The 288,358-nt window shown below is 37.6% G+C and overlaps 9 protein-coding genes, 1 long non-coding RNA gene and 1 pseudogene across 24 annotated transcripts; 5 read left to right on the top strand and 6 right to left on the bottom strand.

Annotated features, from left to right (window-relative positions):
- Positions 1 to 37,358: 37,358 nt before the first annotated feature.
- LOC129242096 (jerky protein homolog-like) lies at positions 37,359 to 48,481 on the top strand (annotated as a pseudogene).
- Positions 48,482 to 168,306: 119,825 nt separating this feature from the next.
- On the top strand, positions 168,307 to 199,253 carry LOC129242586 (trafficking protein particle complex subunit 11). Its single transcript, XM_054879313.1, has 16 exons — positions 168,307 to 168,779; positions 168,840 to 169,083; positions 169,144 to 169,303; positions 169,372 to 169,555; positions 169,698 to 169,928; positions 169,995 to 170,134; positions 170,204 to 170,376; positions 170,438 to 170,571; positions 170,625 to 170,832; positions 170,904 to 171,094; positions 171,161 to 171,574; positions 171,648 to 171,802; positions 193,523 to 194,043; positions 194,130 to 195,035; positions 195,710 to 195,904; positions 198,666 to 199,253. Exons 1-16 carry the CDS (start codon positions 168,637 to 168,639, stop codon positions 198,690 to 198,692), a joined length of 4,026 nt encoding a protein of 1,341 aa, XP_054735288.1. The 5' UTR covers positions 168,307 to 168,636; the 3' UTR covers positions 198,693 to 199,253.
- Positions 172,788 to 173,972, bottom strand: LOC129242587 (trypsin beta-like). Its single transcript, XM_054879314.1, has one exon. It carries the CDS (start codon positions 173,959 to 173,961, stop codon positions 173,170 to 173,172), a length of 792 nt encoding a protein of 263 aa, XP_054735289.1. The 5' UTR covers positions 173,962 to 173,972; the 3' UTR covers positions 172,788 to 173,169.
- LOC129242588 (trypsin alpha-3-like) lies at positions 179,381 to 180,730 on the bottom strand. The gene has a single exon (XM_054879315.1). It carries the CDS (start codon positions 180,722 to 180,724, stop codon positions 179,960 to 179,962), a length of 765 nt encoding a protein of 254 aa, XP_054735290.1. The 5' UTR covers positions 180,725 to 180,730; the 3' UTR covers positions 179,381 to 179,959.
- Positions 198,589 to 207,814, bottom strand: LOC129242585 (protein hobbit). The gene is made up of 17 exons (XM_054879312.1): positions 207,650 to 207,814; positions 207,436 to 207,562; positions 207,141 to 207,371; positions 206,837 to 206,998; positions 206,636 to 206,773; positions 206,272 to 206,559; positions 206,049 to 206,192; positions 205,700 to 205,982; positions 204,452 to 205,635; positions 204,250 to 204,393; positions 203,745 to 204,190; positions 203,205 to 203,685; positions 202,113 to 203,145; positions 201,591 to 202,033; positions 200,808 to 201,524; positions 199,817 to 200,737; positions 198,589 to 199,761 (listed from the first exon to the last, which is right to left on the bottom strand). Exons 1-17 carry the CDS (start codon positions 207,700 to 207,702, stop codon positions 199,705 to 199,707), a joined length of 6,852 nt encoding a protein of 2,283 aa, XP_054735287.1. The 5' UTR covers positions 207,703 to 207,814; the 3' UTR covers positions 198,589 to 199,704.
- A 4,652-nt stretch (positions 207,815 to 212,466) lies between these two features.
- On the top strand, positions 212,467 to 216,958 carry LOC129240610 (cell division cycle protein 27 homolog). Of its 2 annotated transcripts, none has more exons than XM_054876519.1 (5): positions 212,467 to 212,569; positions 213,101 to 213,206; positions 213,271 to 213,346; positions 213,410 to 214,588; positions 214,671 to 216,958. In XM_054876519.1, the coding sequence occupies exons 2-5, from the start codon at positions 213,183 to 213,185 to the stop codon at positions 216,149 to 216,151; spliced, it is 2,760 nt and encodes a 919-aa protein (XP_054732494.1). In that variant the 5' UTR covers positions 212,467 to 212,569; positions 213,101 to 213,182; the 3' UTR covers positions 216,152 to 216,958. The 2 variants fall into 2 exon arrangements, with proteins under 2 accessions (XP_054732494.1, XP_054732493.1); XM_054876518.1 differs by having other exon boundaries at positions 212,467 to 213,027.
- Positions 216,959 to 219,295: 2,337 nt separating this feature from the next.
- On the bottom strand, positions 219,296 to 221,047 carry LOC129240611 (uncharacterized). The gene is made up of 2 exons (XM_054876521.1): positions 220,196 to 221,047; positions 219,296 to 220,076 (listed from the first exon to the last, which is right to left on the bottom strand). Exons 1-2 carry the CDS (start codon positions 220,465 to 220,467, stop codon positions 219,383 to 219,385), a joined length of 966 nt encoding a protein of 321 aa, XP_054732496.1. The 5' UTR covers positions 220,468 to 221,047; the 3' UTR covers positions 219,296 to 219,382.
- Positions 221,048 to 222,817: 1,770 nt separating this feature from the next.
- On the top strand, positions 222,818 to 224,181 carry LOC129240547 (uncharacterized). The gene is made up of 2 exons (XM_054876424.1): positions 222,818 to 223,330; positions 223,386 to 224,181. The coding sequence occupies exons 1-2, from the start codon at positions 222,888 to 222,890 to the stop codon at positions 224,116 to 224,118; spliced, it is 1,176 nt and encodes a 391-aa protein (XP_054732399.1). The 5' UTR covers positions 222,818 to 222,887; the 3' UTR covers positions 224,119 to 224,181.
- LOC129240548 (39S ribosomal protein L50, mitochondrial) lies at positions 224,047 to 225,047 on the bottom strand. Of its 2 annotated transcripts, none has more exons than XM_054876426.1 (4): positions 224,916 to 225,047; positions 224,749 to 224,846; positions 224,485 to 224,687; positions 224,047 to 224,428 (listed from the first exon to the last, which is right to left on the bottom strand). In XM_054876426.1, the coding sequence occupies exons 1-4, from the start codon at positions 224,952 to 224,954 to the stop codon at positions 224,193 to 224,195; spliced, it is 576 nt and encodes a 191-aa protein (XP_054732401.1). In that variant the 5' UTR covers positions 224,955 to 225,047; the 3' UTR covers positions 224,047 to 224,192. The 2 variants fall into 2 exon arrangements, with proteins under 2 accessions (XP_054732401.1, XP_054732400.1); XM_054876425.1 differs by having other exon boundaries at positions 224,749 to 224,849; positions 224,916 to 225,044.
- Positions 225,048 to 226,535: 1,488 nt separating this feature from the next.
- On the bottom strand, positions 226,536 to 227,560 carry LOC129240546 (uncharacterized). Its single transcript, XR_008582079.1, has 3 exons — positions 227,147 to 227,560; positions 226,987 to 227,072; positions 226,536 to 226,861 (listed from the first exon to the last, which is right to left on the bottom strand). It is a non-coding gene; the product is annotated as an uncharacterized LOC129240546 (long non-coding RNA).
- A 352-nt stretch (positions 227,561 to 227,912) lies between these two features.
- LOC129240545 (mediator of RNA polymerase II transcription subunit 13) lies at positions 227,913 to 286,265 on the top strand. Of its 13 annotated transcripts, none has more exons than XM_054876410.1 (13): positions 227,913 to 228,041; positions 231,771 to 233,264; positions 245,596 to 245,905; positions 263,695 to 263,788; positions 263,862 to 263,945; positions 264,201 to 264,658; positions 264,755 to 265,667; positions 272,864 to 273,047; positions 273,167 to 273,834; positions 277,323 to 281,991; positions 282,090 to 282,219; positions 282,281 to 282,396; positions 282,480 to 286,265. In XM_054876410.1, the coding sequence occupies exons 2-13, from the start codon at positions 233,196 to 233,198 to the stop codon at positions 282,861 to 282,863; spliced, it is 8,079 nt and encodes a 2,692-aa protein (XP_054732385.1). In that variant the 5' UTR covers positions 227,913 to 228,041; positions 231,771 to 233,195; the 3' UTR covers positions 282,864 to 286,265. The 13 variants fall into 13 exon arrangements, with proteins under 13 accessions (XP_054732385.1, XP_054732391.1, XP_054732397.1 ...); XM_054876416.1 differs by having other exon boundaries at positions 227,914 to 228,041; positions 232,597 to 233,264; XM_054876422.1 differs by having other exon boundaries at positions 227,919 to 228,041; positions 232,929 to 233,264.
- Positions 286,266 to 288,358: the final 2,093 nt, after the last annotated feature.

Below are 288,358 nucleotides of genomic sequence, written 5' to 3'. Positions count from 1 at the left end.
AATGTCGCTTCTACGCTCTAAGCCGGAATATGTATCTTTTATCTGTAGACCTTATCACAGATATCATTTTACAAAGTTCGAGTGGGTTAAAAAAAACGACATTCCGATTCCCTCATACAGAGCTATATGTGCGCTAACTAGCTTCAAATATCTGCAAAGTAGAAGAATTATCCTTTCACTAACCTTTGTTGACATTATTAAAGATAAAATTTATTTCCCATACTTCTTTGGGCGCATTTGTTTCCATATTCTGAACCGGAGTCTCGGTACTAGAGATATTCTTTATACAGAATGGGTCCGAACTATTTATGCTTGTCAACCTCCTATATTATAGAATCTTGAATGAATTTTATATTAGCTAAAACTTTTTAGCTCTACATAATTATTTACCTAACTGTGAATTTAGCAGGAGAAAGAAACGGCTGCCTCGCTTTATTAAACTCGGACAAAATCGCGTAAGTGATTATCGCGCCAATCAAGAAGAAGAGAAGTTTGAATTTTGATTATACTTAAATGAAATGAGAGTTTATAATATCTAACTTTGTTAATTTGCATTACTTTATTTGAATAAATAAATACGTGAAGTTAGACACACAAATTAGACTTTACTTTTACTAATACTTCGAGAAAAAATGTTTACGAAAATATGCGTATATACAACTACACTGGTTACACAATTCAACCTGACCAAGTCATTTTAGACCAAACACTTGATGTCCCTTTATTTCGTCGCATCTTCTAACACTCACAGGCGTAGAAATTGGAAGGGTATCAGAGAGAACTGAAGGAAATATTTTCGCTCTTTTAAAAATTCTATTCCAAAATTCACCACTATTCGGGTGGATAAAACAAACGAGAGATACATGGAAAACACGTGAGATTCTCATATGAATTATAGCTGAGTTTGAAAAAATGCATAGTTCTCGCACAAATACACTCAAGAGAGAACAAAATCAATATAAGCGCATGTTAACGATGATATAACGTTACCTACACACAAAATATGTACTACACCTGATTGTTTACAAATAAACACATTTTATAGATCTCAAAGAAGGGCTGTGCGTATGTGAGTAAACATATTAGAGATATGGCATTACGTGCTGCCATCTTATGAGTCAACTTACGAACAGACAAGGCAAGTTGCCAGCCAGACGTTGATGTAGCTGCCCTCACTAAGCTACTCCTTTTCACGGCACACATACTTACACGTGTATCTCAAACCGTTCTATTGAAAGCGGCGTCGAAGTACAGAAGCCATGGCGTATGAGCAACAAACGTTGGTTTGTTGGCGGGCGAAGCGCAAACTCCATAAGCACAAACATCTCATACATACAAAGCAAAAGCACACACTCACACATACTGGTAAACTGGTATGAAAAAGCGAAATTTCCTACTAAATCGGCATATTCTTCGTTTGCCTAGTTGGGGGCTTAAATACACACATACATATATTTGACTTACGTTTTATATTGTACTTGTATATTTTCCTACATAGCTCTTTCTCCTTGAAGCTTCCACCGCAGCTTTGCTGCTGCTTGTTTATTTCACATTCTTTTCAATTTTCCTGAACGAAAATCAGAATCAGAACATATTGTATGTGGTATTACAAAGAGATAGCCGTAAAAACTTTGGCGAGCTTAAGCAATAACAAAAATAACAAAATACGCAAAAGGCACGATGAGTATTTAAAAGAAAGTAAAGAAGTGAATATCTTGGCAAACTTTCGCAATATTCTCCCATTGGAAGTTATGCGTTCATGTATATGTACATATGTGTGGCTCAGTATGTGTGTGTATATTTGTATGAAAGTACGCACGTATCTTTTTAATCTTAAAACCAAATGCAAATATCTCTGATAGGTAGTATTTATGTATGTATTTATAAAGGAGTATAGACCACATTTGTGGTGTCCGCTGGAGTTTCTTTGCCAGAAACTATGTTTCGTTACATTTGCGTAACTTTTAACATTTATTTATTTAACAGGGTAGGTCATAATGGGCTTCCAAACGTAGTAAAGTGACTGACAGTCACAGGCCCACGACAAACAGATCTACGTTATCAGAAATAGTTGGGTTTATCTAGTTAAAACTGGTTTGAGAAGTTTTTCATGCTGCTCAATAAAAACCAGGGTGAAGTATCTAGTAGCTTAATGGTCTGCAATTAATATACTGTGTATATGTTTTTATTTGGAAGAGAACTCTTCAGGTAAAAAAATCATAACTGCTACAAAAACGCACTCGAGTCTAGCAATGAAATAATAAAGCAGTAAAAAAATAAATAAATAGTTGGCGCGTACACTTCTGTTAGGGTTTTGCCGGTTCCTCCTCCTATTTGTGATGTGCGTGTTGATGATGTTCCACAAATGGAGGGACCTACAGCTTTAAGCCGACTCTGAGCGGCAACGGACCTACGCAGTCCCAATTGGTAGTCACGCACCAACCCATTCGGCTAAGGCGGCAGTCGTTTTGAGCAATAGTTTTGTGTTGTTTTTTGAACGTCTGGTCTAACAAACCTGTTAAATATAAAACAATTAAAAAAAGTATATTACTCTAAAATTTCGCAGAAGGTGGAACTTTATTAAACACCACCCTGTTACCATGTCTGATTACTATTCGTTACAGTTTTGTGGTTAGTTGTTTTCCCAGGCATTAAATACGAATATGTATGTGAGCATCTATTGACTGTTATCTTTGTATGTGTTTGTGTTTTTAAGGCTATACACTGTGGCCAACTTAGACTAAAGGCTTGAACAAAAGCACAACTTTTTTACCACATCCACATAAGATGAGAGACTACAGATATGTAAATGAAATTTTTTGATTGTAGTTATTTAGGCACTACCTAATGGATGTAAATAGTATTGCAGGCGCGTAATTATGTACAAATAGTTCTTAAACAATTATTTGTGTGAATTCTAAGCATTAGAAATTTAAGTAATTCGACCTTAAGACTTACTTGTCACCCTAGCGAATAAGAACTGTGTATGGGACGCGAGAAGACATTTTAAAATACAGAAAAAAATCATTGGATTTTGAGGCTGAAGCATTAGAGAGTCCTTATTTTCATATTGAAAAACTTCCTGGCACTTGAACTCGTTCATACCAAGTAAGTTCTAGTGGACTTCTCCGCTTAAATGTTGGCTTAATAATATAAGTTACAAATTCTTGGTCAAAACTTCTGGCTCCACTCTATATATGTATGCACGTACGTAAGGCGGGTTGATCCAAGAAGGCCGCATATTTTATTTTATAAATAAAACGCAATAAAATTTACAGTATTTATGTATGATAGGCAAGATCCGTTAAATGTCTCAGGCAACCCACTATGTGCATATCAATGATGACAATAAATTATTTTTGTACCATGGCCAAACATTCGAAATCGCATAAGCAAATAAAGAAAAAATCACCGACCATTCGGAGACGTGGGGGTTCCTCCACTTGTAGAAAACATCAAGATGCACACCACAAAAAAGAAAAGAAGCTCGGCCACATACCCGAAGAGGGTGTAAGAGCCAATTATTTATATAACTGAGTTCAGAGGAAAAAAATAAATCCATTATTTTTTCGTAAAATCTTTGTGCAAATGGTTAGAACTGTTTTATGATCGATCATTAACTCCTGGGCGATGATACCACTACTAACATCCCGGCCAACTTCGATCATTTTTGTGACTTTATCGACATTATCTTTAACATCAAAAATGCCTGATCGGAATCGATGAAACCAAAATTGCACGTAATAAGTTGTCGCAATATGGGTACCATAAACACCATTCACAATTTCAGCGGCATGTCAAAGAAAAAATTTATCAAAGAAAAACTGTAAAATGTACGGCATTTTGTTTTCGTTTACTTCCTTTTCTAACACCCTGTAACTTACAACTGAATGGAACAAACCAAATATAGCAAAATATTTATTTTTAATGTAGAATGCCACCTTGTCGACGACTTTAACCATTTTGCGTAGAAGAGTTTCAAAATACAAGGATCCTGAGAATTGGGGAGAAAAGTTTATTTTGGAAATATCAAAGTTTTTTCAGAGCCGGCATAAGACTTTAGGCCCCTTTATATGTGAAACAACATTAGGACGCATACCACAAATAGGAAGAAGAACTCGGTCAAATACCCAAAAAAGGTATAAACGCCAACTGTATCATATATACCTATACAAAAAATAAAATCAACTTTTTGTATGTTTTTATCAGTCACAGGTATACATAGAGGTGAATACGGTCCCTCATCCAGCGAGATAAGTCATTAAACTCTTCTTAAACTCATCACTTGTTTTCTTGTGGTTTCGGTATCATTAGGTTTCCGTAGGCTACCGTTTACATTTTAAGTGCTTCCGCAAAAGAAATTTTGTCAAAAAAAAAACGAATTTGACAATATTTCGCGTGAAGTGCCTTTAAAAGAGAAAGCCGGAGCACCTTTTGGACAGCAGCAAATACAGTAAAGATTAGTGACGAAAAGCTAGAACTTTGCAAAACTATGTCACGAAAAGCAGAGCAGCTAACTAGTCCTTCGTCTAAAAATTTTTATATCACTTGCAAAATTCATTGGATATTAAGTTTAAGAAAGATACTTTCGAAATATTTTTGTATTTGGATATTAAGTTTAACAAAGATACTTTCGAAATATTTTTGGGAATTGTTGTGATATTAAATCAGATTTGCTTTAAGAAACTTTAGATAAATTGCTATTTCCCAGTCGTACAGCTTAATTCTCGCATAATTTTCATGGCAATTTAGTATTTGAATACCTTGAAAAGGACACGAAATTTAAGTAAGATTTAAATTTTTCTTCCACCGCCCATTTGCCACGCTGATGTGGCAAGTTTAGCTTTCACTTCACGCACAACCAATCAAGTAGTCAACAAGTTCACCAGTCCACCCGGTGTGACAGTTCGTCAGTCAGTGGAGACGATCAATAATGTGCTCACTGCCGTAACGCGTGAATTGGAAAATACGCTTCAAACTCACTTTGCTAATGCGCGCAATTCCCTTCGTCACACACGCCAGGCTACGCCACCCAGCCTCACATTTTCATCAAAAGCTTGTAAGCATTTGCATTGCGCTATTTCAAGCGACTTAACCTTTCTAATGTCCACTAAAGCATGAATGATTATAATGGTATTCTACTGCTCCTATCCCATCCCATCCGCACGAAGCACAGTTATGTATATAATTTTTTTTATATCTCAACAATGTCAGCAGCACAGCGCAGCAAACACATTATTTTTTTCAAACTGCGCACAAAAAAGGACACTACAAGCCCCACTCACTTTTATATCCTTCCAAGTTTACTACGTACAGCCAACGACCGACCGTCTGACTACCACCTGCTGTGGGTAGTCTGCGCCAATCGCCATATATTGACAGCCATCCACTGATGTGGCTGCATTGTCTGCTGGCGGCTGTTTGAGGTTCACTGCTCATCGCTCGATATTCAGAACTCGTTGGCTTTTTTATACGTTGCTCCCTTCAACGCTTAGCCATTGGCCGTATACTCGACGACAACCTCGTTAACTCCATTTATGTGTGCAATAATAAAATCGAAATGTTGACTACAAAATATTCGCATTGTAAAATTGTGCACTTGTATAGATATCCGTATAGCACATGTATGTATGCAAATATTCTACACAAGTTACATGTATGTATGTTTGTATATACTCTTACATAGTCCCAATTTCCATGCTACAAAACCAACAGAGGCAATCACTGCTCCTTGTAGCACAGCTCCAATAAATACCTGTGTATGTGTATATATATATTTACCAATGAATACATATATTTTTTCATAAAATCCTTATTTTTTTATTTGGCTATAAAAGGTTAACCGACGCTGTGCTCACCTCCCTAATATTGGGTAAGTCCCACATAAAGTTTTTACAATGCGTATAAGCATATGATATAACACATACACACACTCATGTGGATGTACATGCATGTGCATACATAAGCAGTTACAGCCATACGTATAAGACATGAATGCGTTCACCCTTATGAACCACCTGCAATAGGCCCTACCCATCTTCCGACCGCTGCTAATAGAGGCGGGAACTCATATCGCACGCGCAAAATATTTCAGCGAAGGACGACATAAGAATTTCAAAATCAGTTGACAAGACAGATAGGAAAATATAAATAGATTACTTATGTACATACAGGGACTAAGCGCTTTTTTCACATATAAATATAATAGTATAAACGGTTCCCAATCGTCTTCAAGTACATAACTTTAGAAACTTGACAAGCGTGACTTAGAGCGTGACTTGAGAACAGTAAATTAAGTTGAACCGCTACTATGTAGAACTTGTTCGGTAGCCATAGTGGCCCATTTTAATGCTCAGGAGAGATTTTCCAGTTCCAATCTAAAATGTCCTTAAGTCTTGACTATGCCAAAATATACCAGACCTCGAGTTCTTTGTTCACCATAAATCTGAAGTATGATATAATCGGTGAAGTGCAGACCATACATAGAGGAACTTCTGATGGACTCCATTTCTTCCTCTTGCCTACAGCTCGTACAGAAATCTTTATGCGCGCTCCTTACTTGGCGTACATATAGGCAACAATCTTTTTTGGCAACATGTTATTTGACTTAAGCATCAATTTGCTTTTACCTTAAGAGGCTAAACAGTTCTAGAAAAAATCGGCAATTCACCGAATCAAGCAGAAAGAAGAAGAAAATATTAAGATTTTAGCATAAGTAAAACATTTTCTCCGAAACATTTTTTTTTAAGCCACCTGGAAAATAACTCACCCAAATATTTACTGATTTACTTCAAAATATAAATGCGACAAGTATGAAATAAATACAAAATGTGTTTGTAAGGGTTTATTACCTGTACTTTAAAGAGTAAAGAAATATTTTTTTAAACGTATTAACTTTTTGATAGTTCTAGACCCGTTTAGCTCCATATGTTCGTATAAGGTTTAATTTTTTTGGTCGTCAATTAATTACTTTTACATTTTTTACTAGAGTTATTCTTTTTTATGAAATATTTAAAACAATTTTTGTTTCGAACATAAAAATTAGGAATTTGTGATCTTGTTGTTCCACAAATGGAAGGAAACACAGTTTACGGCAGATGATTTTTTATTATGAGCTTCTTGATACCAGAACTACTCTCGGAGGCTTACCATTGCATGCTGAGATGCTGAGGAGCGGCCGCTATTTGAAGAAACCTTTTCTATCATTTTATGCTCGGAGATTAGAACTTGAACACTTCCGGATGGTAATTACGCACCAAACCATTCGGCTACGGCGGCCGCCATATAGCAACCCAATATATGAATAAGCCCAATGTTCTATAAGAAAATTCACAATTGACAATTTCAGGTAATTGGGCTATGCAACCCAATATTTTATAAGAGCGCACTCTACAAGGCTCTCATCATGCCCCTCCTAACGTATAGCGCAGAAGCTTGGACGATGACAACAGCCGATGAAGCGACGCTTGGTGTATTCGAGAGAAAGATTCTGCGCAAGATTTTTGGACCTTTGCACGTTGGCAACGGCGAATATTGCAGGCGATGGAACGATGAGCTGTATGAGCTTTATGACGACATAGACATAGCGCAGCGAATAAAGATCCAGCGGCTTCGTTGGCTGGGTCATGTCGTCCGAATGGATACAAATGCTCCGGCTTTGAAAGTATTCGATGCGGTACCAGCTGGTGGTAGCAGAGGAAGAGGAAGGCCTCCTCTGCGTAGGAAAGATCAGGTGGAGAAGGACTTGGCTTCACTTGGTGTGTCCAATTGGCGCCGGTTAGCACGAGAAAGAAGCGACTGGCGCGCTTTGTTAAAGTCGGCCAAAATCACGTAAGCGGTTATAGCGCCAATTAAGAAGAAGAAGAACCGAATCAGTCAACAACTTTTACAGAATTGGAAGGGAAGTCGGTTGCACTATTTGGAATATACAGCCTTAAATACTCAAAAAATGATTAGAACATCGTTAAAAATATAGACAGGAAGAGTGAACTTAACACATTTTTTTAACTGAATTTGTACTTCAATTTATAAACAGTAATTAATAACTCTTGTCCTATGAAAAGTTGTGACGGTATCGTAAACTGAGTTGATTCTGAGGTAACTTTTCTATAACATAAACACAATAATTAGCTGTCTAAATAAATAAATTAACTTCCGCCAAATTTTACTTTATAAAATAAATACCGATTGAAAAGTATTGCCTTCACGAAATATATATATAATATATATTTGGCAAGTCTGTAGATTAATTTTACATTATTTGTATACCATGCATTGTACATGCTATCTCTCACACGGTTCATTCTTTTGTCTGTAAATGAACTGATTTTATGTAAATGAAAAGAAGGTCGTTAGAGGGATCTCAATAATACTACGCACTAAAGATACAAAAATTATACGCCAGTTTAATACCTCACCCTTCATTAGGAACCTCAAGAAATTCCATTGCCATCTGTCAGTTCATTTTTTGTTAGTAAACCATTTGAAGTTGGCAGCCAGTCTTGTTTTCAAAAGTAGAAGAATCTATCGTGCAGTGCTGAATTTTTCATTTGGGCTGGTTTAATAGCAGCAGAAACTCATAAGTGTTAAAGGCACCCGCTCCTTCATTTCCAACCGTACATCGTTGGGCTTTAGAGGAAATTCCTGTTTCCATAAGCAGCTCAAGCAAACTCTACGTTCTTTTTCTTTTTGGTGACCCCAACCCTCATACTATTCTAGATGCCTCCGAATAAGTTTGAAATCTCTGCAATATAGGCGATCTATTTTGTCTTTATCTTTCCTCTTGGTATTATTCCAGGCATTACAGTTTGCCCCTCTAGAGCGCTTCGTAATTACTAATTAGATTTTTCCATATTGGATTTATAAGAACTCTGTATGTAAGCAATAATGTAAGAGAATTCCATGCTATCTAGAAACCTTTTGAGATTGGGTTTGCCTTGTTTAAGCAATTTTTGATTAAACTTCTTATTTATGCTTATAAATAATTGATTCATAACGTAAGTTTTGCTGTATTTACTTCTTACTAATTAAGATAATTATTATATTTTTTTATTAAAACTTCGGCATTAGTTTATAAGACAATTTGTTTTTATTGACTATTTTTTACTTCAATAAATAAATAAAACAACTATGTGCTTTTAAAAATGCACATTCGTTGATCTTTACTTTCTACTTTTCAACCAACTTGTGCGAACTCACCTTCGCAAAATGCGGCGCGTAAATTTTAAATGAACTGTATTCAAAAGATTTAAAAAAATATTTGTAAATTGCTACTTTTTTTTTGCTATGATAAAATAAATATTTTTACCCTGTATAATATTTTTTATTAAAAATAAACTATGTGCACTTTCAGGGCAGACATAGCAACTTTCTTCCTTTAATGTGTTTTCCTTCCGTTTTATCGCAACACAGCAGCGCCATATCGCCCTCTTCTACACAACACTCGAACCAACGCTGACTCCTTCACTCTATCCCGCTCTACCGCAAAATCTTACTTCCAATGCAAAGTGTCTGAAGTGAAAATGTAGCAGAAAGAAACAAGTTAACTGTATTTTAACGCGCATTTCAATTTGGAACGGATATAATTTATAGACGACTGATTTCCATTCCATACCACGTAGACGGTCCCATATAGCCCGGCGCGTCTACCCGTCTTAGCAAACAGGAAGCTATGTTCTATGTTGCCATATTGTAGAGAAGAAATTGGCTTTAAAATGTGTGTGAATGTTTTTCACGTTTGGTAGTATTCGCAATGGTATGGCTGCAAAATGCTGATGTTGTTGTTGTAGTCACGATTACAGTACAATGTTTATGCGCGTAGCAGCAAAATGTGCAACATTTATGCAGAATACCAACTCACTATGCTACAGTTTGGCACCACCGCTAAGAATGTTGCTGCAGCACTAAAATAAATAGTTTACTTTTATTCGATGATAAATCGATTTTTAAGTAATTGAATTCAATTTGGAAAATACTTTAAGAAATTGTCTTTAAAAACCATAAAAACCAATGGGGAAGTGCTGAATTCGGTATAGACCGAATTTTATACATCTGAGCACATTTTAGTAAAATTTAATCTGGGCTGTTAATTTTTGGAAGCAAGCAAGCTAATGAAAAGTAAGAAGTACTTCGTCTCAGAGCTCTATATCCTTCATTTCATTTCTTTGTACTTGAGTTGACTTTTGTGGATATAAATCATAGGTGTTTTTATTTTGCACTAATGGCTGTCCAAACCATGACAGAACTCCCTCCAAAATTACAAGCCATTCTCTCCTCCTTTTTCTTCCGCTTATCATGGAATATATATTTGGGAACCATCTGCCGTCCAGAAGGAATTCTCGTTACAACGGAAAAAATTACTCTTTCCCGTTCATCTTCCCAAAATTGGTATTTTCTTGCAATGGCAATCTGGCATGTTTGAGTCGTGGGGTTAACTTAGGTTTAGGTACTAGTTATACATATTCTAAGCCAGAATGCGCTTGCAAAATTTGTGGCAGACGACAGATACGGACTTCCAAATTAAGAGTGTGCCCAATTTCAGCAGGGTTATTTAATTTATTTATTTATTTATAGCCAAACGTGGCTTTCTACCACTTCTCTTGGTGCATCCGTACTCTTCTTTCAATTGGAAGTAATACTAAAATGTGTCCCTCCTCAAATTCAGACAAAGCTTTTCCGCTTTTCCAAAACAACCACATAAATAAATAACTTACATTTTACACTTTTCAATTAAAAGCAAATGCTTCTGCTTATAATTATTTCGTTTTGCTCAAGACAATAATATGGCGTTCCAACAATAATTAATTTTTTATTATTTCGGAAAAAGCATATATACCTATGTATTTATGTACGTATGTAGATAGATTCAAAATCGATCCCACGTGAAAATTTAAGATTTGAAATTAATTTCTATATATTATTTTATATTAAAAAAATAATAATAATAAATGGCGTGTACACTTCTGTTATGTGCCTGGCCGGGCTCCTCCTCCTATTTGTGGTGTGCGTCTTGATGTTATTTCACAAATGGAGGAACCTACTGGTCCTCTGACCGAATTCAAACGGCAAATGATTTTTTATGAGGAGCTTTTTCATGGCAGAAATACACTCGGAGGTTTGCCATTGCCTGCCAAGGGGTGACCGCTATTAGAAAAAAAACTTGTCTATCATTTTGTTGTTTCATGTACGGAGATTCGAACCCACGCACTCGCAAATGGTAGTCACGCACCAGGCATTTGTCTACCGCGAGCCCCTATACTTATATAATTTTTATTACATTGCATACTCCCTGGTACTCCATTCATTATTAATTTAATTAAATCAATTTTTCTTAAAAAAAACACCGCTTGATTTAACCAATACCGCGTTGGAAACCGTGTCGAACCAAGTAAACGAAGGCTCACCGGACACATATTCGCTTTCTATCCGGCAGTATTTGGACGCCGTGGACTCAACAACTTTTGTTGTACAATTAATAGTACGCTTTAAGTCCAGCCGAATACAATGCTATTGCCGATGCAATACTGTCCCATGTCTATTGATGCCTTTTCCCATTTTTCTCTAATTGTCTGACTTAGCCTTCTGTGAAAATTGAGCAGACGTTCGAGTTAAATTTCTCCAATTCCATGACTCGTTCATTGAGCTTGGTTCCTTCTAAATCAAAACTCATTTTTATATACCCAATTTTTATTAGTTAAAAGTGGTTTTTAATCAGTCTGAGTGCAAGTGTCGACAAATGGAAAATCGGGCTGTACAGGTATTGGAAGAGTATCACTGATCACTTTTTTCCGATCAGACCCAGTCTCAAATGGTATTTCAGAGAAATGAAGCCCTTATAGTTTTTCCCAGGCTTCAAGAAGCTTCCGTACGACTCAATCCATTTCTTCATTTAATTTCTTGCTTTCTCCTTCTTCTTAATTGGCGCGATAACCGCTTACGCGATTTTGGCCGAGTTTATCCGCGCCAGTTTGACACACCAAGTGAATCCAAGACCTTCTCCACCTGATCTTTCCAACGCAGAGGAGGCCTTCCTCTTCCTCTGCTACCACACGTCGTAAAGCTCATCAGGAAAATGGTTCCATATGTAGAAGTCCACACAAGTGGGGAAAGTTACTGATCGCCATTCACTTGGGAGTGGCCAGGACGATTCTTCTGCATATGGTCCAAGCAGCTCACAAAGTCCGGGATTAGCCCACGTATCCTCTGGGGAGCTTCCGTACACCCGTTCGGGAGTGAACTAACGTGAGCTGGTTGTGCGCTGGGTTTGGGACCCGCCACTAAAAAATTTCTTTCCTTGGGATGTAGAAAAATTGTATGCCTTCTTACGTCCACGCCTTGTGTCACAGGGCACAACTTGCTTAGTGCTTTATTCACATTTTTTGCCTGTTAGTATTGGTAATACAGTTCTATGACGATAAATCATTATTGAGGATGGGGCTAGTTTGGTCTCCATGTTCCACTTTTCATAGTAAGCCTCTAAAATATATATTGTATCATTTTTTTAAATGTAATGATTTTATCCGCCAAAATGAATATATCATTCGCATAGTGAAGCAGCCGTTTATTTAGATCATCAATTTTCAAAATACCACCCAAATCTTTATGCAAGTAATTTAAATATAGCACAAAAAGTAAAGCAGACATCAGAAACAATTTCTTTACCAAAGATAACGTTTCATAATCATCTAAATAATCTTCACCTGTCGTAGATATACTTCTTCAATAAAGTTAACAAATTTGGAAGATATCCTCATACCATGTAGTTTGTACTGGAGCTCTTTGCCAAAGGAAGCTTTAAAATCAACAAAAAAGCAGTCTCATTTTTCTTCTCGTTAAATTTTAGGTGCACTATTGACGCAAATCTGTAGATATTGTCAATCGTTGAATATTTGTCCCGAAAACCTGCATGAAACTCTGTGAGCACAATTTTTTCTTCAACCCATTGAACCAGCCAAGAATTTAAAACACCAACTATATTAGAATTTTTGCACCGCAATTCAGAAAGAATATTCTTCTGTTATTTGTGACTTCCCTTCTATCCCCTTTTTTTTTAACGGAAAAAGCACATTTGTTTGGAGACATTATACTTTACTAGTTGTACATAACTGTTTTATTTGCTTCCGTTTTGTTAAGCACTAGAACTATTTCGTCTACAATGATTTGGCAGTAGTCCAAAAAGCCTTTTTTACTTCCATAGCAGCGTAGAAAATGTTGTTTGCTGTATGGTTTGGATTTAAAAGTGTTTTTGAATATTCCCTAAATAAAGACGGATTTCTAACTGAACCAAAATCAGTTTGTTGACCTCTTATTTCTTTTGCCAGAGCCCACCATTCTTTGCTGCACTTAATATCATTTATTTTTCTCTCAATTTCCCTATACTAGTTTTCCTTGTTTTCTTCACAAATTGTTTTATATTATTTGTTTGCTGCGAAATACCTTTCTCTGTCAGACTGTATCTGTGTTTCCCTATACTCTTGAAGTTCTTGTTGCAGCACTTTTTGCATCGCAAGTTAAACCAAATCTCTTTTTTATGTAGAGTTTTATTTTTTACATGTCTATTTAGTACGGAATCGTTGATTATTATTGCAATATCATCCAAATCTATATTTTGCTTTAGCATTTTCTCTCTTTCAGTTAAGAATCTAGTTGCATATTAAGATTTCAATATCTTTTTTCGACGCAACCTCTTCGAATTTGCTTTTTTTATCACATTTCAAATTTGCAATTGGCGCAATTACATCAAGGAGAGACGGCTCGAGCGACGTTTCAGACAGCCTCCTTTTGCTAGTAGATAGGCTCAGTAGATCCCTTTGCGGTGATCTCCGCAAAGGTATTATTTGTTTTTGCCGATATGGTAAAGCTGTATTTAGTTGTCGTTTGTCCGCTAGATGTCGCTGATATCAACAATCAGCAAAAATATTCAAGATGACGAAGATCATAAAATACGATAATTCCTCTATTAGCTCTCATATAAAAGTTTGGCATGGCAACAGGAGCAAATTGTGTGTACAAAACAGCAAAAAGCAATCGTAGACGCCAACAGCAACAAAACGAAGTTTTCCCTTTCAGCAGTCCCAGCGCAGCAGTCGCATGTTTTACAACAACCACATAAAGTATATATGTTCGGCCAAAGACTGTCACTTCAGTAACTCGACCCAAAAATGTACGAGCAATTTGTAATAAATTACTATTATTTTTATTAAATTATCACTCGGTATGGTATTCTGCCAGCTATTATGAAGTAGGACTATCATATTTTGTTGAAATTTATGGATACTTATTTTTGAAAAGTCCAATCAAGAGTAAAAGCATTGAACACAGAGCAAACAAGTGGAGATGCACCATATTTGGAGATGCACTCGTATTTTTCTGTGCTAGTAACCACCGACTTGGCTCTAGAGGAATTTTAGTTCAGTACAACAATCGTTATCCAACGCTAACAACGAAGAAGAGTGTAGCAAATAATTTGGTGCAATATTGCTGAGTGAAAAGTAGTGCAATGCCTCTACGGCACTCGCTAATTACAGGAACCCCAAAATGATGGGACTGTAATTGGGCAGGTATATATCCTTGACACTTGTTGTATGACCTCATTGCAACTTACTTATCCTTGTAACAGTTACGCTGCTGTTGAGTTTTAAAATATCACGCGGTGGATGTGATGCCAATATTCTTAAATTTAATTTTCGTTTTTCAGTAGTCTATTTCTGTCCATTATTTCTTAACTTTTTACTTACCCATTAAAATCGACCTTGCACTTGGCCTTGACCAAGAAAACTCAGAAATTTCGCCCAACCTCTTAGTAAAACGAAAAAAATACACAAAAACATGTAAACTCATTATAAAACTCAATTTAATTTCCGGTATTTCCTTACTCAAGCCCCACTCCGCTTCCCAAATAGCGCCTTTCCCCTACCCAAGAACCCACAAACTCCAAAGGATGTCATAATACTAGAAAAAGAACAAGATTCAAAAACATTTTGCACAAACTGGTCTGCCCAACAATACAACACTACGGGCATAAAACTGTACGCACTGAGAAAACCTAATTAGCCTCGGTGTAATTTGCACCGCCTGCCAGCAAATGTACAAACAGTCTTACACATGTAAGTATTTATGTCTGAAGCACTCCACCGCCTTTGCTCTTCGTCGCTATTGCTTTATGATTTGACCACCAAAACAACAACTGAAATTACAATAACGCTGCAATAAAAACAACAAAAACTGGTCTAGCCATAAAAGTTTATTCACCTTGAGGGGTGAACAATGGGGAGCTGTGTTGCTGTTTGCTGCTTTGACAGAATGTAAGGTCAGAAAAGTACCTCGCCATATAAAAAATCACAGCACGTCCATGGACACAGTAAATATTTAGAATTCCCTTATTAACGTGCAATGCGACAGACTATTCCACAAACGAAATGGGGGAGGGGAATGATGATTTAATGAATGGCAACGACTACAGGCGAGCATTGGTGTTAATAATGACAAGTAGGAAGTCGGAAACTAATTTGCATTTTGCCATTGACCCAATTTTCAACTCCTCGTTCAAGGCCAACGATGTGGGCTAACGATGCATGTACTATAACGCTTTAGAACTAGAGCTTAAATTTTAAGTATATAAAGAATGTGAGAAACTACTTTGTAAAAACCTACATCACACTCAAGTTCGCCAAGTTCTAATCCAAATTCAACTGCTTTTACTGTAACTAACAAAGTTTACCATTACGTGTTCGTTTGACTTTCGGTAGTGCTCTCAGAATTATTGTAATTATTGTCAGCTGTTGGCTCTCAACAGGACACGCGAAACTTATTCTCAGTTTCGTGAGAACCAACGCCTGTGCAGTGCAACAGGCGCACAGCCGACATAGAACAGCAGCAAACACTAACAGCATCCTCCAGCACGTTCAGCACACTTTCCACTTGCAGGCAAAAGGAGATGTAGTATATACAAAACGAGCATAGCTGACAAACAGTATTTTAGTTGAATGTGTGAGTGAGTGTTCAGAGTTTTAATTAACTTTTTGCTGCACTTACAACTTTTAACTTTCAGTTGCCTGGCGACCTACTGCCTTTGCTGCGATTCAAAGCACTTACTGTGTATCAGTGCCGACCGGCCACCAACTGTTGCTTCTTCTCCCTGCTATCATTTCATCATTCTTCGCTGTTGTTTTACATTTCAATACCAGTTGAAAATTCTGTCTTACTCACTCATTTTGCCGGCTTCCTTCTTTTCACCTTGAGACAACGTCGGGAAAATGTCCTTGTCCCAGAACTAACTGAATTGCATAGTTCCTACATACTTATATACATATTCGTGTACTTCATCTGAAATCGATGCTTCCATTCATTTTAATGCCTCTTGATGAGAATTCGTTGATGAGCGGAATAGATGGCGCTATTACTTAGATTTAAATGAATCTGCTTTGTGCGCCTTCATAAGGTTACAAGTAACACGACTGAGGGTCAAACGCCTCTATGTAGCTGCTCAAAGCTTCGGCGGTACGCAGATTAGTCTACTTACTGAATTCAATATTTACAATTGGAGTTAAACTAGAAAAATACCTTCTGCATATTCAAGGTTTAAATGAAAAATAATGACAATTATTCAGTTGCAGTGAAAATTTTGTAGTTGTTTCCGTGTTAGAAAATTTGTAATTCTTTACGTGAGTCACCATCTGATCCATTCAGATTCCACTTTTCCTCAGCAGAAAAAAATGAAATACTTTTCCCAGAAAAAATTCACTTCGATGTTTTTTCCTACTTTCCCTCTGCATTATATCCCTCTGGCTAGTATTACTGAAACTATTGAAAACAGGATAATATATTCTCGTTTGCCATGAAACTGATTGCTTAAGTCGTAATTTTCTGTGCAGTGTTGTCAATTCCGAACCAGTGAACCTTACTTTTTCTTGGTTGATGCTTCTATTTTGGCAGTGTTTCTCATGTAAGCCCACGCTCTCACTAACAATCTCACTAACGATTGTCATAACTTACACATTTCTAATATTGGCCTGTTACTTGGTGCTGGGGTCAAGGCATAAAAATTCTTTTCATCGTCCATTTTGGTTCACATTCAACCTAACACATCGGCTGAAAAGTTTCAGGCCTAACACGTAGATAGCACTAGTTTCATTGGATTCATCTCTTTACAGTCACTAACCTTAAAAAGACTGCTGTTAAAATTTCAAGATATTCTATTCATTATTTCGTGAGTTATTGTGGTAAGAGTGACACTACTTTTGTTACTTTCAAAACAATGGATCGAAAAGAATTTCGTGTTTTAATTGTGCCCCGCTTCTTAATGGAAAAAATACCGTTCAAGAAAATAAATGGCTTGAACATTGTTATGGGGACTTCGCTCCATCAAAAACAACAATAAAACAATGGTTTGCCGACTTCAAACGTGGCCATAGAAATACCGATGATTCACAACGCAGTGGACATCCAAATGATGCGGTAGCACCAGAAAACATAAAACAAATCCACAAAATCGTTTTGAATGATCGAAAAAGGAAGTTGCGTGAGTTAGCTGGCATCGTAACGATGTAAGAAAAACGTGTTGGCTTTATATTTCATGACCATTCGACTATGAGAAAAATCTCTTCAAAGTGGCTGACCAAATTAGACTATCTAACTTCGAATTACTTCCACATCTACAGTATTCACCAGGTTTGGCTCCCAGCGACTACTGGGTGCTCGCAGACCTAAAAAGTGCTCGCCGGTAAGAAAATTCACTCGACTGAAGAGGTTATCGCTGAAACTGAGACCTTTTTTGGGGCAAAAGATAAATCGTTCTACAAAAGTGGTATTGAAATGTTAGAGCGGCGATGGAATGATTGTGTTGTGCTTAAGGGAAATTACGCTGATTAACAAAGCCAATTATGAACACAAAAACACCTGTTTTTTTTTTTTTGGTAGGCTCGGGACTTTTCAGCCCTTGTGATATATGACACTTAAATACAGGGTTGGCCATATTAAACTGACCCATTGAGTAACCCTATAACTTTTTACTGTAATTTCAGATCAGCTAATGACATACCGCGTTGGAAGCGTCAGTCGAAGGAGATTTATACCATGAAACAGTACACCCCAATAGAACGCGCTGAAATTGTTCAGCTGTACATTCAAAATTCCTTCTCGATTGTAAAAACGCAACGTGCGTGGAGAAAAAAAAATAAAGTGAAAAGTGCGCCGTCAAAGAACGCAATCAAGCAAATGCACAAAAGATTTTTGTCTTCCGGCACTGTGGCTAATACCCGACGTCCAAATAAAAAGCGGCCAAGACGATCTAACGAAAATATCGCGGCCGTACGAGCCAGTATCGAGTCATCGCCGCGAACGTCAGGTAATCGTCGTTCTGCTCAGTTGGACATCCCTCGGACCACTCTACGACGTATCATTCGTTTGGATTTGGGGATATTCCCGTACAAAATACAACTAAATCAACAACTGTTGCCGGCCGATAAGCCTCGTCGCTTGGAATATGCCAATTTTGTCGTCCGAATGGCCCAAACTGATGAGGATTTTTGGCATCAAATCATTATGAGTGATGAGGCCCATTTCTCCTTGAACGGAACCGTAAATAAGCAAAATTGCCGTTTCTACGCCACTGAAAACCCTCAAATTATTGAAGAGGTACCTCTCCACGACCAAAAAGTTACAGTCTGGTGTGGCATTTGCGCTGATATGGTCATTGGGCCGTTCTTCTTTGAAAATGGTCAACACCAACCATTGACCGTCAATCAAGAGCGTTATCGGGCCATGATAACCGATTTTGTGATGCCGATTGTTCGTGAAAATGGTATGGAGCACTTCTGGTTTCAGCAAGATGGCGCACCACCACACACAGCACGAGCCACCGTCAACTTATTGAAGACTTTGTTCCCTGGCCGTTTGATATCAAAAAGCGGCGATTTTGACTGGCCGCCACGATCACCGGATTTGACGCCACCGGACTTTTTTCTTTGGGGCTATTTGAAATCTAAGGTTTACGTCAACAAGCCAAAGACACTAGGCGCACTTAAGGCCAATATCCGACGGGAAATAGCCGCCATATCGGCCGAGACGCTGGCCAAAACTATGGAAAACGCCGAAAAACGGGCACATTACGCTATACGAGCTAAGGGCGACCACTTGCGCGATATCATATTCAAAAAGTGATGTAAACGAATCTCCTTGAACTAAATTATATGTTTTTCACAATGAAACACAAAAAAATGTTTCTTTTTCCATATTTTTTTAATAATCACATGGGTCAGTTTAATATGGCCAACCCTGTATATAGGCGTATTTCTCTGTGATTCAAATATATTTCGAAAAAACTACATGGTAAAAGCTGTTTAAAATTTCTTTAGGTACAGCCTATTAGGTAAACTATTAAAGCATGAAATCTTGCATACTTGGACTTCAAATAATAAACCCATGGACCCATAATAAAGAAAGGGACGTATAAGACTGCCGTATTAAATACTGCCCTCCCGAATGTTGTATACATATATGGGACTCCATATATTTTAATTGTGTTTCGATCACATACTTCCACTTAAAATGATATTAAAATGTTTCTTCGAATATGCTAAATATGCCGGTTCCATCACTACCACAATACTACTCTTCATGTTGTTAATGCACCCGCAAGTATTAATTTAATCGCCGACTTATATGCAGCTGATTGTGCAGATTAATAATTTTACAGAAATTGTCAAGGAAAAGAACCATCAATAGAAATTTATTGAAATAATTAAGAATGTAGCACGGGCGTATGGAAAAGCGTAGATTAGCCATGAGGACAGCAATTTCTTAGTCGGCAATGCTGGAGAAAAAGTATGTTTTGCCAAAGTGAAAAGCGTACTTTGCCCAGTCACTCAACCTAACTTGGGTTCCTCTAATCGTGAAGTTTCGCTGGATCCAGATAAAAATTTAATAAAGAAATTTCATTTTAAATTTGTCCATTTTCAAACATCCTAACATAATCAAGTTCAAGAAATCATCAGCGCATAATAACTTCTATGCAGTCCATCTATGCGCTACAGCCCATGAAAAGGTATCGCATCACCAACTTATCCGCATTATAACTTGGAGGGAAAACTTTTTATTTTCTTACGCGGTAGCGATAAAAAGTACTTTACAAAATGAACAAACAAAATACTAAACAAAGCGGTGAAACTATAAACAACTTTATTTCACACAGACCCACAAACTGACACAGACTCAACTAAGTACATATGTAAGTAGTAGAAAAAAGGAGAAAGTCACAAGTCGAGGCTTTGAGGTCTTCCAAAGTGACCGGAAACGGATAGAAGATGGTGCACAGTAGCAGTTGCCACCAAACATACATACTCATATTTGTAGGAGTATATAAAATGACGGCAACAAAACAATTGCAATGGCCGCATCTTACGTTCCTTTTATTACTGCCTCCGAATACAAAATATTTTCATTGTAGCAAAAATACGGGCATATTGCCGATGGTAGCTATGTAGTTGGTTAAGGAATGAGTTTCAAGTTTTAAGCTGCAAAAACTATATTCTGGGCGCAGTACGAAAGTTCAGACAGGCAAGTGCTCCGTTTAAAGGTTCAAAGTTACTTCGACTTGATACTTTTGTACTTCTTTGCATTTTGCTTTACCCTCTACTTTTTCATTGTTCTATGTTTGTTTATCCGGTTTATGTCACTCTAAGAGAATTTTTATTGTTTTATTTTCTCTAATAGTAATGCGATTGTTTTATTTATCAAAAGTGTGAAACTTCTTAGATTTTTTTGAGATTTGCGTGTTGCTCAATTCTTAAAACTAAAATTATTATTTCTTCCTCCCCTTTAGAATCTTTTTATTGAGAAGCGCTTGCATTGGCCTGGGATCGTGTGTTGAATATATTTCTCTCTAATTCCTTTTAGTATTGAAAAATATGACGGCCGCCGTAAAGCCAAAAACCAAGACGGTTCCAAACCCGTTGTGGGCACGAAACATGAATTGATAGAAACAGTTTTTCCTAATAACGGTCGCCCCTCGGCAAGCAATGACAAACCTCCATGGCAATATTTCTGCCATGAAAATGTTCCTCATAAAATATCCATCTGCCGTTCGAAGGCGGCGTAAAACTTTTTATTTTATTTTTATCGTGAAGTTTCAATAAATTTTGCTCCAAATTACAGCTAATTAGTTTTACTCTCAAGTTGTTCTCAAATACCGTACGCGCCCTGTATATGTGCCCATAAATTCATTCATCTCATACCTAACTGTGCAGATCATTTTGGTTTTCCTATCTACCACTTGACCCTGTCTCTAGTCTCCTATGGATGGGATGCGTACGTGAAAGACTTTGTAGAAGTTGTCACGGTCCTATTGATGACCGCGCTTTGTCCAAAGGCCGTCATTCCCCGCAGTTTTGGATATCTACGAGTGCTTATCAAAATCAGGATAATATTTAATGCATCAGTTGGAAAAGTTCTTGGTAAGTTCATTATAGCTGCACCTACTTAGCTTCTTAGTAAGCTTCATACACTACTGGGTCTATTTACATGCGGATGATGTCACTGTGAATTATGACTTCCCCAACTGTATTAGCGTTTATATGTAAAAGTTACTTCTGCGCAAACCCCACAACAGATTTTAACTTGTACCTCGCTAGCAACAAACATACGATTCTACGAAACTATCTAGCACAATCTGCGCCAGTTGCTGATATTGACCTTCAACCAACAAATATAGTTCTATTATTTCCAATTTAATTAATTCAGTTAAGGAAAAAGAATCACACTCATCGGAGGGCCTCATATTCTTTGATATTTAAGCATTCCAAAATATATTCTTTATTTAATATTCTTGCGTCTTAAAAATCTCCCGCCAAAACGCAGCTGCGTCTGCTTGCTTGCATATTTTTAAGCAATTTCCATAATTCACACAGTAAACGCGCACACTCATGTCCCGAAAGGGTTGAATTACCTACCAAAAATTTCCATCATCATCATTTTAATAATCATCTTTAAAATCAGCATCGCCATTCTCGGCACATTCACACCATCCACAACCGCATCGACATCGACTTAAGCAGAGGAATGCACTGGCAATACGTTTGGTTTAACGGGTTGCATCATTTGCATACTTGCAACATTTGCTCTCACAGCACTACATAGTTCACAGATGCGTCTCTTTTTGAAATTATGGCCAAATTATGCAAATCCATAACTCGGCACACCGACATTTCGTTACTTCCGCTCAGTTCCAGCATGCCTATCTCATACATTTGTATCAAACCCGAATTCTTCAAATGTAAAAGTCGTTGAAATTTCGAGCCTAAATGCCACCACTATTGGTATGTGCTTGTTACGCACATATACACACATGATTGTATGTCATTGCACATACACACATAAGCATTGTGTTGCTGTGGCAAATCAAATTCGTTACGCCTCAGCAATATGCCTCGAATGTTGTCCCTTTTTGCTCTTCGATTGCTGTCAAATCAATGAATGGGCCTTTGCCGATAATTGCAATATTGCATTCGTTACTTGCCGGCCTGCCGACAGTTGTTCGATCGATCGTCTATTCAAACGTGTGTTAATTTTGTGGGATTATAGAAACGAGCGCTTCGGTTAGGAGTCAAGTGAGAATGTTAATTACTATTGTTGTCCTTATTCGCAAAGCTACTTTTTTGCAAAGCCACCAACGATTTGTTTCATGTGCTTAGTTTTGCAAAATGTTCTTTTATCTGTTTTTATTTCAAGGGTGATAACCTTTACAGTCCCTTTATTTTTTTTTTTTTTTGAGCTCTTGTGAGTTCTTTGTTGCTCTTTTGATGTGAATGTCATCGACGATTATCGACAGGATAAATGCAAATTTTGAATTGACAAATGTGTATGTATGTATTCAAGTACGTTTAACTGAAATGGAACAAGGTTCGTTGTGTTGGCTGGTATTGTTGTCAGAGGATATTTTCAATAATAACTCTTAAAACTCATTGTGTGTCTGAGGTAATGTTTGCTGTGTGATATCCCATTACTATTTCAATTAGATATTGTTACAATGTGAATAGATATTGTGCATATGTTAATGTGATGTCGATGGGAGCCAAATCTAAAGGTCTGTTTATACAAAAGGAATCTTTAATAGCCTTTGTTTACATAGCATAGTGTTTGTATATGTACAGGGTGATCCGTATAGGGTTTTTTTGTAAAAATTCAAAAACCTGAAGACGAACTAATTTTGTTCGCTATATTATCGATTTATTTTCGGCTGGATTCGCAACCTCGAATAGCTTGCTCGATATGTGTCTCAAGAACCTAAATCGTTAACGGAGTGTTTACGTAACATTAGCCCTTCACGGCACCCTACAAAACAAGTCTAGCGGCATCAAATAGAAGCTCCAATCCTAGACGACCGATAAATCGATTACCGAACTTGGCGCGCAAAATATCAAATACGACATGAGCTGTGTGAAACCAAAAACCGCTCAAATCTTCAATTTCGAACCACAAAAAATCGTTTATAATGCCTGTACAGCGCTCATCTTTGGCCAAAATGGCGTTTCTAGCAACATTTTCAAAGAAAAATGGGCCAATAATGCTCAAAAGTCAGCACCAAACTGTCACTCTCTGAGGATGCTTTGATTTTTCGATGTTCACGTGCGGATTTTGCGATCCCAAGAAGCGGCTTGTACATAGACGCCGAAGTGAAAATGTACTTCATCAGAAAAGATGATTTTGTCCTCATTTTACTAAATACAGGGTTTGTACATCAAAACATTAACTTTAGAAATAAGGTTGCACTATTATCCATTTCTATTCCTCGGGGATATGATACTGACTTTCTGTCAATATTTCCCAAGGGAAAGAGTTCTCATTGTCAAAATAGTAGGTTAGGCTTGGCAGCCGGAAAAAAACACTGCTTGGATCGCCCGGTAAATTTCTTCCTTAACTTCCATATTAAATGAAGCATAGCAAATTTGTGGTACCTACCCACAAACTCATAGAGTGTAGCTAGAAAAATATTGCACCATACAAAAATATCCAACTTTTTAAAAATAAGAAAGGAATGTAGCAAACAGGTAAAATAATAAAATTATTGTGCATTGGCGAGATATCTCACAATTTCACCTACCCATACCGGAGCCCTTATGCTAAAACTTAATACATCAAGCCAACGTTTTCTATCTTGTTACAAGGTAACAAATATTTTGGGTCGGAATAATTCCAATACAGGATGAAAGTGCTAAAACTGTATAATAAAAATCCCAAAGCCGTTTGAATTCTCAGATGAAACTTGTTTATAACCTATTTAATTTTTAAATTATGAACCTCCTCAGCTTGCTTGAGCAATTTCCTGCCTCCCTAAACTTAGGGTCGTTTAGACACTTTAAAGTTCCCCAGTTCACCAAATCGGATGTTGTTCCCAGCGTTGCCGTTTTCAATTCCAATTACCAGAAAAAAACTACCCGCAAATCCTTACAAAAATTTTAAAAAATTCTCCACAAACAAAATTCGGTAAATTTCATCTAAATGTTGTACTTTTTAATCAAAATTATTGGAAAATTTTTGAGTATGCAGTTTTATTGAATTTCAATTATAATAAAGTATAAATTTAAAGCAATTAAGTGATCAAGAAAAACTTTTCCTTATTTCGTATCTGTCAAATTTTTTGCCGAAATGATAGAGCAAACGGGAACATAGTCAAAACAGAGTTTGCTTGTGCAAGTAGCGGGTCTTTCTAAAGTAACACCTACTTGCCAATAGTGAATAATTCCTAATAGATGGTTAATCTTTAAGAACAACATATCGCAAAATTCGTGATTTTTGTTGTGGAAATAGTAGTCCGAATGACCCAATAATTCAAAAGTTGGGGAAAAAGTCCCAAAAAACTGGTTCTGTCGAAAATAGAAACGACAACCACGATTCCAGAGCTGGAACACAATATTCGGATCGACATTAGTGAACTCAATGCTATAATATGTGAGCGAGTCCTTGAAAAATTGAATTCTCGTATGATAACCTGTAAACTTGCTAATTTAAATTATATCATATAAAAATGGTAAGAGCCGTATTATGCAGTTGTTATCGATACCGCATTTAACCCCTATCTATGATATATAAATTGAGAAAGTAGAATATTATCCAGATACATAATTCCATCCAAATCACTGACTTTTAAATTAACAATTTTAATGATCTCTAGTAACCATAAATACATAATAAATATAAATAATATTCTGTATTTCATAAATATTCCATTAACCAAACTCTTTTCCCTTCTTCAGCCGATTTGATTTTGTGATATGAGCATTTTAACGCAAAAAACGAAAGCTATATAAAAAACTATTTACAGCTGATTTGGAAACAAAATATTTATGTTACAATAACAACTGTTAAAAATGAAATGTAAAAACAGATTTTTTACGTGTTTGCTACACAGTATTCATTATAAGATAGGGCCCCAAAAAGAAGTATTTCAAAGAAGTCGAAAAAATTACTTTTGGTCACATAAATTAAAAAAAATTGCTGATAATTCATTTCATCAATCTTTTAGTAATACATCTTATCGACTTTTTCACCTTTGACTACCTGTTGGTAGGCAGAGGAGCATGGCCTCTATCCAGGGATTGCATAAAAACGTAAGGATTTGAAGATTTCCGGCAAAGCGAATATCCCGAAAATGTATAAAATATTTGAATTAGAAATAATCATTAAATTTCTGAACTTTCATTCATTCTTAAGGATTATCACATATTTGGAGTTTTTTATATATATTTTTTATACTAAAAACAGAATTTCTCCTTGTCCATCTGCGCAATGAGTATTAGTTAAGGAAATTTCGTCGCTGAATATATGTATAACTTCTGTTTCTAAATAAAAAAGATTTAATCGAACAAAAAATAACTGACAAACTCCAGCTCAACAAACTGAAAAAAATACTGTTGTATCATAAATCAAAATTGTTTGCCATTTGGCTGGAAATTAGTCTTTGGAGCGTTGCGGCTATTTCTGCCAACTCCATCATTGCTGCTGTTTTCAACCATTCTCCTTCGCCGGATTATCAGTGTTTTTGCCAAACGAGAACTTTTCCGGAACGCCTCTATTCGCTGCAAAGTAAACGCCTCAACTGATGGCCAACGAACGCAGTGTACTTTCCAGATATAACAGAACAGAACAGAATGATAAATTTGGCATATTTTGACTGCCAAACACAGTGACATAGTGACGCTTAGCGTGAAATGCGCAACCGAATGTGAAACCTCAATGATGAACTGTAAAATTATTGCCAACTACGAGTATAACAAAAAGCAACTAGTTTGGATAAACAATTTCATGTTATATTATATGTAAAATCAACTCAGAAGTCAAACGAGCAGCAGTAACCAAAAAAATGTGGTCATTAATAAATGAGAAGCAGAAAAAGCTTAAAGAGTCCACTGCAGTTGGAAAGCCATAAAAATGTGTTAGCCGCCAAAAATGTTTCACTGACACAAAAACTGTGGCGTCGAAAAAGAAGCCGGAAACAAACAAGCGTGCGAATATGTTTATGAGTGAAACAAACTGTTAGTGTTCACCTCCCGTCCTGCCAACAGTCTCCCTATATTTCGCATCTTCCAAGAGACTGGCAAATTTATCTTTTCGTTTGGTAAATATTTTCTGCCATAAATGCCAAATATTTCGAGACGACTAGCGGGTACGAAGTATTCGCACACAGCCAATGCTGGTAGGATCCTTAATGGAGCAGCACTGCGCAGTGCGAGCATGGTAAGTGCCAATGATTAATTACGCTTATTTACTACCCCTAATTTTATTAACTGCACTGCATCTCACACACAAGTAGCTTTTAAATGGGTACATGTGTGCCTTTGTGAGCGCCGCCTCTGGCCGCTGATTACAGCTTGGCCTGTTGGCCATTCCAAGCTGAAAATTTATAATTTCATACTTTAGTTCAGCCCTTCGTTAATTTGTCTTCGAACTTGGATGCCACAATGGAATGAGCTTTTTTGTTGCTACTAAATTTTATTGATTGCCACCGTGCTTCTCGCCGTGCAAAACCTCCTCCATTAGACGGTAGTTACGTGTACATATGTCAGCTGCAGCAAGTCTTATCAGCAGTAAAAGAATTATTGGTGGCATCCTATTGGCCAGCTCATATTTCTGTGTTCGGTCACTAGAGGTACTTGTTTTGGCATTGTATTGAGCCGCAGAAGTTAACTACAATTTATGAAAAATGTAACTGCTTTTGAAAGACCGTTTGGAAAGCCTAAATCGATAATTACTTAAAATGAAAGGAGTAGGCTGTTCACATGGACTATTGTTAACGTTTAGCCGTCAATGTATAAATTTATTGATTTTAGCTGTTAGCTATATTTTGTGCACTTGGGCATCCGAGCTTTGAAAGGAACTGTGAGAGAGACTAATATGCATATTATGCACATGCACCACATATGCAACTACATATATATGGGACGTTCCACGTCAACCGGTACACTAGCCGGTCCAAAATTCTATGGGACCGATTTTGAAGTCCAAGGTCTCAAAATGACCATCTGAATGTCCACTATTGAAAGCCGTCTGGCCCATTGAGAAATTCAATATGGCGTCCAAATTATGGCGTCTAAGCTGACTAAAAATTAGAGTTTATTTAAAATCTTGTGTGCTCCTAAGAAAACCAGGAGCAATGAAAAAAAAGTAATACTGATTCTTTAGTTTCTTAGGGTCGCAGATTACGATTTCGGAAGCAGATTTCCAAAATTCAAAATGGCGGTACCAATATAGCGGCCGAAAATATTAATTAATTTATTTCGATTTGTTTAAAATGTATTTCTAAGGGGTTTTTGGGGTCGCTGATTACGAATCTGAAGTCAGATTTTTTAAATTCAAAATGCCGGATCCAATATGGCGGTCAAAAATAAAAAAATTATTTCGATTTTTTTGATACCTGTTTTAAAAGGGGTTTTGGGGTCGCTGATTACGATTCTGGAGTCATATTTCAAGAATTCAAAATAGCGGATCAAATATGGCGGCCAAAAATAAATAACGTTATAAAATAAAAAAAAAAAAAAAAAAAAATAAAAAAAAAAATAAAATTGGTGGTCCCAAAATTTGTTTTTATTTCATTGCTGTAATTGTACGTGTATGTTGCAGCGATAACGTGCTATTTGGGTCTTTTGTAGCTGTGTTCTTGACAAACATTTATTCCATTTACTCTCACAGTGTATTTCAAGGTGCTTCAATTTCACTTTATGTGATTTTATTTTGTTTTTTCAATCTAAAGAAGGAAGGTCGTTTTCTTCTTATTGACTTAGCAGATAAAATTGGTGGTCCCAAAATTTGTTTTTATTTCATTTTTTATTTTATTTTATTTTTTTTTATTTTTTTTTTTTATTTTTTTTTTTTTATTTTATAACGTTATTTATTTTTGGCCGCCATATTGGATCCGCCACTTTGAATTCTTGAAATATGACTCCAGAATCGCAATCAGCGACCCCAAAAACTCTTTTAAAACAGGTTTCAAAAAAATCGAAATAATTTTTTTATTTTTGACCGCCATATTGGATCCGCTATTTTGAATTTTAAAAATCTGACTTCAGATTCGTAATCAGCGACCCCAAAAACCCCTTAGAAATACATTTTAAACAAATCAAAATAAATTAATATTTTCGGCCGCCATATTGGAACCGCCATTTTGAATTTTGGAAATCTGCTTCCGAAATCGTAATCTGCGACCCTAAGAACATAAAGAATCAGTATTACTTTTTTTTCATTGCTCCTGGTTTTCTTAGGAGCACACAAGATTTTAAATAAACTCTAATTTTTAGTCAGCTTAGACGCCATAATTTGGACGCCATATTGAATTTCTCAATGGGCCAGACGGCTTTCAATAGCGGACATTCAGACGATCATTTTGAGACCTTGGACTTCAAAATCGGTCCCATAGAATTTTGGACCGGCTAGTGTACCGGTTGACGTGGAACGTCCCATATGTATAACTTACGCTTCCTTTATTAGGTGTTTGGCCGAGTTTCTGCTTTACCTAGTTTGTAATGTGCGCTTCGATGATGCCCTGTCTCCGAACGGCAGATGGTTTTTAAGAGAATTGCTCAATCAAATAAGAATGAGCCTTTAAAATGCGTACTGAACCTAAAGTAGTTAATTTGTGCAAGAGTTATTCCCCTAAACCAAATATGCAAATTTAGGTATCGCTCAGGATAGACATATAAACGAAATTTGCTTTTTATATTTCTGGCCAATATCAGTTGTTGTGGCAGAAAATTTCGATGCTGTGCGGGAAATGATTGTGAAATTGAGGCATCCTTGAATATCAATAAGATTTTAGCTGATTACTTTGTGGTAAAAAAAGATGGCAAACATCTCCTCGCGGGGCTCTCAGAGGCGGAAGTGTTGCTCTTTGAGGACAACTCGGCGCGTTGGACGTCCCCTACAGGACAGGGTTGAGTGGCGTGGGTGAAATGGCCCCTGCGCTACGTGGAGGAGGGCAACATCCCAGAAGCAGTACGCCAACTGATGGAGCAGCAGCCAACTTCCTGTCCTACCCCATGGAGTTTCGATGGCCAAGCGGGACCAATACCGCTACAGAGCAGGATGGAAAAGAACTGTACCTGCACCTGCCCCAGAACAAGGAAGCGGGAAACAAATAGCTGAGCCCGCACCCGCTGCTAAGCCGAGAAATTGGCAGATCACCGCGCAAGCACCCAGTGCTAAGAGGCAGAGAGCACATCCACTGCCTCCTTCAGTATGCCCCAGGGACCGGCGGCCCCGCTGATTGATAATGAACAGCAGACAAACTATTCGGATGCTGTAAAAGGTATCCGCTTGGCAGTGCTGTCCAAGAACTATACTGCGGAGACGCTAGGGCACGAAGACATACCTGTGCTTCAGGATGCCATAATGGATGAGGTGTTTAAAGGATGGACTCACCCGCTAGCCTAAATACGGATGAACGGTGGCTAGTGCATCAAATTAAGAAAAATACAAATACAAAATATTTTTTGATGAATAAAATTTACCAAAAAGCATTAATAATTGTCGGCTGCGAAGATATTTGGAAGAACTAGCCAACCTCAAGCAAAAGTTCAAAGAAAAGCAAAATATGGGCGGTCAAACAGTTATCAAAGCGAATTCGGCTCATTTAGAGCCGATTAAAATCCACAAATTGCGAAGAAATTAACACTGTAGAGTACCTCCACTTCACTTCCAAATATTCCTAATACTCCAACTCAAATTAAGTAAACCACTTCAATTCACTCCACTTTCAATTTCAGTGACATAATTCTTTCATTTCAATTTACTCCACTTTAACGACACAATTCTTTTCCAATTTCAATAACATAAACTCTTTGCCCTTTTCTTTGAAACCCGAAACATAAGTAAACACATGGCACACACCAAATGCACTTTTTGTCACACGATACCCCACTCCAAAGCAAAGCCATAACTCATTGTGAAGTAGGTTAACCTAAACAAAATTTAAGTCAACCTAAGCAGAATTTTAATTGTATGGTATTTTAAGTGTTTACAATTTTGTTATTGATTTTTACTTGCAACAAATGTTTGATTGTAATTATGTATATTGATAACAAGGCAAAAGGAAAGTATAAAAATAAAGCCATTCTATCAGAAGTCAGCTCAGTCAGCTCTAGCAGCTCACACAGCTCACTCCTAATAGTTGGAAGGCAGTCGTTTGCCCTAACTCTAAAAATCTTCTTTTATTTTTAAAGGAATCTTTAGTCGGCAGGTTTGCCCTAAAGCTCTTCCGTGAATTAGTAATTCTTTTATTTCGATGATCCTGTTTCGCTCATTTACATGACGATCTCTGATACTAATCACTATAAGTACACTACTTTACATGTACATTACAACACAAAGTATGGCCCGAATATATGAGTCCCTTAAAACCAATGGTGGTGGCTATACATTTTTCTGAGTATATTGCGTATTATTAATATTATAAGCTCATATGGCTTAATATTAAAGCTCAATGCAATTTGTTATAGCGGTCACGCTTCTATTAAACTGACTGTATGACTACGTTTCTCTCGACGGCGCTACTTGTATGCACGACAACCATGCCGCAGTATAGCTTTATTTTGAAATGCGACCGCTGAAGCCGAATGGCCAAAATAAAGAAAAGATATTTTCTAATAGCGGTTGCCCGTCGACAGGCAATGTCAAACCTCCGTGTGTATTTTTCCCATGAAAAAGCTTCGCATAAAAAACCATTTGCCGTTAAGACTCGGCTTAAAACTGTAGGTCCCTCCATTTGTGGAAAAAATCTCAAATAGGAGGAGGAGCTCGGTAAAGCGCCCAAAATGGGCGTAAATGCCAATTATATATATATATACATATATTCTATGATCTGCTTGTATATTTACATTATTAATGTCTGTTGTTGTGCAATTTCCGCACCAAATGTCCAACTCATTATCCGACATCAGCTTGTTCGCTGACTGAGCAACAGTTCAACTTAAGTTTGCTAATGAATCGATATATACCAATGCACATATTTTTTCAATGAAGCGTGCACACAAAGAGCCTTCCAACCAGATTGTGCAAACCATAATTACAATTTGCTATGCAATTAATAAGCGTGATGACAATGGCGCTTTGCTTTAGCCTCCCCTTCTAACTTCCGACAGTGTCATCACCGACTCGATGTTGGATCGTAATGACATCTCAATCAATGCAGTCCACAGACATAAAAACCAAAACCACAAATCTTGTCAGCATAATTATGCCACCATAAGCGCTATTAAAATCCCACCCTCATCTCACCTGAAACACTGTAATTTGAAGTTTGTCACAGCGCCGCCACCAATTGCTCGAGCGAAGGTGCCTATTTAAAAACCATTGCAGAATAAAAGTAATGCAAACTTCATTTTATTGCCTACAAAGTTTTCGCTTTCGCATTCGCCAAGTGAAGTTTCCCCTTGGTTGGTATTTTCTATCATACAAATATACATTATATATACTGTGCATAGTATAAAATTGCCGCTGCAAATTTGTGGGTGCTCTTGTTCTAAGTGCACCATTGTTGCATGCAACGGCACTCGAAGCATAATTGCTCTTTGTTTTTGTTTTTGTTTCCTTCTTTTTTCTCTTGCTTGCAATTTTCCTCTTTATGCGCCTCAATTTTTCGTTGTACTCAGTTCATTCATCCATTTTTGTTTTCATATGCTCGTTTTCAATACGAAATTCAGTTCCTCCTATACTGTTGTAACAAACCAAAAATGACACCAACAACTGCAGATACAGCAAGAACAACTACATAGTCAACAACTGCTAACCGTCAGTAATGAAACCACATGAAAACATAAGATCAACGGAATTATACCCATGCGCCAAAGAGGTTGTTGTTATTGGTGGCATAGGTTCTAAAGTGCAACTCCCCAGAGATTGCATTCGCTATTTAGTTAGGGTGGTATGGGGGTCACGCTTCAACAAATTCTACTGAAGTGCAATTTTTTCACTTTTACTCATAAGTACATACCTGCATATGCATATTATTTCTGAGAAGTTTTTTATAAAAAATATTTTTTTTTACTCATAACAACGAACAATGTTATCTCCCCAAGACTCTATACTAGAGGCTCGAGGGCTCTAGAATATATACGGACATTTATATATATACATACATATATACGTAAGTAAATACAACTGCACACAAAACGTTGTTACCTCTGGCTTCTGTTTGATTTTTTTCGTCTCGCTTTCCACCTTTTCATTGGTTTTCGCTGTCGTTATTGTTGTTTTTGCTACTTAATTGCGAAGTATTTGCGTTGCAATTCTTTCATCATTATGGTGGATATGTATATGCAAAAAATTAAAACCACATAGTCACATCAGCAGCAATAAGTAAAATAACTACAGCAAAAGACGTAGCCGTACACTGAAAAATGTCTAAAATTCGTATCTCCGACAGTCGTCGACGGCGAATAATTGCAATTTTTTGCTTTAGCCAAGCGCCAGTGCGTTCCGCTCCGCCCACCGTACCGCCTTTCACTCTCCACTTCAGTGCCCATTGCTACTGTAATTAAAACAGTTTTTTTATTCTTTTCAATTCCATTTATGAACAATGTAGCGAAGTAAAGCAAAAAAAAGATACTGAAAATATTTTGCATTTTGCTTTTTCCAATGAATATTGTCTAAGGAATTTTATGCATACAACTTATTATACTCTACGTATGTACAAATGCATAAGTATGAAAGTATGTTTGTAGAAAATCATTAAAAATACTTTTAGTAACTTGGTTCAATTTCAATTTAATTTGTAGCTCTTAACGTTCTAATAGCAGATTCCAATTACAAGCTGGCTAAGTTATTGAAGTGGGGATGATAAATATAACATTTGCTGGCAGAATACCAACGTGGTGAGGTGAGGTTGAGTAGATATTGTGCAGAAAAGCAGGTACTACTAAGTAGCTCAACTTCTGCATTTGTTCTGAAATTAAAAGATGCCGACTTGCTCTAAAATGTGCATAATCACAGGTCATATTAACACTCCGAATTAGCTTATTTAAAGGCTGAGTCATAACTTGTAATATCAGGCGGATGTATGGAGATTTAGTTTTAAAAAGTGGGCATGATTTTTATGCTATATCAATAATGTTTCTATTGGATACATATGAGGATTTGAGCAATACGTAAACCGAGTTTGGGCGAGTTTTGTTAGGATGTGAGCGAGTTACGCGCATTTCTCCAAAAGAGGGCGTGGTACGACAAAATTTTTCTAGCGTGATATTTCTTTTCTTGAGTTCATCATTTCTCACAAATGACAGTATTTTTCTTCGTTTATGACAGATGTATCAGTTTTTTTTTTTAATTTACGTTATATTGGCGGGCACCGTAGCCGAATGCGATGATGCGCGACTACCATTCAGGGTATGTAGGTTCGAATCTCTGTGTATTAAACACCAAAATGAAGAAAAGGTTTTTTCTAATAGCGGTCGCCCTCGGCAAGCAATGACAAACCTTCGAATGTATTTCTGCCATGCAAAAGGACCTCATGAAAAATATCTGTCGTTCGGAGTCGGCTTAAAATGTGGGTTCCAACACTTATGGAACAACAACAAGACGTATGCCATAAATTGGAGGAAGAGCTCGGCCAAATGTAGTAAATTTCATTCACATAGATACATGTTTGCTCGAGCTACGGTGCGCACTGGTGGACAGACACACGGCTCCTCTCATCATTTTAAGCATTTCGGTATTTAAATATCTATATCTCTCTCAGTTCCTCCTCCTCTTTATCCTGTTTCACACAACCGTTATGTGAACAATTATATTTCTGACCTAACAATGGATAAAGGAATTTTGGTGGTTGACAACGGTTTTATTGTTTTACAAAATATTATCCATGATGATTAATACACATATTCAAACTTTGAATCCAGTCTCGTTTCCAATACATTTTTTAAAATATGTGCGATCCAACGCGAACATACTTTTTCCCCCACAAGGTGATAATCAAAAATCTTATTGGTGCTCGCATTTGGATGGCCTTCCCGTATTTCGTCAGTGAACAAGCTGCTGCTACGATAATATTCATTGTGTATGTTTTTACGATGCTAAAAGATGGTACTTGCTCGCCGTATGATCATTTCAGTTTATCGATTGATTCTTGTTTTGTTAATCTATGTCAAAAATTGTGAAAAATAATCGCACGAAAATGTTCACGGTTTAATTCTAATTTTTTCCGATATGAATTTTTAAAGGCGCTAATATGACTCACACATCAAAATGTTCTTAGTGCGTTTGTGGTAAAATATGTCAAACTTTTCAATGCTAAATTAAATTATCATTTTGAACTAAAACAATTACGTCTGCATATTTTTTTTTTTTTTCAGTACCATTCAAAAATTAATATTTTGACTCGGATTTATTTCGTATGGTACGCACAGACTACCGGTGGGGCGATTATTTTCACCGTCACAACGTCAAAGTTATCGGCGACTACCAGCCGAATGGGTGGATGCGTGACTCCCATTCGGAATTCGGAAAGCATGGGTTCGAATCTCTGTGAAATACCAAAATGAAGTTTTTCTAATAGCGATCGTCCTTCGGCAGGCAATGGCAAACCTCCGCCTGTATTTCTGTCATAAAAAAATGTATCGGAGTCGGCTTAAAACTGTAAGTCCCTCCATTTCTGGAACAACATCAAGACACACGCCACAAATAGGAGGAGCAGCTATACAGTTCACTAGACAGGGCCAGTTTACTGGGGCGGGAGCCTTGCTGAATCTTTTGGGAATAATGAATATCCTTGCACGAGTTAGTAGCTCCGTAGTTTATTAATTTGACTGCCTTCAATTATCCAGAAAATGGCTCAGATGTCAAAAAAAGCCTATTAATAAAATCAAGGTTAGTACCCGCTCGAACATTTTCATGCATGAGTCTGTCTAAAAGATATCAAAATATAATTGCAATGCTCAGCAGTTTTCTCAGTACCCTCATGGGCGCGAAAGCTTTTCCTATAACCTTCGATTTGTGCAACAAATGGGCTTTGATTTGACGAATTGTCGGTCTGTGCTTATTTCTTGTACAGTTTTTTAAGATTTAGTTGATATAGAAGTAAGTATAATTTGTTCATGAATTATCCTTAATGATTCAAAGTGTGACATGTATTCATATTCCTAAATCAGGTGCTCCCATATGCCCCACGGACTCGATCAGCCGCACCTCTTTCTGAACATTTGAACTAAACGTGAATGTCACAGGAAGGAGCACTAAATATCGATATGTGAGTAGAGAGTCATACACACATACACATACATATCTTCCTACTAATTTGTATCACTCAAGTTCGCCAGTAGATTCTTTAAAATATTCTTTATTGCCGTTAGTATGAATTATTTGCAACTTTGTAGTACATTTCGCTTTATTTTATTGCTGTGTTAATTTTATCTTTCATCTTCGGTTGCATCATTTTTATTGCATACTTTAGTATCGGGATATTTTATAACAGTCTTGCTGCTCTTATGTCTCCTTCGATAGGAACAAACCAAAATGTCAACAACCATTTTTGGTAAGATACAATAAAAATGCCGTTATTGATGCAACCACATTAACAATCAGTACTACATATCTAAAATAACTACAAATAAAAAAATACATTTCCAGCGACACCAACAACCCAACAGCCGCTGGGTGACGACGACTTTTTGAGATGCACTTGATGACGTGTTGCGATGACTGGCAGCACCGACGCCTACGGCTACGACAGCGGCAGACTTTTGAAAAATGTATACAAGCACAAATCGATGCCCACATGATGAAAGGCAGACAGACGAACGCGCACAAGCATTGTGCATCCACGCGTTGCTAACCGACACAGAACGACATGAGTGCGGCAGCAAGGCAGCCATCGATATGACGGCCAGCTGGGCAATCGGCTCCACTCTGAGGTAATGGACTGAATACAATAGCTTTTATTGTTGCATGAGTGTTGTTGTACATCAAACATTCCTTCTTTGGCACGACAGCTGATGGGTTGAAGCGGATGATTCGTTTGTTGGATGACAACAACACGATACGCTATTGCATTGATTCTAAAAATCTCGAGAGACTGCGCACCTACATGACAACGGACACAAGAAACTCAGCCATGTGTATGCATGTACATGTGTGCATTTAAAGATGTGAATTTTGAGAGTTAGTGGATCCAACGGCACACGTCCAATTTGGGAAGGACGAAATAGCGCGCGGACCAAAAAGACTATCAAATTAAAAAGTATTTAGCATAATATTAATATTTTTCAGTCACATCATCAACATGAAACATTAAACTTCTTTGTACACATGTATTATATATATCTATGTATGTAGGTAAGCTCACTTAAGGGGCAAAATGACAAAAGCTCGGAACGGCACTTAATATCCACAAAAGGAACAGTATGGCCTTTTAGGTGTGAACGGCAATAAGCTCCTACCTATAAAAGGCAATGTGTGAGTACTTAAGACGAGAACCTTTGGTGCTGTTGTGAATTTTGGACACCTACTTGACCTCTGCGGAAATGTATAAAATTTCTAGCAAAATACAAGAGTTGTTATAAAACATTTCTACTAATTGTATTTCATCATACAGGGCACGCTCGATAACGTGAACGCTCTAAAGCGTGAACACCACAAAACGTGAACAGACATTTTTGTGCATTGACTACTCTAAAACGTGTACAAACTCAAAAATCTCTATAACATGAACAATAAACGTTACAATTATTTGAATGTAGTTCACATTGACCTCAAGTAATTCTGAAATTCCCAAATGGAGAGAGCTTTTTATCGTTGTTTTATCCGAATGCGAGATAAAAACTGGCCAGTAAATGCTCTAATGTTGAAAGAAAAGGCAAAAACACTGCATGCAAAATGTAAAGAAAATGAAGCAAACTTCTTCGTTAGTGCTGGATGGATCCAAGGATTCAAGATGAGGTACGGTATTCGTCTTCTTAAAATATCAGGCGAAAAACTGTCTTCGCAACCTCAGCTAGTGGATCCGTTTAAAGAAAAACTTAAAACTAAAATGGCCGAATTGGAGTTGTGCAACGATCAGTTATACAGTGCTGATAAGTCGGGGTTATCCTGGAGACTTTTGCCAAAGAAAACGTACGCGTCAAGTTTGGAGAAGGGAGCCCCAGGGGTAAAGTCCGAGAAGCAGCGAATCACGTTCTTATGCTGTTCAAACGCCATTGGATCCCACAAGCTTAAGCTTTTGGTAATTGGAAAGGCGAAGAATCCACGCTGCTTCAAAAACTTTCAGAGTCCCACCGACTATAACAGCTCGAAATCCGCCTGGATTACGTCGGCTATTTTCAAGCAATGGTTTCATGAGTCATTTGTTTCACAAGTGAATATTTCTTTTAAGTTTTGTCCAATTTTTGAGGTTAACTGATTGTTTTTTAAGGTTACATCCTTTTTAAAGGAGAAAGCCTTACCAATTAAAGCTCGCCTCCTAATTGACAACGCTCCTTCTCACCCAAATGAAGCTGAACTGACAACTGAGAATTGCCAAATTTCGGCAATGTTTATCCCAACGTTACTGCCCTCATTCAACCGATGGATCAGAATGCAATAAAAATCACTAAGTTGCATTACAGAAACAGCCTTCTAGCTTCAATAGCAGCGACAAAGTCTGATTTGCTCGAGACGTTGAAAAAAATTAACTTAAAAACAGCTACAAATCTTTTGGATGCGGCTTGGTTTCGTGTTGTTGAAGCAACATTAGCTAAGTGCTGGAACAGTATTTTAAATTTTGCGGTAAACAATGATGATCCCGAAGATAATGTTCCGTTGGCGGTTTTAATAGAAAAATGGGAAGCTCAACTTCGCACCTTGATGAGCAACACCGTCGATCTCCTTAGTAGTTTAAATCCTGTGGTTCGTTCGTGTTTGCAGATATGCTCAAAGATGTGTATGTGGGTTATTGAAAAAACTTTTCACTAAAAATTTCAGATTGAATTCACGTTACCAGCCATTCATGAATGGAACGAAGATATCGAGGAGGGCAATGCAGATGACGATCATCAACAAGAGGACGAATCCGATGATGACAGCGTATCATGACTGAAGCAGTCGAAATTTTCAACAAGGCGTTAATATGGGCTGGTCAAGAAGGCGTCGATCAAAATGATATGAGTGTGCTAAGACGGTTAAGGGGGAAAGCTGTGCTTCAAGTTTTAGAAAAACACAAGATACAAAAAATATGACTGATTTTTTTAAATAAAACCATCGTATGACTTAATTTTCAATTAATATGTAACGAAAACAAGAATAAAATGTGTATTTAAATGTGAAAAAATATATATACTTAGTCTTTTTGGACATTCCAAAACGTGAACACTTTTGTTAACGGGAACTGCCTTGGTTTGAATTAGTTCACGTTATCGAACGTGCGCTGTATTTGGGTTCAGAGGGCAGGTTTCTATTGGTGTATTTACATTTTTAACACGGAACCTTTTTTTAAGAAATCAAAAAACCATGACGGACGAGTAATATAATATTAAATAAGAATAACTTTGAAGGAATATATTTTTTAGCCCCGCCTTCGAATATATAGGTGTTGCTCATATGTACCCGCAAAAATCGAATTTTGTCGGACAGTGTTACAAAGATTCAATTGCAATGTAATCGGCATAAGCATAAGTACCAGACAGATGAATTAACCTTCATTGAACACCATTTTTTTGAAAGGAAAACACTTCAAAGATTGTGGACAAGAAACTTCGGAGAATATGCTCATCGCTCATGTTTAATTGTAACGAAGTGTTCGGAGCAGTGTAACCATATTCAGCTTCTTGCGAAGCGGCATCTAAAGAGACAGGATGCTTAAAAACGCTGGCTTAGCGACTATGTATGGAAGAATTTCGTTTCTATGTACATCCCAACAAATAGGCTGCAACTTGCAACGAAGCGTTGGAACAAAGAAAATAGCCAAAGGGCAAAATGCAATAGATTTATTTGTAAAGGTTATGGGTATCGGATAAAAAATTTACCAAACAAAAAAGCAAGCGCAAGAATATACGAGGGATGCCTTTTATATTTTGCGCCCAAAAATGAGAACACAGTGAAATAATAATGAAAATTGATTACTTGTTTTTCAAAATACTCTCCTTGGAAATCAATACACTTCAGAATTCGTTTGAATAAATTTTCAAAGCACTTTTGCCACTCAGCAGTGAAAACCTCCAAAATAGCTTCTTCACAAATCATCAGGTGCCAAATCAGGGCTGTAAGACGGATGACCCATTAATTCGATATTTTGAGTGCTCAAAAACTCCTGCAAAAACCTATACTGGAGAGCTCGCATTGTATTGGTGAAAGATGATTAATCTTCGGCGGTTGATTTTCCTTAATTACCCGCAAACAAATGGTTATGTACTCAAACCGTTTAAGCTTCTCTAGGCTGAGGTTACCATTTTCTTTGAGGTGTTTCTTCTGCGTACAATTGTTGTTGGCTTACGCCCGACTTAGTACACCCATACTGTCGATTGCGTTTTGTTTCCGGCTCATAAGCATAGATCCAACATTTTTCACCTGTCACTGATATCATAGACGCGCTTTGGACCACCGCGACAAAATTTCTTTGCTATTTTTTTACACCAATAGAGATGAGACCTTTTTCGGACTATTGTCAAATCTTCTTCACAACCAAATGTTCGAACAATATTGAATATACGAGTATGCTGGTTCCTCTAATGCCCAATGATGCTTCTATCTCGCGATCTGTCACATGACGATCTTGCGTAATCAGTTGACGCATTGCATCGTTCGTTTTTGAAACAACAACTTTATTGGGCGGGCTTCAGGAAATTCATCCTGCAATAAACGACGGCAACCTTGGGACTCTTTATACCAGCTTTTCAAAGTGGCTAAGTGTGGTGTCTCAACGTCAAAAGTCGAAGTAAATTGATCAATGCACTCCTGTCTTGATAATCCATGTCGAAAATCGTAATAAATCATCACCCGAAATTTATCGCGAGTTAATTACATCTTTTGGCAAGATGAACTTTTCAACTCACTGAAAAAAGAACAAATAAAGTTCGTAAATAAAAATTTTGTAAAGGGTGATCAATTTAGACGTATCGGATTTGAAATTTAAATAAAACAGCGTAAATTCATATTGATTGCGCAATCTTTATTATTTTTGTGTAGAACCATTCATGGCATTTATTTTTTAAAGATAATCCTTTTCAAATGTTGGCCGCAACTGTGCCGTAATTCGGCTATTCGTAAACCCCAACTTTTAATGACTCAGTGGAAGACTTCGGTCGGAATCTCGTTAATAACTTTAGTAATGTTGGCTTCCAATACCTCAATCGAAGCTGGTTTATCTACAAAGCATTTAGACTTTACATACCCCCATAAATAAAGGTCCAAAGGTGTGATATCACATTTTTCACAGAGCAAATACTGTGTGTTGACACAAAGCGTTCAACCGAAGGTTGCTTTATAATGTCCTCCGCGGTGTCAGTATGAAGGTATTCCAAAATTATGTCCAAAATTGGGATGCCAACGACCAATTGTTGAAAAGCTCATTTGTGTGCAACTATTTTTAAATTTTGTACAATCGATAGAAGTCAATCAAGTCGAATAGAAGTCAACGTCCACTTCATCCGGAAGGTATATGGAGACTACTAGCACTTCCACAGATCGTTTTGGTATGATTTCCATAGCCACAATTTTAAATTTCCTGTCATTTGAGTCTTAAGTTTCTTGAAAAAGTTTTTTCTCATGAATATTTTTGGGCTCTTAGTTTTTAAAGTGTACCAGAAGTATGGACGTAAAATAACTATACTTTCAGATCAAACTGCCATGATTCCCATATACCATAAACAGTTTTTGTATTGAAGTCTATACAAAGAAACGAACAGCTGTGTAGCAGATACATATGTGTACAGTTATGTATTTGCAAACCCAATTAAGAAACAAAACTTCGATAAGTTAAAGTCCTGTTTATGAATTCATTTAAATGACTCTATAATGAAGTGGAAGTGTTAAGCGTGTCAATAATTCGACTGCTTACTTTTTATTATTTATCAGCTTATTATCATTCTCTCTTTCTTTTGTTTTTGCGCGTATTCATGTGGAAACGAGGCTGATTCAAAACAAAAAGGGATGCACGTGGAAAAAATACTTCGATGTTGTTTTCGAAATGATGTTTCAGTGTATTTTGATATGTCTTACAAAAGCATCAATTATTTTGAAGCAACTAGTCAAACACGTAAACATTTTCTTATAGTTAAAAATATACTTATAGGCAACGGAAATCAGAGTGCTAAGACTATACTTATTTTGGCTTAGCAGAGATCCTGCGTGTTTAGCATTGAGAATTCGCCACAATTGTCGGGCGATTTTGAAGATGAGTTCGTTACGCCATCTTTCATTTGCTGCTCTTAAAATTTTATCTAAAACTATAAAGTACTCGTATAAAATGACTTGAGTGAAATGAATCAGCTATCGCGTTAAGAGATGTGCAGCATTTCATGGCTACCTTAGAATTTGTCAACTGCTTATAAAGGGTTTTATCGCCACCTGGCTATCAGTGAAAATGTATAGGTAGATATCAACTCCACATATCGCATCACACTGTACCAGTGTCACGGCGTTTATTATTGCCATCAGTTCAACCTGAAAGAAACTGTAGTATTCGGAAAGTCGAAGAAGATCTCAAGATGTTCGAAATATACTGAATCCTACCGTAAGTTCTTTAACAAGTTAAGTCTGTTATAGATATGTATGAAATTATAATCATTTTTTTAATGAAGGTATTTTATTTAACCATGTAAATATTAAAAACCAAAATTTTTAAATTTTTTCGAAATGGTCACCATTTGCTTTTACACAATCCTTCAAACAATTACGCCACCGAAGAAAGCACTATGAGTCTAATTTTCTTTAAGCGCGTTGTCAAAGGATGACTAGTTGAGCGAAGGAAGGCTTTCATGTGGAGATCATCTCTAATTAGTCTTGACATGGATCTGGTCGATACATTCATTTGCCTGAACATGATTTTCTGATTTCTATAGGGATTCCTGCGATTTCTTTCTCGAACACCTTTTATGACTGCACTGGTTCGAACCAGGCGAAGACGACCACATCTTCTTCTGACTGTCACTTCAGACGTTTGGGAAAAACGATTGATCGTGCGGTAAGCAAACGTTCTCGAAATATTTAGTTATTTTAACAATTCGTAAATCTCCCCACTCCTCTGTTAACAAGCGAAATTTTCCGCGAAACTGCGTATAATTTATGAACGAAAGCAATGCATACGAACGAAAGCAAAAATGACGGAACTTTTTTCTGCGAATCGTCACAGAATTTATGGCAAGACTAATTATTTTATCATAAAAAATTAGGTATTTTTATAATTAGATACTTTTATATAAAAAATTAATAGGTATTTTTGTAATTAAATATTTTTGCATAAAAATTTAGGTATTTTTATAAATGTTAATTTGAAATTGCCTGCGTAATTATGTATACAGTTATTTCCAGTATAAGTCATATATGTACATTGAAAGAAAAATATAAGAAAATGATTTAAGAATCGAAAATAATAAAATGTATAATGAAGTCCAATCTGTGTGCGAGAATATTCTAAAAAAAAAAACAATGAATACATTAACAGACTCCCCATTGCATAGGTGAGTAACAGTTAGCAGTCCAAGTGTGTGAGTGCATCGTTATGATTTTCCTTTCAATTCAGACACCCCTAGAAAGCAGCAGCTCAAGACAAAACCCATTTTATGCCACGTTGCGAAAGCAAAGAAACACTTTACTCATTCCCATTTAGTTACTTAACAACAAGCAACCATATATGAGTAAGTCAACAGTACGTACATGTACACAACGTATGTGGGTATGTATAGATATGAGTATGCAACAAAAGAACATGGTTTGCGTATGTTCATATATATACAGTTTGTATGGGCCTCAGCTGAGCCATTCAAGTTTCCGGGTAAGGATAATACGAGCAATATCATTGTCGTCGCTATTGCTGTTGTTATTGCTGCGGGTGATTGCTGCAGGTTCTATTTGTCATACAAAGCAAACGATGTCGATGATATCCTATGTATGGATGCATTTTTATGAGTTTCGGTAGAAGTGTTGTTGCAAATCAGAATTTCGTTCGGCTGTTTGCATATCATCATTTGCAATATAATGGAGCGAAATGCTGAATATGACATTCCGGCTGTCGCTTGTCGACCGGGGGGTCACCATGGACGTACATATATGGTACACATACACGTGTGTGGGATTCCTTGCAGGAAATTTCAAACTAAGAAGTATTTAGTAGAAAGGTCATTTGAAGAAGAGGCAATATTGGCTTACATTAATAACAATTGAGCTTCAAAAAAATACGAAATTGCAATATAAATTGTATAATCAGGTTAAGTGACCAAGAAGACTACAAAGTTGACCAAGAAGACTTTGTGGTCTTGTTGATACGTTTTTGAGGTGGCTTATTTAAGTATAAAGTGAGTCATCTACTTCAAAATAATAGCCAACTTGCCGCCGCATACACATGACAAGTGCAACTGCCGATTTTTTTTAATTGTAACTTAGTTCGTTATCCGGTTTAAGCAAATTAGGAAACAAAAATGATATCATAGCGAGCTACAATTCTGGGTAACTGACCCAATTAAAAACGGCTTCGGCATATTACTTTCACTTTCGGGATGAACGTTTACAACTCTTCTTTTGTATAGCGACCAACTTAACTCAAAGAAGTTTCTTTATAATTTTTTGTATTATCAACTTTTTCTTCCACGAACTTTTGCGAACGAATTTTTCTGATTTTAAATTTATTTGTTCCACGCAAATAAATAAATTAGGTACAATCCATTTAAAAATATATTTCTAACCAGATGCCCTCCCAAAAGTCTAAATATTAATATTGAATAAACTGCGTTTTGAAGTTTAATTTCTTTTAAAATAAACTAGGATTAAGTGCAAAAAAATGGTATGAAGTACAGAATTCACGGCTTTTGTATACAAATATTACAATATATAAGTTTGAACGTATATATGTATATCATAAGAGAGAGCAACAGTATTAATTTTTCTTCGACTACTAAGTTTACACAACAACATAAAATTCAAAGATTTTGTACTAAAATATGAGAGAATCCAACGTAATGTAACTGCATTGCAGTCTGCGCCGTTAAATTTCAATAACGGAATAACAACTAACGCAAGGTCGCATTTACCATACTAGAATTCATGGCATAAAAATATACTGTACATATATTGCAAATATTTTTTCGCTGGTATATATGCACAATATATATCGTGCATAACTGGTACTTACATCCTTTTTCCTCCTATTTGTGGCGGGCGTCTTGATATTGTTCCATAAATGGCGGAATCTGCAATTTTAACCCGACTCGGAGCGGCAGATATTTTTTATGAGAATCTACGTTCTCTGAATAACGAGTGGTAGTCACACCCCAACCCATTCGGCCACGTTTAGTACTTTTACTTTTTCGAATTATTTTGGTAGCCACTTTTTAAGTTTATGGCAACCTTAATTGAAATTTACACATCGGTTTTTGCTACAGGGTACTTTTGATATGCTCATAGGTAAGCATTTACTTACTGTATGGTAGTAGATCAAGTAGTCCTCCCACTTGCGCAGATTCTACTCATTTTGGATTTATACTAGTCGCAATTGATTATTCCAGGCTTTTCATATAATTTTTATTAATTAATCACCATTTACACCAAAGTGTAATGATATTAGCGTTTTTTTTAAGCATTGGAGTATTCGATACAAATATCGTTTTAGAAAATCAGGGAAGTTGCACATCCCAAGACGCTTAGACTATGTTTCAATAAATCGATTAGCAAAGCAATTAAGCAATTAAATCATGCCATTGAGTCTGGTGTTCACACACATATAATTTAGCTTACACAATTAATATTTAACAGTTTTGTTTTTGTTTATGAAAAATTCGGTGGGAAGAAAACGGGGAAAACTTAACTTTAGAAGAAATTTTATTAGAGTATAACAGATATATTGAAATTTCCTTTGTACAAAAAAAATAAGTGTAACCTGCTAATTCAAGCGGCCGCCGCAGCCAGGGTCCTTGTATGACTACGATTCGGAATTCGGAGAGAACGTAGATTCGAATCTCAGGGATCCACCAAAATGAAGAAAAAGTTTTTTCTAATAGCGGTCGCCGCTCGACAGGCAATGGCAAACCTCTGAGTGTGTTCCGCATAAAAAATATCAACCGTTCGGAGTCGGCTTAAAACTGTATGTCCCTCCTTGTGTGGAACAACGAAAAAAGCACACCACAAATAGGGGGAGGCGCCCGGCCAAATACTTAAAAAGGGTGTAATCGCCAATTATATACAAGGTGTGTTCAAAAAGTATCGCGAATTTTGAATTTTCGCAGGTTACGTATATTCGAATTTCGATTTTTTTGTGTCGATATGTTGGTACTCATGTCTCTCACTCAGGTCGACGAGTTCGGCCATTTTGAATATTCAGTTAGTTGTTGACAGCTGCTATGCTTGCACGTGTTTCGGCTCGTCTTCGATGTTTACCTATTCAAAAAGATGGATCAAAGAACTTGTATCAAATTTTATGTGAAAAACGAAATTAAGTGCGCGGATGCATTACGAATGTTGACTGTGTCATACGGAGGAGCTACTTTGGACCAAAGCAACGTTTATCGGTGGTACAAAATGTTCTCAGAAGGCCGAGAAGATGTGAGCGACGAAAAGCGTGCCGGACCCCCGAATTACCGTTAGAGAAGTTGCTGAGGGCCTAGGTATATCGATTGCCTCGTGCCATTCGATTTTCTTCAATGATTTGGGCATGAGACGGGTCGCGCAGAATTCGTACCAAAACTGCTCAATTTCGACCAAAAGTAGCATCGCATGAACATTGCTAAAGAGATGTTGGACTCTGTTCGCGATGACCCAAATTTGCTCCAGAGGGTCATAACTGGTGACGAATTGTGGGTTTATGGTTATGACGTGGAAATCAAAGCTCAATCGTCTCAATGAAAGCTGCCGCACGAACCAAGACCGAAAAAAGCGCGCCACGTTCGGTCGAATGTAAAAGTTTTGCTTACCGTTTTCTTCGATTGTTGGGGTGTTGTGCATCATCAGTTCTTACCACAGGGTAAAGCGGTCAATAAGGAATATTACCTGCAAGTTATGCGCAATTGGCGCAAAGCAATCCGCCAGAAACGCCCGGATTTGTGGAAGAACAAAAATTGGCACACACATTGTTGATTTTGCGCGACTTTTTCCCCAAAAACAACACACTAATGATGCCACAGCCACCGTATTCCCCAGATCTGGCTCCCTCATTCGAGCCAAGTATGCAGCCAGTTGCGCCTTTGTTTTTCATTTAATTTGCTGAGCAGATCGCTGAATCTCTCAAAGGGCTTATGAAATGTTGAACATACAGCGCACACTGCGGGCCTAGTACAAGGTAGACGACTGAGCGGTCGCATCGCATCATCAATATCTCGTCATAAGGCTTAATAATTTGTGCCGAAAGTTGTTTAGCCATTTTACATTTATTTATAAGCAAAAGCACACTCAGCCAGTCGTCAAAAAATGCCCACCTGATTCCAAAACGCTGTTTTATGTAACATGGTTGCAAAGAGTCTAAAAAAAGTAGTATAAAATTTCTCAACAAAAAAGCTGTATTATATTAAAAATATTTGTTATTGCAAATCCTTCGAGTCAAAGGTATTGTTTTGATTTTTTTTCGATATTCTATTATTTTTAATGTTACCATAAAAATTCTAATTTTTTGTCAAGCCAAAAGACCAAGCACTCAAATTATTAGACACTTAGGAGCCTGTCAATTACATGTAATTTTGTACCACACAGATGTTCGTTAAGAAAACTTATGAGCTCACCCAAAAGCTCCAGTAATACTCACTCAATCCTTAATAGACTTACATTTTCAGCAAGCCGATGGTCTGTTATAGTAGTAAAAATCAAAAAACAAAACCAAATGTCGTAAGCGATAGGCGGTTTAATGAGGATCGACAAGCGCACAAAGAAACACTCTCTAAAAGTCAAGTTTTTCTTAATAGGCGCTGTTACCTTTTAGTGTCATAAAACTTTTAATGGCGGAACCAATCTAAAGATCCCATAATTACATTGAACTTATACCGAAAACACGCCATTTCAAAGGATGCACATGGGTCCTTCCAGGGCACTTTTGTAGTTTTGCTCTGAAAAAGTAATATCTAATTCCGACCAGTTCGAGGTGAGTTAAGGTTTGCTTAGATTGTACAAATTTTAACTATGAGGTATATATGTGCATATGTATGCGCATATATCTATATTTGTATTGTACTCATGCATATGTGCTTGTAATTTTTTCATTGTTGCAAGCACAAGCGAGCATTCAAGTGCTTGCACGTTTTGCTGGGGCAGTCATCAAAAAATATGAAAATTCTGCAATTTTCTTGTCTTGAACAACACTTGCATTCGCTTGTTCACATATGTAGACACATATGTATATGTATGTACATATGTGTAGGTGTGTATGCATTACATCTGCAAATATGACTCGAAGGCGCATTTTTGGGGTTGCTGTCAGTGCCACAACTTATGAAAAGCCTGCCACATTCTTGGCCGAAACACCCCTGTTTGCATAAGCCACTGAACGTATGTGTGTACACACATTAAAAATATATGAAACGATAAATAGAAAAATGAAAGAAAATACTTGTAAAGTAAAAATGAGAATAAAACATAAATTGCACATGTCCTTACATGAATTGAAAACAAAAGGATGTGCCCATTATGATGCCATTCCCATTCACCATTGCACCATCGCAATTATAATACCACCATTACCATCTCTGCCATTGCCACTGCCAGTGCCAGTGCTGGACGCGCTTGCTTAGCGCACAGTGGGAATGGTCACCATCACATTTATTTGCGATTCCGCGTTGTTGTTGCGCTGGCGGGCGTTAAGGACAATAGCGGTGCTGGTGGTAGTTCCACTTTGGCGCACACGTGATGCCAAATGTGAAATTGATTACACACACATGTGCAATTACATGCATAATACGTTTGTATGAATGTGTGTGTGTGTGTCACTTTGCACTTGGCAGAGTGTAGGTGCACTCCTCGCTTTCAGCTTAAGTGGTTGCAAACACATTTATTGTGTTGCTCCTTAAAATAAATGTGCATGTGTGAGCGCTTGCATATGTGTGTGTCTGGCTACGAAAACCATTTTTTAGCATAATGGACTTGCAAAAATGTAAATTATATGAGAACACCAATCCCATTCAAAACAACCCTTTCGCAACACTTGAGTATGCGCTTCATGCTGCGCATATCATTATGTTGCAACAATAAAAATTGCAATAGAAAAATAATTTCCTTTTCATTTGCAGATGAGTACGTTTCTTGTAAGAAGCAAAAACAAAAACTAAAAAAACGCAGAACTTTAATAAACGCGTATGTACGAGTATGTGGGCATTAGCAGCAAGCGGAGCAGTTGTAGCAGAGCTACTCCAGCCGCTGCCGCCTATTTACTTACAAATTGCTTACAAGTGTATATTTTTAGCCTCTTGAGTGCTCCAAACAAGCGGACAACAGGTGCCACAAATGTGATCTTCACTCGCTTACTTCGGCACGACAACTTATCCACTATTAGCCCTTTTCGCGTTGTGTAGGCATTTATTTATTGTCCTGCAACACGCTTCATAGACATGTCCAACCTATTCGCAATTGTTTATTAAAAATGCTATTCTTGTATTGCTTTTAGAACATCCTGCACCTTGCTTTTGCCTATTCCAGCATATGTATGAATCTCAATTCTCTATCATCTGCTTTTGCTCGAATGTTCTGTCGGGAACCAACCATTCTTCCATTTTACATATGCCATAAAATATGCATCCCCACATACATATGTAAATATACACAAGTAGGTATAATTTTGTAATTGCCCGCCAGCAAAATATTGAGGCAGATCCGTCAAGAACTAGTTTCCAACCAATCTTTGAGAAGCTGACTACGAATTCTGATTCAGTTAAGTAATATGTCTGCTAAGTTCTTATGTGGCTTTTATACAATACATTAAGGTCATTGTAGAAAACATACATGTAACACTGTGCAACACCAAAAAAAATCCTAAAGTAGGTCAAGAAATAACATTTGGCATACAACATTTGTAAAGTTTAATTTGGACAATTTTTTTAGAAAGGGTATGAATTCGGCGAACGTCGGTTCGAATCTCCGTGCATGAAAACCAAAATGAGGAAAACGTTTTTTCTAATAGCGGTCGCTCTCGGCAGGCAATGGCAAACCTACGAGTGTATTTCTGCCATAAAAAAGTTCCTCAAAAAAATATTAAATGTTCGGAGTCGGCTTAAAGCTGTAGATCCCCCTATTTGTGGAATAACGTAAAGGCGCACACCACAAATAGGAGGAGGGGAGCGGCCAAACACCTAATTGAAGTGTACAAGCCAATTTGTTCCCTTCTGAAGTTGAGTCGGCATACGAAATAGCAAGATCCTTAGGTACAAGATGTAAAATAATTATTTTCCAAAATGTCAAGTACAAAGGCGGTTTTGGCGGTTTCATCTTCCTCCCTACAGAACCTGCAAGTTCCATTGGAGTAAAGTCCGGTGTTGGTAAGATGATAATTCAATTCCTATTAGAATTCCTGTGATGATTCTAAAATTATTATTATTTATTTCCATATAATCTTTAAATCGGTGTAGATTAAAGCTACCTACCATTGATTTTGATTGCGATAGATTTCCAGTCCCAGTAGGATCTTCCTTGTCTTTCCTCCACTTTCTGAATGAAGAAGAAGAAGTTAACCTTTCCTGGGGCGCAAACTAGCTCTGGGTCTATAAATACGGAGGCCGCCCTTTTCCTGGCTCATTCTACCATTTCATTTCCAGTAATTACTATGTACTATGGAACCTAAACGATACATACCTGGGTTTTTTTTGGCCAAAAATATTCAGCTTATCAAGATATTCCTTCACCAGTTTTTATGTATGCTGGAAAGAGTTGAGAGCCTTAATTGCTGTCTGGCTATCAGTAAGGATATCTGTTTTTATAGTTGGGTTCAAGGTTAAGCGAGCGCATCCTTTTATTGTGTATACATCCGCTTGAAATATACTTTCATTCACAATTATTCTTGCCTAGCGGTGCCGAGTATCTTTTCCCCAATATATCTTCTTCTGGATTGTTTTGTAGGTTTTAAATAACCCTTAAGAAGTATTTTTCTTGCCAAGTTCAGTCTTGAAGCGTTTAGCAAAATTGAACGGCGTTAGCTTCATGTCCCATTGAATTAAGATCTCAAGGGTTAGTTCAGCAAGAATATCAAATTTCCTGCGCTGTGATGATGAACGACTGTCCCAATAGTAGCATTGATTGTACCTAGGATACCCCTGTCGTTTGGGATCGGATATGAATCTGAAGAGTTCTAGAAGAAAAAAATCGCATTAAAAATGTATATCGGCTTAAAATATATATTAGTAAAAAACTATTTGCGATAAAATTTCGTGGCACCAGCTCCAGCTATTTGATTTACGGCTTTTTTCTGCTGCGAAGTTTAATTTACCATATAAACCGCCGAAAATGGAACCCAGTTCAGAAGAAATTTCGAAGAGTTGACCATTGCCACTACGCACAACAACGCCATGTGAAAGTCGACAGCTGAAGTTATTGCATGAAAATAAGATAGTTCTGCGTTAGCTTGAAAGATAAAAATAGTAGAGCTCCTGATACTCTGGTATCGAACAGTGCGAGTAGCTCGATGCTCGCTCGAAATTTATTCATTGGCCAATTGCTCAATTATCAATTTTATTTGTCAGCATTTCTTTAGTTTTCCACAAACATTAACACTGGTTATAAATAACTTGTGAAACTTAAAAAAATTCCAACAAAAAAGTCAAAAAAGTCAAAATAATTAAAATTATTGCTCGAGTTACTCGAAGGAACTCGGTACACTCGAACTCACGCATGAAAAATCTAATAATGAGCTCCTGTTTCTGCCGGTACCCTTTGCTCGTTTGCCCGGACTGTCAAAATCTGTGAACAAAAACGAGAGCTCTAGAACATAGCAGTTTTAGGGTGTCTGAGAAGTTCGAATCGTTTGGTGTTTAATAAAGGGTGATTTTTTAAAAGCTATAGGAAAGTTTTTCACAAAAATACACGTAAAATTCAAAAAAATGTATGAAATTTTTATTTAAATCGATAGTACAGTCCAGATAATTTAATGTTTGAAGATTATTTCATGCAAATGTTGACCGCGACTGCGCTTCAAATGGTCCATCCGATTGGTCCAATTTTGGCATATTCTTTCCTATGTTTCGGCCGGTATCGCACATATGAATGCTTGAATGTTGTCTTCCAATGCGTTAATTGAAGCAGGCTTGTCTGAATAGACATGAGCTTTAACATAGCCCCACAAAAAATAATTTAAAGGCTTTATATCGCACGATCTGGGTGGCCAATTGACAGGTCCCGAACGTGAAATAAAATGTTCACCGAACTCGCCTGTCAACAAGTCCAGTGTTACGCGTGCTGTGTGGCATGTGGCACCGTCTTGCTGAAACCACATATCATGCAAATCAAGCTCTTGCATTTTGGGCAAAAAAAGTTGGATATCATTTCACGGTAGCGCTCACTATTCACAGTTACGTTTCGATTCGCTGCATCTTTGAAGAAGTACGGTCCAATGATACCTCCAGCCCATAAACCGCACTAAACTGTGACCTTTTCTGGATACATTGGTAGCTCTTGCAATTCTACTGGCTGATCTTCACTCCAAAATCAACTATTCTGCTTATTTACGTACCCATTGATCCCAAAATGATTTTTCGATAAAAAAGTGGATCTTCGGCCAACTTTCCAAGAGCCCATTCACCAAAAATTCTGCGTTGCGGTAGATCGTTCGGCTTCAATTCTTGCACCAGCTGTATTTTGAAAAGCTTCACACCTAAATCCTTTCGCAAAATTTTCCACGTTGTTGAGTAACAGAGGCCCAATTGCTGGGAACGGGGACGAATCGATAATTGAGGGTCATCATTAACACTGGCCGATACAGCTGCGATATTTTCTTCAGTTTGTACTCTACGTAAGCGTGTTGGTGGTTTGATGTCCAATAATGTAAATTTGGTTCTAAATTTAGTCACAATAGCTCGAATAGCCGCTTCAGTGGGTCGATTAAACTGGCCATAAAATGGAAGAAGCGCGCGATAAACTTTCTTAACAGAACACGCATTTTTATAATAAAATTCAATGATTTGCAAGCGTTGTTCGTTTGTAAGACGATTCATGGTTAAATTATAGACCAATCTGAAGATGTTTGACAGTGAAAGAAAACACGAACTCGATAATAAAAAAAAATTAGTTAAAAAAGTCAAACCGTTTGTGTTTTATTTAAAAAAGTTCAAAAGTTGAAGCGCTCTTACTAAAAAACCCTATATTCGACCCAGGCTGTCGAAGACAGGAGCACCCAGTGTCTTGAGAAAAGTGCTCAACAATCTCCTTTTTTGGAAGGTCCCCACAGCTTCTGCAATGCGGATTAGATGGTAAATCTAGCCTTTCTGCGTGTTTGCCGTTCGTCCAATGACCCGTAAACACAGCTACGAGTTTGGAAATTGAATGGCGTGAAGTTTCCAGGACTTTTTGAGTCCTTCGTATATCTGAAATAGCACATGCGGAAATAAAGCTGAGAAATAAGTTGTGCAATCCCCCTTTAACAACAGTCAGGTGGATGCTGATGACCGGATAGGAGGTATCTGAGACCAATTCAGTCCCTTACCCGGTAAACTCATCAGTAATTTCATTTCCCTTTAAGTTCCTATGTCCTGGAACCCAAATCAGAAAAATTGTACCTGCACACCCTAGAGATCTGATCTTCTCCTTATTGGAGTTGACTAGTTTGGATCTGCACCACGGCGTCGTTAGAGCCTTAATCGCGGCTTGAGTATCGGAGAAAATGTTAATATCTCCCTTGCTTCCACGTTCCCTAGGCATTTTGGTTGCCTGCAGGATTGCAAGGACTACTGGCTGAAAACACTAGCAATATTCGGCCAATTTAAAGGAAATATTGTAGATGAAATAGTTGATTTAGAGAAAAGCCCTGCTCCGAATCCCGATTCCCTCTTGGATATACATATAGGACAAAATTTATTAGAGAAGTTGGTCTCAGAAAAATTTTCAGAGTCTATGAAGGGGATGCAATAGATCTTTCAGATCATAGAGCTAAAACCCCTCATGATAGCAATAGTCTTGATGGGTTAAACCCTTCGAACTACATATAGTTTTTTTATAACAAACTTGTTTTCATAATTTACACAATAATTTATAATCATTTTATTTTCCTTTTTTGGGAATTGTGGCATAAGGCAAAAAAATCATACGAAGAAATGTGACACTGCATGACTAGAACCTGAGCAAAATTAAAAATCAAAAAACCCAAATTTCGCTTCAACTCTTCGGTGTGCATCAAAGTGAAATTTCTTATTGTATCTTCTAAATTACCTGTTCATTCGATTCGTACGATTATTATAAAGGGTGGCTAAGTTTCAAGGGCCGGTGTTGATTTTGAATGAAATACTTTTTTTTTAGGAAATTATTATCATTTCTCTTTATTATGATAAAATTGGTATGGTGCAATGACGTATGGAACAAAATATTGGCCAAATGTCCGCCGCGGCCTCGACAGCACACCTCCATCCGATGGTCCAAGTTTTCGATGACGCTGAGGCATAAGGTTCTATGCCGTTAATGTGCCGAATTATCTCATCCTTTAGCTCTTGAATTGTTGCTGGCTTATCGACGTACACCTTTTCTTTCAAATAACCCAAAGAAAGAAGTCCAACGGTGTCAAATCACATGATCTTGGCGGCCAATTGACATCGCCGCGACGTGAGGTTATTCGGCCATCAAATTTTTCGCGCAAAAGAGCCATTGTTTCGTTAGCTGTGTGACAAGTGGCACCGTCCTGTTGAAACCACATATCGCCCACATCCATATCTTCCAATTTGGGCCATAAAAACTTCATTATCATCTCACGATAGCGAACAATATTCACAGTAACTGCCTGACCGGCCTCATTTTGGAAAAAATACGGCCAAATGATGCCGCCGGCCCATAAACCGCACCAAACAGTCACTATTTGCGGGTGCATTGGTTTTTCTGCAATCACTCTTGGATTATCATTCGCCCAAATGCGGCAATTCTGCTTATTGACGAATCCACTGAAAATGTGCCTAATCATTGAAGATGATTTTCTTCACGAAGTGCGCGATTATGCATTTTGATTTGAACGCCCGTGTTCAAAATAAGCCTGAATAACTTTAACGCGTTGCTTGATTGTGTATCTTTCCATGGTTCAAATTGAATTAGTCTGAAATTGCAAAATGTCAAATGAAATGCAGAAAAACACTTGACGTTTAGGTGTGGTTTACATTCAACACCGGCCCTTGAAATTTAGCCAGCCTTTATATGCACACATAGATATGTACATAGGTGTAATAACATCGAATAAATAAATAAAAGGATCTGAAATTAGGTATATAGATATTCTAATATTGAATTATAAGGAAAAACGCTGAAATAAAACAAATTTCAAAGCATCATGAATTGCCGAGCAATAACGAATAAAGTTCATTTCTATTCTTGTGACTCTTACGCTTCTATTCTTGCAATATCAAAAGCCAAAAAAGTTACCTTGAATTTATTTTACTTCCTATCCTGGTGAATAAACGACAATGCCTTACTAGGGAACTATTTAGAACTGGTAGAAATCTTACTACCATTACCGCCTTCTGAACCCATCACCAGTGAATCATTACTATTCCCTGTTTCCATTCATTGAATGCATCTGTTTGTGTAGCAAAGACACGAACAAACCACACTTCTGCGCCCTCTAGCGACGCATAGCAAAACTTCAAAGCTAGGTAATTGTAAGCCAGCCATACTCAAATATAATAGCTGCTCATACTCAAATCCTCTCATCGTAACTGTTCACAACTCAAATCAACCCCGCCGTTTCTCCTCATAGAGGAGGAGCATGTAAGTAGCGGAGAAACCGCTCAATTCTGCAATAAACAAAGGGGAGGTTTGTCTGCATGAATTATTGTGCTGCGAATTTTCTCCACGACTGTGAGGGGAAGAAAATTACGTTTTTGTTTGTTTATTCTGACACTTTTTATTGGCTGCAACGGGGTATGTTTAGATGATCGCTAAAAAAGTACGAGGTGTTGTTCGGCGTGTGTACATTGTACGTGGCTGTGTATCACTTTTTCGCCATGCAAAACTTTAATAGCTACAAATACATGCGCTCTTGCCTGAACGGACGGTAAGCTCGTTTTGCGGTTTCTATGAATTCATGAATGTATTATATGTATATTCCCGCCCACAACCTGACTAATTGTTGCTGCATTGAAAATCGTGGTAATTACTTTTGGTTGCCATGGCTTTTTACACAAGATCGTCATAAATTTGACCCATGAAATCAAATAAATACAAAGTAAAATATCGCTGAAAATTATTGCACTGCATTGATATGCAAATATTTGCATAATAACATTGTGTGACACACATGCATACATATGTATGTATGTACAATCAACACAATTTGGACATATGCAAAATAATTGCTTCCTCACCTGTCAAAACGGTCATGTCATGGTGTCGCGCCAAGAAAATTATTTACTGAATGTGAATTATCTACGAGGAGAGAGCTAGCGCCGCAATTTGATATTTAAAACAGATTCACTGTAAAAATGCATTTGACAAACATTTTTTTTTTTTTTTGTCAAGAAGAGGGGTAGAAGTCATAGTGGAATTATGCACGTAAAGTAATAACAGCAGTATGAAAAATTTAGCACTGCCTTATTGGAAGTGTGTGCTTCTTTTATTTTCTGAAAGAGCTAAATGGCAGAAATTTTAAAAATTGCTAACCTTTCTTGCAATTATTAGATTTTTTTTGTGGTATGTGAATATAAAAAATTTGTTTTTTTTTTGTGGTAAATATATGTATGATTAAAATCATTTCTGGGGATATCACCTACTAATTATTTATTTATTTACAAAAGTACAATTATAAATAACTATTACACTGAGGAACTAAGCGGTGGCTGCCAGGGCCTTCGGCTTGAAATATAATTAAGTCATATAAAATAGTTAAATAAGTAATTGGCGCGTACACTTCTGTTAGGTGTTTGTCCGATTTATAGGTAGTTCTCATCCAAGGCTTCGTTTTCATTGGGCGGGATTTTTACGTGGCGGGTCCCAAACGTAGCGCACAACCCGGGTTGCTTCGCCTTCTTACATTAGCTTGCGCTTAAACGAATGTTCGGGAGCAACCCAGACGATACTTGGGCTAAACCCGGAAGTTTTGAGCTACTTGAACCATATGCAGAAGAATCGTTCTAATCACTCCCAAGTGAATGGCAATCAGTGACTTTCCTCACTTGCGTGGGCTTCTACATATGGAACCATCCTCCACTTCTCAAACTTGTTAAATAGTGGCAGCTGCGCATGTTACAGAAATTTTGAAGATTCCGATACCCCAATCTCTGACGACGGAACTGACGTTCCGCTACCCAACCATGGTGAGGTAAGAATAGCAATAACGCGGCTAAAGAACAACAAAGCCGCGGGCACCGACGGACTGCCGGCTGAGCTATTGAAACATGGCGGCGAGGAGCTGGTAAGGTGCATACATCAGCTCATATGCAAAATATGGTCCGATGAAAGCATGCTTGCCGATTGGAATTTAAGTGTGCTCTGCCCAATCCATAAGAAGGGTGATACTGCAATCTGTTCCAATTATCGCCGGATTAGTCTTCTAAATATCGCCTATAAGGTTCTAGCGAGCGTGTTGTGTGAAAGGCTGAAGCCCACCGTCAACCAATTGATTGGGCCTTATCAGTGCGGCTTTGGGCCTGGGAAGTCCACCATCGATCAGATATTCACAATACGCCAAATCTTGGAAAAGACCCATGAAATGAGAATCGGCACACACCATCTTTTTGTGGATTTCAAGGTTACATCCGACATTTCCAACATCTGCTATGCATGAATTTGGTACTCCCGCCAAACTAACACGGCTATCCAAGATGACGTTGTTCAATACCAGGTCACAATTGGGAAAGACCTCCCCGAGTCGTTTGATACTAAACGAAGTTTCAGACAAGGTGACTCGCTGTCGTGCGACTTCTTTAACCTGATGTTGGAAAGGATCGTACGAGCCGCATAACTTAATCGCTCAGGCGCAATTTTTTAAAAGAGCGTACAAGTGTGGGCGAATGCTGATGATATTGATATCTTCGGTCTTAACAGCCGCGCTGTAAGTTCTGCTTTTTCCAAACTGGATAAAGAAGCCAAGCGAATGGGTCTGGTGGGGAACGAGGACAAAACGACCAAAACGAAACCAGTCATCAAACAAACAGTCAATGCAGTCGCGCATCGGAACCCACGTCACTGCTGAAAACTTCGTTTATCTAAGAACCAGCACTAACGCCGACACCAATATCAGCCTTGAAATCGAACGAAGAACTTTGGACTAAGTAGGAAAATGAGTAGTAAAGTCCTTTCTCGACGAACAAAACTAACACTCTACAAGACTCTCACCATGTCCGTCCTAACGTATGGCGCAGAAGCTTGGACGATGACAACATCCGATGAGGCGTCCCTTGGAGTGTTTGCGAGAAAGATTCTGCGCAAGATTTTTGGACCTTTGCGGGGTGGCGACGGCGAGTATCGCAGGCTATGGAACGATGAGCTGTATGAGTTTTATGACGTTCTAGACATAGGACGGCGAATAAAGATCCAACGGCTTCATTGGCTGCGTCATGTCGTCAGAATGGATACAAACGCTCCAGCTCTGAAAGTATTCGAGGAAAATCTCCTCTGCGTTGGAAAGATCAGGTGGAGAAGGACTTGGCTTCACTTGGTGTGTCCAACTAGCGTTGGTTAGTACGAGAAAGAAAAAAAACAAGAAGGCGAGATTTATATGGTTCGTTCAATTCTGTCTATAGAGAATTGGTGGTAAGGACGCCAAAAAAAACGGCTTATTCCAATGTAGATCGATCGAAAGAAATACATAGAAACTTAAGATTATAAGGGTCTGCAAAGTTCGAGCTATTCCTTCATATAATGCCAAGAATGAAGTGCGCTTTCGATAAAATAAAGTCTATAAGATTAAGAAATATAAAACATGCTTCGATTAACAACCTCTAGACCTTAGAATTCTTCAACAGATTGAAGTATATGATCACCGATGTTACAACAAGTAAGAATGATGTTATGTTAGTTTTAAATGTGCGAGTTTAAAAATGCAAGTCCCCCGAGTTTTGAGATAGTAGAAAATATTTTTTAATCATCCGCATACAGGTGTAAGTAGGCAAAAGCAAAACAAATACATATGCCATTAATAAATAAAACAAAATGCAAGGGACCCAATATACCACCTTGAGGTGCACCAGAGAAGGAGCAGACGAGGCACCATCAACAGAAACTACACAATTTCTATTACATAAGTAAAATCGCAACCAATCTATGAAAACTGAGTGGAACCCCAGACATAGGAGTTTATTTAATAAAATCGTATGCGATACTTTATCGAACGCCTTTGAAAACTTAGTATGCTCGTAGATGCAGTCGACGTGTTGCCCTGCTGAGAAAGCTGCAAAACAGTATTCAGTGGAAACAGCTAAATTAGATTATGTAGGCCTACCTGTAATAAAACCATGCTGGTATGGTGATATGATACTTTTAGTTGGAAAATATATATTGTCTATTAAATGTAATACGATATTCTGAGTCCATTTATTAATTGCGACAACATAAAGGTATATGAAGATAAGAGGTTCACTACAGTTTCAAAACACTCCCATGGCTTTAGGTAGAAAACACCTATCAAAATGGTGAATTTAGTAAAAAAAAAGACTTTGCAACAGTAATTCTATGTACAAGAACTTACCGAAAGCGTAAAATTATTTTATGAAGCGATACAATTAAGTCCATGAGATCCGTATCAAGAAAGTCTATTTCGACAAAGGCAAAATGCATGCTTAGAGTATATTGTATATAAAAAAAATTAATTTAAATTAATCTATTTAAGAGATTTACAAAGTTTTTTAGAGAATATCATATTCAGTGTAATCTATTCCAATGATCACCTCTATTAACCAAGCATCTCCATTGAGCGGTTAATTTTTTCTATACCAAAGCTAATAAGAAGAAGTTTTCTCCTTTCAATGGACACCTCTCAAAAGCTGGTTGACGTGAGTTTGTGCCCAAGAGCACCGAAATGCATTCTGCATTTAAAAAATAGATTTTTCACATTTATTGGAAGGTCTACTTCATGGCTGTTCAGAGAAGTTTATAGCTCCAGCAATAAATTTATCACTAAACACTTCAATCATCCCTTCTAAAAAACGGAAAAATTTAAAAATTAAAATGAATCTCGCATACTCCAGAATGACGGGTAAGTGGAACACTGCTAGCACTTGGATCAACCCTACGCCTTTACAGTATACATTTTTCTGCAAATTGCACAGCTTCACTTAGACTTTTTTAGTTTCTTATTCGCAAATAAATAATACAATATTTCAAGGTGAATCTATTAAAGTTGGTATCGGTAAATCAGCTAAATTGTTTGTTTTTTTTTTTTCTTTCGCCGTATCCATGTGGCTGACAGACCAGAATGAAACAAGGCAAATTCATTCTTTGTTTTCTACTTTGTCAATACTTTGCTTTGCCATTCAAACGTACAAAACATTGTTGTTGATCTAATGCCACCATCTTTAATGAATGCGCCTGGAAGCTGCCTATTACTTCACGTTTACTATTCCGCCATACGTATAAGTCATTTCGACATTTCTCTCTTTTAGACTGCGAATGAAAATGTCAACATTTAACGCTTTACAATTCGTAATTTTAATTTTTTCATTTCAATATTAAATTATGAGCTCGGCGAATGAGTGGTGTGCCAGGTAGGGGCTTCAATATAGGTATAGGAAGATAAGCTTATTATCCCTTACCCCATACGGATAGAAAATTTCCTGCGCTAGTCGGTTCTACTTAAGCGACCGGAATTTATATCCAGCAAAGGACTGTCACTCCCCCAGCATTCCGCAAACATTTTTGGGGATTGAACTGCAAGAAATCCTCCTCTTACGCATAGATAGATCAAATTTTAAATAACGGTCTGACAAAACCTAACCCTGAACTCCTTGTGAATATAAAAATATGCAAGTACTTTTTAATAAATTTAATGGAAATAATGAATTTTCGCACTGCAAAACCTTATTAGCTGAATTTTTGAAGTTAAGTTCTTTCATAAATTTAGAAGAAAAAGTCAAAACAGTTTTAATGGGTGTCGAATATACTATACCTTAGAATTAAGTATTTGAATAACAAATGAAATGGTCAAAAATTTAAGCGTATAAAAACGTTAAAGGCAAAAAACAAATTACCAGAATGGGTTTTTAAATGAATGTATTTGACTTAAGTTAGTGTATAAATTTTTTTGAAGAATATGTATTGCAACGAAAAGGCCATAACTACTAAAACGAAGCTGATTTTAAGAAAATTTTAAATATTTTCATGTATACAAGCACTTTCATTTCAAATGATATTGAGCTTTAGTAAAAAATGGTACATGCATCACAAAGGGTTAATTTCTTTGTTTACACATACATGGCAGAATAGTCAGGTAGGAGAGAGTTCGACTGGGTTATCACTTCTACATATACTCGTATATATAATTCGCGCGTACCCCCTTTTTGGGTGTTTGGCCGAGCTCCTCCTCTTATTTGTGGTGTGCGTCTTGATGTTGTTTCAGAAATGGAGGGACCTACAGTTTTAAGCCGACTCCGAACGGTCAATTTTTTTTTATGAGGAGATTTTTCATGGTTTCATGGTTTCATGGTTTTTTCGTAGGTTTGCCATTGCCTGCCGAGGGGCGGCCGCTATTAGAAAACACTTTTTCTTCACGGAGATTTGAAATTCCGATTCCCATTCGGCTACTACGACCTTGTTAAATATTCTTCAAGGCGAATTCATTACAGGTGGTGGCACCAGGCCAACAACAATATTTTGTGCATTAGACTGTAGAAATTACAAAATAAATAAGTGATTTTATTTTTAGGAAGCAATGAGCCATCAATGCGGCGATTTTTAACCCGTTATTGGAAAACGGCCACTTATCGTTGTGATGAAGTCCACCCGATAGATTTAAGCGAGTTTCGAAATTAAAAGAACAGCTTGCAGCAATCCCATAGCTCGGCGAAGCCCATTGCTGACAACAAGAATGTGTCTTTTTATACACATAAAACGGCTCTTACTGTTTGGTTGAAATTTTATAATATAGCTAAATATTGTTTTGCATTGTAAATTATAATATTATTAAAGAAATATTCTTGAAACTGTTTAAAAAGTGTTAAGTGGCAACTTATTACTAGAATTTTTTTTTTAAGTAAACATATATCAGAGGGCAAAAACAGAAAGACATTAATAAAATTATATACATATTGCAAACACTTTAAAACGTCCACTTTTGATTGCTTAAAGATTAAATAAATAAATTAAAAATTTAAATCAAGTATTTTGTTTTAGTTATAAAATTTATTTCAAAAGTTCCAACACATACGAATGTGCAGCCACCAAAACGAAATTAAGTTAAATATCATAAGATGAGTAACATATGAGATATGTTTTATACAGCCTTATTTCAGAACTATTTTTGAGTAAGATTACTATTAAATGTGCATTAAAAATATTGCTCTCACAAAACCCGCAACATAGGAATACTAAGGCGTTGAAATTGAAATTTGAATTGGTCAAGCCTTGGAGCACCAAGAGATTTGATGGTTCCTAAAACACTCAAGCCCGTTGTATTTAAAGCTCTGGAAAGAGGGTAGATAGTCAAGGGGGAAAGGAGCAAAGTATCAGAGAAAGAGGTAGGAAAGAATAGAGACAGAGATAAAGGTAGTTAGTCCTGTAAGAATTTTCCAGATTCTTTGGTAAATCTGTAATTATCCTTCAGTTTTAGAAAACGAATATTACGCATTCACACGACATCGGAAGCTAAAACTCATAGCCTAGCTCTAGCAAAGGCAGGGCACTCACAGAGAAAGTGCTCAGTGCTATCCGCCTCCTCCAAGCAAGACAAGCACACTGGGTCCTCAATGATTCCAATGGTGGCTATGTGCTGCCTCATGGGTTGTGTCCTGTAATAATACCGACCATCAACCGAACTCCTTTCCTTCCAAGTTTTAGTAGAAAGTTTGACGGTTTTCTGTTCGGACTTGTCACAAAACACTTTGCAGTTCTGCAGCGTTCTAGATCGGACCATCGGTCTTTATATGAATTGCATACATAATCGCTAATTCAATTCATGATTCCTACGGAACTGATCCCGATTGGCTCTGGTCCTTGTGGGGGAACCGCTGAATCACGGTTGGCCAATAGGCTTACTTTATTATAACAGCAGTTTTCTTTTGCAAGGGAATACTTTTAAAGTACAGTAAAGAGAATCACTGCGTGCGTGACTATTTTTTTAATATTAATAATATTTTTCGTGTTAAACTTTTTGTATTTCTTATTTTTTATTTATTCATTTGTCGAACGGGAAATTCTTAAAAAAATAGCAAACTTCCACTGAAATTTTAAACTGCTTATTTGACATTTAACAAGCTTTCTGTTATGAATGTTAGTATAATGAAGCGGGAGTCGTAAGCTTCGAAATTATCGCATTGGTATTAAAAAACTTTTTTTTGCCATGGCTTTTTTAGACACTTTACTCTTGAAAGAACCACGTACGGGAGTTCCTATTTATATTTCTGGTCTTGAGCACTTCATGTACTGTCAGGAAAGTTTGACATATTTTACCATACACCAGTTAAAATCCATCTTCCATATAACAGTAGATTCTCGAATTTTAGTGTGAGACTCTTGCAATCCTGGAACAACTACTTTCTGGATCTCATAAAGGGTGTTTTTTTTAGAGGTTAGGTTTTCAAGATGAAATAAAACGTATATAATTTAATGTTATGGCCAAGAATTTAGCTTTATTATAAAGATAAGGGTTTGCCATTATGTTTTAAAAATGATTTCGGGCAAATGGCCGCCGCGGCTGGCTCGAATAAACTCGAGCCGAGAGGCGCAATTTTCGACCACTTTTTGCAGCAATTGGGGCCGTATGTCAGCAATAACGCGCCGAATATTCTCTTCCAAGACGTCAATCGTCTCGGGCTTATCTGCGTAGACAAGCGACTTCACATAGCCCCACAAGAAATAGTCCAGCGGTGCTATATCACACGATCTTGGAGGCCACGCCACAGGTCCACGGCGCGAGATAATGCGCTCACCAAAAGTTTCCTTCAATAAATCGATTGTTGCGTTGGCTGTATGGCATGTAGCGCCGTCTTGTTGGAACCAAAGGTCGTCCACATCAACATCGTCCAATTCAGGCACGAAAAAGTCATTAATCATGGCTCATTTTTAAAGAAATATGGACCAATGATTCCCTCTGTCCATAGAGCACACCAAACAGTGACTTTTTGAGGATGTAACGGCGTCTCACCAATGGCTTGTGGATTATGTTCACTCCAAATGCGACAATTTTTCTTATTGACATACCCATTCAACCAAAAGTGAGCTTCATAGCTGAACAAAATTTTCTTGTGATGCGTCGCGCGAACCGAACCATTATTTTCGTAATAAATTTGCACGATTTGCAAACGTTGTTCAGGTGTAAGTCTATTCATTATGAAATGGCAAACCAAACTGAGCATAAATCAAGTGACAGCTGTCAAAAAGACCATCTACGGAAAAAGTAGTGCCAACTTGAAAACCTAACCTCTAAAAAAACACCCTTTACTTATCCAGAATATATTTCGACAGTCCAATTTTTAAACAGCCCGCACACTGTACTAATCACCACTCTGCATTCCAACTCAAACCAATTCATCTGCCCCCATCTTGCTAAGACCCCCTCGAAACCGCAGTTTCATTGGCTTTCCGTCTGATAAGCTCAATGGCTCCACCTAGTGGAGCAGAGCTTCGGCTTCGAACCATTATTTTCGTAATAAATTTGCACGATTTGCAAACGTTGTTCAGGTGTAAGTCTATTCATTATGAAATGGCAAACCAAACTGAGCATAAATCAAGTGACAGCTGTCAAAAAGACCATCTACGGAAAAAGTAGTGCCAACTTGAAAACCTAACCTCTAAAAAAACACCCTTTACTTATCCAGAATATATTTCGACAGTCCAATTTTTAAACAGCCCGCACACTGTACTAATCACCACTCTGCATTCCAACTCAAACCAATTCATCTGCCCCCATCTTGCTAAGACCCCCTCGAAACCGCAGTTTCATTGGCTTTCCGTCTGATAAGCTCAATGGCTCCACCTAGTGGAGCAGAGCTTGGGCTGCTACAACAACAACAAACGCTAAGTTCCTCTTGGTATACATTTAATGATTTTTAAATGAACTCCCTGGCTCACTGGGCTCTTCTAAATAACTAATATTTCCGATAGAGTCTATAAATGATAGGAGGTATTTATTATTCAGTGTTTAAGCTTCAGTGGGAACTTTTTGTATAACCAACTATCATGCAAAAGAGAGGACGATATCCCTATTTGATAAAAGAAAAATGCTTTCTAGCCTCTTATGAACTATCAAAATGAAAATTTTATATTATTTTGAAAATTTGCTGTCAGCGCTTCGTATAATCGTCGCTAATGAGCTCATTAAATGGAAATTGTCAAAATTACTGTTTTATTTATTATTACTTTTCTTCTCATTTCACAGGCGAAGAAAATTTGGTATGCGCATACATACCGACACACACGTATACACCTGGATATGTATGAGACGTTGCTCGTCCAGAAAAACTAAGTGTGGTAATTGAAAATGGAAATCTGAATACATTCTGCTTCAAATTTAATTCTTTTGTTCATATCTTTGGTGACTTCCACCACCTGTCAACTTGTCAGGTGGCCACGAGTAGTTGCGCCCATGCCCATGCCCGCTCACAACGGCCAGCACTTGTTCGCCTGACCAGCCAACCAAATCGAACTAACAGCGAACCGAACCATTAGAAATGCATACAATAGCGAAAGTTTAATGCCACTGGCACGACCGGATGCCAAGAAAAAGTCAGCGACGTTGAGCACGTTGAAAGCGTAGAGGACTATGCTAAATGGGAAATGGAAAATGAACATGAAAAGCTGCTAAAAAATTTCCGTGAAAAAGTTCAATTTTCAAATTAAAAAGTAAATGAGCAAAAAATGTTAAATTGAAACGAAAATTACCTATTCTGATGCGAATTCGCCACAGTTGGGACGTCTAGCGTCATCAGCATGGCCACCATCCTCGTTTCTAACATCACCAAAGCCCTCCCCCTCGTCCTGCCTTCGCTCTTGCCGTCATTAACCACGACTATCATGAAATGAGTGGTGAGGTTGCCAGCGATGTGCCCATACTTCAGCCGTCAGGCTTTATTAGGCATTTTCTGCTCAATTTGTGCCAGAGGCAGGATAACAAGAGAAATTATTTTTCCTTCATTTATTGTAAGAAACCATTTCTGAGATGAAAATGGCCAGCAGGCCACAAGATGAAGGCGCAAAGTATGCATGAACGGTGCGAACGCCAACTAAATAGGATTGAAAGAAGATTGGGGCACGGTGAGAAAGGACATCCATTGCTCAGTTGCTAGATGCATAAGACGAATGGAGCGGAATGAAAGGTGCTCGTAATTATGTTGTGAAGAAAGGAAAACTATTTTTTTAATAAAACGCTTCTAAAGCTCACTTCGCTCGTAAAATAACTAATTTACATTAAATAAGGCTATAAATATACATGCCTACACACATACACACGTATGAATGAAGAAGTAACTTAGAGAAAATTAAATTATGTTAAAGACTTTCAAATGCAGGCAATATATTGCAGTTTTCGATCACCTCCAAATGGAGAGTAAAGTAAGAATTGAAATGGTTTAGAGGTTATTACTGGTAAGAGAAACGCTTCTTACCTGACTATGCGACGCCTGTTCGACGAGCTTAGCAGCCGCTAAGTTCGAAGGTTTCCACAGAAGGAAAAGGAGTTTCTCCGTATAGGTATGAAGTGCCCAACTATGGCTGCTCTGGAACTTGATCACCTTGATGATGGTAGAAGAAAGAATTTGACTAGGAATTAGACTTTAATTAAATTAGACTTTTAATTAAAAACACAATATTTATAATTACTATGCCGGTAACTACGTTACCAAATTAGAGTTAATCGGTTTCGAGATAGAAGTGTAGTGCTTCTCTACAAAAACTATGTGACGGGCAGCAGAAAACTCGGGCCTGGAACTAAAAGATCACAAAAAAATTCTTTAATGTATACAGGAAGAAATAATCAGCATCAATCGGATAGTAGATTTTTAATATAGATTTTTTAGAGTATCCGTTGCGTATACTTTTTTGTAAAACAGCAAGAAGGATGCATCCGCATGCGTTTGAAATCCATATCTATTAGTGTTTAAAACAGTTTATTTATTGAAAATTTAGTCCTTTAAACTTGGAAGTTCTTTAAAACATTAAATTAATGATAAAATGAAAAACTGGGTTACAGCATTGCTACTCAAATGTTTATCAATCATTTCATTTGCACATTAATTTTCTTCCAGGATAATTTCTACTGTCGTTTCTCCTAAAATGTAAAGATTTTAAGATACCTAACAAATATTTCCTAGAGGAAATATTACATCGAAGAAATACGCAACAATGTCTTGATTTCTACCCAGGAACCGCGTTAGCATTTCTTCAAGGTGGAGTCGCGTTTATGTCTATTGACACAACAGATTCCTGCGTCCAGGTTCCGCTCCTGTGGGCGTATGGAGATTTTACGCCATCGATAGTATTCGGTCCTCTCACTGTTTTCGAAAGCGGTTGTGGGGGGAATGCAATATCGGAGAATATGCAATAGTCCGAAGCTCCCAAACTATTGTCTTGTCTTCAGTTTGGTACTGTTGTGAGTGTTTGACTCAAGCGTCTGTGTCTGTCGTCGGTTTGTCTAAAACAGTTTATCTCACTGTCCACCTGCTACCAAAGGTACAAAAAAACTTTCTAATAAACAAATAGACTTTATATTTATAAAGTTGTTTTGTATTTTGTATTTTTCTTTTTTTTCTTCCTTTTCCCCCCATAAACGGTCGCACTATGACTTAGCTGGATTAAATACATTACGTAAGAAATTATCGAGCTGGCCTTGCTACATAATTAATTTAATATTTTAATAGAATTGCATACTTAATCTATCTTTCTGCTTCTACTGCTGCTGCTGCTGTTGTTGCTGCAGTTGCAACTGCTGCCGTCGTTTCTGGGCTTTCATTTCCCAGTCACTGTAGCCGCGAACGTTTTTGCAGCGTCCTATTTAGTTATGGTCAAGCACATATCCTGGACAAATCTTGCGTGGGATGGCGGGTGCTCGAATTCCTTCGCCGGCATTGCTCGTTCTGCACTGAAACGTCTGCAGTGAAAGGTCACATGTTCTGCGGTCTCGACTGAATTCCAGCAACTCGGGCAAGAAGGCTGTCAGCCAGCTGGAAACGCTGTAGATATTCAAGGAAGCAGCCGTGTCCGGTGGGTATCTGAGTTAGGTAGTAGTCAATATCGCCATGCTTCCTACTCATCCACCCTTCAAGGTTTGGTTTGAGTTTGTAAGTTCACCGGCCTTTGGTTGACTCATCCCATCTACTTTGCCATTCGACCATCAATCGCGTTCTTTCTACCGCCTTTTCTGCTACCGTCGGTTTCCCTCCGTTTACTCCATATAGGCGATACAACTCCTTTGCCCTTCTAGCAACAACGCATATTGCATCATCTGATACCGTTCGAAAGGGTGATTTTTTAAGAGCTATAGGAAAGTTTTTCAAAAAAACTCACGTAAAATTCAGAAAAATGCATGAAATTTTTATTTAAATCGATAGTACAGTTCATATTATATAATTTAATGTTTGAAGATTATTTCATACAAATGTTGACCGCGACTGCGCTTCAAATGGTCCATCCGCTTAGTCCAATTTTGGCATACTCTTTCCAATGTTTCGGCCGGTATCTCACATATAAATGCTTTAATGTTGTCTTCCAATGCGTTAATTGAAGCAGGCTTGTCTGAATAGACATGAGCTTTAACATAGCCCCACAAAAAATTATCTACAGGCGTTATATCGCACGATCTGGGTGGCCAATTGACAGGTTCCGAACGTGAAATTAAATGTTCACTGAACTCGCCTCTCAACAATACAATTGTTACCGTCTTGCTAAAACCACATGTCATGCAAGTCAAGCTCTTGCATTCTGGACAAAAAAAAGTTGGATATCATTTCAAGGAGCTCACCATTCACAGTTACGTTACGATTCGCAGCATCTTTGAAGAAGTACGGTCCAATGATACCTCCAGCCCATAAACCGCACCAAACTGTGACCTTTTCTGGATACATTGGTAGCCCTTGCAATTCTTCTGGCTGATCTTCACTCCAAAATCGATAATTCTGCTTATTTACGTACCCATTGATCCAAAAATGAGCTTTGTCGCTGAACACAATTTTTCGATAAAAAAGTGGATCTTCGGCCAACTTTCCAAGAGCCCTTTCACCAAAAATTCTGCGTTGCGGTAGTTCGTTCGGCTTCAATTCTTGCACCAGCTGTATTTTGAAAGGCTTCACACCTAAATCCTTTCGCAAAATTTTCCACGTTGTTGAGTAACTGAGGCCCAATTGCTGCGAACGGCTACGAATCGATAATTGATGGTCATCATTAACACTGACCTATACAGCTGCGATATTTTCTTCAGTTTGCACTCTACGTAAGCGTGTTGGTGGTTTGATGTCCAATAATGTAAATTTGGTTCAAAATTTAGTCACAATAGCTCGAGTAGCCGCTTCAGTGGGTCGATTAAACTGACCATAAAATGGAAGAAGTGCGCGATAAACTTTCTTAACAGAACACGCATTTTTATAATAAAATTCAATGATTTGCAAGCGTTGTTCGTTTGTAAGACGATTCTTGGTTAAATTATAGACCAAACTGAAGATGTTTGACAGTGAAACAAAACACGTGCGTCAGCTGTTTAAACCAACTAACTAAAAAATCACCCGTTATAAGCTCATACAGTAAGAAGCGCGCTGCGTCTGTGGGTGCGAACTAGCTCAAACATATGGCTATGTTTAGCCTCAGCCCATATCGGCGCTGCATATAATACGATAGAGCTCATCACAGTCGATATGAGTCGTCTCCTCTCTCCTTGCGGGCCACCTATGTTAGGCAGAATTCTTACGAGTGCGCCATTGACAGCCGCTGCTTTATAATTAACTGCTGCCAAATGATGTTTGAAGTTTAGCCTCGTGTCGAACATGACTCCGAGATACTTAATGGCCTCCTGTGAAAATACTTCATGTCCGCCAACCAGAATCCTCATAATCCTTTTTTGCTTCCGCACGCTTATAAGCACGGCCTCTGTTTTCTGGGCTGCCAGCTCCAAGCCCGCATTACCGAGCCATTGCTGTACTCTGCACCGTTACATTTTGCTTCCAACTGATCTAACAGCTTGTCTAGAGCTACCATCAGCATATCCTACGATCTCTACCTTATCGGGAAGTTTCAATTTTAAGACCCCGTCGTACATAACGTTCCAAAGTATTGGCCCAACGACCGATCCCTGAGGGACCCCACCAATAACTTTTTGGCCCATTATTAGTATCGTACTGTAGAATACGGTTGCTGAAATAGCTTCTGATGATGCGCAAGAGATAATAGGGATAGCAGTATGTCGGCTACCTATTGAATTGTTGTACAGTAGTAACAGAATAGGGTTCTTTGGTAATGCATCGGAGAGCTAATAGAAGTACACCTCAACTTGCTACGCATGTCTAAAAACTATATTTTATCTCCTTCCCTTAAAAGACTGTGAACTTGTAATGGGGATGTTGACTGGATGCTGTCTCACTCAATTGAACGCGGTCAAACTGAAGCTAGTACAGAACTATACCTGCACAATATGTGACGAAGTTCACGCGAGAGGAACTCTGGAACACCTGTTCTGCCACTGCCCTGCACTTAGCAAAACACGAATAAAGTGCTTAGATTAGCCTGACAGATCAAAAAATTGGCAACCTACTAAAATTATCTAAACTGTGTATTAAAGACAAATATAAAGTTCTTAAACTTCCCATACAAACACTTGGATCAGCCAAGTCTAACCTAATCTAGGTAATGTAATTTCACCATTCTAATTAGAACAACTATTTATTGTATGCTCGTTCGACCCTTAACCACATCAAAATTGTCGCCTTCCGAAAAATTTGCATGTAAAAGCAACAACAAATCTATCGAGTAAGATTCGCTGCTAGCGAGTGTGATTATGCCTCAAAAAACTGGTATTACTCACTATTTTCAATGCTACTAACTCTCTTCTCTAATATTAGTATCTATTAGTAAGGCCGCTTTCATACAGGAAAATCTTTGTTGCTTCTCTGTTGTTGTGTCTTCACGGAACCTTGCAACTGTTAGTTTTTAGTCTACAATCATCATCAACATTGAGCAGAACAAGAACACATCTGGTGTTGTCAGAGTGCGAGCATCTTCTTCTTAATTCGCGCGATTACCGCTTACGCGATTTTGGCTGAGTTGGACACATCAAGGGAAGCCAAGCCCTGCTCCACCTGATCTTTCCAACGCACAGGAGGTCTTCCTCTTCCTCTGCTACCTCCAGCTGGTACCGCATCGAATACTTTCAAGGCCGGAGCGTTTGTATCCATTCAGACTTACTGGATCTTTATTAGCTGCGCTATTTCTATATCGTCGCCTGCGATATTCACCGTCGCCATCGTACAAAGGTCCAAAAATCTTTCTCTCAAACACTCCAAGCGTCGCTTCATCGGATCTTACCATCGTCCACGCTTTTGCGCCATACGTCAGGACGGCCATGATGAGAGCCTTGTAGAGTGTTAGTTTTGTTCGTCGAGAGAGGACTATACTGCTCAGCTACCTACTTAGTCCAAAGTAGCACTTGTTGGCAAGAGAGATTCTACGTTGGGTTTCAAGACTGACATTGTTATAGGTGTTAATACTGGTTCCTAAATATACGAAGTTTTCTACAACCTCGAAATCATAGCTGTCAACAGTGACGTGGGTGCCGATACGCGAGTGCGCGGATTTTTTGTTTTATGGCAGGAGGTACTTCGTTTTGTCCTCGTTCACCACCAGATCCATTCGCTTTGTTCCTTTATCCAGTTTGGAAAAGGCAGAACTAACAGCGTGGTTTTTACGGCCGATAATGTCATCGGCATACGCCAACAATTATATATATATATATAATTGGCGCGTACATCCTTTTTGGGTGTTTGGAGGGACCCACAGTTTTAAGCCGACTCCGAACGGCAGATATTTTATGAGGAGCTTTTTCATGGCAGAAATACACTCGGAGGTTTGCCATTGCCTGCCGAGGGGCGACCGCTATTAGAAAAATGATTTTCTTAATTTTGGTGTTTTCACCGAGATTCGAACCGACGTTCTCTCTGTGAATTCCGAATGGTAGTCACGCTCCAACCCATTCGGCTACGGCGGCCGCCAACAATTATACGCTCTTATAAAAAATTGTGCGTGAGCGATTAAGTCCTGTGGCGCACACGAGCACCACAAGTAACAAATTAAAGCAACAAATATGTCCCGGTATGAACGCGGTCTTACATATAGGAACTCTTTAACTGCTTCCAAACAAAGTAATTTTTAACAGCTCTTTTCCAATGTATGTTTATGTATGCCAGTTGCTTCATCTATTCACCACTCTCTAACGCGTCATAAATACCTGCGAAATGTAGTTGGGATGCCGTCAAGGTATGGTCGGGCATAATTTATTTTGTCGCCTGTAAATTTTATGCGATCTTGAGTGGGAATTTTTCTTGTATTCTTAGGGCAGATTTCCTTGGAATGTGATGTAATGTATAAGCAGCAGGAAAACATATTTCTGTAATTCACCAGAAGTGTGCAAATTGCATTGTTCATCCTGGAAAAAACATACTTACTGTCTCTAGAGCTTCGAAGTAAAAGTGGCCGTAAAATAGGATCTTGCCTTGAATTTTATGCGTGCTCCCAAAGTGACAAAGTTCCTTCGATCAGTTTTATTCAGAAAATTTAATTTAGTCTGACGATTTATGATTCATCACTAAGCTTTTAATCTGATTATCGCACAAAATGCGTATATCTTCATAATGGAATCATAAGCAACTTCTCATAACAGGTCAAGATTAATGTAAATTTTTAAAACTTTTTTGATTGAGTGATAGAAATTATTGAAATGAAAATATAATCAGATTCACTACATAAAATAAAGAATTGAAATTAATTGAATTGGTTGGTATTTTGTCCCTAAAGCAAACGGTGCGACTTCGGAATGATATTTTTTGTTTTAATTTTAATACGCGTTTCTTGCTACGGCAACAAATTCCGCCTCCATTCATATTCTGGTTAGTATTCAGCCATTACAACAAAGCAATTCAAAATGGCAAAACAGAATAAAAAAAATCGTAGGAAAAGTACATAAAACGCAATCACAATCATCGACAATAATCTGCAGCAGCAGCAGTACACAAAAAGTGCTTATTATAAAAATTCACAGTTTTCAATGAGATGCAAACAAAAAATAAAAAAAAAACAACGACAAAGAGCGGAAAATAAAAACAAGAAAGAGGAAAGCAAAAAACTCACGCTGAAATGGCTTTTAAAAATCATAATGGCAGCTAGTAACAAGAGCCTGAAATACAGCATAAAAATCCTGCAACAGCCCTACCACACCCACCCCACTCAACCTCTCCTTCACCTAACCAACTACTTACCCACTGCCCAATCAGTATCACCCCAGCGCCAAGCTGCCAGCAAGACCTGACGAATGAACCAGTGTTGCTGCCTGAGACCGATCAGCCGTCCCAACTAGACAGCCAGGCAGGCAGGAAGACAGCCAGTGCGCGAGCGGCCAACTCAGTAGCCTCAGCCCTACTCGCGCGTGCTTCAACCATTGCACGAGCGACCACTTAAAAACTTATTCGCATTTCAAACTGCAACCCACAAAACAAGCGAACGAAACACGCGCCACCGCTTTCACTAACGCCATCCCACACTCATTATTTTGGTCCATTGACGCCGCTGGCGCACTGACATCCTAGAGCCACCATTATCACCAACACCACTTCACCACCTCACAACCTCACCACCCAGCGTTGGTGGCTGCCGCATAGTACTTATGCACTACAGCTGAACACATATATTAGCATGTGTATATGTATAAGTAGGTGTATACCCCCACATACATACATACATATACTATGCACACAATGCACAGCTCAGCATATAATGTAAAAATCCCGTTGCGATTTGAAAACGCACCCTCGTGCGCTCATGTTGCTAACGCTGCTGCTGCCTAGGACTCATAGACACACACTCTACCGAACGACAATGTTTGCAGCGGCTGCTGCCGTCCCATTTCGGAATAAGTACATATTATGGCTACGTGAGGCCAGTGAAGGCGCTGTCAATACTGCCGACCGACCGCACCACGGCCGCAATGCCATTACTTTGTCCGTCTTTTGCCACCTCCCACAGCTCAAATGAACGCTCGTTGCCGCGATTTGCTTTTGCTTTGGTTGGCTTCACTGGGCACACCAGTTTTTTGAATTTGTTGCACAGGGCAATTTTTTATAATTTTAGTCTTGTTTGCGATGAAATTTATTTCCACAGGTTCTTTCTGTTGCTTGACAAGCCATGACTTGCGCTTGTATATATTTGTTTATGATTTTGTATTGGTTTTTGAAGACACACTGAAAGAAAGTTTTACGATTAGATGTGCGGTAAGCATTTATTCAGTTAAGTTGAGTAATACTCGTCGAATGTTTAAGCTCTTACATTTATACTAAATAACGTATAAACCACTGCGCCGCAGGTTAAGCTCACGATCTTTAAATATTGGATGCGGCTAAAGATGCATAGAGACAACCTTCCTCACTATTTTAGATAATAAGTGGCCTTTTTTTCATCATAGTTCCTTATTAGAAAGATACACTTCTAAAACCCAACGCTCCGGCCATTTTGTAACACCTCTACTCGTACAAAAAATAGGATTTATTTTTTCACGTGACCCATTTCTTTATGTTAGGGAACAAGAAAAAGTCGCAGAGAGCCAGATCGGGAGAATAGGGAGGGTGCGGCAGCAATTCGTAACGCAATTCATGCAGTTTGGCGACAAAAACTCCGGATGAATGTGCTGGTGCGTTATCGTGATGAACCAGCACCTTCTTTTTCGACAAATGTGGCCGTACCTCCTTCAATTTTTTGTTAAAGCGGTCCACTAACTCACTTCTTTTTCTAAAAAATCGGTGAGGATGACGCCCTTCGCATCCCAGAAAATCATCGCCTTGATCTTTCCAGCCTATGGGACTGTCTTCGCCTTCTTTGGAGCAGATTCACAGGGAGAAATCCATTGTTTTGATTGTTGCTTAGTTTCTGGTGTGTAATCATGAACCTAGGTTTCATCAACCGAGACAACTCGACGGAAAAATTCCTTCGGATCTCGCTTAAATTGCTTCCAACACTGCTTCGAAGTCAACAGCCGCATCCACTTGTGAGCAATCGTGGCACCCATAGGGCCGACAATTTTTTCAGCGCCAACTCATTATGTAAAATATAAATAGCCGTTCCGGTCGACACACCTATGGCCTCGATCAGCGAGAATCATGCCGTGCACTTTTTGAATGATTTCCTCGGAAACAGATTTGTAATGTGTTGTGTAATGTCACCATTCTCGAGATATAGAGGGCAACCTATTTTACTAGGCAGACTCATAGATTGCAGTTGCCAGAGTAGATGACCATGAGCACCTATTCTATAGGCATCAGTTTTATGTATTGGGTGCAAAAATAAAACAGCGGCTTGATTCCAAAATTTTAAGCGTTATTAAGTGCACACGATTACACCCTTATTTCTAGAGATATCGTTGGACACTACTTTTTCTAAACTTTCTTTTAGCATATCAGTTTTGCGTCGAACGAAAAAGCTCCGCTTCTTTTAGGGCTACCCAGGGATTGACTGATATTTGCCCTCCAGGCAAGCATCATCACACAGAAAATACCAAATACCAATACGAATGGAACAATGCCTTGGCGGAGCTATATGCAGGTAATATCATCACTTCATATCATATCAAATCATTTTTCACTTTAGTCAAATAAACTTTTATTATTTAAGCTATATGTGACCGAATATGCAGCTTCGTATTTTCGCCGCTTTGTCAAAATAAAAATAAAAATATGAATATACTTATATTATAACACATCTACTTAGAAAAATGCATTAATGCCTCGATAAAGCAACCCTTACTTATGCTTTTTAGCAAAAGCAAAAATCTCCTTTTTTATATACTTATGTATGCATTTTTATGAACTACACAATACTTCAATTTCGTCGAATTTTCTTGCAGTGCCTTTGACCCCAGTGTATTTCATTTAAATATCTTCTACACATTTGCCTTTCTTTTCGTACTACTTTTCATTTAACATCCGCACAATTCACCCCAATGTGGAATGGTTGAGTGTCAAGCTTTTCTTGTTTTTTTTTTTTTTCTTTTTTTGTTTTTTTTTTTGCTTTCTTCCATTTTTATTTTACAAATCATTTTCCTTTTCATTTTCCTTCATTTACTCTCATCAGCTTTTAATTTTATGTTCTTAATGCCCTTCACACTCTCCATGCCTCGCTTTCATTTATTTATTTGATTTTTACTTTTTCGCTTAAAGTGCAATATGTTTGTAACTAGTTGTGTTTCCTACTCTCTGTCGCATTCTTTTTTCGTGACTTTTATACAAGTCCACTTATAAGGCGACACAAAAAGAATAAAATTTCCTTATAAGCACTCTTCTCCGGCCCGCATTACTAATGAGATCTGTTACTTAGTAGAAGGGACATACTTTTTTGCTTCCACTGAATGGGCAATATTTACATACATACATATACATATATATATGTACAATATTTTATACATACATATTCCTTCCTAATTTTTATTGCGAATATATTCTTTTTCTTCGCGTTTGTCTTCACATTCCTATGCCATTGGCGCTGACAAAGTCTGATTGTTGGAAATAAGATTGGTGCTTTAGCAGGCGTGGAGTGAATGGCAATGTCCGCTAGTGATGCTCTCATTCCATCAACGTTGTCCTCCATAGATGTCCTTTCGTTGAAGCATGTCTAATATCCTCGTCAGAATGAGTCCGTTGCGTCCTTTGGGGCAGCGCGTTCGATTGGCAAGTCATACAGAACTCACATACATTGTTGTTGGGCCGGATTTGCCGTACGGCAATAGAGCGACAAATATACAACTAAACCAATACCAATATAGGCAATCAATTCGACTGCCTGTGAAATGCGGTGCCGCAACTAACTCAACGGAATCATTCTGGTAAGGCTATAATGCCCGCTAGTGCCAGTGCATAAAACAGCGCTCGTGCATAATGGCGGCCACAGCGCTGTGTTGGTTATGGGGTGAGGAGTGAGAAGTGTGGTAAATCGCAAAGTAACATATATATGTATGATATATTTGTGGGTTCATGTTCTACCAATTGCGTATTCGGCTTCTCTAAACATCGTACCCTCGCTTCAAATACGCTGCTAAATTATAAAAATGTAAATTTATTTTAATTAAGATAAATAAGTAACAAAATGTTTTATGAAAATCACGTTAACGATGTAGACGGTATTATTTTCAAGAGGACACTTGCCAACAATCGCGCTGTCATTGCTACTATTTACGGTAATGTATTATGAGAGCGTTTGTGTTAATTTTGAGTGTGAGTGAGTGACAGTTCGTAAAGAATTTTTGCGAATATGAAACAAACTTGAGCCTTGCAGAGTCCGAAAAAAACATTGTACATTTTTAATATAAGTATAATTTTAGCGATTTTCAGACTACAGTACATATTTAGAACTGAGTTCAATTTGGCGATAAGTTGAGGATAAACGTACTTCTAAAATATTTGGCATATTCAATACCAAAGCGGTATTCAATAGTAAAGCGAGATAAGATGAAATAAGGAATGGGGTGTTACCAGAACAGAGAAGAATTGTAACCTAGAAGGTCTTTCGTATCCCGATATCACGACCCTAGCCTCCCATACCCAATGAATCCTCAACCTCCCTTCCTAATAAAGACCATCAGATATTTAGAAGGCATTCCATTATTATATCATGCATTTACGATTCTCAATAGGTTTCTAAAAACTTGTATATAAAGTGTGCTCTTATAAACTCAGCAGATGGATTACACATTTACTCTTCAAACTATTTTTCATTTGCTTCCATAACTTTTCCCCATCTTTCTATTGATAAACAAATTCTACAACAAAATACTCGTCTTTTGAAATGGTCCATGAATCTGCCTCATTTTTGGCCTCTTCGCAAGGGCAGAAGTGCTACTCAGCCAGGCGATGTGTACTAAATCAGCAGTAGGAAGGGGCAATTTTCGGGATACCATATGTACCGGGTTCGTTAAGACTTCCTTTCCAGTGTTGTCGGTTGAAGTTTACCGACCTAAACCAAAGATGACGAAGAAACTTTATGTTAAAAATTGCTTCATACTTTCCTCGTATTATGGGCATTTTCTCTTTAACGCGTATTTCACACGCACTTGTTGCATTCAATAATAGGCACTTGCACTAGCTTTATCAGGTTCAACGAATAGCCTAAAGGACCAGAATTTTGTGACGTCGAACTATCGTAGTGGTCATAACCAATGCTATCTAATTAAATATGGTGCAAAAAATGCATGCTTTGTACTAATGGGAAATTGATTGTTAAATCTTGATGTATTTAATTGCACAGTGCAAGAGCATTTGTGAAGCGCGTAATAATTCCAACTCAGGATGCATAGATTCATATAGTAAAATCTTCAGATCTTTTTATGTTCTCAGGCTATTCTTTAAAGCCACATTAAATTTGCAATTTTTCGGCTAATTGTTTCGTATTTTTTGAGTTTTTAGATATCGGTGCAAAATAAGTTGTTTGGGTAAATACAGTAAAATTTCCCTAGGGAATCCTTTCGGAGATATTTTAATCCATTAGCTCTCTTACGAAAGGGTATTTTAGAAACCTTTTTCGCAAGTCTAAATAAAAAAAAATTGAAAAATTGCCACACCAGCTTGAAATTTAGTCCAGCAGCTGGAGTAAATGTAATAAGCTTATCATACAAAAATTAACTAGGTTTGGATTGAGATTCCTCAGAATCGTTGTTTAGATATATATATTAGAAATTGCTTTTTGCGTTTATTAAGAGAGAGGCTGGAAGCCAAAGTATCTGAAGATTCAATGGAAACTAAGAGTAAGTTGCTGAACTCGCGTCATTTTTCTGCAACCTCGCAGTTATCGCTTTTGTAACTTATATACAGAATAAACATCAAGAGATGTATTCAACATTATGCCATATTTTGAGCTGTTGGTTTTTGGCAGAATTTCGGACCAATTCGAATCTCTGTGCATAAACATCAAAAAATAGAAAAGGCTTTTTCTAATAGCGGTCGCCTCTAGGCAGGCAATGGCTATGAAAAAGCTCCTTTTATAAATTATTTCCGTTCGGAATCGGTTTAAAACTGTAAGTCTCTCCATTTGTAGAACAACATCAAGACGCTCACCAAAATTGAAGAAGGAGCTCCGCCAAACACCTAACAGAAGTGTAAGCGCCAATTATTTATCTATTTTATTTTTTATTTCCAAGAACAGAATACAATGAAATATGACAACTTTTGAGTTGAATAGAGCTGAACTGTAGAAATTTTTCGTAGCGGTTTTCAATACGTTTTTTAAGTTTAGATTCCCATTAATTGGAGTAGTTATCCGTAATGCCAATTTATTTTGTGAAAAGTTGTAAGTTTTCCAAAACAAAACCATTAATTTCGACCGAAATCAGATAACCTGCAAACCGAAGGTTTTTTTTTATTTATTAATTAATATCTGAAATAACGGAAAAACGGAATTTGTGCTATGGAATAATTTACAAAAAAATGTTAATTTACCTCAAACTGTACATCTATTAACGTTGGCGATGGAACTTTTTTTTTATTTTTTTTATTGATACATTTCTTCACTATATTATTGAATCTTCGCTATTACTTAAAAAATAACTACAAATTTTCAAACCATAATCCCTAACAATAGTTATCCCTACCCAGCATTTACTTAGTATCATAGTTTTTTTTTCCTATCTAACTTACCCTACAATTGCTTCATATGTTTCGATATTTTGCAAGCTGATTAAGATACATAAATATTTTAGTTGTATGTTTTAACATTTGTTGCATTATTTCTGCTTTCACTGTTAAAGTTCGAACGCCTTTGCCAATGTCCTCATTTCTAATAACCACCGTGCTCCAGTGCTCGCAGTATTTTTCATTACGCTCGCTGAGTAATTTCTATATTGCTGTTGCTAGTGTTGACACGCAAAGACTCTAGATTTTCCCCATGAAAGTGTAAATATAAAGTGATTTTTTGCAGTGTTTGCTGAGATTTATTATGTATTATTGATGGACTGGGTACAAGCGATCCGTTCGAACCAAAAAGACGAGTTAAAGTGTGCGTGAACGGATTCGTAGAAATTGCGCCGTTTCGGTACGAAACCTTGCAAAATTCTTAAAAGCCACCAGATCGCGCATTTGACAAATAAGGAAGACCTGAAACTTAAGGCTAATATAAAAAAATAAGAATTCATGGACCTACGGAGCTACAGAATAAAAAAAGAAAGGAAAGATGCAAATGCTACTAATTCGATTTTTATTACTTATACCTCCTACCTCAACCCCATAACTCTCGAAATAATCATGTAAAGGGTTTTCCAATAAGAGGTGTTATTTTGATAAAAGATCATTGGTTTCGTCGCTTGTGTGGCACGTAGCGCCGTCTTGTTGAAAATAAACGTTGTCCAGATCAATACCATCCATTTCCGGCCATAAAAAATCGTTAATCATCTCTCGATAGCGCAATCCATTCACCGTAACTGTTGCTCCAACTTCATTTTCGAAAAAGTAAGGTCCAATGACTCCGCCGGACCATAACCTGCACCAAACAGTCACACGTTGAGAATAGAGAGGCTTTCCAACAATAACTCTTGGATTTTCTGAGCCCCAGATGGACCTCATCACCCAAGATGATGTTTCGATAGAATTCCGGATCGTTTTCATGCATTTCAACGACCCAATCAGCAAAGACCCGACGTTGTTGGTGATTGGCTGGCTTGAGTTCTTGTATTAACTGCAAATCTTTATGCAAAATACGGTGTAATGACGTTTGTAGAATGCCTAATTCCGAAAACGACGAGGAATGGGCAAACCTGGGCAAACACTTTCGGCTACAACAGCAATATTTTCGGCTGTTCTTGAACGACGTGCACGGGCTTTATTCTTCACATCACTAACTTGTCCCAACAGCTCGAATTTTTTCACCAATTTCTGTATCGCGGTCTGATGAGGTGCTTCACGATGACCCAAAAATGTTAGAGTTTTACCAACCGTCTCTGCCAAATTTTCACCATTTATAGTGAATTTTAATAATTTCATTGCGTTGTTTAAGCGTATATCGTTCCATTTTTATTAATGGCTTAGTTTCTACTAGTCAAATATCAAAAAATGACAGCTTCAAAAGTGACATCTACCGAAATAGCGGGCTATTCAAAATAACACCTGTTATTGAAAAACTCTTTATATGCCCCTACAATGTCCGACATTCCTAGAGCCAAGAAAAGTGGAAGCATTTTTGACCCGTCAATCTACAGAAATGTATGAAAAACGACACGTGCTTAGTGAAAATTACCGGCTCATAACTCTTTTGAACAGTACCTACAATTTATTCTCAATTATTTTAAACCCTAAACTTAAACCGCATAATTAGCTACCAGGCCGGTTTTCAAGAAAGAAGATTTTGGAAAAGTCTAGTGAATATGAGATGACGAATTATCATCTTCTCACAGATTTCAAAGCAGTTTATACAACATAATTCGAAACCAGCTATTCTCAGCGATGACCGAGTTCGGTATTCCCGATAAGCTAATATGCTTGACGTGGTCGATCGTATACAGTGTATGGAACCTCGTAAGAGTTCGCCACCCTGAACAGACTCTCGCAAGGGAAAGGACTCTCAATGCGGGTGCGATATGTGATAAAGACGAATGGGAGAAGGCGTACACCGTACACCCGTCTGGGCTAATTACGGGCTAATACCGATTACCCACCCAAGCAAACACTCTTTTGAAAATGCCACAGACAGAGAAAAAGGATCCGACCGCCGCTCCGATGAACTGACGGTATAGATGAAGATACAGGTTTCTTCGGATTTCGGGTATGAAGGACGCAGGCACGAAACCGAGACAATTGGACTGATGTGCTGCAGCAGGCGACGACCCGACCACGATCGTGATGACTATGAAGAAAAACTTAGAACAGATCCAAAATATTTCTTTAGTGATGCTATGGGACTCAATTTGCAAAAGTGGCTGCCATCACTTCTTTTTATTGATAAAGGTGTCAAAATAAATGCCGAACATAACTTTAATGATTTCAATAATAAGTTTTTTATCACCAAAATTTATTTTGTTGCCTTCAAAATAGGCTCCATTCAAAGCAATACACATATGCCAACGATTAATCCAGTCATCAAATCACCTCTTAAACACGTTTGAAGAGATTTTCTTCGACGAATTCTCCTTAATGGCCTCTATCTACACAAAGCGGCGTCCACGGGGAAAGGGAAAAGGAAAAAGTCACAGGAGACAAAATCCGGTGATTACAGTGGTTCGGTATTCGATGATATCTGTCGAGTTTTTGGTCAAAAAAGTGTTCACAATATGACCCTTGAGACGGTGTGTTATCATGATGTAAGATCCATGAGTTTTCTTTCCAAAAATTGGGCCGTTTCCTACGCGCATTCTCTCTCAAACGTCGCATAACTTCCAAATAATATTCTTTATTTACCGTAGTACCATTTGAAATGAATTCCGAGTGCACAGCACCATGATAATCAAAGAAAACGAGTTACATGACTTTTACTTTTGACCGAATTTGACGTGGTTTTTTGGGTTTCGGCTCATGTGGCTAGCGCCATTCAGCCGACTGTTGGACTGGTTCGCATGTCAAACTCATATACCCACGTCTCATCACCTGTCGTGCTGAAAAAAGCACTGCAAGTGAGATCAGAAGTTTTCCGAAACATGTACACAACATGAATTAATGGATACAACAGCGACTCGTCCTATTGCCGAAGCCTGGAAAACCTTCAGAAGATCCTTCATCATACAGGCCGCTCTGTATGCTGGACACCGCTGGCAAAGTGCTAGAAGCAATAATCTGTAATCGACTAGAGCAGTACTCAGAAGGACATACAGGTCTGTCAGCTCACCAATACGGTTTCAGAAAGTATCGCAGCACAGTAGATGCAATAATAGAAGTATGCGAAATAGCAAAACCTGCTATCTCTGGTAGAATATGACTAGGAGGAATGAAAAAATATTGCGCAGTCGTGACTCTGGACATTAAAGAAGCGTTCAATACGGCCAAATGGGACCAAATACTGATCGCACTTCGGAGTATGAATGTGCCGAATTTTCTGATTTTCCGATGATACCGCTCTGCAAAACTGGCAGACCAAATGGAACGATAGCGGGAAGGAAAGAACCACTTTCACTATGATCCCCAACATACAGAAATGGGCATGGCTGTTTCAGGCAGTATTTGTACAAATACAAGCACACAGACTCCCCATTTTGCCTATACTGCCAAGAAAAACATGAAATGCCTGAGCATGCATTTTCTGTGCTCTAGGTTTGATGGGGAACGAAGCACGTGGCGCTCAAATATCGGCGAGAGCATGACAGCTACTAGCCTAGTACAATATATGCTAGAATCCGAAGAAACGTTGAACTATAGTTGTAACGTAACCTCAACAATTATGCGAAGGCCGAGACATGATGACAACCAACGCAGACAAATGAGTGAATTAACACATCCATATCTTAACTGGTAATACCGAGGTGAAAAAGCAGAACAGCGAGGCGATGGGGTGGTTTAGTCCGCAGGCACTACGAAACTCAATTCAAAAGAGCCGGGGAATATCGCATGTGAATCGGTCATACGTATGAGTCGATTCATACGTATATTTAGAAGATTCCACCTCCAAGGTCCGCTTACCAAAAAAAAAAGAAAAAAATCACCTGTTATGATGCGCTGGATAAACATTGGATTCACTTGCTCCAGCATGTCTTCAACCACCTTCTTCTGATGAATTTTTTGCAAGAAATTTAACTCTCTTGGAACGAGTCGAACAGCCATGCGTTTCATGACCAATCGATGGTGTAGAATGTTGCGAATTGATACGTGAGATACGCTGAAGTCACGAGCTACCTCCCTCAAACATAAATAATGGTTTTCTAGCAGGATTTCCTTGACTTTGTCGACGCTCATTTATTTTACGAAGTTTCTACTAAACATTATACAATCCGGGGAAAAAGTGCTTTGGAATGACAAGGTTTACAACAGAAGAAAAAGAGCTTTCTGGATTACAACAGAAGTTCTATGAACCAAGCCGCGTATCTCCGTGTATCTGTTGAAGTACCCTTCTTCTTGTCATCAAGAATCAGTTGTCAAACTTTTCTCTTTGATATTTTTCCAAACAAAAGGAACAACAAAATTTTTTCTTAAACCTTTTCTTAAAAACTGTATACCACCAGCTTTTATAACCGAAGCAGTTTACATTTCAGCAGAAAATTGGTGGTAAATAACCTACAGATTTCCATGTAGGGTATTTACAAATTACAAAGAAAACTTTCCATACAACTCCCCATTCTCACCGATCAGTTGCATAAATAGCTATGGGCTCATTTAGTGTTTTATATGAACTTCCATCATCATTGAATAAATGAAATGAATTTGTTTGATTTATTTTAAAACTTTTAATTAACGGTGTTTTATCATTTCATTTGTATTTATCCAATGTACCACCTCACTTTGTTTTCTATGTATTTCCTCTCATACGTATGAAAGTACAAAAGTACCATCAGTGAGCACATACAGATGCGTATGTATGTTTATGTGTGTATGTTTACCAGTTTTGCTCGTAAAAAATTTCTATAGGCTTCTTTTAATTATGCAACTTTTACGATTATGCAGTGAAATCCCTTTGGTCAAAGAGACTTTAAGTGCAGTCAAATTAAAGCATTTTTATTTAGTAAAAAATACCAACGAAATCAAGAAAGTCTGAAACGAACAAAATAAAAAGAGGATGAATGTTGAAATGTATTTACACCTTGCCCGTAGTTAAGAGTGAGAGGTGAGGGACTGGTACTGTTGTATTCGGGAATGAAAATCGAGCGATATTTTAAAACTTGTTCTTTAACTTTATTATTAGGATAATTCGCAACACAACCATCACATATACTTGTAGCGGGTGTTTTTTAAGAGCTTGTAAACTTAAAGCCATATTTCCCCCCACCCCGCCCTTGTTTACTCCTTTCGGGAGCATAGGGCCTCGACAAGACTCTTCCATCGTACACGGTTCTGTACTGTTGTTTTTGCACCTTCCGATGTTAGCATCTGCTAGCTCGCGCAACATCGATCTTCCTCAAGGGTTTTTTGGTAAACCGCGACCTCTGCCCGTGATGCTATCTAGTGGTTTTCTCTATGTGTGACCTATCCATCGCCACTTTCTGCGTTTGATTTGCCTAAGGATGGGTTCCTCGTTCGTTAATCTGATGGTGTTTGGCCAGAATATTCTGCAGATGAGCGGAGGCATTTATTGATGAAGGATTGTAGCCTCTGTGTGATGATGTTAGAGGCCAGCCATGTTTCGCTTCCGTACAACATTACATTACATTGTCGTCGATGTTTAGCTGAATAATTTTTGGAAACAAAAATTCAGTCAGCATGACTCCATAGCGCTCGCCATTCACCGTAACGCTAGCTCCGTCCTTATTCCGAAAGAAACAATAACCGATGATGCCACCTGACTTCTGTTCCATGTTTTTGGAACTTTTGCAACATTTTCGAAAAGACAACCTAGTCGTAATAAAGCTCCGCCCATTCAAAAGCAGGATTAAAACTAGGTGCAAGCCATGGCTTGGTCAGAGCAAACTTGTGGCGAATTGTCTCGTTTTTCAGTTCCAGGTAGTTCTGTTACACCTAACACCCAGAGTGCTTATCAAAATTTTATCCGCATGACCCGCCTTGTTGAATTAAACACAAGGTGGCACAAAATTAATCACCACACCGAGAAATATATAATTTTTGCAAGCCACTTCATATCGAAGTACATAGAAGAAAGAGAACGGCATTGTAGGAGAAATTCGCTTGTGACAAAAAAAACAAATGAAAACAATACCCCAAAAAAAAATTACAAATATTGAATTATTACATGAGCAAATCAGCTGATTCTGTCACATTCATTGAGAGCGGGATAGCGGTTCACGGATGTCGTCACCTCTTTATTCTCTCCACAAATTGAATATATGTACTTGTATACATAGAAAACTTCCGTTAGAAAAAGGCGCAACTGTCACATTCCATCAAAATCTACAATAAGCCAGATGCGTAGAAACCAACAAACCGGTTTTGAATTATTTCTGCGCATTTCATATATACAACATATTTTTTTGTATTTTTTGTAATTTTTTCGCTGATTGCGATTTACCGCATGTACTCTTATGGGAATGAAGCTGGCCCTCTTTCTTTCTTTGGTCATGACCCTTATCATAACACACACACATCCACATTAAATTTTACTTCAAATCCAGCTAAAACCCGAAATAATGACGAAATTATTTTTTCTATTAAATTTTGAGATATTTTAATTTTTTACATTTTACATTTGCTACCGAAATGAAATGAAAAACACCAAATGCTACTTAATATGCAAAATAGGCAAACGAAAGGGTTAATTGGAACAATCATTGTCCTGCGCAGCGCTCGCACAGATGCCACTGTTTACAAATGATTGTTGTTGTTGTTGTTGTAATGCCGATTTTCCTTCTTATTTTCCCTTTGGTATTTGGAACGTGAAAAGACGATCGCAGCATCATATGCAAATGATGTCACCCCAGTAGAGCATGCGCATATGACCTAGATGCTGTCCTGATGAAAACGCTATCCTCTTGCAGGATAGTGGAGCGATCGACGCCTCGACACACATAGTACCACATACATTACCATTCAAATGAGTGCATATCAAGTTGGAATAATGGGAATTGTGAGTGAACAATCGCCCTTCAGCACAACAACAAAAGGGAGATTACATTTTTTTCACATACCCATTGTAAGAAGCAGAAATATCTTACGATTTCTTCTTGGTTTGAGTTTATTCTTGGCACGGGCACTTGAATGAAATGACATATTTTTTAATTATTCAAAGATTTCGGTGAAGAAATAAAAGTGCTTGGCGATATTAAAAATTTTTGTTTGCACCAAGTTTCCCACGATGCCTCAATGCCATGGCGAGTGCAATGAAGCAACAACGTTTAACGCAAAATATCCTTACCATGTGTCACACTTCAGCATCGGTTGTAAAGTGCCTACGAAGAGAAAATTTAAGCATCAATAGAAAAAATGAAAGAAAGCAACCTTTTCAATTAGTTCTGGCATACAAAGATTCGTTTTTATGCAAATTAATATATTTATTTGGGTCGGCTCAGTGAATGTCTGAAAAGAGAACAGGTTTTGGTAATTATTCAAACCAATGTCGGTATATAACAAATAACAATACTTAATGTTTACTTTAAAAAAATTTTACAAGTTGTAGTAACAATGTTGAAGCTTAGTAACTTTAGTGTATTGTAGTCAAACAGCGGGATTCAATAAATTCGTGCAAAGAAATTAGACGTGACTGTGTTACACTTAGCCAATTAAAATTATAGTTGATTGCGACAACATCCCTCTCGGAAGAATGTGCTACTCTTACTCAAGTAATTCTTTGTTGATCCTTACGATGCATCGCTGTGGTCTAAAAATTAAAAAAAGCTTTTGAAACTGTAATAAAGTCAATCTTTTTTTATGTATTAATGAACGCCTTTTTGTGTTAATTGTCATATTTTCAAATATTTAATGTTTGCAGCCGAAAATTTCGACGAGTTCGTGAACTTAGCACTTAACAAACTAGAAAACTTACTTTTCAACGCAAAAAATGCCTTATTGCAACATAGGTACATACATATTCCAAAATCGTTTCTATTAAATTATTAGTTGAGTGATGTCTACACCATGATCAAAAAGTTTCCGGAATATGTTAAGAAAGAAAATGTTAGAAAATTCAAAATACATGTTTATTCCTCAAAAGGCAACGCAATTTTGCCAGCGTTTGATCCAGCTCTCGCAACATTTCTGGAACTCTATTTTCGGGTTTAAAAACGTGTTCCCCCTAATCGTTTTTTGACTCGATCAAACAGAAAAAAAATCGCACGGAGGCATATTAAATGAATTCGATGGCTGTCGTTTCGTTCTTGGTAAAAAATGCATGAATAATGACGGTACTGTGCGATGGTGCAAAATCAACGAGTTGTTTTCCCACAAATCCTTTTTTGGTGAATTGTTCACATAAACGTCATATAACGCCCTAACAAATGACTTTCTGGCAAAAATTGCTGTCTATAAAAACCGTGAGCATCGTTTTCTTTTTCGAAGTGAATGGTTTGTTCTTGATTCATTCGAAGCTTCGTATTCAATGCGGTCCATGTTCAATGTTCAAGTCCTCTGTCAGCTCTCTGATGCTTAATTTGCGTTTGATGAGTGTAGGGTCGCATTCAATGCGGTCCATGTTCAATGTACAAGTCCTCTGTCAGCATTCTGATGCTTAATTTGCGATTATTAAACAATTTTTCTTTGGCTACGTTCGTCATTCTCGATGGACTCACGATCTCTTCTGAAGCGTTTATTCCAGTCGTATGCGTCTGTTTTCTTTAGACTATCATTACCAAAACAGTTTGCCAACACTTCTAAGGTTTTCGCACCATTGAATCTGCATCGCATTTCTAACGCAAAATTTAATACAAACTCGGTGTTGCAAATGCAAATCCGGTGCTACTTTTACAAATGTCGAGCAATGGCGATAAATTTGTAGGAATATTAATACGGATGTAGCAATCTAACAAAAAACAAAACAGAACTCAAATTAGTTGATTAAGAGCATCACCTGGCAGTTGTTCCGGAAACTTTTTGATCAAGATGGTATGTTTATTCTTGCATATTTAGGTGTTCATTTCGACTTCAAACCATCCTCTCTAAGCATATTGATTTAATTGTTGTGAAATAATTTGTGATGCTTGGAACTTCGTCGAACTTTAAAGATAATCTGGCTTTGAAATCGCTTCATATTTGTAAGTAAAAAGATTACTTGAATACTGTTCATTCATGTGGAATCTGTAATAAGTGACAAATTCGGTAAAACTTGAAAACGTTTAAAAAATATTTGCAAATTGCAGTGGCATAATGGCCTTCAACCCTACTACTTACATACCATATATACTTAGTCCTGCCATAAGTTCTGTTACAAGTTAATTCCGTTTTAAATATCGAGTTATAATACTTTCTTTAAGGAATAAATATAACTCAATAATGTAAATATTACAAACAAAATTTAATTTTCATTTAAAATGGTCAGCATTTGCTTTTACATAAGCCTTCAAGCGCTTGCAGCACACACGGTTTCTGTGGATATTGACATAGCTACCCGAACCAAAGATAGTTTGAGACTCTCCAAATTTCTGTAAGGCCTTCGACAGGCCATGTTCTCCAATTCTGACCACAAACTGTAGTCAAATAGATTCAGATCCAGACTTCTAGACAGTCAATCTTCTGCGACTGCGAACCCAGGAATATTGCTTTTTAGCCACTGCTCGGTGGTTTTTGCCTTATTTTTGCTACTGGAGCGGAATCTTGCTGAAAGATCCCACACTCTCCATTGAAGAGAGTACTGCTCAACTGCTTCACCACGCCTTCTAAGACATACCTCATCCTCTTGGTACACTTTTGTCCGGGCTTAACACCACTTTCGCACAAATAAAGAGATGTTACGCCTTTACTACACATTCCCCACCAAACCATTACGGAGGCTGGATGGAGGCCACCCTGAACCCTTGGAACAACATTTTTTGCGTCTTTAGAAGTTTTAGCATAGATTTTGTCGTTTTGCTTATTAAAAACTTATTCAACAGTAAACATTTTCTTATCTGTGCTTGCTGCTTGCATCTGTCGAGTCTAAATTTCTTCAAGATGACGGGAGGCTTTCATGTGAAGATCATCTCTAAATAGTCTTGACATGGATCTAGTCGATACATTCATTTCCCTGCACATGATTTTTTGCCTTTTAAGGGGATTTCTGCGAATTTGTTCTCGCCGTAGCAAAGGACCGTAACAAGTTTTTTCCAAGCTGTTCTGTCGTTTGCATGAGCTTTGATCTCGTTCTAACTTAGCTGAAAATTCTCCATTTCGATTTCCAGCTGCCTTCTCCAGATATGAGCTGGTCTTCCTCTACATCTGCTGCCTTGTGGGTTCCATGTAATGGCTCGTCTACCGATTTTGTCTGGTGGTTTGCGTAATTCACTTACGTTTTACAATTTCTGTATAGATCGGTTGCTATTGCGTCAAGTGCCACAGGTTGTCATTTGTTATTGTATTGGGCCAAAAGATGATTGATGATTGGACGAAGGCTGCATTCCACGTTTCGAATGCGTTTAACAGTGTTAATTTTACGTTCGATTCGAAGGTTCTTAGTTTTGTACGACGGAAAAATAATGCGTGAGTTCCACACTGGACCTAGGATGCCGAAAGCTTGTTTAGCTTTTGTAATCCGATGAACGACATATGTCGAAGAGCCGCCACATTTGTCAAAGATGGAGCCGATTAACGACATCTGTAAAAGAGCCGTCACATTTTTCAAAGATGGAGCCTAAGTAACAAATTCGGTCTGCATTTTCCAATGTCTCATTGTAGATGAAAAAGTGCTCGTTACATTTAGTGCTGATTCGGAGAGCCTAAATGTAATTATGAGTATGTTTATACCCGCGCACTTGTGCCCAAAGTACGAAAGTTGCCTTTTATATTTTACGATTTTGCAACACTACGTGCTATGAGCTGTAATTCGACATTTTTATCAAAAAGTTTGGTATCTTTGACATAAACTTACATATATTTTAACTTGCGATCTTTATTTGAGCTTCTTTTTGTGAGTTTAAAAATTCTTCTCGCCCAAAAGATGGAATTAGCTCGTATTATATTATTACGATTTTCGATGTGGATTATCGAGGCAGAAGCACATTGATCAACTTACTTCAATTTTTAGCCTTAAAGCACCATCTCTAAAAAGGTGGCACAACGAGTTCCAACATGGCCGTCGATCTTGCAGAGTGAATTTCGAAAAAAGCCGCCCAAACACGGTTGTTGTGTCAAAAATAATCGATGCTGTGCGTCAATTGATTACGCAAGGTCAAGGCATCCTTAAGCATTAGAGGAACTAACATGCATTAAATATTGCTTGAACGGCAAATATTTTTATGAAGAGATTTTTCATGGCAGAAATACACTCGGATGTTTGCCATTGCCTGCCGAGAGGCGACCGCCATTCGGCTACGGCGGCCAAGACGAGCTTAATCCAACAAAAGTTATTCCGTCCGTGCAGGCAATAAGACGAACAAAAATTAATATACACATTTCAATAAAATTTTAGACACAAATTGCGCTTTGGCCAATGTAGTTTGGTCTTGAAAACGTGCAAAATCCGTTAACAACCACGGTATCTTCCCAAAAAGGGCAAAAATTATGAATCCATATAAGGAAAAACGAAGAAACACATATTTTGAAATATAGGCGGTGCTGAACCCACTTTCACTCACCGTATTCGCCTGATATGGCTCCCTATGACTTTTCACTATTCGAAAAATTGAATTTGGTCATGAAAGGAAAACGTTTTGCGTCCGTAAAGGTCATCCAAAAGGCTTGTACCAACATCCTGAAGGACATTTCAGTCAATGACCTGAAACACTCTTTCGAAAAGCTTTTAGATCGCGCAACAGACATCCGAGCTGTTTCTGGCTTTTAGTGAAATTATTGATATAGTTTGCTCTGTTATTACATTTAATATTTAATATCTTATGACTCTACTGCACAGCTCAGACTGAATTTTAATAAGAATAGCTGGGTCAAATCGCACGATCGTGGTGGCCGATTCGTGGAGGTCAATGCACATCCATCGTATAACTTGCCTGGTGACTTAGCATTACAGCAGATTTAAAAGATGCCGTCAAAACAAGATCATCGTCTCAGCCTGTCAAAAAATGCCATCCTCATTAGAAATGTCTGTACTATTGTATTGGTATATTTTGTAAAGAGCCAATGAGGTATACTCGTAGAATATAGCATCCTTCAAATGAGTGACACGGCTGACACTGTAGTAGCCCATTCCGCTAACCCAATTTTGCAGCATTTCCAGTGGTTTCAACCCGTATTTTAGCACTAGCTCAGACTTCTTTTTTAAGTGATTGAATCATTTATGGATTATTGATATAACATCTATCTTTAAATAAAGTCTGAGCAAAGTCTAGCGGTGGCCATATCGCAGCTCTGTGGAGTTGAAAATATTTTCATAATTTCTGCTCTAAAGTGCTTAACGATTAGCGGAAAGCAATAGCGTTGCAAATAGTCACTAGCCTTTAATTTCTGAGTTAACCCTTTGACCTCTTGAGCGAATGAGCTAGGGTTTTATCTAGAATTCTCCTCTAACCAGATCATCTAATACTGAGTACGTAACAAGTTGATGATCTCGGGTTCATGCATATCAATATAGAATAACTTTGATGTTGTCAACCATCATGTCAACTTCCAGGAATTTCTTAAAAACTTTGCAGTTGGTACCAAGAATGATAGAGCATAAGATTGCCCCAAGCTTGATGCAGTTGCGAGAGAGAAATGTGAAAACGCGAATGAGAATGCGAGAAGAAAACGAAATAACACACGACGAAATTCCTATGTTCACAATCCCCAATTGCACAGTTGTGACGTCACAGCTGCTTTTGTCAAATTCCTTGATTAGTCGTTCGAGATGGGCGCAACCTTTATATTCTCTCAGTCGTGGATAGGTGCATTATCTCGAATGGACCTTTTGCTTTTAATTTGTATTTTTTCGCCAAAATTACCCTTTTCAAACTTTTCCATGTTTCTTAAAGTTGCCAATCGTAATGTGATTCATTTCGTGCCGCGGTCATGTTTTATCGTGACTTTTTTGAGCTTAAAATAGCAGTTAGTATCAAAACCAGTTTGAAAAAAACCAGTCGGTGGCACACCCTTTAAATATTAATGAAAAGTCCGGCTTGTGAAGTGGCATTTTCGTTAATTTACTCACAGAAATTTTTCAGCTTATATTTGTATTGGAAAGCATGGAGTAAAGATATTTATTAAAAATGGCATGCTAATTGGCTTTATATTTTTATATTTATGTGTATACAACTATCATCGTTTCGTTTTAATCCACTTGCGTGTATAGCTTTACAGAATAATTCATATCTACATATGGGTGTGCACTCTTATATGGAATTTTCTTTAACGAATTAAATATGTATGTAAGTTCTGCGAGGCATTATGAATAAACACACCTGCATACACATTCATGTAAATATAATATGTAAATGTGAAATTCACTGAGCCACCATAATTTAATGACATCAATGCTTTCCGCTTTATTTTTCACGTCAGCAAAGAAAAGTAGTTAGACGCACAACGCACAGAATCAGCCAACCACGTTCCGATGGCATCGGATAAATAGATCATCATTGACTGAAGTAATAATGTTGCAAAAAGTAATTATAGGGACTGAGTGCTTCAACAGACATCCCATTAAGCGAGCGGCTATGCAATTTTAGTGGCGCAGAGTCAGCGTAACAAAGCCGCTTCTTTGTTGCAACCTACCTACACTCACGCAACGCATCCCGCCCCCGTCCACACGGTGAAGGTGAATGCATCCGCTTTTATCCACACTTCTTTGTGAAGAACACAAAAGTAAGTAGAAAAATAACTATGTAAATCCAATGCCAATGCATAACGGTAGTACAAAATCTGGCGTATGGGCACTGATGGGCGCTTGAAGAAATCGTTGGCTGTATGAATGCATAAAAATGCGCCAAGTATGCCGCACACACTTGACAATATGTACACCACACAAGCATATCGATATACATAATTACATACCGAGAAATATCCTAACGAACGAAACAAGAGGCGTTTCTAAACTAGGATTCATAAAAAAGTCAGATACAAACAAGCATTCGAGCAAAGAAAATAGAAATTTCTTTAAGGGCTTACATACGTCCAGAATTTTCTAAAAATCCATTTTTCTTCCATACAGCTTATTAACTAAGTAGAGAGCGGTCCACGCGCTCCTGTACCTCAAACTTTAAACTCGGTTTTCTCGAAACTACTTTTTCCGGCACGGTCTGCATGATAACTCATACAGTTTTTAATATTTTTTGATGCGGTTTTTCTTTTTAAATATTCGAAAGTGTTTTCTCTATAGTCTGTCCAGCCGGATTTTTGATATTTTTATAAAAAAAATTTATAAACATAATTAAAGTGTGACATTTATGACGTAAAACGCATACCTTTTTTTTAAATGCCGTAAATTGCAAAGTTTTTCGAAATTCAAAAACCCAACTTCTTCTTCTTCTTCTTAATTGGCGCTATAACCGCTTACGCGATTTTGGCCGAGTTTAACAAAGCGCGCCAGTCGTTTCTTTCTTGTGCTAACCGGCGAGTTTGTGTCCATTCGGACGACATGACCCAGCCAACGTAGCCACTGGGTCTTTATTCGCTGCGCTATGTCTATGTCGTCGTAAAGCTCATACAGCTCATCGTTCCATCGTCTGCGATATTCGCTGTTGCCAACGTGCAAAGGTCCAAAAATCTTGCGCAGAATCTTTCTCTCGAACACTCCAAGCGTCGCTTCATCGGATGTTGTCATCGTCCAAGCTTCTGCGCCATACGTTAGGACGGGCATGATGAGAGTCTTGTAGAGTGTTAGTTTTGTTCGTCGAGAGAGGACTTTACTACTCAATTGCCTACTTAGTCCAAAGTAGCACTTGTTGGCAAGAGAGATTCTACGTTGGATTTCAAAAACCCAACTGCAACTATAAGAAGTTTTAAATTTTTATTTTTTTAAATTTCATATCGCTTAAAGTTCAGTTATTGTGAGCCACAAAATAATTTCTTCGTGCAAATATATCTTGCATTTTACGTGTATATACGAGTACATTTTTGTAGTTTTTTTCACACGTGTTACGCTGATTTTGGTCAACATGGAAATGAACACCAGCGGCCCACATTTGATAAAATTCTTATACTTTTATGCAAACATATCCATTTTAAAAATAATTAAGAGCAGCATGACAACTGACCAAACATGTGCAATCTATGCAATGCCTATAGGCAACAGCGAATATAAAAGGGTTAAAAAGTCCGTTTTTAATGAAGTAAGTAACATAAAGTACAATATCGAAATAAAATTCTTCCCAGGTCACAGTTGTTTTATATATTAATGCAACAGTGCACAGTAACTTTCTTCCCATAACGATTGTTTCTAACGACCTAACGGAATCAAGACACAAAGCGATATATAAACTTTTTTTTAATAAATACACTAGGGCTGAAATGTCCCGCGCTTAACACATGGAAGACATTAGTTTTATTGCACAACACATATTTTCCCATTAGTACTAACCATGAAAGGCAGCTGTTAAAATTTCATGATAATCTATTCATTAGCTAGTAAGTTATTGTGCTAAGAGTGACGCTACTTTCGTTATTTTCAAAACAATGGATCAAAAAGAATTTCGTTTTTTAATTTTACACTGCTCCTTGATGGGAAAAAATACCGTTCAAGCGGTACAATGACTGGAAAAGTGTCATGGCGACCCCGCCCCATCAGAAACAACAAAAAACGATGGTGTGCTGACTTCATACTTGGTCATAGAGAACCCGAGGAACACAACGCAGTGAACGTCCAAATAAAGCGATAACACCAGAAAAATAAAAATAAAATCCACAAAATCGTTTTGAGTGATAGAAAAATTAAGTTGTATGAGTTAGCAGATATCGTAAAAATAGAAGGGCAAGTATTAATGATGGCAAAAAAATGGCAAAAATGATTGGAATGATTGCGTGTATTCTTGACGGAAACTATGATGATGAACAAAGCTAATTTTGAACACAAAAAAGATGTTTACTTTGTTAGGCCTGGGACTTTTCAACCCATGTGTTATTATATAACTGTCGCTTACACAACTATTTTGCGATTTAGCTGAGCTTGTCCTCCTTGTGGTATGCGTCTTTATGTTGCTCCACAAATGGAGGGACTTATAATTTTAAGTCGACTCCGAACGACAGATGGTTTTTCCTTAGGAGCTTTTTCATGGAGTTTTTTTGTTATCCAGAAAACTTGTATACGCATGAGTAATAGATTTTATTACATGGTAATATTGCATACTTAGTTTTCATTTTCGCATAAATTTCCTTTTATAAAGAACTTTAAAATTTAAAAGTACTTTTTAAAATGATTAAATTTTCAAACAATGGTTTTAATTATTAATTCCCACTATATGATATCAATAAGAATACAATGAGGATACATCCGGCTGTTAAAAAAATATGTGTTTGTGCTTCACGTGCATAAAGCGCTCACACGTCTCAGATTGTATTACGTCGCTATTGAAAATCTTATATGTATTTTAGTAGCCCATAAGAAAAAATCGCACGCATCTAATACCATAAAAGAGATAATTTAAAAAAACTTTTATATTTTGTTAAACATGCGCTTATATATAAAGTTCGACTCTGCCCGAATATAGTCTCCTCTTTACTTATTTTTAGTTAGATTTGCAGTAACTTTATTTTTTAATAGTCCGTCCAGAAAGCTAGAAAATGCAAGAAAAAGCCCAAAAATCCAAATGAATCTGGTTTGCTGGGATATCTGTTCATGGCTGTAAATACATAAGTAGATACTGGAAAGAGGTTCATTATAAACCATTCACATTTTTCTGTAATTTTTTCAAGTCGCTGCACAAATGCACACAATACGCTCAGAATGTATGTAGAATGGGGCCAAAGGGGCAAAGCTGGACGAGCAATACGAGGTCTAGGTTCAAGTATCTAGGATGTGTTGCATTGTGAGCCAAATGCAGATGCAATGATGCCCAAACCTTTAGTGCTGCGGCACATCTTGTGCGGTATGTTTCATAGATAGGCGTGTGTAACAGCAGCAATAATATGCCACTTGAACATACCCAGCGAACAGATACACTCTAGCACATCGCCTATTCAGATATTTATGTATGCTCACTCATACAAACACGTACTCGTATCAATGCAAATATGTGCATTAGTGTTGAAGGCTCCTTCAAATGCTGCCACCTCTTTAACAAAGCATTTGTGTGTATGTACACTGATATGAAATATGCCCACCCACAACTCCTTGGTGTCGCACGCTTCGCTGTATATATGTAAGTACATTTATGTGCACCACTCATGTATTTATTGCATATGAAACATTATAATATCTGCCTATTTGCATAGCAATATTTAGATGGCTTCATACATACATATGTAGCTCTGTATGTATGTGCTGAATGAATATCGGTTGAACATGTTGTCACATGTCGTTTTATGGTGGAAAAGTGCGTGATGTGTTCGGCTCACATTTAAAACTGTGTGCAAGAATTTGCATTTGCCCTCTAAAACAAACTTTTTCAAATAGCAAATAAAAGAAAGACTAAGTCCTTGACCTCGCGCTCACACTTTATTAGTGGGTGTTCGCGCTCAGAGATGAGTTGGGCTCAGCATGTACTGCCATTACTTCTTTATTTCCTGTTGAAGATGTCCCGCTGGTATTTACCGCTAGCTCTCCGCTGTTACCATTTACCCACCTCTCTGCATATTACTTCAATTGCCACTGTTAGAAGCATAGCAACTAGACTCTATACTACGCTGAGAAGAGCTTGAATATGCAATGCAGCCTTAAAATGTTTAATTCATTTCATGCAATTTTATTCAACACAATTTTAATTATGTTTCACTTGCGCAGACAAATCAACAAACGCGCCGACAGTAAAACGACGGTGACGGCGGCACTGGCTGTTACCGAAGAACTCGAGGTGGCCGCGACGACTTCCCAACAACCTTACACATACATAACTACTGCTCTCCAGAGGCCTTGTGATGGCTCGTTAGGCTTATTTCTCTGACAATCAGCCACCGAATGTCATTTCATTTCATTCATCACTAACTAACTATCCTTTACCAGCTAAAGCCAAGGGCCAAGAGCCAAAGTCTCAATTTCAGTTGCGTTCGCTTTTTTCTGGCTTGGTCGTTTTTTTGTTTTTGTTTTTTTGTTTTTCTTGTCTGCATTAGGCTTGTTTAATTTACGCCGAAACTCCACACTACCCCCTAATGCATTCGTCGAGTAATTATTTCCCCCCACTAAATTTTTCTGAATTGTGTTATACCCTCTTACTCTGAGTGCAAAGTATTCGATGTAGCGCAAATAAGGTCGTAGGAGTTGCTGCATTCAAACCCGACGACAAATTAGTCATAATTGTGTTAATGTCCATATTGTTGACGTGGAATGGATTTCATGGCTCTGATCTATAATGCATTATATATACATACATACTATCTAAAAACCTTTTGGAAAAATTTGCGCCAAGTTAATATATATATACTTGTATATATTTTATCGATGATCTTTTGTTTGCGGCTATTTCATGGTGTCTAAATCCATTTTTAATTTTTAACTTTCGGACTTAAACTTTACTCTATTAACTCGCACAGACCGAAATAATGCACGGTCTGAGACTGCATAGTCAAGGCTCTGGATAAAAGCATACAAATTTCTGAGGCAAACTCTCTCAGTCACTTTCCGGTCATTAAAAATGTATCGCCGTTTGCTAAGAAACGTAAAAAAGACCGCCAGCACTTCTTTTATGCTATGTAAAAATTTGTAACTATTTCAATTAACAGTATCTCATTAGATGAAAATGTGTACTTACTTTCACTTAGGCAGGCATAGTAAATTGAAATCTTTGAAGCCATTGTGATATTCACCCAGCAAAACAAAGTTTCAGTGTCATTCTGGGCGTTCCAATTGCTTTTCTCGTCCTATCTCATTAATTGTAGATGCTCGTAGTACGGATAACTAAGGATTGGCAACTACATATTTACCCACTATGTGTACTTATATATTCGTCCTTTAAGTTTGATGCCCGCATTCTGGCTGTCGTATCTATAGCTAGGCTTAAACTAGTCGTAGGTCCATTGTGATAGCACTGGAGCTTTTTCTTTACACTATGGGATCCCTTTCAAACCAATACGTCCACCCCTACGACAGAATTCAATAAAACAAAACTTCTGCGTTCATCTTATGCGAAATAAAACAAGTGCCACCGTGAAAGTTGCGGGATTGAAGCCTTTGTCGTGACTCGCGATATCTCCTCAATAATTTGGACAACCATCAGGCCCAATGAGAATATTTTTTTTCACCACTAAAATCATGGATTGCCATTCATCATCCCTGAACTTATGATTATTCACGAATTTGAGTTTAGATGCTTGGTGGCGTGGTGTAAGCTTCGGTCTAGCTAGTCTATTTTGATATTTCCAATTCGAATCTTCAATCAAGATTTGCTGTTTTCCTCTCTTCGTAACATTGAGGGAAAGTTCACATCTAATTTTGTTAGAGCCCATGATTCAATAATAAAAGGTTTCCTCAGTAAGCAGCTTTCTCGTACCTTTTAGACAAGTCGGCTCCATTAGCACGACACTGAGTTCCTAACTCTCGAAATTTTGAGTTAAAGTGGAAGAAAAATAAAATTTGTAAAAATAACTATTCGTTGTCAAAAGGATGTGCTTATGAGCAACAGCTTGCTCGGTATGTCCAGGACCAAAACGACAAGGAATACATCCTGACATACCGCTTAAATCGGATGTAATTTGGCATTTTTGGGGCATTGCGCGTAAAAGATGGAAACTTTGACAAACTGACCCCGATCCCTTTCAAATATAGGGTCCGGAAGTACTTGCTACGTTGCTCTAAAAATTTATAAGTTACCAACAAGAGTCCATTTAAGAGTCCGTAAGGCAGATTGTTTTTTATGAGGAGCTTTTTCATGGCAGAAATGCATTTGGAGGTTTGCCTTTGCCTGCCGAGTAGCTACCGTTTTTAAAAACAACATTTTCTATCATTTGATGTTTCGTGCCCGGGATTTCGAACCTGTGCGCTTCCAAATGATAGTCCCGCACCAACCCATTCGGCTACAGCGACCGCTGTCCATATAATAAAAATTAATTTAAATAAATGCAGGAAGGTTGCCAAGTGACTTGGGGTCAAAACTCCAAACTTACGCAGGCAAACCAAAGTAATGAAATGTAAAGTATATTCAAAGTTTATTTTTAGTCAACCAAATGTATGATAATCCGAAAAAATTCATTAAGGTCATAATGCTTAGGTAACATAATAGCGTCATATTGACGAGACTTCGCGATCAGCTCTGAATTTTTATTTAAAAATTAATTCCCAAAACATAAGTTAAACCTTATATATTTTTTTTTTGTTTTGATATCATATTTGGCAATTTCCGTTTATACCATATATAAATTTATAATTTAAGTAAAAAATGCACTTTTTGTTATCATTTTTACCAAAAAGGTATTTAATTTGTGCACTTTCTTCACCCTTCTTAAATGCGACCTTTTGTAAGGGAGTCTCAGAATTATAATGTCACAAGCGAACCTTTAAGGCCAGGTTACCCTTGATTTGTGTGCTTTTTTAAATAAACTTTATTCATAGTACAAAATATATTTATTAATCAATTTTTTTACATGTGAAAAAACAAATATTAAATTGCTTAAAAAAAATTTTTTTTTTTTTTTCAAATGGTGGCTTTCAAAATGGCTGCTAAATTTTAGCTGATTCGTAGTTGGATGCCATCATATCTCGAAAACGAATTATCTGAAAGTAAAAAATCAAACGGTTTCATCTTCTGTATTGAATTGGTTATAGCCGCAAGCAGAATCACAAACATTTATTGTTATTTAAAAAAGTTATAAACAATTAAAAGTGAAAAAATAGTGGCAAAAAATTCAAAAGTCCGCCATTTTGTTTTTTTTTTATTAAAAATATTTGATTCTGCTTGCGGTCATAACCAATTCAATACAGAAGATGAAACCGTTTGATTTTTTACTTTCAGATAATTCGTTTTCGAGATATGATGGCATCCAACTACGAATCAGCTAAAATTTAGCAGCCATTTTGAAAGCCACCATTTGAAAAAAAAAAAAAAAAAAATTTTTTAAGCAATTTAATATTTGTTTTTTCACATGTAAAAAAATTGATTAATAAATATATTTTGTACTATGAATAAAGTTTATTTAAAAAAGCACACAAATCAAGGGTAACCTGGCCTTAATAGTTAAATCATAGTTAAGGCTGATGTTTTTATTGACAGCTCAACCTTAGGCTTTTGATCTATTCTTTTAATTTTCATTTTGCGAATTGAGACTCCCGATTCACTATAATCTGCGTTCCTCTGGCATAGTCTCCAAAAAAGTTATTTTCACCGCATGGAAATTATTTATTTGCTACTGGATACTAACGAAGCACTTGTCCCGTATAACTATTTCCTTCAAGAAACTCAAGTTTACAGCAACGGAACTTGAAACAAAAGACAAAATAATTTTAAACTACCGCTAGTTCGTGCACACATTTAAATACTTTATAAGTCAACTCAAGAAAATATTATGCACCTATTTTAGAAGAAAAATTATGAAGTTGGTTTATTCCTTATAGCTATTCGCTCGATGTATGTATGTAGATATGTTAGGTTCTAGAAATAAGTAAAAAAATTGAAAATCGTGTTTTATGTATTATATTTTTTACAATATACGTATGTATACCAAAAAATTAAAATTTTTTTCCAAAAGCAAACAAAACAATGTTTACTTTGTGATAATATTCATGAATACCTAAATACCGGTATATCTTTTTTTTTAATTTTCCTGCAATTCATTGACCTTCCGATGATCAGTCAGCCAAAGAGAAATGTTCTCTAACCATGCCTTAGCAAAATTCCAAATCTTTACTTAAAAGCTTTCCTAAAATTTGAAACTTTAACTCATGAAATGTGAAACAGTACTTTGTTCTTTCGACTATTTATTCTCCTAATACTCTTCAATTTTTTGTTCTATGTTTAGTTACCAAAATCCAAGCTACCACTCCAGCCCAAGCCATTAATAGACAAGGTGTGAGGTTGTCTCAATGAGCGTCTTGTTGGGAATTGTTGCGAGTTTGTTCGCTGGTTTGTTTTCTGAAGTGTGGACAAAGTGCATTTTAATTATGAGTAAATATTTGAGCTGTTACGGTGAGGTGGGATGCAAAAGGAATTTGAAAGCAATGAGGTATGGCAAATTTTCCTGGATTTGGATGCTTTGGCAGTATATAGAAATAGGAGCAATCGAAATGGTCAGACGAGTGTAAGTCCATGGAAGCACAAAAATGTACTTATAATTTTCCTAACATACCGGTTGTATCTAATAACATAAAGGTGCTCAGAAAGATATACTCATATAGACCAAGGAACCGATTTGGCTATGTTCGTCCGTCCGTACGCACGATAACTCGAGCAAAATATATTTCAATGAAACTTTTTGCACATATTACACTTTTATCAAGATAGTTTTGTGGAGAAGATGTGCGAACCATGTCCACCTCCCATATAAAGTGAGTTTTCAAAAAAATAAAAAAAATAATATTTCTGTTATAAATGATGCTGAGTTCTTAAAATTGAGTACAAATAATGAACTCAAAAAACTAAATATAATATTTTGCCGGGATTTCGAGCCCGTGTGCTTCCAAATGGTAGTTCCGCACCAATCCATTCGGCTACGGCGACCGCCGTCCATATAATAAAAATTAATTTTAATAAATGCAGGTAGGTTGCCAAGTAGTTGGGAATGTAAGAATAATCGTGACTTGGAGTCAAAACTCCACTCCTAAGCAGGCAAACCATAATAATGAAATGTTTTTTGAAAGTTTGTTTTTGTCAACCAAATCTGAAAAAATTCATTAAGATCATAATGCTAAATATAATATGTTGCAAAGATGTTTTGTTTTAAATGGGCAGGTCCATCTTATAAGTCTCGTTGTCAGCTTTTGCCTTTAAAGCCCTTATATCACAAGTCTTATTTTCTTGCTTGCGCTTTTGATGCTAATCTTACAAAAAGCTGTGTCTGTCTATAGCCTTGCCCTTTTAGAAAAACTAACGCTCAACGGCCCGGCGTGTTTAGGTGTTCAGTTATTATAAGCGGGGGAACCGAAGGTCAATTACACCAATCCTAATCTGAGACTACCCTAAGCGACAGTCCGTACTCTCTCATTCTATTCCTTTAACTGGACTCTGACCATAATTGTTCCACAATCAATAAGAATCTATAAGAATAGTTCATTTGTCTTATTAAATAAATAGGAAATATAACTGTGAGGTTGTCTCAATGAGCGTCTTGTTGGGAATTGTTGCGAGTTTGTTCGCTGGTTTGCTTTCTGAAGTGTGGACAAATAAATAGGAAATATAAGACTATAATCATCTTACGAGTTTCGTAAGAAGTACCAATGTCATTTTTTTTAATTTTTTGTTTTCATAAAATCTTACATAGCAATCAAATTATTATATATTTAAACTGAAACTAACGCAGCGCCATCTTCGAAGGCTTTCGGCTACCATCTTCACATATGTAAAGAGTTATCAATTTGGAGGTATCGAATTTTAAATTGAAATAAAACAACGAAAATTCAAATTAATTGGCCAATATTTATTATTTTTGAGTAGAACCATTCATGACATTTATTTTTTAAAGATAATCCCTTTCACATGTTGGCCGCAACTGCGCCGGAAGCCAGCTATCCGTAAACACCAATTTTAAATAACTCGCTGGAGGACTTCGGTATCTCGTGAATAACTTTAGCAATGTTTCCTTCCAATAACTCAATCAAAACTGGTTTATCCACAAAGCGTTAAGACTTCACATATCACACAAATAAAAGTCTAAGGTGTGATATTACACGATCTGGTCCGAGACGAGAGATAAATTGGTCACCGAAACGGCAACGCAGTAAATCCATTGTTTCACGAGCTGTATGGTAAGTAGGGCCGTTTTGTTGGAACCCAAATGGATATCACGGTCTTCAATTTTCCGCATCAAAAAGTCGTTTATCAAGGCGCCATAACTTTTGCCGTCCACTGTTAAATTAGGAAAAGCACCTCCAAACCGATCACCCTTTATTTTGTTATTTACTTCCACTTTGCGCATGAAAAATTGAGGTAAAGCTGCAAGAATGATAGAAAGAAGATTGCGCCCATCAGAGAGTACGTGACGTCACGTTTTTCCAAGTTGTGCAGTATTGCCAACCATTTGCTCTTCGCAATAAATTTAGTGCTTTTTTTACCGAAAATGCGAAAATTTTGAAGTTTCGTGTTTGTTTCTTTTTTTTTAATTTAAAGCTACCGAAACTATATGTTAAAAATAAACTGGATTATTATGCAACAGAAGGTTAAAAAAGGCCACTCTGAGAAGATTTTAGTACTAATGAAAATTTGAAAATTAGTTGGTTCTTATAAAATTTGATATTTTGAAAGTGTGAATTTAATTTTTTGCTCCTTTTAAGGTTATGCAAGAATATTAAATGTCCCTCTGTCAAGTCATCTTAAGATTGAAAACCTTTTTACACATTTTAAAAGGCGTTTGAATTTACTAAAAACGCACATTCTTAAGACAATTTGTCATGCATACAAAGTTCTTTAAGTGATTCAATAGAAGTTTGGTGTTTTATTTTCTTTAAATGGGCATTTTAGTGCGTTTTTATATCCAAAGCTAGGCAACACTGCAGTAGCGAGAGAGAGATTTGACTGCTGAAAGCAGAAGAACACCAACAACACCTGCAATCGCGGGCAATGCCACCAGATGTTAAAAAAAGTAAAGCTAAATAAAACTGAGTGAATTATTTAAGTAATTATTAAAAAATGTATATCTTACAAAATTATAAACATTACATTTTAATTAGAATAGGCTAGAAAAATGTCATGAAGAAAGAACTAAAACTCCGAGACAAAATGCTAAATCAAGTTACGAAAATGGTAATCTGGCCATACTGGAGCTAAAATCACGTAACTCGTTGTCAAATTCGCTGAGAACAAAGTAACGGGACCACGATAGGTGCCATCTCATTATTCTTTCCATCATGGTAAAGCTGACTAATTTCTGCATAGGGTTTAACAATATGCAGGTGTTTAAAAATGGCACCCAGTTGATCGGTTGCCGTTTTCAGGAACACGTGCACATGTGGAGTAATGCAGTTTGTTTTATCAATTACCAGCAATTGCATTGCTAACCTTTCAGAATTTCGTCTCGATCAAATTGCAATCCGGCTCAGAACTTTTACTTTTCAGATCACCCTTGTATTTTAAGTTTTACTTTCCGCGGATCTCTATTCGAAAATGCTGAATATACCGATTACATGAGGCTGAGACACATGGAATTATACAGAATTTCATCTGTCATCCGTTACAGCCCAGCCGGCAATTATCTGTCGAAAATTCCTCATGCACATACAACTTATATGAGACTAACCGAAATTGAACGGTGAGCGTTCTAATGACGTAATCTTTCAATTTGGCATATAATTTCCAGGGAATTTTCGACGCGTTTACAATGGAGGAAAGAACTTTTTTTCCTTTTTAGAATTGTAATTTTCATTTAACATGCACCGTTTTTTGTAAATAGGGAAAATCCACACACGCAAGCAAATTGCCGGCGACGCACAAAAATCATTTTTCTCTAAATGGTCTACACTTTTTATTAAGTCGACGAAGATGATTTGTAGGCCATGATTAGTTTATAAAATTCTCAAAAAAATATTAGATATACTTTCGCACTGGATCACAGAAACATCTGCTTTCTCTATATAATCTATCGTTACGGATTTGAACTAGGTATTATTTGAAGAATGGTAACACTTAGCTGTCATCTGACTTGACAGAAAATTAGTTTTATTCTTCCGCTGAACGAAAATGGTTGTGTATACGCTCAAAGAACGCTGGGAAATATTGCGACATTACTTTGAAAATCATGGTAATGTTGCAGAATGTGTACGAAAAGTACGTACGGCAATGGGAAGAAGAAAAGCACCGAATGAAGCGTATGTGCGTTACTTTGCGAAAAAAGTAAGAGAAACTGCGATTTGACGCCGTTGGATTATTATCTTTGGGGTGCCGTCAAAGACCAGTGTTATGCCAACAAACCAGCAACAATTGATGCACTGAAGACCAACATACGCGATCTCATAGCTGAAATACAGCCGCATACAATCGAAAATGTGTTGAAAAATTGGACCGATCGTATGGGATGGTGCATGGCTAGCCGAGGCAGCCATATGAATGAAGTTGTGTTCCATCATTAACCGGAAGGATTGTACTTCAAAATAAAAAAAAAACAGTTTGGAAAAATATTGAGTATTTTCTCTTATAGCATTTTTAATTCCGTAAAGTTATATGGCGGACCCTATACATATGTAAATATGTACTATAAGTACATAGATATGCATATATGTGCATATGCATAAATATAACTTATTTAATAGGAAAATGTGTTTACCCACCCATCTTATCGCCCTCTAAAGTCGCATTAGCTTTCGTTGACCAAACATATGAATATAAAAACTCAATTTTTTTTGTCATTGTCAAGTTATTGACCGGAATGTCCTTCAGTATATCGGTACAAACCTTTTGGATGGCCTCTAGGGACGCAAAACGTTTCCCTTTCTGGTCAAATGCAATTTTCCGAATAGGTAGAAGTCACAGGGAGCCATATCAGACGAATACAATGAGTGATTGATGGTTAAAATGCGATTTCTAGTCAAAAAATCTGTCACAAGAGTGGATACTGGAAATAGTGTATTATCATACAATAAGCGCCAGCTTCCTCCTTCGCGGTATTCACGGCGAATTCGACGAATGCGATGCAACAAAAGCTTCAAAACGCCAAGATAGAAAATTGCATTCACGGTTTGGTCCGTTGGTCCGACCTCCTTGTGGACAATTCCCTTGGAATTGTAAAAACAAATGAGTATCGACTTGATTTTTGACTTCTCCAAATATGATTTATTGGGTGGTAGCTCGTCTGGGGCCTTCCATACGGCACTTTGACGCCCAATTTTAGGTTCATGTTGGAAACTCCACGTTTCATCACCAGATATAATATTGTAAAGGAAGTTCTCGTCTTTTCTCTCCTTTTTAATAAGGTCTTTCGAATGTTGAACTCTGAGCAATTTTTGGTGCTCAGTTAACTTATGCGGAATGAAACGTGCACAGACCTTTCGTAAGCCCAAATGATCAGTTAAAATGCGATAAACGAGTTTTGGAGATATTCAATTCCGATTCCATGAATTGCAATGACAATTTCGGTTCATTTTTGATACATTTACGAACAATTTCGATGGAGTTTTCGGTGATTACTGATTTTGGGCGGTCCGTAAGTTCATTTTCATTTATGTCCACGCAATCATGAACTCTGGACACTCTAGACAATTATCGCCGTAAACTTTTTGCATCAATTCAAATGTTTCGATAAAACATTTGCCGATTTTAAAACAAAATTTGATATTAGCTCTTTGTTCGAAACTCATTTTTGTACCGATGACACAAACATACTGACACTTTAGACGCAATAACTTCGCTTCCACTGAACCGAATGTCATCAAGCTTTTACTGGAAGTCAGCGAGAGATGTAACTCCCAACGCATTAACTCATTAAAAAGATGGTGCCATCAAAAACATTTCTATGACGCCAGTCTTGTTTATTTTGGACTTCACCTTGCATACATCACTCTACTCTATTCTAATTTGGCGCACTGTCTGTCAAAATCTTGACATTTCTGCTCCGCTGCTCCTTACATTTTTGTGTGCCTATAATGTTATGTGCACATCTATATGAAAATTCGCTACATACATTTATTGCATTACTATATATAATATATGTACGTATGTATATTCATTGCATAATCAGGCGTACACTAAAAAATTTAAATTGTAACATAAATCCATTTGACTTTATCTGACATTCAAATCGAGCATTTCAAAAAATTTTAAGCAAAAAAAGTTTTTTTTTTCAGCAAAAAAGTAGCAAAAAATGTTATTATGCGTAAAAAAAACATTTTCACGGCTTAAAACACATTTTGGGACTATTGTTTTTTTACATAGGTATGTATGTGCATACAAATTCACGAGAATAGTTGCGCGAGGGGTGGGCAGCATTAATGGGCATATAAAAACGGTAGCCACCCCTCGCTGGTGGCGGTGATGATGATGGTGATTGTGATGGCGATATTTTTAGGTGGTGGTGGTCGTGAATAAATGGATTATTGCGTGCACCCATGCCGAGAGCCGTCGTCAAGTAACAACGTCAACAAAATAAGAAAAAAACTTTTTGGGCAAAAAATAATTTAATTGTTAAAAAGCAAGTATTTCTAGTTGAGAAAGAAAGCGAGTTAGTATCAGTGCTGCTGCGATGTGCTGACGGCTTGTTATGTTGTTATTTTAATTTCGAATTTTCGACATTGTACGCTACATTTTTTTTTGCTTTGACACGCTCATAATTTCCGGGTTAATTTTAATGAAATTTTTCAAAAGTTTTTTTTGTGAAATCATTTTTTTTTTTTCAATTTTCATTCGTTGGTCCCATGCTGGCATATTTCACTATTGTCAAACAAAAAATCCTCAAAAGGATGCAGACAATATATGCGTATGTATGCACATACCTACATATGTGGTAGTATATCCAAATTGTGTATGAAAAGTAGCAGCTTGTATTTGCTTGCAAAGGCGTCAACAAAAAAGAATTACGCTCTATAAATTTTAATGAAAATACAGATGTGCGTTTGAACGGAAGATAGGCTTTTAAAAATAGAAAAAATAAAAAAAAAACAACATAAATAGAGCAATAGATTCCATTGAGTTGAGTAGAGCAAACATAAATCTTCAATTGTTAAATATCTTGAGAGTTTGACATGACAGAAAAAAGTTAAGTCATATATATTTACACGTAGATGCATGCATGCATACATGCGAGGGTTAGCTGATAAGTGTCTTACCTAACAAATAAAAAAAAAATATGTTTTTCGCAAAAATTTTATTTTTTAGCTTGCACCATAGTTTCCACTTCGAAATAGTATTTCTTATACTCTCTAAAATAAGCCTGCCATTTAACTTCTTCATTTGACGAAAATTTCTTACGACCCAACTATTTTAGTTTCCAACTCGGAATAGTATTTCTTGTACTCTCTAACTTCTTCATTTGATGAAAATCTCTTACGATCTGCTTTTTTTCGTCTTTAGAAAGAGATAATATTATACACAGTGGTCAAATCTGGAGAAAGAGAAACCAATCCGCAGCATTCATTTAATTAGTTTGCCCTTTGAAGTGTTCACATGTTTGTGTTTTTGAAGATGGTTTCATCGCACCCAATCTTAATCCAATGAGTGCCCACATAATATAATAGCAATGTAAACCATGCCATTTATTATATTGCGCACTTTAATTTTTCGATCCTTCGTAACAATATCAAATCGTTTTTTAACAATTCCTTCACTAAAATCGTCTGTTGAAATACCAGAATATTATTCACTCTTTATGTAGATGCAACCAAGTCTAAATTAACCAAATGCCATGGACTTCATCCAATACTTCTTTGATTTCTCTCGAATTTCTTACGAAATCCTTCTTTTTCCATCTTAACTAAAAACCAAGAGTTTTTTCTTCATACGATTATAAAAAATGAACGCCGTATATGGCTCAACTGTCAGAGACACACCAAAAAACTGTTTAGGATAAAAATAAGGTGCTATGTATTTGCGATGCAAAGTGACCACTTAAGTGACGCATCGACCTACCCTAGTATGTAAATAAAAGTTAAACTCAAAAATGATATGGCTTTTTAACGCCATTTTAGGCTATTTTAGGAGAGTTTACCTCATTAGCAATGGATTTTCTGAGGTCACTGAAGTGCTCCCTAATATTGAATGGGTGGAAGAACGCAAAACAAAGGCGGTAAGTATCTATTTAAAGACTGATGCGCCGTAGGCACAGAAGGAGCTCTACTGCACCTTTATCATTTCATTTGGAAGATGTTGTGTATTTCTCATATCTTCTCATAATCGTTGATATGTTGCACTCAAGTCTTACTCAGTGACAAATTGGCCGATGGTAGGACTAAACCAGTAATCGACCTGTGCATTGGCTTGTTCATTTCTTTTCTTTGTGTTGCCTAACATAAGAGTAGAATCTAAATGATTTATTCCCCTTATCTTACTCAATTACTTATTTCGTATAACAACTTTTTAAAGTTGATCCAACGAGCCTGACCTTCCAGTCAGCTCTCTAGCTTGTCGTAACTGTCCTAGTTAATGACTACGCCGATATTTTCTTGGCAGTCAAATCTAGCGATACGGGTTGAGTATGTGGGACTGGATAATATTGCCCCATTTTTATTCAAACATGCTATTTTGCTGCCCAACTTCTTGACAGAACGTCTAATATACCATACAAATGGTTTCTTGTCATTATTTGCATCATGGATTTCTCAGGAAACGACTGATCTAACTTTGCCAATAAATACCATATTCCAAAGAATTTTAACACATCAATTTATTGCTTAACAGTAGAAAATGCAAAGTTTACTAAAATTTTTTTTGTTCAGTTTACATATATAGATCGAAAGTGGGTGTGGAAAGCGTCTCAGGTCTATCCTTAAAAATAGTGCAAGTGTTCTAATTGCTAATTTCAAAGCTTAAAAAGGATTAAAACTATTTTTTTAAATACGAGTAAATGCGGCATTTTCAACTGTTGCATTATAAGAAGAATAAAGTACAAAAAACTCGCAGTACTTACCCAACTTAAATGATTACTCCACAATTATCTTTGAAGAAATCCCCTCTCACACATTCACAATAATAAATATGTATAATTTCAAAGTCAAACGCTATATTTGGTCTCATTTACCCTGAGCAATTTGAACAATATCCAACAACGCAATTTGTATACTTGTAACGCCCCATTAAACCAATCAAAATGCTTTCACTGTTTGCCAACAATCAATTCAATCATTAATCAATGAAAAAGAGAAAGTGATCGACCGCAATTGATCGATCACAACAGATTAATGACGTGAGGGGTAATCAGCGAAACGCCGAAGTCTTACTGAAGGGATCATGCCACAATGTGTTTTTTTGTTCTTTTTTTGTGAGCTGATTTACCAGTCGAGGAAATAAATGAGGGTAACAAATTGCGCTGAGGGGTGAGTGCCAATGACTTACCAGGCATGAATGAAAAAAAGTCAATGTCCCAAGCTTAGAAAACCTCTGAGAGCGAGCACATAGAATAGACAACGCATCATTGTATTGCCCCGAGTTCAAAAATACAATTGTTAGAAAAAATTTTAATAGGCTTAAGCTATTTTTTTCAATCAGCACTTGTAAATTTTGCTCAGCACTTGAATTTGTCAGTTTTGGGTACATGCGTCTGCCAATTTTGAGGCTACTTACGGGTATGAGGCCGCCACACTCCAGTATTGGCTTCAGTTGTATGTAAGTATACATTTAATTGACTTGTTAACTTCATTATAAAAAAGAGCAACAACTACAATATGGATGGGAATGGTGTCAATGGTTCGTCACGTTTGCAAAAAACACAGCACGAAAACACATTTGGGCCTTCCGTAGGGGTGTCCCAAATTTAAAGCCATTAGTTATTTGTGGCCATTTTTTTAGCACAGGAAATGTTGACTTTAACAAATGTGGTTAGTTTTATAAGTCGGTGAATGAAATTTGGTGATTAATCATTTTTCATTAAGAGAAAGATTAATTTGCAGATGATTTAGTGAAATGAATAATTATTTTATAAACATTTGGGAATTTAATTAACTCCATTAGTAGGCAAGTCAAATTTTAAATTGACTTTTGCGAATCTTACAAAAAGTTGGTGGGATAATGAGTGTTTGCGCTTAGAAGATTTAATTTACGAACAAATTTGTCTAAAAAAACTTATTGAAATCAATATATTGCATTGACAGCAAATAATTTGAGGTTGGTTGTTTGAAAGAAGCCTCGATTTCTTTTAATACAAACAATAATGCATTTCACAATTAAGTACAATTAATTGGACATCATGGCATCTGCGAATATTGTGCCTTCCGTACATTTTGTAAAGAATCAAAGTGCCAAGAAAGCGTTTTGGTAATGTTTTTTTTTTAGAATATAAAAATGATTTAATGTTTTTTTCACTTTTTAGCCTACACAGTCCCACAATGGAGGATGGTTCAATATGTAGAAGTCCACGCAAGTGGAGAAAGTTACTGATCGCCATTCACTTGGGAGTGGCCAGGACGATTCTTCTGCATATGGTTCAAGCAGCTCACAACGTCCGGGATTAGCCCACGCATCCTCCGGGTAGCTTCCGAACACCCGTGTGAGCTAACGTGAGAAGGCGAAGCATTCCATGATAGCTGGTTGTGCGCTGGGTTTGGGACCTGCCACTTAAAAATGAAAAGAATTACAAAGTCTCGTATGAGAACTACCTTTACTGATGACGACCCCTACAAACGAAATAAGGAATATGATTTGAGGGCATCCACCTGGAATATCCGTTCCCTTAATGGGGGAGGTGCCTCTGCGGTGTCCTCGTGAGAGTAAAGGCTGACACCACTGCCATCCAAGGGATGCGATGGACGGAGCAAGGTAAGAAAAAGGAGCGCAAATTCGGTGTAGGATTTCAATTCCCATGCCAAAATGTTAACTCTCTTTGATATATCGGACTATATTTTTGGCGTTACAAAAGCGATACCAACCTCTCTCAATAAATGATTCACGATCGTATACCTCTCACCTTTTATTTAGCTGATGAATTTTTTCTCTAGCTCAACGCTTGACAAATTCCCATCTCCCAGCCCAACACCAAAACAAAATTTCATGCATACGGTTTTCAATTTATGATTATTGCCAAAAAATTATTAACGGTCGATCTATAATACTGTGTACTAGACCGGGACAGACGTTAAACAAGTTGCGAAAGTCCACTCCTGTATTTAAAGCTTACCACCTTGATCAAAAAGTTCCCAGAATATATTCAGAAAATTCAAAATACAAGTTTTGGGGATAGCCATCAGAGCCATCTTCGATTTTTCGATTGTTTGTTGATTGTTGATTGGCGTTCCCCGCAGTGGTTTTTTAACTTGATCAAACAGCAAAAAATCGTAGGGTGTCATATCGTGTATTCGATGGCTATGGGATGATATTGGTTTCATCCTTGGTCAAAAATTCACGGATAATGATATCACTGTGCGACCCTCCGTTATCGCGGTGCCAAATTGCACCAGTAGTGTACTGAAAAACGACGACGAGTGGTATACTGAAAACGACGTGGTTTTTTGGTCTTGGTTCATTTGGACCTCTCGATTCACTTGTCTAATGTCTGGGCTGCATGTCGTACCCATAAAAACATTCCTCATCTCCATTAATAATGCATTTGATGTGAATGTTGGATCGGATTCAGTCTGTATGGACTGCGCAAAAGTGGTTTTCATAATTCCGAAGTGGTAACTGCGACGTGGAGTATGCCCCGCGCGCTGGTCGTCCTGAAGTCTTGAACTCCGACGCCTTGCTCGAACTCGTGGAAGCTGAGCCAAATTTAACAGTCGATATGATAGCTCAGAGGTTAACTTCATCACATGGAACAGTTCTCAGGCACCTGGTTCAGTTGGGAAAGGTTTCAAAGCTGGGAAAATGGGTTCCGTATAGACTTTCCATCGCCAACCTTCAGCAGAGAATGAATGTGTGTTCTCAGCTGCTGCAACGGCTTGAAAATTAAAGTTTTTTGAACCGTATCGTTACTGGTGATAAAAAATGGGTCCTTTAAAATAGTCCTGTTCGCAAACGCCAATGGATACAATGAATGTCTTTCAGCTAAGCTTAATAACAGCGTAAGCAAAATACCATCAACAGAGGAACTAGAAGAGGCAGTAACAGAAATGACTGACTCAATCATGGCCTCATATCAAGACTGTTGTACACTAAAAATGAAATCCTCCACGAAGAGGGTTCCCTGGTGGAACAACGAACTTGACAAACTTCGGAAAGCAACGAGAAAACTATTCAACACTGCAAAGAGAACAAACAAATGGGACGAATATAGGAAATCCCTAACTAACTATAACAAAGAACTAAGGAAATCCAAACGAAACTCTTGGAAAAACTTCTGCGAGGATCTAAAAGATACTCCAGCAACAGCTAGAATCCAAAAATCACTTTCCAAAGGTGATGCAAGTCCCATAGGCACACTAAAAGGTCCAAACGGAACTATTACCAACACATTCGTAGAAACACTAGAGCTTCTTCTAAAGACTCACTTCCCAGATTGTAAAAGTCATAACCCATCAATCGACAATAGTCTAGACATGGTAACTCACCATCAACGGAGATCTACGGTCTCATTTGTCAATAAAATCATAAATTTCGAAAGGGTAGAGTGGGCAATTAACTCCTTTAAACCCTTTAAATCACCAGGGCCGGATGGAATATTCCCAGCACTTCTATCCAAAGGCACTGTGGAACTGATCAGAGTCATGGTGAAAATCTTCAGAGCTAGTATAATATTGGAATACATTCCAAAGATATGGAGGAAAGTGAAGGTAATATTTATTCCTAAGAGAGGTAACAAACCCCCTGATTCTCCAAAATCTTACAGACCAATCAGTCTATCGTCGTTCATGTTAAAGACAATGGAAAAACTACTCGGATACCATCTAAGAGAAGAAGTAATCTTCAAAAAACCCCTTCATAAGCTGCAATTTGCTTACCAAAAAAGGAAATCCACAGTCACAGCACTGCACACACTCGTGGTCAATATAGAAAAGGCTCTAAATCAAAAAGAAATAGCCCTATGTTCCTTTATGGACATAGAGGGAGCCTTCGACAACGCAAATTACAAATCCATGGAAACAGCACTCGAAAAAAGAGGTGCAAACCCAATATTAACACATTGGATAAGCCAAATGCTTAATCAGAGGATTATTAAAGCCTCGTTAGGCCAAGCTGAACTTAATGTCACAACAGTAAAGGGATGTCCGCAAGGAGGAGTTCTTTCTCCACTGCTATGGTCCCTACTAGTTGATGACTTGGTGCAGCACCTAAACAACAAGGGATTTATAACCATTGGTTATGCAGATGACATATCTGTTATAATAAAAGGCAACCATGAAAGGACACTAACAGACTTAATGCAAAATGCCTTGAACGCAACATGGGAATGGTGTAAAAAGGAGGGGCTGTCGATCAACCCTAACAAAACCACAATAATCCCCTTCACAAGAAAAAGAAAGTTAGAGTTTCCTGCATTGAAAATAAATGAAACAGTGATAGAACTAAAGGAAGAGGTCAAATATTTAGGTTTAACCTTAGATAAAAAACTCACTTGGGAATCACAATATAACAAAAAAAGCCACGAAATCCTTGTGGACAACCAAACAATTACTAGGGAGATCCTGGGGCCTCAGCCCTAGTATGGCCCTCTGGATATACTCCCAAATGGTTAGACCAATCATACTGTATTTGGCACTAGTATGGTGGAGCAAATCTATCCAACAAACAGCGATAACCAAACTGGGAAAAGTACAAAGGCTTGCTTGCCTATGCATCACAGGGGCTATGAGAACTACCCCAACAGCTGGCATGGAAGCACTCCTTAATCTCCCACCACTTCATATAGCAATCCAAGAGGAAGCAGCTACGCAAGCACTCATGCTACACATGAAAGAAAATTTCAAATTGGGCAACTTCACCGGTCACCTAAATATCCTAAATAAAATCAAAAACACCATAAGCATGGCTCAAGTTTCAGACCACATTGACCCAACCCTCTGTTTCACAAAAGGACACAAAAGGATACACAGTTACCTTTCCTGAGAGGATCGAGTGGAAAACAAGCCCGAAATGGATGAATGATGATTCGCAAAAATGGTACACTGATGGATCAAAAACACCTTATGGTGTAGGAGCAGGAGTGTTGGGGCCCAGAATCCACAAATCATACACTCTCACCAGGGACACCACTATCTTCCAAGCGGAACTATACGCAATAATGGAAGCAGTAAACATCATGCAACGTAGAAACCACAAGAGAGTAAAGATCAAAATACTCTCGGACAGCCAATCAGTTCTAAAAGCTTTAGATAGCTATACCTACAACTTAAAAACCCTCTTAGAATGCCACAAGGCACTCAACAATCTGGCATCCAAAAACAATGGTTCATTAATTTGGGTACCGGGACATGAGGGATACGACGGCAACGAAAAAGCAGACTTTCAAGCCAAAAAAGGGGCAGATGAAAACTTCATCGGACCTAGTCCTATGTTCGAATTCAACAAAAACAACCTAAAACAAAAAGTAAAATACTGGGCCAAAACTCTATTAAATCAACATTGGAACAATGTAGAGGGTCTTAGACACTCCAAAAAGTTTCTAAGTTTCAACGCTAAAAGAGCTAAGATGGCCCTCACGTTAAACAAAAAGAGCATTCGCACTCTCACAGGCGCCCTCACGGATCACTTCACCTGCAACAAACACTTACATAAATTAGGCATAACTAACACCAGCACCTGCAGATTCTGCTGCGAAGATGAGGAGTCTATAGAACATCTCATTATCGAATGTCCGGGGTTCACGCATAGAAGGAAAAGGTTTTTAAACAAGTTCATGCTTACAGATGAAGACCTTCAATCACTCCCTCAGAAGGAGCTGGTACAATTCATAAGCATACTTAACAGTCAATAGACAGCATAGGGTGCACAATAGATCAATATGGTCGCAGTGCTAAAGGGCCACACCTTAACCCTTTACAACCATTAACCATTAAACGCCAATGGTTAGATAAACATGAAACCGACCCCTAGAGATGGTCTTCACCCCAAGAAGATTCTCCTGTCTATTTGGTGGGATATGGCCGGTATTGTTTATTATGAACTTCTGGAACCAAACCAAATGATACCTGCTAATTATTATTCCCGTCAGCTATCAAACCTGAATGAGGCAGTTAACAAAAATCGACCGTCTTTAGTGAATAGACGCAAAGCTTTGATTCACCAGGACAACGCAAGACCTCATATCGCAAGGCAAACATTAGGCAAACTGAACGAGCTCGGATGGGAGCTAATGCCGCATCCACCATACTCTCCGGATTTTGCTCCTTGTGATTATCACCTTTTCCGTGGACTTCAATCCCATATGAGTAACAAGAACTACTCCTCAAAAGAAGCTATACAAAGGGATATCGAAGCGTATTATGGCTCCAAGAACAAACAATTTTTTGAGCAGGAAATTAGAAATTTGCCTAAACGTTGGGAAAACATTGTAAATAATTAAGGAAAATATATTATTAATTAAAAAATACTTTAAACATCTTTTTTTTTAATTTTAAAACCACCTTTAAAACTCGCACGAACTTATGGACTGACCTGACATATAAGCAAGTCGTCTAACAGCTCTCCGATGGTTAATTTGTGGTTATTGATCACTTTTCCTTCACTTTATTGGTGTTTCCATGAGTTTTCGACATTAACAGCCTGCTACTACGTTGGTTAGTCCTTACTGAAACATTAATATCAATCGTAAACGGTTGTTTTCTTTAGAATATCATTACCGAAACCGTTTCCCAATATTTTTAAGGTCTTCGCAGCATTGAATCCATTTCTAACGCAAAATTTAATACAAAGACGTTGTTGCAAATTTAAATCTATTCTTAGGAGCGTACAGCTCGGGGCAACTGGCCCAACTATGTGAAAATTACTTCGGAGCTCATAAGGGCATAAGAACGAAATATATGTAGAGCTCCTCAAAACAGGAATAATGACATACTGTTTTTTGATTGGATAACAAATAACTTTGTTACAATAAAAAAATAATTTCTGCGTTTTTAGAGCGAGAATCTTATCGCCTGGGAATCTTTTCAGCTTAAGCTTTAAATACAGAGGTTACTTTGCAACTTTTTTTTCCAACCAACCTATTGTGTACCTCGCTTACTTCACACGGAACACTCTATGCTGCACAGAATAATAGCTGTAGTATTTTCATACTTTGGAATTATGTCATTCAGCGCCCCCTACAGTTTGGGTCATGAAAAATAATCTTAACACTGCAAACAGCCATACTTACTTATGTAATAAAAATTGTTTGCATTGCATTTTAATTACACGTATCATACCTTTGTCGCTTTTGCCGCACATTCATGTACCTGCGCCCGCATCCATAAACATATCGCGTGGTTTAATGGTGCTGCATGTCTTGCCATACTGTCTATGGTGAGAAGTAAACCTGAAGCCATGGGAGGAGCCATTTGCGTTGGTGGCTGCAGTTGCAGTTGCGTTTGGTGTTCGCCGTTTATGCCAATATGCTAAATGGGGATTGTAAATCAAATTTGAATTTGCTGTTTATTAATTGTACAACGATTCATAATTTCCAGCTATGTAAGGTAGATATGTATGTATGTATGTGCATAAAAAGGCGTGGAAAGAAAAATGGTCAGTTTATGATCGAACGTCGATGCGCATACATACATGTGTAAATATGCACTCTACGTGTTTCTACCTCATTGCATTTGTCGCATTGTCTTGTGAGAAGGTAATGACTGTCAGCCAATTTTTTTGCTGCAGCTTGAATGGAGTTTACTTGCTTTAAAGCTTGAAATGAAATAAATATTCCACTAAAAGCTAAACAGAGACATAAATATATCCGTAGATATAGGTACATATATTCACAAATATGCGCGTTCTGGGTAGAAGTCAGTACAAGAAGAGTTTACACATCCATATGTACATATATAATTTATGAGCATTTTAATGCTAGTAGGCGGTTCACTGTGCTCCGGTGCCTGTTGCACAGTAAAGGCGTCACTACATTTATTTTATCAACGCATATAATATATGTTTGTGTGTCAAATAATCAGTTTTACAATAATTAATATTCATAAAATAAATGTTCCATGAACCAATAGTCGATTGATACATGCTTTCGATGGAAATTTTTTTTCTTAATCAATGTCCCTAATAACTGTTTTTGTTTTTAATTGTAGCTCTAGGGATTTACTCGTGCAATCTTGGTGATACAGTGAAGAGGAGTGAACTTCTAAATTTAATGGTTCTAGGCCAAATGCAAGAACACGCCTATTGTGCAACTGCACGAAGGTAGATGAACATGTCGCTGAAAAATTCTACAATACATTTTCTTTGCCGAGAAGGAACTTTCAAAAGAACGCATTTTAATTTTCTGACGATAGTTATTTTGTGACACCAATTAGAAACAGGTGAGGCAAAAATAGGAAAAGGGGATTTCTATTCACAGCATTAATGGGCTGTCAGACCAGAAAGAGTTAACAAAATTCATGGCACAATATTCGTCAATCGACGAATTTAGGGAACTTGAAGACTTGAAGAGGATAGAAGCTTAGAAGTTTATCTAATAAATCAGTGATTTAAGTTTATCTTAAATATTTGTACATGAATACACAATCTGCAAGATGGATGAAGCGTATAGAGAACCCTTTTTAAACAAGTAAGGAAAACTAAATTCGGTCCTGACCGAACTTTATATACCCGTGCTCATTTTAGTAAAATTTAAGTACAAGCAAACTCATAGACAATGAGAGTTATAGATACTTACGGTGTACCAGCTAGTAACATTAGAGGGAGTCACGAAAATTTGGTATTAAATATAAAAAAACTTAGCATACTCGTATAAAGATCACAATAATAACTACATATGCCGACTCTAAATGTCGACTCTACTCTAAATCGTTATCGAGATGCACACACGTTTCCAAAAATGGTCCTGGCACTATCAATACCAAACTGTCATAGACAAAGAGTGACATGATACGGACTGATATGGCTCTCATCATTCTAAGCATCCTGATATATAGGGTTTTCCAATAACAGGTGTTGCTATCAACAGGATTGCGCTATCGAGAGGTGATTAGCGTTTTTTTATGAATTAGATGGTATTGATCTGGGCAACGTTTATTTTCAACAAGATGGCGCTACGTGCCACACAAGCAACGAAACCATTGATCTTTTACGGGAAAAGTTTCCGGACCGTGTTATCTCTCGAAGAGGTGATCACAATTGGCCACCGAGATCTTGTGATTTAACACCTTCTGACTTTTTTCTTTGGGGCCACGTGAAAGAGAAGAACTACGCCAACAGCCCAGGGTCGATTCAAGACCTCAAAGGCGGAATTCGTGAAGCTATCGAGGATGTAGGGCTGCCATTTTGCAATTCTATTATGGAAAATTTCATGAAAAGGTTATTGTCCTATAAACGTGGTCGTGGTAGTCATTTGCCTGATGTTATTTTCCACTATTAACGGCATACCTTCCTCTTTATAATGAAATAAACATCCGATCATTTATATTAAAAAATAGCATTTTTCTTTGAATATCAAAACACCTCTTATTTTAAAACTCTTTACATGTACGTATGTAGCGACACTAATTCTGAAAATGAAAGAATTTCTTACGTTATAAGCACAAATTCAGTTTATTTAAATTAAATAAAATGTTCAATAATAGTACTACAGCGAACGGGTACGAGTCTTTGACGTGTCATCTCAGAATTACGTGGACCTGGGGAAAATTCTGTTGGTGGCTCATCATGGATTTCATAGATTTATGTTATGTCACCGCGCGGCTAATCTAGTATTCAATGATTTCTTAAATACAGTAGATTCTGTTTTTTTGCGGTTTTGAAATAGTGCGGTTTTTTTTTTAATTAAAAAATGCATGTCGACCTATCGGGAATTGTACATATAAACAAAATTCTAAACCAGCTAAGCAAAAACTCATCACAGATTACTTCAAAAATGCTAACCCTACAAGTATGGAACCGCCTGCATCACCATCCAGATGAGACGTGTACATTTCCTCAAGTGACGGAAGTGATTTTACGCCAAATCCTAACCGAATGCGCAACATGCGGGTATGGTCTGATTCTATTTCTGACGATGTAAATTTGTTTTTCGATTCTGACGTTTCTTAAATAAAGATATAATTTTCAAAAATACAATTTTTTGTTTATGCGATTTTATTTAATTATTTCAGATTCATGCGGTCTATGGAACGTATCTATAGTTATAATATGGGACTAGTACCCTTTTTTATGCGATTTTATTACATTAATTCAGATTTATGCGGTTCTTAGCACTTTTGAAACGTATCTATAGTTTTACTATAGAACTGGTAGCTTTTTTATGCTGTTTCTTGCGGAACGTATATACCGCATAAAAACAGAATCTACTGTATTTTAGATTCGTCTTTATTGGCTAGATTGATAAATTTTCCGGGTTCGCCGTATACCAACCCGGCGGTCGTGGCACAGATATCGTTTTCCCATGAAGGGCTTAAACTTAATAGTTTGATTGGAAGTGCGTCATACCAGTTTACCATATTATATATATATATATAGAATTGGCGCATACACCCTTTTTGGGTTTTTGGCCGAGCTCCTCCTCCAATTTGTGGCTGCGTCTTGATGTTACTCCACAAATGGAGGGACCTACAGTTTCAAGCCGATTCCGAACGGCAGATATTTTTATGAGGAGCTTTTTCATGGCAGAAATACACTCGGAGGTTTGCCATTGCCTGCCGAGGGGCGACCGCTATCAGAAAAATGTTTTTCTTAATTTTGGTGTTTCCCCGAGATACGAACCTACGTTCTCTCTTAACTAAACTCTCTTTACGAAACTAAAAGTTCGACCCAAATTCGACTGATGTGCCCCAAATCAGAATTCGTTTTAGAGGTATGGTTCCTTCGGCAAAGTTTCTTATTTTGACCCCTGGAATATGATTTTCACAGAGCAATGGGCGATTTTTTTGCCTCCCCACAAATCGGCCCGGCCTAGTATGTATAATATGTGTATATGTATGTATCGTATATATCCGTTTGAAAATTGTATGCATTATTTGTTAGTTGTTTTGCCTTCCCCAATATTTAGTTTCCATCTTGATAGTGTCCAACAAATTAAAGATACCAAAAATTGGATACCCCACCCCAACAGCAAAAAGTTTTGATGAGTAGTTTCTTGACCGAAGGGTGACTATTAGAAACCTTTTTTCGAGGTTTCATGTTCCCAGGCATAACCTACCTCAAAAGTTCGTTCGAATAAGTTAATGTTTTCATGCCCTATACGGTTTGTATACGGGTGGGCCATATAGCGTTTGCTTTTTGAACCACCTATTTTTTTGACAATGGTAACACAAATGACATGTCAAATGTGTTCATAATTTACTTAAAGGTTTGACATTTACGAAATGGGACGCTATACGCTTGAACAAAATTGGGAAATATTGAAAACCTATTTCCAAAGTGGTGAGTATTCTTCTTCTTTTCTGATTTTCACATCGGTGGCTACGTCAATAAGCTAAATTGTCGGATTTGCGGCTCAGAAAATCCACACGTTACTGTAGAGAAGCAAATGCATCCACAACGAGTCACTGTTTGGTGCGGTTTTTGGTCTGGCAGCATCGTCGGGCCATTTTTTTTTTTCGAAAATGAGCGAGGAGCCGAGGTTACAGTAAATGGAGAGCGTTACCGTGACATGCTCAACGAGTTGTTTCCAAAAATTGAAGAGGATGACATGGACGACATTTGGTTTTAACAGGACGGTGCAACTTGTCACACTGCCAAAGTTACACTCGAACTTTTGGCTACCGTTTTGAAAAACGAATAATCAGCCGACTGTAAAGCCAGTTGTGGCAGTCATTTGAACGATATTATATTTCATTCATAAATGACAATGTTCAATCTTCAAAATAAAAAAAAAAGTTTGAAAAAATATTGATTAGTTTTTTTTTTTTTATAGCCGACTCAAAAAGCAAATTTACATGGCCCACCCTATATATAAGTAGTTTAGCTGCAACAATTTAGCACTTCAATGAAGAAGAATAATCAAAAAATTGCGAGTAATAGGTCCAGTATGCTCACAATTTATTTATTTGTTCATTTAGTAAGTCAAAAAATACAAAGTTACTTACAGACTACATAGAACTAAGAGAAGAGAAACTATTTAAAGAAATTATTAAGTGATAATTTAAACTTAAATTTAGATAACTATAAATCAAAAGCCAAAGAACTTAAAATATGGTAAACTCATTCAATGTTCTAATCATAGGAGCTTTCGAGGTTCTAACCCGCTCTAGGAAGAATAAATCATTACTCCGAAGAATTTTTCGAGGTATGTAAAACTGAATGCGCTGTAAAAGCAGAGAATGTTAATTGCAATTAATTGCATTAACATTCTCTGCTTTCAGATCTCAATTGTACTAAAAAAAGCTTACAGTAACATTTGCACCTTCTCATTGCATTAACATTCTCTGGTAAAAGTATAGGCAAGTCAACTGTCCCATTTATAATATCGAAAACAAGGCGGAGTGACAGGATAGTTCTTCTACTTTGTAACGATTTTAAGTTTAGTAATGCACAGCTTGCATTATAAGAAGGAATCAGATCAGTGAAGTTCAAAGATCTGAGTGCAAAACAAAGAAATTTCTTTTGAATACGTTCAAGTCTATTGATGTGGCGCACTGATAATAAGGCCTCCAAATCAAGACGGCATACTCCAACTTGGATCGTACGAGAGAAGTAAATAGTGATTTCAAAGGATATATATATATATTATATAAATATTATATATATATAAATGGCGCGTACACCCTTTTTGGATGTTTCGCCGAGTTCCTCCTCCTATTTGTGGTCTGCGTCTTTATGTTGTTCCACAAATGGAGGGACCTACAGTTTTAAGCCGACTCCGAACGGCAGATATTTTTATGAGGAGATTTTTCATGGCAGAAATACACTCGGAGGTTTGCCATTGCCTGCCGAGGGGCGACCGCTATTAGAAAAATGTTTTTCTTAATTTTGGTGTTTCACCGAGATTCGAACCGACGTTCTCACTATGAATTGCGAACGGTAGTCACGCACCGGCGGCCGCGATAGGATATAAGGATCCGTAAAATCGGAAGGAAACCGCCGAATGAAGGCAAGTGTAGAATACGATTTAGCAATGACAAAATTTAATTGACTAAGAAACTGAAAGGTGGAGTCGAAGATTACACCCAAATCAGTAATTTCATTAAGAGTATTTAGGCGCGAGTTCTTTATAAAATATGAGGTAGAGATAAGAAAATTACCCATGATAGCATTTCTTAATATTTAATTGAAGTAGATTCCTATCGTACCATGCCATGACGTTGTTGAGGTCTGATTGGAGTTCATATGAATCAGGCAGGTTTCGTACAGTTTTAAAAATTTTTAAGTCGCCTGCATATAAAAGAAACTCAGAGAAATTAAAGCTTTCAGACATGTCATTTATAAAAATTACAAAGAACAAAAGGCCCAAAATGCTACCCTGAGGGGCTCCAGAAGAGGCGATAAAAGGATAAGAAGATACATTATCGATAACAACTATATTACATATTCACGATTGCAAAGGTACGACTTTATCCATTTAAGCAAAGTAGAGTGAAACCCAAAACTTAAAAAATAAAAACAATTAACGGCAATTTTAGGAGCATTTCAGTTTGATGATTGTATGGTCAATGATGACTTTGGTACGCAATCTACCATCAAACAGTGGTTTTTTTCGAAATGTTAAGAGATGTCGATAATCCACCTACAATTGTGCTCACTACAAATATTCACTTCAGCTTTTTCACATATCCATTAAACCAAAAATGCGACAAAACACCGCTTCCAATTGTCAAATGGATTGAAATTCTACACCCATTGGATGAGATAAAATATTTTCTCTAAATATTACACGCAGAGGACGTATTTTCATATGAATGGGTTTGTACGACACTATAATCTGGTAGGTGCAGGGTTCAAAATCCACCGCGGACATGAACCATTAAATAATGTAATAGTGGCCACCGAATGTTTTCTGGGCATGGAAAAACTTCTTATAAATAACTACCTAACGTTTGAAAGCCAAAATAGGGAAGAAACTCCGCCAAACACCCAGCAAAGCATGTACGCCAAAATTATGTAGGTATATGTGATAAATTTGTTTAAGGTTTTTTATGTCTTTTTATTTTTTTATTTGAAGATTCTAAAATCAATTTCTATCAAAATATGTAATAAATCCAAGCTTTCGCTGAACCGCTTTAACCTCCATATCAGGAACTAATATTTTTTAGCCACACCTACTACATTTTGCATTCTGCCTTCTGTGAAGGTGCTGTCTGGTTTTCACCTCAAGCAAATTAACTATCACGTCGCTACTTCCATAAAGCCTCAAAAGAATTGCATACTTTTATATTACACTAATTTTTAGCGCATTTACTTTATTTATTCTCTTTTTTGCATAATTTGCCAGAGCAGATTTTTCACTTCCTTCTGAAGTTACTGGGCAAACGTTGGAGTATCGGAACGGCAAGCTAAAGCGAAAGGCATCTCGGTTGTGCCATTTCATTCAATGGGGACTTCTTTGTTTTTGCAACTCAAGCGTGGTTTGTCAACAGGAAGAGTACGAAAAAAAATCTTCTAATGAAAAAGCTGCGGCAACAAGAAGCGCCAAAGAGTCATAGAAAACCCAAAGGAAGAAACGCCATAAGGACGAAATTGCTTCAGTATGGTGAACTGAAAAATAAAAAAATAACAAATAATGCAACTTAAACGAATGCAGAAGAGGAAAGGCAACCATCTGCACGAATTGTAATTGAAAAGATCTCCCTCTGAGAAATTGCACGAATCTCTGTTTTTTTTATCACTTTACTTTTTTTCTTCTTTTTTTTTTTTTGGTAAAAGCAGCAGCTAGTACAAGCAGTAGCCGCCATACAGTTTCTTGGCTCAGATGTAACGACCGTTGTACTAGCGGTGGGTGGTTCTTAACGGCAAAATATAGCTGCTGCATGAAGGCAGTGAAATTTAATAAGGAAACCCTTGGGATATATGTTGTTCTATGGGCGCTCGAATAAAGGTACGAATGGATGCATACGGAATGTATATTTAGTGGTACGAATAATAATATTGATGGCAGGACACTGCGAATGAAGTACTGGTCTACAGCACCGCAGATGTGAGTATATCTAAGTATACAAATTTGGATAATAGTTAGGATGTGCCAGCAAGTCCGGTCTGGGAGATTAAAATATCATTTGTGCAACATAAGAAATTTCCAATCAGTACATCCAAAATTTAGCACCAGTTTCTGTTTCAAAGTTTAATGGATCACCCGTTTGATGAACGTAAATTCTTCGTATTTAACGCCTCCATTTTAATGCTGGCGCAGCGGTTTTGGTGGTTTGCATATAAATAACCGCAATAATTACGAAATAAGTAAGTATTATGGAAAATTCACAGAAATTGAGGAAATACAATTTTCCAGATTTCATTTTTGCGTCGCTATTTCTAGGTAGGTAGTCACGTTAATTTAGCATACTTTGAATGTCAGAGTAAAGGCAAGATGGAGAATGGAATGGCGCATTGGACATACATATATAAGTATGTATATTTGTGCAAGTTTTTGATGGTGTAAAGGCAGAAGCAAGAGATGTTTGTGGCCACGCTGCATTCGCTAAAGAGGCAAAAATATCAAACCGCAATTATGACGGTCCGTTGGGGCGTTTGCTATTTTTATTTTTTATTTGAACTTCCAGTTCGTTGGTTGTTCTATGACGCATTTATTTTCACCACCTCCTAAAATTGGTGAACGGTTTGGGCGTGGGAGCTTGTGAAATAAAAATAATTATTTGCAATGTCAGATTCTTTAATGGAATTAAGTATTTTTGATGATTATAATTATTTCTCTTTGAAAAGAAGTTGAGGTAATCAACATTTTTATAAATCATTTTTGGGATGAAATGAAAAATTAAAGTTTTAAAATACATATGTATGTTTGCCGAGTATTTTTTTAAGGGCTCGAGAGCTTTAAATAGTAATATAATCAATCGCCATAACGGCAGCTTCTTCCTCATTTAGAAAGAAATAAGGTCAAGTTCTCTATGAATCTCGCTAAAAGGTTGTCAACACAGTTTGTCATTCTCAGCTGTCAAGCCATAGTTATTGATATCGAAAGTTCTCATGCAGCTAAAAACACACCCGAAATAAGTATACGTGTAGGACGTTAATTCTAGTATGATATTCACTACGCCCTTCACCTCTCGACTGCCTATAGTAAACCACCAAGTGAATTATTGCCATGAAAAAGCCTCTCATAAAAACCATTTGCCATTCGGGGGCGATATTTATTCTGTAGGTTGTCCCTGTTATATTCAATTGTAAATCCCAAATTTGGCGAAGAACGAAGCTTCTATTTAAGCTATTTTTAAGTACGCAGCAAACATATTATATTAGGAGTGCTTATTTTGGATCCAAGCGGTAACGCTTTCGATGTATGCTTAGAATCGTTACCTTTTTGACCCGTAATACTTCGACCCAAGTTTTAGAGGCTTCCAAGCAGACTTAAAGCCAAAAATTAACCACTTCCAACTTGCACTTTATTAAAATCTTATGGACTATAAAACTGCAAGCCTAAAATTATTGCATTAAATTTTTATTACAAAGTTTGAAGTTTTGGTAAACATTTGCAGAATTTTAATAATTTGTGTAGAAAGCTTCAAAAAACGACTTATATGATTTTTGTTGAATAATGAGTTAAATTTTTATAAAAGAATTAATAGACATGAAATAAACAAAATTAAAAGAGCCGAAACTGGTCAAAATGTCGAAAACCTCTCTCATTGTCCAAGAGTCGATATATTATATATGTATATATCTATTTAACGCTTGGGACTTAATAAGGCTAGTGAAGAACGACCGGTTTGACTATTTTCGGTCACAAAAATTCAGGGTGGTTTCGATTCCGCCGAAAAAGAGCCGATCTTTTCTGCACATTTCTTTAAATTTTTTTTCAACATTTTTTTTTTAATTTTTAGTTTTTTTAACATTTTTCGAATACTGTTAACAGATAAAATTTACCATACATTTTTTTTCAACTGCTTGGCTTAATATAAAAATCCCTTCAAATTGTGTCTACACTCGCCGACGTAAACGTACGTTCAATGTCAGCTGACACAATCAAACATATAAGAGCGTCATACCTATACAGGGCCCGCCATCTATCGTTACGGATTTGAACTAGGTATTATTTGAAGAATGGTAACACTTAGCTGTCATCTGATTTGACAGAAAATTAGTTTTATTCTTCCGCTCAAAGAACGCTGGGAAATATTGCGACATTACTTTGAAAATCATGGTAATGTTGCAGAATGTGTACGAAAAGTACGTACGGCAATGGGAAGAAGAAAAGCACCGAATGAAGCGTATGTGCGTTACTTTGCGAAAAAAGTAAGAGAAACTGCGATTTGACGCCGTTGGATTATTATCTTTGGGGTGCCGTCAAAGACCAGTGTTATGCCAACAAACCAGCAACAATTGATGCACTGAAGACCAACATACGCGATCTCATAGCTGAAATACAGCCGCATACAATCGAAAATGTGTTGAAAAATTGGACCGATCGTATGGGATGCTGCTTGGCTAGCCGAGGCAGCCATATGAATGAGGTTGTGTTCCATCATTAACCGGAAGGATTGTACTTCAAAATAAAAAAAATAGTTTGGTAAAATATTGAGTAGTTTCCTTTTTATAGCATTTTTAATTCCGTAAAGTTATATGGCGGACCCTTTAAATGAAAACTCACCATCATCCATTACCGTATTGTGTACGTGTGTAATTGAAAAATTTTTATTGTTCCGTAAAAACGCATCAGCCGATTGCTCTCTCACCACACAGTGTTGCCAAACAGTACATTTTGAAATCATTTAGAAAATAATCTTAGACAAATTTAAAATAATAAAGTAAAATAAAAATAATTTAAAAACGGTGTTTAATAATGTAAAGTATAGGTAAATGAACAATTTTCATTTGTTGGTTTTTGGTTTATATTGAAATTGTAACTGATGACACGGATGTGTGTAAAAGTATATTTGGCATTTCAATGGCATTTTATCGTAAATATGTAATCAACAAAAGCAGCTGTTTTCTGTGGGTACCATAATACAACGCTGCACAGTGCGGCCGATTCCCAAAAAGCTGGCCAAAAGTCGAAAAAAAAGTTTCTAGATAGAGTTTTTTTGTCTTTGGGTTGGCTACAGTAATGCCTTGAGTAGTGAAAACCGTTCATAGCAACGTCCTGTACCCTAAGTATCCTCTGTATTTTCAGTCGCAACGTGGCCTTCGTTTGAGCATCGTATTACTGTCGATGAATAGTGAAAGTTGTACACATTTGAAAGATTTTGTAATGGAGTAAATTGAACAAAACCAAATGGAATCATCTTCGGAAGGTTAGTCAAATACGAGAAATCTTTAGTACATATCAATACCTCGACACAAAATTTTTAGCTGCAGCAATACGTAGATACATTTTTTGCAATTTTTTTTATAAAATTTGAGTTTTCAAACTGTATAGTAATACAACGCCGTCATATGCTGCTTTGAAACCTATTAAAGGTTACTCAAAAAAATAATGGTTACTGAATAAAATAAGATTCAGCTGCTACCACTTGCTACCTTCCGACCCCGAAAACATATAAATTTACATGCATCTTGATTATGTTCTTGAACATACGCTATTCCACGTGAGGGGGCGGCCAATAGGGGTGGAAGGGGGTGGATTTTCAAAATTTTAAGATCAAATTCGTAATCAGTGACCCTGAAAACATAAATTAACATGCATCTTGATTATGTTCTAGAATATACGCTATTTCACGTGAGGGGGTGGCCAATAGGGGTGGAAGGGGGTGGATTTTCAAAATTTTAAGATCAAATTCGTAATCAGCGACCCCGAAAACATATAAATTAACATGCATCTTGATTATGTTCTAGAATATACGCTATTTCACGTGAGGGGGTGGCCAATAGGGGTGGAAGGGGGTGGATTTTCAAAATTTTAAGATCAAATTCGTAATCAGCGACCCCGACAACCCCCGAGTAAGAAATTTTGAATCAATTACTTAATTTTTTGAGTTTTGGCCAGCTTTTCGGGAATCGGCCGCACTGTGCGCTGTGCCTTATCCTGGTACCCACACTTAGCATTCAGAAATAGACACCGACCGAACTGCGACCAAAATGCTCGGTTCGGGCACTGTTAAAATTGGACAATGTTTGGATTAATTCGATTTCAGTATCACAAAATGTTGTATGTATGAAGCATAAGTTAAGTTTACATGAGCATTAATACATAAATATTTTTTTAGTTGTGTTTTTCACGCGCATAAATCTCTGAGTTTAAAATTGGCATGAAGCTTGCAGATAAAATCAATTTTCTTTTATTGCTCATAGGCAATTGCTGATAACCGTTTTGTTTTTTTTTTTTAGTTTCGGCACAGATATACAGGGCCCGGCACTCGAAATGTAAGCAACTTCAAAAAGTGAAGAAGCGAATTGAGCGAAATCCCCGACGAAGTGCCAATCAAATGGCGGAAGAACTGAAAATATCTGACCGTAGCATCCACCGCATACTGAAAACTGATCTCAAAGTGAAGCCTTACAAGAAGCAAAAGGCGCATGATCTCATACCAAAGCAGCAACAAGTCAGACTTGAGAGAGCGAAGAGGTTGCTTCGCTTGGACGAAAGCGGTCAATTTCCGAACATTGTGTTTTTTTACGAGAGAATTTCTCAAATTGAGCAATTCGTAAACTCCCAAAACTATAGGGTTTATTTGACCGACAGTTTATACGAGACTTTGAGTTATCGATAGGCTACCAGGAGGCAGCCATAAAGTATTCTAGAGACTGCTTTGAAGCCGTGGACAGACAAATATTTCGGTGGCAGACCATGGACGTTTCAACAGGAGTCGACACCGTCTCACAAAGCTGGAGTGAACCACGAATAGCTAAAAAATAACGTTCCGAACTTCATAACGTCCACACAATGGCTCTCATATTCATCAGTTGCGAATCCAATGGATAATTCTCTTTGGGCCATTTTGGAGAGCAAGGTCCGAACTAAAAGATTCACCAGTCTCGAGGCGAACTTCATAACGTCCACACAATGGCTCTCATATTCATCAGTCGCGAATCCAATGGATAATTCTCTTTGGGCCATTTTGGAGAGCAAGGTCCGAACTTAAAGACTCATCAGTCTCGAGGTGATGAAAAAAGCCATTGTCCGCGAGTGGGCCAAAATAACTACAAATCGCATTTAGGCAGCTTGGGATTCATTCCTCGACCGTCTCAAGGCCATAGTCAAGGCAAAAGGTGGTCATACCGAGCAAAAGTAAATTGATTATTACTTTTGTATTATTTTCGCACATTTTTTACTTTGAACTGAATAAAAGTAATTTTCCGAACTAAATTTGTGGCCTTTTTAATTGATAACGCTTGGAGTGCCGGACCCTGTACACCATTTATTGCAATAATAATATCTTAACTTTTCAAACAAGCACTACATTTTTTCAAATATTACGATTTTGACGGGGTACCCTATACAAAACGTATTTAGTACAAGCAAAATTAATCATCCAATTTAGTTTTTGGATAACTTTTATACTAAATTAAAGACAGTGATGAGTGATAAGTGATGGATATCTTTATTTTGACCTTTATAATAGTTTCACATATAAGTAGATTATCATCTCTTTCGAGATTAACTCCTAACCGTTAATTAAAAAGCGATATTATCTATACCAAATTTCTCTCCTGAAATCCGAAATTATAAAATAATCTTTGATTGTAAAGATACATTTTTCGGTACAACCCTGTGTTTTGTGTTATCGATAATTATTGTTACTTACTAAAAGATGTAATATCGAATTTCGCATGCGTATTGCTACTTGGGGCGACCGCTATTAAAAAACTCTTTTTCTTAAATTTGTTGTTACACAGAGATTCGAACCTAAGTTCTCCATTTTCCCGAATGGTGGTCACGCACTAGTCCATTCGTCTCCTACGGCCGCCTTCTCTTTGCTTTTTCTTTATATCGTTAATGGTAATTAAACACACCAAACCAGAAACACGAAAATATTCCACCAAGCCAATTTCTATGAAGAACATCCTTTTAAAATAGTCTTGAGAGCTGATTGTCAATTATACAGCAAATCTGTCATATGTGAACGGGTAGATTCATCTTTTTGGATTTATTGACAATCACTGCATATGTGAAAGTGCTTTTACGTGCTCCATTGCTCGTCAGTTTATACATATACTGCAGTTGTCTGGTTCACAAGTGTCAAATATTATTGACTTACTTCGCCATCTGCAAAAATTATAAATTTTCCAATAGGTTGGTTAATTTTGCGCCACCTTGTATAAGCATATACATATATATTTATCCACCTTTATTTTAATAAGCCTCTAAGCATGTTTGCTCACATTTTTTATGATTTTTAATTTTTATTTGATTTTACTTTGTTGTTCGTCCCTGCATCCGTTCGTCCATCGGTCAATACGCACATCTGCCTCGTGAACTGGGATATGCATTAACCACTTACGACTGTACGCTGTCCTGAATTTCCAACAATTCACTATGGAATAATTACACACGGAATTCCATTGTTTCGCATTAGCAGCGCCGAAACTCTACTGTCGGGCCTTTTACTACGTATGTACAAACAATCAGCTCCTTTCTTGCGCATTTGTGTCTGTCGATTTCTACTATTTTATACATCACGAAAAAAGAACGAATGCCGCACTTAAATAAGCAATTACAGACCACAGGGCAGAGTTTCAAGAACAAAAATAGAGCACCAAGCGGCAAAAGTTCTATGCAGTGCCATAAGAACAAACAACAACAACCACTGCGTTGCTGACAGCACATAAAAAAGATGCGGTAGAATAAATTCCCGCATAACAGGATACGAATGAGATCGACCAACCGTTCATCCTTTTGGTTGTCGCTTTCACAAAAAACAAGCGACAAGGGGCAGCAGCGGATAGCCATACGGACCGATAGCCATCTCAACCCTTTAATGTTCACTCAACAGCATTCGCTGCTTTTAAAAAAAGGGTTAAGGGTTAAAGCTGTCAAAACTGATTTAAATTCAAATCTCACAGCATCACTGACTGCTGTCATATAAAACGACTAGCTGAACACGGACGTTCAACTCAGTGGCGCTGGGGCAAAGAATGGACAAAATTAGGCTATTGTTGAATGCTGTTCAGAACAGCGCAAGCAAACGTGGACGATAGAAGAATGAAAAAGTTGAGCATTTTAAATTCCAGCGTATTTAAAGCACATAAACATACGACTATAAGAACAAACATACATACTTTACAGCCGGACAGCGGAAATGACATTCATTGACACTTTGAGTCGCTGACACAGCTTCTGATAATTAATTATCCACAAGCAACCATCGGTTAAATGCCCAAATGTTCCAACTGTTCAACCTAGCTTAGCAACGAATTGGCTGTAAATGTTGGAATAGCGACTAGCAACCAGCTACCAGTAATCGCCCCGGCACAAAACGAAATCCGCTTAAGATTTTAACCCTTTTAGCGATGCCGTTCAACTTATTTTCGTGCTCATAGTGACCCAGATTTCGGTTGCGAAGTCCAAGCCTGCAGCTTATTAGCTGAAGCTTGACGATGCTCCTCTGGCGCACAGCGCTCATCGACAAACATCCTTCCGCCAATAACAACAACAAAACGGACCAAAGTTTCAGCGGCATTATGGCCATGACCTTTACCCGTCGACTAATTAAGTATGCAATTAGAATTCGACCTTTTCGCATGTTAATTACTTTATATTCTTAGGACATTGACCCTGTCGGAGTGGCGTTATTGTCTTGTATAAAGAGTTAAGGGATGTGCCAGCTGTGTTTTCGGGCTTTTTTCCAAGTAAGCGAACATGTTGTTGAATCCCTGACCATACACAATATTACTGTATGTATTTCATTGAATTTAATTCTTTCTCTTATCTCATTTTATTGTTATTTTTATTACCGTGGTAGCACCTGACCTCGTTCGCTACTCTGCTGTTTGTTTCATTGTCACACTTCCTGCTCGAAATGCACTCTTCCCTTGCAATATGTGTAGATACCACATAACGAAAACACATCAATATACTGCATATATAAGTACACACATAGATATACATACATAATATAATAAATAATTACATAAAAATTCATTAGCCTCAGCATCCACTTAAAAAGGGCGAGAAAAGTTAAGTCAATAATAATAAAACAGAAAGATCAGCATCTATCTCAGGGAAATAAGTAAGTATGTGTGCGTTAACTTAATTTGAAATAAAGATTCTAGAAATTATTTTAAAATAGTCTCTATAAGTATAATTTAGTATAATATTTAGTGCTAACGATAAGTAACAAAAAACCAATTCAGAAAAAAGCAACTTAAATAGAAATAAAAAAATAAGCATTAACGCCTCTTAGAAAATAAATACATGTATATACCTGATTATATATTCTAAATTCTTATTAAAATAAGTTTTGTATTTAATTATTGTATTTTTTAAAAATCACTTTATTTATGCTATTTAACATGGAGTCCATAAGCTGTTTAGCTTTGAAAAACTTAATTCATTCCGTTCAACAAAGCCTCTTTGAGCTGCGTATTGATCTCAAACTGCCGACTATTACAAATATTGCCCGAATGTGCCCTGCAACAGTCTTCATATGGGCTTAGATCCAGGCTGATCACTGGCCACTCTAAATCCGGTAACTTTCTGTATAAAAGGAGCGTCTCCGTAAAAGTTTCAGTAAATTCGATTATTTAGTACATCATCTAGCAGATTCAAGTACAAATCGAACCAAATTTGTCTTGGCTGGTGTGAAGCAAAGTGCAGACTTTCCAGCATATACAAAAGCTGCCCAAACCATTAGCGATTCACCACCGTGATTTAAGGCTAGTTTGGCGGGATTGCCACACATTGCGCCAGTACTTGTCGATCCAAATTTGACCCTTTTCAGGAAATACCAAACATGCGCTTGTGTCGCATTTCAATATACATATATACAGTATATATATTATATATGTATATATATATTACCTATATGGTAATTGGCGTGTACACCCTTTTTGGGTGTTTGGCCGAGCTCCTATTCTATTTGTGGTGTGCGTCTTGATGTTGTTCCACAAATGGAGGGATCTACAGTTTCAAGCCAACTCCGAACGGCAGATATTTTTATGAGGAACTTTTTAATGGCAGAAATACACTCGGAGGGTTGCCATTGCCTGCAGATAGGCGACCGCTATTAAAAAAATAAAAATGTGTTTGGTGTTTCCCCGAGATTCGAACCTATGTTCTTTCTGTGAATTCCAAATGGAGGTCACGCACCAACCCATTCGGTTACGGTGGCCGCAATAATAATAATCAATAACTCGCGTCAAATAATATCTGCAAAATTTATGTTTTGTCTAAATTTGGTGGATTTAGAAGAAGAATGTGTTGTTGAGATCTACATTAATCCTGGTCTCCAAACAAGACATTTTTGTGTGTGTCTACACTGGTATTCTATATTACCCGGCCTTACACAGAGCTTGGCCATAATATAAACTCCAATCCTCATTAGTCGTTTAAAGCGAATAGTTGACTTGGTGTATGTTATCAAACCACAAGGACCCACTTCGGCGCTCTGCCTGGTAGTCAACATGCCTTAAAATTTTACGAAGGGGACAAACTGGGGGACTACCACTGCATTTAATCGACCTACCCTTATGGAGCTCAAATAAATGATCTTCGAAGCATAGAAATCGTTCTGAATTTGCTGGCTCACTTTCGTTACGTTGACTTTAAAGGTGCGAGTTGTTTGAGGTTTGCTCTTACATATCCAAAAGATTAAATAAATCAATCAGCCCGATTCTCGCGTCGAATAGTAACTAGCCCGTGTCTCGTGCGGATTAGTATCATCTTGTATCCATAACGGAAGTGTTGCTTGTTCGCACATAGTTTCATTGAAAGAAGGGAAGAATAAAGGTAGTCCCTGCCAGGTACTGTAGATCAGAAATTAGTACTTACATATAAAAAATTACTTTAGTATGTCAACTTATAAACAGGGTTGAACATAGTGCACTAAATAATTAATGCAGCGAGCGGATTGTTAAAACACTGAAATTTTAACTATCACTAAAAAATTACCAAGGCTATTGCGGTCTTCACTGGTTGTTTTTTGTTTTCCGTGGCGGGTCCCAAACCCAGCGCACAACCCAAATTTAATGTACTGGGGAGACATTCGTTCACTGCCCGGCGGGTGCTCAGCAGGATGGCCAAGGAAAAGACAGGAGCAAATCCAGGGGGCTGTGTGTCGACTTGGATAAAACAAGTGACAAGGATAGATCCCTGGAGTTTGCCATGTTAAACCCAGTCAAGGCCGTTGCCTTGTATTGCTAAATCCCATACATCCTGCTGCTAGAGGAGTACAGGGGCAGGAATGATGCTCGAAAATTCTATCAACAAGTCAAGCGACTGACACAAGGTTTCAAGACCGGAGCATCAGCCTGCAGAGATAAAAACGGAAATCTGGTTATGGATACACAGTCCACATTGGGCATATGGAGGGAACACTTCTGCAATTTACTTGCTGGCGATGACGCACACAATTCCGACCCAGTAGAAGATGACCCGATACCGCCAATCGACGATAATTTGGACGTTCCACCACCTAGTCATGCCGAAGTCAGAGTTGTCATTCAGCGGCTCAAGAATAACAAAGCGGCTGGCGCTGACGGCTTGCCCGCTGAATTGTTCAAGACTGGCGGCGATGTGCTGATAGGGAGCATGCATCAGCTCATCTGCAAAATATGGCTGGCAGAAAGCATGCCCGACGATTGGAATCTCAGTGTCCTTTGTCCTGTACTGAAGAAGGGTGACCCGACGATCTGCACCAACTACCGGGGCATCAGTCTTCTAACCATCGCTTACAAGGTCCTGTCTAGCGTCCTATGTGGAAGACTTAAGCCGTTTGCCAACACACTGATCGGGCCTTATCAGAGTGGCTTCAGAAGGGGTAAGTCCACCATCGACCAGATTTTCACATTACGCCAAATCCTGGAAAAGACCCATGAAAAGCAAGTCGACACCCATCATCTCTTTGTCGACTATAAAGCTGCGTTCGATAGCCCAATAAGGGATTGCCCGTACGCCACCATGTCTGAGTTCGGTATACCAGCGAAGCTCATACGGCTTTGCAAAATGACGTTGAGCAACACAACCAACTCCGTCAAGGTAGGAAATAACCTCTCTGAGCCATTCAGTACCATTCGAGGTTTCAGACAAGTTGATCCACTGTCATGCAACCTCTTCAACTTCGTGATGGAAGGGGTGCTCCGAAAAGCAGGTGTGCATCGTAATGGCACTATTTTCTACAAATGTATCCAGCTCCTTGCGTACGCCGATGACATTGACATTATCGGCCGCTGTAAGCGAGATGTCACGGCTGCGTTTTCTGCTATCGAGAAGGAATCATCACGAGTGGGTCTGGCGGTGAACGAGGGTAAAACGAAGTATATGCTGTCTACAAAGCGGAACACGCAGCGTGTAGGAACGCACGTCATTGCGGACAACTATACTTTCGAAGTTGTGCCAGAATTTATTTATCTTGGTATAGGTGTTACTATGGGCTAAGTAAGAAATTGAGTAGTCGAGCCCTCTCTCGCATGACCAAACTGACACTTTACAAGACGCTCATCATACCCATGTTGCTTTATGGCGCAGAGGCATGAGTAGTGTCACAAAGCGATGCAGCTGCTCTTGGGGTGTTCGATAGAAAAGTTCTTCGTAAGATCTTCGGTCCTGTGCGCGTTGGCAAAGACTACCGTTCAAGAATGAACCACGAGCTGTATGAGCTCTACGCCGATATTGACGTAGTTCAACGCATCGCCATCCAACGCCTGCGGGTTGTTATGGCCACCTAAGTAAGTAAGTAAGTAAAAAATTACCAAACCCGCTTAGAAGTGAGTACGAATTCGATAATTTTTTATAATTTATGTACTGACCTTGTCCACTAAATAGAGCCACTGTACTATTTTTAACCTCTCGCCACATACTATTTTATTTTAGGTAATGATAAATTATTTTCTGCTATAGAGACTTAGGAGTTCGGCCGTGCTTCTACTTCAGTTTGTGGTATTCGATGTTGTCCTGCAAATGGAGGGATCTACAGTTTTATGCCAACTCCGAAAGGTTGATAGTTCTTGTGAGGTAGGAAATACACTTAGAGGTTTGTCATTGCCCACAACGGTGGGCCGTGCATCAGCTGCGCGAGCGGTCTGAAGTTGGTTACACTTCGCAGGCCGGACTCTGTGAACATATTTCCATTTCCGAATAGGTAATAATTTGAATAAAGATTTGAGAGTACGAGAGTCAAAAGAAGTCGTGTTTATCAAACCTGGGAGATCGACTTTATAAACTTTCCGATCTAAAGTGACTATTTAAGGAGATATATTGACGGATTTTGTTAAAGGATCTGAACGATTTAAAGGGAAGTATTATGAAAAATTCTACTTTTCTAGACGGTACAACGAGTCTTTATACACTTCATTTGTAGCAGTATAGCTTGGTAATTGTTGGAAAAACAAAGCTGTTAAGTTAATTGGAAAACATCAAGATCATTTAGGGCCCGTAGAAAAAAATTTACATATTTGTGATTATTTTACGTTCGCAAAATACATATGTATGTACATATTTGAAATGGACTCTAAAAGAAACGTCTTATGCATATATGAAACTTTTGTTGCGTGATTTTCGGCCAAACATCTAACGCATTGTTGCATGTTTTATTGACAGTTCTCAAAGCTTCCCCAATTCATTTTAAAGCCAACTCGTTCTTTTGATATCTTTACGATGTCAGCATGAAACTTCACTTTTCGATCATTCAAAACGATTTTGTGGATTTTTTGATGTTTTCTGGTGTTACCACCTCATTTGGACGTCCACTGCGTTTTGCATCATCGGTGTCCCTACGATCAAGTTTGAAATCAGCAAACCATAATTTCATTGTTGTTTCTGATGGAGCGGAGTCCCCATAACACTTTTCCAGCCATTGCTTTGATTGAACGGTATTTTTCGCCATCAAGAAACAGAACACAAAATTCTTTTTGATCCATTGTTTTGAATGTAACAAAGTAGCGTCACTTTTAGCACAATAATCTACGAACTAATGAATAGAATATCATGAAATTTTCGCAGCTGTCTTTTTACGGCTAGTACTAACTGAAAAAGAGGTGAATGCAGTAAATCTGGTTGCACCTATGTGTAAGGCCCGGGACTTTTCATCCCATGTGTTATGTACTTAAGTTATAGGGTATAGGATGTGCGTTTGCTATTATAAGTATTCCAATAAATGAATATAATTATTATAATCGCAATTAAGCTTCCATTCAGCAATAAAATACTGGCAAAGACATAAGAAAAGAGAATAAGCACTCACCATCTGTTTGTCGATTTTAGAGCAGATTTCGGCAGCACAAAAATATTTACTTATAGGCAAGTTGCTACTTCGATTTTGAAATAGGGCAGCACGAGTGTGAATATATGAAGTTTTACATAGGCTTCGTAAAATTTTAAATTTTCACCGGTAATTGTGTTGAAAGTGTTTGGTCATCTGTGTTGTTTGCAGCCCCTTGAAACGTTCATCTTTGTCAAAAAATGGAATTAACTCGTGAACATTTTTATACTATGTTTTTTGTGACTTTCGACGTTGATTAAATCAACAATAATATGTCCCAAAACTTCCTTCGGCGTACTGTTATAGATATTTATTGTGTTGAGGAATAAGTTCATAAGTAAATTTTTTTTATTTCACAACGTTCGTTCGATATAACTCTTCTTTTCTTTTCTCTATGTTAACTGTATTTTTGAGTTATTTAATTTTTTATTAGGTTTGAGCTTAGTAATGGAATACCCAGGCTGCAAAAATCAACATTTCCGACACCTTCTGTTCTTTGCTTTTCATAGAGGTCAAAAAGCTACCGAAGCAGCTAAAGCAGCCCGGAACATTTGCGACGTGTATGGAGAAGGTGTCATAGACGAGTCAACAGCACGGAAATGGTTTGCAAAGTTCAAATATGGTGACTTCGACGTCGATGACACGTCCCGCAGCGGAAGGCCTTCTGAGTTCTATGAAGACGTCTCAAATCACTTTAGAAGGAGAACGGTCGCCAAACTAGTAGAGACGATTCTCAATCACCTTCATTCAATGGGATTTACCGAAAAATTGGGAGTCTGAGTAGGCACTCAGCGACTCAACGAGTTCAAATGCGAGGTCCTTTAATATCCACCCTATTCTCCGGACCTCGCACTGGCCGATTACCATCTTTTCCGCTCCCTCCCAAACCATATGAAGGGCGTTACCTTCGATAACAAAGAAATCTGGCTCAACAACTTCTTTGACACCAGACCAGACGATTTTTGGCGGAACGGCATCAAGAAATTGGTCGAGAGGTGGGAGGAGGTTGTAAGGCAAGGCAAAGGCGAATATATAATTGATTAACTTATTGATATAATTATTGTTTTTTGTTTAAATAAAAGTCTTCGGGAAAAACGCTATGAACTTATTCCTCAACCCAATATTTTTAATTGTCTGCCTCAAAATTTAAGCGGCAATCCTCGTGAATCTAGTCGCCTCATGAAACTTAACCTTTAACTGGTGACGTAGGGCCTGAGAGGCCGCGTGAAGGAAGCATAACGCTTTTTCACCCCTTTCCCCGCGCACTCCGGATTTGTGCGTCTCAGTAGCTTAGAGTTTAGTTGCGCCCGCGCTGTAGATGGAGAAATTTGTGCCACCCGCAGCCAAATAGGTAAGTACGATTAATGCAAACTTTTCTTGCGGCCTCTCAGGCCCGATGTCACTGCTTACGTAACAAATATTGGATTTCATAGTTTTTGTTTTTTTCATTATATTACAGTTATTATCAATACATATCAACTATGGATGACGATGGATTTAGTAGAAAGAAGCGGAGATGTGTCGAAGGTTCTGGTGGGGTCCTAAGTCGTAGCAGACAAGTGGTTGATGAACAAATAGAGGAATGGTTGATGTACGAAGACTCGAGTGGGTCAGAAGCAGAAAATATACCCGACAATTATATTGCTGAGCAGAGTGACCACGATTCGGCAACTGAAGCGATTGCATCTGAAGAGGAAGAAGAAGTTGTGCATTTACCAGTCCGAGTGAATGAGGAATCAAGCAGTGACAGCGATGAACCTTTATCTCGAAGATCTAGCTATTATTATGGAAAAAATCGCTACAAATGGGCAAAAAAACCACCCAACAGGGTTGTAAGGACATCTCAGCATAACATTATACCACCTACACAGAAGCCTCGATTAAGTGAGAGCGAGAAAAAAGACCCTTACGATTTGTGGGGTAAAATAATGAGCTCTGAGATTTTAGAAGAAGTTTTGAAGTGGACAAATGTGAAGATTGGCCAAACCAGAATGAGATACCAAAGACAAGACCGCCCAGAACTACATGATCTGGACATGATTGAATTACACGCTTTCCTGGGCCTCCTAATGTACACAGCCGTTTTCAAATCCAACCACGAAAACTGTGAATACATTTTTGCTACAGATGGAACAGGAAGAGATATATTTCGATGTGTTATGTCTCAGAAACGATTCCAAAATATTTTGATGTGTTTACGTTTTGATAATAGTCTAGACAGAGAAGAACGCAAGCAAAATGACAAACTTGCTGCAATAAGTAAAATATTTAATATATTTGTAAACAATTGCCAAATGCTTTATACTATAGGAGAGTGTGCTACAATTGACGAAATGCTAATTGCATTTAGAGGGCGTTCATATTTTGTTTTATACATGCCAAAGAAACCATCTAAGTACGGCTTAAAGATGATGTGTTTGTGCGATTCCAAAACTAGCTACTTTTACAATGGTTACATCTACTCAGGAAAGGGATCTGATGGTCAAACTTTGTCTATCGACGAAAATAAATTATTAGTTCCATCACAGGCAGTTATTCGTTTGTCTGAGCCTATACACAACACCAACCGCAATATCACATTTGATAATTGGTTCACGTCGATCGAATTGGTAGATCAATTAAAGAAACGCGGACTTACTTGCGTAGGAACACTAAAAAAAAATAAACGGGAAATTCCCAAAGAATTCCAGCCGTCCAAAACGAGAGATGTAGGAACCACTCTTTATGGATTTACTAACCAAATTACAATGTTGTCTCATGTACCAAAAAAACGTAAAGCAGTTCTCTTAGTTTCCTCCATGCATCACTCTATTGAAACTGATGAAACTACAGGCAAACCTGAAATTATAGCCTATTATAATTCAACAAAAGGAGGGGTTGATGATATTGATAAAAAGTGTTCTATTTACACAAGCAGCCGCCGAACACGCAGATGGCCCATGGTAATTTTTTACAGAATGTTGGACATAAGTCTAGTCAATAGCCACATTTTGTATCAAATTCATGAACCTAGAAACAAAGACCGAGGACGTTTTACTAAAACTCTAGCAAGGCGCTTGGTTTTATTACATGCACAGCGTCGAGTTTACAACCTGCGAATTCCTCGAGAAATAAGAACCAGCTTGGAGCGAATCTTGGGTTCCGATATGCCACCTAACCAGCAGGCAACAGAAATCACACAGAAGACGAGAAAAGTATGTGCTTCCTGTCCACCAAAACTGAATCGAAAGTCAAATCATCAGTGTTATTCATGCAAAAAACATGTGTGTCTACAGTGCGCCAAACAAGTTTGTCCTGATTGTGAATAGTAAAATAACTAAAGTTCAGTCGGTGTCATTTTTTATATTTTTTTATTATTTGTAATGTTTAGGTGATTTTTGTGTTTTAAGAAGTCTATTTGAGTTATGGAAAATGATAATTTATGTATGAAATTAAAATTTTGTTTTGTTTTGCGCAACTATAAATAAGAAGTCTATTTTATTATATTTCTTAAATTACATTACATGGTTAAAAGTTCCCAATACAGAAATAAATAATTAGTAACATTTATTTTGTTTTTCTTATAGATAAATATGTATCCTTACCATATAATAACATTAAAGTCACTTTCCGTAATTTTTTTCTAACGAATAAGGACATTTTATATAGGGGCATCTGAGGCCCCACGTCACAAACAACGTTATAAAACAACCACGTCACCAGTCAAAGGTTAATATTATTAGTTACAAAACAAGGAATATTGTAGACTGCAGATCCGAATTGATCAGCTAATAGACAAAAAATTGATGTTTCATGTCCACAGTGGATTTTTAATCCAGCACTATCCGAATAATCATCCCACACACACTACTCTTTATCAAGCAGTGTAATCATCATTCAGCGGTACATATCTACTTATACATATATGTACGATACATGTGTGTACGAGTATGCTCGCTCAGAAATACTGTAGTTGACAGAACGAAAGTCACCAGCGTTACCCTTTTCTGCTTTCATATAAAAATGCATAGAAGCAGGCACAAACACATACTTATACATATTATATATGTATACTATATGTATATGTCAGGGAAAAAACATACTAATACATTTTGGTATAGTACCCATAAATCTCCTACAGAGTCGCTTCTAAACGTTAATAAATTTTTTCGACGTCACCGCAGCTGTTCCGTAGTCAAATGTTCCTCAAGCAACAAAACATGTGTTTTCATGTTTGGCATGCTTTCGATTACTGCAGCCACGTTCTAAGAATAATGCCAAAAGCAAGTTAAACTAAATTAAATACATACATACAAACGTACATTTGCGGTATCCCAACATTATTAGAGCTTTAAGAGTGTTCATGAACGCATTTTGAAATATGTCAACATTATCTTGATCTTGCAGGTGCATTTGCGATCAAATATTTACTTCAGAATCTCCAAGAAGGTTTAAACAATAAAAATGTAAACTAAGCTAAATTGGCTTAGCGATTCCCAAGACAAGTGTTTTTCAAATTGATTTATTGATTCTGTTTTCTAATGGTCTTGAGGGGGTGTAGAACACATGCCATTGTTGTTGATATGCTTATGCTATGATATGTATGTATAACAAAGGCTTTCTTACACTTGTTGCAAAGAGAATGAAAAGAATTGAATATAAGAGATGGTGATTGAACTTCCAATAATGATAATGGCGGGACGCTCTCATATAGAAAAATTCCTGTTCAAGCCAATTAATCGGAAACACAGCTTCAGTAGAATAACATAGTACATATTATATGTATATTATTGTTGTAATTCTACTGCTTTGCAGCAGTCGAGTGATTTTATAGCATCTTGACTAGCATAATAAATAGTTCTGCCACCAGGTTGATTGAGTAATTGATCACAGAGAGCACAGCAACTTTTATTACCGTGAACTCAGAGTGAAAAACACTTCAGTGACTCTGTGGCCGCAAGCTAAGATTAAGTGGGAGAGAGCTCTTGCGATTGTATTCCATTTCCTATTTTTGGTCCAGCTCTGATTCATCAGAATAGTTGGTTTTCAATGAGAAGCTTTATTCAAGGCAGAAGCGCACTTGCCATTGCCTGCCTAGGAACCACCACTGTTGAAATTATGTTTCTATATATCATATGTTGTCATAGTGAACTTTGACCGCAGAATCAAATGGTACTCTTGAAGAAGCCCTCTCGCCTACAGTGTCCAGATAAAGAAAACCTGAATGAGGCAGGGGAAAAAACTCAGCGGAGTGTGCTGTATTAAAAAAGGGCAAACTGATGAAGCAAATGTAACAACGTTGAAAGAATATAACAAAGCAAATTACAAATCTCAGCAATCGCGGAGTATTCAGTTTGTAGTATAGTGAAAAAAAGTTGAAAAAGTGTAAGCGAAATGTAAATGGTTGGAGTTGGATACGGGTTTTGAGAACCTGTGGTTCCAACAATACCAGAAAGTGCTTTTCAGTCATTCATTCTTCACAATTTTCTTCCCAATTTACATCTATTTTGCTTTTCGCTCCTTCGCGCACGAGTAGCCACCATACTCTGCAACCCAATTTCGAATACACAGCCGCAGTCACATTCCCGTCAGCATTCAGAGTCGCATCCGAATCAGTAACTTTACTAATACATCTTCACTTAAGACAATGTCGACTTCAGTAGTATATTTAGTATGTACGAGTAGATATATTTATATATACAGAAATCCAGAACACAATCAGGTGTACAATGAAGAAATAGATAACGTTGACGGGGTTGTAACCTTACGGCCGTAGTGAATGCATCAGCATGCAAGCCTTTTCGAGTTAACTTCAACGAAACGTAAGGCGACATAAAGCAACCATTGCAGAAGTGCAGCAGAAACTCTATTAAAGTGTCTCTGCTGGTGGGATTGCAATGGCCATACACATCCGAGTATATATGCGCATACATATGCAAATATATATATAACTAGTGGATACGTCAAGTCCAAGGGCATGCGGAGATTGGTCAGGTGGGTTGACGGTGGACTTTAAAAGGGTCTGGGTATGAAGCGGATGAATGGACTGTCAAGCGGAAGACTCTTGGTAAAAGGGTAAAAACAGGAAAAGGCTGGCAATGAATGTGTTACTACTAGGCTTTGTAATTACCTCAAATTGCGGGAAATACAAAAACTGAGCGCTGCGCGATGAATGACCGAGCTCGTCGGCGAAGTGAATAGCAGTGGCTTGTAACCTCAACTTTTTCAAACTTTCAACTTTTCAACATTTCAGCAATTGTTTGTTTGTTCACTACAATATTTGTAATGAATTCATTTGATGCCTTCAGCGGGCCACTTGACGGACGTGCGGCTGTTGATAATGGGAATAGCTATAGGATGCACTCTTTGATCGCAGACTATCGCAAAAGGACCTTGCGTAATTTCAATTGATTTTCGAGGCGCTGCAAACAGTCAAGCACTAAAGGCACAAGCGCAACCAGCAAAAAACTAATTAAATTTTCCAGTAATGTCCGCTTCTACCAATCGATTTATTTTATTTTTTCTCATCGTCCCATACATACATATGTATGAATGCATGTGTAAAATGTCGAAAAGAAACTTTTGCTAAGTTTTGTTTGCCAGTCAGTCGTCTTGTTAATGCCACCGACTATGTAGCGAACTAAAGTGATGGGATCGCCTCAACAACATACCGTTAGAACATCATCTGTTCTGCTCTACACTGCTGTTTTACAGTTTTTCTTTCCTTTTTCAACTAACAAAACTGCAATGTTTTCTGCTTCATTTTCCATTTTTTCCATTTATGCCATAGATATTGCTGAGGAAACAACAACAACGGCATGCATGAAAAAAAAATTATAAAAAGAATTTTAGCTGGCAGGGGGTGGTAGTTTGTTCTCTTCACTTGCCATAGTGTTGGTAATTAAGGCCAGCTACTATGTGAGTGTGAGCGAGCAAATGCGTGTAAGAGAGTGCCAGGCGTGTATAGAAAAAATAGCAAAAAAACCGAGCGACCAGGCTCAGGGGTTGATTTTTTATTTCTGTCCTCGCTGATTTTTCTACATTTTTTCTCTTTTTTCCTCGACTCGTTTCATTTGTTTAGATATTGTGGAGGCAGCTACATGTACGTATGTCCATACATATATACAATGTGAGTATGAGTATTGGTATGCATACATACCGACTTGTCGTCGTCGTCGTCAGCAGCAGCTGCAGAGCCACGCCACCACAGCAACGGTGATGCCAACGTCACAGTCAACCCCTGACATGGATGAGTGCGTGAGTGACGGAGGTAGTGAGGGAGTAAAAGAACATAGCTTGCGGTTCTAGTTGTGTAGTCGGACATTGCTGTAGTGGTACTATTGGTCGTAGCTGTGGCAGGGGTAGCAGTAGTTTTGTACCAACAACAACACCGAGCAGTGGTTTCATTGCCGCTCCCTGGACGTACTACTGAGACGGATTGGTAATTTTTTTCATTCCCTGCTCGAAATACATACATACATATGTTTATACGTATGTACGTCAAGATGCATAATAATATACTTATACATGTAAGTATTTATATTTATTTGCATATGCAGGCTATAACCGCCATTTTTTATACACGATTTTTTTGATGACGCCGCTTGACGAAAAATAGAGGGTGTCATTATAGCGTTGTTAGGGAGAACTTTGTGGGTGCTTGTTGTGAGGGTGCTCTCTGCATGAGCTAGTATTATAAGTTAGCTATGTGGCCCAATTCGCTTTACTTAAGAAACGTATGTTTTAAGGGTATTTATGTTTTATTTTGAAAATGGCGGCTTTAAGTAAAATTGGTAAAATCCGTTTTGGAGAAAATTCAAGGGCAGTTGACTTTCACACACCAGAAGTTTTATAACTCTTACAAATGGCGTGGTCGTCAATCATTTTGACCCTTGTTTGCTAGGCAGCTGCACGAGTATACAAAAAGCCAAGCAATGGAGCGCGTAAAGGTCAAAAAACAGATTTCCAGCACTCAAAATTGGTTTTTTTTCTTTTATTGTTTGACTTAGTAAAGAAGTTATTCAAAAACAAAGATCTATTACCACCGAATGGATACAAACGCTCCGGCTCTGAAAGTATTCGATGCGGTACCAGCTGGCGGTAGCAAAGGAAGAGGAAGGCCTCCTTTGCTTTGGAAAGATCAGGTGGAGAAAGACTTGGCTTCTGGACTGGAGGGCTTTGTTAAACTCGGCCAAAGTCACGCCAATTAAGAAGAAGAAGATATACATATAAATTTCTAACATTAGTTTATAACAAAAAACGAAAGCAAAATCCGATCCAGTTCAAACAGATCCTATGTAAAATCCGTCGCTGAGTTCGAAAATTCACATAAGTTCCTATCAGGAAATTCGTAAAAAAATGTATTGGGTTGGGGAATAAGTTCATAGCGTATTTATATTATTTTATTTTCTTATATTTTACAACGATTTGTTTGCTGTTTAGATTCATTCGATAGAACTCTTTCTACTCTACAGAACCTTTTTAATTGTATTATGGTTTGCAAAATTCAAAAATGGTGACTTTGACGTCGATGACACATCCCGCAGTGGAAGACCTTCTGAATTCTATGAAGAACGTCTCAAATCACTTTTGAAAGAGAACGGTCACGTACGAACGAAAAAAATTAGCCGCGACCATAAAACGATTCCCAATCACCTTCATTCAATGGAATTTACAGAAAAATTGGGAGCCTGAGTGCCTCACGAGCTCAAAGAAAAAAAACAAAGAAAGTCGCCTTCAAATTGCTTCTTAGCCTCTCGCCTGCCATCGAGCAACACGCGGTCATGAACAGCTCTTTTTGTATCGAAACGTCACGGGCGATGAGAAATGGTGCCTACACATCAATATGAAGTAGAGAAAGGAGTATGTGGCTCCAGTAGATACGCCAAAGCTGAGAGTCAAGCAGGATCTTTATCCAAAGAGGATCATGATCTGTGTTTGTTGGGACTGGGAGGGCATGGTGCACTGGGAAATGCGTGAAAGGAATGCCAGGGTCTACAAGAAGCTCTACAGTGCCCAGCTACACCGGTGAATAAAGCTATTCGACTGAAAAGTCGTGATCGACATAATCAAACCATACTCCTTCACGCAACGCCCGGCCCCATGTTGCACAAATCGTCAAAGCCGTGCTCCAAGAGTTCGAATGAGAGATCCTTCAATATCCACCGTATTTTCCAGACATTGCACCGACCGATTACCATCTTTTCCTCTCCCTAGCAAACCATATGACGGGTGTTACCTTCGATAACAAAGAGATCCTTAAAAACTGGCTGAACAACATCTTTGATACCAGACCAGGCGATTACTATCGGAACGGCATCTACGAATATATAATTGATTAACTAATTGATATAATTATTGATTTTTGTTTAAATAAAAGCCTTCAGTAAAAACGCTACGAACTTGTTCACAACGTAATACATATGTATATTTCTTGCAAAATTGCAGATTTTCATATTTAACAATTTTTTTTATCACTTTGTAAATGCCTTGTAATGTAATTTAAGTATCTTTAGTTTTATGTATCACTTGTTTCTCAAGATATTGCGGATTTTCTGACTCAGCTATCGATTTTATATAGGAAGTTATTTACATGAAATATAATTATAACACAATTAATCCATTGATACAACTTCTTTGATTCATTTTTTTCGATAGCAGAAAATCGCCGAACACGCAAAACATTTATCTTATTTATGCCTCTCACAAACAAACTAAACATGCTATATAGCTATATCTTCGAGGCAAGTGTACAAACATAAAAAATAATAATAATCGAAAGTCGAATATACGTAGCCCGCGAAATTTGAAAATTCGCGTATCTTGGAAAGTATTAATATAACTGTGAAAACGCAGGCAGAAAGAGAATAGGAGAATAAGCTGATACAATAAACAGTAAGCGACATAGACATTAGGACGCTTAACACTATATTTAACTTATATTTTGTTTCCGTCTGCTAGAATGTTTCGGTAATGGCACAATTCCATTCCTGAAGTGAGAATCTGGAAGGGCTGCAAACTACGCTTCCACGCATGAATTTTTTTAGGACTTTCATCGCTAGTGGCCAAATCTGATGAATACGGAGGATGCTCCAACAAGTCGAACTATAATTCATAGATTTGAGCGAATGTCAAAATGCTCTTGTGACACGGTGCACAAAATCCAGTTTATCCTATCGAAAACGCTCTAAATTTTGCTGAGGAAGTTCGTTTTTGTTCCATTTTTAGCGAAACAGCTTTCTAAAACTGAATACTTTAAGTCCAAATAATTCTGGCACAGCCCAATGAGATGCCAAAGGCGTCTACTAAATCTCTTTTAGTCACTCGAGGATTTTCCAATACGACATCCTGTATTTTTTCTACGATTTCTGGTATTAATGCTGTTTTTGGACGACCTTGACGTGGATCCTCTTCAAGGCTTGCACTTTTAAATCCAGCAACCCATCTCTTTACTGTGCCAATTGATGACGAATAGTCCATATACACTTTCCACATTCGTTCATGAATTTCCTGTGCTTGTAAGCCTTCGAAAATATAATATAAAAATTCAATCACTACACGTTACTTGGTTTTTTCGTTGTAGAAAATGCTATGACACGTCGATACTAAATTGCTTATAAACAAAGAATAAATTGACAAATTGAAATAAAGCTTCACATACGTTCTTATGAAGAGTGTACCAACATAACAAGAAAATATGTACAGGGCCCGGCACTCGAAGTGTAACCAACTTCAGACCGCTCGCGCAACTGATGTACGAGCATCAGCCGTCTGTTAGTTGGCTAAATTAAAAATTTTGCTGAGAGTAAACGCGAAAAAAGAAAATCAGTAATCACGAAACGTCATGGGGGTGGTCATAAAAAGACTGCAACGTCACGGGAAATAGTTCAAAAAGTAAAGAAGCGTCTTCAGCGAAATCCCCGACGAAGTGCCAATCAATTGGCGAAAGAACTGAAAATATTTGACCGTAGCATCCGCCGCAATCTCATTTTTCAGAATCAAAATTAAGCCTTACAAGATTCAAAAGGAGCATAATCTGACACCAAAGCACCAACAAGTCAGACTTGAGAGAGCGACGGAGCTGTTTCGCGGTCAATTTCCGAACAGTGTGTTTTCTGACGAGCAATGTGTGTTTTTCAAATTGAGCAATTCGAAAACTCCCAAAACGACCGTTTATATGAGAATTTGAGGCATCGATTGGCCACCAGAAGCCAGCGCCCGCTACAGGTAATGGCTTGGGCCGCTGTAAATACAGATGGGCGCTCTCCAATCGTTTTCATCGAGCCTGGCGTCAAGGTAAATGCAACATATTGTCGGGAAAGTATTCTGGAGGCTGCTTCGAAGCCGTAGGTAGACAAACATTTCGGTCGCAGACCATGGAGGTTTCAACAGGACTCGGCACCGTCTTACAAAGCTCAAGTGAACCAAGAATGGCTGAAAAACAGACGCGAGTCCGATGGATTATTCTCTTTAGGCCATTTTGGAGAGCAAAGTCCGAACTAAAAGATTCACCAGTCTCGCGGCGCTGTAAAAAAGCCATTGTCTGCGAATGGGCCAAAATATCTGCAAGTCACATTCGGGCAGCTCGCGATTCGTTTCTAGACCGTCGCAAGGCCATCATAGTCAAGGCAAAAGGTGCTCATATCGATCAAACGTAAATTGATTCTTAATTTTGTAATTTCACACAATTTTTACTTTGAATTGAATAAAAGTAATTTTCCAAACTAAATTGATGGTTTTTTAATTGGTTGCACTTCGAGTGCCGGAACCTAGGCTAGTAACAACGTCCTCTCTTATCGAGCTGCAAAACATATTGAACAACCTAGTGCACATGTACAATCTAATAAAAGTTCCATTACAAAACAAATTTAAATGCTGCTCAATAGGCGTTTCCTTTTCGCAATACGCGTTGCGCAATTCCTTGGTTTTAGTTTTCCTATATACGAGATGTGTTCAAGTAACGCGAATTTTGTGTTTTTTCAAAAATCATTTATTCATTAATATCCATTTTGTCCCCTTCAAAGTAGTCCCCATGAGATATTATGCACATGTGCCAACGTTTTTTCCAATCTTCGAAGCACTTCAAAAAATCATTTTTTATCTTGTTCAGCTCCTCCTTCGATGCCGTCTTTATCTCGTCAATCGTAGCGTAGCGTCGTCCTTTCATGGGCCTCTTCAGCTTCGGGAACGAGAAAAAGTCGCAGGGGGCCAGATCTGGGGAATACAGTTACTGTGGCATCATTAGTGTGTTGCTTTGGCCAAAAAGTCGCGCACAAGCAACGATGTGTGAGCAGGGGCGTTATCGTGATGCAAGAGCCAATTTTTGTTCTTCCACAAATCCGGGCGTTTATTTCCTTATTGACCGTTTTACCCTGTGGCAAGAACTCATAATGCACAACGCCCCTGCAATCGAAGAAAACGGTAAGGAAAACTTTTACATTCGACCGAACTTTAAGCCCTTTTTTCGGTCCCGGTTCGGGCGGCAGTTTCCATTGAGATGATTGAGCTTTGGTTTCCACATCATAACCATAAACCCACGATTCGTCACCAGTTATGACCCTCTGAAGCAAATTTGGGTCATCGCGGACAGAGTCCAACATCTCATTAGCAATGTTCATGCGATGTTACTTTTGGTCGAAATTGAGCAGTTTTGGTGCGAATTTTGCGGCGACCCGTCTATGACAAATCATTGAAAAAAATCGAATGGCATGAGCCAATCGATATGTCTAGGTTCTCAGAATCTTCTCTAACGGTAATTCGACGATTGGCCATACCATATTCTTCACTTCATCAATTTTTTCGTCTGTTGTTGAAGTCCTCGGGCGTCCGGCACGCTTTTCGTCGTTCACATCTTCTCGGCCTTCTGAGAACATTTTGTACCACCGATAAACGTTACTTTGGTCCAAAGTAGTTTCTCCGTATGACACAGTCAACATTCGGAATGCATCCGCGCACTTAATTTCGGTTTTCACACAAAATTTGATATAGGTTCTTTGATCCATCTTTTTGAATAGGTAAAAATCGAAGACGAGCCGAAACACGTGCAAGCAAAGCAGCTGTCAACAACTAACTAAACATGGCACATTAAACAAAATGGCCGAACTCGTTGGCTTGAGTGAGAGACATGAGTACCAACATATCGCAAAAAAAATGGAAATTCGAATATACGTAACCTGCGAAAATTCAAAAAGCTGAAGCAGTTTTAAGGAAGTGATGTTAATATATCCAAAGACACGATTCGAAAACGTGCCCCGATATGGGCCGGAGATAAAACGTCCAGCATACAATACGCAGCACAGGTACTTCGCCGAAGTGCAATAAGGGTGGCTTGTGGCTACAGAACGGTTTCGAGAGACGCAATAGGTGTTATTGCGGGCAAACTACCAGCCGACATTCAGGCAAAGGAGGCGTCTCTATGGCAGGCGACGGGCTAAGCCGTCATTAGAAGAAAAAGCTGAAGAGAGACTGCATTCGATAGAAGAATGGCAAAGCAGATGGGATTCGTCAACTAACGGCCGTCTCATAGGCTTATTTCAAATATTAGCCAATGGGTGACCAGGAAACACGGAGACGTTGACTACTATCTCACTGAAATACTGAGTGGCCACGGTTGTTTTTTTAAGTACCTCCATCGATTTAATCTGGAGGACACCCCGTTCTGCCCAAACTGTAATCGTTTCAGAGAGGAGCGCCTAACGCTTGAAGCACTTCTGGGTGGTCAGCTGTGCCCGGAAAATCTAATCACCAAGATGTTCGCATCAAATACTTGGTGTAATGCAGCAACAAATCTTGCAACAATGATATGGTTATATCTTCAACGCGCAGAGTGGAAGAATTCAGCAGCAGCTATTGACTGGAGGTAGACTGCCTACGAACTGACGACAAATAACAGACGCCTGAGCTTAGTGCGGTATCAGACTACAACATGTTGGTAATACTTACGACACTTTTTCCGATATTCCATTTGCTGCAGAACCACTTATGAAGTGGAAGCAATGGATACTATCGATAGCGTATAACCGTACGCCCATGTAAGAGGACGCAGGTACGTGTTGTGTCAATAGACATAAACGGGGCTCCACCTTGACGAAATGTTACCACGGTCCCAGGGTGGAACTCAGCCGATAAGCTGCGACGGCACCTTTGATGATGTTTCTGACATTTTGATTTTAACCTCGTTAAAAAACAAACAAACAAAATTCGAAGACGTTTACATGCGTAAGCCCTTAAATTCCGGAGCACATTGAGAAAAACACTTACAAGGACTAAAGCAAATTCAGAACGAAATTGCCCAAGCTTAATACTCATGGATCAATATTTCCTCGGTTCTGCTAAACTACTGACAGTCGGCAACTTCAACGCATTGTTAAAAATCCAGTTAATGTTCATGTTTGGGGCTGGTTTCCCAAAAAAGGTTGGGCCGTATATTTGTGTTTACCACCAATTTACTGTTTTGATGAATAAAATATAATATAACTTCATTACCGTCAGCTATACCTAAAATATTGGGAAGAACTAGCCAACAGTCGGCTGGTGCCAACCCTATTGAAAATATTTGGACATTAGTTCAACAAAATTTCAAACGAAAACGAAATATGGGCGGTCAAATAGTTATCACCGTGAATTCGGCTCATTTGGAGTCAATTAAAATCCACAAATTGCGCAGAAATTAACACAAACTATGACTCGAACATCTGAAACCTTTATAGCTAATGGTTAGGTTAAGTTAGCCTGGTTGGCATTAAGCCACACATAGACCTTTTGATTCCTAACGATAATGGAGACCGACCTCTATGAATACTGAAAGTATACATCATGTAGGATATCAACGCTTTTGGCGAATCTGGGAGATCCGCGACTGCGCTTTAAATGGTCCATCCGCTTAGTCCAATTTTGGCATACTCTTTCGGCCGGTATCTCACATATAAATGCTTTAATGTTGTCTTTCAATGCGTTAATTGAAGCACGTTTTTCTGAATATACATGAGCTTTAACATAGCCCCACAAAAAAATAATCTAAAGGCGTTATATCGCACGATCTGGGTGGCCAATTGACAGGTCCCGAAAGTGAAATTAAATGTTCACTGAACTCGCCTCTCAACAATACAATTGTTACCGTCTTGCTGAAACCACATGTCATGCAAGTCAAGCTCTTGCATTCTGGGCAAAAAAAAATTGGATATCATTTCAGGGTAGCGCTCACTATTCACAGTTACGTTACGATTCGCAGCATCTTTGAAGAAGTACGGTCCAATGATACCTCCAGTCCATAAACCGCACCAAACCGCATCCTTTTCTGGATACATTGGTAGCCCCTGCAATTCTTCTGGCTGATCTTCACTCCAAAATCGATAATTCTGCTTATTTACGTACCCATTGATCCAAAAATGAGCTTCGTCGCTGAACACAATTTTTCGAAAAAAAAGTGGATCTTCGGCCAGCTTTCCAACTGAGGCCCAATTGCTGCGAACGGCGACGAATCGATAATTGATGGTCATCATTAACCACTGCGATATTTTCTTCAGTTTGCACTCTACGTAAGCGTGTTGGTGGTTTGTTGTCCAATAATGTAAATTTGGTTCTAAATTTAGCTCGAATAGCCGCTTCAGTGGGTCGATTAAACTGACCATAAAATGGAAGAAGCGCACGATAAACTTTCTTAACAGAACACGCATTTTTATAATAAAATTCAATGATTTGCAAGCGTTGTTCGTTTGTAAGACGATTCATGGTTTAATTATAGACCAAACTGAAGATATTTGACAGTGAAACAAAACACGAAACGTGCGTCAGCTGTTTAAACCAACTGTTTAAAAAGATAATAGCTAAAAAATCACCCATTAGTTCTGCAGTCTTTTCGCGAGAGCGTAAGTACGTATTGAGTCAGTTTTTTGTCGTTAGTTCTACACATAACTTTTGCTGCTTTAGATGTGGTCAGATTGGTCCACCTAGCGTCCACTCGCTTTTTCATGTAGTCGTCCATTTCGTTGTATACTGTGTTTAGTCTAACAACACTTTTTGCTATCTTATTTTCTATCTTTCCTATTTAGCCAATGGTAGTGACTATACATTTTATTGAACACGAAATCGTATATTGCATATAATAAATATTATAAGCCCATACGGCGGTCACATTTCTATTAGAAACACTGTACATACTTCCATCTTCCCAAATGAACGCTGATGATTAGTAGTAGTATCCTTTTGTGATACACTCCATTCTTTTGATTTCCAATACGCGCCATGTAAAGGGTTTTTCAAAAGAAAAAAATGAGATTCTTAAATAACTATTTACAAGGTCTCCAAAACGCTCTTCTTAAAAAGAGATAAGTGGTTTAAACAACTGAGTTAGGGAATAGAATTCAAAAGCAAGTATCACAATGGGCCTTAAGGCCACCGAGTGTTTTGACAAGCAACGTGGCTACCCTAACCTAACTTAGTTTCTTTCAGGTTTCACTATTTTTATTCGAAATAAGGGCCTTGCGAATTGTTGCATGTGTACAATTATATCATTTAAATGTCCACCATGTCTGGACCACAGGTAAAATCCACCAAACAGTCGATTATGAATGCCTAATGAGAGCGGCAAGATATCGATGTTGAATGTTATTCAGCAACACTTTGCGCTACAGCAACAATATTCCCAAGCGAACGTCCAATTTTAGGTCTACCAGCCTTTTTTCTATGCTCAACAGAACCAGTTTCTTGATATTTTTTCACCAACCTTTGAATTGTTAACTCATTCGAACGTCTATTTGCATAAAAAAAAATTCGTATTTTGCGATATGTCGTTCTTAAAGATCGACTATTTTTATAATAAGTTCCAATAATTTTAACGCGTTGTACTGGCGTATAAAATGGTATATCTGTGTACTTGACAAATGTTAAAGAAGATATAAAAAAGGTGCAGTCTAGGCGTCACTTTTGAAAAACAATTTACTTGCCATCAAGGATGCAAGAGCCCCTCACTAATTGCCTGTTACCTCCGAAATTATTCATTTAATCGACTTGAAATTTTCATGGAATATTTTCGTTTTTTTATACTGCATACTACATTACTTATACTTTTATACTGCAAGAAAATGCAAATTACTCCAACCTTTTATATAAAGCATATTTGGTTGTTGAATTGATTCAAGATTTGGTCGATCCATCCACTTACTGAAGGAGAGCAGAAACTAAGAAACTCTTTCTAACAAAATTTCAGACTCTAAGCCCTAAAGAGAGTTAAATAGCTGAGATAAAGCCATGGATAGCCACTATCACGCATGATTTGGTCCCAATAGCAAACTGACATAGCTTCAATAAACTGCACAATACCACCACAGTATTTAGCACCATAATCTCTCAAATAAATAGTCACCTTTACAAAAAGGCATTCCTGATAGCACTAAACGTGTCGAATTTTTCGGCATAACCAAGACATAAGAAGACTTTATGGCTTTCAAATTTATTTTTAGATTAGAACTCATTTCCATAAAGATAAAACAATGTCTACTTCAGGTGGTACCCTGTCCCCGGTTCCATTAGGCTTCCAATTTAACACCAGCTGTTTCCTTGATCTCAAATGCATCTTTCAATAACAATTGTAACTTTTGTTCAAAAGTAATCGGTTATAGGTATGTATAAACGTTGTCACTTCTGCACTGTAAGGAGTCTTACACTTGGACCTATTGAATCCGTCACAATTAAAAGTTTCAGACAGTCTAGTTTCCTTCTATTGGGGTTGCATACAAGAACCATTGAAGAGAAAAAAAGGACAGAAACGTAATGCTCTGCACCAACTGAGCTGCCCTTTTAAAAAGGGAACCAACCAACTGGTGAAATACCGGGCTATCTGAACTTCTCAAGAAGACAGCTTTACTCTGCACCCGTGGGAGCAGTACTGCCTATGTGCGTTTATATGCTGGTCGCGTCGGTTCTTTTCCTGCTCAAGAATCACTTAGTTTTCAGAGCTAAGTTAAGGGGGTAGAAAGGTTTCTTTTTAATAGCCTATCACTACAAAGGGAGGAAGTTGTTGATATTCAGCTTGCAGAGATAATGTTACGGAGGCGGTTTTGGTGCGTCATCTCTAACCGGACATAGTCGAACTTTCATTGTAATAAGTTTCTATAATCAACTCTTTGAACATTTTTTTATTTGTAATGTTAGGCTCATCACTCGAAGGTTTTCTGGAGCTTGATTTTTGGTACAGCCAAGAGTGTCTCTAAATATGTTTTCTTTATTTTATCCACACTTTCAAAACCAGTTTATCGTAGTGGTTTTGTTGGGTTTGTCGACTAGAATGAAGTATTTTGGATTTGAAATTGGAAAAGGTCATTGAAAGGTTATTTGGAAGTAGACTTGGAATGAATACAACTGTTTATATCCAGAAAATATTGGTACACAAAGTGCTGCCCTTACTCTAGGCAGATTTAGCCAATACGGAAATATAATATAAGCTGGAGAATAGTTAGCAATAAAGAGTAGTTTAGTTGTTCTTACAAGACCATTGTGGCCTAGACGAAGAAGAAGTCTATTGAATGTTTTCGAAAGCGATATATCTTCATATTTTCCGACAATTAAGCACGTTTGAAGTGAATTTACTCTGTTACAAGTAGCGGACTGCCGTACATCCCTCAGTGAGCGAGTTTTGCAAGAAAGAACACTTTTATCGGCCTGGACGGACTTAAGTAAGCCAGCTCTTTAGAAGGAGAATTTTTCAGATACGATCTACAAATAATGTGGATAAAAACCCCACATGGCCCACTACAGCAACTTTTCCGTGGATTGCTAACAGGCCACAACATTAGCGGAAGACATATTCGGAAAGGCTGAGACTACCACAATTACTCATGCAGAATGTTCAATACTAGCGACCTGTACTCTGGAGCTGACAGAAATTCATAGGTGCTGAATTTTTGAGAATCTGAATGATACAGCTAAGTCAACGATACAAAGTTGCTTCCATTCTTGAGTGCACGCATTACTTCGAATAGAAGGAGGAACTGTGATATCGCCAGTGGGTCAATCCGCGTTGTAAGATGAGTCTTATAGCCTATCGGCTACTACACTTCAATCTAACCTGGATTAGCATTAAAGCCAATACTGAATAATACTTTATATCAAAAACTATTTTGGCCGTTCAAAACTTATTTTAGATGTGGATGTTGTAAAGCTTGTTTATCCGACAATCGATACAACATTATTATATTTCCATTTCACCAAACGAATGCCAGTACTTCTCATCGAATGCCATGTCGTCAACATTAATAACAGACAAATCTGTTACATTTGGAACTGAAAAGTTAAAATCGTTGCTAAGCTATAGTAATGGTTTTCAAACATGCCTCTATCTTATCTCTTATCTAGCACTCCCTCTGGAAGCACCAATTTTACAATATAAATGCCAGCAAAATATAAATGAATATAGTAGATACATCAATCCAGATAGCTGGAAACTAGTCAAGGTCGTATTCATACCAAAAGTAGGTAGAAGAGGACATGAATCAGCGAAGGACTTCAGGCCAATCAGTCTTTCGTCTTTCCTGTTAAAAACCTTTGAAAGACTTTTGGATATGCACCTCAGAAGCTCTTTGGAGAGCTCTGGTATATCAACTGCACAACACGCATACCTTAAAGGCAAATCTACGGAGACAGCGCTTCACGAGGTAATCCGAACTATAGAGGGCTCTCTAGAGAGCAAACATTATACCATGGCGGCATTCTTGGATATAGAAGGCGCCTTTAACAATGTTAGCACAGATGCCATCCAACGGGCGTTGATAGACCTGGAGGTGGACAGTTGCGTTAGTAACTGGGTCATCTCCATGCTAGAAACCAGGATCATCAAAGCTAATATGGGCAATATCAACATAACCAAGAAGGTCCACAGGGGCACTCCACAAGGGGGAGTATTATCTCCACTTCTTTGGCTATGTGTGATCAGCAAAATCTTAATAAAACTTAACGGAGGTGGGGTAAAAGTGGTGGCGTACGCTGATGATGTGGTGCTAATGGTGTCAGGACTGTGTCCAAATACGATCAGTGGGATCATCCAAAGGGCGTTAGACGAGCTTAACTCTTGGGCCACAGGATGTGGGCTAAGTTTAAACCCGCGTAAAACAGAACTTATGCTTTTCACCACCAGATACAAGGTACCAACTTTCACCCTACCAAACATCAACGGACAAACTCTGTCACTATCAACCAGTGCAAAGTACTTAGGAGTAATTCTGGACTCCAAACTTAGCTGGAAGTTAAACGTCGAAGAACGGGTAAGGAAAGCAGAAATTGCTTTATATGCCTGCAAACGTATGCTTGGAAGAAGATGGGGTCTTCAACCTAAGCATACATTATGGCTGTATAAGGCGGTTATACGGCCAATTTTAACGTATGGCTCGGTAGTTTGGTGGAAAGCTCTGGAGAGAGAGTACAATACCAAATTACTCGGCAGAATACAAAGATCAGCCTGTGCAATAACGGTCGGTGCAATCAGATCATGTCCTAGAGAGGCTCTCAATGCACTGACACACGTTATTCCAATAGACCTACATATAAAGAAGACGGCAACCATGAGTGCATTTAGGTTAAATGAAGCGGGTCGCTGGAAAGAAAAAACTTATGGTCACGCTGGTCTATTATTGCGACAAACTCAGTTAACCTCGGTGAGGACTGACTACATCGTCCCGATGGTAACGTTCAATAGGAATTTTGCCACACTATTTCCATTTAAAAAAGTATGGAATAAGGGATTCTCTCTAAACACCTTCGATACCACAGTCTATACAGATGGCAGTAAAATGGATTGTGGTGTCGGAGCTGGTATATATTCTCAGAGACTTGGAATTGAAAAATCTGTGCGTCTCCCTAATACCAGTAGCGTCTTCCAAGCGGAAGTACTAGCAATTGGGGAAGCCTGTAGGTTACTAATCGCAGATTTCTCTTTCAAGGGCAATATCGCTATTCTTTCGGATAGCCAAGCTGCAATCCAGGCGCTGGATGCGACTATAACAACCTCTAAAGTGGTGGAGCAAAGTAGGAATAGCCTCACCAACTTGAGTGAAAACCATAGAGTAACCTTAATTTGGGTCCCGGGACACCGGAACATAGAAGGTAACGAAAAAGCTGATGAACTGGCAAGAGGGGGATCTGCCATGAATAGCGCTCTTGCAGTACCAGTACTCACCCCACTAGGTGCGGTCAAGAATGCAATTTCCCTAAAATACCTTCGAATTGCAGAGTGTAGATGGAGAGACCAGACGAAATGCAAAATCAGCAGAACGTTATGGCCCACCTACAACCTCAAGCAATCGTCGACATTAATAAACATGAAACGACGGGACACCTGTAGACTTACGGCAGTCATAACTGGCTTCTGGTCTATCGGAGAACAAGCCGCCAAAATGGGCATCCCTCACAACACATACTGTCATAGTTGTAAGCAACCGGAGAAAAAAGAAACAATCTTCCATTTTCTCTGTGAATGCCCTGCCCTATGGAAGGACAGAATGTCAACCCTGGGCAAACCGCTGTTCGAGAGTCTCGAGCAGCTGTCTGGCTTAGACGTCAACAACCTAATAAGGTTCCTAAACCGCACAGACTGGATATAGTCCTGCTGCAAATAACTGTTAAACAATTTGGTAACGAGGATGTGGCAACAAAATGGTGCGGAAGCGCTAGTTGGATTCTGGATGAATCACCACTCTAACCAACCAACCAGATACATCAAAAACCCAGTAAATCATATGAAATGCGAAAAAACATGTACCCTGGGTCACCCAGAATCACCATATGGTAACGCCCTAAGTACTTAAAAATTGCATAAAAATAATGCAACCAAAAATTTGTTCAACAAAAATAAATTCGCGTTTCCGAGGTGTGTTCAAAAAATATGGTGAATTTTCATTTTTCTCAAAAAATATTTATTTATTCATCAATTTCTATTTTATCTCCTTCAAAGTAGTCCCCTCAGATATTATACACTTGTGTCAGCGATTTTTCCAATCCTCGAAGCAGTTCTGATAAGAACTTTTTGGTAGGTTCTTGGGCTCTCTCAGCGATTCGGTTTTTATCTCCTCAATCGTCGCAAAACGCCGCCCTTTCGTTGATTTTTTTCAATCTTGGGAACAGGAAAAAGTCGCAGGGGGCCAAATCTGGTGATATGGGGGCGGAGACATGAAAACGGTGTTGTTTTTGGGCAAATAATCTCTCACAAGCAAAGATGAGTGAGCAGGTATATACATTATCATGATGCAAAAGCCATGCTTTTTTCCATAATTCTGGGTGTTTTTTCGTATTGCTTCACACAAACGCCGCATAACTTCACGGAATTCTTCCTTTTTCTTTCCGTACGACCTTGAGGTAAGAACTCCTGATGCACTACGCCATCTTAATCGTGTGAGCAAAACCTTGACATTTCATCGAACTTGGCGAGCTTTTTTTAATCTGGCTCTCCTGGACACTTCCATTGGGACGATTGGGCTTTGATTTCGATGTCATAACCATATACGCATGATTCGTCACCAATTATGACTCTTTTAAGCAAATCTGGATCATCGTTGACGTCATTGAATTCCTGAGCGATGCTCATGCGACGTTGGTTTTGGTCAAAATTCAGTAATTTTGGAACGAACTTTGCTGCCACACGCTTCATGCCTAAAATTTCCAAAAAGATTATATGGCATGAGCCAACCGATATGCCGACATCCCCAGCAACTTCTCTAATTCTGATTCGACGATTCTCCATTTTCTTTACTTTCTTAACATTCTCGCCGGTTGTTGATGTGCTGGGGCATGGAATGAGAAGGCGCAAATGTTTCTAGTACAATCGAGTTTTGAAATGTTTGTAGTAAGGCATTTTAGAACACCGATTTCTTTCTTCCTCTTAATTGGCGCGATAACCGCTTACGCGATTTTGGCCGAAATTCTTTCCCGTGCTAACCGGCGCCAATTGAACACACCAAGTGAAGCCAAGGCCTTCTCCACTTGATCTTTCCAACGTAGAGGAGGCCTTCTTTTTCCTCTATTACCACCAACTGTACCGCATCGAATACTTTCAGAGCCGGAGCGTTTGTATCCATTTTAACGACATGACCCAGCCAACGTAGCCGCTGGATTTTTATTCGCTGCGCTATGTCTATGTCGTCGTAAAGCTCATCGTTCCATCGCCTGCGATATTCGCCGTTGCAACGGTCCAGGAATCTTACACAGAATCTTTCTCTCAAACACTCCAAGCGTCGCTTCATCGGTTGTTGTTATCGTCCACGCTTCTGCGCCATACGTCAGGGTGGGCATGATGAGAGCCTTGTAGTGTTAACTTTGTTCGTCGAGAGAGGGCTCTACTACTCAATTCAAGGCTGACATTGTTATCGGTATTAATGCTGGTTCCTAAATAAACGAAGTCTTTTAAAACCTCGAAATAATAACTGTCAACAGGTACCTCGTTTTGTCCTCGTTCACCACCAGACTCATTAGCTTTGCCTCTTTATCCAGTTTGGAAAAGGCAGAACTAACAGCGCGATTATTAAGGCCGATGATGTCAATATCATCGGCATACGCCAACAGTTGTACGCTCTTCCTGAGCGATTAAGTTCTGCCGCTCGTACCATCCTCTCCAGCATCAGGTTAAAGAAGTCACTCGACAGCGAATCACCCTGTCTGAAACCTCGTTTAGTATCAAACGCTTCGGTCCTTCCCAATTCTGCAGGCGCTGCTGGTGTTGAACAACGTCATCTTGCATAGCCGTATTAGTTTTGTGGGGATACCAAATTCAGGCATACAGGAAAATCCTTCTCGTACTGTCGAATGCAGCTTTGAAGACGACGAAAAGATGGTATGTGTCAATTCTCCTTTCATGGGTCTTTTCCAAGATTTGGCATATTGTAAATATTCGGCTGTTGGTAGACTTTCCAGGTCTAAAGCCACACTGATAAGATCCAATCAGTTGGTGAATGGTGGGCTTCAGCCTTTCACACAATACGCTCGCTAGAACGTTATAGGCGATATTTAGCAGACTAATCCCACGGTAATTGGTACAGATTGCAGGATCACCCTTCTTATGGTTTGGTCAGAGCACACTTAAATTCCAATCGGCATCTGACCATATTTGTATAAAAGCTGATGCATGCACCTTACCAGCTCCTTGCCGCCATGTTTGAAAAGCTCAGCCAGTAGTCCGTCGGCGCCCGCGGTTTTGTTGTTCTTTAACTCCGCTATCGTTATTCTCACCTCGTCATGGTCGGGTAGCGGAACGGTAGTTCCGTCGTCAACGATTGGGGTACCGGGAACTTCACACTCTCTGTGACATGCGCAGCTATCACTGTTTAAAAGGTTCGAGAAGTGTTCCCTCCATAATTTAAAATTGCTCTGTATGTCAGTTACCAGTCAAGCTCCTCGCACTCACGTATATCGGCCTCGCGTTTCTTCTTTCGGATAATACGCCTCTCCTCCTTTATTAGCTCTCGGTAGCGATCCCACATGGCTCGCGTTGCGCCCGTTCGCAGCGTGGCTCTATAGGCATCATCCTTTCTTTCTGCGTCAGCATGATATCCCTCGTCGTCCCAACTGTTTTTTCGGTCTCGCCGGAATCCGATTTCTTCTTTGGCGGCGGTGCGTAGAGAACGAGAAATATTGCTCCATTGTTCGTGCATACCGGTTTGTTGGGCTGTACTCTCAGTGAGTACAGTGAGAGTCGAGTGGCGAAACTTTTGACTGTCTGTTGCGATTGCAGCTTTTTGATGTTGAACATTCTTTGCGTAGGTAGATGTACGTTTTTTGCTGCACAGAGGCCTGTGCGTAGTTTGGTAATGATCCGAGTCAATGTTGCGTCCTCGGATCGTACGTACATCTAATAAACTAGAAGCGGGTCTTGCATCTATCACAACATGATCGGTCTGGTTTCGCGTTTTCCGATCAGGAGACAGCCACGTTGCTTGGTGTATTTTCTTATGCTCGAATCTGGTGCTGCAGACTACCATATTTCGAGCCCCGGCGAAGTCGATCAGCCTCTGTCCGTTACCGGATGTTTCGTTGTGCCGGCTGAATTTTCCGACTGTTCGACCAAAAATTCCTTCCTTGCCCACCCTGGCGTTGAAGTCGCCAAACACGATTTTTATGTCGTGGCGGGGGCAGCGCTCATAAGAACGTTCCAGGCGCAAATAAGCGAGATGTTAAAAAATCGCGCTTTAATGCGAGACGCTCGTCCACCGGAGTGAACGACGGTACTTGGCGCCGAAGCCTCTCTCCCACAACAATTCCGACACCGAATTTGCGCTATTTAAAAGGCAGGTGTAATAGACGTCGCAAAGTCCTATGGTTTTCTTGTCTTGTCCCATACATCGCATCTCTTGAATGGCAGTGATGTCAGCCTTTACGCTCACGAGGACATCAGCCAGCCGGGCAGAGGCACCTTACCCATTAAGGGACCGGACATTCGATTTTTTAAAGCAATAAAAATGAAGCAATAAAAGAAAATGCAAAAAAGAATTGATGTCAAGTCATACATGTTGCAGGGATAAAGGCTTGGTGCGTTTGTTTCTGCGACTGCGTTGTGAAGCAAAGCTGTGTTGATGTCTATGCGTGCGACCGGGATACATTTTAATCCACAACTAGAAAAGTAGTTCATAGCGTTTGTTCATTACATGCATAAATGAATGTGCATACTATGTATTTACATAATGAACGTATGTATATAAGATTATCAAATGTAATGCATATGCACATATGTATGTGCATGTCAATAGGAAGTATTTGCATTCACAAACAAAATAAATGGTTTAAGATAGACCAACATTTATTTCATATGTATTTCAATTTACAGATTTAAGATTGAACAAATCACTGACGACCATTCGAATATCGTCAATATTGGAATATTTCACGTAGAATTATTTGCCAATGTTTGGTGAATCTTGAATTTTTATCACGACGAGTGGCGGGGGCTCTGTATATGTATATGTATGCACCCATAAATATTTCTTCTAACTGCTCGACAGCCGCAGCAGCGGTGAGTCAAGTGCGCGTAGCAGCTACAGTAAGATGCAAAAAACAGCAACTAAGCAAAATTTCTAAGGCACTCCTTTTTGTTCTCTCCTGGTATAAACAGGAGTGCGACTTCTTCGGAGGCTACTGTGCATACATTCAGCCTTCCGCCAAAGTGCCATATATTTAATATCGAAGAAATTACTGAAGCTTCTGTGAGTGCATTATTGTTCATAACAACAGGGACCAAAACACCAAATTTTTAGACTACAGTTTTTCAATAAATATGAACCCGACGTTTAAAAGCTTTCATATATATATATTGTGTTTTTCGTATACTTCATTCTGAAGACCTAAAAATTGTCTAAGTAAATTATAAAAAAAAATGTTGATACTTCATGATTCATAATTTTTGACACAGTACTGTGCCTATGAATGTGCTCTGGATTCCTTGAGCAATTTTGGCAAATTTTTTTTTGTGCACCAAGGCGCATATGTATGTATATATACGTATATACGTATGTATGTACATATCCCAATAGTCGTTGTTTTTTATATGCTTACATTCTGCGTTCGTTGAAAGTTTGTATGCATTTTTATATGAGCCGTTTTCTTTGAAAGTGATGTAAGTCCATTTTTTATTATATGGAGATATGTAAGGGTTTGCATTTGAATGGTTTGAAAAATATTAAATTGATTAGAATTTATAATGTAATTATTTTTAAGTGTGATTAACAAAAATGTATACTTTTAATGACTTCACAAGCGCTTACACCATTTTCAAAGTCAGCAAAAAGTAAAAATCTTACATTTACAAAAGATGAGATCGTGTGTAATGACTTTCATACTGTGGAAAGCTTTGGATATGCTCCTTTATATGGGTTAGGTGGGCATCTGAAATCCTTCTAGACGACCCTGGCATCCGGCCACGCTTATCCATTCCATCATCTTTAGATTTTAAACCCCGATCTAATCGTCCCATTGATATTTTAAAAGTGTTTGGAAATTTTTCCACCCGGAACAGATAAATTATATTTACATATATACACATTTTCTTTGTGATCCTTTATAATTTCTTTGGCGTATTCTTTTAATATTACACTATTGAACAGCTTTTAAGAGAAATACATTTTGATTGTTAAAATCTGCCAGCTTCCAAAAAATTTTGAAATTTTGTTTCCGGTCAGTTTCACTAACAAGAGTTCTACTATGTAATATTTTGGTCCGCTGTTGCGCAACATTTTTTTGTTCATTTGCGTATTTTTATTATTGTATTTTTTCGTATTGCGGCCGCCGTAACCAAAATTAAGAAAAACATTTTTCTGATAGCGGTCGCCCCTCGGCAGGCAATGGCAAACCTCCGAGTGTAATTCTGCCATGAAAAAGCTCCTCATAAAAATATCTGCCGTTCGGAGTCGGATTGAAACTGTAACACCCAAAAAGGGAGTACGCACCAATTATATATATATTTCGTAGAATCTGACGCGTGGTTATCTGAAGAAGCATTGTCATGAACTCAACAAGGGTTGTATAATTCTCTTTCTTTTAAAGTATTTATTTAAATAATTATTTTCATCAGAATTGCTCTCAGTATATGATTTTAGAATTCTTTTTTTTTCGTTTATATTGATTGAGGTGATTTCTGAGAAGGAAGAATAATACAGTTGTTGCGGGAATGTTGCGGTAAAAGTCCTATTTTTCAGAGCAAAATGAAAGTCTGCTAGTTCAGCTTCGAAATTACAATTTTTTCTCACCATTTTATTATATTACAAACTATTCCCTATATATACACAATTATTTCAAACAAAACCTACTTATGTTCACAGAATATTATATCGAATAACATGAGTTGAAAAACATTAAAGTATTTTAAACTAATACTAAACTGGACTCAACAACAGTATTAAAATTAATTCATATGTAGAATGGCATGTATCAAAAAAAGATTGTAAATTTCAATTTTCCATTTTAATAAATATAAAATATGAAATGCACACTTATTACCAACTTAACACTTAATAGTTCAAACGTAATAATACGTCTCTCCTCCTTCAAGATATTTTATACATTACTATATTTCATACAGGGGCTTTATATTGTATAATATAATAAACGGGGAAAACCGAAATTGCGGGAATCCATAAAAATGTTTATACCATTTACAGTGTTTCCCCACACATATAAAAATGCACTAAAGAAATTATGTAGTACAATTTTGAACTAAATATTTAGTAGTATGTTTTTAAAGAAAGTGGACTTACACCATTTTCACTAACTACGAAAATTTGTAATAATAAAAACAATGAAAATTTTAACAGATTTTTTTGGAAAAAGTTTGCAAATAAAAAGTTGATAGTAAATTGTTTTAATTTTTATCATTAACTAATTTTTTGTCAAAATGGACGTACACCACTTTCAAAGAAAACGGCTCATATACATACATACATACATACATATGTGTGTATGCGCGTTGGCTTTCCGGAAATGATATGTTCTCATCAACATAATTTAGATTTGATTAAAGAGATTAAATATATGTATGTTTATATGTAATTCCTTTATGACGGATTTATATAAATGAGTATAAATTATTTTATACAGAAGAAAAATTTCTAAATATCGAATATAAAAAAACCTAAACACACTATTCTAGAGTAATTATAATTAAAATAACCTCAAAAATTTTACCAAATTTTCCTGGTTTGAATTGGAGCATAAAAAAAGTTGTGCAAGAAGAATATGACACTTCAGGAATTTAACCTGAATTAAATATGCGCCACAAAACCCATACGAATAATTTCGTCCACTTTATCGTCTGCGCCACAGTTTAACTGCGTAGAACGCTTACTCAATCGCAAAATCAATCGCTTCGCTGTGCGCATGCAGTATTACGAATCCCTTACTACCGTGTTGAAATCCCTTTCAACCGCGGTGAAAAAAAAATCTGAAGTCCTCTGCTAGTATGGAAAACAATAAAAATCTAAAGTTCTGAACTAGTGTGGTAAATACAAATCTGAAATTCCCTACAAACGAATTTCAATTTAGACCCGAAAAAAAATCATTTGACATTTGCGCCTTCTCATTCTTCAATTTTGTACTTGGAAAAAGCTCTTTTTACAGTTGCGGCTTCTCATTTCATTAACATTCTCGGCTTTCAGCTTTCTCCGAAATTCCGTAGTACAATTAAAATTATTAAGAGTGGCAACGCGTGCCATCAGCTGACCCTCTTGTAAATGTCAAATACGACGTCAACTCAAATTGTTTCCGTCACAATTTGTAAGCAATTTTTTTCTATTGTGGCTGTTTTAAGGGAGCGCAGCTTATTCTTTTTTATTAATTCCAATGCAATTATTTCGTGCGTTCGTATAAACAAATTTAATCACAAAATAATATTCGTTTAAGCTTAAATGTGTATTGTAAACGTGCGGTACTGCTCAACTATGCAGTTATAGTAACGCCTAGCATAAGCACTTGGCGTGGGTTCCATAGTTTTTCCAATAAAATCTTGTTTCCCTTATTCGTACATTCAATTGCACTGCTCTTCAATCGTTGCTTTAGACATATACACATAAATATATAATAAAAGGAAAAATTCAAATATCACATTCGCCGAAAATGTCTGTTGACGGCAGTGTACTCCCATCGGAACTATTGGTTGCACCTCAACCACTTATTGGCTTCTGTGGCTTAGAAACAACTCACAATCTTGTGCACAAAGCCGTATGGGATGCGTTTAGTGCTAATAGGAAAACTGATAAGTAAGTAAATGTTATCTATAGAAATGCAAACGTATCTGCAAGTTTACACCGCTTTTTCAGAGCTTCTGTGCAATTCAAACTTCTACCATCTGCTTATGAGTTTCCAGTTGCAAAACCGAAACGTGCTTCCTACGAATGGTACCAATCCAAGGGTATACTTAAACGCAATTGGATGCTTAAACATTTGCATGTACTGCCAGCAGTGGTGGTTTTGTTCCAAGATATGGAATGGAATGACCCTCAGTGGTCTGAAAAGCAGGTGCAGTGTGCGTCCACAATACAAAGTCTCAAAAGTGCATTACAGGTTTGTGCTTCGTATTCAATTATTTATTTGTTAAACTCAAGAGTTCATTCTCCAATTCAGGAACGCAACACCCGCTTGTGTCTCGTACTGTTGCAGAAATCGTCTCCCCTGCCACCAGGTGAAGATTTGTTAGCATCCGAACGTGCCGCTAGTTTAACTACCGCCTGTGGTATCAATAGTAAAATGTTATTCATTCTGCCGCATACGGAGCATTTAATGGGTGCGTAAGACAAGACTGAATATGGGAAATAAATATTTACATTTGTCATGTATATTTTCCTTGCTTAGGCTATACATTGCGTTTGGAATCTGCTTTCCTGGACATGGCTCAATCCTATTATGCACTCATGTCAAAACGTATTCGCGCACATCGTGACCAATTGACAACTGCACACACCAACCTCAAAATACGCCATCAGTTTAAGTTAGGTTTTGTTGCCGAAATAAGACAAGATTTTAGTACTGCATTAAAGTAAGTATAAATGTATGCACAAGTGACGAGTTACGAATGTTGAAACGGCGCCTCAAATATTACCTTTGTTCTATTCTCGATATTAGTTAGTGATAAATTTAAACTAGGTCAGCTTTTCATTTTCCTATTTTTCTTACGGCAGACATTATACTCAGGCCTATGCCACACTGGATGAGATACGTATCACCGACGCCAATTGCCTTGAAATGAAAACTATAGCCGGATTCCTGAATTACAAACTATGTCGTTTAATGTTTAAATTAAAGGTGCCACGTGATGCAATCAACCATTTTATAAGTCATATAGAGAAATATAAAAATCGAGTAGGCTTTAAAGATTTAATATTCGAACACTATGCTTGGTTAAGTACGCAGTAAGTTAGTGTTTATAGCTCTTATTTGTTATTATATTTTACTAAATAATGTTCTACAATTTTTAGGCATAGTGTTTTTGCGGAACTTTTTTGCGAGGCAATTAAAAATGGGCTACCTGCATTACAAACCCAAAACCCTGGCATTTATTATTACAAAGCTGCGGAATTTGTAATGAAACGAAAAGAAGCTTTTCTGCAAAGCAACGGTAGCTAAAATACACAATTCAAATTTTACTTTTAACTAAATAAATTGTAACTGAATTGTTTCATCTTAGCTATGTTACTAAGTCCTACCGACCCAACTGGACCATCTGCATTGCAAAACAACAATTCAGTGGCATTATACACCGAATTCTTTGGCATACGTGCTGTCAAAACAGGCGATCCAGTTTCAGAGCAACAAACCAATATGCTTATACGGGAAAATGAGAAATCGTTCAATCACTCGGTAAAAAACAAGAAAAATGAAAACAGAAATTATAACCCAAAATAACTTCCTTTGATTACAGAATGCAATAATAAATTTGCTTAGCCTAGCACGAGCACAGTTCAAAATCTACAAATGCCCACGATTTCGAAATAAACTCGCTATCGACATGGCCGAGGAATATTACAAAAGTGGTGATCATGCGAATGCGTTAACGTTAGTCTCGAAAATATTTCAGTTTGAACTTCAACTGATTAATTTATTTACAGTCTTTACTCGGTTATGCTGACGGATTATCGACGCGAACAATGGTCCTCTATATTCTCAGATGTTTTACTGAAAACATTGCGTTGCGCCTTTTTATCAGCTTCGATTACCGACTTTATAACTTGTAGTATTGAGGCACTGTCATTGCGAGTGCGCTGCGAACAAAAAGAGCGAATCATCGTCCTTGAAAATCTGTGGAAAGTGTTTAAAGTAAATATTATATATCTCGCATCTGTAAATGAAATAGAGCAATTTTATACAGTATACATTTTATTCTGCAGGGTGCCTCGCCAATATCTCACGGTCAAAGTGCACCTGAAATTATAGAGCGCTGGGACAATGCTTTCCCTGCCGTAAAGTCACCAATTACTATAGATTTGGATAAGTTAACAAAGCTGATGGAAATGTACGTCAGCTTCGAACATTTAGAATTGAAGAACGACGAGACTATTAACGTTAAACTAATTATCAAGTGAGTGTTAAAATTCTTATATTTGAAAAGTTCAAATCTTAATAGATATTTTTTCCCTTCACAAAGGTTGCTTACAGATGTGCCCATTAAAATACACCACTGTGCCATTATTCTCACAGACGGCACTAACTTTTACAAGTTACCAGTTAATAGGTGTCAATCATTCCAGAGTTTGCACAAAATGCATGAGAATCAAAAGAACAACCAGCAACCAGAAGTTGCACTTCAACACTTTGATCCAGACTTGAAACTAGAACCCCATTTGTATTATCATCTGCATTTCCATACAGAAGCTTGTCAATTTTTGGAAAACACACAGTTGCGTGTTGCACGAATCGAAGCTCAAATGGGTTCTGAAAAATTGGGTGTTCAGTTCACAAAATCAGCAATTTTCACACGCAATCCCTTCCGTCATTATACGCGCAGTAGAGATCTCGATGATAATATAGAAATCAATCCGCTATGCTATATTACTCCTACGTAAGTTGAGTCATACACCGGAAAATTTTAATTTCCAATGTTGTTAATAATGATTTCATTTGAATTGCTATAGATTCCATTTAAACACACAATGCAACCTTGGCAAAGAAACACATATGTTAGTAAACGAATACTATCCGATAGCGACAACAATAAATAATCCGCACAATATTTTCCTGCAAAATGTTAGCCTCAACATTAGTGTACCGAATAATCTACGCAACCAAGGTAAGTGTAATAAAAAATGCGCTGAAGTCTTTCTGAAAGAAAACCTTTTCCCCAAATGCAAAAATAAATAAATAAGTAGCTTGCGACGATATATTGAGGAACGATTAAGTATGCCCATAAAAGTGATAGTCGTTCACACGAAATTTCCTTTAAGTACAATTTGATTATAACAAAATTGTATTTCTTCAAGAACTTAAGACTTATTCTTATATAAACCTAGACAAATTAGAACGTTGGACAGTGCCTGTTTACAAAACCATTTCCAAGTATATAAAGCTCTCTCTAGTTTTGTATTTATCTGTTTCGTATATGTATATACTTAATATATAAAATATATAAATATAATTGGTACGTACACACTTTTTGGGAGTTTGGCCGCGCTCCTTCTCCTATTTGTGGTGTGCGTCTTGATGTTGTTCCACAAATGGAGGGTCCTACAGTTTCAAGCCGACTCCGAACGGCAGATATTTTTTATGAGGAGCTTTTTCATGGCAGAAATACACTCGGAGGTTTGCCATTGCCTGCCGAGGGGCGACCGCTATTAGAAAAAACGTTTTCTTAATTTTGGTGTTTCATTCGAACCTAAGTTCTCTCTGTAAATTCCGAATGCTAGTCACGCACCAACCCATTCGGCTACGGCAGCCGCCATGTATGAACTTAGTCTTGCCATATATTCTGTGACAAATTTTACAATGTATACGGCGAGAACAAATTCACAGAAGAAAGGTCCATTATTCTTGCTTTTGTTCATATGCATTGTCTACTCCTAAATTATACTCAGTTTCTTTCGCTCGTTAACATTGGAATGGCGAGGTAAGGAGGACCGCATTGCAGTGATTGCATTACAAAAGAAATTTACGATTGCTGAAAAAAGTTAATATTTCGAGAATGTTTGTTTACCTCACGATCAATCGTTTTTGGGTTCTTTTTAACGCGCATACGATGTGATATTTTGATCAACAAATCACACTTAAGATCACTTTATAACAGATTTTTGATTAACACGTGTGTAACAACTCAGTCAAATAACGGTATATCAAATCAAAAATATATGTAAAAACACATTCTTGAAAGCTGAGAGAAGCATTTGTTTTTTGTATTTTTGTTTTTGCTTGCATAGATGAATTCAAAAAGTTTACCGTTACGAAGTACTGGTAACTATTTATGTAAGCTAATGAAGTAATTTTGAAAGGCTCTCAAAATTCATTAAGAAGCGATAGTTTCAATTCAAAAAGTTAAAATAACTTAATATTTTAGTATGTGAAAACATTTTCTTAACCTCTCTAAGTATGTATTAAGTATTCTCTTATTCTCTAACACATATTTATACACCATCATATTTATATATGGGTGTATAATATTTTTAATTAGTGGCAGTTTTGCATTAGGGTTTGTTTTACGAAAGCGTTTACCCGTCGACTAGCCACATTGGTATAGACTCCTGGATACTCCTTGCGTGCACATCCGAAGCCCCACGAAACTATACCGCAAACGCGTCCGTCGTATACCACCGGTCCACCAGAATCGCCAGAGCAAGAATCTCTTTCACCTGGTATAGTCGCACAAAACATTGTGCTCGTTAACAATGCTTTACCCAAATAAGCCTGCATGCAATCACTTTTAGCCACGACGCTCACAAGCGTCGTGCGCACCTGATCGGATGGTTCATTGTTATATTCGTCTGTTATACCCCAACCAGAAATTTTTACAAACTCATTATTTCCAGGAGTTGTACTGCATAGTCCAATTGTAGCAATACTTGGTCCACTTAACGTATCGGTTAATTTTAAGATTGCCACATCCATATCTAATGTCGCTGTGGAGTAGAATGACGACACGAAATGCTGTTCGACTTGGCGTGCCACGCCCGGCTCAGAAAGTCGACTAGCGCCAGCATGCACTGTCAAGCTCGAAGATGGCACACCTTTGACACAATGGGCCGCTGTGAGTACACAACGTTTGGTTATTAACGAGCCACCACAGATGAATTCACCATTACGACGCAAATTCAACAAATACGGTACTTGATCTATGGTTGTCAGCTGGCCACCGACTATTCTTCCATCCAGCAGAGTAGAGAATTTCTGCGCAACACCATTGGAGAAAATTTGTAAAAATAGCAAAATAATTTTTTTATCAAATCTATTGCGACTACGCATCTCGGAATGCATTTTCTGCGATCGAGCAAAGACTTGAACTGGAGCGTGTGTAGCTATTTACATTGGTTGAACTACAAATATTTGTATTTCGGTACTCAAATTAAGGCAATTTAAAGAATTATGAACAGTTCGTGAGTTGGTTAATGGAGGTAATCCTTTGTATTGTAAGTCCATTATCAGTATGTAGGTACATATGCAGCAATCAAACCTAATTAAATAATGGAAATTGGTGGTTTATTGAACAAGTTGAAATACGCGTATAGATATATGATAGGGTGTATCGCTATTCATATAAAATAAAACTCGGTACATATATATGCACGAGGTGTGTTCAAAACATAAGATGAATTTTCAAATTTCGCGAACTAGTACCTTCGACTTTCGATTATTATCTTTTTTATGTTAGTACACTCGTCTCGAAGATATGTTCACGGTTTTAGCGATACAGCATGTTTAATTTGTTTGTGAGATACATAAATAAGACAAATGTTTTGCGTGTTCGGCGTTTTTCTGCTATCGAAAAAAATGGATCAAAGAAGTTGCATCAAATTTTCATTACATATGTACATACTAGGCCGGGTCGATTTGTGGGGAGGCAAAAAAATCGCCCAATCGTATTGTAGGGATCAAAATAAGAAACTTTGCCGAAGGAACCATACCTCTAAAACGAATTCTGATGTCCCCCAATTTGGGTCGAACTTTTTAGTTTCTTTTCTCATGTAAAGGCCAAAAATGGTGGTATTTTGAAATGATTGTATGGGGAACCCCCCAGGGGAGTTCCAGGGGGTGTGCCACTGGCATGGGTGGATCGGCCGTCCAAAGTTAGTGGGGGTCGCTCATACATTTCGACTCGATTGGAGCACTCTAAATGGGTCAAAGTGGGATTTTTCGTGCGACCCAAATTGGGGGACATCAGAATTCGTCCCGGAATTGTGGAAAAAATGCATGGCTTTTGCATCATGATAATGTACCTGCTCACTCATCTTTGCTTGTGAGAGATTATTTGGCCAAAAACAACACCGTTATCATGCCTCAGCCACCATATTACCAGATTTGGCCCCCTGCGACTTTTTCCTGTTCCCAAGATCGAAGAAACCAATGAAAGGACGACGTTTTGCGACTATTGAGGAGATAAAAACGAAATCGCTGAGAGAGCTCAAGGGCATACCAAAAAATGTATATCCTGCTTCGAAGATTGGAAAAAACGCTGGCACAAGAGTATTATCTGAGGGGGACTACTTCGAAGGAGATAAAATAAAAATTGATGAATAAATAAATATTTTTTTAGGAGAATTTAAGTTCACCCTTAATTTTTGAACACACCGCGTATGCTTAGCATATTTGTGCAAAAATTTTATATTATATTGCATGCATATAAAGTTTATCACCATAATGTGTACATTTCTTTGCCTATGTAGACAGGTTGAAAAGTAAGAAGGTAAAAATAAAAGAATGTGAATTTGTAAATGTAATTAGTTCAGTTCAATATGAGATCTCTCAACTTCAATACACTTAGTCCACTAATTTTATACCAAGGATTTTCTGGAAGCTCTACAAGTTGCTGCTTGGCAGCCTTTCCTTCTCTTTAACTGATCCTAAACTGGATATGATTGCTGTTAGGGTCCAAAAAGTATTTTTGTTTTGTTTTATTTAGAAAACCAAACACAAAGCATATTCAACACACTTTGTCCATACATACACATACGCTGATGAACGATTTACGTACCGAAGGCGATTATTTTTTGGAACTTGCGTTGCAACGTAAATGCCAAATATATTGGGTGTTTTTTTAGCTGCATGAGAGCTATCGATAACTATAGTTTGACAGCTGATAATGTCAAACTGTTTTGACATTTTCATTCTGTAAGGCTTGGCAAGTCATCATAAATCGTTTAACGGCAAAACAATGCTTCCAAATTGCGGAAATTTACTTTGAATAAAATAAACCTGCTCGCGAAGTTCATAAGCACTGACGGCAACATCAGTCCTTATTTTATTTTAAAGCTCCAACGACTACAAAGCGATTGTCGATATTTTAATACAACGAGGTGTGAAGGAACTCTTTCCTAGTGATCACACGGACCTCGTGCTCTGTGACAGTGAAGGTTTTCCTACCTTTTTGCTTTTATTTGTTTTCCATCACTTGCTGTGAAGACCGCTTATCACTAAGAATAGGCGATAAGTAGCCGGATATATCGTAAGTAAGCTGTCAGATATATACTAAAGACGGTCATTTTAAGAGTTTGACTGCTACACTTTCATTTTGTGACATTTGTGGTGTACCCGGCAAAGAATGTTAGGTACTCAGCCCACGTTGTGGCTTGAGAAACTATAAACTTTGCGGGGATTTCACCGCTTTCGCTTTATTGAAGGTACCATTAATGCCTCAGCTAAATATCAGTCATAAATGATGGACAGTCTCTCTATGACAGAGGAGTTCAAATCACAGCCAGCAAATGAGGCTTTTCAGATCGATTCAGCTCCTTGCCACCGTGGTCCGTGATCCCAACGTGGAGGATGCCCCGCGCGGTGGTCGTTAACTCCGACGCTTTGCTCGAACTCGTGGAAGCTGAGCCAAATTTAACAGTCGATATGATAGCTCAGAGGTTAACTTCATCGCATGGAACAGTTCTCAGGCACCTGGTTCAGATGGGAAAGGTTTCAAAGCTGGGAAAATGGGTTCCATATAGACTTTGCGTCGCCAACCTTCAGCAGAGAGTAAATGTGTGTTCTCAGCTGCTGCAACGAATGAAAGTGAAAGTTTTTTGAACCGTTACTGGTGATGAAAAATGGGTCCTTTACAATAATCCTGTTCGCCAACGCCAATGGTTAGATAAAGATGAAACACCAGAATCTCCTGTCTGTTTGGTGGGATATGGCCGGTATTGTTTATTATGAACTTCTGGAGCCAAACCAGACGATAACTGCTAATTACTATTCCCATCAGCTATCAAACCTGAATGAGGCACTTAACAAAAATCGGCCGTCTTTAGTGAATAGACGCAAAGTTTTGTTTCACCACCACAACGCAAGACCTCAAACCGCAAGGCAAACATTAGGCAAGCTGAACGGGAGCTAATGCGGCATCCACCATACTCTCCGGATATAGCTCCTTGTGATAATCACCTTTTAGGTGGACTTTAATCCCATATGAATAACAAGAACTACTCCTCAAAAGAAGCTATAAAAAGGGATATCGAAGTATTTGGGCTCCAAGGATAAACAATTTTTTGAACACGGAATTAAAAATTTGCCTAAACGTTGGGAAGACATTGTAAATAATGAAGGAACATATATTATTGATTAATAAATACTTTAAACATCTTTTTTATGAATTTTAAAACCATATTTAAAAAACGCACGATCTTATGGACTGACCTGATATAAGTACATATCAATTCATCGGAAAAGCAAAAAATAAGCTCTATAAAAACTTCAATAAATAACCTTGTTTCTATAATATTTTTATAAATATACTTGTACATGTATTTTTTGTCTGGGGAAGCTAGATCTGCCGAATACGGAACAAAAAAAAAGCCCACATATAAACGGTTTTTTTGGCTAAAATGGTCGTAACGTTCACTTTTTATTTATTTCACTAAGCTAAACAAAAATAACACCGTGCAAAAGCAAATAAAGAGGTTTGAGAAGTGTATCAAATGTGCCTCCTGATTACGAGGAAGTTTTCGTTTTACTTGATTACATGTGGAATTATCTTTTTATTGTGCTTATCAAGCCCTAATCCCCGAAATACCTTTTTGAGAAATTAACATTTGGGCATTATTTATGGGTGGTAAGCAGATTGCGAAAGACCGATAAAAACTACCTAAAACTTGGAAGCATCAATATCATACCATTTCCGGGATGTAGACTCGCCTTTGATACCTTCTCCTTAACGTCGCAAATATCTCGGGCTGCTTCGGCAGCTTTTTGATCTCGATCAAAAGCAAAGTAGAGCAGATGTCGAAAATGTTGATTTTTGCCTCCTGGGTATTCTATTTCTAAGCCTCAAAACTATTGAAAAAATTAAATAACGCAAAAATACAATTAACATAGTTTTGTAGAGCAGAAAGAGTTCTATCGAATGAATACTTACCCTTTCCCAAACAGCAAACAAATCGTTGTAAAATAAAAGAAAATATAAAAACGCTATGAATTTATTCCCCAACCCAATAGATTCATACAAATTTTCGGTGCCGACGCATATGCGCGTAAAAAAACTTAGCTATTGTGCGAAAGCAAAATTATCTTGTTTCCTCAAACTCAGTGTTGTCAAACTGTGGAACTCGCTACAAAATTAAATAAAATTCGTACCTAATGTTTGATATTTTAAACATCTAAATGTTTATGCTTTATGCTGATTTGTTTTGACTTTCGCATCTCTCAATTCTGTGAAAAAGTCTGCGAGAGGATTTATACACCAAAGGATTTTATTATACACCAAAGGATTGCCGTTGCCTAGTGAGTCGACTGTCTTAAGACGGTTGCAAAAACTCAAATTCTGCATACATCGATATTCTAACACAGATTTTATACTTGTAACTTTTCAGGTCTATCTGGTTAGTCAATATTGCGGTAAACAAAAATTTAAATGCGTGATTAGCGGCGTGATGAAACAAAAGTGTTTTTTCTCGTTAAAAGTTCCCAAAAAAACAAAAACAAAAAACTTTTTTTAAACGTTCCGAACGTTGAGAAAATTGTTAAAATCCAACAGTTAAGTTGAAAATACTAAGTTAAGGTGAATCTTATTTCTGTATGGTTTTGGATATCACAATTATTTTTTGGAAAACTACAAGCTTTTGGATTTAGGATACTAATTTTTCTAAAACCTAAAAAAAATCATAGCAAATTTGAGAAGCATTACTAAATTAAAGCTTTACAAACTATGAATACTATGAAATATACATATGTATAACTAGTATATAAAGAAGTCGGTAACTAGGCACATATAAATGTCAATCACATGCATTGTCAAGTTAAAAATATAAATAATTAAATACCATTCATAATATATTACAAAATTATTCTACGGTTTACATCGACATTTTTCAATTTTTTACTACATTTTCAGAAAGGGGATACATTTAGGCCCCTTTTCCTTACTCCCAAATTAAAGCAATCGATTAATTACCATCCGAAATCATTTGTCAAAGTGTACACAACCTTTTATTATCGAACCATGATCGAAATCGAAATTCGATCAGAGGATCGACGATTAGAGAATCGTCGTTTTCTTATGTTGTTCTGCGACGATGCTACGTATACTCTACAATCACAGAAAAATAATTATTTAACGAGATGTTCAGAAAATTACAATAAATCGAACTTCTCGCGGTTACGTAATTTTCTTATTGATAGGAAACTTAAAAAAAGGACCTAAGAGATTAAAAAAAACGATTCAGTTTTCTGTACTCGAAATATGTATTTTCGCATTCATAAAATTTATTTAGGTTTGAGTAAGTCACATGGAATAAGTAGTAGCAGTATAGCAGCTGCTTTGTTTTTTTCTCTTGATTTCATCTCTAAATTGTCAAATTTTGTTTAATTTACTCTAAACTATCAATATTTATTGCTAGGGATCAAAAACAAAAACAAAATACATTGTTTTTGCTATATTGATACTACCTGTCCAATGCGCCTTGGGTGTAAAACATAATTCTTAACAGATTGACTGTTTAAAATTTACTTAATTATTATTTATTTATTAATATTTTTATTTTAATAAATTATAATTTATTATATAAATATTTTACACATATTGTTATCTCGCCAATACACAGCTTGTTACTACTACTTCACTGGCGAAACGAGTGAATAGATAACTGCCATGCATTTTTATCTCACCCAAGTATAATTACATTTACACACTTCATATTTTTAAACTTTTTACACAAATATAATATGTACATACATTTCCTAGTTCTATATCACGCAAACTAAACTAATTGTAATAAAACAAGCATTTAATTGCACTTCCGCATCTCAACAAAATTAATGCTCACGGATACTGCGCAAGGACCTTTTCGATAAAATCGTAAACCTTGCTTACGTCTGTGTAAACTCCTGGGTACTTAACTTGCGCACAGCCCTTACCCCACGACACTATTCCAGCTTGCTGTCCATTGCATATCATTGGTCCACCCGAATCACCACCGCACGAATCTTTTTTCCCCGGCACCGAAGCACACATCATATACCCAGTAATGGTACCAACACCTCGATACTTGTGTTGACAAGTTGCCCGGTTTATCACTGGTACCCAGACCTCTTGCAAAACCTGCGCAACCTCTCCGTCTTCTGTTGTATATCCATGTCCAATAACCAAACAACTAGTACCACTAGCCACCGCCTTTTTATTTAATGGAATGGCTGTGAAACTTGAACTCGGTATAGCCGAAGAGAGGATTAGCACTGCAACATCGTAATTTAGTATACCCCCATTGTATGACTTTGATACCAGTGCATTTTTAACACTTCTCACAACTCCTGCATCAGAAAGGCGTATAGTGTCGGCGTGTATCCGTAACGCCTTCACGTTGGTGCCCTTGACGCAGTGCGCTGCTGTAAGCACAGCATTGTTCCGCACCAACGAGCCACCGCACATGAACTGGCCTTGATTATGCAAGCGCACATAGTAGCGATATTTCTTTTGTGTCACCGCGCTGCCACCCACAATGCGCTCGGACGTTTCTGCCGCACAAACATGGCCTAATACAAAATATAATATTATTAAGTGCAAAGTGAATTGTAGATCGAAACACATAGTGTGCCAATTTGTCACTGAGTACGTAAACAGAGGAGGTTATTGTTTTTATATGAGCTGGACTGGAAGTCGAGCTTTTCAGAATTTTAGTTGCGAAACAGGTTAATGCTTATTTATTTAAAACAAAGTTTTTTTGAAAATCAATGATGTAAAACTCTCTATTGAAAATTGTCTTGCATATATTTTATATCCCTAACTAACGAATCGTTCACCTTAATTTCAAATTATACTTCTTTGCATTTCTTTCTTTTATATAAAGAGTTGTCCAAATACAAGTATTTTTTATGTATTCGTATGTAACAGCTCATTTCCGCTAAAAATATATCGGTCGCTACCATATAAGGCGATTAAGTGCCTGGAATTTGGCAATAAAACACAAGCAAATTATTTATAATTCTGACCAACGATAATCCCCCAAAGTTAGACGCAGGGAGCTATATCGAGGCTCTACGATATGCATAGGCATCGCTGAGTTCGGACAGCAGATGGGAAATGCGAGGTCGAAAAAACCAACAGCATTGCTTTCAGTCGCGACTAGAACACATCCTCATTACACATACCTTCCTTTGTCTTCCTCTCCACATTTCCCATTCCCTTCCGCTCACTGCTGAATCTCGGAGTGATACTCAAATAACCAGGTATTTTTTCTAGTGACTATCCGTCTCATACCATTTAAAACCGCAAATGCTCGCAGAATGTGAGCCGCTAAGTTTAACGATGCTATTAAACACATGCTTTCTAAAGGCACGCCCAGAAGCCAAACGTGCTATCTTTAAACTTCGACTGGAACTAAACTCTTTTACGACACCAATGTTGCCATTTCCCCGATTAATAATTATATTCCCAGAACTCAATTGGCACTCTTCGTACTTCTACGCATCAACACGAAGCGTTTTACGTTTGAACAACGTTCCGAAGAATACAAATGTTTTCTACATGTGTAAAATTAAAAATAATTTTGCTAAAGTAGTGCGTTTATTGAAAATAAGTAAAATGAAGCGACGACTTAATATTCCGGCACCAGCCTGGTGAGAAGTTATCACACATTATACGCTATAGAAGTCCTATTGATTTAACAATAAATCTTCGGCTTCGTAAATGCTTCAAAGCTTTAGGAATAGGTCGTCTCATTTGGCCGAAAAGGCGCGAACATAGATCAAAAAACAATTTTACTAGTCGTGATGGTGATAGCGTATTATATTTTTTTCACATAAAGGTTTTTGTAACATTCTAACGAATCGATTTAGCCACAACGCATAGCTCGAACAAAAATTGATATATGTTAGTATATCTCCACGAAATTCGGTACATGAGTTGAGGTATAGAAACAAATAGTAATTACTACGCACATCTTAGAGAATGACCTTGAAGATAGACTTATATTTGGAAAACGGACGTTGCATCGCTCACTTCAAAAATGTCAGCAGATAACTCATAAACTTTTACCTCAAACGTTATAAATCTAGGTTTGGTTTTGTCTTAATATTATCTACAAATTAACAAAATTAGATAGCAACAGCGCCCAGCTGCCACAAATAGGAAACGTCGCTGTTCGTCCCCACCTTCGCTAAAACAGAAAAAATTATGTGGCAATAATTAAAATATTAAAAAAAATATTGGAAGGGCTAGTTTTGCCCTGAAGTAGGCTGTTATGAATAAAATTGGTTATTTTTATTTTCAATATATCTATACTATCTATACTAATATTATAAAGAGGAAAACTTTGTTTGTTTGTTTGTTACGAATAGGCTCAAAAACTACTGGACCGATTTTAAAAATTCTTTCACCATTCGAAAGCTACATCATCCACGAGTAACATGGATTATATTTTATTTTGGAAATAGGGCTCGAGATATAGGTCAAAACGTGGACCCGGGTAACCTTCGGATGTGTATGTACAATATGGGTATCAAATGGAAGCTGTTGGTGAATGCTTTAGTCCAGAGTATTTTTCATGCCGCTCTGTGACTGGGGTCTCGAGATATAGGTCAAAACGTGGACCCGAGTAACCTTTGGTTGTGTATGTACAATATGGGTATCAAATGGAAGCTGTTGGTGAATGCTTTAGTCCAGAGTATTTTTCATGCCGCTCTGTGACTGGGGTCTCGAGATATAGGTCAAAACGTGGACCCGGGTAACCTTTGGTTGTATATGTGCAATATGGGTATCAAATGAAAGCTGTTGATAAGTGCTTTAATACGGGGTAATTTTCATACCTATTGATGACTAGGGTCTCGAAATATATGCCAAAACGTGGACTCGCCGTGTCTTTGAACCGAATTAAACCAAACTTACACACATTGTTAAGTAGGTATTGAAGATGATTTCCGTATAGTTTGAATACCTATTGGTAGATAGGGTCCCGAGATATAGGTCAAAACGTGGACCCGAGTAACCTTCGGACGTGTATGTACAATATGGGTATCAAATGAAAGCTGTTGGTGACTACTTTAGTACAAAGTATTTTTCATGCCGCTACGTGACTGGGGTCTCGAGATATAGGTCAAAACGTGGACCCGGGTAACCTTTGGTTGTGTATGTACAATATGGGTATCAAATGAAAGCTGTTGATAAGTGCTTTAATACGGGGTAATTTTCATACCTATTGATGACTAGGGTCTCGAAATATATGCCAAAACGTGGACTCGCCGTGTCTTTGAACCGAATTAAACCAAACTTACACACATTGTTAAGTAGGTATTGAAGATGATTTCCGTATAGTTTGAATACCTATTGGTAGATAGGGTCCCGAGATATAGGTCAAAACGTGGACCCGGGTAACCTTCGGACGTGTATGTACAATATGGGTATCAAATGAAAGCTGTTGGTGACTACTTTAGTACAAAGTATTTTTCATGCCGCTACGTGACTGGGGTCTCGGGATATAGGTCAAAACGTGGACCCGGGTAACCTTTGGTTGTGTATGTACAATATGGGTATCAAATGAAAGCTGTTGATAAGTGCTTTAATACGGGGTAATTTTCATACCTATTGATGACTAGGGTCTCGAAATATATGCCAAAACGTTGACCCGCCGTGTCTTTGCACCGAATTAAACCAAACTTACGCACATTGTTAAGTAAGTATTGAAAATGGGTTTCGTAAAATGTGGTTGTAATTCGGAGCACTGGCAACGGGTACATCGTTCTTTTGAACCAGCCATAATGTCGCTTACTTTTTTAACGCTTGGGGCGGAACTGAACTGTCAAATTGACAGTGTGAGTTACAATGTGTCAATATTTCTTTCTGATTTGGATGCCATAAGGAAAAAGGAAGTGCAACATGTAAAAATTGTTTGTGAATTTTTTTGGAGTGGATTTTGGAACAGTGAATAATTTCTTACGAAATTTGAGAATTTAATGTGAAATCCGAATGAAATTATGTGTTCGTGGAAAAAAAATTTTTTTCGTTTTTTTTTTTTTTGAAAAATATAAATGGATAATGGTCAAAAAAGCTCCAATGCTTAATAAAACATATAAATTGAAACGAAAAATTCATGGATGATCATATGCGTTGATTTGAAATTTAAAAACAATCTTCTTTTTTCCTGATTTTCAATTTATATTTTATATTTACTCAAAAACAAATAGAAAAACAAAAAATATTGTTAATGCCAAAGCGCTTGAATAAAGAATAAAGAAATAAATAATATGAAAAGCATATATTTTCTGTTCTAAACCATATCTATTCTATTTTAGTGTGCCCAGCGAAGGGGGCCGGGTTTGCTAGTTATAACAATAAACTTGTTTTCGGACCACCTTTTATTTGCAACGGCATGTGCATATTATTAATAAAAAAATCCAAAATGCATACTATGTTCATATGTATTATATATGTATATATACTATATACGTGTATGATTTTTGCATTTGATTGGGCAAAGTAATTAAAAAACACATTAAATTATTTGTAAACATCACACATTATTTCAGAGCACATTGTCACTTAAACAATAAGTAATATTTCGTAATGTATGAATATAGAGTAGATAAACAGACGTGCAATGGTGTTATGACATGTATACATACACATGTGCATATGAAGCTAACAAAAACACATTTTCTATTCCATAATACTGAAGCCAAAGCTGCAACTTTTTTGAATAGTTTTCGCCTTAACTATAATATTTATGTAAATTAAGAGTTTTTTTCTGATAAGGAGCCTTTGCATACACTCCGAGTTAGAGAAAAAAGTTAAATTTTAATGTGAAATATTTTTAATAGTTCTCAAAAGTTATATTTGGCCATTAAATGCATTTTATTTCAATGCAGTCTGTAGTAAAGTGTACTCCTGGATCCGGTATCCATATTTATCCTACATTTATCTACATATAGAAAATGCCAAAATAAAATAAAGTGAGATCAGTTGTGCCCAAAATCGGAATAAACAATACATTTAAAAATAAAAAAAATAAGGGAAAATTTAATTTGAGTGTTTTGAAAATTAAAAATTGTAACCAGCTAGACGGATCCAATAAATAAAAAAGCAATAATAACAATTCCGTCTGTCCGAAATAAAATTTAATTTGGACGGGCTCTTGATTTTTGGAATCAAGCATACTCATAGAGAGTGAGTCTTAATGTATAAAAAGGTGCCGATTGAGGTGCCGATTAATACATGCACAAAGTTTGACCGAATTTTCTTTAGTTGGTGGTTGATTGACTCGCATTTACCCAAAATAAGGCGCGGCACCGCCACCAACTTGTGTCCTATTTATTTTCTTGTGTTCATTATTTATATCAAAGTAATCTAGTAATTTTCTTGGGTATTTTGTAATTTTTTTGGCTCTAAATTTTTCGGCAACATTGCCTCAAAAATCGGCTGTTTATAATTCCTATATAGAAAAATGGGAAAAATTTGCCAAAAGGTAGGTCTCGTCACCCATTATACAGCATTCGAATTTGTCGAAATTTGATTTTGGCATTTTAGCATGCTTTGCAGCAAGTTAATTCTTCACGGTGTTTCTGTTCGGAACTTGTTTTGCCTTGTACGCTTTCAGTCCACCTTCGTCTTTAGTCCTGCGCACTAAAGTTTCTGAGTAAAGGACCTTCTTCGCGAATTTCTTTCCTTCTTCAGCCTTTTCGAGATTGTAAAGACCCTTTTTTCTAGAACCTTTCTTTTCCTCATATCATTTAATGCAAGAAACAATTTTTAAAACAGCACCTAAATTTTTGGTATCTTTTTAAGTTTATTAAGTCCTATTGGTCCCATTGGAATCATTGAGGACCCACTGTGCCATTTTTGTATGGATTAGGCGGATAGCACTGAGCACTTTCTCTGTGAGTGTCCTGCCTTTGCTAGAGCAAGGCTACGAGTTTTGGGTTCCGATGTCGTGAGAATGAGTAATATTTGTTCTCTAAAACTGGAGGATATTTACAGATTTGCCAAAGAATTTGGAATATTCTCACTGGACTAACTACCTTTATCTCTGTCTCTATTCTTTCGTATCTCTTTCTCTCATACTTTTCTCATTCCCTCCTTGACTATCTACCCTCTTTCCAGAGCTCTAAATACAATGGGCTTTTTAGCCTGGGTGTTTTAGGAGCCACCAAATCTCTTTGTGCTCCTTGGCTCGACCTATTCAAATTTCAATTTCAAAGCCCATTAAGGTTGATTTTGAGATATTTGTAAGACGTTTTCTCACATATCTAATTAAATAATTCTTTTTGAATATTAGCAAGGCGCATTCATTAATGGCCCGAGGCCAACATCAACGCTTTGTATGTTGTTGGAATGTCACGACAGAAGAAAATAGAAAAGTAAGAGAAAAGGTCGAACTGCGGGGAACAGCCGGCATTCATTTGAAGCTAGAAGTATACGACGATGGTGCGAATGGAACGGCTTTTCATTATTTCATTTTGTGCTGGCATCCGAATGTACACGGCGAAGGAAAAAAATCAGTCGCTCTACTGCTTTCACCTTTAATAGAATCGCCTTGAATATGTTCAGAATATTAATGAATCGCCTTAATGTTGTTTCACAAATGAACGGAAATGGACTTTTATGAGGTGATTTTTCATTGCAGAAATACACTCGGAGGATTGTCATTGCCTGCTGTGTTCACGTAATGCAAGAACGAGAAGTGTAAAGACACACTTCTTGAAGTATAAAATTTTGTCTGCATAGTTATCCCTTTATGTATATTATTCAATGAACCATGATATCACTTTCGATTCTTTAAAGTATTGTTCAACCGTTATTAACATATACTTTCGAAGAAATTACTTGTAGTGATGAAAAATAATGTTCAGGACAGTTTAAGCTAATTTTAGTAAGAATTTTTTATTCAGTCTTATTTTATTAATTTTAAAATTCATATACAGAAAAGTTATGCAAATATATTCCTATTTCCACAACCATTCCCTCTTCATGTCTTAACCCATATTTGATATTAATTTATTTATGTAATATAATATTAAAGTTCTAACAGTGTCTATGAAGAATATTCATTATCCACTTCCTTGCTGTATACACTTTTGCATATACACCCGGCGAATCGAAATGACCACATTCTCTTCTTTTCCCCCACGATACTACGCCCACAAGACGTCCCCTAGCTACTGCTGGCCCACCTGAGTCCGCCAAACATGCATCTCTTTGTCCCGGCACTGATGCACAAAACATTGTTTCGGTTACATTTCTGTAGTCGTCATAGAATGCCTTACATTTCTCCTGCTGTAACACTCGTAAATGAACAGTACGCATTTGATTTGATGGATGTATACCGTTCTCACGAGTCAGACCCCAGCCGGAAACTTGAACATAGTCACCTTGCACGGGTACAAAGTCGCCGATTGCGATTGGTTGGATATTAGTTCCCTGAAGCTTCGCATTGAGACGGAGAATGGCAATATCATTTTCGAATGTACGATTGTTATACTCAGTGTGTATGAAAAAACGGTCAACCATACGTCTGTGTTCGGTATCGCTCAACAAGGTAACGCCACCACGCACAACAAAATCATCCGCGAGGCCCTTGTCAACGCAGTGCGCCGCCGTTAATACACAACGTGAAGAGATGATTGATCCACCACAATAAAAATGACCATTCCGACGGATGTTGACGAGATAGGGAATTTGGCTGATTTTCGCTAGATCGCCACCGACAATCCGACGATCCCGTATGTGGTCTGGTGATGTAGGATACGCAGGAATTGTGTTTTGAAGTAATAATAATAGCAATAGCAACATGTTTTTTAAATGCATTCTAATGACTTTTAAAATAGAACTACACCCATTTGAATCTCAAACGCAACTAGCACCGTAAATTTACAAAGAAGCTGTTTTTATACGACAACTCCAAATATCTGTTCTAATATAATTAAGAATAAAGTAAATATTTGTAAGTCAAGGTTAACATGTGGAACCAGTTTAGATCGATCAAATTCAAATATTAAACATATTTTTACAAGGTAAAGCCCACTTGTTGGAGTTAAAATAAATGTAAACATATCTCTCCACGTAAAACACAAATATAACAACAATAATTCAAGATCACGGACACAGACCTTTCAAAAGTATAAAAAGGTTGCTTAATAGCTTACAAATTTCTTGATTTTAAATTTCGAAAATCACTAAGTGAGAGTGGTCATCGAAATGACTACGTCTAATACTGAAAACTTGAGGGTTTCGTTGATTTTCTGGATTCTGTCCTATTACTGTGTTCTCATATCTAGCACAAATGAAACAATTACTTACAATAAGCCCTTAAACAAAACGATAAGTACTAGAATCATCGGCGGAGATTTCGTTGCAATTCGAGGTGCGCCATTTGTGGTGAACCTTCGTTATGATGGAAAATTCATATGCGGAGGCTCTTTGCTGCGTCAAAATTGTGTACTAACCGCCGCCCATTGTGTAATTGGTACATCAGCTGACCATCTCAGAGTACAAGGCGGTACAACGATTCTCTCTAATATAGGTCAAATTAGTCGAGTGCAGAAAATTTTCATTCCGCGAAGATATAACAAGAAGACTCAACATTTTGATGTGGCAATCCTGCAGCTGGCCAAACCCTTGATAGGTAAAAGAATAAAAACGGTGAATTTGGCTAACGGCAATGCAAGACCGGGACAACGAGCTCGGGTTTATGGTTGGGGTGTGAGACGTGAGGATGGTAAAAGTGCATTGGCACTGCGCGCAGCTGTGGTGAAAGTTATTGGACGTGGAAAATGTGGTAGAGATTATCGTGAAGAGGGCAGTTTAAGCAGAACAATGATGTGTGCTTCCGTGCCCGGCAGAGAAGACTCTTGCGAAGGTGACTCTGGTGGGCCGCTAATGTTTCGTGGTAGCCAATACGGCATTGTTTCGTGGGGTATTGGTTGTGGACGAGTCAACTTTCCTGGTGTTTATACGAACATAAAATCAGTACAACCGTGGATTAAGAAGATTGTGGCTCGCCATTGTGATTAGTATTAAATTATTATGAAGTTTTCAAGTAGGAAGCCTCCACGAAGTTCATTCTACAAAGGCTTGGAGTAATGAAAAATCAGATTCATTAAATCACTTTTGCAGAAAAATTATGTAATAAGAAATAAATTAAAAAAAAAAATGATATATCTATTTTGCGTACATATGTTAAATTGAGCTGCTTTAACGTGAGTTTTTTCCCATGATTCATATTGTTAAAGCGAACTGTACACGATCAAATGCCTGACATCAACCATACGTACGAGTACATCCATTCGGCATACTTAAGCTGTTCTTGTGTAAGTTTATAGGTAGTTTATTTTGTTCGCATGCCTGAAAAACCAAAAAAGCAAATTTATTTCTGCTAAACAATTTTTCCTTGCAGCAATTTACCAGCAAGAAAAATAACAGACTACATACATATCAGGTGTTTTTCTAAGAGTCTGAGAACTTAAAATTATAATACCAAACAGAAATATAGTTGGAATGGATTTTTTGTTTAGTATAATCTAGTAGATAGTTTTATGGCATTTATTTTTCGAATCTGATATCCGGCATATGGTCGCGCTTGGATGGTCCACATTAGATCAGTCCAATTTTCGACAACTTTCTCCAATTAATCTGGGCGTATGGCGTCAGTGGTGGATTGAATGTTGTATCAAATCGATTGTTAATCGCGCTGTATGGAAAGTTGCGCCATCTTCTTGGAACCAAGTGTCGTCGATGTTTAGCTAATTTCTTTTTGGAAGCAAACTATTAGACAGCATAGCTCGATAGCGCTCGCCGTTTTCCGTAACGGCAGCTCCTTTCTCAGGAAATAAGGACCGATCAAGCCGCCAGTGATCTGTGAACTTCGCGAACAGATTTTTTTATTTTTTTTTTTTTTTTCAAAGTAAATTTCCACCATTTGAAGACGTTGTTCTGGCGTTAAACGATTTATAATGACTTGTCAAACTTTACTGAGCAGAAATGTCAAACCAGTTTACCATTATCAGCTGTCAAACCGCAGTTATCGATGTCGATAACTGAAGGGCCACATTCCGCTAGGCTGGAGGGAGACAAAAGTCTCCTTAATACCCAAGGCAGGTAGGTCCTCACACACTAACCCCAAAGACGTCAGACCCATTAGTCTTTTTTGCTCAATATCCTGCAGAAAATAATGGATGAATATATACGAGGCGTTGTGCCTTGAAATAGGCTCTCGCTCGTCGGGTTGGTGGAAAAAAGTTTATTAGACAAAGAGTTTGCATTGGTTGCTTTCGTAGATATAGAAGGCGCCCTCAACAATATAAATGCAAACGCTATAGTAGATTCATTGGAAGATTTTGGAATTGAACCACACGTCGTTGCCCTGATAAAAGCTATACTCGCCAAAAGAAAGGTGACGGCTAAATTAAGCAGCACTACTATATATAAGCAGACAGGTCTGCAGAGGAACTCCGTAACTCCGAGATAGTTCTCTTTACAAAGAAACATAGGCTCCCTAAAATCTCCCCGCTAATTTTGAAGGGTGCGAAGATTCCTTTGAAAGAGAATGTCAAGTGCCTAGGACTCATATTAGACAGGATGCTTTCGTGGAAACCTAATATTGAGGAAAGAGTAAAGAAGGCCAACGTTGCATTATATACTTGCAAAGAAACGGTCGGTATTAAATGGGGACTAACACCGCGTGTTACACATTGGCTCTACATTACTTCAGTAGTTAGGCCAATCTTAATATATGGAATACTACGCTAAAATTATGAGTAAGGTCCAAAGAATAGCTGTTTTATGCATCTCTGGCGCTTTAAGGACTACCCCAAACAAAGCGCTGGAAGTGCTAATCAATTTACCTGCTCTAAATCTATAGAAAAACACGTGGCCGCCGCCTCGACGCTCAGACTCAAAAGTATGCCGCTATGGAAAGATCGGTGGTTTGGCCACGCTTCTATTTTGTACTCACTGAATAGTCACAAACAAGAAATAGACTACTCTATTCCTAGACTCTCCTTCGAAAGGCTCTTCAAGACGAATACACAGTCAAGAAGGGAGTGGCAGACACCAAGGCCATGGAGAAGGGGGGAATTCAATTTGTATATAGATAGTTCCAAGCTAGACGATAAGGTTGGCTATCGAGTTTTCTCCATGGAATTGGAACTGGAACTATCCGTTCGACTACCGGACTACTGCAGTGTCTATCAGGCAGAGGTTCAAGCTATAAAAGAAGTGGCTACATATCTAAATACGCATGCCCTAACAAAAACGACTATAAATATACTCTCGGATAGCCAGTTGACGTTAAATCCTGAAAGCGGTTATACTAAGATCGAAGGTTGAACAGGTATGGCGGGTAGGCCTAAATAATATTAGTGTCCTATTCAAGGTCAGCCTTATTTGGGTTCCGGGCCCAGAGATATTGAGGAAAACTGTAAAGCTGATGAGCTAGCCTGAAAAGGTAGTGCTCTTCATTTGCTCAGTGATAAAAGTACCATTGGAATACCTTTGGTCACGAGTAAACTAATAATAAAAAACAACATTATCCAAGACGCCAATTGGTCATGGAGAGATGAAGATACATGTGTAACAGCTAGGCCACAAATAAACAAGAAAAGGACAAAGAAATTGCTTAGTTTCTCAAGAGATAATATCTCGAAGGTCGTAGCTTGTTTAACCACTCATTGGCTTTTTGGCAGGCATTCCTCGAGACTAGGAGTTTTCTCCCATGAATATTGCAGAAGTTGCAGAGATGAGGAAGAGGAAGAAACAGTTGAGCACTTCCTTTACAATTGTATAGCCCTAGCTAAAATCAGAGCAGGTTGTCTATGTAAATACTTTATTAATTCTCTTACATAGCTGTCTGGCGTGGGGTTGGGATCAAATCTACGCTTCATAAGAGCTACAAAATGGTTCCACGAAGGAAGGTAAATGGGGTTCCCGTGCAGCACAGTGGTATCACAACGGGCCTGTAAGGTGTAAGTAAGTTGGTCGTGCAGACCGACTACCACCACAACCTGACCTAACCTAGCAAAAATTATAAATTTTAAAACCAACTTGTCAGTTCGACTTTTTTTATTTTAATTTTACCTCAAATTACTATACAATTTTTTTATTTACCACCATCGCCATAGTAATAATTATATCCCGCATCTAATAAAAAGTAGCTCAAAAAAATGTACACATAAAAATAACGTTCGCATTGTTTATGAAATAAAATTTAAATTATTTGACTGTCTCGGATGGCTTTGCTTTAGCGTAGCCTCCCAACAATCGGATTGCAAACAGCTGATAACTCAAAAAATTCGGAATGTCCACTGTTATATGAAGATGTAGTACGGGCCTCGTGAGAAAAACTAACTTTTCGGTAAAAGTCGATGTTTATTCCAGGGCAATTTGTAAAATTTGAAAAAATAATAATACGAAATCCTTGGACTAAATTTTGATCATGCTGGTGAGTGAAATGGGAGTATTTGTTCGCTATCAGACGAAATTTTTTAAATAATATAGCATTACAGATAACAGAATTTTGTTTCCATTTTTTCATATTCTTCAAAGGGAACTTTAGCTCTTGTTCCCTATCAGTGGTACTTGCTCGATAGTCTCAACACTATAATTTTTATATTGATTTTTAAGGCATAACATATAGAACGTAGCCAACGTGCAAGAACCATAAATCTCTGCATAGTCTTTCTCTCAAGTCTTCTAATCAGAGGTTGTTATCGCCCAAGCCTTCTGTGTCATGATGAAGGACTAATAAATTGTAGTTTTCATTGGTCGAGAAGGAACTTTATTGTTCAATTGCCGACCCAGTCCAAAATAGCATTCTTGTCTGCATTTGGGGCTCTCTGATTTCAATAATGATATGATCAACTGTGCTCTTTTTCAAATAAACCAAGTCATCTACTATTTTAAAATTATAACCATCAACAGTCACGCGGTCGCCGAGACGAAAGCTATTGCCGAAAAAAATACAAGAAATTCGCTTAATTTATAAATAAGTCAAAGTGAATAATCTATTCCGAACTTTGAAAGCTCAGATTTCGGGGCATATGCACAAAAAGTGATCCTCCGCCACATTCTTCTCAAAACAGGCAGTGCAAATACATAGGTTGTCCAAGTTGTCTCGATTTCCATTCCTTCAATTAAAACAGCTAGCTGCTAGACCATTTAAAATTCAGGGAAAATGTTCCAAGGTCAACTACGTACCTTCGAAACCTCCCAACCTCCGCTAACGGTGGGTTCGAAGCGCCAACGGACGCGGTTGGTCAGATTTCTTATTTCCCGGTATTACCATGCCCGTTTGAGAATAAGCCCATTATGGTTCCAAAAAGTGAGGTTTTCTACGTTTATTTAGTTCAGTCTAATAGTAAAAATAATATTACCTTCGCTTCTACCATTTTCTTCTATTTCCAGTATTCCTTACTACAGATTTGTCGTCTGGGCGGCAGAAGATTCATTCACATATTCAAATCGACACCGGCGAATTATCCATGCAAAGTTCGAATTCGGTACTATATTATGTATTCAGTTTGGTAGAGGCACCAATAGTGCTTCAACAAAAGACTTCCTACGTCATTGACATCCAGCGACCTAAAGTCGCAACCACAATGACGCTGATTGATAGTGGCACAACTGGTAGCGTCGAAAACTCGCCAGAGAACATTCGAAATTTCGTTCCGCCTGCTGATATCAGACCAATTACAGTCTCACCACCAGTCAATATTGAGTTCCTCGACGAAAGCCGACTGCGCAAAACACGCGAAGATACAATCAATATTAAATGCGATATGGACTTTCGATTCTCAGCACGTTTCTACACGCTCAGCAAACGACGGCTTCTGAAGGTTTATCGAGGTGAAAATTTTCTACTGCGTGCAAACATCGAGGTGCGCTCACCTGTCGATGTTGACATACTCGAAACATATTTTATCTGCGTAAGTATACATAAATAAATATAAAAATGTATTTATCTCTAAATGTCTAAAAATGTTATTATCTATAAATGTCTATCTACGCATAGGACCACAACTTGGTGCAATCCACCTACACTTTTAAGAGGAAAAAATTTACACAAACCTACCGTTGTCGGGATAAGCTAGAGGATGTAATTGTACTCCGTACAAATGCTGCATCGAACGACTGGTCAACTGCTAAGGATTTCGATCGCACCAAAAATGGTGAGGTGCACGGTGAGCTGTTCAATCGTTCGCGACGCGCGCGAAAACCAAATACTGTGGCGAAAACTGTCAATCAAGATGCAATCGTAAGTGATGCGATTGATGCCGGCGCCAATGCACACATGAACAAGCATCTAATGGGCAAAATACCGAACAACATGACAATAATAAGCAATAACGCCGGTTCCACGAACTCACTGCTGATGGCTATAAACTCCAATTCCTCGATGACTGCGTCCGGGACTTCATTTGATGAAAAACCGACTTTGGGCACGATTACGGACATTGCAGATAATGTTGATAGCTCTACGCAATCAACAATGGTGACAACAGTGACAGCGGCGACGCCGGCGGCAGTGGCACGTGCTGCAAATACGCGTTTAGTATTTAACAAAGCAATAGAAGCCATTCAAGCCACCGGCCATTGTCGTGGTTTCTTCAAACGAATAGTAACAACTGAACCGGAAGCGCCGTCAACAGCACAGCAACATCCACATTTCGGTGTGTATTGTATAAGATGGCGGCGTAGTGGGCATAAAGATGAAAACGAATCAAAATTCCTCATCCATGGTTTGGAGATAGACGAGCCGCCTTTGAATATTTACTGCACTATTGACGAGAAAATGTTTGTAAAAATGCCTATGACTTACAAGGTTGTCTTGCGAAATCCCACCTCCAATATTCTGCATTTGGTAGCGACACTTAGCATAAGCATAGCGGATAATTTTATTTGCTCGGGACATAAGCAAGTAAGCCAACAACTAATAGACTATATTTTATACCCGCGCACTTATACCCAACCCAAGGGTATTCTAATTTTGTTCACTTGACGGTTGCATGAAATAGCATAAGGGAATCGAGGTAGATATGAACATACATACCAAAATTATCAAAATTATGAGAGCATTCGATTTAGTCATATCTGTCCGTCCGTCTGTGAGCTCGATAACTCGAAAAAAATATATATATTTCAATGAAACTTTAATATTACTTCTTGTTCATCTCCATACAACGGTAATTCTCAAGAAAGAAGAAACGTGATATCTCTGTTATAAATATTGCAGAATTTTTATAAATTGATGCAAACAATAAACCCAAAAAACATAAATACGACGCAAGTAAAATTTAAAAAGGGGGCGATGTCCCATCCGTTCTTTGGTAAATGCGTATATCTCGATCGATGTCGACTTAGCAAAACTCACCCCAACTTGAAACACCTATTGCTGCGCGCCTCATTTGGATCCGGCATAAATATAATGCTATTGAGATGGGACAAGAGCCACGCCCACTTTTTATATGTTAAGACTAAATTTCTGTGCAACCGTCTGGCTAACAGACAACCCAAATTAAATTTTACTAAAATGTGCGCGGGGATATAAATTTAGTTTCCCTTACTTTTTTATTTACTAAAATTTCTTTTCAGCTTGATGTTTCCATATATGCCTATAGTGAAAAAGAGCTGGTCTACAATCTATACCCGCTATGTGTTGGTTGGGTGAATTTGCCCGAATTAACATTGGAATACAATACGAAGGCCGACCCTTGCAAAGATGACGCGCATAACAACGTTCTCAGCGAATTAGTGCAACGCTCCATACCGAAGAAGGTGTTTGTATTGGTAAGAAAATTACATTTGATTATAAGTTCTGTATGTTATCACAGAAAAAGCTGCGTAGGATTCCATTCTCCCCTAGTTTCGACTTTACAGTAGGGATCAGTCAGACCTGTTCTGTATTCTGTATTTCAATTCCGGAATAATTTGTAAATGCTCATTCAGGTTTCCAATATTTGTTTCATATAATTAGGTGTACATCGGTACTAATTTGTAATTAAACTTAAATTCCACAAATAACCTGACATGTCGCGCTGGCTCAATGTTTTTTACATCAATTCTGTTAATAGTTGTCCCTACTGGTACGAGCTCATCAAAAATCTGAGCTTCATTGGTTTATTAGTTCACTACCCCTTGCCTTTTTAATTTTCAATGCACTGAAATTACAATCCACTTTCCCATATGCACAAGTAAATTTAATTGTTTCTAGTTATTTTCCCCTTTTTCGGCCAAGAAAATGATTTTTGCGTTCCTGTGCTTTGGTTCTTGTTGTTGTAGCAGCAAAAATATTTCCCTTACATATACGGGGAGTGCTGCTGGAGTGACAGTCCTTAGTAAATCCGGGTCGTTCCGGTAACGTAGAACCGACTGTCGGGGGAACGTGCCTGTGTTTTGAAGAAATGAATTAAAAATATAGCCCTATAATTCTTACATAAATTGTCAATCTTGGTGAATTCGATAAAGAGAAATGCAGACAGATCGAGAGTGGCTAGTGTGTTATTGACGAATTTCATTGTTAGAACAGGTCCAAATGCAATAAAACTCACCCAGTTATGCTATATGTCAGACCTCAACAATTTTTGCGGAGTCGCACACCTGTAATGCTAACAATTTTTGAGGAATACTTTATGCTGAACAACAACAGAAGGTTAAAGGCTGAGGGCTATAACACTTGACAACGAATTATAAACTCGAAATTAGTTAGATGAACTAAAATGTTCTCAATCTTTCCTCGCTTTATTACGAGGCCGGATATAAATCCGGGTCGTTTCGGTAACGTAGAACCGACTGTTGTGGAAACGGAGTCTGACCTATTGGTTTAAATGATTTTTTTAGCCTATTATTATTTTGCCTATCAGGACTGCTTTTCTGTTGCATATAATACTTTATTGGGTTCATAAGCAGAACAAATTTTTTTACCGGTTTTTCTCCTTGATCATAATGGTACTGAAGGATGTATCGCATTTGCCCTTCCCATTTACCTCTATTTTGGCTTCACCAAAAATAAAACTGTTTTTTTTAATTGTTATGTCACCTTTAAGTCGTCCTGTGACATTGCCCGATGTAATCTATATAAAGGGTGATTTTTTAGCTATTATCTTTTTAAACAGTTGGTTTAAACAGCTGACGCACGTTTCGTTTCACTGTCAAATATCTTCAGTTTGGTCTATAATTAAACCATGAATCGTCTTACAAACGAACAACGCTTGCAAATCATTGAATTTTATTATAAAAATGCGTGTTCTGTTAAGAAAGTTTATCGCGCGCTTCTTCCATTTTATGGTCAGTTTAATCAACCCACTGAAGCGGCTATTCGAGCTATTGTGACTAAATTTAGAACCAAATTTACATTATTGGACAACAAACCACCAACACGCTTACGTAGAGTGCGAACTGAAGAAAATATCGCAGCTGTATAGGTCAGTGTTAATGATGACCATCAATTATCGATTCGTAGCCGTTCGCAGCAATTGGGCCTCAGTTACTCAACAACGTGGAAAATTTTGCGAAAGGATTTAGGTGTGAAGCCTTTCAAAATACAGCTGGTGCAAGAATTGAAGCCGAACGACCTACCGCAACGCAGAATTTTTGGTGAATGGGCTCTTGGAAAGGTGGCCAAAGATCCACTTTTTTATCGAAAAATTGTGTTCAGCGACGAAGCTCATTTTTGGATCAATGGGTACGTAAATAAGCAGAATTGTCGATTTTGGAGTGAATATCAGCCAGTAGAATTGCAAGAGCTACCAATGTATACAGAAAAGGTCACAATTTGGTGCGGTTTATGGGCTGGAGGTATCATTGGACCGTACTTCTTCAAAGATGCAGCGAATCGTAACGTAACTGTGAATGGTGAGCGCTACCCTGAAATGATATCCAACTTTTTTTTGCCCAGAATGCAAGAGCTTGACTTGCACGACATATGGTTTCAGCAAGACGGTGCCACATGCCACACAGCACGCGTAACAATGGACTTGTTGAGAGGCGAGTTCGGTGAACATTTTATTTCACGTTCGGGACCTGTCAATTGGCCACCCAGATCGTGCGATATAACGCTTTTAGATTATTTTTTGTGGGGCTATGTTAAAGCTCATATCTATTCAGACAAGCCTGCTTCAATTAACGCATTGAAAGGCAACATTAAAGCATTTATATGTGAGATACCGGCCGAAACATTGGAAAGAGTATGCCAAAATTGGACTAAGCGGTTGGACCATTGGATGGAAGCGCAGTCGCGGTCAACATTTGCATGAAATAATCTTTAAAGATTAAATTATATGGACTGTACTATCGATTTAAATAAAAATTTCATGCATTTTTCTGAATTTAACGTGTGTTTTTTTAGAAAAACTTTCCTATAACTCTTAAAAAATCACCCTTTGTATTGTGACATATGGCACACGGAAGCCATCTAGCGGAAAACATTCAGAACTTTTTATTTCATCTAATGTTAATCATATAATACTTGCATATATTTTAGTAATACCCACAGGTTTTTTTCATTTATTGTTAATTTCATAATTTCAATTTATCTTTTTATATATTGCAGCCACCACTAAAGCAGCAGCTTAAATAAACTTCGATTACAGTGTAATGATGAGTGTTCAGCCCAAAGGTATGGCTGCTGAATATTTTGGATAAATAGTTTCAAAATGCCGAAGTTGAGGAGTTTAGATATTTGTACCAAACAGAGAGTTTGATATTCCCAAAAAAGTTGGAACATATTCATCCTTGAAGAAATTTGTAAAAATATAGACGTTATTGAAGTTTAGTAATTCTAAAGCAATTTTACTGTAATGCCTCTTAAAATGTTAAATTAAATATTACACAAAGCGTACATACTTAGATAACATTAAATAGACATGTCGTCTGTCAGTATATTTTACATGCCTTCATAGCATTATATTACTTCGTTTTTAAGTTGTTTTTTTTGTGAAAGGGTAATATATATTGCATAAAGTGTGCTAATACATTAGTAATTATAGTAGCTTTAAAGGATATGGTACACTCGTTCGTACTAGCATAATAATGTTGTGTAAAATTAATTAATTTAAATTGTATCTGTGTTAAACAAACCCCAATTCACATTATTAAAACTACAATAAATAAAAGCGTTGCATTTTACTGCACTTGATAATCATTGATGGAATCAACTAGATCATATTAGGATAAGTTGCGGCGTTTCGACTGGAATTATAAAATTTATTATATTCTTAGATTTCCGCCAAAATGTTTCGGAAAAATATTAAGATTTACATGAGCAGAACCAATTTGGAAACACCTCTGAAAGTCGAATTTTTTTATAAATACAATGAGTTTTAAAAATATTTTTCGCAAAAAATAACCTGAGATAATAGCATAGAGTTTAAGACCTTAAAAGTTGCAAAAAGGTTGCTTAAAAATGTTGAAAAATTTTACCAACGGAATCAAATAATGGGTTTTTTGGATGTACATTCAAATCGGTTCATCTCAATTTTATAATTCCGATGAAACAACACTACCGATTTTTTTATATGGAGAGTGATGCACCCCAATGTATGGGGATATGTATAAATTCAGCACTAAAATTGCATAGTAATCTCTTCCTATCACTTATTACTCGAGGTGAATTTAAAAACCCCTCTTCTTTGGCTGCGATTCTCGCTCTGGAATTGAGGGTAATCATTAGTTTGTTTTATGGTAAACTATTCGACCACTCACCAGCAAGCGATTTCCAAACAACATTTTTGCTTTGTCTTCTTCCTGCGGCGACGAACGTTCGCCAGTCGACGTACCTGGCTGACGTCTGTGTATTTGCAATTTTTGTTTAATTGCTTGCGATAAGATCACCCGCCGGCTTACTGATTTCATGGCTAATAGCAAGTCTAGCCAAGTCCAAGTAACATTATGGTACTCAAGTGTTGGTATAACTAGCGAAAAGTCTGTAATATCCTCAAGATTTTTCTCCTTGTTTCCTTTGTAACTTACACGAACAGGCACTTCAGGTATTTTTATATAAATAAATAATTTATTCTTCTCGGCACGCTCCTTCATTTTCTCTACATCATCTTTTTCAATTTTCACATAGAATTCGGAATCTTTGGAACTCTTTTTTGTTTTCGATGGTTTCTTTGAAGACTTCGTTTGTGCTGCAGACGACGAGGAAGAACTCGAAGAATTCTCTTCAATGTCATCAACAGTTTCTGTTTCGGAAGCGTCGCGATCGGGAAAGCAAAACTTCAACATTGTGCTGTAGAATTTTTTTGTGATAGCGATAGTGATGGGCGCTACATTAATTTCAAAATGCTCCTTGACAGAAATACCGCCCACTGGTGGTTTCTCGCGGCAAAAAACTCTCAGCACACGTTTATGTGTATCGATTGGCATATCTTTCTGGATTTCTGTTGGCATTAACACCTCACGATAAATCTCACGCGGAATCAAATTGCTCATACGGATATTGCCCAATTCCAGCAAATGCTCCACAGAATCATCACTCTTTGATTTTTTTGTATACAAAAAGCCACTGAGTACCAAGTCAGATATGCCGATTTGACCATCAGTTTCTGTAAGCCTCCACTGCGCACGTTTGAAACAAATTTCATTTGCACGTACAATAGTTAGGGACTTGTCGGAACGTACCTAGTAGTGTAAAAAAATAACAAAACGTTGGAATCACGATTTCTTAAAATTTTCACTCACATTCACTTACATTCGATATTTTGCTAAGCTGAGAAAGCTGGGTTTCCTTATAACATAATAACATCATATCGAGCTCCTCACTCAATGTGTTCAGTTCCTCTTTGCTCTCGCGGATTTGCAATTGCACGCGTTCGAATTCCTGTCTCAACTCCAGCGTATCACCCTCCTCGGCACGATCCTTACCTATTAGATGTATATCCTTCTCCAACGATCGGATTTTCATTAGCAGACTACGTATCATGGTTTGTTTTTGCTGAATAGGCCGTTTTTGATCCTCCGTAGAGTGAAGTTGCAATTGAAAACGCATGCGTGCCAATTTTTCTAGCGCTTGTTTCCGCTGTGGCTCCACGAAAAGTAACAAATTATTAACAATATCTAGAATCATAGCATATTGCAAGGAGTTCGTGCAGACGTCAAGGTCATGATGCATCAAAGTAAAAGCGTCCACTGGGTCATCTTGTTTTTCCCAAGGCGATAATGTTTCCTCTGATGGCGGCGGCGGCACTTCAGTTATAGTATTTGGATCTATAGTATCGCCATAGCTGACATAAAAGAATTCACATTTACAACGAGACACAATGCGCTGCAGCTGTACAGGCTGAGTTTCTCCCGGATTTTCAATGGACAATGCACCCACTGTCTCAGAGACAACTCCACCCACACTTCGGCCACTACCCACAAGGTGTGGAATGTCTGGTAAATCATTAATCACAGTATCGTCTTTATCCTGAAAATTATTCCTATTACCACAAATAATCTGGCATATACAAAAATTATACTATCACTATCATACCTGAATGTTATCCACAGTAAGCCACATGATCTCTTTTTCAATGAGCGAGTCATCTTCACCAGCGCTAACTGTGGCATAGTACTGCATGCATTCGAGCAGTCCCTTCCAAGTCGTTTTTGACACAAGCGATCTGTCACGCCACACTGGCCTATGAACACGTTGTAAAATCTCGGCTTTAGCAGCACTAATAATCACATAACCAGACGTTTCACAACCCTTAAGTAGCACTTGTGAATTGACCAATGATATTGACCAATTTTCGTGTATCACATCTTGGGCGGAGCAGGCCTGCAAGCCCTGTAACTGTAATTCTCGCGACTGTGTGCTTTGGTCATCGCTATACACGTTGAATTTATGATCGGCTTCAGCTATTAGTTGCTGCAACATCGCAGTTGCATGGCTAGCAGGTTGCACCTTCTTGATAGCGCTATTGGAGTTCGTTACTGAAAACATCAGCAAAGCGTATTTATTAAATTCATGATATTCACCTACAAATTGACACGTGGTGAAATTAATACATACTTGGTAGCACTTCCGTTGGATTATTTGTTAGAGTTATTGTGCTATCGCTGCGTTTGTTTTTCATAACATTGGAATTTGTCTCTTTTCGATAGCTTTTCACTGCTTCCGTCGACAAATTGTTCTTCAACTTTTGAGACTTCATGAATGAATCAAAGAGAGCAAAAGCGACATCCCGATTATTTTTCGTCCACGCTCCTTTAAGGTCATAAACGACCAGTTTATGAGTGGGTGTTGTATTTTTGGTTTTTGTCTCTTCCTCTTGACTGTTCCCGGTTGGAATAAGCGCCTCTCTACCATACGAAACTTTCGCCACACTTAAGAAATAGAATCTCACTATTTTGAAGGCATCCGCAACACTTGCCAAATTTTCTGAACTGCTATCTAATTTTTCGGTGAGTATGCTTTTCAACCAAATCTCAGCGTCGTTCAATTCACAATTCATGTACACTGTGGACCAGTCAGCACGCGGTCTATGAATTAGTCCATCGTCGATGGGACTTAACGATAAACAATACTCCGAGCTAAACGACACCCGACCACCATTTAATTGGAAACCCTTATGCAAGGCGTGAGACATCCAGTAAAGTACTTGAAATCGATGTAAACTCATTTGGAGATTTGCCTTCTTGTAATGCCGACTGAGCTGCTTCTTGCGTGGTCGCACATTATTAAATACCGGGCCGCGTCGCGTTGGACGAGTAACACCTGAAAGAATCAACTTAAGGCTCTCGAACCAACGCAGGGTGCTGCCGTATAGAACCAAGCTGGGAATGTCGATTTCCACCTCCTCACCAAGTTTTGGTTTGGTTTCAAACGAGATCCAAATATTTAAGTTAAGTGAACGGAAGGCACGGAAGGAGTCATGCACTTGATTACTGGAATACTCAGGCAACTTATCGGGCGCGCAAGGCATAACTGCGTGATGGTCGTTTGGATTTGCCAGACAAACCCAGTTCAGCTTAAATGTCAGTTTCAAGTTGGGAAAATGCAATAGACGACAATCATCGTAACGCGAAGCTGTACGTACTGTAATCTGAAATGGGAATCCATGAAACGACATACAAGAAATTTCAAAATTTCAAGAATCTGTACATTTAATTCGCCTTTGAACATGATTTTCGCATTTGTCCACACAATTCCGGCATTGTTCCATGTCAACTCCATTTCCTCAGTGGTATTGTAGGGATCCAGGGAGGCATGCAATAAAACCGTAAATTGCTTAACAATCATTGTTAGCCGACCATGAAAAAGTAAACGCATTTTGTCCCAAAAAGGCAGCGGAGGACTAGGATCTTTTGATGGTGCCGAAATCTTTTCAAAACTAAGGTTACACTGCGCCATAACCGGTTCCCAACAAGGACCAAAAGCGTAGCTGCAAAACTCCAATTCACAATCGAAATCATGGTAAAATTTCAATGATGGCATGCTTCGTTGAACCACATCGGTGCCGAAGGGCTCGCCAACTTCAATGAAAACATCTCGCTTAGCCCGTTTGGACGCTGCTTGCTCAGCACCGCATAAAGTACCAAACAGACGCATTGATTTAACGTAAAACATTGGCTGCGGAAAATCTCTGCACCAAAAAAAAAATAGGTACTTGTCAAATATTCATGTATGCAGCGATCGTCTTACCGTAACATAAATTTCCATTCTGTACAGCTTATATTTACGCTCCGACACCAAAGGGTGGTGAATTCCAAATTTTCTTCTGGCCATGGACTCTCACAGTCTATGTCGCGCATTATTCGGGTTACATTCTCAGTACCATGCACCGATGGATCTGCCATTGCCATTATTTCTACATCGGTCATAATCCATGCCAGCAACCGGGTACGCACAGGACCACTTTCCCTAATTTTTTTCGAGCGTTGAATGTATATTTCGGAATTTTTTTGCACAAGACTTGCATAAAGACTTTCAATTGTGCTGGCTGGTACAAGACAACGTTCCGCGATTTTTTTATCGAAAATGGCTTTACGTTTTATACCCTCTAGATATTCATCCACAAGCAGGACGTAATTGTCACGTAACTTGACTTCAAATGGATCATCGCTGATTTCCAACAAAAACTCTTTTATCTAGAAAAAAAATAAACAACTTTTTTGTACGAAAGACAAATTTAAACGAAAATTATTACTTGTATAACCATATCACTTGGCAACGGCGAGCTAGCTGTAAATGGTTTTTTCTTATAGTTGTGTACCAATTTCAACCATTTAAAATGCGTCACGAACTCGTTTTGTACAGCGTCATAGAAATCGTGGTCATAGGGAAAGATAGCCTGTTTACAAAAAGTAATTTGAAAGCTACTCCCCAATAACTGTATGAATGAAAAATACCTTAAAAGCACCGATTGTGGTAACCCACACTTTGTTTGTGGGCAACACAAAGGTCTCGTAATTTACACGTTCCTGTGTCAACATATCTAATCGTGGTAGTGACTGTACATCTATATCTTTGAGCGTAAATATATGTTGATCATCTATTTTTATGAAAATATTTTCTGCTGATATGAAGTTTCCCTCTTTGTGACTGAAGAACAAATTTTCTACAAACCACTGCACTGTATGCCGTTCAGAAAGCTTTATTTCAAAAGCTGTACTCAACTCAGCGGATAGTTCAATAATCCATTGCCTTTTGTCGTACTCCGATTTTACGTCAAGATTGCGTTGCGGTAAGGCCAGTTCTGTATATAAATCTCTCATATCTCTGGCTAAGGTCAATATGTGCATGTGCAAATTAGAGTTCCACATGGCTTCTGTATTACTAGGAATGTATACCGAAACTTTGTTTTCATTTTTTTCATGCTCAATGCGAATGGTTTTACAACTAGCGAATATGTCGGTAAAATCATTGAGACAAAGTGATGAAGAATTCATCGAACGCATAATAGCCATTTGGAATTCCTCAAATTTGAAACTGGACACTTGCTGCTTACGCGAAAGTGATATATCTGAGAAGCTCAACAGCAAGCAGGCTTGGTGGTGATTTATAAAATAGGCGGTAATATCTTTGATGCGGGCAGAGATGAGTAACTCACTGGATATTGATGTCGTGCCGGGTATTTGCACGCGCAACGGTCGATTTCCCATGCTACTTCCAGTAGAGTTTAGACCTCCATATTGTTTTATGCAGTTAACTGATTTCACAATAAACTCAGCCAGACTCATGCTATATTCGGTCCGTAAGGTGTGAATTGACACCTCCAGTTTTGTGACACTTGCGTACGAACTGAGTTTGACTAGACTGAGCCCCAAAAAGAATGGAGATCCTGGAGAATGTGATTTCTTCAAATTATTGGTATCATTAATAGAATTTCCCAGTGACCACCAGAGAGACTCTATCATAAGCTCGGTACTCCAATGACGCTGATTCAAAATTAAATTTAAAAGTCTATTGCCATAAAGAGAGCTGCGCTTCTCTTCGATTTGCTCCAGTAGGAATCTTGTATGACTCACGCTCATCGCAGCATTTTCATCGTCCAACTTCATTAGAATCGATACGTTCCAAAATTCGGCACAACCTGTACACGCGAAGATTTTTTATATATTTAAGGTCAAAGGAAACTGTTTTACAACATGTCATACCTTTAACAACAATGCGCTTTAATATGCCTTCCAGTAACCCACTATTCGACTGCTTGGATGTTATTAAGTGTGGATCCAACGCGTCATTAGGTGCAGTATAAAAAGTGTTTGCACCTAAGTGTTCCGGCAACGAAAGTTGTTTATGATTTAGATGCAAGGGCTGTGGACTGGTTCGGTGGCGCGACAAAAAGTTGTTATGCACCCAATCATATATCTCACAGTGGTTGTAAATAATTTGGAATGTTTTAAGCTTCACATATAGGTTTAGGATATCGTTTTCCAACTAAAGAAGAAACAAATATTGATTAAATACATTTCGACGGCTGCGTTTAATTACTTTTGTACTTACTACTGAATCAATGGTGAATTGCTCAATAAACAGTAGCTTTTCATATTTGGTATCAATGTCCAAGTGCTGTAGTAAGACTTTGGTAAATAGCGTTGGGAGATGTGCATTCTCATTTAGTGATTTGGAATTGAATTTTCCAGTAATCTAAACGTGATATACAAACACATACATGTGAATAGTAACATATTTGAATGTATGCAATAAACAAAAGTGAGATTCTTACACTAAACAATTGTATTTTTGCACTAAAGTCATTTTGGGAATTTTCTTTCACAGCTGAAAAAGTTGCTGCTTTGATCACAAAATTAAAATTCTTCGGTATTATGGGCGAAATCTTCTGATAAGACTCATTACTAAAACTCTTTCGACGCTGCGTAAGTGAATTGGCAGTACTTCTAACGCGGCTTTCTAAATTTTGTTGTGGCCTTGTACGTTGCTTTGCTTCGCTTAAGAAGTCGTACAAACTACCGTGTATTGTGGAACGCGCATTGTTCATAGCCAAAGAAAGTTTCTAAAACATTGAAGCAAAATGTGCGAAAATAAATAAAATCGGTTTCTAACTCAGAACTAATTTAGTGTTCTCTTACATCTACAGATAGAGGTCCATGAGCAAATAACGTGGCATCCAAGGCAATATCAAAACTAATCTCGCCCAAGCAAGGACGTATCTTATTTAGATTCTCCAATGACTGTCGGCGGGATGGACAATGCCGTAACATTTTCGCCTACAATCAAAGAACATACAAATCGAATAAGAATATTTCCCTGGACAATTTAACTTGGCTTACCTGGGCATCATTTAGAGCTGCATTAACTAACAAAGTTTTAGCGTTGTGAACAATACTTCCATCCAGATGCAGTTCTCTCGCTGTAGCATGAATAAACCATCCCGGGTCAAAATTGTTATTCATAAGCACTACAGAAATGTTGTTTATGTGCATAGCCATAAACTGTGGGAAAATAGAAACACAAAAATTTCCACATGATTTATGCAAAGAATATCTAGTAATTATATCCAGTTTAACTGTAATTCGAAGTTTTTTGAACTGATCCAGATAATTATTGTGTTATTTGAAAAATGTTAGTTCTAACCTGTGCAAAAGTAAGTATACTTGGCGGAACTTTAGCTCGGCGGAAATCGGGCACATCTTTTTCTTCTTCCTGAGATTTGCCATTTGGTCGTTCAGAATCTCGTAGTGCTCCCAAGGTAACGTCATTGCTCTGTATATCTTTGTTTATGCGTATATCACGTATATAGATTGAGAGTAACTTTGTCACTTCTGTGTTAAAGAAGCTGCTGCGAAGACAAATTTCTTCAATTTGCTATAAATTAATGTAATATTTAGTGTGTTCTACATTTTTGTTGTTATGTTATATGTATACTTACGACCATGAATCCGCTTTTACTAACGTCTACATTTCGCAGCGCTAAATAACGTAAGCTAATGCCGCCTATTCGCACTTTTACCTTAAACTTTTTTACTAGATACCAACTAATTCCCTTAGGTAGTATCCTAAATAGCGTTTATAAAAAATATGCGCCAATGATAAGATTTCTTGTTAATGAATCATAACTTTTTGCCACTTATTCATTTACTTACCAGTATGCTAGTAAAAATACTAGCCCAATTATAATTAAGAACTTCAGGAGCATATTAGAAAAATATTCATCACATTTTTTATATTTTTATTCTTTTTGCCACCTTTCACAGATATTTACAAAAATTTTGTTAATCACCCTGAAAATATTGCAGAACTTTGTTGACGTTTCCCTACCTTACAATCAAATCAGCTGTTAGTGTTGCTTATGTCAAGGTAAAACCTTAAAATACAAGGTGCTTTTAACAGTTTTTTACGAAGTTAAAGTTGTGTGCGATTGCGTCTAAATACTGGTACCTAAATTAAGGAAAATCCTAAATTACTGGCAAGAATCGGTAAAGCGGTGAAAACCCGAATAATAACTATGCCTCCATATCCATATTTTTCTTTTTTGCCTCACTTTTCCTCTTCTTTTTGCCGAGTTATTCCCAGGGACGGCACAGTCTTGTATTCTATCACTCTTGGCAGTAGACCAGCTGATTTATTTTACATTTATTTCGCCTTATGCATTAGCAAAAAATAAAATTACGAGTAACCGTTGTTCTATACTACTCTCTTTTATCGTCGCATTCTAAAAGTACATTCACATATGCATTCATTACCAATAAATCCACAAAATTAATCTACCCGTGCACATATGGCAGATTACCTGCAAAATTAGCTGTTCTGAATGGTTTTTTTTTCATAGAAATTATTTTGGTGGAATATTTCGGTGTTTTTGGTTTGTTTAATTATTACTAACGATATGAAGAAAATACAAGGAGAAGGAATAGTTAATGTAATTGCGAAATTGGATGCTAATAATAAACAGTTGGAGGAAATCCGTAAACGATGTTTACTGAGGTTTCAAAAAATTATGACAGCAATACGCATTCGAAATTCGATATTACATTTTATAATATGTAATAAAAGGACACACGTTTATGGGCACACGCTTTTTTCCTGTTATATGGATACATAGTTAATAATACCTAACAAACATTTTATTAGAATTATGTCTACAAATCTGTGAGAGAGAAATTTTGTATGGGAAATCTCGCTTTTTAATTACAGATTGGGAGTTAAGCACGGAAAAGTAGATCATCTACTTATATGTGAGCGTATTATAATATACAAAATCTTGTTGATTTGTTAAAAGTAGCCGAATTTTGCAAGTAAACCATTTCATCACATAAAATCATTTCCTTGGCAACCGATTCTACGTTATCGGAATGACTCGGGTTTTTACTGACTGAGGGCTGCCGCCCTAGTAAACTAGCCATGCCTAGTGTACCGTACCCCACCCCCCATTTATCGTCACAGGAGCAATCCTACGCATCATGTGTGCTCCAAATACTTCTCTTCAGGGCTCGTATCGAACCCAACCCTGGAGCAGAAGTATTATATTGCTCCATATGCCATAAACACCGAACTCCACCTCGGTTAGGTGCAATAAGTGCAACGGGTGGTGCCATCTTAAGATCTACTCAGGCCTTAAATCACATAGGGGGTGGTCCAAACGATATGTGACAACGGGTTGCTCCCGCCGCGTCCTCTGCCTCAACGGCTTCATCGTCAAATGTGCCTACACTTCAAACTGCCGCCAGTAATCAAACCTCATCGGTTAGGAGCCTACCAGTGCAACACAATTCCCTCTCTGATCCACAACCCTTCTGCTCCAATCCCAGCGTGGGGATAAACTAGCAGCTCTTGGTTCCCCGCACAATCTGCTCCGTGTATCAGACCAGAGTTCCCCGGAATCTGGTATCACACTTCATGAGCAGACATGGAATCAAGATAGCTGCGGTCCACGAGACAAAACTGCACACTAGATCCTCCCTGTTTACCAGGGATAGCTATAACGTGACAACGTTCCCACCAGAGTAGTGGACAATTGCAGCAGCTCACCTGACATAACAATTGCTAGCTCTGGCCTGATAAACAGCATAACTGGGCGACCTAAGCTATCGCTTGCATCGGACCACTTGTGACAGCAGAATTTACCGAGGAAACTTTCGCCGCTCTCCCCACCCCTACAGATGTGCGCGTAGGCGAACGCGTATTCCGCAAGGTGCTCACAGCTTCTGTGGCTCGCTTCATACCTGCTGGAAAGATCCGGGACATACGTCCCAATTTCCCAGCTGAAGCAGCTGTTCTAGCGAACGAGCGTGATCATCTACGCCAGGTCGATCCCGTAGAACCTTGCATAAAGGATCCCAATTTGGAGCTCCGGTAACTGGTCATCCAACATAAGCGGACTAAATGGGAAGAACATCTGAAGTCCTGCAACTTCATCTCTGGTGTGAGCAAGCTCTGGTCCACCGTAAGGTCCACTCAGAACAACCGCGGGCTTAAGCAAAACCGCCCTTGCGGGAGGACTGTCCTAGTAGCACTGGATCTAAAGAAACCTTCCGACACTCTCAACCAAGTCCACGGCGACCCTTTTCACCACCTGGAGAAAGGAGGTGAAACTGCAACTTAAGGTAAAAGTTGACTACACACTAATTCCGACTCTTCCCAATCCCAAAATTTTGGGTGTAACCTTCGACAGTTGCTCGCCTTCACTGCGCATAGAACCGCTATTGCCACTTAAGTCCAAAATCACAACAAGGTATTCAATTCGCTTGCCGGCAGCCCGGGGGGGAGGCAAAGAATTGTTGCTATTTAAATGCATTTAAGGTTATAGGACGCCCGGTTCTAAACTATACTGCGCCTGTCTGGACGCCTGGAGCTAGTGGTATATAGTGGATTAAGCTCCAGATCAAGCCAAAACACTGCTATTCAGACAGCGACGGGTTGCCTTCTAATGTCCCCTCTTCAACACCTTCACATTGAGGCCCAGATGCTCCCGGTAAAGGAGCACAATAAACTACTCAGCAAATAGTTTCTACTTGAGTACTACCGCAGCTTTCACCCTTGCAGAGACCTGCTAGAGCCAGAGCCGCCTCCCAGGCACGTCAGGAGACACCTTCTCTATTACGCTGTCGAGATCCAGGTGTTTAGACAGATAATAAACGGCATTCATTGGGAGATCTTTACCACATTCTTAAGCTCCCGACCCTCGAATGTCTTATTCGCAGACCAACCACCACCTACAGCAGATGAAGAGCTCCAGCTTTTCTGTGAGACCCGCAAAACACTGGCACAATTACCTTCTGGACATTGTAGCAGGTTAGACTCCTACTTATCCAGAATTGACCCCGATATACCAAACATATGTCCGGCAAGTGAATGCACCCCGCACTACACTAACCACATTTTCACATGCCCCATCAAACCCGTTCAACTAATACCTGGGCCTACTTTAGATGAGTTAGACGAAGACGACGCTGACAGGGTTTAGCATTGCTGCTAGAGCAACAACAAAACAAACAAAAGGAGGAGAAATTACATCCTTGTGGAAATTCAGTGAATAGCTTGGCAATTTTGGCATTTTTGAGATTCATATTTATAATACAAGGTTGCGTCTTCTGACATAGCTGTATCGTCAGGGTTCATGAATAAATAAACAAAAGGACAGGGATAGGAAGAATAGACGAAAGCAATAGAACGCATACAAACTGCATTTGGAGGCTTTGTATTAATTTGTTCTTTCACAATTTAATACGCGACACTTCATTTCCATTAGTTTGAATCTTAAAAACCACAATATTACCAAGCCATTCACTGAATCTTCACTAACATGTAAGCTCTCACCCTCTTATTTGTTTTGTGTGGGTAAGAAACCTAAAGTCAGACTTGTCAAATCGCGAAAAATATGGTAACTGTTTGTAAGCCGCTACCAAATTTATCGAGGAAGATTTGCTGCTAGCGAGATGGCTATAGCTCATTAGGCCACACTGCCTTGCCAACACACGTAATTTTAGGCAGCTCTCTTCCCGCCTTGCCGACACATGTTCAATTGTACTAGTTGATGCATCTATTCGCCACTTGCTAAGTCTTGGCGAAAGGAGAGACCTTGAGATAAAAACCATTGCTGTATATGGAAACCCTCAAACAGACACAGAGCGCTGCGGTAAAAAGCTATCCGCAATCTGCGCAATCAGAAATGGTCGCACAGTATCAGCAACTAATTGCGGAGTTCTATCGAAGGCATATTCATTAAAAGTGATGGCACTAGACCAAATACAACGTTTTGTACGTTTCATTATCAAAGTATAGTATTGGCAAAGTAGATAACAAAGAATGAATTTGCCTTGTTCCATTCTGGGCTGACAGCAACATGGACACGGCGAAAGAAAAAAATAAGTCAGCTGATTTATCAATACTACCTTTAATAGATTCACCTCAGTTGTATCCGTTTAGAAAGAAGTTTATCAATTTACCATCTGCTCTGCTTGAGGACTTCATAAAAAACTATTAATTTCAAACAAATAATTATTCACCAAGTAATTTAAACTTGTAAGATCTCTCGCTACTTTTCAAAATTATTAATTATTACCAACAAGACATGCAGATGCAGGCATGCATGATTCTGCAACCCAGCAGCATTTTTAGTTGTTTAATTAAAGTTTAACGTATCGATTTTATTTTATTAGTTTCATACATCACAATAGTTGCATATATTTCAAATATGGTATCCAAGGTACATTGACAGGTAGCGGCAGTAGAGTTGCAATATTAATTTTTTTCTATTTATTTGGTCTCCAAATTGTCAAATATTCTTAAGTTACTCTGAACTGTCAAACTTGATTTATATATTTTGACATTCTACTGACCAAAAGCAAAAACAAAACATTTCTCTTGTTGTTTTTGTTCTACTGCTGTTCGTGTTTAATGGGGTTGTATCTCGTTTTTCGTTAATGTGGCAACTCCAAATTATGTGATTGTGGCTGTGCGTTGTCGAAAAACGAAGGGTTTTGCACTCTTTCTTTATACAATACAATTTAGACACCTATAATTTATCATAAATTGGAAAAGTGTAACTGCAAACAATTAGTGAAGTAATTTATACCTACTTGAAGTAATATAATTTAACATGGGTAGTGTGAAAACATTGAGAATGTTAATAACTTAAACATAAGCCCCGTCAATATCGTCTGTCAGCCACAGCCGCCCCGAATCGAAGTTAAAAAAAATTATAAACTTTCTTGCCCAATAGTAATTGAGAGACTTTAAAAATATAGTAAAAATTACATGCCTTTCCATCATAATATTGTCATCCCATTTAAAAGGCTTTAGAAACTAACATTTCGCGATTAGGACTTCACTTGAACACTTATTTCGTGGCAAAGGAATAGATTAACGAAAAGTAAAGGGTAAAATTCCGGTCGTAAACCAGCTCCTTATTGAAAACTCGGAAAATTGCGGCTGCCCTTAAATAACTAAAAAATCTGAAAACCACAAATATTATATATCTAAATATTTATAAGTGCCCAAAAAAGGTTTTGCATGCGTAGAGGTACATAATTACTCTTGGAATAATATAAAGAAACTGAATAATTTTATACTCTTACCACACTGTTTTGATCCAGAATTGGTGCACAAAAAGGAGCTAAAGATCAAGTAAATGCAAAGCGTTTGCCAATACAGTCTGGGATAAGTAACATATACAGCATGATTATACAGGAGCCTGTTCAGGTAATATATACTTTCTTCTCCTATTTAGAAAATGTAATAAAATACATCTTTCTTATTTTTTAAGGCCGCCATATGGCACTGCCTAAATTTTTATGATTTCAAAGACGCTATTTTTCTCTCTGAGCGCCTGTGTTGCGAAGGTAAATAATATAATAATTACCAAATATCTTACAAATTTATACTACTCATTTTATCAATTGCAGTTGAAACGGATGAAACCATTTTCCTACTTGCTACTAGTTATTACAGATCAAATCTAATACACCAAGCTTATTGGTTACTCAAAGATAAAGCGCGTCGTTCACCACATTGTCGATTTTTGCAGGCAAAATGTGCTTACCATCTAAAGAAGTATGCGGAATCTGAATGTGTTTTGGTAAATGGTGGCTTTGGCGACATAAAAAACCTGGAGGACATTGCGAAAGATTTTGGGGAAATAGCATGTTTCGTTCTGCAGTTAATTGCCCAAATTTGTGCGAAAACAGAAAGAAACAAAATTGCAGCAGATGCTCTTCGCCGTGCCCTAAAACTAAACCCCTTTATGTGGCAAACGTTTTCAGATCTGTGTCATATGGGTGAATATGTTGATCCTGCAACCACGTTTCAAATCACCAACACAGATGTCTTTAATACATGCCAAGGCACTGCAAGCTCTAACTCACTGGTTCTTTATGGAAACGGTGCGCAAAATATATCACTAAATGATAGTCACTATTTAAGTAGCCTTGGCAACAGTAACCAAAATTTGGATATATTAATGAATAGTATAAATAATAGTTCAAATAACGTACTATGCACACCAGTTGAACAACAGTTGCAATCACAACAACAGCCAAGCAACGTAACCACCCAGAGTTTTATTACCCCTATCAATAATGGCAACAACTTGAACAATTCCATGTCCGTTTTAAGAGGAGTTATAACAACAGGTAGTAATTTACAAAACTCTGGATTGATGATGCTGGAAGACACACCATTATCTACCATTAGTAACAGCTTCGATCAAACTGGTTTGAATACGGTGCAAAATGTTGGTAGTGGAGTTTGTTCTCCATTTCGCAGGCAAATCAAATTTCTCTCGGCGAACTCTCTAACACCGAGCTTTGGCGTATTACCCCTATACAGCCCTTCTGGTGGGGATTCCTCCTTTGTTGGTACTGGTCATACACAAGCTAACATAAGTGTCTTGAATACGCCTTCTCCACAAACTTTAATGGAAGCTAATCAGGAGCCTCCAATAATTAGAAAGAAGATAAAGAGTCACGTAGGTAATCTTATAACTCGTAAAGAAAGTGGTTCCGCTTCAAACAAGCCTGCTGTTTTCACCCAAACGGGCAATGTTACTCCACGTACTCCCAATAACCAAGGCGGCGTATCATCAGGTAAACACATAATAAAAGTTTTGAAATGAAATTATTGTTGCTTAAATATATATATTTAAAAATTGTGTTATTGTAATTGCAGCTTCACTGATTCCCAACGCTGCTGTAAGACGCAGTTCCCGTTTGTTTAGTAATAGCGCATACTCTGTAAAGGAAAACAACAAGTCTCCAAATATTACGAGTAATGAGTTTGCACTGCCTCGTTGTCCAGCTCGAAAAACAAAGACTCGCATGCCAAAAATTTGTTTGAATAATGAACTGGTCGAGGATAAAAGTGTTAATATAAATGCAGACAAAATTAACGAAAAGAATGCACGTAAAGAGAAAGAAAAGATTGAAACAATAACATCTGAGACCTGTCAAAATCGTTCCATTGAAGACACCAAAGTTTTATTAAATAATAGTTTGAATAACGCACAAACGATGGCACACCACGTACTAACTCTCAAGAAGCAGTCAGCCGATGGCTTAATGGCATTGCTACGTGATTTAGGGGAAGGCTATAAACTGCTAACACTTTACCAATGTAAAGCAGCCATCAAACATTTTGAAAATAACATACCAAAGCACCATCTGTGCTCGAGCTGGGTTCAATCAGTTATTGGATTGGCCCACTATGAATTGCGAGAATATGAATCTGCGGTTTCCGTGTTTAAAGATATACACGAAGCGGAACAGTATCGCTTAGATTACATGGAGATATACTCATCCTCACTTTGGCATTTGCAAAAGGAAGTGGACTTATCAGCTCTAGCGCAGGATTTGATAAATCAGGATAAGACCTCGCCAGTCACATGGTGCGTGGCTGGCAATTGCTTTTCATTGCACAAGGAGCACGAGACGGCAATTAAGTTCTTCAAACGCGCCGTTCAGGTGGATCCTGATTTTGTTTACAGCTATACGCTGCTTGGCCATGAGCTCGTCCTAACTGAAGAGTTGGACAAGGCAGCCGACTATTTCCACGCCGCAGTATCCCGAGATCCACGACACTATAATGCGTGGTTTGGTATGGGCACTATATATTCGAAACAAGAGAAATACGAATTGGCGGAATTGTATTACATTAAAGCGTTAAAGATCAATCCACAAAACTCAGTAATATTGGTTCATATTGGCGCAATGCAATATTTTATGCAGAAAAAGGAGCAGGCGCTGCAGACTCTAAACACGGCAGCAATGTTGGATCCGAAAAACCCATTGGCGCGTTTTCACCGAGGTTCAATTTACTTCTCACTAGGAAAACATCAAGAGGCATTGCGCGAACTGGAAGAGCTGAAGGAGGTGGTGCCAAAAGAGTCTGTAGTATTTTATTTAATTGGAAAGATCCATAAGACCTTGGGAAATGTAGATTCAGCACTTATGCACTTTAGTTGGGCAACCGATCTTGATCCCAAGGGTGCAAACAACCAACTTAGGGACGCATTTGACTCGGCAGTGGTGCCCATGTTTAGTCCTGCTAGAAATGATCAAAGCGTGGACGCAGATCAAGAGCCGACATCAGAGCGTTCGGATGACTCGACACAAGCACAGCAGGACATTAACTATGATAGTGACGCTTACTGAATTGTCGGCCGGATGTAAGTTTTCCACCCGCACTTGGTAGTGTGAAAAGTGCAAAAAAGCAAAGGTGAAACCAATTGATTTGTTAATGCCTTTGTGTGTGTACTCGTAATATTGAGTGCTTCTTTTTTCGGTTTTTGTAGACCGTAAACAAATAAACGCAAAAAAGACGAGAAATAAAAGAAAAAAATATAATTATAAATTGTCCCCTCCTTGGAAAAATAAGCAGTAATATCAACTTTGCTAAACGAAAGGAAAAGCAGGCAAAAATACATGAACGTCCGGCAGGATAGGCTGGTATTATTGTGAAATTAATTATTTATATACACATAAACCGGCATATTTTCAAGTTAAGTTTATTTAAAGTTTGGTTTATTCTTTCTTTTTACAAATGGGTGGGAGCTGATCTCGGCTGCACTAATTTGCCGCAAAGTTAATTGAACATCTATGTGCATTTTATTCAAAAAAATTATTTATGCTTCCTGTTCAATTGACTCACAAAAAATTAAAAGAATGAAACAAATTGTTAATTGCAATAAACTAAGTCCCTATTTGGAATTAATTACAGTTCTTAACTGTTGTGGCATACTTAGTATTATGCAATATTAGTTTATGAAACATTTCGAATCTTTTAAGGAATTTGTAAATATTTCTAGTTTACAATTTATTATTTAAGGAATATTTGGTTTTTCATGGCTAAATATACTCGTACATACAATTGTGAGCCGTTGCTGCTGGTGGGGCTATTAGCTTAAGAATATCAATGCGAAGAAATATTACATAAAACAACATTCAAGTTAATAAGTTTCATTCAATTGTTTTAAATAGTCGGTTAACGGTAAATAACGATTGGAACTATGTAAGTTTGTCGTCGTTGTCAAAGGAGAATAGGACCGGAAGTAAGTTATTTAAATAAATACAAAGCAAGAACTATGAAAAAACAAAACGAGTATTGGTGAGCTTGTTTTTAAATATTTTTTTTTTTTTTTTTTTTTTTTTCAGAAAAGAAAACTACCTTTCTATTTTTTCACCAAGAGCTTGCAGAGAGTGGAGCTGAAAAAATATCTTTGCTGATGACGCTCGTGTCTAGAATGATTTTACGATTTATATACTGCACACACCCAAGTTTCAATTGGTGCGAGAATGAAAAATATTTTCATCGACGGTACACAAATAGGGTTCCCCGACTGAACCATTGGATGTGATCGAACAGAAGTAGGCTTTAAATGGCACTCGCCGAGAGTCCCTAATTATTGCAGACCAGACATCACCTGGTTCATTAGACTCGCATTACTCAGGCACAATTACATTCTGGGTACTGTGGCAGGTTAAATCGACCCCTGTCCTTCTGGTCCCGTCTCGACGAGACAGCTCGATTTCTTGGCCTACCGTTAAATGATATTGACGACGATAATAATAGATGGTTTACCGCTCGTAAGCAGAGACTTAAGCAACTCATAACAATGCCTAAAGGCATGTTCCCGCGACAGTCGGTTCTACGTAACCGGAACGACCCGGATTTATATCCGGCCATGGACTGTCACTTCTGCAGCATTCCTAGTATAGGGTTTTTCAGTAAGAGCGCTTCAACTTTTGAACCTTTTTGAATAAAACACAAACGGTTTGACTTTTTTAACTTAATTTTTTTTTATTATCGAGTTTGAACATATACATTTAAGTATGCAATTCGATTTCTTTTGCATTACCACCGCGTGCACGTTTTACGAAGTCAAATCGTTGAACCCAATTTTCGACCACTCTTTTGCATAAATCGGCCGAAATTCCAGCAATTTCGCATTCAATATTGGCTCTGAGCTCACAAATCGTCGCCGGCTTGTTACTGTAGACCAATGACTTCACATAACCCCAAAACGGGACGGCTTGTTAAATGGACCGTAAAATGGCCGTAATGCTCTTAAAGTAGCAGCAACAGAACGATTATTTTCATAAAAAATTTGCACGATTTGCAATCGTTGCTCAAGTGTGTAGCGTTCCATGATGAAATGTATACTAATGAAGTTTACAAATGACAAGCGAAAAATAAAAAATATTGCGTCGTTCGCCCTCCCTATCCGAAAAAAGTTGAAGCGCACCTATTGAATAACCCAATATATGCACGGGGAATGGCTATGCTGCTACAACAACAATGCCTAAAGGCAAACTAAGAATGCTCACGGGCTTAATATACTGACTTGACTGACTACTACTGTTTCTGTGACCAATCGCCAGAAACTCGCAATACACCTTCTCGAAAGTGATGTTTTAGCGAGAAGAAAACTTAGATATCACTGCTGGAAGAAAGGCACATACGGGCAGCCCAACCCAGCTCCATCTTATTAAGAGAGCTGGGTTCGGATAAAGCACTGTTGTGAGTAGAACACAAGCGATGAGATTCAGGTGGCCATCAGCAAAGTAAATTAGTCCCGACGGTATAAACATTTTAATGTTGAAAAATATTAATCGAACAAGAGTAGCTTACATCACAGCACTTAGTGTCATAAATACGCTAACTTAAATAAAACCGCCCCCAAATCTTTAAACAGAGGAGGATAAAGTAAAAGGTGCGCGGCGGAGTCTAATAAGTGATCCCATATTCATAAAAATATAATTTCCCAATCTCCATTTAAATAAGCATTTTTTAGAAAGATCTAAAAATTCCAATCTACAGAGTGTAAAACAATAATACTTATGAATGTATATCCTTTTCATTATCTATGCTAAATTATAAACATACATATGTAAAGGGTTTTTCAATTGGCGCGGGTCGATTTTGGCGCCCTGTGGCAGCCATTTTGTTTTGGTGACATCTGTCAAATCTTTTGTTTATTATTCAGTTGGTTATGCCAAATCATCATGGCAAGTTACACGATTGAACAGCACGTTCAAATGATAAAACTTTATTATCAAAATGAGTGTTCATTAACGCAAACGTTGCGCACATTGCGCCCATTTTTCGGTAGACGTGGTGGCCCTTCCAATTTCTTATGGCTCATATTGAACCATATGAACCTAGACGACATGTGGTTCCAGCAGGATGGCGCTACGTGCCACACAGCAAACGTCATTTTATTTCATTTCAACATCTACCCGCCCTTATTGAAAAACCCTTTATATAGATAGAATATTAGATTTTATTTGTAGCATTAATTCATCAAAATTCATATAGAGAAAAGCAACGTAGGAACTGAATGGATGATGACATATTTTCTTAGTGATTATTTTTCATTTTATTTGTTATTCTTCACTATTCTCAACTAGATTTACAAGATCTGCTTCAGGTTGAAAAGCAAGAATTACTTTTTTTAAAGTTTCTGTATCCAATTGCATTATCTTCTGGACCAAATTATGCAAATAATCGTATTCAATATTTAATACAAATGCCAAGATTTGTAAGTGTACAAGTCGCATACGATAAACAGTTTTATCTAGTTTTAAAATGTCGCGTATATCATAGCAACCGAATACTTCTCGTACCGAGTCTGGCAAGGAAAGCGTTGATGTTGATGAATCAAAATCGAGAGATTGTGTTATATCTGGTGTCTGAAATTGACTTTTTGTTTGTACGCTCATCTCTCCCGTCGAGACAGACTTCAATTGTGGTGGTGGATTCATTAATATGTCTGAATTGTTTTGATGGGAAAAATGGGTGGGATACAATGGAGGTAATAGAGAATATGTATTTGATTGAATATTCATTCTTTGAATATTTGGATTGTAACAATAGAAGTCATCATTTAGTAATGGTTGAGTGCTTGTTTCATTTTTAATTAATGGCTTTCTTAAGGGGTTCAAATAATTGTCAATTGGTATGGTAGAAGCCCTTGTTTTACTGTTACGTACAACAGCCGAGCGACTTCTTTTATATTGCTGTGCAGTTTTCGGTCGGACAACACACCTTTTTCTTCCTCTTCCAGCAAATACTGAGAGTCTATAAATACATAGTTATCGCAAAATATTAAACTTTTTCATTTCTCGTAGTTTAAGTATATTTTTAGGCTATCATAGTTAGATTTTAAAATAATAGTGTCAAAATTTTAGCATTCTTACCCTGGCTTTAGACTCGACTGTTTTGATATTAAAGTATTTTCATCCCCACCGTTACTAAACTTTTGAATTCCTTCCTCATTCTCAATTTTAAGTTTTGAACTGTTGGTTGCAATATCGGACTTGCACATAAGTTCTTCTTGAGGGAACTGAAGTAAGCCTTCTTCATTTTTCATATTTCCGTTATCTGTACTTCCTTTTTGTATTTGAATGGCCACGGGCGTTTTTTGAGAAAGCGACGTATTTTTCTTAATTAGGCGTGTTGACCGACGCATTTTTAAGAAAGAAATTATTCTTTATATTCAAAAATAATTTATGAAGCTACAAAATAACGTTTTTACTCCGCTATGTATAACGGCTACAAAATACTTACACAGAGTTTTCACTAAAGCAGATCTAAACGAAATAAAAAGGGGTGTTCGGCAATGATGATATTTTAAGTACAGTTTTTTGTAAGTACTTTTTCTGTCGATTTTGGAACAATTTTTAATGTTGAAAATAAAGTTTCCGCCGTAGGATATATGAATATGTATTCCCCAATATCTTTCGAATAGGTATTTTATCTTAACCTCGTGGAACGTTTGTATTACACTTAGTCAAAAGTACAACTTCGAAAAAGGTACTTTTTTCGGTAACTTAGTACAATTTTAAAATCTTAGATTTCTTCATTGGTGTTTAAATCGAGCTCGATGAATTTTCAATTTGGCATTCGGGATTACTTTCTATGTATTTTGTTTTTGTAAAATTTCCGAATACCGAGTAAACTTAACCGAGATGGCATTTCGTCAGCTGTTTTGAGTTTACGTCCTCTTTATATACTTGCTTGTATTTTAACTGCAGCAAGATATTCAAAATTATATGTTTATTTTATTTGGGCTTTTTTTTATTTTTGTTCACTCTGAAGAAATTAAATCAGACTTAGAAAGTTTACCGAGCTAGTGAGTACTCATTTGTAATGTTACCTAACTCAAAATATTCCTACTGAGAAGCTAAATGAGGTGTGATTAACTACTCGGTGCGGCTCTCCTTTAAGGGATTATAAAATCTAAAAATATACATGCGAATTAAAATGTGTAAAAATTGTTTTCAATTTAATTTATAATGATATAACTATATTAATATTACTCTGGTAAACCCTGGCCGCCGCTGTGGTCTTTTTGGTATCTTGACCATGCAGCAACATGTCCTGGTACATATTTTTCTTGTACCATGACAAATCGTGACAATTCAAACGTTTATATATCTCCAGGTTCTCATATCACGATTTTGTTTCCTTCAGAAAATACTCCTTGTATTCGTTCATCCATACGGGAGCGTCACGTAATGATTTGTGCTTCATGGTATCCTTACCATCGAGCGCTGTCCCACACGCAAACAGGGATATATTTTTATAGTGCCAGACACGAAAGGATATTTCAATATTTTCACCACCCCAGATATCTATTCCGTCTTCGTAAGCACCAATGTGTGTGAAATACTGTCGATTCATCGCAAATAAGCCACAAGCCATTGTTGATATTTTAAATGGACGTTTAAAATCTTGCCTAAGATCCATTGTCATGAAACCCCCAATTGAAGCCACCACGCACCAAAGGACTTGTGTTGTAATCAAACGTATCGAGACTAATCAAATGCATAACTGTTACTGCTATAGTAGAGTTTTCTTGGTTCACTGCATGGTAAAGAGGTTCAGCCCATTGCTGCTTGACTTCAATTTGTGAGCCCAGGAACACAAGCACATCGCCTTCCGCAGCATCTGCACCTACCATTCGTGAACGTATAAATCTCTCACTAGCTCTAGCTATAACCAAGATCTGGAACATAAATTGAAACACAAGAGACAACAATATTTCATACTCGTAGCAACGTTTTAAAATACTTACACATAAAAATTGTTGATTTTGTTGAACATCGTTTCTAACTGAAGGTGGTTTGTTAAATCCTTTGTCCCTTATAAATGTAAGAAATAAATAAATATGTATATAAATAAAGCGAATTAGCCTTGTCACAAATTTTTGACAGAAGTGCCAAGGCGAATTAATCAGCTGTTCTAATGATATCACCTTATATACAAGAATAATAGAGAAACATATTACGCCTTCCGAATTCGCCGTATCGCAAGAGCGGATGAATAAGCAAACAAAAGGAAGGGGAATTACTTACTTGTGAAGAAAAAGAGTAGACGAAAGCAATGGCACCAACCAATTATACGGAATTATACACCGCATATAAACGTAAACAAACTGCATTTGGAGACTTCATATTAAATTGTGCTTTCACAATTTAACATACGACACTTCGCTTTGATTAGTTTAATTGTTTGATTAATTTAAATCTTACAAATCACAAAACTACCAGCTATTCACTGAATTTTTACAAACACGTAATTTTTCCTACTTTTGTTTGTTATGTTCGTTTGTTTTGTATTGCTAACTGAGCTGACGTTAGACTTGTCAAAATCGCGAAAACAAAGTAACTGTTTTTTAGTGGCGTCACCATAGAACTCAATTAAGGCGAATTTTATATTATATATGTAGATACGCCTTGGGCAGCACCTTAACAAAAGTTGTTATCGATGTATCTCATCTTTTCCGATACTCAATATATCGTTAATTATCAAATCGATGAATCGTTTGCATACATACTTAAACAACTCGTAGGAAAACGGAATACTAGAATTTTAGCGAAGTTAAAAATGGGAGATAATGACAGTAAACAAAATACAAATCCGAATTTACAGTTAATAAGGGATCCTAATACTTCAAAAAATCGAATTTTTGTGGGAAATCTTCCGTCATGTACACGTGAAGAACTAGAAAGTATTTGTCATCCTTACGGAAAAGTATTGGCATCGTTGGTACAGAAAAATTTTGGCTTCGTTCAATTCGAATCTGAAGAAGTGGCCAATAAAGTCGCATCATCACTATCCAAGTCTATTTTCAAAGGAAATATAATTACGGTTCGGAACGCTGCGTCTAAACAAGCGCCCAAACGGCAACAATCTGATAATCCAGCAGGCGTTTCCAACATGAACGCCAGTCACTTTACTGGAGCAGAAGCGATAGCTTCTGGTACTTCATCAAATATGAATCCAGATTATAATGATTGCGAAATCATTGTAATTGATCGGCGCAATACGTAAGTTAAACATATAATTTTAAAGAAATAATATATGATGCATTAAAAATTTCAGAAAATACGCAGAGTACATTGAGCAAAGGTTAAAGGATATTAATTTAAGAGTGGATGTGCTCTTTCCAAACGAAGATGTGCCTCTCGGTAAAGTGCTAATAAATATCTCAACACGAGGATGTTTATATGCAATATTGGTCACACCACAGCATGAAGAGCACAATAGCATAACAGTCAACATATTGTATGGCCAGCCAGCAGAGCACCGAAATATGCCAGTAGACGATGCAATTCAATTGATAGGAAAAGACTTCCGCCAGAAAATAGCTACTGACGCTTCTAAAAAACAAGCATTTATTCCAGCTATGACTAAAGCTGTCGCAATGGCCCCCGGGGGAGCTGCGTCTCTTAAAGATATTCACCCTAATGCTATACAAAATCTTCTTAATTTACTAGCCGATAATAGGCCTTTAACAGTTCTTCAGTATGACAGAGTAATAAAATATCTCCAGGAGCGTCGTGAGCTGCAAGTAAAGATAGAACTAGGTGATGCTGCTGATATAGCAATAAAAGTGCCCGATCCTGAGATCGAGTTACAAAAGAGAATCCTGGATATAATGAACAAACCATCTGTGGCGGAAACACATTACAAGCTGCTATACCCTACTTTAGAAGCTGTTAAATCAGATTATCGTGTTATGGAGCTCCTAAAAGATGTCCGGGTTCAGAAAGCACTTGAATCTTTAATGGACTCCAGTCTCGTCGGTACTGTTGAGAACTACATGAAATTTTAAATTGATTTAAATTTAATTTATAATAAAAACTGGAAAATTACATCATTTTATATAATAAAACAATCTACAGTTTTTTATGGCCAGGAACGTTTTGCCTCATGTCCCTCATATTTGCCGCGATATTTTAAACCCGTGACAAGAGTTGAACTCTTTGGGAATGCGGTTTGACCATTGAACTTTGTATCGGTGTCTGGATGAAAACGTAAATATTCATATTGTATGTGTAAATTTTCTGGAAGGTCTGCATTCTTTAGAGCGTCATACGGTATTGTGGTGTTCACAGGGGTTTCGTAAAACTGAATAACATCCCCTGAAAATAACACCATTTAACGGTAATAATTGCATATACATATATTTATAGCTTACCTATACTTTGCAATTCGTGTACTTGCGAATTTGGGACACTATGTTGAAAGTCCTTAAAACAAGCATCTAAAAATCTAAACTTTTCCTCCAAATTTGTTAGCTTATATTCGGTTGACGTAGATATTTTTAGGTTGATACATATTGCGCGTACTTTGTCAGTAATATTCTGAACTGGCTCATATGGTTTGTGAGATCGCAAAAATCTATGCAAAATGGATTAATAATGGAATATAACGTATTTTAATATGTTTTAATTATAGTCACCCTTTGGAAGATAATGACTTCCCAACATCGGCCACATTGCGCTGTGATTGTGGCTTTATAGATGGGGAAGTGGAGTAATTCAACACAGCATATAAATTCTTCTATTAAGATATCTATGATAAGTTACGAAATACTAACATAATCAACATATTTAATAGAAAACTTACAGTTTGTGCCAAAAACTGAATATTTTTACGTAAACTCATATCGCTTTTTTCTTATGAAGTAAAGTTTTACGCAGATCGACGCATATAATATACCTATCTCTCTTTTGCATCAGATTTGACTGTCAAAATAATAACGAGAAATAGACGAGGCGAATATATTCAAGGTGAAGTCGCTAGAGCAAGAATATTTAGTTTACGCAAGGCGAACTGTAGTAACACCGCCTACTTAATTTTTCGTGATTTTGGGAAGTCTGACGTCAGGTCCCCTAATAATACAAAACAATTAAAAGGAAGAGAAATTAAATGTTTGTTAGAATTCAGGAAATTGCTTGCTATTGGGATTTGTAAAATTTAAATTAAAGAAACTAGGCCGTGTATATAATTGTGAAAGCCAAAATTAATATAAAGCCTCAAAATGCAGTGTGTGTTCGTATAATTTCTGTGTTTATGGTTGTTTTCACTGCTTTCTTATGCCAATTTTCTCGAGGTTAGTAAAGCACCTCAGTCGTTTCGTTCTTGTGCTAACCGGCACCAATTGGACACACCAAATAAAGCTACGTCCTTCTCCGCCTGATCTTTCTAACGCAAAGGATGCCTTTTCCACCAGGTGGTACCGCATCGAATACTTTCAGAGCCAGACCGTTTGTATCCATTCGAACCACATGACCCAGCCTCTTCACAAACAAGTAATTCCCCTTCTCTTTGTTTATGCATGATCTCTTACGACACAGCGAATTTGCAACCACGAATTCTATCATCCTTGACTTAACGCTAATAATTTAAAAGTATTTTCGGTAGTTAAAGCACCTTCGAATCAAGACGAATTGAGTATCTTAACTGGTGCCTTTAAAAACAATTACTTCATTTTTCGCGATTTTGACAAGTCTGAAGCTGACAGCTTCCTTCGCAATACAAAACAAACAAAAGTAGGGGAAATTTGTGAGATTTAAAATAATCAAACTAATAAAAACGAAGTACCATGGGTTAAATTGTGAAAACACAAATTAATATAAAGCCTCCAAATATAGTTTATTTGCGTTTTTATGTGGAAGACGCCGTGGTTAGAAAGTATGTGTGCGCGCGTATAATTTCTTGTGTTTGGTTGGTTCCATTGCTTTCGCATACTCTTCTACTTCACAAACAAGAAATTCCCCTTCCTTTTATTTGTTTATTTATGGACTCTTATGACACAGCGAATTCGTAAGGCGCAATTTATTTCTGTATACCTGCTCAATTAATTTAAATTCCATTTATTTTCTGTATTTAATTTGATATAATAAAAACACATTCAATTAAAATTTGCGCGATACAAATTCTTCTTTAAAGTACGTTTACATATGTAATAATTACCAGTAAATCCACAAAATTAATCCACCCATTCACATATGGCATATTACCTCCAAAATTGACAGTCAGTTTTCAATCCTGTTTAGAAAGATTTTTCTTCATAGAAATTAGTTTGGTGGGATAGTGGGAATAGTGACTGAACACAGTACCGTTCAGAGATAAATGTTAATGAGTTATGTAATGCTACACCAGTAGGCAAAAACTATTACGGTAAATTGATAACATTTAAATTTATAATCTTTTAAAAATTTATAACCTTTATTTTCCGTTGGAATATCGGCAGACTACATCTGCCAAGTATCAAAAAACACATGTACTTATAAACGCAATTATTTAGGTGACGGCACGAAATTTTTGCTGTAGAACTACAATTGTCGACGTAGTCAATTAAATATCATTTTTCCACAAATGTTTGTTTATTTTTTTGGTACTCACATCACTCAGTTGTCAAATTTTCCAAGCACAAAGGAACGGATAAATGCCTTTTGTACAATACCAATCGATTTATTTAAATTTGTTGATAGGCCTCCAAATAAAAACAGCATGCTCCATCATTGAACGGGCATAAAGCGAATACCATACCTTTAGAATATATGGGCCTGAGAGAGAAGAGCTTTTACAATATACGAAAATAAACATTTCAGAAGACTTAGAAATGGCATAATTAATATACTAAGCTAAATTTTGAATCAAAATATACTCGCGAATCTTTAACCTTATTTACCACATCTAAAAATGTTAACGAAATACAATATGAGGCACGAAATGGGTTATGAAGCTACACCATAGGTACAAATTGTCAAGTTCAGCCTGAATATAAAAGTATAAAAAATATTACGTTTCCACCGGATTAGAGTTAATTTTTCTAGTCTTTCTTTTCTTACCTACTTATATCTTTGCTTAGTCAACTTCAAAGTTACGAACAACCATTGTGAGTCTATTCACAATTCTTCATGTTTCAAATATCGGGTGTTTTTAAAAGGAATTAATCTTATCATAAGTTATAATTTCATGGCATTTATTTTTTGAATATGATAACCGGCATATCTTCGCTGCGGCTACGAATTGCATGGCGTCAATGGTGGCTTGATTATTGCAATAAATTAATCGTTAAGCGAGCTGTATAGAAAGTTGCGTTGCCTTGTTGGAAACAAATGTCGTCCATGTTTAGCTGATTAATATTAAAATCAGCTTCTTCCTCATTTCAAAAGAAATAAGAACCGATGATGCCGCCTGTGCTCTATAAACTTCGCGAACAGATTTTTTTTTTTTTCAAAGTGAATTTTTACAATTTTGAAGCGTTCTAGGCAACTTTACTGAACAGAATATCAACACAGTTGCCCTTCTCCGCAGCCAAACCATAATTATCGAGATCGATAGTTCTCATTCAGCTAAAAAAAACACCCGATGTTAGGATACAGACAGCCATAAAAGTAATATAATTTTGTAAACGTAAAAATAATTTATAAGCAATTTAAAACATTTTTAATCATCTGGTGTGATCTGATGTGTATCGTGCAAGTAGTGCTGAATATTTTTCTGTTTGGTGGCGTAAAAACAAAATAAATTTATCGCTTCGATAATTATTATTATATAGCTTTAGCAATGTACAGGCTATCATCTCTAATTCAAAAACTGTTGGACTTGACAGCTAGCAAAAAAGCCGATCCGATGGCTTCAAAGTGGTTAATGTGCGAACAGGGGAAATTGTTAGAGAGTTTCTAATTGGTGTGCAGAAGTGAATTAAAAAATAATTATAATATTCAACTTGAATTTATAGTAAGGAAACATTTGTGGGTATATACTAGCTGTTACAACTTAATTTATAATAAGAAATTAAAGATTTCGTTCCGGAGGGCTGTGAGATTAATACGTACGGTGAAATAGATATATACACACTATCTAGAGTGAACGTTGAAAAGAGTATGATGACTAGTATTTCAGAATAAAGTGAGAGGAAATCAATTATGTGTGTGGTGTGTTGCTCTCGCAGTGTTGTATTTTCACTAGTAAATTGAACATAATTTTGACTATACTCGATTTTGCATTTATGCGAATTTATTAAACAAAATCAACAAATGACAGTCAAATCTTATTAGTATATTATTATACATACCACGAAGTAGAAACTAGACCATTCCGTCTCACATAGATGTGAAATGTAAATAGCCAGAAAAGCAATTCTCTAGTACCTTGATAAGTTCACCAAATTTTGTATTATTTTTGATAATGCTTTCTCTAAATTGTGCGAAAATTGAAGGTAAAATAATGTATAGCGTTGGTAGAGAACTTCCTCAAATCCGATTACCAAAATTGTCTGAAAATTAGGTTGATCCGTTAAGACGGTACTAAAAAATACGACACTGTGTTTCATTAGGAATTGGCTTATTCTCTTATGATCGCCATTTTCGATTCTACAGTCACAGTCACAATCGTTGCAGTCGCGAATGTCATGTCTTCGTTACGGTCATTGGTCATTACCGTCAGCAATTGGATTTTATTCGAGCTAAATATTTTCGGTATTCGTACACATAATGGAAATTTTGTAAAAGTAATTTGAGATATAATTTATCCCACTTGTGGCTAAGAGTGAGAAGAGCATTTTAAGTAAAATTAGAGCTTCAAAAAGTGTTAAAAGAATCAACCGAATACATGGTAAAAAAATTTGGAAATATCGATTGGTATTTAAAAAGGAAAGAAGAAAGAGTGCGAATGGAAAGTGGAGCAAAAGTGTACCATATGTATGTGTGCATATTCCTGTATGTGAAAGAGATAGTGTGTATAAGTAGATGCGTGAAGTGTGGATTACTCTTTATGTGCGCCTTAAGAAGAATATCAAAAAAGGGAGGACGGGTGTAGCAAACGGGTGAAATAAGTGAATTGTGTAAAAATGATATACAAATTTATTTGTATCGAAATTGTTAAATTCTATATTTTTATAATTTTTTACGAATGCATACATATGTAAATATGAACGCCTATACTTTAAATATACACATGTACAAAGCGATTGCGAATTATTTGAATGTGTCGCACTGCATTTATAGTGACCAACGGATAGCTTATATGCGTGTTCCTATCGTAAATAATGTAAATTTTATTAGCGAAAAATATTGTAAAGATAAACGTGAGAAACTAAAGCGAAATCCGAAGGTACAAAATTGAGCCAATACATATGAATATCTTGAAAGTAGCAGAAATTATCCAGCGAAAACTAACAACAATATTAAAAGAAAATAATACAAAAGAGAAGAAAAAAAGAAAGTGTGGAGCACCGGAGAAGCTTGGTACAAAGAGAGAAGATTTTCGCTAATCAGGTTTTTGTTGGTGTTTGGTGTTGTACTCGTTGATGCAATTTTCGCTGGTATAGTTGTCTCTGTCATCAATTAAATTCCGAGTCAAGCCATGGTTGAAAACTCCGCCGCCCCCGCTTGAATGAATTTAACTTGCATTTACACCTTTAAAAAAATATTTTAGTGGTTATGGCATGTACTCACTTATGTTTCAAATTGATTTTGTTCCTATTATTCAGATACATGTTCATATTATTCAGACATGTTAAGATAGTTAGTTCTATTTAGTCCAATACATTAGGAGTGTGAGTATAGATTTGTTTGCCAATGTTGCTGGCATTGTAAGATTTCATGCCCATTCATTGTTAGCATCAAATACATATATACTCAAATTTAAACTGCTAACTTATTTTTTTAACCTAATACATACATATGCATTTTATAAAGCATTTCCCATGAACTTTTGGGAAATAATGATTGGGGCCATAGGACTTAGTCGGATAGTTTTGATAGTGTGAAGAGAATATGTTTTTTGTTGTATAATTTTTTTAAATGGTTGTTAGTCAATTTAATCTCAAAAATTTCCATTTAAATAACATTATTTTTAGATTTACAAATATTTTTCGGTAGTCGAATTGAAAGGTCATTTAGAAAAAGAGAGTAATAAATAATTTTAGATATTTTATATTTCTTTAATATAACATGTTTTATCCCTATATTATTTTCCAAGCGTTTCTCAAAGTTTTTAATTCAGCTAAATGTAAGATTTCGGAAGGTCCTCAAAATAGAATGGTCCACTGAATAATTTTGTTGAGTTTGAAAATAATAAAACTAAGTGCCAAATACGTTGAATACGGTGGATGTTTTAATAATTCCAACTTTAAACCCTTTCAATAGTTTCTTTGCTTTCTTTCTTTTTCCAATAGAGACTCGCATCAAAAGTTAATAAAATTAAATCTATGCGTTCGGAATAACCGATCGCCTTAAAACTTTAGGTCCCTCCACAATATCAGGGCGCAAACAGTAAAAAGGAGGAGGTTGTTCCAAACGATTTATATACATATCAGATTTTTCATAAAATTATAGGTAAATTAAGTTTTCAGTACCGTGGCAATATTGAGGGTAGTCACCTATGAGCTAATGTCTACTACTGTTCGGTGGGTTGTTGAATGTAGGCTCGTTCTCTGGCTCTCCAAAGTGGTTGAGGTCGACTGCTGTGTGTCGGCTTTTAATATTACTTAAGCACAAAAGAGACAACAGGCATCAACGTCAGCCGTTCTCTATCGACTCTTATGTCGACAGCTCAAACTATTTTTTTGCTTTTAGCAATGCACTAACTCTTCAATAAGATAATCTCCTTAGGTTTAAATGACTGTGTATATATTAAAAAATATCAATAGGAAACTATTTTAGATTGTAATTAAAAGTGATCAATTTGAACAAATTTAAAGCTATTATAGACGCTGTAGCTACGATTAATAATTGACATAAACTTGATATTGAATTTAATGAGAACAAATGCAACCCTAAGTGGTTGTTGTTGTCTCTTTCGTCTCCTGTACTCGGTTCATTTCCATTCCGAAGTAGAAATAGAAGCAAAAGCAATAAAGACAAAATTTCCATTGTGTATAGACGACGACTTTGCCGCACACTTGTATGTCGTTCATTCGTTGGTTAACGTTTTTTCTGATTCGATGTCGCTGTGGTCAATAATCATTTTAGTGAGAAAGAAATGTTTGTTGAATAATTGTTGTGAGTTAGTGAATAATCTAGGAAAAATGTAGTAACAAAATTAAAAATGAGTTCCGTGCTTATAGATTTTTTGTGTCATATAAGTCAATTTGTATATTTACATATATGTACATATATCTAAAATCCCAAATTAGTTGTTTTTATTTGTTTTTGTTTTTTTATCGGAAAATAAGTTATTATGCACTTCCGCACATTATTACGGGCATTTTTATTGTATAAAAGTACCACGGTTCTAGCAATACTGGATAAATATAAAGATTCCACGTTTATACACACTTGCATATGTACATATGTATGTATACGTATATATTCATTTATGCGAAAGGGGAAATAAAAGTGCACATCTGTTCATTGGCTGCATTACAATATGAGGAATTGCAAATGCTGTTGCATTTTTAGTGAAAGTATTCGAGTATTGAAGAGTGTAATGAAAATAATTTAATAAATACTGTATATTTACCAGGTATGCAATTAGCCGAAAATTAAAATTCTAAAAGCAAACAAACCCAAACTTACACAAAATTCGTCGTGAATTGTAATAAATAAAGAAAAATATCTATATAAGTGCGGTGGAAAATTTAATAAACTACTTACAACCTATCTATTATTTTATATTTTGTCTACATCAACATCAACGATTAAAAAAAAAGCCAGCAACAAACGGTGAACCACAAGCAAAGCAACCAGTCATTCAGGCAGCGACCATCGACTTTCATCACGATTCGCTCTCCTCTCAATATGTTGCGTCGTAGCAAAACAGCAAAAGTTTGATTGGAATCGGTATTAGTAGTGACTGCCGTGACGGAAACCGTAGTATTAGTGCTACCCTTCACTACAGTGGACAAGAAAAAAGAGAAAAAAATATATACTTACAAAGTTGTGTTCCTACAATGCGCGCTGCTGTTCTTTCTATCTATAGTAACGTCGGCGGTACTCGCACCGTTCACTCGTTCGCTCTTTTGTTGGCCGCTTATTCGTTTGCTCGTTTAGTTAGTAGTCCGTTCCTTTGCACTGTTTATCGTTGACGGTGGTGTTGTTGCATGAGTTGTCATCAGCAGTGGCAAAACTCGCGCAAAAACTTCGAAGAGCACAAATTTCATTGTCGCAGAACGGTGTTTACTTGTGTTGGTGAGACATCGCAGCCACAGTAGCCGATCTTAGTAGTCGTCAGAATTGTAGTGTGTGATTGTACTAACTGCACCGGTGTTAGTTAAATTGTGGTTGGTTGGTAATTTCGAATTTGATTTACCTGAATCCGAATGTTAATTCGAATCGGAATCTCTATCCAGTATAGCGATGAAAGTGCATTGCCAAATAAAGCACAATAAAAAGAAAATTAAAGTGAAATAAGTGCATGAAAAACCAAAGAAAATGTTTAACTAATTGCATAAAGAAAATAGTGGAAAGCAAGGTGTAGAAATAAGTAAATAATTATAAATATAGCAATTTTACTAGCGAAAATAATAAATACATACTGTGAACAGAAAATCAGTAGTGATGAAAAAATAAACGGCGATGTAAGGGGAATTCCTAAGTTTTACCTGTACGTCCCAGCTTGTTAAACGTGTGTGTCTTGTATTATTTATCAATTTGTTCACATTTATGCGATCAATGGCTACAGATCCAACAAAACAGAATACTATGAAAGATAACACATCGACAGGTCATCATATGTAACACTAACTAATATAAACAACAGACGCCGTCAATGACGTAGTCACAGTAGCAAGAATAGAAATATTTGGTTGCAACACAGAGGCCGCGAAGCTTTTGTCTTGCTTTGTGCAGTGCTTAATTCAATTGCAGTATATTGCTGAAGCGCGAATTGCTTATTATCAACGATAATTGAGAAAATGAGGAGCTGTTGTGTAAAAAAAATACATGAACTATGACGCATCAAAATCATCAGACCAACGGCGCTAGTTTGGAGGATTGCCACACAAACTTCTTTGCCCTGGTGAGTTTTCATATATGAATTTACACAATACAATTTTTACTTATTTTATGGTTAACACATAGCACATTGGGGTACGTGTTTAATATTTCTTCTATGATATTAGGTGAATTTGACAAATTTTAATTTAAACAAAACGGCTGGGGATATGAAATGTTTTATAAATTTCAGAAATAAACGTTCCTTAATTACTTTTATTGCTTTAATTCATTGCCAATTCTAAAATGGAATCACAAATACATGAGCGGAAAAGGAAAAAACTTTCCTTTACTACCACGATATATTTGAATGGGGGGCGGAGGGGGAGGGGGCGTGGCACCACCCACCACGCCCATTAGAAAGAGCAAGGTCACACCATTATAACTGTGAAAGTCCCAACCTCCTAGGGTCCCTATAGAACCCCCAGGAGAAGTTTAAAAATTAGGTTTTTTTCGACCACATTTGCAGTTTGTACTGAAATACAGTTGAAGAGAAGAGAATACAGCAGTCGACAACCCAGCAAGCATTTAACTTAGGTTTTATAATTCATAGCACTTATGAAAATGTTGTTTTATCGTAAAAGTTATGAGTGCCGATGGCGAAAATTTAGGCGATTTTTTTCCAAATTTTCAGTGTTTGTAAAAATATTTGTTTTTGTAATATGTATGTACATATATTTGAAAGCAAAAAAGCGCCGCAGTCGAAAATTTGGACTAAAAATCGCGCGATTTTTATTCCAAATTTTCTGTATTTGTAAAAATATTTGTTTTTGTAATATATATGTATATTTGAAAGCAAAAAAGCGCCGCAGGCGAAAATTTGGACTAAAAATCGCGCGATTTTTTTTCCAAATTTTCAGTGTTTGTAAAAATATTTGTTTTTGTAATATGTATGTATATTTGAAAGCAAAAAAGCGCCGCAGGCGAAAATTTGGACTAAAAATCGCGCGATTTTTATTCCAAATTTTCTGTATTTGTAAAAATATTTGTTTTTGTAATATATATGTATATTTGAAAGCAAAAAAGCGCCGCAGGCGAAAATTTGGACTAAAAATCGCGCGATTTTTTTTCCAAATTTTCAGTGTTTGTAAAAATATTTGTTTTTGTAATATGTATGTATATTTGAAAGCAAAAAAGCGCCGCAGTCGAAAATTTGGACTAAAAATCGCGCGATTTTTATTCCAAATTTTCTGTATTTGTAAAAATATTTGTTTTTGTAATATATATGTATATTTGAAAGCAAGAAAGCGCCGCAGGCGAAAATTTGGACTAAAAATCGCGCGATTTTTATTTCAAATTTTCAGTATTTGTAAAAATATTTGTTTTTGTATATGTATGTATATTTGAAAGCAAAAAAGCGCCGCAGGCGAAAATTTGGACTAAAAATCGCGCGATAATAATATAAGAGTTATTCCCTTTATGTTGACTGGGTTTTCTCATTTCGCTTTGTTCTTCTCTCTCTCATCGTTTGTTTGACAGTTCGCTCCTCACATTTATTCTGCACGGCATTACAAACGTTCAGAAGAACATTTGTAATAATAAAATTCTAATAGAATTTGTAGTATTATTTAGTGAAAATAGCTTTAAATAAAATCTTCAATTAATAAAGAGTGTTTATAAGTGAATTCGTTACTTTTCTGTGTTTGTATTTAAGTGAAATAAGCGTCTGTAATAGGGCATTTTTTCAAGCTTATGCAAAAAAGGTGCATTTTTAACGTTAAATATTGCTATTAAATCTTAATTTTAATTTATAAAAAGTAATATAAATCAAAAGGCTGATATAGTGACTACATTTGCGTGTTATAATTTTTAAATTCGGTCCACGCACTTAGACATTATAAGCAAATATATCGTGGTAGAAAAGGAAAGCTCAGCCCGGAAAAGTTCCGAGCCTAACACATAGAAGGCATTAGTTTTATTGCATTCCCCTCTTTTTCAGTTAGTACTAACCTTAAAAAGACAGCTGTTAACATTTTTTGATATTATTTTTATTAGTTCGTGAGTTATTGTGCTAAGAGTCACACTACTTTTGTTATTCTCAACACAATGGATCAAAAAAAAATTTCGTGTTTTAATTATACACTGTTTCTTGATGTGCAAAAATACGTTCGACTGAAGCAATGACTTGAAAAGTGTTATGGGGACTCCGCTCCATAAGAAACAACAATAAAACAATGGTTTGCTGTCTTCAAACGTGATCGTAGATATACAACGGGGCGGTAACACCAGAAAACATCAAAAAAACCACAAAATCGTTTTGTATGATCGACAAGTGAAGTTGCGTGAGATACCTGACATTGTAGAGATATCAAAACAACGTGTTGGCTTTATATTGCATGAGCATTTGACTATGAGGAAGCTCTGTTGAAAGTGGGTGGCGCGTTTGCTCACTGTTGACCAAAAACAAGTGAATCACAAGTCAATCAAAACAATGGCAAAACTTTATGAATTGAACTTTGAATTGCTCCCACATCAACCATATTCGTAGACTTAAAAAATGCTCGCCGGTAAGGAATTTTGCTCGAATGAAGAGGTTATCGCTGAAACTGAGGCCTATTTTGAGGCGAAAGATAAATCGCTCTACAAAAGTGGTATTGAAATGTTAGAGCGGCGCTGGAATGATTGCATTGTTCTTGATGGAAATTACTTTGATGAATAAAACAAATTTTGTACAAAAACTGTGGGGGTCAAAATAAAACAATCTAAAGCCAAGTAGGCATGAATGGGTATATTAATGACAATTACACATTCACTTTGGTTTCGCCCCCTTTGGTTTCTTGATGGGGTATGGGGTAAGGACTAATTTATTGTATTTATTTGTTTTTAAAACGAATGGCTTTTGTTCGTTAAGCCATATTTCAAATGTAACGGTGGTTTCACGATTTAATTAATTCGCTGGTTGAGAAATTTTCGATACTTGATCTTTGACAAAATCATGCAGGTAAGTAAACTTTGTCCAGTATAAAACCCTATATATGAAATTTTTGTGTTTTTAGACGAAACCCCGTCTTCAAGCGCTTCCGTAAGAAATTCCAGGCAACGAGTGGAATTCCGCGCGTGTTGTATTAGATATTAAGCCCCATGAGCAGAGGAGCCAAGGACTACGTGTTGATCCCAATAATTTGGCTTTATCCTTTGCATAAGGTTTCCATAAATTGGCGGAAGTGCGGAAATTTGTTTTTTTTTACGTCACCATACCGTTTGCCAATCAAGATCGCGCGTCTTTGCAGCTGCGCTGGTTCCTGAAAGATAGCCAATATTGTCAGGGTGAACTGAAGTACCACTCGGACCTCCCCAAGTAGTACTAACAATATTGGCGAGAGTAAATTCAGAAAGAGTACTTAATGAATATTTATGATCTTAGTTTTTCCCTTTTTATTTTCAGGCAAACGATTATTCCCTGGCCACTTTGCATGATTGAAGGTGGAAATAAGAATCAATTAATGATCTACCGATTTGCCACTATGGAGACATAAACCGTTTTTGGAGACGTTACAGACGATAAGTAACGGTTAGAAAACGATAAGCAAAACTGAATATTTAGAAAATATAAATGTAATAATCAGAACAGTATAACTGGATTTCAATCCGCATAAATATTACATGCAATGTTATTGGCACCTGTAGGGCCAAACCCTGCCAAGTTGGTCACCCAATGTGGTTGTTCGGAAAAATAAATTTTGTTCTACTTTGTTTGACATAGATAGTTTTTATTACACTTGCAAGCCTTGTATATGAATTCATGGATTTAGTGCGACGAAATTACAGAAAAATAATTTCATGTACACGTCATTACATAATAAATACTTGCTGATATTTTTGTTACCACCTCGGGCGTTCCACAAGGGAGTATTTTCGACCTTTGCTTTGTTCATAAACCAAATTAGTTTCTATTTCTCTTTCCCCAACTTTGTTTTATATGGCTGTGATTTAAAAATATTTTCGATGTCAACGAATAGAGCTGACGTGATTGAACTTCATACAGAGCTCGATAATCTAAACTCGTGGTATCCAAAATCTAGCCTTTGAATTGTTTTCATGTTAATATACTTTTTCTAAATCTTGCAATATTTTCGCTAGTTCGTATTGAATTTCTAAGTCCTCGCTTCAGGCCATGAAGGAAATTGACTCTCTCATAAACAGATTTTATATGAATTTCGCAATATTTAATGGGCTTGCTTTTGATGAGTAATGCAAGTAGGATCTTATAAATTTCCCTCTATAATGGCATTGTTTGCTTAATTTGGAATATAGGTATTATACATATATGATTTACCATTATAGAATACATATTATTATTCTTAAACGCACAAAACCTCCCAATTTACGATATAAGATAAGACTTGTGAATTTCTCAAATAAGTGTTATCAATTGGAGTTTGATGTTAGAGGCCACGTTGATTGAGTATCATAAATATCTTAGGGGCTGGCGCATATTTTGTCTAATGAGCGTTCTTATAAATAGTGGAAGTTTTAACCTACTACATTGTATTGGTACACATTTATTAATATATAAATGTTTGTAATCTTCACTTGTGACCGCCGCCGGTAGCCACTAGCGTAGTGATATACCATATATGTCAGCTCCGCTGCTGCAGAATCTCTCTCATGTATATTTTGCTCACACACATTTTTTATTTATTGTGTTTATGCATGCATGTATGTGTGTCTGCTCATTTCCAAAGTCAAAGCAAATAACAAATGACAACAATTTTATTCCTAATTGGTGCTGGTGTTTTGTTGACTTCGGTAAGTAGCTGCTTACATGGGTACATATGTACATAGATATGCCTATATGTATGCGGTTTATCACCACGAACATTGTGAATTGCAAATTCTTTACGTTTGTCCCGCTAAGTATTTCCCAGCAACTGTTCGCATGTTCTACATTCTTTCGCCGCTTTGGTCATGTTTTCGTTTTCAATGCACACTCGTTCTCATTTCAAGGTATAGATATGTTAGCGTTCTGTTTCTTGTTGTTTTTCTTCTCTTGTATCTACTAAAAACGTAAAAAGTATATTTTTTGGCCGTTATGCTCTTTCAGTATGGATGATTAAATTGTGTGTTGTCTTTCTCGTTTTCATTATTGTGGCATTTTCTTTGCGTCATTTTTGTTCTACTCAACAATTCCCACAACTTCGCTCTTAATTTTCAAGTATCAGATACATTTTTGCTTTTGTCGTTATTTTAGTTTTGTGTTATTTTATTTAAAGTTTTACAATTTAGTTAGAGGCACCAACCCATTTCCAGTTATTAATTCGAGTAGGGCTGTGAAGTTAAAAATGTAAAATAAGTTTCATTCATACATATTTATTATAGAAACTTAGTATAGTATTGAGGTGTCTACAATTAAATTAATTGCTAAACTTGTCCAGCCTAATCGTCTACGCCTTAATCCACAACTGTGAATTGAGTTTACGTCGCTGATATGAAAAAATATGGTGTGTGAAATCTTTTGTCTACATGTTCATAAATATATACATACAGAAAAGTATCAGCATATGTACATTTTTCCATTTTTCGTAGTACTGATTAGGATTTTATAGGTATTTTAAATTAGTTTCAACACAAACACTAAGTTATGCGTGAGTTTTAAAGTACAAGATGAGCTGTGGTGAATTTTTTAACTTATAGGTAGTTTAGGTGTCTCTAAATGATATATTTCTGAGATTTGTTTACGATGTGAAAGGTATATGGGTCAAATCTGCGTTTTTGTTTTTATAACATCGTAAAACATTTCAGTCGTTCCGAAAGAGTAGAACCGACGATCGGGATCGCATTTCGCGTTCCGACGACAGTCGGCTCTACGTTATCGGAACGATCCGGATTTATATCCGGCCAAAAGCTGTCTCTCCGGCAGCATTCCCCTTACGTGCATGGAGAATGTTTATGCTACAAAAAGAACAACAACAACAAAATTTATCGTTACCACAGTTTGTCAATAAAAAAAAATGCTACATATGTGCATGTAATTAAAATTTGTCAGTCTATGATAGCAAACTCCCGACATTCATCGCGAGACCCTTACCTCCTTCTTAAGCTCCCGACCCCCGAATGCCGTAATCGGAGTGCAACCACCACCTACAGCAGATGAAGAGCTTCAGCTACACAGAGACCTGCGTAACCGCGGCACAATTATTGTACGTTCTAGCAATTGTAGCAGGTTAAACAACTACTTATCCAGAATTCACCCCGACATACTAAACATATGTCCGACATATGAAGGCAGCCCGGCGACACTAACCACCTTTCCACATGCAAACCCACTCATCTAACACCCCTCTCCTGGACCCAGCCCGTCGAATGAGCTAGACCAGAGTTCCCCAAACTTTTTTGTGTCGTAGACCCCTTGCCATGTTTTTCCGTGTTGGGTAGACCCCCTACTTACCTGATATTGATTTCCTGTAAATTTCTAACTGTAGTGAAGTTTAGTGCTAAAAACTTAAAGTAAAAACACATGTTAATTTATGCATTTATTAATTGAATATTAATTGAATTTAAATTAAAACTACTCAAAATAAAATTTTGTATCTGTTATGTAAAATATACGTAACAGAAAATAAACTATAAATAAAATAACATAATGGATATATATTTTGATATTATAAGATAGTATGATGTAAATAAATAGGTACTATCAGTGTATGTGTTGAGATCCACTATCGCGGACCCCCATTTTCATTTCATTGACCCCCAAATTTTTTTTTCGCTGACGCAGACCCCTTGCAGGTTGTCATAGACCCCCAGGGGTCAATATAGACCACTTTGGGAATCACTGAGCTAGACGAAGACGACCGGTAATTTACACTACACTGACAGGTGTTAGTGTTGCTGATACAACAACAACTGGATTATAAAAGAATAATGACAATTAAAACTTGATACGCGCGACGAATATGAATTATAATGATAATTCCGTATTTAATGGTGGAAATTAACTAATATTTTCAGGCAATACCTAAATATTGAAAAAATTTCAGAATTATAATTAGTTGTCCGAGTATATTTTTGTCATGATAAAGCTCCTCATAAAAAATATCTGCTGTTCGGAGCGGCTCAAAACTGTCGAGCAACATCAAGACACATGCCACAAATAGCAGAGGGAGCTCGGCCAAACGCCTAACAGAAGTGTAGGCACCAGTTATATATTTACTTACTTACTTAGGTGGCCATAACAACCCGTTACCGAGTTACGGCCGACCTCACTAGCTCTCTCCAGGCGCCTCTGCTCCGCGCGCGCCTCCTCCAATTCTGTATACCAAGCGAGCATAGGGTTTCCTCCACCTGGTCTTTCCACCAGAGCATTGGTCTTCCTCTGCGTCGGCTCGCTTGGACTTCGCCCTCCAACACCTTCTTTGCTGGAGCTTCTTCATCCATACGCACGACATGCCCTAGCCAACGCAGGCGTTGGATGGCGATGCGTTGCACTACGTCAATGTCGGCGTTGAGCTCATACAGCTCGTGGTTCATTCTTGAACGGTAGTCTTCGCCAACGCGCACAGGACCGAAGATCTTACGAAGAACTTTTCTCTCGAACACCCCAAGAGCGGCTGCATCGCTTTGTGACACTACTCATGCCTCTGCGCCATAAAGCAACACGGGTATGATGAGCGTCCTGTAAAGTGTCAGTTTGTTCATGCGAGAGAGGGCTCGACTACTCAATTGCTTACTTAGCCCATAGTAACACTTATTAGCAAGAGTGATTCTCCGTTTGATCATATATATGTATATATATTTGATATATATTTATTATTTATTATATTATTTCTATTTAACTATTTATGAATGTTCTGTTAGTGAGGTGGTGTGACGGGAATATGTCGAATTCGCAAAACTGTAGACGTGGCGTGCGTAGTCTAGTAGACGAATGTTTAGTAATCCAGGGTTAATAGGTCCAACTGTATTAGCATTGCTATCCTGTGTAGATCCATTATCAGTTGTGGTTGATTTGACGAACTTTAACGGTGAGCGTAATTATGGAGAAGAAAGGAATAATATCGACATTCATACTATTCATGCCTATTATGGTATTTTGCTGCTTTCCGATGTGTAATGTTAACATCTTACTGAATTATGGATGGAAAACACAGAAACGCTAATATTCAAAGCGACAATGTCTTTGAAAAGGTTCAAAGAAATAATCAATGCATACTTTTCGAAGATCAAGAAGAAAGAGCCACTTTCCGAGTTCGAGATAAATTAAGGCCCTGTACGAAATATATTTGACAAATCACCAATAAAACGTGACTCGATGAGAAGTTTCTGCCCGTTCATTCAGTATACCCCCTCTAAACTGTATGAGCATGGAAAAACATTGGGTTTTATGTGATTCAAATACATTTTATGTTTACGCGAATGATGTGCATATTGGGCGGAGTAGCAAATTGTGTACCAAAGTGAGAGGGTTGTTTAGCAGCTTACGGAAAGGCTCAAATGTGACTCGTGATATCTTTTTTACTTCACTTCGTTTGGCAGCTTCTTAGAAGTAGCGACAATTGACGACAGTTGGAACTCTCAGAAAGAATAGAGAAGTAATCTCACCATTATTGCTTCAATTGAGAAATAAGCCACTATATTATTCCGAATTCGCATTCAATCATAGTCTTGGATCAACTTTGGTTTCTTCATATGTTAACAAGAAAAGACGATTCGTTACTTTGCTCTGGAAATAAAAGTTTTGCAATTATCTGCCTTCGAAATGCCTTCAGTAACTTCACTATAGTTTGCCCAATTCTACAATATTATATTTTCTTCTAAACTTCACTTGAATTCTTAAAATATGCAGTCACGCGCATGTTTTACTTGTATTCAAATTATTACAATGAAAATTAAATGTAAAAGTATTTATCAATATCATCACTTTCCAAGCTTAAACGATGATAAGAATTCATAGGAATTTAAACTATATAGTCCTGCAAATGAAAATGAAAATAAAAATACGAATAAAAATTAAATATTTAATTTCAAAGTTGATGATGGGGATGCGGATGGAGGTTATCGTGCCTCCTACTACACACATCCATATTACGTTTCAATTTTTAGTTTAATGGTTTAAAAAACGTAAAAATACTGTGGATTGCGCAGCCGGAGTTGAACTGACGAGGTTTATTCTTTTGGAGCGCAGCCGTTGTGTCTGGCAACACTAACTTTTCGCTAAACTACAAACATTAACAATAAATTACTTAAATACTAAAACTTCCAAAGGGTGGCGCTATCAGTTTTAGTAGGGGGACCATCCCTCCACATCGTTTTTTTTTCAACGCTTGTGGCATTATACTGATTATTTCTCAAGAAAATGGACGAACAGTACGTGAAGAACAAACCAGAAATATACGCAAAGGTAATCGGTGACCCGCTACTGCATTTAGGGGCATATTCGACATATTGTACATATCATATGCATATACGGTATTTTCAAACGGTTCACGTAATATACTAGCATAAAGGAATCGAGACATATACATATATGTATTGTATATTAAAATGCTTAGAATGATGAGTGGAGTCGATTTAATCATGCCTGTTCGTTTTTTCCGTCCGTGCGCACCATATATTAAGTAAAAATTAATTAATTTCAATGAAACTTGATATACTTATTACTCTGTATCCGAGATAGTTTGGTGTTGAAAACTATGAAATTGGTCAATAACAACGGCACCACCACAATTTCCAAAAAAATTAAAGCGTGATATCTAATAAAAAAACTATGAAGGAAAAATGTTGAAAAGTTGACGTGGCCACATCCATTTTTAGGTAAATGCGATTTGCTCATTTAGATCCGACATAAATAATAAAGAGATCGAATAAAAACACGCCTAAATTGAATTTCACGAAAATGTTAGCGGGTAAATAAAGCCCTGTACGGACCAAATTTATCAATTTCTTACTGTTATCTTTATTTTGCTTTACTGCAAGCGTGTGTCTATAAAAACCTATACTCATAGAAATAGCTTTACAGATAATAAGAAGTTGTTTTTTTGTGTTTTAAAAGAAACACTAAATTTTCTTTTGAGACTTTTCTTCCATAACAAAAATACATTGTAGCAAATTTTTTGAAAAATCTACGAAAACGCGATAGCCTTCGAACTCTGTGGTGGGTTCAGTGATATGGATGATAAAAATGGTGGTGTTTTCTGTTGTATATGCATTACTGTAAAAATCGAAGTGTCATACTATAACTAGCTTTACATCAATCGGGCGACTCAGCGAAAAATTTGTAAATTTTTTTGTTTTCGAAGATTGACCACAAGCAATTTTTTGTTTTGAGACTTGTGCAAGAATGGGAATTTCGTGAAAAATTTTTTTAGTGAACCGTGTTATTTCAAAATCGTTCAAAAAGACAGTTGGGTGTATTTAATTTTTTGTTGATTTATTTTAAGCCAATTCGTCCTTGTGTGGAATATGTGCCTCTTAAAGTTAGCGTACAACACGTTTATAGCACGACAAAGCATTAAATATTGTTGTTGAAAGGATGTCTCCTGACTTGATTCCGGTTTGTACCACTGACCACTCACGTTCATGTATCAATATTCGTTTCTATTTATAATCATATAGCGCATTGATTACTTGCCTTTTTTATCTCAAAATATTTCAGGACTTTAATTTTGGCATTTTTAAAAAAATCTGTTTGCTTTTTAATCATCTCCCAACCTACTTTGGAAAAATAATCTTTACAATTTGATACCTATAGTATTCTTCCCAAGCCCACATGCTGTAATTTTCACTTTCTCCAGTTTTCTTCTAGTTTTTCACATCTGTATAAATCTAAGTATGATAGAAACAAGATTGCGCCGATCAGAGAGTGTGTGACGTCACATTAGCAGAGTTGTGCAGTGTTGCTAACCGTTTGCTCTTTGCAATAAATTTAGTGCTTTTTTATACCCAAAATGCGATAAATTTTATGTTTGGTGTTTGTTTCTGTTTTTTTTTATTTAAAGCTACTGAAACGGTAAGCTAAAAAAACTGTATTATTAAACAAAATAATGTTAAAAAAGGTCACTCTGAGAACATTTTAGCGCTAATGAAAGTATCAACTAACTTTCATAAAAAATATGAATTATAAAGTTTGATATTTTGAAAGTGCAAATTTAATTTTTTGCTCCTTTTATGGTTATGCAAGAATTTTAAATCTTCTCAACTCTTCTTAACATTGAAAACCTTTTTACGCATTTTAAAAAGCGTTTAAGTGTACTGAATGCGAATTAAAACTATAGTGGTGTAATCGGTTCTTCGAGTCCTCGATCCTTTGTGGGACATAGCCTTCATAGCCTTATATTTACTTAACCTTAAATGTAGCAAAAGGTCGTTATCTTGACAAAAGAGTTTCTTAACTAAAAACTCATCAATTAAATTGTTTATAACCATAATAAATTTATTGAAAAACGGCACATTTTAAAGACAATTTCTCACGCATACAAAGTTCTTTAAGTAATTTAATTAATGAACTAATTTTTAAAAAATGTAATATGTTCTACAAAATTATAAACACAACATTTTAATTAGAACAGGCTAAAAATGTCATGAAGAAAGATCGAAAATTCCGAGACTAAAAAACAAAAAAATGCTAAATCAGTTGTGCTAATATGACGTCACTCATTGTCAAATTCGCTCAGAGCAAAGTAACGGTACCACGACAGGCGCCACCTCATTATTCTTTCCTTCATCAGTTATCTGTTGATGTTGAAACCTCTCCTTTTGGTCGCACAAAAGAGTCGTAAAGTAACTTATAAGGCATAGAACATTTTGTGGACGGAAATACCCTCTATGTCCTCTCTGATTGTATCACTCCATTAACATATATACATACATACATGCTCAAGGGCATAACATATACCCCGAAAATAGTTAATCTCTTGCGCTATTTGGACGTGTATAGCACGTCCAACGAAATTTGGTCTCAAAATTTAAAAGACGTATCACTTACGTTTTCAGAACTTTCTGAGCTTTCTGTGCTCCTTACTTAATAAAGAACTGTAAAAAATAGCCAATCTTTTCTTAAACATAATATTTAAATACATATAAAATATGTATTATATATTATATTAAATAATAAATAGTAGAATTATGTACATTTCGCACACGCAATCTGCCCAAAGGTTTAACAGAAATTATTCCAATTAAAAACTCATTTGGAATTTTTTTGCACGGGATAGTCACACGCTTTTGGAAATTAATTTATAGCGCAAGAGAGTAAGAAGACATTCTTATTACACCTTTAATGACACCTTCCTACACAAAATATAATTTATGGTGATTCAATATTTCCCCTTTTTGCTGATGAGGGGTTTGATTTGTACATTAAGACTTAATTAATAACTATTAAGGTTTATTTACTAATATTTTTCCCCCAATTTCAGACTGATTTATGCGGTATTAAATGGCGTAAGTTCGTTAATGGCGAACGAGTAAATGTGTCGAGTGATCCTTTGGATGATCCCATCCTGCGCTCCTATTCACGATGCATGCAAGCTGACATTCTTTGTGTGTGGCGACGCATACAATCCACCAAGCAGGAGAATTCCGATCCTAATGCGCTTTTTGAGATTAGCTCATCGAAAGTACATCCCCCACTTTCGTTGGCCGCCGCCAAAGAATTATGGATATTTTGGTACGGGGAAGAGCCAGACCTTAGCGAATTGGTAGATGCGGAATTGTTGAAAGTTGCCGGTAAGTAATATATAGTTTTAATCAATTTTTTTATTTTAAAATCATAAAATATTAAATGTTTTTTAATATTATGATTATTATGAGCATGTTCCTACACAGTACAACTTTATATTGACAATTTGACGGTGGCATACGGTTTTTTGAATTAGAAAAAATACCGCGGAAAATGTAGATGTCACCGACCGAGGTCACCATTTGAATTATACATACATATATACGTATATACTAATGGACCATAATATTGTACATACGTACTTATGCATGCATATATGTATACCATTTATGTGCATATTTTTCATTTGCTTCGTGTTCAAACAGCAATGTTTCGAAACACTTTCTCCGTTTTGTTATTTTGTTAAAATATTCTTTATGCACAGATATAAAGCAAATATGCGAATATAACATCGGCAAAAATAATTTAATAAATGCAGTCATGAGAAAAACGAAAAAGTTGAATGCCCGAGATGCGTAATGAAAGGATGGTTGAGGAAGAGCATAAGGAAGAAAGTGAGGTAAAAAGCGGGTAAAGCGCAGAGCAGGTGATGATTCCATCTACCTATTTACATCTACTTCGTACATGTGTATATGCATGTTTATATAAACATGTTGATGTACTGTGATTACGCGTGGCTGGCGACGGGCAGTTCGATGGAATTTCGAAATGCTTTGTTTGGAACTTCCTCCGAACATTTCTCATGTCATTCATTTAGTACGTCTGCTTGTATGCATGTAGTATGTACTTACATACCTATGGCTATGCACACGTACTTACGCTGTTATATTATTGCTCACGATTTTGTTTGTAGTTTTTTGTAGTATCTTAATTTCTATTTATTTGTACAATTTTTTGTATACGAATTAGGTAGGTTTGGATAGAAAATGAAAATTAGACCAATATTGCTGAAGAGTGGACGGCCTTGCGATTACACTAGCAATGAATTCATCGAATTCAACGCAGCTCACACGACACCGCACATCTGCCGGTTAGAAGTATCGGTGAACGCCATTCATCCGCCCGCCCGTATGAAAATTGGCAACGGCGCATCAAGTGCGTTTTAATACCAGTTGTGTGATAGACGTCACAATCTGATTTTTATACTCGTATAACCCACAGTTGCTGGCGTAAAACAGCTGTCGTGTGAACGTTAATGTAGTGGTAATCACCTCGCTTCACAATTGCTTACGTACTACATACAAGTTTTTTAATTTTGAGTATTCTCATCGCGCAGTGGCCATATAATGTTTACGTTTCTGCTGGTTGGTGCTGTTGGCTCTTTGATTATTCTCTGAGTGTTGAGACAATATTGATTTCTCTTTTTACACATACACACACGCAAAACAACAATAGCTGGTAGATTTGTCGGAACCTGTTTGGCAGAGAGTAGAGGGTATATTATGGGAAGTACTCGATGTGACTACACACATACATGTATTTTTAGTAGTTGCCGTATACTTAACTATTTGTAAACTATTACTCCTCATCCCCGTACAATAGTTCCGAACAGGAGATTCTATAGAAGTTTCAATTGAATGTCGAATTCAGAAATAATCCACATATACTTTAAACACAATGCATCGAAATTTTGGATTCGCAATTTTCCTGTTTTGTTTTCTTTTCCAGCTACTCAATAATATTTAGTGGGCTTTTTTGAAGAGTACACAAACTTTTTTGTGAAAAATTGTAGTTTTTAATTTGGCTGTGTGCATTCTTCTTTATTAACTTTATTTCAATTCTTTTTTGAAATGTAAGTTCCATGCATATGGGGTTCCATGCATATGGGGTTAGATATTCTTCCTTCTTCAATTTAAAATACAAAATACGCAATCGGAGTATTGTAAATTTAAAATACTTGAGATTTTCTGTTAAGGATTGGACAAATACTAAAATTTGTCATAATTTGTAATGTTATGATTTACGGAAAATTTTTGAGTCTCTTTCACATTATGCTATTTTATCATCGAGAAAATAAAACGTTTTAAAAACACTAATTGTTTTGAATTTTTGTAAAACCTTAGCTTTTAAAATGAGCTGAGTTTAAATTAAAGCGCTGATAAGCTAATATGAATTCACGAGGCCAAGGAATTAAAATTATAGTCTAATTCATTAATTTCAAGGCTCTCTCTGCGATGCTGGAATCATACAATTCTCCTCGTAGAACTTTTTTCTAGTAGCAACCAAAAACCCTGCTCTCAAACAATATGTTTATCCTTTGGTACCTCAAATTGTAAATAAAATTGTCTTACTCATGAAAAGTGTTCCCATACATAGCTGAATAATTTATAAAAAAATGTTAAGTAAAGTATTGTAGTAGTGTCGGCACTGCCTACATCTTTTCTAACGCTTGATATAATTTGAAAAGATGTGCTTTTAATATCAATAATCAATAATATCAAAAGTAACAATAAAATAATGGGATATAAATATTTTCTGCTAATATATCTCGTTATGCATATATGTAATTAGTATACCTCGCTAAGGCTTTGAAATATTATTTCTGAAGTACGACCACGAAATGTTCGTGCACATTTATAAAAAATAGCGTATAATTTGCGTACGTAATGCTACATAAATCATATAATTCCAAATCATCCAGCACTTACTACGTGGTGGCGTTCAGCAGTGTGAACATGCAACTATAATGGCCCTCATTGGAAGTACCCACATATATGTATATATGTATGCATGTATGTATGTACATACCAAAACCTCACATGAAAATTCATATAAACACATCTATGCATGCACTTCTGCCTGAATAAAAAAACAATTTTGCTGTTTTCGCTTTGCTTTCTTTAACGGTGCTTATACTCACACGTCTGTTTGGTAGCAGCCAAAGCGAATCCAGACAAGGTGATAGCTGTAGTACAAAGCAAAATTTACTTGCATGTATGTTGTTTTGGCAATTGGTGGTTTGTATGCCAAAATTTCAATCAGAATTAGGGTATTCACAAGCTGATTTCAGTTTACTTCAATTGTGCTTGTATGCTGTGTACTGCAAAAATTTCGGATGGAGGTACAGTTTGAAGAGCTGATTTATCACAACAAAATTAAACGGGCGTTCACAACCGTGGTAATATTTTAAGAGTTTGCTTTATGACTTATAACTTTATGTGACTATTTTGATAAATGTAAACAAACACAAAAAAAACAACCTTGACATTCAAATCATCAAAAAGCAAGAAAAAATACCAAGTAGCCGTTTTAGTAACTTCACCTTATATGAATTCGCCTTGGCAGCAGCAGTTCACTCGTGGATTTACTCGCATCCGTAATATTTTGTGTGAGTTTCTTATTTCAGTGTCGTGCTTTGGTCTCATTTTACGGGTTATTGCACTGCTTAACGTTGGAATGGACGCAGTGAATATGGAATAGACATATTTATACACACAAATAAATGAATTTTTTTAATGTATATATGTATGTATGTAGACCGGCGCGACCTGCTTAGGTAAGGCCGATATTCAGTCGGTTGATACCTACGCTGACTGACAAATGAAGAAGCAGTAATGGCGAAAAACAGAATAGGAACTTGAGGCAGAGACAAAAGCTAAATATGTTCTGTAAAATTTGAGAGAGAATAAGAAATCAACAGAATTTCTGTTTACTGCGGCTATACAGTGTATGCTGCAATATGTGGTGCGCTCGTAAACACTGAACATTTTCGCAAAATTAGCAAACTAATTACATATGCACATCCACATGTATATACATAACACAATATTTTCATATCATTCTTTACTAGAATGGTACATATAACATATACAGCTATTACTGTGCGTATGTTAATTGTGTATTATTTTAATTAATGCGTTTGGTATACGGACATGCATTCCTTTGCCATAAAAAGTAAATTTTCTATATACATATGTAGTATGTATACATATTTACGTTCCACCATACTCACGTTTGACATTTTCCGAAATAATCTATTGCAACATCAATAAATAAATAAATATTTATTGTTTAGTGCTTAAAATTGAAATTGACCCCTCTAAGCGTGGGGTGGGAATCAAGTTGAGCGAAATTGCACACCAATACTGATTACTGACAGTACTAAATTCTCTCAACAGGGTAATCAAAATGAGAGGATGGCTTTATGACGCCTGTGCTAAGTTATCTGTTGTTGGTTGGCACTTTGCATTTTTGGACGACCGCGCATCGAGAGAAGTAAACATGAACAAAGATGGGGTGTGTAACAAATACATGTGCACATACACGTTATTATTCGACCCTCTTTATACTTTGGCCACATTGATCTCTTGCCCACAGGCACATGTGAATGTAAAATGAGTAACATCTCCCAACAGCCGAAGAGTAGTAAATACCAAAACGCACACGTGCTATGGACTGGATAGCATAAACGGCATTTCTGTTGGGTAACTTCCCGTATAAGCAAATATTCCATTATGCATATGCGTATGCGTGTGAAACTATTGTTCAATGGCTGGGAGAAGTTGGTGCTGTCGTTGAAGGTGAATTTGCGAATTTAGTGGGTTTTTGTTCATGGTTGCATGTACGCCTGAGTTCCTCAGCCCATGCAAAAGCGGCTCAGTTAAAGTCTCGAGACAGTTAGACGGTAGTTGGCTAAAACAGTATAGCTGATAGAGATTTGTTGTTTCATTTTCGTAATCTTATTCGTTGGCCTGTTCGGTTGATGACGGAACTTTGAGAATCCTATTGAACATGCTCATAAAATAAAAGTGGTATATGGGCGAATTCGTGTGCATGTTTGTATCCGAAATTAACGTTGGAGTGTTATACGTTATGAAGGGTAGTTGGATGCAATTTTTACTTTATTCGCGTGATATGTTTTACAAACACGTGTATAAATTTATCCAATTGTTATTTAATTGTCGTGTTAATTGAACTGTTAAACATTGTTTCTCGCTCTTACCCCACACAATGCTATCAACTGTATACCTTTTAACGGTAATATCTGTCCTACGAAATGCAAGACTTTGAAATGCTTTCGGAACTGTTTCTATTTTGAACAGCTTTTGTGCACATTGAAATCTGTAGGAACAAAGACATATCTGCAATAAAGCTCATCCAATAGGATATAATACTCGCGTTACATTCAGTAGGTCGTAGTTTTGCTTGTTCGGAAAGGCAGTTAACTCAAATTCAATTATTTTTTCTATACAACTGGCTGACATCTTACTATCATAGGTGAATGACCTGGCATATGTTTCAAGTAAATTTTTTATTGCTTTTATTTTATAACTGTTATGGAACCACTTCGCAAGTTTTAAAGAACGTTTTGGGTAATTGTTGTACTGGTTGGATATCTTTGTACTTGAGCATGAAATACTAGGTTTGATCCCCATTGTAGAGATAAACTATCAACAAGTTTTTTCTGATGGAGCTTCGGCAAATAGGGGCTCTGCATTCATGTACCACATTAAGAATTACACTACAAATGGATGAGAACTGGGCCTGCACTTTTAAGGATTTATGCACTAGATTAAACCTGGGACATGGGTTTTCGACTGTCATATGAAATAATTTCTTAAAGTTGGGTTGGTTATTCAAAATTCAATTACTAAAAGTCAATCTCTGTTTCTCGTTTCACTCTTTTTAAACGGAAACTATATTGAATACTTTATGTGCATAACCTGGAGTTAGTGCAAATTATGGAGGTTATTGATTGGGCCGTCGAATCTAACTATAAGGCTTTCGGTCCTTCCCACGACAGTCGGTTATATGTTGCCGGAACGTTACATGGATACCTATAGACAGCTTTCCCCTTCGAGATCCTCATAAAAAATATCAGCTCCATTTGTGGAACAACATCAAGACCGATGCCACAAATAGGAACTTTAGAACAATTTATGTGCAATTTATTTCATTATTTATTTTATTTTTAATAAAAAGTGATGCTTAAGTTTTGTTCGTTCAATTTTCTCTCTTAAACCATTGTTAATTTTGGATTTACTCAAGGTTTTGTTTGTCAAAAATAAAGGGTGCAAATATAAAATTCTACTGTATGGATTTCATAATAAAAACCAATACTCTATGATGAGAACATGCGGTGCGTGGTAAGGTGCACAATTTAATCTACAAGAAACACGAATTCACTTCACGATCATTACGTTTGATAATAACATATTTGAAAGTCAATGTTTTTTAATAACATAATATTTGTTTTTGCTTAATTTCACTACCTTGTCAACAATTTTCGACAATTCACAAACGGCAACATTGCCTGTGATCTGTGCTAGGCGTAAATACAACGCTTGTGTGTTCAAATACGTTTACAAAAATATTGCCGTACGTAGGCATGCTAGTGTGAATGCCGTGTGAGTATCTATGTGTGCAAAAATGGTGCTGTTGCTATCGTTTGTGCCGTGTCCCGTTGTCGTCATTACTTTTTGTTTCTTTTTTTTTTCTTCCATTTGTGTCGTTTGTAAACATCATCGTCGAAGTGCGCCACTACCTTATCAACATGCTCTTTTCAACCATTGTAAATATTTGAGTACATTTCTCTTAGTATTTGGTGAATAGGAAGGAGGTGTATATTGTTTATGTCGCGTATATTGCTTTACTACTTACACACGTTTATAATAAAGCATGTTGTCCTCGCGCCATAGATAACATTAATTGAGTCATCTTCTTCTCTCGCAGTGTCTACGGTTCTATCGTGCTGTCATTTGCCTTTGCTTCTCTCTATTGGCCAGGGTGGTATTGCAGCATTATTTATGTGTTGTGCTATCCACTTTTCATTATTTCTTCTCTTCTCGCCTTTGTGTACGTTTGTTTTCTTTATTCTTTTAGTCGTTGTTGCTTCTTGCCATTTGAGTTTCTTTATTAGCTTGTATTCGTTCATTCATTAATTTTATTTCTCATTTTGTATGTTGATGGCTCTTCTGTGTTTATTCACAGTTTTATTTTTAAAACGTGCTGTTACCACCGCTGATGTTTGTTATTGTTGTTATTATTGTAAATCTAATACCGTTGCACTCTCATGAAACAGCACCAACTCAACATATCTCTTTGATAATGCGACTTCTCATCTATACCTAATATAGGCGTGTGTAAATACATATGTGCTTATGCATATATATGTATGTATATGAATATGAACGCTTCTACTTTTGTTGACCACTTTTTGTTCTTACTCAGCTACTCACGCGTATCTAATTAGCTTGATGATTAGTTTTGGTTTAGGTGTATAATTGCGTATATTAACGGTATTCAAATTCAGGCTTTTGAAAAAGCAGCAGTAAGAATTCGGTCAAACTTAAAGATTTTTTAACTCGTTTAATGCGTTCTGTGTATAGGGCTGTCCTCTTGCAAGCTCATCGCTATAACTTTCTCTTCTTTGGTATATTCCTGCTCTTATTTGATTTGGTTCCCTCTTTCTTTTTTTGTTTAATTGAAACTTGCGCTACGCATTCTACTTATTATTTTGTTTTCAAATAATTTTCTTATTGGCAGAGTATTTGTGTAAAGTTTGTGTGTTGCGATATTTCGCTGATAACCTCCAACACACCATGCACGGAAAAGTTGAAAAAATGAAATAAATTTCTGTTTCAGCACTGGTATTTCCAATCAATAGCTACTGCTGCAAGGTAGTTCAAAACATCTTGCCTTTTCATTGCCCTCTATTGTTTACGTATTTGACTCTATGTTAAAATACTTAGAAATGCAATGGCGAGAAAATTCTATATTCGAGTCTCAAAACGAAGGTAAAGAAGGCAATTTTCTGCCAGAGGAGTTGGTTGCTTTAAAAATCAGCTTGCTACTTAAATCGTAAATATTAAGCCTTTGCACTCAAGGCCGCTTCCGCGCGGACTAACCAGCAACTCGTGGCGCTTTTGGTGAATTTCGATATCACAAACATGAACAAGATATTAATCCCACATAAGGAAACATAAATGTTATAGTTTACCCAGCGCATCGAATTTCCGTACCAAACAAAGTGGTAAGTTGCGGCATTGAATCATGTGGTGAGCGAGAGTCACCTCTCGAGTTTAAATGATTAAGAAATGCGTGTGCCAGACAGGGTGGGCAAAACATCCCTTTTTTAGAAGGTCGAGTGCAACATTGAGCAGTTTGAATGCCGCGGAAGGGCAACATTTTTTCGTAGAAACGTTTCTGCAATTTCTGTAACCCGTCCAAAAAATAGGACTTGTCAAAATAATAATTCGGTAATTAATGATATTACAGGAAAATTTTCTTCGAGCCGTTTCGTTGAAATTAGGTTAGTACAACAGTGCGAGAAACCTGGCCCCGAAGGATGGGAGGATATCCTTATTTATTGACGTATTCTTCCAATATCTTTCTTTATTTCCGCAAACATTGCTTAGGGATTATTCCTTATCAAACTGCATCATTCGAGCGATGGGATTTTCTTCGCCTTCTTCAGGAATTTGGTTACTTGGTTGTTGTTCGGCTTCCTGCATATAATTATGAATCCAAGTTTCATCAACAGCGATGATCTACGGCTAATTCTGTTTTAAATTTCGCTTACAGTCATCTAATTGTGCTTCGGCATTGATAGCTTTGTCGATATTGATCTTTTTCCACTTCTAGTAGTCTCGTAAATTTATTACGGCTTCTGATCCTGTGAGAAGTGATTATTCGGCAATGTTTTGGTTTCGATGTTTTAACTGTCTGCTAATATCGATAGAAGGTTGGTGCTTACATGGATATTAAATATAGTTATTGAGTTTTAATGAAAGATAAAGTAATACCAAGTATAAGCTATTATATAATACATATATAGATGGCGCTTACACCCTTTCTTGGGTGTATGGTCAAGCTCCAAGACGGAGGTGTGGTGTGCGTTTTGATGTTTTCCCACAAATGGAGGGGTATAGAGTTTTATACCGCTGCTAAGGGGCAAGGGGCGACGGCAATTAGAAACAAAAATTTCTTTCACTTGGTGTTTCATGCCCAAGGTTTTGAACCTGGGCTCCACCAGCCTATTCGGTTACTAGTTGGTTGTATTTCGGAATAACTGAAACTAGTTTCCATTAGATTTAACTGACACGCCAGAAAAGGCTTATCTTGACGAACACGCATATTTTTGTATGCCCTTTGTTAATGGTCAATAGCAAACCTTGGAACAATCCTAATAGCAACATAAGGCGGCATTGTATGCTGCATGCTTGGCTTGTCGTCTACCTTATTCCACTGTATTTTTACGGCACTTGCCACAATTCTAAGTGGTGCGGTTTGGTGGACAACTCCAAAAAATGCAAGCTGTTTGTAGGCTTTGTATGATTGAGTTAAGGTCGTACGGCAGGCATAATATCTAAAAGACTGCGGAGTCCTCTGGACTAGGAATTAACAATTTATAAACTATGTGTATGTGTATGTATGTAATATATTTCACGCAAAATCTAAGCTAGAAAGTAACTCGTCTAGTAGGCAGTACTATTTTTACATCGAGCGTCATGTGGTCATAAATGTTTGCACTACCCATTAGATGATTATGACAATTTGCCGCCAATATAATGGGTCGAATCCAGAATTGGTGAAAACAGCTTATTTTATTCGCCAAAGTTAATACTGGTTCCGATCCATGCAGTTTCTTGTATGGAAAATACAAGAAAAACGATCTACATAAAACTGAACCTTCGGATTTCCCTGCTGGCCATGTGCTATTACTCTACTTTGCTACCAATGCAATTTAATAGACATGCGAAATCACACATGTATGTATGAATATGCACATATGGCTTTGCTATAATTTTGTTAAGCGCAGTTGTGTCGGAGATAGTATGCTTAGGTCAACATGTTTACACACAGTCCGCTTACTTTGATTACTCTATTACTGCATTTTCTATAAGATTTGTTCCTCTCAGCTAAAATACATATGTATGTATGCATATGTATCTACTTGTTTTTCTCTGCACCAAGGTTAAATGCCGTGATTTGGTGGGAAGGTAATTTAAATTATGTTTCGTTTTGGTTGTTTTACTTTAGGTGACTGTTTTATTTTTTATCTGTTAATTGGCGAAGTTGGTTGCTTGGCATTTCCATTTGGTAACGTTATTTTACTATATTAAACAAGCAGAATTGCTTTTCTTTGAGCATGCTCGTAGAGAAAGAGAGACAGTGAAATATACATAAACACATACATACATACAATCATATGTAATTCTTCTATATATACATATGCCTTCATCTACGCGGTTACATGCTCATATCTATATTCTGCGAGGTACTTTTCCGATCGGCATTTTTGGGTTTGTTTATTTCTCAATTGTTTATGTCTCCTATCCACCTGTGTGATATACATACACATACTAACTTTGTGTGTTTACTATTGCGTTTAAAATTGACGTATACATGTATCTACATACATATATGAATAGGTACATATATACATATATATATATATATATATATATATATATATATATATATGCTTATGCATAGATGCATATAAGCTCATCATTGAAAACTGGATGTGTGTCTCAACTTTTCTTGTTGTTTATTTTAGCTCAAACGCCATTTATAGAAATTGTCCCTGCTACTATACTATGGAGGGTGGTACAAATGGTGTTTTTAATTATACATACTATATGTTATTTTTTCATGGACAGCTCTTTCCTCCCACTGCAAATCTCTGCGGAAAGAAGCTAAACGCTTCACGCAAACTTTTTTCCAAACTTAATGATCCGTTGTCCAAAATGCGCGTTTATTGAAAGGATGCTACACCATCTTTCCTGAAGAAGCGCATTTTCATCTTGCCGGCTATTTTGGCTAGCCAAACTGCCGCATCTGGGGATAGGAGAACCCGCACGGGGGTTTCGAGCGGTGACATCATTTGAGGCATTTATTTCGTTACAAGAGGCATGATACACAATTTTTTGGGTCTGGAAATTGACTACATGGACTTGGACGATCTTTAGTTTCAGACGCTTCATGCCACACATCCTATGCCACAATTGATCTTTTGCACGCCAAGTTCGGTAATCGTATTATTGACCTCCTCGGCGATGTTAATTGACCACCTCAGAGCTGCTCTTTTGACGCCGTTACACTTTTTTTGCGGGGTGCGTGAAGAACCGATATTATGCGAACAATCCAAAAACTAATATTTGTTTATTATTCTGAATTTTTTAAAAGCTACTATATAGACTACCCACCCACCCAATCACATATTAAGGGTTTCCAAGAGGTGCGTTCAGGTGGTGCAAGGAAGTGCGCCACACAAATGAAATATTTCCAAGAAAACGTCACCTAACGGGTAGCATTCTCAGAATAAATCTAATAGGCTCTAAAAGAGTGGCTAAAAAGTCTTGTGTGGATTAGTGTTTTTCCATCTGACAATTTTGCTTAATTTGACACCGATGATATGTTTGGCGAGAGCGAAGTGCTCTCGGTACTGTGTGAAATGTCAAACAAAACCGAAATAAAGGTGACATTAGTCGAGCATGATAGATTACAAGGTTTGGTCATTCCAAGCAAGATTGTGAGAGGAACTTCGGCTGTCACGTCATATCAGACTCGCCAGCAGAATTGTGCCTGTTATTTCACACGCATTCTTACGCTCTTCCAATTAGAGGGCAACGAAGTGACATAAGCAGCTGGTATGTAAATATTTCTACATAACCAATTCAATCTCATTTTTTTCGTAAACAACCTCTGTTACGTTAGTAAATCAGCTGATTCCTTCAAAATCGCTGGAAGACATTTAACGGTCTGGTGTTGGTCACACCTTATAAATTTTTTGCACCGTGGGTATTATTTATTAGATTAACTCACATAAAATGATAGTTTTTCCCTGTTACAAAACTTCGAGTTTATATACTCACCTACAAATGCAGTTACTGACCTATCAGAACAACTGAGATATGCTTGAAGGCACCTTTTTGAGCATATGTATTATTTAACTGAATCACCGGGCACCCCGCAACGGCATTAAGTTTAAGTTTATGTATATATTACAAAACTAATATAAAGGGTTTTCCAATAACAGGTGTCATCTATCGCTATCGAGAGATGATTAACGATTTTTTTATGGCCGGAATTAGATGGTATTGATCTGGACAAGGTTTATTTTCAAGAAGACGGCGCAACGTGCTACACAAGCAACGAAACCATTGACTTCAAGACCTCAAAGATGGAATTCGTGAGGCTATCGAGGACATGGGGCAGCCACTTTGCAATTCGGTTATGGAAAATTTCATGAAAAGGATATTTTCCTGTAAGCGTGGTTGTTGTTGTTGTTAACAGCATAGGTAACCCTGTCAGTGTAGTCATATCATCGTTCGTCGTCGTCTGGCTCATCTAGGGGTAGGCCCAGGAAACATGCTGTTTCGACGGGTTGGGTCCAGAGGGAGAGGGGGGTTAGATGAGTCGGTTTGAGGGGGCATGTGAAGAGGTGGTTAGTGTCGTGCGGGGTACCTTCGCATGCCGGACATGTGTTTGGTATGTCGGGGTCGATTCTGGATAAGTAGGAGTTTAACCTGCTACAGTATCCAGAACGTAGTTGTGCCAATGTTACACGGGTCTCACGGGAAGCTGGAGCTCTTCATCTGCGATGGGTGGTGGTTGGACTCCAATTACGGCATTCACAAGACGGGAGTTTAAGAAGGTGGTAACGGTCTCCCGGTGAATGTCGTTTATAGACTGTCGAAATACTGTCCGGTCCAGTAGGTTACGGTCGGTCTTGTCCTGGATATCGCCAGCGTAGTCAAAGAGGTGTCTCCTGACGTGCCTGGGAGGCGGCTCGGGCTCAAGCAGGTGTCTGCAGGGATGAGACCTGCGGTAACATCCGAGCAGGAACTGCTTGCTGAGCAATTTATTGTGCTCCGCAACTGGGAGCATTTGTGCCTCGTTGTGAAGATGTTGTATAGGTGACATCAGGAGGCACCCGGTCGCTGTCCGAATGGCGGTATTTTGACAGGTCTGTAGCTTAGTCCACTGCGAATCACTAGTTCCAGGCGACCAGACAGGCGCAGCATAGTTGAGAACCGGCCGGCCAATTGCCTTAAATGTCGAAAGCAACAGTTCTTTGTCTTTGCCCCAAGTGCTGCCGGCCAGCGATTTGAGGACCTTGTTGCGATTTTGGACTTTAGTGGCAATTGCGGTTGTATGCGCAGAGAAGGAGAGCAAGCTGTCAAAGGTTACACCCAAAATTTTGGGGTTATTCACAGTCGGAATTGGTGTGTCGTCGACTTTTACCTTAAGGGGCAGCTTGACCTCCTTTGTCCAGGTGGTGAAAAGGGTCGCCGTGGACTTGGTGGGGGAAAGTTGTAGATTCCTCGCAGTGAAAAAGCGAGAAAGGTCGGTGAGGTAGACGTTCACTTTGGAACACAGGCCATCGATGTCATTGCCCGACGCCATTATCGAGCAATCGTCAGCGTATGAGATCAGGGAAACTCCCGCTGGTGGTTGGGGGAGCTTCGAGATGTAGAAGTTAAAAAGCAAGGGTGAAAGGACACCACCCTGCGGTACGCCTTGCTTAATCTTCCTCTGCTTTGACATTTGATCTCGAAAAATCACTGACGAGTGCCGACCGCTCAGGTAGTTCGCGGACCACCTCTTCAGCCCTGGCGGGAGTGTCGACTGATAAATGTCATCTAGTAGCGTGGAGTGGCTGACTGTGTCGAAAGCCTTTTTCAAGTCCAACGCTACTAGGACAGTCCTCTCGCAGGGGCGGTTTTGGTTAAGCCCGCGATTTATCTGGGCGTTTATGGCGGTGAGTGCAGTGGTGGTGCTGTGCACTCGTCGGAAACCGTGCTGATGTGGGGCTGGGGCCAGGTGTTTCGTAAAGAGTGGGAGTAGGAGGGCTTCAAGTGTCTTCACTACTGGGGAAAGGAGAGTTATCGGCCGATAAGACTCCCCTTGGTTGGCGGGTTTCCCAGGTTTCAGTAGTGGGACCACTCTCCCTGCTTTCCACTTTTCAGGGATGATGAGAGTGGCCATGGACAGATTGAAAACCCTTGTGAGAAATCCTACTCCCAGGGGTCCCAGATGCTTCAGCATCAGCGCGTTTAAGCCGTCAGGGCCAATGGCTTTCGATGATTTCGAACTCTTGATGGCCACCTGAACCTCATCACTGGAGAAAGTAAGTGGCGCACTGTTGTTCTTCAGTTTGTGCAGCCTTCTGGTAGCACGACGCTTGGTTCTGTCGCCCGGAGGATGCAATATAAAAAGCCGGCTAAAGTAGCTCGCGCATCGCTTCGGGTCCGACGAAGTGCAACCGTTGAAGGTGATGGCCACCTTGTCGTTGTGCTTCGTCGGGTTTGACAGAGACCTAACGGTGGACCAGAGCTTACTCACCCCAGAGGTGAGGTTGCAGGTCTTCAGGTGCTCAACCCATTTGGTCCGCTTATGCTGGTTTACCAGTTGCCGGATCTCCAAATTGAGATCCCTTATGCGGGGATCCCCGGGATCGGCCTGGCGTAGGTGATCACGCTCGTTCGCTAAACTGGCTGCTTCGGCTGGGAAATGAGGACGAATGTCCTTATAACTTCCAGCAGGGATGAAGCGAGCCGCAGCAGCTGTGAGCACCTTGCGGAATGCGCGTTCGCCTACGCGCACATCAGTGGGGATGGGAAGAGCGGCGAAGGTGTCCTCAGTAAATTCCGTGAAGCCGGCCCAATTAGCTTTTTTAAAGTTAAAATAGGACCGGTGATTCGCGGAAACGAAATCGGCAGGTCTCTCGATCGAGACGATAATGGGCAAGTGGTCTGATGCAAGCGATAGCATAGGTCGCCACGTTATGCTATTTATCAGACCAGCGCTAGCAATTGTTAGGTCAGGCGAGCTGCTGCAATTGCCCACTACCCTGGTGGGGGCGTCGTCGTTCACTGTGCTGAATGTCGAGTCGTCTATCTGCTCTGCCAGTTGCTGTCCCCTACGATCATTTGGCAGGCTTGAATGCCAAAGATCGTGATGCGCATTAAAGTCACCTACAACCAATCGGTTTTCACCTCTGAGGAGCGCACCTATATCAGGGTGATATCCTGCCGGGCAGCAGGTGACAGGGGGTATATATATGTTAAATATTTCGAGCTCGGAATCGCCTGACCGGACAGCTATACCTTGACATTCTAAGGTGCTGTCCCTGGGGTCGATTCCTTCATCGATAAGACGATACTGCACAGTGTGGTGGACTATAAACGCTAGGCCACCACCATTGTCTCGCTCGCGATCACGTCTGTGCACGTTGTAGCCATCCCTGGTGATCAGAGATGACCTAGCGTGCAACTTTGTTTCTTGGACCGCAGCTATCTTGATACTGTGCCGGTTCATAAAGTCGACTATCTCGTCGACCTTGCTCATAAGTCCGTTGCAGTTTAGTTGGAGAAGCTTGAAGCTTCTCGGCGAGGTCAGTGTAATCCGGGGGGTGAGGGACGCGTGGTGTTGTCTGCGTTGGGCCTGCTGCGCAATCCACTGTGGCTGTTGCGGCCTGATGGTGATGGGCGGCCGCGCCTCCGGGGGCGGTTGTGGGTGCAGAGCTCTGCAGCAGGGGGCAACGTAGGCAGTTGTCCACTCACGGGTGGTGCGCAGGCCGGAACATCTCCGAAAATGGCACCAGCCATTGCAGGAATTGCACTGGACTGTTACCAGATTCCGAGGTATTACGGCCTGACACACGGAACAGACTGTGCGGGGGACCAGGAGCTGCTGGTTTGTCCCCGCACTGGGGTTGGAGCTGGAAGGAAGGGGAGGGGTTGAGGGGGAGTTGTGTTGCTCCGATAGGCTCCTCACCGTGGAGGTGTTTGTGGTGGTGGCGGTTGGTGGTGCCGGCCTATCAGGGGGTGTGTTAGCCGTGGAGGCATTAGTCGCCTGCTGGCGGGAGCAACACTTGGCCACATACCGTGTGGACCACTCCCTATGTGACTTAAGACCCGAGCAGGTCTTAAGGTGGCTCCACCCGTTGCACTTGTTGCACCTAACCGAGGTTGAGTTCGGGTGAAGCCGTTTGTGGCAGACGCAGCAGTAGAATACTTCTGGCCCAGGGTTGGATTCGATTCCAGCTCTGAGGAGAAGTATTTGGAGCAGGATTGCTGCGGGAGTTTGCTCCTGTGACGTAAGGCGGGGGTTGATATGAGTTACACTAGACAGGGCTAGTATACTGGGGCGGCAGCCCTTGGTCGGGAAAAACCCGAGTCATTCCGGTACGTAGAACCGGCTGCCACCTGTAAGCGTGGTCGTGGTGGTCATTTGCCTGATGTTATTTTCCACTATTAACGGCATTTATATTCAAAAATAGCATTTTTCTTTGAATATCAAAATAACACCTCTTATTGGAAAACCGTTTAGTAGTGTTCATTTCCCTTTGAAATAGAATGTCGCATGCATAGACCTACAGGGTACGAGATCAGAACAACAATTGGATATAGCAAATAATATATGATTTTTCTTAACTCTATTCGAATTCCTAACGTTAAGGGATTCGCCTTAGAAAGTTTGAATAAAACTATATAGCTTTAGTCTGGCAAGAATGTGGCATTCGCTAAAACAGAGTCGGTTAGTCCAGTGCATGTGGAAACTGTAAAGGCGCAGTCGATTGTGTTCGGTTAAAGTCAACCGAATGTAACAATTTGTTGTCCTTTCTACATAGCGGCTAATCAGATAGTTTCGCAAAGTACTTAAAGTTGCAGTTATAGCAAACGCAATCGACTGGCTCAGTCTACAATGTAGACTCTACATATTCGTTCGGGCCATATTAAGGTAGCACCCCATCAGTTCGTCGGCTAAAGATAGCAGATTAATGCTAATTCTATTTAAAAATTTGATCCATTACTTTATCCAAGCTGGGACCAAATAAATTATTGCCAGGTACAAACCCACTCGGCTGCGCGGTCGCTAACACTTAACACAATCCCATAGAAAATAATTGAACGATGGCAACTCACAAATCTCCAAGACGAATTCCTTTAAGGTGAAGTTACCAAAGCAGCTTGCTTTTTGTGGTTTGAATGCCTTGTTATACAATGCGTGTTTTGCTATTATCTTTTTGTTTTTGGTTGCTTACATTCTGGTTGGTCGCAGTAGCCGAATGCGTTAGTGCCTGACTACCATTCGGTAGTTCGGAAACCCATTGCATCAAACAGCTTTTTGCTATTAGCGGTAGCCCCTTGGCAGGCAATGGCAAGCCTCCGATTGTATTTCTGCAGTGTAAAAGCTCCTCATAAAAAAACCCAAACATTTGCCGTTCGGATGTGGCATAGAACTGTGCGTCCCTCCTTTGTGGCTTATGGCGGCGAATCTTTTTCGATAACTTTGTTGTTGCTTTCGCTTGCACATTTTTCGTTAAGTGAGCAGAGGCAGTGGCGAATCGAAGATGCCTATTGTTGATTTGTGTTTCGTTCCATGATGTTTGCCATATTTTTCCAGCAGAGTAATAAAAATGGCAGCCGCTGTAGCCGAATGGGTTGGTGCGTGACTACTATTCGGAATTCACAGAGAGAACGTCGGTTCGAATCTCGGTAAAACACCAAAATTAAGAAAAACATTTTTCTAATAGCGGTCGCCCTTCGGCAGGCCATGGCAAACCTCCGAGTGTATTTCTACCATGAATAAGCTCCTCATAAAAAATATCTGCCGTTCGGAGTCGGCTTGAAACTGTAGGTCCCTCCATTTGTGGAACAACATCAACACGCACACCACAAATAGGAGGAGGAGCTCGGCCGAATATTTGCTTTAGTCGTGGGCAAACACAATTATTTTTTGAAAAAAACCAAAAAAGTTGCCAAGAGATTTCTTTTGTTACTCGTTTGATTATCATTCATTTAAATCTTTTAAGCACTCTATACACAATATTTACTTATTTCAGTAAAAAATTATAATGAAACTATATTCTTTTTATTTACAGCAAACCAAGCACTATGGAATGGAACCTGGGAACGAGGTCTAACCTACGAGTGTCGCTCTCTTCTCTTCAAAGCTTTGCACAATCTAATGGAGCGGTAATTATGCAACCAAAAATATATAATAACTCACAATTATGTAACAACAACCTTCTAACAATTATTTTCATAGGTTCGTGTTGACCAAAGATATTGTGCGTTTTGGAAAATGGTTCGTTCAGCCGTGTACTTCAAATGATCGTCTATTTGGTCGAAGGTAAGCTTAGCTACATTTGCTTAGTCAACAATATTCTTTTGGATAACCAAACCTATAATGACTTGCTGTTTTGCACAGTTATAAAACATTAAGTTGCACTGGATATCCTACAGCAAATTGATAACAAATTCTCTGTGGTCTTGCTCTGAGACACAACTTGGATCATCGTTCAATTTGTTACATTTTTAATTATGCATTAAAATTCTCCTTTAATTGTCGAATACATTCAATTTAACCAATTATTTGTATTTTCAGTTCGCAGCACCTTTCATTTTCATTTACGTTCTTCGTGCATGGAGACACCGTGTGTGCATCAATCGATCTAAGAGAACACCCTGCGGTACGTCCATTAACGAAGGAGCATTTAACGGAAGCGGCTGCCGCTTTTGCTGCCGCTACGAATTCGCAAACACTGTCGCAATCTCATGAACATGGCAATATAACTAATTTGCCGGAAGAAGTGGCGAGCCCACATTCAAACAATGGAGGAAATGGGGATGGTGCAACCACCCCAAATACCTCAAACTCATCCTCCTCCCCCAGACCTCGAAGGGTTATATTGGCGCCATTTGGCATGGCGGCAACACTCACTGGTAATAGCTTTAAAGCTACGGATCCAACGGCTGAGAAGATTTTGGAAGATTGGGCATCGTTTTTCCCATTGTGCAATAAGGAGAACTCTGATGTGCCACCGGTGGTTGAAGTTGTCTCAGGTAAGCGAATAATCTGAAAAGATTTTCAGATAATTATTAAGTATTAATTTTGAAACTTTCTAATAATTTTGTTCGTTTGTTGTCGTTGTGCTTTAGGCGGACATAAAATGTATCATCCCTCAATTTATGTACTAGTCACTGATTTGGATGACATGGAGGAAATGGAGGCGGCTGCTTCGCAAAAGGGTTCGCTGGGCACAACATCATCTGCGGAGGCTGCTGCATTGGCCGCCATTTCAGCTGCGAATTCCAATGAATATGCTGGCGGTGGTAGTCGAAAACCAACATCGCATCACCCTGGTGGTGTACAACAACAGCAACAACAAATGCACGCTGTAACCACTGTAACTACAACAACCGTTGCTACATCAAGCAGCCAAGGCAGTGGCAGCGGCAGCAACAGTGCAGGTGGAGGTGGAGGTGGTCGTGGATTAGGTAGCAATAGCAGCATTGCAATGGTTGAACAACGTTTGCATAATTTGACGGCAAGTGTGCAACCCCACTACGATACCACTGCGAGTAGTTTTACTGGCAGCACAACCAATACTCATGCCTCACCACAGGCAGCAACAGAAATGCCAGAACGCGTATGGCAGGATTGTATAACGAATACCTTGCATGTGGCATATGCGGCCAGCGTAGCGACTTCAGTAGCAAGCACTGGCGTGACAACCGGGGCAGCTGGATGTAACATATCATCCCATCCCACTAACGTCGGCGGAGTTTCTGCTATTTCGGGCACCACTGCAACGGGCAGTAGTGCAGTAGGTGGCGACGATTGCAATTCCGCTAGTAGTGGTAATAATAGGAATAGCGAAAACAATGGCGGTGGCGTTGGCGGTAGCGGTAGCGGTTGCAGTGCTATGGACACTCAAAATGCCAACACAAATACGAGTGACATGAAAGATATTAAAGACATAAATGGAATGGAGACGAAATTGCGAATGCAGCAGCTACAATTTTGGGGATTTGTCGACCCATTGGAAAAAGCACCTTGTACATGCACAAAGTAAGTTGCTAAACACTTTACCTTTCTTGATTTTACGGAAATGGCTATTTGAGGGTATTAGGATTTGTTAGCGTAACGCCCTCTGGCGGCCAAACATTGTTAATTGCAATGCAGCAAAAATGCATGGACGAAAGAAACAGGATTTATATAGTGTAAGGACATATAAGGGGAAGCATTTTCAAACAAATGTTAGATAAGCAAGTGAAGACGGTCGAATGTATTTCAAGAAAGTTAAGGTGTTATAAATATTACCTACTATTTAGATTCGCAATTTTTAACATAACGGTTTGTCCAATACTTGAAGCCGTAAATATTATATAATACCTTTATTATTGTTTTATTAAATTCTTTCCTATTTTTACAATGTTTGCCATTTTTAGCTTTTACTCTGTGTACTGCATGAACCCTTTTTACACACTCTTTAGCCCCCAAACCATAAATTCGCTTCTTAGTGTTTAAACTAAAATATAAATTATTTCGTAGCCGAAAGCTAAGCAAAAAATATTTTTTTTACCAAAAAACTTTCACCCAATTGATAAGGGGCATTCTGACTAGAATAGACAGTTGGCTTAAGCACCGTTAGTTGTAATTAATATTTACGTATAAGTGCAATATTCGAAATCTTTTAGAAGACGATAGAAAAATATGTAAAGAAACGAATTGGCCACCAATTTACAGAATCTCACCGGCGTCAACACTGTCGTTTTCCACACTTATTTCTAGCAGCAAAAAGACTGTAACTTCTACTTCTTTGTTAATGACATCCCCCATATCTAGTGTTTCCGGGCCGGTTTCGTCACTGCGTCAGAGTAACAACAGCGTTATAATGGCATTGGGTGGAAAAATGCACACCGGCTCGGGTGGATGCAGCGGCAGCAGCAGCAGTAGCATCAACACCACCAGCAATAGCCACCACATTCAACAACAGCACCAGCAACAACAGTACCGTACTACATCTGCATCATTAACGATGTTGACGCCGTCGTCGTCGATGGGACAGTCGTCCGTATGCAGCATCGCCAAAGGGAATTCGTCTCGCACTTTGGTGCGTTCCATTCCATTCCATCGGCGACAGCAATATGACTTTTACTTCGGTAACAATAACAACGGCAGTAACAATTTGAGTACAAATACAAGCATTTCGATATCGAAGTGCCAGAGCGACAGCGGTGGTGGCGGCAGTGATGGTGCAGTGGATAGAGTAGACGCTGCCGCAGCTGCTGCTTCCAATGGCGTCACTGTGCATTATCAAACTTCAGACACCATACCAAAACAAAGGTTTGTGTTGTCTCTCTCTCTCTCTCTCACTTTCTCTTTCCGCCTTACTCTCTTCTCAATATGTACTCACTTGCTCTTTATCCTGATCCATATCATCATTAACCTTTTTATTTGGAAACAAATTGCAAACTCCCACACCACCATTTGTCTGCTATGGAATCCCACACACCACATACTCACTAAACTATTTTTTTACCTACATAAATTTAAATGCATAATGCGGTGAAATTTGTACATTTCTTAATCCCCTGAAAAAGTAACAAATAACTAATTGTAATATAAATCGATAAAATGTAGAAATGTTTGTAAAGGTGTTGAAACTACACAATGTCATATCATATAATATATTGTAATTTTTATTTGATAGCTCGATTTTTCATATATTATATATGTTGATCGTGTTGTCGACATTTCATGGGTATTATGTGCCCACATACATAGGTACATGCATATGTATATATTATACACCTTCAGTTGTGCTAAATTATCATTTGCAAAAGTAATATCATCACGTTTAGAGCAGCACGGATAACATTCACAATTTTGTGCGAACACATACATTTGTATTTCCTTTGAACTCAAATAAGTAATAATTCATATGTTCAAATTAGAAATGGAAGAGATGGAAATTTGTTAACAGACGTGCCTGATACAGCTGAGCTATGGTCACTTATTTTTACGGTTACATAGCGACAATGAAAAACACGCAGAAATAATTCACCACAAAGTTTACGTTCCGCCGCTCCAAGAGGAGCTCCCTTGTGCTATAATGAGCTATTGAACGCTCAAAGTCGGAGTTTGGAAAAGCGCTACTAAGCATGATTTCGTCCAAGAAATAATTATACATTCCCAATAATTGTTTTATCTAGGATTGTTGTTGTTCTAGTAGTTTACCAAATACTTCCCAGGGCGGTGAAGTCATTGTCAAAATCATCTAACGGTAGGTCCAGAAAGTATGCTGTTCTGACGTTATTAGCCAAGAAGGAAAGGGGTGTTAGATGAGTAGTTTTGAGGGGGTCCGGAATAGGTGGTTAGCCGCGTGCGGGGTACCTTCACATGACGGGTCTTGGATCTCGTCAGTATAGTTGAAGAGATGTCTCGTGACTCGCCTGGGAGGTGGCTTGGCTCTAGCAAGTGCCGGCAGCGGTGATTCTTGCGGTAACAGCCCAGCAGGAATTGCTTGTTAAGCATCTTACTGTGCTCCTTAATCGGGAGCATAGAAGTTTTTTTTGTGAAGGTTTGTCTACTGCGAATCACTGGTGCCAGGTGAACAGACGGGAACGGATTGCTTATATAATCTAAACTTCAATTTGTTTGTATTTAAAGTAATTCCCGCTGCTTGCGCGAATGATAACGGGATAAACTTTCTTAATTGAGTGACAAATCCACTATAGGAAAGATGTTTACAGTAGGTATACAAATTCCGAAAAAAAACTTAAATTCAAAAATCCTCACTTACCTCTTCGTCGACTTTAGCGTCGCTTTTCGTGTTTTTAGGCTTGGTTAATCTGGTATTTGAGAGGGGTAATACGTACTGCCGTTTTGAATCGCAGCGACACCATATAGAGCAAATGTCCAATGTTGCTAGATTCTAGACGAAACTTCTGATGTTGGAATTCACAGACGATATTGACATTACTGACCTCAACATCTGTGCCGTCAGCGTGACTTTTTCTAGCTTAGCTAAGTGAAGTTATACGGGAGTTTATATACTTTAGTTGGATACCTCCAACCATGTTAGCCTTCAGACAACAGCATATCAATTGAAAAACAGATCTCTCTCTGGATAAACATTTACGCATTTTACTACTAGCCCCAAATTTTCGTGCTTTAATAAGGCGGAGAAAGTTAGCAAGAGAGAATTCGTTAGAACTATTCTGCGTAAGATTTGCGGTCCTGCACGAGATGGATACCAGATAAGATGGAATGATGTAATGAACTCTGGAAGCACCATATTCAGAAACTAGTGCAAATGAGGAGGCAACATGCGAAGTTTGTCTCTGCCCGAATAGACATAAATAATGCATAACATCATAAAATCTTTTATACATATGCCATAGCTCTTGTACATTTGCAACAAATGTTCGTCGACAATTGGGACAAGCAAAGTTGTAAATTCCTTCGGGCTAGGGGTAAAGGGAACTTCTAATGTTAATAGATGCGCAATTTTCGATATTGAAGAGAGTTTTAATTTTGCATTGTCCAATAGGAATCAAGAGGCGAGATTCAATATTACTGCAAGCCCATAGTGTTCTAGCTGTTCGGACGATGATGAAATAGAATCATGACATAATCTCATCAACTGCTCTGCTTTCGAAATGCAATAAGACTGCAGTAGATATCAGTCATCCGCGAAACTTCCTAAGTCTTGTAGGGGTACCACCTTGAATTACAATAATAAGGGTATAAACTAGCGGTAGAAAATATTATAATAATAATTACTTACCGTTATATCGAAACATAGTTATCTAAAAACGCTCATCATGAAAAAAGCTGCTCATAAAAAATCATCGATTCGGGGGTTCCGCTATTTGTGGAAGAACATAAGACGCACACCACAAAATGGAAGAGGGGCTCGGCTAAACGCCTAAAAGCAGTGTTCGCGCCAACGAGCTGTACCCAAAGGGTTTTGATATCCATTATTTCTAAAACCATTTCAATTTTAACCAAAAGTTAGTTGTATACAAAACTAACTAAAATCTATTGAATAAGTAGAAATTATTTAATTTGAAAAAAAAAACAACAGCTTTTCGAGCGGAAGTAAAAAACTTGTATACTTGCGTTGGCAACACTTTAAATGTATTTTTCTAGTAATCCCTGTTATCTTCATCCGCTATTATTTGCATGTTCTGATTGTCCGTATTTTTTATATCGTGTGGGATTTTTTAAATAATGTTTTGAAAAAAAAAATTCCAACATATGCCAAATAAATAAACCTCAAAAATATGTAAAAGAGTTAATTATGAAATATTAATAAGAAGACAGAGCAGAAGCAGAAGAGGAGTAATTTTTTCCGATGAGAAAAATTCAATCTGGGACGATCAGATGGTTCCCAAATGTATTGGCATGACAAACGGAAAAAAGAGGAGAAAATGGCTCGTAATTTCGGAGGGGGCTCTGTCAAGGTATGGGTAGTCATTATGTAAAATGCAAAATACCTACATATATATTTCATATACACAAAAATTAATAATGCCAAGTATATAGAACTTCCATAGACGGTCCACTTTCTGTGGGCGAAGCACATGGAAAGGTTGGGCATCTCAGACAGTGTACTCTGCCCAGCTTGTGAAGAGGGGGATGAGACGGCGGACCACTTCCTGTGCGTCTGCCCCGCCTTCGCTCGAATCAGGTTTGAGGTCTTTGGCACTGATGTGTTAAGAAGCGACCTTCTTGGCTCCTTGGTACCACAAGATCTACTCAGATTTCTTGGGAGATCGGGTAGATTTAAAGAAAATTAAAAGGAAATCCAAGTGTAGTACAATGGATTTAATTAATGTCTGAGTGCTGCTTTTGTTAGTTGTCCCGACAAAAAAAAAAAACGTTTACTGTTTTGATGAAAATTTCGATGATGAGTGAATTTTGCAGCATAAAAACGCAGCCGTTTATGCTTCCGAAACAACAAAAGAGTTTTTAGCAGCGAGAAATATACCAATTTTAGAATGGCCTGCTTGTAGCCCTGACCCAATCGAAAATCGGTTTTCAAAAGTGGCAAACAGTTTGATAGCGCGATTAATGCCGAACCCTCACAAAAGGTAATCTTGTCTTTATCGACGGAATAATGAACAAATTGGACTACCTTTAGGTAGGGAGGTAGTGGCAGTCGGTCTTTAAACCAACTCACATAGACCATTGCCGATCCATTCTGATACCATAGTAGCAATTTGCTTGATACCCCTCGTTAAACCATTTTGTTTTAAATGCAACCCCATTGATCTGGCGGACACCTAAATTACTACGGTCATTAGTAGCATTTAAGAACGATGAGCCGAATTATGTAAACCTAGTGGCATGCCACGAGGGACAGTCACAGAGAAGATGTCTGACAAACTCTTCCTTCTCCTCATCCTTGCAACTTCTTGGTAGTGCCCTCTCTCGCAAATATTTCCGCCATCTCGTTAAGAGATATCCAGCATTTGCGAGCAATGATGGAATTAGTGACATCCCTATCGAGAGATTTATTCGCCGCTTGGCTATCATAATAAATATTTACTTCGCTAAAGGTAGTAACAAGTTTGCCTAATCAGACAGCTACCTCATTAATAGCAGCCTTAAATACGCTACAGTGTTTAGGAAGACGAGCCGAAACGCTTACTTTTGGCTTCTTATAGTCTACGCTAAAGCCAACTTTATCGTCAAGCTTTGCGCCGTCAGTAAAGAACTGTAACCAATCGGTTTTTGGACCGTCTTTATTTATTTTAAAACAACATTAATTTATATTTAAAAATAATTTAGCTCTAAAATTGGATATATATTAGTGGTGAATGTTGTTTGGTGCAAAATAAAGAACAAAACATTCCATTGTAAAAGTTAAAAAAGTACCACTGCACTCTCCTCGGAGTCCAGACCTTAACCCTATTGAAAATCTGTACATGGAGGGCAAGTTACATGAGCGCCACGTAAATAGTAAAAATGAGGTTAAGGTCGCTCTTCAAGGTATATGGGAAAATAGGTATACCACTCGATGTTACGAAAACTACATTCTGCAAGCTCTGTTAGGCGCCAAGTGTGGCGACACGGTGTACTCATTATTGTATTACTTTTAATTAATAGTTATTGTATCATACAAGTTTTTTTGTTTTGGGTTTGGAATATAAAAGCTTTTGGAAAATAAAAATTTTGTAGATAAATGTATGAAAACGTAAGAAAGACTGGCTTGACCATATGAGTTGTGAATATGGGGTATACACATATTTGGTTCTGAAATAAAGCTTTTTTGTTCCTTAAAAAGATGATTTGTTATATGTTCAAATAGTTTCAAATAGTTCTACACAGAACTGAGTTGGGTACCCTGCAAGGGTTAAAAACACATATTATTTCTCTTATACACGTTCAAAAGTTTTCCACGTTTTACTCTCTTTTTTCATCTCTAACCTAGTATAAAAACGGGCTGGTGTGTCTCTTTTTGGAACAGTTAAAAAAATTTAACCTATCCTAGTCTCTTGGCGAAGAAACATTTTCAAACATTAAAAACTCGGTTCTCCTTTTTTCTATATTATGAATTGGCTTAAAATAAGGTATTATACATTTTTAGTCACTATGGTTTTTTTACTAATGAAAGGCCCTTTCATTTTTATCCTTTATGCTTCGCGAAAATTCGGTAGAACCTCGATAATTGGGTGTTGGTTTTAGAAAATATTATATTGCATGGCCTTTAACTGGTGATTTGTCGTAATAAATATGTACTCGTGCGTAGGAATGTGCAAACATATTTGTATGTATAAATATGCACTTTTTGTTTGAATTTCTATAGCCTTTTATTTTAGGGTAATATATTTTGGATATGGCTCACTTTCAGAAATAATGAATATTTAGCTGTAACACATTTGTATGTATTGATTAGAGCTTATATACTGGACATAAACTGTAGGGTATTTGTTTCCGTACAATGAGTATTGATGATTTTGATTTGTTTCCATCACAAACTTAAATGGTTATAATCGTTAGATTAACTGCAGTCCTCACATATGCATACATATACAATAATCGTAAAAGCAACTGTTTCATGTTTTATTTTCGGATACATTTGAAGTTACCGTACATTTAAAATATCAATTACGAAAGGTGATAGAATGCATATCAGCATATCAATATACATATGTACATATATAGCATATCCCCTACTACAAAACAAGCTGTTTAAGGGAATTTTTTTTCAATTTGATTATTACTTCTATTACTTTCTTGCTTTTTTTCAGAACTCTTAATCCTGCATCGATGACGCCGCACGATACACCACATGGCGGCGCTTCAACTTACTCGCGTAACTCAGTCGGCGACTTGATGCCAGTTCCATCAGTAGGCTCACCGGGCACACCTGCACAGTCGCCACATCCGAATTCAACCCTATCACAGCCTACATCGGTACCACCGGCCGATCAAGTGAGTGCCTGAGGTTTATACTGGCTCTTTATTAGCTGTCGTAGTTGTATTGCTCGTGAAGTTCTCTGTACTTTCTAAACATCCCAAATCTCAATTAATTTATTTTTACTCTTATACAGTTAATGACTATGAGTCCACGTGCACCACCTTCTGTACCGAATTTGCAACAACCACCAACACCGATTGATCATTTGTTGGACAAGAACACACCGGCGCCTACCCCCACCGACCAGCATGATAATAAAAGCATCACAACCTCGCCGTATGTACGGCCTACGCCAAGCGTTGAGCCGCCACCATCTGTAGAGGGCATGGGCGGGCTAGGACCTAGCGGGCCTGGAAGCGTACCACAACCACCGAGTGTAGGGCGCTGTACACCCACTATAACCAGTCAACAGCAGCAGCAGGTACAACAATCACAGCAACAAGGCGCACACTCGCAGTCAGAAGCACAAATGATAAGCACATCAGGGACACCTGGTCCTCAATGTGGCAGCATATCCATCAAGAAATTTGAGTTACACCAGCCGGCTTTGACTCCGCTCAGCTCTGAGCATATTAAAACTGAGCCGGGATATGGTCTGACGTCCTTGGCGAGTACTTGCAGCACTCGTAATGGTCTACCGGAAGTAACAATGGCATCTGGGATTTCAGCTGCAGATGCTATCAATGATTATTGGAAATCTTTTAAGACACCAGATATTAAAGTAAAAGATATCGACAGTTTCGCAAATGACGACTGCTCAAAATTTGACGTGCTTTACGATTTTACGTTTCAGAATGCCTGGTGAGTATTTTATGAATTAATGTCTTTAAACATAAACTACATTGCCTAAATACAGAGTTCACAAGGGGAAATTGCAGTTAAGCTCATGTTAATTTCTATCTTTAGGCTCTAAAAACAAAATCCAGTTGTAAAGTATCTAATAATTATTGCTATGCAATACGTACTGCATCAGTGATAAACTTAGCAACACATATTCAATTATTAATAAGTATTATTGTTATAGTGCATATACACCTGTGTTCAAAATAATAGGAGCGCAACGAATTACCAAGTTTTAACTATTCTTTGTGTAGTTAATCTTTTGTATGCTTTTGTAAAAGTATAGTGCATTCTACAACAAAAACCATGTAACTCAAAGGTCTAAACTTTGTATGAAATTTAACAAATCTAAAAATTCTGGGTATGCAGTTTTGTGGCCCATTCAACATTACAAAGTATAAGTTTCAAGTGGGGGCATGTTCGAGGCACGCAATACAAGCAGCAAGTGATAAAAGTAGCAAGAATTTTAGCTGGGGCGACAACAGCAAAGTGTTGAAACTCTTGAAAATACAGGCTAGCGACACACTAGAAAAACCTAAAGAGATGCTTGGTTTTTACAAATAATGAGGTAATTAATGCAGCTGCTACCTGCTCCAAATACAGGGGATGCTTTCCATTTCAATTCAACCGGGCTATTCGGGTCATGTTCTTCGATTTCGATGTAACTTAAATATGTTGCTCTCTGGTCAAAATAATGAGACACGTATTTTTTTGTTCGCCCGAAAAAATTTTTTTTCAAGAGTTATCGGCAATTTTGTTTTTCGGCTCAAACTCGATTTTTTTTAATTATATAAGAAAAAAATTTTTTTAAATGCCCATAACTTAGTCAAAAATGAACCGATTTTAATAATTTTGGGTTCAAAATGATCGTAATTACTTACACGAGTGACTTCGTGTAGAAACAATTGCAAAAAAGTAGTTGAAAATTTTTTATTTAGCAAAAAAGAAAAAAAATTGAAATTTTTTCGAAATTCAATATTTCAAAAAGTGTATCTTTGTTTTTTTATATATTAACTTTTTCCAAATCAAAAGGACATCTCAAACTTTGATTGAGCTGAATGCCTAGTAGCTAAAATGAGTTGTTTTTGAGTAATGAATTTTTGAGTAAAAAACCTGTTTCGCACTTTTTGTTTTTTGCAAAATAAAACATTTTCAACTTCTTTTTTGCAATTGTTTCTGCATGAAGTCGCTCGTGTAAGTAATTACGATTATTTTGAACCCAGAATCATTCAAATTGGCATATTTTTGACTAAGTTATGAGTAATTAAAAAAATGTTCTTATATACATAGATTCTTTCCATTTCAATTCAAAAGGACATGTTCTTTGATTTCGATGTAACTCAAATATGTTGCTCTCTGGTCAAAATAATGAGACACGTATTTTTTTGTTCGCCCGAAAAAATTTTTTTTCAAGCTTTATCGGCTGTTTTGTTTTTCGGCTTAAAATCGATTTTTTTTAATAATATAAGAAAATTTCTTTTTTAAATGCTCATAACTTAGTCAAAAATAAACCGATTTTAATAATTTTGGATTCAAAATGATCGTTATTACTTACACAAGCGATTTCATGTAGAAACAGTTGCCCAAACGTAGTTGAAAATTTTTTATTTTGCAAAAAACAAAAAGTGCGAAACAGGTTTTTTACTCAAAAATTCATTACTCAAAAACAACTCATTTTAGCTACTAGGCATTCAGCTCAATTAAAGTTTGAGATGTCCTTTTGATTTGGAAAAAGTTATAAAAAAAACAAAGATACACTTTTTGAAATATTGAATTTCGAAAAAATTTCAATTTTTTTTCTTTTTTGCTAAATAAAAAATTTTCAATTACTGTTTTGCAATTGTTTCTACATGAAGTCGCTCGTGTAAGTAATTACGATCATTTTGAACCCAGAATTATTAAAATCGGTTCATTTTTGACTAAGTTATGGGCATTTAAAAAAATTTTTTTCTTATATAATTAAAAAAAAATCGAGTTTGAGCCGAAAAACAAAATTGCCGATAACTCTTGAAAAAATTTTTTTTCGGGCGAACAAAAAAATACGTGTCTCATTATTTTGACCAGAGAGCAACATATTTGAGTTACATCGAAATCGAAGAACATGACCCGAATAGCCCGGTTGAATTGAAATGGAAAGCATCAGGGTGAACGACATGAAGTGTAACCTATTCAAAACACCATATATTTTTTGTATGAAATAAGTTTTTATTCATTTCAAAGACAAAATTGTTCAAAAACGATTACAATTTTAACATACTTGCGATGGGAAATTGCTTCGAGTGGCCATACGTAGGCTCAAATTCTCGTATGAGAGTTCGATCAAGTACAGCCAATCATTTTGAGTGTTAATGAATTGCTCAATTGGGAAATTCTTTTCATCAGAAAACACAATGTTAGGAAATTCGCCACGTTCGTGCAAGCGCAACAACTCCTTTGCTCTTTCGCACCGAACTTTTTTTGCTGACTGAGCTCACGAACAATGGATGGTTGTGATTTTCCAGCCAAATATATTATAACGCAATCACACTATTACATTTGAATTCCATCACAGAAAAAAAAAAATTCAACAAAACTGAGACGCAAATGCTTTTGATGGCTTATAAACAATATATTGCACTGTCATTAGAACAATTTTGACGTTGATGTCTGTTTTACAGATACAAGCAGTGTGAAGTTGGTAACACTTCATACCGTTCACCCTGTATATAAAAATGGGTAAAGAGCGGAACAATAACAATAAAAATTTCGATTTCTGTTGTCTCTTTGTACTTTCAAGTTTTCAAATAGAGCCTATGTTTGAAGTAAATATTAATCACTTGTTGTATTCTTGGAAATATCCTGCTTGTTTGCACTTACACACTGTTGCTGCTTGCTAAATATTTAATAGCTTCTACCATTAGGCCATACTCAAAATTAAAAAAAAAAATAAAAATATTCAAATAAAGCTCTGAAGTAGAAATATTCCTAAGCATAAAAAATGCATCTGCGGCTGTTCAAGTTCAGAGCAGTAGCGAGAGCAGATCAATGTTTTCGTGGAAATGCTGCTAATTCTCGAATGCATGTTGTTGGAAATCAATTGATTTAACGAAATCTGCAAAAAAAAAAAAAAAATTGTCAAAAGTCAACGATATTTTGTAGCCACTTGCCTATTAAACCACAATTTAATAGGCTATAAAATTGCATATTGCAAATGTTTATTAAAATGTTTGAAATTTTGTTGAAAACTTGGATTATTTTGATCATTTTTGCACAAAATTTGAAAAACAACTCTTTAGTTGGCTTTTGTTGCATAATAAGTTAAATTTTTATAAAAAATGAATAGACATTAAATAAACAAAAGCAAAATAGCCAAAACTGGTGAAAATTTCGCACACCTATTTTAATGCCCATGAGTGTATATCATATTATTTTAGTTTTATATTTGTTCTAATATTCAATCATTATTTTAGGGCGAATCATCCAATGAAACGTTTCAAGTTGAATGAGGCGGCCAAACCGTGTCGCAGCATGTGTACCAAAAATTTATACGAAGGTCATACTCACTCCAAACCGCTAATGCCATCACCGGGTTCTGTGTACGGATCGCAGCTACTATCTATAGACGCTTCTTTGAATCCGCTTTGCGGTTCTGCTATGGATGCAGCCTCGGTGGGTGGAAGCGCTTGTGGCGGCTTAGTGGGCATAGCCGCACATGGTTGCAATATGGCAAATACCAATGACAGCAGTAAAAGCATTGATGGGAATGGAAGTGCGGGTGGATACTTTCAAAGTCTGGATATACAAACGTCAGACGCACTGCAGGGTACAGCTTCCCCTTGCAAGGAGGGAAAAATTAGCGCCAGTGGCAACCTTTACACCGCTGAAGGGTTAAATCCAACAATGAACGATCTGGAGCAGCTTTTCGAAACATCAAATGATGAATGTGGCAGTGTGCAAATACATACCCCACCCGACTCGAACAACCCATCCAACGGTACTACTACTACAACCACTATTGATGATCTTAAACGAAGCACTGCAGTCGCAGCTGCGGTTGCCGCCGGAGCGGTTACGATTGCTGCATTACAAAACTGCAGTAACACATCCAATGCCTCCAATACGTTGGTTAACAATAGTAACAACAGTGGTGGCGGTACGGGCGGTCCCGGAATGATCCAAGCGGAGGATTTGACAAAGATGTTTCCTACACCACCTTCGCACGAGCAACATCATCCCAATTCCAGTCCGTGTCAAATGGATATCCAAATGACGGATCTCAGTGTGATTACTGCATCGACTACAATGTCGACTAGCTTAGAGACGGGTATGGGAAGCATCATTAAATTCAAGCAAGAATATTCTGTCGAACTGGGCAGTCCCATTGAAGAGACAATCGAGGATTGGTCCTATGTTTACCGCCCGCCGAAACGTGCAAAGTTTGTGGGATCGTCAAAATATGCACCACTTACGAATTTGCCGAGTCAGACATTGCCACCGCTGTCAATAAATTGTACGTATAAACCGTCGTGGACGACGCAGAAATCGCGTGCAGTGGTAGCAGCTCAGGCCGCAGCGGCTCAGCAACAACAGCAGTTACAGCAGCAGCAACTACAGCAGCAACATCAACAATTGCATGAACTGCTATCAGCAGCACCTCGCACTCCTCTCCAACAACCGCGGACACCGTTAGGACCTATTCCATCGCCAATGCACTCCAACACGGTACCCACGCCGTTGAGCAGTGGTGGTGGCGGCAATAATTTATTGCTGAACCAGCTTAATTGTCCGCAAGCAGCACTCACAAATACGCCTGGCAGTGCAAGTATGCAGCAAATGTTGCAGCGTGCTGGCATGTCACCGATATCCCCGGCGCCTGCATCGGTGGTACCGTTCCCAATGATGCAGCCACAGCGCCATCCACCGCCACCATATGAAATGGCTGTGGCTAGTCCGGCCACTTCAACCTCTTCGTATTTGAATAAACAGTATCATTCGCAAGAGCATCCGCCAACGCCACAAAGCGTTGGAATGCCTTCAACACATCTTCCTAGACCATTAAGTGCTGCAGGTAATCTTTTATCATCTGGTGTAAACACAAGTGCAGCTGCAGCTCGGGAGTTGCCCGAAGTGAGTTCCCTAATTGTCAACATTTTGCTTTATGATACCGCGTTAAATGTATTCCGAGATCACAATTTCGATAGCAGCACTGTGTGTGTGTGCAACGCGGATTCTCAGAAGGTGGGTAACATACGCGGCGCAGACTCTGGAGTTTATGTACCTCTGCCGGGTGGAAGCTTTAATCCGTTGCCACCGTCTGTGAATGTCAATGGTAGCACTGGTCCGGGAGGAGTTGGAGGTAGTAGCAGCGGCAGCGGGGGAGGGGTAAATATGCGAATGATAAGTACCTTTAGTGGCGGAAGTGCTTTAGATTCACCTGCGTCGCTGCCAGGAACATCAGGGCACACGGGGTCAGGCTCATCTTCCTCATCGAATACGCCCGCTACCAATCAGCATATAAATGGCTACGTGGACGACGATCCTGTAGATTGCACCTGTGGTTTTAGTGCTGTAGTTAATAGACGACTTGCATTTCGAGCTGGTCTCTTTTACGAGGATGAGATGGAGATTACGGGGGTAGCTGAAGATCCCGGCCGATATAAGAAACAGTCGCTGCCTTCCATTATAGCAAATTTAGCTACAGCTCTGATGCCATCTGGATTGCCATTTGGCACAACTTCATTGCCTACGAAGGGCGGTAATGCATTGGTACCTGCAGCAGAAAAAGCAGAAAAAGGAAATCACACACAACCAGATGCGCAAGCTCTACAAAACGCACATATAATTTTCGATTTGCTATTGGAACAGTGCTCGATAATTCAAACGTCCAGCAGTTCCATAAATCGAGCAATGCAACGCCACCGACATCGTTTAGCTAGACATAGCCGACAACCAAAATCTGTAGCTGCAATATCAAATGTATTGGAATTCGTCGATGCGAATGATGTAATTTGTTTGGCGCTAGAACAAGCGAGATTGGCTTTCGAAAACGACCGAATGGATGTAGGTGAATTCGCTGGCCAGCATCAACTGTCTCCTTTCCATTCTGCGACGCCTGTGACTACCCGACGCAATCAGAACCTGTTTGCCAGTCGACTAACAGTTCACAAATGGCCGTACATTCCAGTTGGCTTCTCTCGCAGCAACAAAGAGATAGTACGTACTATGAACTTCATACAACCAATGTTGCAAAATGCATTCCATTCGAAATCTCGAAGTGCAGCTGGTAGTAAGGATGCTACTTACACTGTAAGCGGACCACTCACTTGGCGGCAGTTCCATCGATTGGCGGGACGTGCATCTGGTCAGTGCGAACCACAACCTATACCATCGGTGATAGTTGGCCATGACAAGGACTGGGTTTCGGTAGCACCGTTAGCCATCCAGTACTGGGATAAATTTCTGCTGGAACCTTATTCGTATGCGCGTGACATTGTCTATCTTGTTGTGTGCCCGGAAACTGATTTTGTGGTGGACAATACCAGAGTATATTTTCGAGAATTGGGTTCGACTTATGAGATGTGTAAGTTGGGACGTCATACTCCTATTCGTGGCTGGGATGGATTGTTGACTGTGGGTCCGCGCACTCCGACAGATAACAGCCCAAGTAGCACCCCGTTGGACGATTGGCTGCGCACGTTAGACGATTCGCAATTAGCTGAGAAAATACGATTGTATGCGAGCGCATTTCATAATCAAATAGTGCCGTACCTCAACCGTATCCCCGGCGACAAGACACTGCTAAATCCACCAGAACACAGCAGTTGCCAACCAGGAGGCGTACGCGAACGCGGCACAACTAGTCCCACGGGTGCCATGAGTACAATCCATGGTGGGGTGGGTGGCGTTGATCCAGAAAAAGCACATAACTCGCCTAAAATGGAGGGTGTGGAACAGCAACAACACCAACAACAACAGCAACAACAACAACAACAACACCAGCATCATCAACAACAACAGCAGCAACAATCTTCTGCAGAATCTGCCGATATGAAGCCAGATATAAAAGCAGATATAAAGCCACCAATTGTGCTTAGCGATCCCTTGGGTATGGGTGACACAATGGAAGATATAAATCCACCAGCAATAGTGCTTTACATAGTGGAACCTTTCACATTCGGATCGGATTCACCTGAATTAGAGCGCTTAGCTTGCATTGCACTGCTGCGTTGCTATGCAGAACTACTGAAATCTATACCGGAATCAGTGCGTGCTAATATTAACATTCAAATCATATCGTTGGACTCAATACTTGAATTGGGGCGATCACGATCGCGTAAACGTTTCTCGGACGAGATCAGATGCCTAGCCTTGAACATTTTCTCGCAATGCCGTCGACACTTAGTGCACACACAGGCCGTGAAGAGTCTAACTGGGTTCGGCACAGCCGCCAATATGGAAGCATTCCTAAAGAGCAAAGACGAGAAGAACCGGCAGCCGTACAAAATGTACACACCGCCTTATGTGTTGGCGCCAATGCACGAGAAAAATGACAAAACAGATTTCTCTCGCCAGTCGTCTAGCATGCGTGCTCTGAACGAACAAAAATATTCTGTGATGTATTGCAACTATTGCCTGAGCGAAGATCAGAGTTGGTTGTTGGCAACTGTTACCGATGATCGTGGTGAGATGTTCGAAAAGATTATAATCAATATCAATGTGCCAAACCGAACACGCAGACGCAAGGCACCAGCACGACGAGTCGGACTCAAAAAGCTGATGGATTTCATTATGGGATTGATCTCGCAGACGGCGCATCCTTGGCGCTTGGTAGTAGGCCGCATTGGGCGCATAGGGCACAGTGAACTGAAGTCGTGGAGCTCTTTGTTGAGTAAACAAAATCTGCAGAAGGCTTCAAAACAACTTAAAGACATCTGTAAGCAGTGCTCACTAATGTATCCTCCCGGCATACTCAGCGCCTGCTTGGTGACACTAGAGCCCGATTCGAAGTTGCGTGTGATGCCCGATCAATTTACGCCCGATGAGCGGTTTTCCCAAATATCAATGCAAAATCCACTTTCTACACCACAGGATGTGACATGCACACATATACTAGTATTTCCAACAAGTGCCGTTTGTTTGGTAAGTACAGTTGGTAATTCGGTATAATCAAATGGCAGTCAGCTAGTAGACTTGAATTATTCTTATTATTATTTGTTCTTTTTGTTTTCGATCCGTAGTCATTTACGCGTCAATTCCAAAACGAGCCGCAAGTTGATTTGGAAAATGATTTTTTAAATTTTGACGAAGAGGACGAAAACGAAGGATTTACTGATGCCGACCTCATGGGCGATCTACTTGATTGGGACCGTGAGTATTTGCGTTATTGCTTAATTGAAGAAATTCATATAATTTCAACGATGTATTGTAGCACAACCTGGTCGCATGTTGAACCACTGCAGTCCTGATCGTATGGAAGATAATCGTAGTTGGCAAAGTGCTGGTGGCAACAATTTCAATTCTGCACAGCAACAGGATGTAGAAGAGGTACATTTTAAAGACTAATTAACTCACCATTGATTTGTTGTATGTGCTAATTATGCTAATTATGAATTATGAAAATTGTGTAGGTCGGCTCAATAAATCAACAACCGCTTGCAGTTGGTTACATGGTTTCCACAGCGCCAACCGGTCGCATGCCTTCGTGGTTTTGGGCAGCCTGCCCGCATCTGGAGGATGTTTGTCCCGTATTTCTGAAAACGGCACTGCATCTCCATGTGCCAAACATACAGACCACCGATGATATACTTAACTCGACAAATGCCCATTCGTCAGCCACAGATCACCCACTGGATTCATCACTCACTGCCGATGTGCTGCGTTTTGTATTGGAGGGTTACAATGCTTTGTCTTGGCTGGCATTGGACTCGAACACACATGACCGTCTCTCATGCCTGCCGATTAATGTGCAAATGCTTATGGACCTTTACTATCTTACATCAGCGATTATGTAAAAACTAAGTGTGAATAGATAAAGATAAATCAGAACAGATTGTATGTATATAAAGGTCGTCAATTGTGTAATTATCATTAAGCATTAAGGTTGAGCAAATCGAGCAAAGGTGAGGCGGCAAAAGCGAATAATGTGCAGTATTTTTTATATAATATTTGTGTTGAAAGTCGATAGTGCGAATTTGATAATTTGATTGTTGCAATTTTAGGTATTTTTTAGTTTAAATTATCGATGACCTTTCAAAGAGTTCAAAGATGGTTGCAATTGTGTTTATGCAATCTACTATTGTGTGTTTTATATTTATTATAAAGTTTGAACGTTTAAGCGAAGTTAAGAAGCACAAGAAACAATTACTTTAATAAAACACCACATAACTCAATGAATACACGTGGAAGAAAAAAGTTTTGAATTCCAAACACATTTGTCAGTGCGTGCTACATATGTGTGCAAAAAATATACAACAATTTAAACGCCCAATAAATTTTTGGTCTCTAAGCGTTGAGTGTTTACAACAACGCGAGCATTAGCGTGCTTCCGTTTGCAAAACTTCCAAAAACCTTAACATGGCTCTAATGTTTTGAAAACCAATGGGACCAATATATGGGAGAATATTTCGCCAATATGTAGATAATTTGTTTGTCTGCATAAAACATTTCATATTGAAATAAGGAGTGAAAAAAAAACTCTCCTACCATTTGGCATTTAGCAGTATAACCAGCGATACCAAAAGCATAATAAGCAAGTACCATTACCTCACCTTAGAGTTTGTGCTCAATGCATATGCTATTTATATATGTATGCACAATATATTTGCCAATCAATACATACGGATTACGGTTGTCAAAAATATGTAAACCCCAATAAGTTTGAAACAGCTTATGCTGCTATTTGACCACAGTAAATCTTTTTACTACTTCAATGACTACTGGTTGAGCCTTGACATGAGTTTGTAGCTTATTAAAAATATAGCATTTTTCAAATTATTTTAAAGTGTTTTAATATGTCCCGTTATGGTCCGAATGTGTGAAGAAATTTGCATACAATTTTAAAAATTGCTTTTCCATCGAACAAACCCGCTTCTATTCGTGTTATTTTACTATTCTAACGCAAAAACATAAATTGCCTTATATTTCACACAATAGTGTAGATTAAAAATTGATAAAATAAAAATAAAAAACAAAAACGGAGTGACACACTAGATTTTAATAATGAATAAGCATTATTGGTATTTATATTATATGACTTTACCATTTTTGTAAATAAATGTATTTTTAAGCTAAAAAGCAGGTATACTTAAACGAAGCAAAAAATATTAAACATTTTTAGATATACAAATAAATTATATAAAGTACAGAACAAATCTAATAATACAGAATTATGGGAAAAAATCACACAGCATTTTACTACAATTCAGAGGCGGCTGGCCGCGGAGCCACCATTGATGCGTCTGGAACCGAGGCGTAGCAATTGCATAACTTTAAGTTTACTAATATACAATAGAATAAAATAGAAATACGAAATGAAGGATGAAAGTCGAATTAAATTCTAACTATAAATGATACATTAAGCATGATTATATTTATTTTAAGTGTAGTTGTAGCATAACTGTAATTTTATACATAATTTTATGTGTACGGGGAGCGAATAGCTGTACATGCTGAACTAATATAATACACAATTTATGTTATTGGTAAATACAATTAATAATTAATTACATAAGAACATTTAACGTGTGACGACATATAACTATAATAGACAAATATATATATATATATGTAAAGTACATTTATGTATATATATTTCTATGCATATGAGTATGCGTATGCATAATTTATATCAGTTTTGAGGCAAAGGTTAATGGAAAAAATCATTTCATCGATGGCTTTTGCGGAATCATTTGCGCAGACGAACAGTTTCAGATATGTACATATGTAGATTTGCATTTGTGCTGTAAATATGTATGTAGTTTGAACGCGAGTGGTGTAGTAAAACAAAAAATGTATGTGAGAGAATGTACATAACGAAGCTATGTAAAAACTGAATGAAGGGAGTGAACAGAAGTAGCAACTAAAGTAAACAACTATTAATTTTTCACAAAAGAAAAGCTAAGCATAAATAAATAAATAAGTAAAGAGCAAAGTAATTTAAATATAAAAGGTTTTAATAAATTAGTTAACATGCAATTTGTTTAGTAAATGTACATATGCGCATATATAATATTATGTACGTATATTGTAATATTATATAAGTATGTATGGTAACTGCACAAAGTCACACCAATTGCACGCAAACGTAAATAATGTTTACCTTCGTTAATGTCTTAAGTTATTCTGAGAGCGAACAGTGTATCACCTTGTACCGTATGTATGCTAAAGCGAGTGCGTAATATTTATTCTAGCAAAAGAAGATCTTAAAATTTAATTTACTCCTTATCCATGTCATGACAAAAACAAACAGAATTTAGTGAAGTGTATCGCGCATTTGCTGGGAGAGTGTCATAACTCAAAAATTCCAAAAATTCGAGTAAAAGGGCTTCAAAGTTTTTAAACGTATCTAATGTTTTTTGTCATGGGGTTTTTTCAAACGCAAATTCAACAATACGAGTACATACAAAAATATGATGATATTCGCAGCAATATTTGGTTGCCTTGAAATTATCAATGCAAAGAGGCAGATATACTCTATTCTCCAATTGCTTGAAAAACAACTATAGTATCTGCAACTCCTCTCTAATAGAACAGTTTATCGCATAGGAGCATGTTGATCGTTTTCCTCTACTATGATTTAGACACGAGCGGCTCGTAGGATCTTTTGTTTATGTGCTTATGTGGAGAATACGAAAAACCCCACTCTGAAGGAGAAAATACATAACCAACCAGCTATTGGCTAATGCTCTAGAACACTGCTATTGACTTAACCCTTAACGGCCGGGAGCTTGTTTTTGTAATGCTCGCCCATAAGACGACGGAGAATTAGGTAAAATTCTAAAACATTTATAAGGATGAAAACTTAAACTAAACATTTAAACTGATTTATTTCGATATGAATTCAATATATTTATTTGATTTATAATTGTGATTATGATCAACAAACCAGGGATGTGCAAAGTTGCAATATTTGTTAAAGAAAACTACAGCGATGATAAATAAATGAAATGAAAACTGAATTCTTTTCATGTCCCCGTAGAGGGGCCTTTCGGCCGTTAAGGGTTAAAACACATCAAGAGGAGAATCCAAATTGCTTAAGAATTATATGTTTCACATAAGGCTGTAAAAAAGATTAGTCCAGATAATTTTCTAAAAATCACATTCTCCTCGTCATTGTAAAAACTGTGCCTTTTCAGACTTTTAGCCCTTTGCAATTTTCTTCTTTCTAATTCAATAAACGATAAGTGAGAAAAAAATAGATATCTGCTATATGAGCCTACCGTTTGGAAGAATAAAAAGCAGAAGAAGTAATGCAATGAGGAGTTATCCAATTTATTTATCTCATAAGGAGAAAATCCTGATTAGTCACATACGTGAAACGTGAAAAAGTCAATTGGCATCAATGAAAAATTGTAAGCACGATTAAATCATTGGGGATCATACATTTCAGCTTTCATTGACACATTTTTGTATTAATCTATTTTACCTAAAATCTTTCTCAACAATCTATTCTTACTAATTCTTTCCTCAAGAATAATGTACTTAGGTTAAGGAATAAGAAAAATGAAGGCATTAGACGAAGTGACTACCCTGCAGAAACCTACTAGAAGCTACTTCTATAATAACTTTTAATTCGAACAGCGAACTCTCCTACAAGTTTTCCGCAAGATTAGGGAACCAATAACAGGGGATAACTGTCCTGTTTGCTGGTTATTGCTTTGACGTCTGGCGCTGAGAGCGCATTTTCATTTGCCGTTGACGACACAGATGATTTGTTTAACGTTACCCATCAAGGTGTTTTCTTTTATACTGACAAAAATCTTCCAATACTTCCCTTTACTCCTATTCCAATTAATAAATTCTGCTCCTTCTCTTTGGCTTGTTCTAGATATGGATGTGGTAAATATTTTAAACGAGCAAACTTTTTGTTGTAATTGGTTTCTAGTATCTTTGGCAGCAATGCTGTAATTCATTTTAGAAATTTAATCTTTTTGTAGCTCGTGTGTGTGTGTATTCTGCTTGGTGTATAAAATATGGAAATGTACAAAGTGTAGTTTAAAACAAAAATTCAAAACACAAAAAAAAAAACATTAGCGTAATTCTTGTATTCGCTCGGCAAATACTGTATTATTCTGTAAATGCCGGCAACAAGAAAAACTAGCAAGAATAGGATGGAAAATAAAAACTAATACAAATTTATGTAATACTGCAAGTAATGTATGTATATGTATACTTAGTATATATATTAAACTCCGATGAAATTATTTAATGTAATGATTCACTATTTTATAATTGATAAGTGTTTGCAAGTGAGTTGAACTGTACTTTTGCAGTTTTTAGCAATAGATCAGCTTAAATTGCTTTTGTTTTAATTTTTTACTTTTATGTTTGTAATATATTTATAAATATATACCTACATATACACAACACCATTTAAAGACGTCTAGGGTTAATACATATATACATACATACATACATACACATTTTTGTATAAGCAACATAATATTTTGTATCTAGCAACTTCTACATGCATACATACATAATTGAAATTGTTATTTTACAAATTGGAGTATACAATACGCATATTATACGAGTACGTAGTAGTTAGTAATATTATTTCAATATCACATTTCACTTTGGGTCCAAACATCTCTTTTAGTTAATTTTATCGATAGTTTACTTATAAAAATTACTTTAATCTGCTATAAAATAATTATTGTCCAAGTTTTGTATTATGTTATTTTCTTGTGTTTTAAAAATGACGAAATTTATAAAAGAAATACAGAAAATACAACATATATTTTTAAACACAAAGATAAACAAAAACATGTGCATAATTTCGTTGGTTTCATTTTGTATAGTTACAATGCAGTTCGTGGAAGGATGGCACACTAAAGTATTTGCAAACATTCTTAAGTTTTACTGAATATTATTTGTAGCAGCAATAACGATGTGCTTTCAGTTTAACAATATTCTGAAAATATATAAGTACAAATGTATGTATTTATGTACATATGGCGCATGATTAAAGTCTCCAGTGAAATTACACTTTCATTAAGTTCATATGATCAGTTGATAAATCAGTGGTTTAAATTTCTAAATCCGAACCTTAGATTTCTTATTAAAGGTTTAGGGGTAGTCAGAGGCCCGAAAAAATTATGATTTTCAATAATTTTTGTTTGCTAGTCAATTGCACTATTTTACAAAAATAAAAACATAGCATAAATACATAATTTTTCGACTGACTTCAGCAAATTTTCAAAAAAAGAAATTAATAATTATGGGGAGTACGGGGCACGGTACACTAGACAGGGCTGGTTTACTGGGCCCCTTGGTCGGGAAAACCCCG

The sequence above is a fragment of the Anastrepha obliqua genome, chromosome 3 (assembly GCF_027943255.1).
Source record: "Anastrepha obliqua isolate idAnaObli1 chromosome 3, idAnaObli1_1.0, whole genome shotgun sequence".
In the NCBI taxonomy this organism is placed as follows: Eukaryota; Metazoa; Arthropoda; class Insecta; order Diptera; family Tephritidae; genus Anastrepha; species Anastrepha obliqua.
Note: the sequence above shows the minus strand (reverse complement) of the source record. Positions and strands in the feature narration are given on the sequence as shown.

Bases quoted from the DNA above. Each gene is read 5' to 3' on its own strand.
- LOC129242586 (XM_054879313.1), top strand. From the start codon at position 168,637: ATGTCTGTTGACGGCAGTGTACTCCCATCGGAACTATTGGTTGCACCT. The intron at 169,304-169,371 runs GTGCGTAAGACA...TTCCTTGCTTAG, and splicing joins GCATACGGAGCATTTAATGG to GCTATACATTGCGTTTGGAA. The intron at 169,929-169,994 runs GTAAGTTAGTGT...TACAATTTTTAG, and splicing joins TATGCTTGGTTAAGTACGCA to GCATAGTGTTTTTGCGGAAC.
- LOC129242587 (XM_054879314.1), bottom strand. From the start codon at position 173,961: ATGCGTAGTCGCAATAGATTTGATAAAAAAATTATTTTGCTATTTTTA.
- LOC129242588 (XM_054879315.1), bottom strand. From the start codon at position 180,724: ATGTGTTTCGATCTACAATTCACTTTGCACTTAATAATATTATATTTT.
- LOC129242585 (XM_054879312.1), bottom strand. From the start codon at position 207,702: ATGCTCCTGAAGTTCTTAATTATAATTGGGCTAGTATTTTTACTAGCA. The intron at 207,372-207,435 runs GTAAGTATACAT...ATTAATTTATAG, and splicing joins GTAAAAGCGGATTCATGGTC to CAAATTGAAGAAATTTGTCT. The intron at 200,738-200,807 runs GTAAGTGAATGT...TTACACTACTAG, and splicing joins AGCTTAGCAAAATATCGAAT to GTACGTTCCGACAAGTCCCT.
- LOC129240610 (XM_054876519.1), top strand. From the start codon at position 213,183: ATGATTATACAGGAGCCTGTTCAG. The intron at 213,207-213,270 runs GTAATATATACT...TTATTTTTTAAG, and splicing joins TTATACAGGAGCCTGTTCAG to GCCGCCATATGGCACTGCCT. The intron at 213,347-213,409 runs GTAAATAATATA...TATCAATTGCAG, and splicing joins TGAGCGCCTGTGTTGCGAAG to TTGAAACGGATGAAACCATT.
- LOC129240611 (XM_054876521.1), bottom strand. From the start codon at position 220,467: ATGCGTCGGTCAACACGCCTAATTAAGAAAAATACGTCGCTTTCTCAA. The intron at 220,077-220,195 runs GTAAGAATGCTA...ATGTATTTATAG, and splicing joins CAGTCGAGTCTAAAGCCAGG to ACTCTCAGTATTTGCTGGAA.
- LOC129240547 (XM_054876424.1), top strand. From the start codon at position 222,888: ATGGGAGATAATGACAGTAAACAAAATACAAATCCGAATTTACAGTTA. The intron at 223,331-223,385 runs GTAAGTTAAACA...TAAAAATTTCAG, and splicing joins GTAATTGATCGGCGCAATAC to AAAATACGCAGAGTACATTG.
- LOC129240548 (XM_054876425.1), bottom strand. From the start codon at position 224,954: ATGAGTTTACGTAAAAATATTCAGTTTTTGGCACAAACT. The intron at 224,850-224,915 runs GTAAGTTTTCTA...ATATCTTAATAG, and splicing joins TTCAGTTTTTGGCACAAACT to AAGAATTTATATGCTGTGTT. The intron at 224,688-224,748 runs GTGACTATAATT...CATTTTGCATAG, and splicing joins AAGTCATTATCTTCCAAAGG to ATTTTTGCGATCTCACAAAC.
- LOC129240545 (XM_054876410.1), top strand. From the start codon at position 233,196: ATGACGCATCAAAATCATCAGACCAACGGCGCTAGTTTGGAGGATTGC. The intron at 273,048-273,166 runs GTGAGTGCCTGA...ACTCTTATACAG, and splicing joins CGGTACCACCGGCCGATCAA to TTAATGACTATGAGTCCACG. The intron at 281,992-282,089 runs GTAAGTACAGTT...TTCGATCCGTAG, and splicing joins CAACAAGTGCCGTTTGTTTG to TCATTTACGCGTCAATTCCA.